The sequence below is a fragment of the Eulemur rufifrons genome, chromosome 7, assembly GCF_041146395.1.
Source record: "Eulemur rufifrons isolate Redbay chromosome 7, OSU_ERuf_1, whole genome shotgun sequence".
Lineage (NCBI taxonomy): Eukaryota > Metazoa > Chordata > Mammalia > Primates > Lemuridae > Eulemur > Eulemur rufifrons.
The window spans coordinates 50,448,243-50,728,819 of NC_090989.1; the positions used below are offsets into that span (position 1 = coordinate 50,448,243).

Below are 280,577 nucleotides of genomic sequence, written 5' to 3' on the forward strand. Positions count from 1 at the left end.
TCATAAACTTGCCATTTATGACATAGTGTTCACTTCCTTGTACAGTTTCTTTGGGATTAGTATAGGTAAACTGCTGTTGCAACCTGAATCTGTGATCATATTACGTCAATAGCTGGCAATTGCAATTAGTGCTAAGTGAAACTAATAGAAAATTGCTAGTAAGGAAGGGGTTTTCGTGAAAAAAATGAAACAATCACTGTTTTGTGAAAAATAAAAATATCAATGAAGTGAGTATAATAAGGAAAAACTGAAAATTGTGAAAGTAAACGGACCATAAATGCCTAAATGGATTTTCAAAGATTTTTTTCCTACCACATATCTAGATTTGATTGATTTGTACTATCTACCTTATAAGCATTGAAGAATGTATTTTACTTTTTTTTTTTAATCATAACTAACAATCCCATGGAATTATCATTGGCAGAATTATTATGCTCTAACAATTATAACGTTATTGGAATTAACACTATGGTACTGAGGTTACTTTTCTGTCTTTCCTGCAAACAATGAGAAAGCATTTGCCTGTTGATGGGAGATATATTTGAAGTCTTAATCTGTTGCATGTAGCATTTGACTTAAAAAAAAGAATTTTTAGGATGACCCATTATTGCAGAGAAAAATTACTGATTTTCTGTTCTAGTCATCTCAGAAAGATATTGTTGTTACTACTATACGTACACTTAAGTATAATACCAATTTGTTGATGTTGTCCAAAGTAACCAAACTTAACATCAGAACGAGCATTGCCAGAATTGTAAAATTGTTAGTCTGACAATATGGCAGACAATAGTGATATTCAAAATAATTAGCAAACTTTATGGTATTGGCACCAACCAATCAGAATGGACACTACTGTAATTCTAAAGCAGGGTTAGAGACCCCTTGCTATACTGTGGTTAACCACGGTTAGTGTAGGGGAGGGAGCAGCTGGGTGGTTGAAGGAACCATATTTAAAAAAATTCAAAGCAGAAGCTATTAATAGTTGGTATAGAGTATTTCCATACTTTAATAACTAATATTTCTGTACAGCACATAGCTGATGTCAACATGACTTGACAAAATGAAAAGAAGTCTTTAAAATTATTCCAAAGACACTGTCACTGCCAAAATCATATCTGGAACTTTTTTATGGAACTGCCTTCATTGCCAATTTAAAGCCATGCAAGAAAAAGTCTCATTAATTTTATTATACTTCATTTTTTTTTACCAAAAATGGTATTACACAACTTCCTCACTCACATTATTCACCACACACAGTTTTGAGTGGCTTTTAGCTATTTCCAAATATCAGACCCAAACTCCAAAGACAAAGATATATTAAGGATATATTTTAGGCCAACTAAAAATATATATAGAAAAAATTAGCCAGGCATGGTGGCACATGCCTGTAGTCCCAGCTACTCGGGAGGCTGAGGCAGTAGGATTGCTTGAACCCAGGAGTTTGAGGTTGCTATGAGCTAGAGGCCATGGCACTCACTCTAGCCTGGGCAACAGAGAGAGACTCTGTCTCAAAAAAAAAAAAAAAAAAAAAAAAAAAAGAAAAGAAAATCTAGCAAAGGATATATTTTACAATGTTTTATGCAGTATAAAGCAACTCCAAATGAGGACAAGAACACTTAACTGTACTAAGTTCCTGTAACATAATGTCACAGTACTAGAAGCTTATGTATAACTATCCCATTTAATTTTGCACTATTTTGTTTTATATCATTGACTGCTTGGGAGTCTGAGCTCCAGACAGCAAAATTTGGGGACAAAATTCACAGCAGTATAGCAAGATAGACTTTCTCTTATAGGATATTCTACCTCCTAACTATTACTTCTGACTCTTACTACTAGATTCATGGATAACAACATATTGAAAGCAACACGACAAAGTTTCCAAATATCCAAATATCTTTTTTTTTTTTTTTTTTTTTTTTAGACAGAGTCTTGATCTTTTGCCCTGGCTAGAGTGCCGTGGCGTCAGCCTAGCTCACAGCAACCTCAAACTCCTGGGCTTAAGCAATCCTTCTGCCTCAGCCTCCCGAGTAGCTGAGACTACAGGCATGTGCCACCATACCCCGCTAATTTTTTTCTATATATATTTTTGGCTGTCCAAATCATTTCTTTCTATTTTTGGTAGAGACAGGGTCTCGCTCTTGCTTAGGCTGGCCTCTAACTCCTGACCTGGAGCTATCCACCTGCCTCGGCCTCCGAGCATGCTAGGATTACAGGCGTGAGCCACCGCGCCCGGCCCAAATAGCCAAATATCTTAAAAGTAAAAGGAAGCTAAGATTTATTGATTGCCCATTACATGCCAGGGCTACCACATGTTACAACTAGCTTTTGCACAAATTTAAGAAATTTTAAAAGGTTAGACCAAGCAGTGTGGTACAATTTCTGCATACCTTGGTATTAATCAATTGCTAAATGAAAAAAAAATTATTATTGTATTTTTAACTTAACATTTGTAAGTACCAGGGATGTATGGATTATTATATGTTATATTAATTATCCCCCACAATAACCTTACAAAGTCAGTACTACTAAAAGTCACAATTTATAGGGTAAGAAATGGAGACTTAGTGTTGTTAAGATTGTCTGTGGTGACAGAGCAGAGTCAGGATCTTAACCCAGGCACCTTGATTTCAGAACCATGTTTTTATCAGTGTGCTGCATTGAAGGAATTGATGAGAACACTGACATAGGCTTGTGTCATAGTTCCAGATGTGATAGCTAAGTACCATAGACTGGGTGGCTTAAAAAGACAGAAATTTATTTCTCACAGTTCTGAAGGCAAGGAGCTGAGATCAGAATGCTAGCAAGGTGAGGTTCTTGGGAAGGCCGCCTTCCTGTTGTGAACTTCTGTCTCCTCCTTCTTTCCTCACATGAAAAAGGGGGTGAGAGAGCTCTCTAAGATCCCTTTCATAAGGGCACCAATTCCATTCATGAGGGCTCCACCTTCATGACCTAATTACTTCCCAAAGGCCTAATCCCCAAATACAAGCCCATGGGAATTAGAGTTTCAACATGTGAAATTTGGGGGGACACAAACATTTAGTCCGTTGAAGCTGCTATTTTTAAAAATAAAAAAAAATGAGATCATGTGCTTAGAATGAAGTTTCTGTACTGTTGTATGATTTGCATACAGGTGGACACAGGATGAGTTGACCTACCCAGAAGACAGAAGAGAGAAAGAAGAAACCTGCATTATGTGATGGAGGAGGCACTCATTCCTCAACATTCCCAAAATATCTTTGCTGAACTGTAGTCCTAGAATGGCTGCAATTTCCACTACAATTTCATTCTGTGGAATAAGCAATGATTATGTTGTCTTGACACACATTGCAAACTACATGTCACAAGCAATTAGTTACTTATATACAAAAAATACAGAATTTTAAAACTTATTTATGATTTTAATTTGCTTTGTTAGAAAAAGTTTTGTTATTCAACATATACACAGAGAAAATTATAGCAAACATATATATACATATATATATATATATATATAATGTAAAATATAGAAGAAACTCTCATGTAACCACTACCAGTTAAGAAATAGAGCAATGCCAGTACTATTAAGTGCCTTTCCCAATTACATCCTTTTCCTTCTGCACAAAAGCAGCTGCTACTCATTATCCTGACTTATGATTTTATTCTCCTATTATTTTCAAGTTTATCATTCATGTAGGCATTCATAAATATTATATTTTTAAATTTTTACTTAATGGAAATGGTATCATCCTGTGTATATTCTGTGACTTTCTTATTTTTTTAGCATAACTATGACATTCATCTTGGTTGAGGTGTCACATTGGTTTGTTTTCTTCATACCTATATAGTATTCCATTGTACACCCCAATTCATTCCTTCAGAATATTGTTGATGAATAATTGAATTATTTCCAGGCTTTTTTGTTAATCAAACAATGTTTCTATGAATATTCTTGAACAGTGTCTCCTGGCCCACATTTGGAAACAAGTCTCTGGGCTACATACCTAGGAGTAGAATTGCCGTGTTACAGGATATGGTGGAGATTGCTCATTACTAATCATTCTTCCCTTGTTCCATAAAAAGAGAAGGCTTGAGAAGACATTTCCCAGGTTTCTTGCAGTCATTTGTGGCCATGTGACTCAGTTCTTGCTAATGTAGTCTAAGTGAAAAGGAAGTAAGACACTTCCTAGTCTAGGCCTTACAAAATTGGTACATACTCTCTGTGCTCTCTTTCTCCTGCCCACACTCTGGAACACTGAAATGCCTGCAATCCAGGTTATAGACTCTGCAAAAATGAACAGTGGCCTAAAAAATGACCAAGTAATGAGACAGAAGAATCGTTGATCCTCACGTGACTGTATGGAAGAAGTCACCCTCCAAACTGGACCATCCATGTGGGACTGTCATATACACTGAATAAAACCACTGGGGTTTTACTTTACAGTGTCACAGACTCTATCCTATAACATATAGAGAGTAGGAACATGTTTAATTTGAGAAGGTTACGTCAAATATTTTCCAAAGTGATTATAACAATTGTCACTCCCACCAGCAGAGTAGGAGAGTTGTCATCACTGCAACTCCTGCCACATATTTGGTATTGTTAGTCATTTTAATTTTTCTAACTCTAGTGAGTGTCAAATGCTGTTCTTTGAGTTTCAAATTACATTTTCCTGATTGCTAACTTTTTTCATGTGATTTTTGTTCAATCATATTTATTCTGTGAAATACACGTTTAAGTCTTTTGTCCATTGCTCTATTTGATTGTCTTTTTCTTAGTAATTTATGAGTTCTTTATAATTTGGGTTTATACACTAGTCTTTTTTCCATTATATATGTTGCAAATATCTTTCATTCTCTTTATGCTGTCTTGTTGATATTTTTGTTTTAATGAAGTCAAATGTCTCAGATTCTTCATTTATTTATGCTTTCTTTCTTTTTTGACGTTGTGTAAGAAATTCTTTTCTTCCCTAATAGCATGAAGATATTCACCTAAGCTCCTCTAAAAGCTTTAGGCTATTTATTTTCACATTTAGTTCATTGGTTTACTCACTCAAGTTCTGATATGCACTTTTTGCACAGAAGAGTAAAGGGTGGAGTTATAACTGGCAGATGGGAATTGCAAATAATCATGGGTGTGCCTATGAGCATTTGTAGTTCATGTGAATATCATCATTTATATGTATTGAAAGGAGAAAAAAAATTGAGAAGAACAGGTTGAAGACATTGTCTCCAGAAGTTTCCTCAGTGAGATTTAATAGGAATAAATGTCAAATACTGCTGCTAGACACATTCTTAGTTACTCATGTACTGCAAAGGCTGGATCTGGTTTATCAGTGCTTCATATGAAAAAGACATGAAGTTCTTGTGGTTGGCAAGTTAGACATGTCCCCAACTGTGTGACAAGGTTGCTGAGAAATCTAATGAGATCTCAGCCTCCATTAGGAATAGAATGTCCACATGATGGGTGATAACATCTCCCTTGTAGCTTGTACTCATTAGAAAACAATCAGGCTATTGCATCTTATTTTAGTGCTACTCTTGAAAAGGCACAAGGGTTAACAGATTTCATCACAAGGAGAGCCGCCAGGTTTGTGACAGAATGGGAAATCACTATGGATGAACAACAGTTGAAGAAATATGGAAATCTTAGGTTGCAATGGAGAAGATGTAGATGGGCCATAATAACTGTGTTTAAAAATTTAAATGTGGCTCTATCAAAGAAATTGTACATATTTTCTGTATTTTTCTCTAAGTAAACACCAGGGACTAATGTATGGAAGTTATAAGGAATTAGGTTTAGGCCAATTTCAAAGCTTCTTAATAGCAGTTGGATAGTGTGTCTGCTGAAAGAACTAATGACACAAGAAAGTAGTGGTCTTCTTCCCCAATATTGATGGCAGTAGTACTGAAATGGAATCTGAAAGATAATTTACCAGGGATATTACCAACAATAGCTAATATCTATCAGTGTTTACTATTGGCAAGGAATTATTCCATGCACTCTGCCTGCATTTACCCATTTAATCCTCATGGTGGCCCTGTAAGATGAGAACAGTTTTGTCATTCTCTAAATGAAGGGTCTGAAGCTTAGAGAAATTAAATAATTTGCGCAAAGTCACCCAATTCGTAAAAGGCAAAAAGCACATCTGTCTTGTGTCCAGAGGCTGAGATATTAACCACATTGCTTCTCACTTGTCAATGCTGTAAAAAAGATTTGCTGTACTGGGAGAGAAGCTGTACTATGTGTCCTTCCAATTCTGAGGCTACTTGATTCTAACAAAATTAAAATGTATTACTTTGGAAGCATAAAACAGTATGGAAAGTAGACACTGGAGGGAATGGGAAGAGGGGTGGGTAAAACTTAATGAGGGAGGAAAAAGTCTGGAAAGATCGTAAGTGAAGGGCACGGGTCCAGGAAAAATACATTCCTAGCTGGTTGTAGACAAGGGACAACTCCTAAAGGTTATACACCACATGAGAGAAAGGTGATGGGGGAGTAGAAGGCAGTAAAGACATAAGACATACAAAAGTTTTCCCTGCTTTAGCAGAGACATTATTTGGTGATCTCACATGAGGTTCCAAACACTGTATTTTGTAAATAGTCAGAAAGGTCTAAGGAAAACATTGAAGGAATACCACCTTTCCATCAAATGTCAAGGGTCTTGCAACAAGCTTACTTTCATTATTTTTCTTGAAATTAATTAAATACCACCCCCTTACAAAAATCAGTGGCAGAAAGATGGTAATTAGATCCAAGTGGACAATTTTTAAGCATTTATTCATTCATATATGGATTCATTTAATAAATATTTATTGAGTGCTTACTATTTGTGAGGTGCTTTTCTAAGTATTGGGGACACAGTAGAAAAAAGTATTCCTCCACCCCCCAAAAAATAACTTCCTATATATTTGTTGAGTGCATTTTCTGGAGCAAAACACACACAAACACACAAAACAATATGAATATATAAAATGTAAGACATGCTAAATAGTCATAAGTGCTAATGAGAAAAATGAAGCAAGGAATCATAGAAAGTCAGAATATATGGCAAATTGTTGAACGTTTATAGGATTTTCACTGAATATTCAAACTAAAAAGGACAAGGAAAATGGTAATGAAATGATGACGTGTTGAGGCTCACGGGGGCTTAGTTCATGTTTATGAATCACAAATATTGTGAAAGTTCTTGTGGTAAAATGAAAAGGACATTAGACAGATCACTTCCCCTTTCTTATACTCATTTCCTCATCTTTACAATGGGAATCCTAACATCAGTCTTCTTGGCCACAAAAGGAAATTGTGTCTTTCAAAATGTAAAATAGGATATACATGTAAATGTATTTTACTTCATCTCTGGATTTCTGAATACACACAAACGCAAACACACACGTTGGTCCAGTCTCTCTCATATCTCATATAGTCCATACAGCATAAGTACTCTGACAAGGAATAAGCATAGCAGTGGTGAAAACTAAAGAGTATGGTCCTTTGAGGCTCCCAGAAGCCTGTAAACATACCAAGGGCAACAGATTTCTTCTCTACTCCGGTCTCCCTGGATTACTGAAGACTGTGCAGAGCTCTTTCCATCACCTCCTGCAATGCTGGTTTCCTTCCTCCATCCAAGAGACTCAATAAAATGGAACTTGTCAACTGTACTTATGGTAATAAATCTCCTTTCCATTATTTCTCCTGACATTCTAATGCCTTCCTGAACATAGTAAAAAGGTCATTTTCCACCTGAATTCATCTTCTCCAAGCTGCCTTCTATTTCTGCAAATCCAAGTTTCAACAAGTTCGATTTCATTCCTTCTACAGTATTTTATTTGCTTTAACCAAGCTAAAAATCCCAACTGCCACCCCACACTCTACTCTAATAGCCTGAATGGGGATTATATTTTATGGGCTGGCTGTATAATGTGGATACATTTTGAAAGCTGAACTGCTCCTTTTTCTTGAGTGACAGAGATTAAATGCTCTCTTTCAGATATTGCCTGAGGATTTCTTATGATTTTGTTTCCCACGTCAACTCAGTAACTTTCTATGTATCAATTATGCTGAGATCAGCATTCTCACCTAAATATAAAACAATCCCCCAGGAGCCCTAAAACCTGGACAGGACTTTCAAATAGTGCGACCAACTCAGCTATCCGGTCATGTAATTCACAACCATGTCACCAGTTTTTAGAGGTACAATTCAAGTAGCATCCTTGGTTCCTGAGGAATTCCTTCCAGTAAAAACAATTGTATGAAATTTTGGTAGGTTCAGGTTGTTAATTTAAGTGCACTCACCATTTCTGAATAACATTATCAAGAATATACTATCATTTTTAATGAAGGTTTACTGTGGGGGGGGGGAAGGGGCGGACACAAGAGCGTCCTCTGCAAAAATTTGAGAAAACCTTTGACTTCTTTTTGCCAGTGATAATGGCAAGATACAGGCATGTATGTGCTGGCTTATTTTTTTTAACGTATGTATGATATTCATCTCCATAGATCAGCCTGTCAATTTCCCTGAAATGATGAGTCAATGGCTTGTGGTCAGCAAGGCAGGCTGAGGCCTTTCACCTGGAGGAACAGAATCCCTGGACCATCAGTAGGGACCACAGCTTGCCCGAGATCTCTTTTGCGCAAGGCCTGGTTGGGGGGGCGGTGGTGCCCAGCCACCAGGAAGGTTGAAGAGAGCAAGCGCGTCCCCAACCAGGGCGCCGCCAACTCGGCGGTGCTGGGTCCCGCTGTCCTAGCGCTGGAGCCAAGCAGCGCGCGCTTCCTCCGTTCCGCGAAGGGCAGGACGATGGTCCTCAGCCTTGGAAATCACTCTCCGCTCATCAAGACAGCGATTCCTTGAAGTGGAAGGACGAGGGTAACATCTGGGACCCGCCCAACTCCCTAGAAGCATCAACAGCCCCTCCTCTGGGCCGCGGGAGTCAGAGATGCCCTGGAGAGCAAGTGACCGCGGGGGGAGGAGCGGAGGATAGAGGGGAGGACAAAACCAGAGAGGAAGAGAATTGTGCCAGCTGTCCTGTCTCCGAACCAAACCCAGCTGCAGCTGGAGAATGGAAGCAATCGCAAGCTACGGGGGGCCAAGAACGACGCAAGTCTCTGGGCAGCAAAAGAAAAAAAAATAAATAAAGATAATAATAATAACAAAAAACACTGTCGTGGAGGACTCTGGGGCCATGGAAGGACTCGGGAGGTTGGAGGGGGAGGAGAGGAGAAGAGGATGGGCATATTCACACCTAATGGGTGCAGTGCGCACCCTCTGGGGGGTGGACACGCTTGAAGCTGGGACAAAGGCAGTATGTGAAGCCTAAACATTTGTACTCCCGTAATATGCTGAAAATAAATAAATAGATAGATAGTTAAATAGAAAATAGAATAAACACTCCTGTTTTCCTGCTTTGTTTTTTGTTTTTGTTTTTGAAGGTTTTTTGTTTTGTGTTTTCCTCCACTGAGCGCGAAAGAGAATCAGCTGTGACTGACTGTGGCCTGGGCAGCATCCATTATTTAATTAAAAACAAGACAGCGTTTTTTGTTTGTTTGTTTGTTTGTTTTCCTTTCTCTTTTAAATAAATTCAGCAACACTTCCCTCGCCATGTCCTCCATTCTCCCTCCCCTAATCTACTCTCTCCTGCACCGTTCCCATTGCACTCATAGCTTAATTACCCATTGGTCTTTTGGACCAATTAAAAGAATTTTTCTCAGATTTTGTGTCCTGTGTATCCGGTTTTCATCTGCTTAAATGTCTTCAGAGTATACGACTCCTCTACTTTGGACTTCCACACTCAACGTTCCAGTCATTTCTAGCGCAAACATTTCTTTAACAGGTGAAGTTTGTCTCTCCCTTCCCCCGCGCCCACCTCTGTAACAGGAGCACACACTCATTCCTCACTTGCATTCCAGCCCCTGGCTGAGTTGCTGTTTTGCCTGCAGCTCTCAAAGCACATCAGAGGAATTTTGCTTTAACTGCTGTTAGACCCTAAATTGGTGCCTACAGTGGAGTTTCTCGCTAGATTTGGATTCCACACATCTTCAATCTTCTATTTTTTTTTTTTTACCCTGTTTCAATTCCCAGTAATAAAAAAACAGAAATGCTAACACAAAGCTGTGAAGCAAAATAGTTTGACTCATATTCTCACCCCCAACAAAATTCTTGACATTCTCTCTGCCTGGCCCTTCTTTCTTCATCTACTTTCTCTTCCCCAGCAGACCTTGGGTTTCTGGCATTCACCATCCTTGACTCAGATATGAGAAAGGAACTGATATTAGTCATTTTGGCTTTGTTGTAAGGGTACACAGGATATCACCAACCATTCATTCAACAAAAGTGCATTGAGCACTTAGTAGTCAAACACTAGGAAGAGGGTTAGGGGCTAAAAAATATATATTTTTTTTGTATCACCTCCTCTTCTCCCCTGCTTTATTATCTCTTTCATTATAATCAGCATCATCGTCATCATTTCTTATAATATTAATTAAGCCCTTAATAGATGCCAGGTACTGGGGTAGGAGTTTTATACGCATTTTGTCATTTAATTATTATAAGGATCCTCTGAGATCAGTAGTGTGTTGGCTCCACTTTATAGGTGAGAAAACTGGGGATTAAAGAAGGTGAGCAGCTTCCCCAAACTCATACATCTAATATATGTTGATGCAGCGGGCTGTAAACCAGACAGTCTGACTCCAGACTTGTGGCACATCCCTTCCAAGGAGTCCCTGTTTTAGTGGAGGAGTCAGACTTGTAAACAGATAAATATATCAAAGACGTAAGTGTTAGAGCTGTAGAAATACAGAGGCAGCAGTGACTAACACTGCCTGGGGGGATCAGAAAAGGCTTAACAGACAACTTGAGCTGTGAGGTGGGTCTTGAAATATGAGTAGGAGTAGCCCAAACACAGAGATGGGAGTGGGAGGTACATTTCAGGCTGAGGGAACCATATATGTAATGGTACAGCTGAGAAAGGCTGCCACAGTATGTTTAGGAAACAATGAGTGAAGCATAGAGTTCATGAGAGAGTGTTGTGATATGAAACCAAAAAGCAGCAAATATAAAACTAGGGGCAAGAATGTCAAGAATTTTATAGTAAGTGTATGTTTCATCTTGAAGGTAAAATGACTCCAGCAGAAAGGTAGTAACATAATCAAATGTGTGTGTGTGTCTGTCTAACTGTCTGTCTTAAGATGACCAGGGCAAGTCTGAAGAGAGGAATCAGATGGTAGGGACACTGGTTATAAACTTAGTGTACAGATGTGAAGGGATGAGAACCTGGGCTAGGAGCAAAGAGACTGGGAAGGAGAGATTTTGTTCTCCAAAGAATATTGATATTAAGGCTTCTATCTGTTTCTTAAATAAAAGGCTTTAGGCATAAAGAATTTCATGCCAAATAAGAAGGCCTCTTAAGAGAGCACCAAACCAGCTCTCTTACTTTTATAGTTATAGTTAAAGTCTATGAAGCTTTAGAAGATTAAAACCATGCAATCAACTAGTGAAAGAATAATAGCCACCTTTTATTCAGAGACTACTGTCCACACACTTGGCATTCTTTAATACATTTGACCCTTATAACGACTTTTCAAGGTGTGCACAAAGATACTCTTAACTGCATTCAACAGATGAAGAACCTGAAGTTAGTAACTTGGTGAAGCCTGCACAGATAATTAGAGACAGAACTGGGATTCAAAACCGGAAGTATTTGATACCACAGATCATGCAGTTTTTATATGCTATGTGCTGAGATTGAAACTTAAGCATACTACCTCTAATCTAATGCTCTCTTCACTAGTCATTGCTGCCCATATCCTCTGTTAAGTGCATTTCAAGCATCGCTGGGCACACATTCCTGACTGTCTGCCTACCCTACTTGTATGTCCTAAAGTAGTCTTTATTGTGGATTCATTTCTACCAAACACACTACATAAGATATTATTATGATCCTTTTTAAAAGCTGGAGCTTTTATGGTGAAAGAAAGAGCAAATACAAATGACATCAACATGCAGCCAGACACATAGAAAATCAAAACTTTGCGTGATATAGACGTGAAGGAATAAAGGCTATTAGAGAAACAGCTAATGTTATCCAGCACTTTCTTGTGCCAGAGTCTTTACACATACTGACTTGGAGAGATGAAATAACTTGCTCAGTGTCACAGAAATACTAAGTAGATGGGCCAGAACTCAAACTCCAGTTTATCTGACACCAAACTGAGGCTCTAAAGCACTGTGTTACTGCTGTTAGAGTGGTTAGTGAAGACTGAAGTCAATTCCATGGACAGTGAATGTTTAACAATCAGCTTTTGAAAAAACAAAAAAGCTCTTATTTGTACTGTTTGTCAATTTCCGATTTTTGTATGGCATAAATAATGACACAGTGGTAAATTTCAAGCTGCCAACATGACATCACTAGAGGCAGAGTTGAGAAGAGACATGCACAATCAGGTCTGGAGAGCCTCCAGCATACTCTAGATGAATAGATGCTTGAGCAATATTTTAGAGGCAAAGTGGGAGAGATATGGGTAAATGTGAGAGAAAAAAGATAACAAATGAAGGCTGGAGTGGGGATTAAGTTAGTTCTACTCAAACAAGATGGACATATTAAGCTAATTCTGGTTAGATCAAGTGGAAAGACTGAATTAGGATTGGCTGGATATAGACACTTCCTTAAAATCATCATTCTTAAGAGTTGACAACATTCTTGAAGGAGAAGACCTAAATATTGGCTTATTCATTCTGAAACTTTTGGCAGACATTTGTTTTAATCACTGCTAAAAGTGAAAATATACTTAAAATACTGAAATCACAGTTAGACAAATCAAAAAGATTAGCCAATACGAATTTGTAACAGTTTATTTACTTTTTCTTTCCTTATGGCAAGGACAAAAGGAAACTGATGAAGGTAGTATATGGATAAGAAATATGGCAAACAATTAGTTATTCAGTATCAACCTTCAAAACCTATTTGTACTGTCAGACTGTCTGAGTATACCTTATATCGACCTTGCATCCAGGGGAAATAAATATATTTGCAAATATCTCAGAATATATATCCTATCACTTTATTTCACATCTTTTTCTAAGTATAAAACAGCACTAATGCTTCCCTTATTCCCCACATAATTAGATAGTGCATAGGATAGTGAGGAGAAAAAAAAAATCATTAGCTGGTATCTGCAAATAATGCTTGTTTTCTCTCTGAGCTGATAATCTAGCCCTTGCAAAGAGAAAATAATGAAAAATAAAATTAGGTTTCCCTTGTTACAGTATATTTTTATTTCCCTAGGGATAATCAAAAGGTCCTGTTGTACATAATCTGGGTGTAAAAGTATTATTTGTCCTAAGAGTCAATAAAACACAATATAAGGAAAATGAAGTGATCATCTGCTGTTTTTGTGTGCTCATTGGGGAATGGCTTCCCTCTCTGTGATTGCGAGGTACCGTCAAACGTGATTCCTACATACTCCCTAGCTGCAGGGGTAGATATATGACTGTGTAGCTAATTATGGTACTGGGCCCTCTTGTACACAGTAAATTGCTCAAGAAGTTGGCAGAGTCAATCAAAACTTTTTCATGAGTGAGAGGGCCTCTATGCCTTTAGGATTTCAATTTCTGTGGTCTTTAACCATATTTCAGTATGGAGGAAGCTGGTGAAACTGAGAAAATAATCAAAGACAACCAAAGACTCGTAGAAATAAGGTATAGAAAGAAAAACAGAGAGTCTTGACAACTTTGCTCAAATGCCTAGACTGTGCTATGCTTAAACTTCCAGAATTCCCAGTCATTTAAATCAGCAAGTCCCCCTCTCTTTTTTTTTTCTTTTAGTTAAGCTGGTTGGAGTTGGGTTTTTATTACATTCAGCTGAAAGTATCATGACCATTACAAAAAACACAGTCAAAATGTCCTCACCTGATGATAGATTCCTGCTGGCTGGCTGGAATTATGCTAATAATGTCTCCCTAACTTAAAAAAAAATAAAATAAAAAGAGAAGTGAGGATGGGGAAATACCAAGAGCTAAATTTCTTTCTTGGTCTATATTCTAAGATATGTTAATTTATTCTATTTTTGTTTCTCTGATCTATGACTCATCTCTCTCTGGACATCTCTTTCTTTCATTAGCACACAGACCACAATACACTCATCCCTCATTCCTTCATTCATAAATTATCATGGCTCTATTAGTTAAGTCAACATACTAAGTCTTAGCAGAACAGGCAAAAGGCAAGGCATTAAGTTGGGAAAAAAAGAAAAGAAAAAGGAGATGTTGATCATTTTCAAACTAGAAGGACAAATCAGCACTACCAAAAGTTCTTTTCGTTTTACATTTCATAGCAGAAATTGGTGCAGATGGGGAAGACCAACCTTAAGACAGAGTAATTTGGGAATTTTTCTTAGTCCTCTTGGGAAGATCCCAGAAACTGAAGGCAGTAGGAGGAGAAAAAATGAGAATAGAAGATGACTCAGCTACTGGTGTGGGGAAAAGACCTGAGAAACTAAGTCCACCTTCTCAGTCAGATTAAATGATATGAATCCCCACTGTATACATACTTTTCAAGCTATCCCTTGATGTTCCTTTGCCTATAGAGGTTGAATTTAGTTTTCATTTATTCCTGGCCTCAATACTTGACTTGTCTTGGCCCTTATAAATCTAAGGAATAACCCTGGACTGAATAACTCTTGAAATGTCCTGGATTCTAGAAAAATTAATGGAGAATTATACTCTTTGGAGATTCTTTTCTAACTGGATATGTTAACCTCTCTTGGACAGAATGTTTCACACGGTAACTTGGATGCCATTTCCTATAATAAGACAAATCATTTACAAGAAGCGTATCAATTAACTAGTTTTAACAGAATTTTAAAACAAGAAAATATTGTCAGAATCATTTAATCTACCTCCATGGCAGCTAGAGCTGATCACAGATTCTGGTAATTTCAGTGAAAGTATAGACATGTTTATAAATCTTTTTATTCATTGGCTTATATAGCTGTTTTAATATGTATTGCATTTTCTCATAAGCTTTTCACCTTGAGGTGCTATTATTAAGTGAATTCCTTGCCCTTACAAAGAAAAGTAAACACATTAAACACCTCTATGAAATGTTAAAATGCTGGACATTAAATTAAATTAAATATTTGTCCTATAGCACTGTTAGCTGAATAGGTTATGAATCATCTATGTTTGTGGAATACATTGCTTAGAATTATAATTTTGCCAAATTCACCCTGTACAGAACAAAGTATAAAGAACATTGAGGCTTAAAATCTTTAATACTAAACTAAGTCTGTAGACTCTGCAATATTGGTACTACATCCATAATCACACCTTAGTGAAATGTTATACAGAACATTATTCAAAATGTTTGCTATGAAAAGAGTTTGGATAAATGCACTATATTTGAAATTGATTAATGCTGCCTGATATGTATCCAGATTTATTATTATACCAAGAATTTGACTTAAAAATTACAGGGTGTCTTGTATATTTGCTTTACTTGAAAGTGGTCCATTTGCATTTAAACTAGAATGGTACCCATAATTGTATGAATTTTGGTTATGTATTCTGGCTCCTGGGACCTCTGTTACCTCGTCTGCCATATGAGGTAGTTAGACTATCCCAGTGGTTTTTCCAACTCTGCTAAGCCTTAGAGTGTCTACAGGATCATGTGAAGCCTCAGGCTGCTTATCAATATTCATTCAAAACAGCTCTACATTTATCAGTTTATGAATTGTCTTGCACAACAATTTATTATTCATGTATTCATGACTTTATTAATCAAAGAGTATCAGGTCTCTACTATGTATCTGTCTATTCCAGACATGTAGCAGAAAATAAAACAGACAAATCTCTGCCCTCATTGAGCTTTCATTCTACTAGATAGAAAGACAATAATTAAAATACATAAAGTTAAATTGATATTATGCTATATGGTTTTAGAATCTAAGGAGAAAAATGAAGCAGGAAAAGGAGATAAGGAATATTGTGGCTGGGGGTTGAAATTTTAAATAATCGTTCACGGAAGTCTTCAATTTGAAGGTAACATTTGAGCAAATACCTTAAAAGAGGTGATGAAGTGAGTTACACTAAAAACTGGTGGAAAGGAGTTCCAAGGAGTGGAAGCAGCAAGTGCAAGGCCCTTGAGTGGGAGTATACCAGGAATATTGAGAAACACTGCAGAGACCACTGTGGTTTGAATGGATTGAACAAGGGGGAAAACAGGAAACTGGATTTCAGAGTAAGTTTATATTAGAAGAAAAAGTATTGCCTTTAAATAAAGATTGAAAACGATTCATCTAAATTATTTGTAAGGCCCTGAAAAAGCATTAAGTCTAAAAGCTTTTATTACATGATCAATGAGCCTTGATTCTGTGTTATTAATCTTTTGTTTTTAGCCAATTAATAACAAACAATTCTTTAGGGATTATACATATATTCAACAATTGCTTCCTAACACTTTCCTGTAAACTCAATTACCTTACTTATTTTAGGGAAAAAAGTATGGATAATTGAGACCTAGTACTAATTAATTTGACTTTCCAGAAGTCCATTAGATCCATGGTGATTTGTTTGTTTTAGAAAATCAAATATACCTTATTTTCATATTTTTACAGTCAGCATATGTCCACTTAATATTGCTGAATGGATTATTGTAGATCATAATGGCCAGTAGGTATAAGACAAAGCAATTAGAGGTAACTTTGGGGAGCTTCTTGGAAAAGTATTCAAGTTGAAATTTCTTTTAAAGCATCAAACATTTGAACAACCACACTCTGAGTCACTTTCTACTTATGCAAAACTAAAAGAGGTACTTTTTTCAGTTGAAAATTGAAAATCTTTGATGAGAAACTCTCAAGCTGTGAAGTAAACCCAGGCTGTTGGACTTTTTTTTTATTAAATTTTATATACCTACTGAAATCACTAATGAATTATGAGTTTTTAATACACTGAGAGTCTTTGACTCATTTTATATAGTATAAGTTTCATAGTCAAACATCTTAGCTAGATTCTTTTTCCATTCCTCATGTCTGAGACAGGAAGGAAAATGACTAAGTGGATTTCTAGTTCGACTGAAATAGCTATGCATTTCTTTTTGTACCCAGACATTGAACATTCTGCAGTCTGGAATAAGAACATAATATTTACCATAGACTTTGAAAGTTTTTGCCCTCCAGAACACCAGTGATATATCTTTATTAGCTAGCATTATTGAGGATGTGAGTTGCAGAATTTTATTAATTTTATGACAAGTGACAGATATTACTATTAACAATTAAAATTAAATAATAAAATTCAATGGACTATTTCTTCGTAAAACAGATACCCATGTCCAGTACATAACTAGAATGATTTTAAAACTCATTTACTTAAAACAAGATTCAGAAATGAAACAGAATTTTGCCTTATGTATATGTAATCTCTGTACCTCTTTAAAATCCTATTTCTTCCTAGACTTAATATAAATCCCACTTAACCCTCTATTTCAATCTTTGTCATTAGCATATTAGTCCAGGCTTTGTCTGGTTACTTAGAACCTTTGCTAATCAGGATTTTGTTCTCAGCATGGGCTTTTTTGTTTTATTCTCACTGTTGGCAATTAATTTTTTCCACTCTCTTACCCCTGTAGATTGTTTCCTCATTTTGTATTTCACAGTTGTCACTTTGATGGAGGACTTGACTCTTTCTCTATGCCTTTCCTAAAACTTAGTCTGCCCAGACTGGTCCTTGAAGACCCAATGGAAATCCCCTTCGTCTCCTTATATTACTAACACTTGTAAGTTTACATTTGTTTGGGGGCCTACATTCTATAAAGAAGAACTCTTTTTCACCACTTATTATTACTCATTCACAATTATTTATGGAATTCCCAATCTATTTGAAAAGTATGACTAGACATGTGTATTTACCATGGAGGTGGGGAGGAAGGGGAAAAACGTGAATCAGATTTACTGCATACTCTAGAATTGCATATAGTTTTGTCCAAAAAGTAAGAAGGCACACAAAACACTATGATTTACAGTAGTAAGGAACAGCTTCCAAAAACATCATTGATGAAATTTCATCTATAGTAGAAAATTTTTTAGGCTAATTAGGGGGAGAAAAAGCACCTTCATTCTTCAAATGCACATATACTTGTCCTGGTTATGTTGTCCCATACTGTTAGGATTAATATTTTAGTCTAGAGCAAAGGATTCTGGCCTGAGCCTTGGGGTTCCTGAGTTCTGATTCAATAGACCCTAAGTACTGCCTCCTGCACTGTGTCACTGCTCTGAGCATACTGTACTGATTGGTGACTAATTATTTTATAATTAAAATGCAAACCTCTTCTTATGTTCCAGGTAGCATGATTTTCTTTTTCTGGCTAAACATCAGACATTTTACCTCTTGCAATAAGATGTACCCATCATGATACTCTGATGCATGACTAAACCGTCTGATAAATATCATTGGAATACTATGTATTTTCAACCACTCTTCCTCATAAGAACTAAGTAAGGCAGATTCAACCCCCCATTTCCTAGATTTTGAAAGACAAATTCTTTCCACTATCTTATTTTTTGAAGCTTACATTCTCATGTTTATTTCTAACTCTGAGCTTTTGCTTATACTACTACATTGTTTCACTTTCACAATGGTCTTCTATGCACTGTCCCTGGACCGTAACACAGGGTATGCTGCCTTATAAGTTACTTTCCTCAAGGAAAATGAATTTGAGGGTAGCAGACTTTATTGGTTTTAGAAAGATGAAGGAATTTATGTGTAAACCAATCCCCCCAAGAGCCATACATGTATTGTTATACATATCTGATGAGCAAAGTGGGTAGTGATGAGCAAAGTAGGTAAGGATTAAGTTCTAGAATCAGAGTGCCTGGAGTAGAATCTGGGCTTTACCATAGCCATGAATCACTGTGTGATCTTAGGGAGTTACTTCAAGTGTCTGAGCTTCAGCTTCTTCGTGAGCACCTACCTCATGGGATTTTTCAAAAGGGGGGATTGGGTTATATCTATTAATTCATACAAATTGCTTAGAATACCCTAATATATATAGTAAGTATTCAATAAGTATTGCTAATTAACTAATTAAAATATATTTAAAGACCATTGACCATTTCCAAGCTAATGCTTGTATAATTTGGCCGTTGTTCCTTCTTCCCCTCTCAGTATCCTGCCTCACTCTCCTGCCAAATTCATGTTTTAATTTTTATTATTTTGTTTAATATTGAGCAGTTTTACTATTGCTTTTGTGGCCTTTGCTATATATGGCCAATAACCTTTAGAGTTCATGTTCCAAGTGGCTTATCAAGGCATTTTCCTAAACTAGGACACATTCCTCTCTAAAAGGAAGTCTAGAAGCAACTGACTATATATTAAAATGTATATTATACATTTGCACATATAAGTATATATCTGTGTATAATACATGCATGCATGTATAGTCAGTTGCTCCCAGAATTCTGTGTGGGCTTAATATCCTTAATTTTTATAATGTAGTTTGATTCAATTTAGTTGTGCACCTTTGAAGATGGTAGTCTAATGTGTCATTACACTTTGGTTATGAGAGACTAACTTTTCCTCAAGGTCACTCACTGAGTGCAGCAAGTGCAGAACAGGGATTCTAACAAGGTTCCATCCGCACTCAAAGTTCAAGCTCCTTCTACTATATCTATTTGGCCAGTTATCTATGTGATTTCATTTGATCCCCACAGCAATCCCATGAGGCCAGAACTATTGTTTTCACTTTTTACAAGGAGACTGAGGCTTACTATAGAAGTTAAGTGAGTTGACCGAGATCATATAGTGTTAGAGCTAAATGAGACAGTCTGCCTTTTGCAAATATACTTTTAAAAAAATTGTACTGTATTAACTCCCACCCCAAAATAGAAGAAGTCAGATACAAAGTCCAAGCATCCAGGTTAAATATATTGTAGGGATGATTTGTTCTAATACATGCCACTTTGAGGTGCAGTTAAAAGAAAATTCCCTGAAAGAATTCTACAGGGTCCCATGAGAATGGTGGCAGTTCAGCCAAACTTAGCTCATGGAATATAGAGTTAAAAGGGATTTGCCTCTTAGCAATCGCCTTCCCGTTGATTCATAAGATGCAAATGAAATGTTAATGTTAAAACTAAGCGGGAGAAAGCACTTTATTTTCAGAGGAAAAAAATATAAAAGCTCTACTCCAGAATACTGTTAATGTAAAGAGAACCTGGAGAACAAGACAGGCAGGCTTTGCAGAAAAATCACAGCTGAAGATGGAGCTTAATAGCACGAAAAGACAAAGAACTCAAAAATCAGTGTGCGTGCGTGCGTGTGTGTGTGTATCGAGTCCCCAATCTAGCTGGTGACTCTTAGCGCAGCCTTCTGATGAAAGCGCAGTACGTGATGGTTACTAGTCGGAATTCTCTGCTGGAGACCAGTCTCACACTAGGGTGACCCTGTGATGCACGGAAGGCTATTTAATGCCCCAGCCAAGTGGTTCAAGAACCAAGATTTTATTGCGCACTGGGGATGAGAGTTGTCATCCCGCATCCCTGATTTAGAACCACTTAAGGCTCCGACAGCTCCACCCCGGTGTTCTAAAGGAAAATATTCCTTCATGCTCTCTGCCTGATCTGAAAAGCGACACAGCTTCCCAAGGTTCCGCCTGGGAGGTGGTTCAGTCTCTAGAAATTGCCGGAGAAGCCTATCCTGCTGGGGTTCCTGGCTTTCTGGAACAGACCAGGACGAGCTTGGCTTTTAATCTGAGTAACTTGAGGATTTTCCATTTGTAACTTAAAACCGCCGCTTAATTCAAAATAAAAAAGTGACACGTGCACTGGCTTTTGTAGACATTGGGAAAATCCGTATGATGAAGTAAGGTCTAGAAATTCCTGATTTCATTTCCCCCAAGAAAAAGCAAGTATCTTCTATTTGATGCCGGGCAGTCGACTCAAGCGGTCTGCCTTTAGAAGATGGTGAGTGTCAGCGGGGGGCGAGGGGTACGAAAAGTAAGGGAGGAATCAGTCCAGACGGCGGGTTGCTCCCGGCCAGCCAACCAGTAGCGGCCGCTGTTAACTCCCAGCTGGCGAGTTTCCACCTTTGCCATCACCTCCTACCCCTTCCACCCGCCTTCACTCCAGCCCTCGGCCCCAAGGTGCGCTCCCCACCCGCACCGCCCTGCCCACTGCTCTCAGTATAGGACAGGGAGGCTGCAACGTCACGGTGGCGAAAACTCCCGAGGAATGAGCCAGTGGGATGAGCGTACGGGGGCAAAAAGAGGGCAAACTGGGTTTCTGAACCTCAGCGTGGCTGGGTGGGCAGCTGCAAGTGAGAGGCCGTATCAGGAGGGCGCTGGGAACATCACACATCACATCACACATCACGAGAGGCGTGAGACCCGAGGGCCCACCCAGGCGCGCGCAGCTCCAGTGTGAGCTCCTCATTGGTGGGTGTGGCCGTGGAGGCGGAGTCCCAGTGAAGCCCCGCCCACAGGGGCTCAGGGCCGGGGCGCGCAGTTCTCCCCCATGCGGGAGCTGGGCTCAGTCTCGGACTCGGTCCTGCAGCGCCTCTAGGCTGCGGATTCGCGCTGCAACCACCTGCTCAGCGCTGCGTCCAGGGAAGCGGGGAGGAGACTGGAGGGAGGGAGGAGGCGGGGGGGAGGAGGAAAGAGGCAGCCTACACACGCCTTCCAGTCCCTCCACTCAGAGCAGCCCGGAGACCGCTGCCGCCGCTATCGCTGCTACCACCGCCGCCACCTGAGGGGACCCGCCGCTCCCCTGTCGCACCCCTGGCGGTTCCTTGCTAGCACCGGGCTTTTAATGCACTCTGCCACTACCATTATTATTATTATTCCAAGACAAGGAAAATAAAAGAAGATAACAGCCAAAAAGAGCCACATACACCTTTCTGAATTACTCAAGTGTCTCCTGGAAAGAGGGTCCCCAGTCCCTGGAGGAGCAGCCAAAGGGACTGAGGGCGGGTGTTGAAGAAGAGGGAGGAGTAGTTGGGGACATTGCCTGGTGTAAAGTTGCGTGCGGCAGAGACCTGAAGGTGCAGCGCCACAGCCCAGGGGACGGTGTGTCTGGGAGAAGGCGCTGCCCCCTGCGTCGGGACCCGCCAGCGCGCGGGCACCGCGGGGCCCGGGACGACGCCCCCTGCTGCGGCGTGGACTCTTGTCAGTGGACCACCAGAAGGAGGAGGAATATGGAATCCAAAACGGCCCCCTCCTGCCGTCTGCTCTTCTGCCTCTTGATCTCCGCCGCTGTCCTCAGGCCAGGTGAGCTAGGGCCTGGGAACAGCCCGGGACTGACGTGGGGCTGGGGCAGTTTCCTAGGTCCCTGTCCCCGGCCGCACACGCTCGGGGCTGTGAGCCCAGGCGTGTGGGGGAAGTGAGGGGACAGCCGTCCGGGCACAGAGCGGGCCCCGGGCTCGGTCACCTGTGCCAAACGCTTGGGCTTGGCTGAGTGGCTCAAGTTTGGGCAGCGATCAGGGGCACTGGGTAAATGTCCAGGAACTTTGGGTGCTGGGTGGTTGGGGCTGCAGGGGCCCGTGGCAGGATTCGTTTGACTCTCTCCCCTTGGCCCTGTGGCTCCCACCTAGGCGGCAGACTCTCCCTCTGACAATTCCTCCAGTCTCTGATATCAAAGTCCACGGCGCTGCGCCCGAGCAGTTTTCGTTTCGCTTAGCTCTCGGATGAAAGTACTGCCCGCACTTTTTCATGATAAATCCCCCATAACTTCCCCTTGGTATGAGATGAGTAAGAGATGGGAGGGGTAGAGGAGAAAGGAAGGACTTTAATCACCCCCTTTAAAATACTTCCTAATGCTTAAATTGTGGTTTTAACTCCCCCAACCCCATCCCCGGTCCCTTGTCTGGGTGGGTGGTGAGTGTAGGGGTAGCAGACAAGTAACACAGCCTGAACTGGAATTAGCAGCCAACTGTGAGACCTTACTGACGGGCTTGTGGATTTCTAGGACTTGCCATGAAGCGTTAGTTCTGTTTTGTACTGAACCCTAGAAGAAAAAAAGGCAAAATTCCCAACTACTAAAATATCTCGCGGGGAATCCCTTTCCACACCGTTGGGGTCATTTTCTGGCCTTGGTATCCTCAGGCCCGCCGGGCAGCTGATACGAGTTGGTCCTAATCAAGTGACTGTGAGCTGGCATTCCGTGCGCTCACAGTCACTTGACAGAGCAGCAGGTTCATTTCCTCGCCTGCATTGAGGATTTTGTGGATGTTTTTTCTCTGAAGTTTTGGTTCCTATGCCTTCATAGACAGTTGCCAGTTAAACTCCTACTTCCTGTTATTTTGGCCTATTTGTTCTTACCCTTTTCTTTAGCTTTTATCAAAGAAAAAACTTCCTTTTCGCATCTTTTATTCCAGCACATCCCTTCAGTTGTTAGCTAGCTGAGGCCTCAGGAGAGGTTTGAAAGCCTTTGAATCGCTCCCTGGAAAGCGGGGGGAGTGGGATTGGGGGCTGGAGCCCGAGGGAGAGATCACAAGTGTTTGCGAGCTGCTGCTGCTGCTGTTGGGGTGGGTGGAGTGCCCTCTCCAGAGCTCTTTATTAAAGTTACATTTCTGGGTGAGGTAATGAGCTCACCTGCTGTTTCTGACGCTGAGAAAAAGGCGTCAGTGACAATCTCAGGCTCTGGGGCGGGGACTGTGAAACGATAGTTCAACAGGATTTAAAACAGGTGGGGTTGGGTAAGAACACTGGGGAGGTGGGAAGCCGAGACCCCCCTGGGTCTGGCACAGTGCGGATCTCACTTTTTCGAGATTCCACTCCCCGATAGAGGAAGAAAGGGCACTCTGGAGCCAAGGGGAGAGTCAAGAAAGGAGGACGAGGGTGATGTAGGTTTGCAAAACACAAATATCCACACACCCATAGTTGGTTTTCAGTTAACCGTCTCGCGACTTAGAATGTAATCTCACCTACATCTTCACCCCCTGACCACACGCACACGCCCCGTTGCCCTTTCTGTGCGGTCGCGCTGGAATGTATTTTCAGTTGGGCCACGTCAGAGGACAGGTCTTTCCACACACTTAACTGCTAAAAAGGGAGAGGTTCCGCTTTCAGATCTCTGCGATTCTTTTGCAGCCGCATGCTCCTGTGTGCAGCGGGCACAGAGGTGCGCGCTTTTGGCGAGCGGGTAGCCTTCTCGCACCGCCTCCAACCCCGCTGGTCTGGGGGTCGGATGCCGCAGACCTTCGGATCCGTGGTTTCCCTGAATTACTGGGCTGACATTGCGCGAAATTCTGGGTGAGATGTCAGTGTGTTTCAAAAGGAAGAATGATGACACTGAAGGAGACGTGTCTACACTCAGAAAGCAAGTCCTGGACGGCAAGCGCGCCTCCTTCAGAGCCCTCTGCGTAGCAGAGTCCAGTGGGGTGCGGTGCCAATGGCTGGCTTCGTCGGGGGGGCAGGGGGGCTCACTGACTTCCCTGCCTGCCGCCCTTCATTTCCGGAGCAGTTTTAATATTGTGTGCCCAGGACTACAGAACCAAAATTCGAGTTTGTGAAACTGTTCCTCCAGTTTCGCTGTAGTCACTACATAGTCATTGGTGTATTTGAGGCATGCCATGTTACCTGTTTTGAAGGGAGAGGAAGAATATATATGAACCACGAAAACTGAATTCAGAGATAAAGGCAGGGAAGTGTGTGCTCAGCATACGAGATAGCAAGAATCTCATTATTCTTGTAGAAAGAGCGTCAGCCTGTGGTGACATTTTGTATTGCTAAAAAAAAAAAAAAAAAAAGCCTTTCCTTGATTATTTACAAGGAGGTGGGGTGCTGCAGTTAACTGTTTCTTTACTTGAGTCATGTGTGTGCATTGCTCTGGGATTTTTCATAACTACTCACTGATACAAGGTTCATTCCAATATATAAGCACACATAAAGCTTTTCAGTGGGTTATTATGTTTGGAACATATCAATTTATCTCAACAGGCCTTGGGAAAAGCATCAATTCAAATCATGTCCTTTCAGACTACTCATGTGGGACTATTAAAATTTATTAATTTAAAAACTGCAAACTAGTAGCCAATATATATTGTTTTTTCCTTGGTGATTTATTTAATCCAACAACAGTTAACAATTTAATTGGGTATTATTTGCAGTAAATTGGTTTTCTAGGCTTGGCTGGGGACCATCTACCTTCAGGCACTTGTACAAGTCATTTAACCTTTTTGGGCTTCAGCTTTCTCATTGTAAAATGAAAGGATGGGCAATGGATCTACTCAGGGATCTACTCTCTGAGATCTCTTACAGCCCAAAAACTCTTTGTTTCTAAGGTCTTAAGGTAAAAAGCTGATTTGGGCAGGCAGAATCATTTTCCAATAGTCTTTTTCTAACAATCTTAGTCTAGACAAAATTCATATAACTCATATTACTATAAAAGTATTGGATTTCAATTGCTAATTTTCTATTTGCTGCTTCTTTTAAAAATTCATTATAACATCTGTGCTTACTCTTCCAGCCTTGAATAGGGCCATTAAAAATAAAAGTGTGACATAAGTGAATTAGTCTCCCACTCTCCTAGGAAAAGAGACTCCCAGAGTGGGAAAGATTTTTAGGTTTTAGAAAACTCTGTTAGTGTAACCCATCTCTCTTGCAAAGCTACCTTTATTTAAACTGCATATATTGTTCTTAAGATGAGATGTAAATGATGGTTACTGTTAAAATGTCCATGTAACAAAGCCTTGTATATATCCCCTAAAATTGTTCCTCAAGAAAGAAGTTGATTTTCACCATGATTGTAGATTCAATATAGAGGGAAATAGAAAATACTAATACTTTTCTGTTATTTTAAAACATAGAAATCCAAACTATTTGGCCTTACCAGATTCCAAACTTTTTCTGACTTTTTAGAAAATTTAAACTAGCTTATCTTTTGTAATAGAAATTGGATGAGAATATATGTGTACCGTTTACTTATGAAAAAGAAGAAAATTAATAAAAACCTACTTTAATAGTCTTAAGTGTTATCAGAAAACTATTTAAATTGTAGTCAGTAGCCATGTAGTCAGTTTTTAGCTATGCCATGTGAGAGTGTTGTGATATTCTGTTGAGTTATTTTTCTGCTCCTATTTATTTCCCATCTGTAAAATTTTCTCTCTGTGTGAGGCATGGTTCTGAATTTGGTGAGATTAGTAATTCCTTTGCTCAGCATTTTGAATTTTTCAAATAAAGCATGCTATATTAATTAACACTTTTATCATATTTTTAATAGAAAAAACACCCTTTAATTTATTCCACTTAATTATTACTTTGATCATTTTATTAAAAGAAGGCAAAGTGTTTTTCTTTTTACCTTCTCTTTTTTTTTCCTCCCTCAAGTTTTCATGCCACTAAACATGGGCCTTTGTAAAACTGAGCACTATGTAAGTTGTCAGCATTACTTGGTGTAAGATGGCAGCACTTTGTCAGATAGTTATTTTAAATGCTTTATAATCACCATGTCTTGTATTTCCAAACACACTACTCTCTGTTCTGGCCATTTATTTAACATAAAACACCATCAAAGAGTTTGAGCTCCCTGAAACTATTAACTCAAGTAGACACATGCAATTTATATCCCAAATATGCAGGAGAACCACATAGGTGAAGCTATGATAAAAGAGTATCACTGTGCCTCTGTGTATACACAGAAACTTAAAATGTATTTCCTCTCACAGTGTTAGTTTTAATCTTCATTGTTAAGTTTTCACAAATGCTCATCTCATTTCTTACACATGAATGTATGTGACATATGAAGAATGAACTAACTTACTGGAAAACTAAAGAATGTTTTCTTGGGAATGGTGGATGATAAATTAATATTTGTTTGATTATTACTTTTGTATTTAGCTTATTTTATTTTCAATAAGAAATTTAAAAGACCAGAAAAATGTTTATTTATACTTTTCATTCCTTTTTTTTATTAGAGTAGAATTTCCCCTTTCATATGGAGAGTAAAGTCAAGACTAAAATATATGTTCTATACTCAAGAAAATAATATAGGTTCTTCTGAAAGGTTAAATTCTACAGTTATAGTATCCCTGCAGTGTACAGAGAGAGTATAATCATATTGTTTGAGTAGCTGCTATTTTCATCCAGCTAATTTTCTGTTTAAATAACAAATTTAATATTCTCTTTTCTACCTTATTATTGGATAGAATACCTTATATGTTTTAGATAAGACTAGTTCCAAATGTGCTGTGGTTTTCAGTAATTGTTTTATGGTAACCCTATTATCACAGCCCATTATTGTAGTGTATGTTCCAAGAATGAAATTAGCTTTTAATGCTTCCTCTCTTATTTATCCAGACAGTTCTCAATTATCCATTCCATTGAAGGGGAAATCAGAGTTGTGCACAATCCAAAACAGCTTCTAATCAAAGGATTACTTAATTTGACTTTGAGTTGAGGTACTTCAATGAACATGCCTATACTTGGTCTTCTAAGAATTCATAGTATTTTTTCAACATAATGAAACTAAACTGTGGGGAAATAGGTTAATCAGAAACTAGACAGCTATCTAGCTTCTCTATTATAGTTATTAGTCTTACTTTTCCTCTTTCTTGTATTACTCCTTGAACTGATGTAAAATCTTGGCCAAAGTCCAACTAAAAACATCCAAATATCCATGAGATGAAGTTAAGGCTTTCTAGTCTTTGCAAATCATAGAAATATCATTGACTCTTGATGTTCATTCGCAAGGTAACAAACTATGACCATGGCAATTGGTACATTCTTCTGGCTTTGTTCAACTGAACTTCCATTAAGAATCATTGTATTCCCTCTGAAAAGTAACATTTGCAATTTTTAGAAAGATTTTACCCTCTCTTGATGACCATTTTTCTTAAGTTTTTTTTATTATTATTTTGTTACGTCATATGAATTTCCATGAAGGAATATTGAAGCAATACCCTTTTCTTAATACAAGTTGGCTTGGCAGCCAAGTAGAATGACTCCCCAGCAGGATAGTCACAAAACTGCTTTTAGGAAAAAAAAATACTACTTATAATGAATCATGGGATTACTGTAAACAGTCAAAATCAGTTATATTAAATCCATAAATGGCAGGAAGATTGGGGCTTGAATTAAAAAGGCTTCCTTTTTTATTACTTTTATTACTGTGATGATGTCAACACAGAAGTTAACTAAATTGGTAGATTAAGATACCAACCAGCACTCCAAGACAACATTTTCTTAGAATAATTCCCAAAGATACTTACACCTCAGAAGTTGATGTAAGTAGATTTTTATCCTTTTCATCTGTAGGTTATAGTTTTAAAGAGTACTTGTTTTAGGTTATTTTATGTGAATGAAAAAAATAACTTTCTTATATTTTCTGCCTTTAATACAAAATCAGTTTTGGAATATCAACAATGACTAAGTGTGTCCTAACTTTTCTCTTATCCCTGTACTTGCCTTTGCTGTAGCACTTTTTTTTTTTTTTTTTTTTTTGGCCACATTGCATTATGATATTTGGTTATTTTTTTTTCTCAATTTACCATGAATTTTTTAAATACCAAATCTTATCTTCATCTGTGTATCCTCAAGTGAAGTAAAGAGCTTAACACCTAGAAGCTGCTTCAAGTTCTTTTTCTTTGCATTAAATAGGACCAATGCATTTATGGAGAATTAATCCCCTCCACAGGTAGCATCTGACATAAATGATTACAAGAAACTTTTCCAAAGAACTTGGGAATTGAGGATATAATATTTCTCCCCAAGAATTAAACGGGAAAATAAAACCATCATGAAAGCACAGATATATGCAAAACTATCTGAGCAGGAAGAAGGATTCACAGTGTATTAATGGGGAACACAGGAAAAGAAAAGATTATATGTATTAGTAAGGGACTTGTGATTAAGGATGGAAAAAGCTTTGGTCAGTAGAGAAAACAGAAAAAGTAGAGTGGTTGATCAAAATATAGTTATTGAAGATATTTATGCATCCAAACACTTTCTCTTGTGGTGAAAGTGGATTCTGACTGGAAGACATGACTTTTCCAGCTCCCTTAGCAGTTCTAGCTTTTTTTTGTATAGAGAGATGAAACTCATTATAAGGGCCTAATGCTGTAAATACTCAAATCATATAATGAATTTTCCCATGCTGGGAAAATTTCATGGTCACTAAGAAATCTTCTAATTATAATGTGACTTCTTATATAGCTAATTTACAGGGAGAGTATGACTTGGCTGGACGATGGTGAGCATTGTATACTCTTGGCAATAATTGCTCTAATGTAAACCAATAAGCTGGTTTATGAGTTTGGGTAGAGAGAGTTCATCCCTGAAAGATGGGCAAACTTTTGGTAAACAGCCAAAAGATGTTTCTAAGCTTTTAGGGCTAAAGGCTATACACTGAAACATGGACAATTTATCTTGTGAGCCCTCTTAAGGTACAATCAGCTAGCCATTCTCCAGATGACACCTATTATGTCATCTGTTGTCACCTTTTGTTTTACCTATCGTAGATATTTATTTTTATTAATATTTCTTTAATATATTTTGATATTATCTGGCTTCATATGCACATTATTAGTAGATGGACCATACATCCTGGTATATCCCAAGATGGTCCTGCTTTATGCCTGATATCCTGGTGCAGTTATTAATGGTACCTTCTTTCACTCTCACAAGTGCCGTTTGGATGGCAAATTATATGGTCACCAAGATAACTTGTGTGTCTGTATGTCTGTGTTAGAGTATTTAACTATAAGAAATGCACTCATCATCCTGAACAAGTACATATTTCTAACCCTTTTAAATTTAAATAGCAGCTGCAGTGAAATATCACTAAGAGGTTACATGCCCCTTTCATGTCAAGTATAATAAAACATGAGGTTGTAGCCTGAAATTCCAGAATGTTGTGGATGTAGAACATTGAGGATTCCATGGTTTTGAATGGGACTGAATTGACCTGAGATGCCAAGAAAATAACAGTGTTTCAAATTCACCTGGAGTTACACGGAGCTTTGAGGTTATGTAGGGAATGCCTATTTTAGTCTGAACCTGAAATCATTTTTCAGAAAATAATACTACTTCCATTCTGTTCTTCTATGAGGTTTCTCAATAGCCCCATTATCAATTTGTATCTAAAAAAATTATCAGGGATGTCTATAACATTGAAAGAAACCCCAAAGTCCTTCTGTACATGTAAGCTACAGTTGTATCATTCAGAAATGGTGAACTGATTTGGACAACCAAGAGTATGGCTAAGACAGTTGGTCTAACACTGACCATTTCTACCAAATTAGGCACCCATGTGTTATCTGGTTCAGCTATCTCAGAATGTCTCAGGTACTCAGAAAACCTCAGAAATGGATGGAAGTAAGGAAAGTTGAAAGGGCTTTATCTAAGCATGCAAGGTAAAGGATGCCATAGTTTTGCTCTGATTAGCACAATAGAATGAAGGGAGAAGGCATTGGCCACTGTGATTGAAACTCTCATCAGCATATATCCAAGTATTTCCCCTAATGGGAAGTTTCTGGGAATAGGATTTACCTCGTTCTAAATCAGGCAAAAAACATAGGAAGAGGTCTAGCTGCTGTTTCTAAATTTTTGAACCACTGTGTAGTATTTAATTATTGCTGCATTAATAGAACTCTAAAACACAGTGGTTTAAAACAGGAGCCATTTATCTATTCAGTGCACTATTCTTCAGGTTGGCAATTTAGTCTGGAGTCAGTTGGGGGTTTTTCTGGTTTTAGCGATATGACTTCATTTTACTGCAGTCTGCAGTGGGTCAGCCTAGGAAGCTCTGCTTCTGGGAGGTGTCTGGCTGTTGTTAAAAATAAATAAATAAATAAAGAAACTCATCTCCATGTATTTTTATTCTCTAAGAGGGTTGCCCAGACTTGTTCCCTTGGTAGAAGCAGAGATCTCAGAGAAAGCAGAAGTGTGCAAGACTTCTTGAGGCCTGGCCTCAGAACTGACAAACCAGCACTTCTGCCACATTCTGTTGGTGAAGACAAATCACAAGCCAAGTCCAAATTCAAGTGTAGGGAAATCATCTCCACTTACTGAATGGAAAGAGCCAAAAAGTCACTTTGCAAAGGGTGTGGATAAAGGTCATACAGGGAGAAATCAGACCATTTTGCAATCAGTTGACTATTCATAATAGCAATAAGGAATATGACAGCAACAAGGACCCTTATTGCAGAATCCTTGCCCCCACATTCACAATTTACACCCTTCTCTTTGAGATCTTTGGGCAAAAAATATGAGCTATTGGAGAGGTTCAAGCAGTGTCCAATAAGAATACTATTTCTTACTGCTAAAACCTTAACTTCCCTGGGAATGAAATTATGGGAAGTTTGTGTGTATGTGTGTGTGTGTGTTTGCACGCATGTGTGCACGTGTGTGTCAGAGAGAGAGAGAGACTGTGAAGGATTACAGGCATCCAATTCATGGTCACAAGCTGAAATATGGTAGAAGAAGGGTTTCTGGAAAGATGAGAAAATTTCTTACATTTTCATCCTGTTTAGCCCCCTATTTAAGAGCTGAGGTAAATGAAGCCACAGGTTGAGAGATTACCTAAAATCTAAATAGCAAGTTAATCATAGTTCTTAGAGACAACAGTGTTTTTAGTTTCATTTATGCTTAGACTCACAGATTAAAGATTTTGGAGCTGCCTTTGAACCTTAAGATTACTTAGCTACTTGTCTAAGATTGCATTTTTGGCCAATCCAAAATTAAAACTCACTTAAATTGACCATTCAACATATATAACAACATTGAACAAATACTATAATTGAGTGCTCAGTATATGCAAAGCATTGTGCTTTGGGAATACAGAAATAAACTAGTTACTATACAGTCAAGGTCCTTTCACTCAAAGACATTATGTTCTCTCTGGAAAGCAGATCTCAATTAACCAAATATATAACTATTTGATAGAAATTTTGTTATATGAATACCATAAAAACTATAAAAAATCATTTTACATCAGAGTGGCCAGATCTAGTCTAAAATTAGGAGAAACTCCAAAAAGTTCTTTCAGGAAGTGATGTCTGAGGTATGCGCTGAGGATGGAGGCTGAGGGAAAAGCATGAGTGAAGGCACTAAGGTGGGAAGGAACATGGTTTCTAACTCCTGGAATTGAAGAAGTGCCTGTCCCTTTTCAGGGAAACTAAAGAAATTCTGAAGGTTGAGGCAAAAACCAGGGGTTCTTTGAAGTTGTTCAAATATTTTCCTATAATCTCCTTAGTTGACTTAAAATTTGGGGGCCCAGAAGGAGAGGATCTCTTTGTCTTATTCTAATACTCATGTACTAGGGAATATTTGCATATACACCTTCCTCCTTTAAAAAAAATAAAGTGGAAACATACTATACACACTATTTTGCACCTTTCCTATTTCACTTAGAAGAACATTTTGTAGATAACAGGATTGCCCTATATTAGGACATGTAGCTCTACCTCATTTTTTTTTAATGGCACATTGGATTTTATTGCACCATCATGATTAATTTAACCATTTCACCAGTTCTTGGAAGTGTAGTTTGTTTTCATTAATTTGTTTCTATTAATACAAACTAGAGCACTGAACATCCTAATACATGCTATTGTTCATATGAGTAGTTATGTTGGTAGGATGTCTTGGGAGTGATATTGCTGTGTCAAAGAATATGTGTATTTTTCATTTAGAAAAAAATTCTAAATTTACTGTTCAAAGAGTATGTACCTTTAAAGAATCCCAACAAAGGTATGTGGGGATGCCTCTTTCTTATACTCCCTCCGTAAGTCTGTACTATTAATATAACCCTTTCAAGCAGGATATTAAGTTGGGTTTTATTTATTTAAACCTTATGGGAAAAATAGAATTATATAAGTAATAGACACACACTCATATGTAAGGCAAAAGTTATAGATATATTGGTGCCTAACTTTACTATAAAGGAGATGGGGCCAAAAATGGGGAAAAGAAGTATGTTTACTATGATTTTTTTAATCATTGTTCTTTCCACATAAGATTGCTAACTTTTAGAACATTATGTAAGCCATCATTTCTTCCATTTTGTAAGATTCATACTGTGTAGAATCAGATTGGCTAAACTGAAACAGTGGATTAAGGGGTAAGAGCTATAGGTAGGAGTATTTGATACTGTTTTTCATTACAAAGAATGACTTCAAATTATTTATATTAGTTCATCATAGGTACAATATACATTATGTGAGTGGTGTGACTAATGTCACTTTGTAAACTCTGTATAATACATCTTAGCAAACAAAATGAAGTTATTTTAAGTAAATCATATTTTGAACAATTCTTCCAATAAGTTTGTTTCAACAGGCTCAACAGAAATTTTTACAAATTGATAAAAAGTACAATCTTCTACAAATTAAAAAAACTATCAAATGTGTTTGCCTCTGTAATTTTTGAAGCTGTTATGGAAAGTAGGAATAAAAATCTATTTTTATAGCCATTTTTATATATAAAAACCATAGCGATATGTATATGAAGAATTTTCTACAAGTATATGCTGAAGGTAAAGTTTTTAAAAGAAGGCAACAAATTATTCATAATGGAGTTAATATTAGTATGCACGTACTGTAATTTCATGAATCAAGCTGCTTCTGCTAATCATTTAGTTTTAAATGTTCAAATTTGTGGCATGTATGTGTTATTCTGCAAGTATTTTCTCTACCTGGTGATAGGTGTGACATTTTCTAAGAAGATTGTTTATGGTGGTTATAGATATGGGTTTTATATTTTTGTAGAGATGGACATGGCTCTGCATGTGAATAACGTTTGTGATATCAGATCTAAGAGTAAAATGTAATATATATTTATATTTACCCCATTAAATAAATCCCCTCCCCAACCCAACCTCAGTGGATGCTAGCCTAATTCTAAAATAGTTTCTTTGAGAAACGCCTGTTCAGTATAAGATTAAATTGCTTTTCTTATCATACCAGAATGGCAAATAAGTATCTGATTATTAAAACAAACTCTTCATCTGATTAGCTGTTTTCCTCTTTGCTGATAAGAAATGTCTCCCTTCTAAAAGAAATGATAAATCAATGAAAAAATACAGTTTTGGAATACAGTTTGGAGGTTATCATTTTCTAGAATTGATCCAAAATATTTGGTTAGAAAAAGAGTTCAGCTGTTTGAGTAGTGACTATAAGTATAGTTATATCCTTATAGTATTAAAAAAATAATTCTCTGCTTGATTTTTATGAACTTTCCATGCTTACAGATTCCAGACTGTCAATGCATAGCCTAGATCCCATTGCACAAGAGCTCAAGTGCTTGGGCTATGGATGAGAGAATTAGTTTGCTTTCAAGATATTGTCTCAGTTTTCTCATTTACAAATTGAGGAAAGCAATACTACCAGGTTCATTTGATTTGAATATTTAAGAAGGTAATGAGTTTATATTCTGTTTCTCAGTGCCTGGAACATCGTGGACAATCAACCAATAAAATATTATGGATCACATTTTCCAGTAATCATAATATTTTAATAATGTCAGTTTATTCACATCAGAAAACTTATGAAATATCTTATTTTACTGATTAGGGATTATTTCAGTTCCCATCTAAGTACATTTTGGGTTTTCACAACAAAACTAGAAAGTGTATTTTATTAGCATGTTTTATAATCTCAATAAATGTCTAGTAACTTTTCAGTTTTATCAACTTAGGAAAAAGCAAAAGAAACACATAAATTTAAAATTACAGCTTTGAAATGTAATTTTCTTCAAACAAAAAGCCATTAAGAACCCTTTAAATTATAAGGACATAGATAATATACTATATTATTCTTAGAAATTGACATTTTGTATGTGTTTCTGTAATTTGAAAATATTAGATCTTAGAAAGAGAAAACATTTTCAAATATTGTAATGTAGTCAGTTTGATGATAAATACAAGGACATTTTCCCAAATATAATTCAATAGAGGGAGCTCTACTGCTTTCCTTTTATGAGAACTGTAGGATGCTTCCATTTATTATGCTTTTCTACTGACCTCTAATTTAATAGTGCAAATTTTTAAAAACCTGTAATTTTAATATTAAGGATATTTTGTAATTGAACGATATCCTCCTTTTATTCATAGGATTCAAGAATGCTTCTGCAATAATATCTTTAAAATCCCAGTTCTTAGTTCTCTGTACCTTTTGGATAATAAATCACTAGAAGAAATTAAAGTAAGTACACACTTGAGAAGCAAGGCACCAAAAGAAAAAAATTTACTTCTAATGACAAAATAATGCATGTTTTTGATATTAATTTTGTGATAGCTATTAAATTCAAACTGTTAAATATATGACTCGTCAATTTTTCTTAATTACTCTGCCTAGATTTTTAACCAAGTGATTATAGATTTCTACATGGAAACAGTCTATACTCACATTCTTCCTTCTTTTTTATTTTCACAAATGTCTCCTTAATTTAGATAACTTCAATTATATTTTCAATCAAGTTGATATTCGTCATCTTATCTATTATTGACTGTAAAGGTAACTTTTAATTTGGTTATGATGCAAGAAGTTGTTGGTTTTTCTTGCCCAAAATCTTATAATTTTTGTCACAAATCCACTAAAATGGTTAAAAAATTTAAATGGTTACAAATTGAAAAGACATCTACTAAGATGTTCCTTTATAAAGAAGTTATTATCTACTCTGTATATGACACTGACAATTCATTTACCCTTTGTGACATTTATTTTTGTTATGGAAGTATTGTAGCATGTGGTTTCTTTGCAGCTCAAAAATTCTAAGATTAAAAACTATACTTTGATTTTTAAAAAGAGTCTGCACACACAGGTGTATAAGTTTGAATTGATAATAAGCAATAATTTTACTTTAGGTCCAATTAAGAAAATAATTTTTAAATGATAATCCTCATTTTTTAATTGAAAGTGGAAATTATTTTATTACATTATCGAGAAAATTGCATAATACCACACATTAGATTTCCTAATTTATTACTAAAATGCTATCAGTAAAATAAGTGATCTAGTTCTCTGGTGTATTTAAAAATTGCCAACACAGAAGCAGCTTTTTAACATTTCCTATTGAAATTATATTATCTGTCATTATGGCGATACTAGGAGGGAAGCCTGTATAGCTTGGTCATAATAACAGTTTTAACAAATCACAATTTTAAGTATTTTTTAAAGTAAGTGCTAGTTTTATTATATTTACTTTCCATTATAGATTTGAATTTGAAAATATGGCTTCTGTAGCCAAACTGTACAGTTTTGAAACCTATGTTTCCACCCTTCACTTTCCCAATTGGATGGCATTGAGCAAATTACTTAAACCCTCCCTTTTCTGTACTAATCTATGCAGTAAAGATAACAGTACCTATCTTGTTAGCTTGCTGTGAAAGTCAAATGAGTTGATACACATAAAAGTCATTAAACAGAATGATTGCCATAGTAAGCTCTTAATAAATGTTAGTATGATTCAAATATTTGAATCTTCAATCTTTCCCCTTCCTCAAAATGTGATTATATACCCAGCTTACTGATATAGATACATAAAGAGAGGCCACTAGTTGTTCAAAATTATAAAGTTGCCAACTTTAGCTCCTCTCTACTGAAGATTTTTTCTACTCAAAAAATGGAATATGAATGAGAGTAATATCATATAATTATTAATAATTGAGCATAACCTTGAATCTATTTACCCTATAAAACAAGCCATTCACAAACTCCAAGACTTCATCCATTAATTTTTAGTATCATCTTCATTATGTCTCAGTTCCCATCTGATAATGAAACATCAATGCTTTGCAATTTTGAGGTTGAAATCCAAATTTAAAAGGAAATTTAAAGCTAAAAATGAGACATCTTGCATTCTGTAGTTTACAGTCTCTGAGTGAAATTGGTGTTTATGTCATTAGTGTAAATAGGCCAGAGGGAACTTGGGAGTAACAAAGTGTGTGTGCTTAAAAGAAAGATTTGTATAGACTCTGTAGATTCAGAGAAAAATAAAGCCAAGTGATCATAATATTTTAGGGAAATGAAAAAGAAAACATAGTCTAACATACTTCTCAAACTTCAGTTTAGCCTCCCTATAATCTTTTCTCTCTTCTGCCATCAGAATGATATAAGATATCAATCAAATCTTGTAACTGCTCTGCTTAAAATACTTCAAAGGCTCCTCCACACAGTTGGGGTGAAATACAAACTTATGAGTATATCATTTAAGGTTATTACATTTCTGAACAGTGTTCTTGGAATTCCATGCACTAGCCATATGTTTAAATGTGCCATGTCCTTCTCATTCCCTGGGTTATTCAAGTCTCTGTCTTGTTCTAGACCCTTCTTTGCTTTACACCCTCTCCCATTACCCTTCCTTTGCCTGAATAACTTGCATTCCCATTCTTCAAAATACATTTAGATGCCATATCCCTCAGAAATTCTTGCCTGAACTCCCTAAGGTACCTGTCCTCTGCAATTCCAGAGTTCATTTCATTTATTGCTTTTTCCCATTTATTCTTGTCTCTCTCCCTTAATAGATTTTTGTGTTACTGGAGGCAGGGCCTATGTTTTCATAATCTCTTTTCAAGCAATGTCTGTTGACACATAGTATGTCCCCATGTATAACCATACATGATGGTTGAATAAATGCATTTGCCAAAATTAGAATTCTTGATTATTAACGAGGCCTATTTTAAACAGTAACATATATTCTCATAGGAAAACAAATATCTATATTGAGACAATTGTTCAATTTCTTTTAAAAGTTGAGAGAATGATCAATCTCCTAAAATAGGGGCATTATATAACAAAAACAGTTTTTGACATATTATACCAAAGATATGCAAAAGAAGTATAAAAACAAATGAAATAAAGTTAGATTACTTCCAGGTGGCAATCCAGGTTAACACAAAATAAAAACTTTGATGTCTGTAAAGTACTCTTCTAGAGCTTCCATAGGAATTGAGGATAGTCTGTTTATTAAATTTGAGATCATCAAGAGAAATAGAGAAATTTATTTAAACTAATTTATTTTTAAAACTGCAGGGTTGTGAAGATACAAAAACTATACTTTCTCCCCCCAGGATAATTGTGGACATATTCAGAATAGGTAGGGAATGGTAATGTTTTTAATTCTCCTATTTTGAATTCATAGATTAAATCTTTGGATCAGGGCATTTCTCAAAATATGGCAGAAACAGTATAGGCAAGACTTAATAACCAAATTGATCAGTCATGCAGGCAGTATTTAATATATCTGTACCACAGAAGATACATTTGTACTGCAGATGATGCATGGAATATTCTTAACAGTAAAATATCAGAGAAAACTTTGGGAAAATCTGGTGTTATTTTTACAAAAGTATGTCTATTGAAAAAGAATTTTAAAATTTAGGCAGAAACCTAACAATAATATATAAAAAACTTAAATTACATTTCATTTTTACTAAAAAACAATAAGCCTCATCCTCATTAAACTAACATATCATTTTAAGAAATAGGTTTTTTTACTGATAAAAACAGTGCAGAATTAGATTTATCACAGATTTTATTATCAGGTGGTATTTGATAGCTGAAAACTTAACGGTTTTAAGTTTGATGTCTCTTCTCTGGATAAAATAATCCTAAATTTATAATCTTTATATGTAAATTCTTTTTTTATGGGTCTTGACTTATTTCCTTACTTTAAATCCTTCCCAGTTGTTCTAAATTTTAACTTTTTTAAATTTCAAAATACTAAGGGGGTGCAAATGTTTTTGTTACATAGCTTTTATAATGCTTAAGACAGGGCTATTAGTGTGTCCATCACCCAAATAGTGTTGATTGTACCTCTTAGGCAGGTTTTTCCTCTTCCCTCATCCTCACTTCTTCATTTCCCGTTACTTCTCTCTGTGCCCATGTGTGTCCATCGATTAGTTCCAAATTATTAGAAAGTACATGTACTGTTTGTTTTTCCATTCTTGAGATACTTCACTTAGGAAAATAGTCTCTGGTTCCATCCAACTTGCTGTAAAGAACATTAATTTCTTTCTTTTTATGGCTGTATAATATTCCAAGATGTGTGTGTGTGTGTGTGTGTGTGTGTGTAAAACATTTTGTTAATCTACTCATGAATTAATGGGGACTTAGGTTGATTCCACATCTTTGCAATTGTGAATTGTGCTGCAATAAACATTTCAGTGCCATTGTCTTTTTGATAAAATGGTTTATTTTCCTTTGAATAGATAGTCAGTAGTAGGATTGCTGGATACAATGATAGGTCTACTTTCAGTTCTATGAAGAATCTCCATACTGTTTTCCATAGAGCTTGTGCTAATTTGCAGTCCCACCAACCATACATGTTCCTTTCTCTCTGCATCCATGCCAGCATCTATTGTTTTTAGACTTTTTAGTAATAGCCATTCTGACAGGGGTAAGGCGATATGTCATTGTGGTTTTCATTTGCATTTCCCTGATGATTAGTCATGTTGAGCATTTTTTCATATGCTCTTTGGCCATTTATCTGTCTTCTTTTGAAAAGCTTCTGTTCATGTCTTTTGCCCACTTTTTAATGTATTTTTTTTCTTGCTGATTTGTTTGAGTTCTTTGTAGATTCTGGGCATTAGCCCTTTATCAGATGTATGCTTTGAGAATATTTTCTCCCATTGTATAGGTTGTCTATATTTGCTCTGTTGATTATTTCTTTTGCTGTGCAGAAGCTTTTAATTTAATCAGTGTACATTTCTATATACAAATAACAGTCAAGCTAAGAGTCAGAGACTCAATAACATTCACAATAGCTACAAAGAAAATAAAATACTTAGGAATATACTTAACCAAGGAGGTGAAAGATCCCTACAGGGAAAACTATGAAACACTGAAGAAAGAAATCACAGATGACACAAACAATTGGAAAAACATATCATACTCATGGATCGGTAGAAGGAACATTGTTAAAATGGCCACACTGCTCAAAGTGTTTATAGATTCAAGACAATCCCCATCAAAATACCAATGCCATATTGTACATATCTAGAAAAAATAATTCTGTGCTTCATTTGGAACCAAAAAAGAGCTCAAATAGCCAAAGCAATCTTAAGCAAAAAGAACAAGTCTGGAGGTATCAGATTACCAGACTTCAGACTATACTACAAGGCTATAGTAACCAAAAGAGCATGGTATTGGTACAAAAATAGAGACATAGACCAATGGAACAGAACAGAGAACCCAGATATAAAACCATCTACATACAACCAACTGCTCTCTGACAAAGCAGACAATGACATACACGGGGAAAAGGAAGCCTTATTCAATAAATGGTGCTGGGAAAATTGAATAGCCACATTCAGAAGAATGAAACAGGACCCCTATCTCTCACCACTTAAAAAATTAATTCAAAATGGATAAAAGCCTTAAATGTAAGGCAGGAAACCATAAAAATTCTACAAGAAAATGTAGGAAGAACTCTTCTGGATGTCAGCCTAGGCAAAGAATTTATGACTAAGACCCCAAAGACAATAACAGAACAACAAAAATAAATAAATAGGACTTGATATAAATTAGTACTTTACAAAAGTATGGCTAATATAGTTGTGTAACCAATTTTATGTTTAAAAACTATGCTTCTTTTTTATTTTACAAATTGAAAAATCTAATCTCACTTTCAGCTTCTTCAATATAAGACATTGAATGGAATATAGTCTGTGTATCAAAAAGTAGTCAGAGCAAAGGCATTATCAAATGAAACCAAGTAAATGAGACTTTCTCTTTGTTTAAATATGTAAAACTAGTTGGACCATTTCTGTCATGTGTCAAGATTCTAGATTAATCTGGTAGACTGCATGATGGGTTTTTTTTTAATCACTTTTATTACTTGGAATCAAATGCCTGGATTTTTTGATTCTTGACATGTAACATAGGCTGTACATTCACAATGTTGTGACCAAAAAAAATAATGTTCCCACAAACATTTATAAATAATAGAGTTCTCAATTTTCTGTAGAAGTAGAATCCAGGGTTAATGTAGTGAAATAATTTTCATCATTAACAAGCCTTATTTTAGTCTATGTAAATAGGATTATAAAGTTAAATTTTATGATAAACGACATGATCCCAGTAAAAGAAAGTATTCTGAAAAAGCCATAAAGAACAAGTAAAGCTTAGGGGAGCAGCTTGTACTGATGAGGAAGGGGAGTAGAGGAATGAGAGGACTTCTTTACAGTGAGAAAAGAAAGAAAAGACCAAATGCTAGCATGAAAAGAAACTTGCTATTGTCATTAGAAAGACATTACCACAATGGTTTATGTGGACTAGTAGCATCATTCTATAAGATAATTTTTCTTCTTCTGCTTTGCCATGACACCTAGTTGATAATATATTCTAGTAATTCCAAATTTGAATCTCTTCTCTCAATAATTAAAATTCAGTTATTTTTTTATTTTGAATGGAGAAAAGCAATGGCTATAAACAAACTTCTTGCAGAGGAATTTTGATGAAAATGTGTCTTGAAATTCAGAGAATTTTTGTTCAAATTTAGGAATTCTTGTCAAATTCTACAATAGCAGATGTGAATTTATGGTTCTTTATTCAATTTGAGAAATTATAAATTGTACTAGTCTGCTTTATTCTATAGTGAAACCAAATTTAAATTAAGTAATGCTAGTTAATATCATTTAGTAATAAGATTACATAAATATACCACATACCTTTTGGTTTCCAACTGTACATATATGAATATGCTCAGATCTGTGGTGAGTGCTGAAGGCTTGTTTATACAGGATCAGTTCCATACCTGCGCCAATGAGAATCTAGGAAAACAGTGTTTTTGAAACTACTCCCCCATAGATGAATGAAACATATTATTGAATGATCTGCTCTAAATTCAGGCATCAGTCATACTGAGATAAGACTTGGGCATTGAGCTTCTGCTTCTCTTCACTCAAAGAGTTTATGTCCCAATTTTACAGAGGAAGTTAAAATTATAGAAATGACTAAAACAGAGAGGTGAGTAGGTGACTTTTCAAATTCTGAAAAGGGAAGTCTGATGGGTAAACCAATCTGAAAGAAGAAATGAATATTAGAAAAGCAGACTTAAGAAGGCAGAGGTGAACCAGTGAAACGTCTTTGCTTAGAACAGGTGCCTCAACATCTGTTTTGAATCAACTGCACAATGGTTCATGAATGGGCTAACTGAATAGAAACATTCAAGGCCAGCGTAAACTGTAGATTTGGTTCTAGTTACAGGTTCCCTTCCTTGTTCTATTCACAAACAGAGCCCAGTTAAATCCATTTTCATTGCCTGGGGACATTACACCCCAGGCCTAGTTTTCCCAAAACTTGTCTCCACTCCCTACCTTCCTATCCCAATTCACCCATGGATTCTATTCGGAGACATTAGACTCTACTTTCAAATGACAGCCTAGACTTTGGTCTGTCATTATACCAGAGTAAATATATATTTGTAATTATTTTCTTAGTCATGAATATTTTCTTTTAAAAATTAAATTGTGTGAAAAGTGTGTTATATTCTTTTTTACTGAGTTAGGCATATTTATAAGCCTACCTGTTGAGACAGGAATTACCAGATAACTAGTATCATTTTTTTCCTTTTTCAAGCACAATCCCCCAAATTTGGAATGTTATCCTTTTGATCTTTTAATTCTTTAACCTGAAAACAACCATTAAAGGCATCATAAGCAAATTACCCAGTAAACATTATTTTTCCAACAGTTTCAATTTCACTTTACTAAAAATTGAATTAAATGTTGATGATATTTCAAATTGACAGATTTTTAGTTTGCCTCTTCTTTTTACCACAGGTCAATCTCAAAATAGAAATTTTGAGATTTTTTTTCCATAGGAGAAATAGTTAGAATAACTGAAGACTAATTATATTTTCCACAGAAGTATGTAGTACTTTAGGCTAAGTTTCCAAATGAGATTGTTAGAGGGACTGATAGGCGGAAATAAAAATAAAATAAAAAATCCTTCCCACCTACACAAACACACACACACACAAAGAAACCATCAAACAAATCTCAAAAGCACTTCAAACATAAGATCATCTTTTACTTTACTTTTTTGTTGCTTGTTTACTTTGCCTTCTGGAAATATTGCACAATCTATTAGCTTTTTCTCTTTAGCTGTTTGAAGAATACAGAATGTACTGCTAACTTTTAAAAAACTAACATTGATTCTCACAACAGAACCAGTGTGTACTTGTTGGCCACATACCTACATTGTTAAATGCAGTCGTTTCACAAATAATAAAATAAAAAAGAAATTAAGAAAACAGGTTCTATGCAAATGGCCCACTCCACTAACTTTATTATTTAGTGATTAAACTGGAAAACATTTAATAATGAGTGTTGATTCATCATTGTTGAATCAGTAACAGTTACCAGGAGCATTTTCAAGTTAATTACGGAGACCAGGACTTTCCTTCTTGGTGAGGGCTGGCTAGCAGTGATCAATGGCAGAGTGACGTGATAGAAGACTGGAGAAAGGAACAGAAGACCCAGGTTTCAGTTCTGCCTTTACCAGCAGCCCTGGGATTTTGGTTAATCACTTCATATTTCTGTTCTGTTTCTTTGCTTGTTCAATGACGACGTTAGACTGCAACTGTGTGGGTGTCCTTACATGTGACTGTTAATGTGTGACTTTACTCCACTGACAAATAAAAATGATTTTTGCATTGTCTTTTTTTTTGCATTATTTGCACTTTTTTGTCTTTATCAGTATCCATAATTAAGAGTTAAGCATGTAACATTTTTCATATTGAGATTCCCTAGTCACAGTGGACCATGAATGAAACAACTGAGATATAGAAATAAAAATACATTACAGTATAAGAAAGCATTAACAGAGTATGAAGTTATAACAGACAAAAAGGGATACAACCTCTCCTCTATTAAACACTGAACAAACTTTCCACGAGAGTATAATGTTATATTTCATTTCAGTGTCCACGTTGTAAATAGAGATACAGAGGAATTGAATTTTGTTCAGAGAAAAGGAATAAAACTTGTTAAACCTATAGGATACAGGTTCTATAAGGAATGATTAAGGACCAGAGAAGGAAGAAGTAAAGTGTGAATTAATAGCTGTGATGAGAACACTGGTTTCTGATTTCTTGTTTCCACAGACAACTGTCAGCATTCAACTGCTGAAAGAAATTTGTTATTTATTTATTTTTTTTTAAGAAACAGGGTCTCACTCTGTCACCCAGGCTGGGGTGCTGTGGCATGATCATAGCTCACTGAAGCCTGGAACTCCTGGGCTGAGGAACCCTCCCTGCCTCAGCCTACTGAGTGCTGGGACTACAGGCCTGTACCACCACACCTAGCTAATTTTGTTTGTTTGTTTGTTTGTTGTTGTTGTTGTTTTTTGAAACAGAGTCTCGCTTTGTTGCCTAGGCTAGAGTGAGTGCTGTGGCATCAGCCTAGCTCACAGCAACCTCAAACTCCTGGGCTTAAGAGATCCTACTGCCTCAGCCTCCCGGATAGCTGGGACTACAGGCATGAGCCACCATGCCCGGCTAATTTTTTTTCTATATATATTTTAGTTGGCCAGATAATTTCTTTCTATTTTTAGTAGAGATGGGGTCTCGCTCTTGCTCAGGCTGGTCTCGAACTCCTGACCTCGAGCGATCCACCCACCTCGGCTTCCCAGAGTGCTAGGATTACAGGCGTGAGCCACTGCAACCGGCCTGTTTGTTTGTTTTAAATTTGTGGAAACAGAATCTTGCTTTGTTGCCCAGGCTGCTCTCCAATTCCTGACCTCAATCAATCTTCCCACCTTGGCCTCCCAGAGTTCTGGGATTACAGGCATGAGCCACTGTGCCCAGCCTGAATTTTTGTTAGATTTGAGGAAGACTCATGGACTACTAACTTTGATAGTGTTACAAAATATCATAGTCACTTCTCTGTCTGGGATGTTTTACATGTATGCCATATTCCAAACAGAGATTTTCCGATGTCTCTTTCAGTTTAGTGATCAGTATGAAAGGATAAAAAATTTGATGATAAACTTAGTAATAAAGGCCTTATTTTTCTTATTTGTAAGGTGATAGGAAGAAACGGTAACATAAGATTCCTTCTGGTTCAAATTGTTCATGATTTCTGATTTTGAGGATGTTGGACCTGAAGCTTCACTAAATATTTGATTGTAGAAACACTTTTCTAGGAAAACTTATTTAGAGTTCAGAAATCAAACGTTTCTTTCTTTTTCTTTTAAAATGTTAATATAAAATGGGTCCATTTTGAACTTAATATAATAATTAGATTCCAAATTGTTCTAACCACACCCTGTGGGTCTTCAGCTCTTAAGGATTCAAAACCATGAGACTTTACAGTCAATATTTAGATAGTATAAATTGAATGGGTATATTAAGGATTTTGTGAAAGAAAAGAGGAACAAAGAACAACTGAAACAAGTCATTTAAGTGGGGAAGTCATGTAATGTCTCCAAGTTAATTTCTTCATCTGAAAAATGAAAATAATAAGAACTAAGATAGATAATCTTTAGAAAGTGATTAGTAAAGTGAATGGCAAATAAAATATGATTCAGAAATGTTAGCTCTTATTATATATACTGTCATTATTGTCAATACCTTAAGCTGAGTGTTTTAGTACAGTGTACCTTCCAAGAAAAGTTTCAAATATGACACATATTCAAATAGAAAAGAGAAAATAATGTTGATGTAAAGTAGAAAATTATCCCACTAAAATTATTTTTATCCTATTTACTAAAAATACAAAGATGAATATATTTTTTAAAAGGATGATAAAACAGTGTGTATTATATGCTTTCATTTGTTTAAAAATGGAATGTGCTTTTAAACACACACAATCATGTACACACTTGTATAAATATGGATAGTTTTTTCTGGAAAAATACACAGGAACCTTTAATAATGATTATCTTTGAAATGGAGGCCTGGGAACATGAGATAGGATGGAAACATTTTTATTTTTTATTATATATTCTTACGTGATTTGAATATTTATAATGTGTGTATTATTTTAAAATAAACTAATAGTACAAAATTATTGTAACAGTGCTACTACCAAGACTGTAGAAGAGATACATCTTCTGGCATAGTAATTTATTTATTTCAAATTGAGAAACTAGGAAACTTTATTAGATGTGATTCCTGTGAAATTTTAGGATAATAGTTGTACTCATTTTTAGGTTTCTTATTTCCCTATACAATCTTTAGGTACATGAAATCTTCCTATCTTATTACAATAAACATAACAAACCTATTGGATTTACAATGATCCTTCATTTTTATTAGCATTTTTAATATTAACCTACATTTCAGTTAAATCAAATTTATTAATAAAATGACTTTGCATAGTTTGCTTCTTGATTGACGTTTTGAAGTAATTTGAAAATGTAAAACTATAACCCTAAATAACTACTAAAAAATTGCCCAAACATATAGTTAACAAAAGATCATATATTCTTCAATAAAAAAATTTATACATGTGATGACAAACAGGTGAGTATGAGAAGAAAGCATAAAATAAAAGCAATTTAAACTTTGTATCAGTAATAATTTTCCAACACTATAGATCGTTGAACCACACTTAACGGAATGGATTATTTTGGAAGCTTGTGGTGTAATATTCCTGGAGAAATATTTCTCAAATTCTTGTGATCCCAATAATTTGATCATGACCAAATTAATTTAGGAATGGTGTATAAGTACACTCACTCTTAGATTCACGATAAAAATAAGCTTTGCTAATTCCTGATTTAAAGAAATTTGTTTAACATTGGTTAATCTTATTTCTAACTTGAGACATTTAGAGAACAAGTTTTTGGAAAACAATGTTTACAAATAAAATATATTTCACGAATGAAACATAGTATTCAGATTTAGGATTATTTGATTTCTGGTACCTTCTAGAACTGTATTTCTGCATTACAAATAAAAATACAACAGAAGAACAAAACAAATAAAAACAACAAAGAAACCCTATTATTCATTTCCATGAAGATGCATGTAAGATTTCTGCATGATTTGGAATTCATATCAAGCAAATTTTGATTGTAAGCTCACTCAAATATAGATCATTGTAAATTTGGGGAAGCAGCCAATAATAATCATATTGTTGTTATTTTTTACCTGATATGTTGAATAATTAGCACTTCATAAAAGAAAACTAGAGGCCTAAGAGATTTTCAAGAGTATTATCTCACTACACTGAATATCAAAAAATTATATTGCTCAACTATTTCCATCAATAGTAGAAAACTTCAAAGTGTAAGCTATCCATAATGTAAAAAAATTTTGGTATTTTAATTTGAGGTGTGTTAGAGAAATGGAGAATGTTAAATCCTATCTCTTCATCGGAGGTTCATTAGAGCAATTTAGCAGGAAAAATTCTGTGAGACATAGCTTTAACCCTCCTAGAAATCATTGCAATATCAATGTTGATAATTTTTGATTATAGATTTATACAAAACATATTCAAAGAGACACCGATTCAAAGAGACACCACTTGGCCACAATCTTTCTATAGCTACTATCTCTGACATTTTTTCAGAAACATGATAAAACTCATAAAATGATTCTCTCATATGATGACAGTCCAGGTAACGATGTCTTATTTTTAGATTGTATTCTGCCTTTTAGAAATCCAAATTGCTCTGCTTCCGTGGCCCTCCTTTGTATCTGACATTTTGTTCCCAGGTACTGAAGTGTGAATTACAAAAAAGATTAGACTTTAAGACAGACAGAAGAAAAGATACTAAAATTAAGATGTGGTATAAAAATATTTTGTTTTCATTTATATAATGAATACCTGCCTGGAAGTAATCAACAAACCCAGAATATTTTAACTGACCTCACTTGTCAGGTACTGAAGCAGGGCTGATTTAAGTGCAAAGAGCTTGCAATTTGTAAGCTGGCATGCATAGTTTATGAATAGCACTATGAAACCTCTCAAATTGCAATAGCAATCCAACGGCTAAAGAGCAAACAAAAAGACTTTGTGTGTTTTTTACAAAACAGTTCTAGTCCACTTTCGCAAGAGCACCACATGAGTATCCAAGTACTGTGGTACTTCCACTAGTAGCCAAGTTCTATGGTACTTTCACTAAGTTTGGTGACAGTATGTAAAATATTAATACCTGCGGCTGAAAGAATTAAAATTTTATTCTTATCCAAAGAAAAGAAGAAATTTTATAAAAAAGACAATTGCACTCAAATGTTTATAGCACCACAATTCACAATTGCAAAGATGTGAAAACAACCTAAATGCCCATTAATAAATTGTGGTATATGTAGACCATGGAGTCCTATTCAGCCATAAAAATGGTGATCTAGTATCTTTTGTAATAACCTGGATGGAACTGGAGACCATTCTTTGAAGTATGGCAAGAATGGAAAAACAAACGCCACATGTGCTCAGTACTAAATTGGAACTAATCGATCAACATATATGTGCACAAATGGAAGTAAAACTCAATGGAAATCAAGCAGGTGGCAGGGAGGGGATAAGTAAATTCACACCTAACGGGTACAATGCACACTATCTGAGTGACGGACACAATTATAACTTTGGCTCAAACTGTACAAAAGCAAATTATGTAACCAAAACATGTGTACCCCCTTAACATTCTGAAAGAAAAATTTTTAAAAAGTTAAAAAAAATACTAAAAAAATATTTATTCTTAGATAATTGAACCCACTAGTAAAATACAGAATAGTTTGGTGCATGAGGTTGATTGTGTTTAGTTCCCATTTTACTTCTCCATGTGTGTCTATAACATATGATTCACTACCTGTGTATGTCTGTGTCTGAGATGTTAATACCTAAAATGGACATGTGAGGATGAGAACAGGCATCTTGAGACATTTATATGCTGCAGAATACACAGAGTCATGGGCTGGAAACTACTAACTTCCCTCCCAGATGCCTAGGCTTTTCTAAATTCCTAGTTCCATCTTCAACAGGCCCATAGAAATTTCTCTTCTTTTTTGCCATTTACATTTACTAAAGCTTCAGGGATTTCCCTAGAATTCTTCAACATAGGCTGACTTTATAAAACATGCCTTTGCCCCAGAGGAGTTTTAAGAAGTTATCGGTATTTTTAAGAAAACACAAGACATGAAACGTATTCCACAGAGTACTCCTGAAAATAATTTTCCTTATTTCAGAGTTTACATTGTATACACTTAGAACTAAATAACCCTATGGTGTTCTCCTGCAATCTATAAATTTATTGACATATGCAAAAGTTGTTTAGTCAGGGAAGTGATTTTTTTTTCATTTTAAGATTAATTGCAGCCATTCAAAAAGTGTAGCAAGCCAATGACTATATTTTTAAATAATTTAGTGGCTTTCTGAAATTGCCTTTGTTTTTTCTGAATCCATCATAATGGCCTTGTAAAGTTTTTCTCTAAGTAGTTATACTTTTCAATAATGTGGAAAGTAGTAATAGTTTTATAATTGATGAAAGAAATTCAGGGTAGATAGTAATGACCATGTTTAACAGAGTTTTGAATAAATTTATAATTGTAAGCACAGTAAATAAAGCCTGCATCACATGCCATAAACTTGTTCCCAAAGCTTATCACACTTTAACAATCAGAATGTGTGATTTGAATTTTTTATTAAATGACCTTCCTGCTAACTTATTAACAATGAATTTCTGGTATTAAAATTTTTTAATAGTTACTTTGGACCCTCCATTAAAAAATATATTCAGTGATCACAATGGGATATGCTTTTACCCTTTAGGTTGAACAATTTTCAAAGGAGCTTTTTAAGGGTGATGTTTCATATAATATCACCCTAATCCTATAAAGTACAATATTGAGATTCGAGACTTTTTGTCCTTGGAGATACACAGAAGTAGAGAAATTTACAGCAACAAATAGGCTCCCACTTCCTACATATAATAGTGTTTTTCTTTTTTTCTAAATTTTTCTTTATGTAAACTCATCTGATACATTTGTTCTATTTGATTTCAAGTGACTCTTCCACATAAGCTTTCTATTTTATTCTCCCGGAAAATATGCTTTTCTCTCATTATTAAGTTAAAAGCAATTATCTCAGTATGAGCCATGACTCTGGCATCATGTTATTTAGGATATTTTATTGCAATGACATAAGTCTACAGGATCTAGCTTAAGCACAAATGAGGGATATATAATGAGGGTACAAGAAATCTCTATAACCAAGAGGGATAAACTAGGACTTAGGAACTAATTTGAATCAAGGACATGAAGGCTGTTAGTTCTCTATGTCCCCATTTCTCAGCCCTTCTTTCTTTTTATTTGCTGCCTTCTTTCTTAAGATTATCTTATTTTGATTCTAAGGCCATATGACAGTCAATACCTCCTTGATTAAGTTCTCCTCCACTCAATAAACTAACCACTATGGTTTGTCTAGTTCTAAATTCACGATGAAAGGATTCTGATTTGCTCAACTTGGGTCAAGCGCCCATTTAAGACCAATCCGCTATGGCTGAAGGAAAGGAGGGGAAGTTGACAGATTGCCGTGTAGCTTCAAGAAAACTGGGGCTGTGCTAATAGGACTGGCAAGCAAAATAATACTTGCTCACAGCATTTTAAAATTTAATTTGATTTAACTAATATTTACTGGACATCCATCATGAGCAAGCCATTACATATAACTGTTGTGCTGGATAAAGATGAGTAAAATACAGTGTCTACATTGAAGAAGTCTAAGAGGATATGGCAGCTTCACAAAACATTGGAGTACAATGCAGACAGAAAATGGAATTTGGTGATGACCAGAAAGAAAGACATAGGAGGTTAAGGGGCTAGAAGGAATGTTTGAGATAGAAGAGATCTGGATACATGGCCAGGGTGGGGTGGGGGTCGGGGGGTGCGGTGGCAAAAGGAAAATTGAATCTAGCTAAAAGGGCAGAACTGAACCTGGAAGTGCATAGGTATTGATTGAGTAAAGTCTTAAATTTGGAGAAGAAAGAGGAACCAAGAAATGAGACAAGATTACTTAGAAACCTTTGGGCTTCTTCCTAAAAGACACAACCAACAAGTGGATAAAAGCATTAATACAAATTGAGTTTTTAAGTAGAATTACTTTCTAGTGGACTTAATAATGTTTTAGACATTTTTCAACAATATATACTATCTATTGGTTGAAATATGGTGGAAACATAGCTTCTCCACTACCCAGTCTTCTATTTCTTTGGTTTTCTCCCCTGTCTTTGATGCTCATGGTGTCAGCAATTCTTGGCATGGTTAACTGCACAAATGGTATTTAGGAGAAAGAGAGTGTCTTCTTAAGGATTACCATACCTTTCCAAGGGCCATGGCCTCTGGATTAATTTCTTAGCAGTTTTATACTTCTGTTGTTAAATGTTAGCATGTGAGATAATTTTTTTTTTTATATAAAAGCATATGTATACCTTAGGTGACATTAAAGTGTTAAGTTTCTGTTTGTAGGCTTTCATCCAATTTCAGCTCATGGTGATAGGTTTCCTATTGCAGATGAATTGAATTAATTTTTTAAAATAACATTTTTTGTGACACTATTTCAAATAGTGTGCTACAGTTAAAATGTATTACTATGCCCAAGTTCCCGTTTTCTACTAAAATTTATAATTCTAACAAAAAATACAATAAAGTGTGTCTCCTAAAATTGCACTTTGTGAAATGATGATGGTCATTACTTTGTCCCTTGAGGTTCATAAATTTTCCTCTTGGAGTTTGTTCCTTTATTTAACTGGCAATATAAAGTTTAGAATTTACAGATATAATTCTTACTATTTTTTTAAAGTTTTTATTTTTGTTCATTCTTTTTTTTTTTTTTTTTTTTTTCTTTTTTTTTTTTTGAGACAGAGTCTCACTGTGTTGCCCAGGCTAGAGTGAGTGCCGTGGCGTCAGCCTAGCTCACAGCAACCTCAAACTCCTGAGCTCAAGCGATCCCGTGTCTCAGCCTCCCGAGTAGCTGGGACTACAGGCATGCGCCACCATGCCCGGCTAATTTTTTCTATATATATTTTTAGCTGTCCACATAATTTCTTTCTATTTTTTAGTAGAGGTGGGGTCTCGCTCTTGCTCAGGCTGGTCTCGAACTCCTGAGCTCAAAGGATCCGCCCACCTCGGCCTCCCAGAGTGCTAGGATTACAGGCGTGAGCCACCGCGCCCGGCCTGTTCATTCTTTATAAATATTACTTTTGCTTTTGCAAGTTGTACACTTGTATATATAAAACGAACCTATACAAAATGCTAGAGTTGTTTTATAATAAAAATTGTATGACTATATTGTGTAGAATAACAGAAAATGATAGTTATAAATAGAAATAAGTAACTAAAAAAGATTATACCAGTTAGGTAATGGAGTTAAATTTATCCATTTAAACTTAGAGCTATCACTTCTTATTATTAAACAAAATATTATACATTCATGTAATAGGTAGTAGATTTTATTTTTCAATACTAATCTCTCCTCAGATAATCCTCCCTTCAATTTTCAATAACAACAAAAACTCAATAAATTAGCTACCTATCCACAAATTCAAAACTATTTTCTATAACTATCATCCCAAAATCTTTTTAAAGAACATTCTGCTTTTCAAATGTAATTTGAATCTAAATGCAAATAAGAATTCACCCAATATATAATGATGCTTTTTTTAAAAGTTGAACTGTTTTATAAGTGAAATTATTTGCCAGCATGAAAAATACCCAAAATGATGGTTTAGATTATATTTTTAAATTTATTTTTTTAAAGGTTTCTTTTTAATTAATTTATTCAACAGATATTTATTGAGTGACTACCCTGGGTTAGCTACTGTGCTAAGTTGGATGCTGGGAATGCAGCAGTGAACAAAACATGGTCCTATGAAGCTTTTATTTTGGTGGAATGGTAGTTCTTAAACTTGGACATGCATCAGAGCTTGTTAAAACATAGATTGTTGGGCACAGCATTTAGAGTTTCAGATTCAGCATTTCTTATAGGGAGGCCCAAAATTTGCATTCTATTAAGTTCATATATGTTGATGATGATGCTGGTCCTGGGACCACACTTTGAGAACAGCTCTGCTAGATAAGGCAGTGCTGTCTATGTACCAGGGCTCCAATTAACCTACCCTGTACTGACCCAAGCCCATTGCAGGCCCCCTTTGTAGTTATTTCCAGTAGGAAGAAAAAAAATGCTTTCTATAAATGCAATATGGCATGTGGGTTGCACATAAATTATGTAGTTTCTTATTAAATTATCAAGGAATTTACAAGGTCAGGTAAATATAATTTTCAAAGACAAAATTACTTTGTTTATCCCAGTGAAAATGTATCATCAGCATTATGGCCTGATTTCCAATTTAATCATCACTTTATTTTAACATAAAGCTTTTCTTACTGATATTTTGGTAGCCATCCAGTTTTCTGTACTCTTTTAAATGTGATGGCCAGTGGTTCATTTATTGCAATAATTAAGATGGATAGCAGCATGCCAGCTGGAATGACTACACTTGTGTTTATTGTATAAATTATTTTCCTAGTATGAAAGCCTCTTTTATGGCTTTTGCTTTGGTCATATCTTTTGTACCCTAAATCATTAACCATAGCATGTTTAGGAGTGCTATTTATAAAGAGGCTGGTAATATTTACCAATTTTAATCACCATGAATTCATGTCTACATTTTTCTTAGCAATAGAGATTGCCTGTCACTTTGCTCCTTCTGCCAAGAGCAGCAAAAAAAGCCTCCCAGGACTCATAAGCTTTTTTTTCTTTCTTTCTTTCTTTTCTTTTTTTTTTTTTTACTATCTTCACACTTCTTTTATTTTGTTCTACTTCTCAACCTTTTTCCTTGTGAATGTTAAGTGACTTTGAGCAGTTCACTTGAAATACATAGAAATGCAGTCCCAAATGTGAATCTCTTATAAGGCATGTTTGAAATTCCTTTAAAACACAGATAGCAATAGATTTTTATCATTTTTTTGAAATTCTACTTGAGTCTGGTAGTCTTTTCAATTTCAAGAATAAATATATCTCAGGTTCAACAGAAATTTGAATAAAATTTGGACAATGATTGTGTTATTTCTAAATCCATCATAGTACCCAACACATTTCAGTAAATATTTGCTGACCTGACTATTTTTATTCTTTACATTTTAGCTTCAAAGGAAATTGCATGCCTGTAATCTTTCTGAGAGTTAGTGTAGCCATTATTGCTATATTTAAAATGCTTATCTTTCCTTTTAAACTTTATAACTCTGGAAACAAATAAAAGTGTAATACTATGTCAAAATATGTCAGTTATTATCCATATGTAAAATAACTAATTGCTAAAATAATTCAGACAAGTTAATAAGGCATATTTAGTGGCACTAAATAAATATTGTTGTACATATGTACACATATAAACCTTAGTAGGTTTATTATCTGCAGTTCTTTAAATTTCTCATCAAATTTTAATATTAAAAAAGTTAATGAAATAAGCAAAACACTATACTCAGTTATTTTCATTAATGTTAATTTCACAAACTCTTAATGGTTTAATGTTATACCTTGATAGTTTTGTTTTTGGACCAATCTTTCAGGCTATCCTTTTCTGACCACCCAAACCATGAAAACCTGCCCTCCCTGAAAAATCTAAAAGAGCTGGTCAGCTCACACAAAGACAACAAAAGCCTCTCTGTTTGGAAAACTTTGGCTCATTTTCAACAGTTGCCATTGGCCTGAGAATACAGAGCATTCTAACCCCCGACTAAAATTAACTTGGTTAGCAGACGGCTTCCATCCCTTTATATAAAAACTGTACTTAAAAAGTAGGAAACACTGTCCTAAATCTCTTTACTCTATCCCCCACTATCATCGCCTACTTTCTATCATAGACTTGTTAATATCTTTATTCTTATATAAAGATTTTATATGTTGTCACTACTGTTTTTTATTGTTTTTTTTAATTTTCACAAATTTTTAATTTTTAATTATTGTGGGTACATAACAGTTGTATATCTTTATAGCATACATACTATGTTTTGATGCAGGCATACAATATGAACTAATACTCCTGTTTTTAAATAATTGAGGTCATTAAAAGCATAATAGCTGGAAAGAATAACTACATTGTCCTGTGAAGGCTGATGAAATTAATAGGTGAATTTAAACATACGAAAAAAGAATGAGAAAAGCAAATATCCCTCTTTTGAATCATAAATGAGATGATAAAATAATTTTCTTATGGCTTCTTTGTAGGTACAGTATTAGAAAGCTTCTAATTTGACATTGGTTGAACATATATTCTAATTTGACATTGGTTGAACATATATTTTACTGTTAGGTTTTGAAAATTGTTTTTTTTTTTTTATCTATTCCAAATGTCACTTAATTTATAAATAACAAATAGAAACAAAGTGGTATCATTTTATATGTACAAAATATTTAAAAAGAATTATGAAATAAAAATTTAATTTTACTCACTGGTTGTGTCAAATGAGAACTTTAGAATAATAGACTGATTGAGCATAATGTATCATTTGCATTTATATAGTGATTTTTATTACTTCCCTTCTATAATATTCTAAATTTAGAACAGTAATACAGGAATGGTAAGGATGTTTAACATTTTTAGTCCCAGTTTCAGAGATGTGTAGAAGGTCCCCAAGATATACATAAAGAGAAAAAAACTAGACAGAATTGAAGAAACACTCAAGTGAAAGTTCCCTTACGATGGTATGATGGTGGTTGTGGTGGAGGTGGTGGCAGGATTTGTTGATTGATGGAGGAGAAGAGAAGGGAAACTAATCTATTATTCAGAGAATAAGGTCAAATAGACCAGGAATTAAATTCCTACTTAGTCACCAGCTAGCCGTGTGCTTTGGAGAAAGTTACTTCAATCTTTTGATTCTTTAATTCCCATCTGTAAACTGAGGAAGGTAATACCTGTTTTATAAAGTTATTGGAATAATCAAATTTTGAAAATGTGTGTGAAAGCATTTTATCATAAAATAGGCACTCAAGAATAAGAGATATTACTAAAAATTCTTATTATTAAATAAAATAAAAAGTGTATTTGTTTAAAAGAAAGCAAACAAACTCTGACCTGTCAATTATACCTCAGACATATTTCCCATGTAAATTGATCCTTGATGAAGGTATAATAAGGAAGTTCTACAGGCATTGACAGTTTCTGAGTAATTGGCTACTGCTTCCACAAGGATCACCCACATCTTGGTAGTTAGTAACTCCCTTTTGTGTGGAATAGAGATGACTGTAACTAGACTCTAAATAACAAATTGACATATGTGCTGTCTCTCTGTAATTTACATCCTGTATTTGATGGGCCACCACTGAGACTTATGAACTTTGCTGACTCCTACAGGGAAGCTTCTTTAGGGACGATGACACAGAAGCAACACCATATAGGAGCAGTCAAGAATTTTCAGGAAAAGATAGTATCATAATACTTAGATAGCTTTGTGAGAAGAAATATATTTTATTTTACAATTGACTGATGGTTGCTATCATTGCAGTTGTTTATTCATTTATTCACCCAGTAAATTATCAAATGCTTATTATGTTATCAGCATTGAAACTACTGTACAACTAGAAATATAATAGTAACCAAGATAGGTATAGTCTTTGCTTTCATAGAAATTATAGTGTGTCTAAAGAATTGTAAAAATATATATTCTGACTCTTTCAGGGGATATTCTTCATCCTAGGTAGAAGAAATTGAATAAGGTTGTCATCCCATAACCCTTTCAATGATCCTTGCCTTTCTCATTATGACCATGTGACTTAGATGCCCTGAAGCAAAGTAAGTGCCTCTAGGTCAGTGGTTTTCAACCCCAACTGCACCTTAGGATCATCTTGGAAGTTTTAAAAAATACTAATAATTGAGTCTGACCACAGAAAATTAAATAAGAATCTCTGGACCTGGGATCAGGCATCAGTATTGTTTAAAAGCTTTGGAGTTGATTCTAATGTGTAGCCATGATTGAGAACAACTATTTGAGACAGAAATACAAAGAAGAGAGACAGCAATGACTATATATAACTCTGGGATAGTGAAAAATGACAAACACGAGGCAAAGTAAATGATAGAAATAACACTTCTGAAACTTTACCAAACATCCACATCATAGATTTTAAGTATATGGCTTATGAAGAGAGCAAGTAAAACAACTAACTCTTAGATAATCTAGTGATTTCACTGATACTCAATGGCAGATTTTTGTCAAGAAATGTGCCAATTTTAGACACTTTGTCATGTTGTTAGGAATTTCCTGTTCTACTAGTAAATAGATTATTGTGTCATAACATTGCCAACAGGAGCTATATGACTACAATGAGTTTAGGCCACATTGATCCATATTTTTAATAGATTTTATTTTTAAGAGAAGTTTTAGGTTTATAGAAAAATTGAATGAGAGGTACAGAGATTTTCTATACACTTAACTTCCCTGACACAAGCATAGCTGTCCCCATTGTCAACATCACCCACCAGAGTGGTACATTTATTACAATAGATGAGTTGACATTGACACATTATCTCCCAGAATCCATGGTTTACATTAGGGTTCACACTTGATGTTGTACATTCTATGGGTTTGGGAATATGTATAATGGCATTTATCTGTATTTTTAAAATAGTACCAACATGAATTTGAATTTGGCACTTGTAGTTTTAAAAATTACTAATACTAAAATTTGTAGTTTCATTGTACTCTCATAGTCACTTTTTTGATGTTATAACAGGGCCTTCTGAACAGCTGTACAATATGCAGGTTCAGTCTCCAAGATCACCAATCTGGGTCACCCATAATTAGCACAATAAGAAAGGCAATTTGGGCAGGCTTCATTAGAAATCACAAAGACAAGCTGTCTTAAGTTGAAGGAAAGGAGGTAGTGTCTACTGTGACATCCAACATAAAATCCATCAGAGAATTAGAATTGGTTCAAAGTGAATTAGGTCAGAAGAGTTAATGTCCATTTCATATTTGTCTATGGGTATGCATGTGAGTATGTGATGTGCATTTGTTTGCAAACCACCATATTGTCTGTACCTCTGTGGAAATAGGCTTTACTAACTTGGTTTATGATCCACTGTTGCTACATTTGTAAATCTAAATGCTAACTCATTTATTCTGTTTACCTTTCTGAGGCAGCCAAGCTTCCATTGACTTAACAGCATGCTAGCAACTCAAAGACTGAAATCTAATCATATTTTGACCTATCCTTAAATTGCTTCATCTCCACACTTTAGATTCTTCATCTGTGAAAAAATATTTGATGAATGTCATACTATCCCATGGGGGTTTGTATGAAGAATAAATATTAAAATATTAAAATGATTGTGGGGCACTTTGAAAATATAAATTGTTATGAAAAAGATATTTTCAAAATATCCTTTGACACCCACTTATAGATCTTTTCAAGGAATTTAATATTTTGTTTATCTCTACAATTTTCTATACTTGTGTGTACCATACTTCTCCTATCCCATTAATGGAGTTGGTAAACATCATGTAATATTGAAAGATATTTCTACTGGATGAGCTTTCAATTATTCATGTTAATGGAAGAGCATTAATGCAGATCTTACAACATGACAGACTGTCAGAGAGATCTCAGGAAGGGTTAAGGGCCAGAAAACCTATCGTCCCTGATCCATATACATTGCTGCAGTGTCTTTGTCAAGTAGGTAATAATGGTGTTGATCAGGGAGAACCCAGCTCAACTGTGTAATTAAGAGGAGCTGGGAGTTGGAAAGAGGTGATCACCGATTCCCCAAGGTATTCCAGTTCACTTCTGGATATCTCATTTGGTAGAAGTGTATTTGTCAGAGTACAATAGCAGCAACCACAGCAGCAGAAGTAACAGTAGCAGTAGTAGAATCATAGTAAAGAGTAGTTAGTAGTCATAGTAGCAGCAGCAGCAGGAGAGACAGCAGCAGAAGCAATAGCTCATGTTTATTGACTGTTTATTATGTGCCAGGCACTGGTCTAAGGCACTGTTCTAAGCTCTTTACATGTTTTAATTCATTTAATTCTCACAGTAGCTCTTATAACATGGACAGTTGTCATTTTAGGGGATATTGTCTATGTGAACATTAGTCATCAAAAATTGGTAAAGAACCAAAAAGCAAATTGGTATGAAGTGCTCCAAGTTTAGAGATACGGCTTAGTCATCTGAACAGAGCTGAACAGGACTTCTTAGCAGTACTGCCTAAAAAACAACAGAAATCTTCAGGTGACTGAGCACCTGTTTGCATGGGCAGTGGTAGAAAGCTCTACGGCCATCTGTGTTTGGGATCCCATTACGTAGGAGAAAAATATAACCAAAAAGGAAGGAGGAGAATATTTTTTACCCTAAAGATGAGAAGTATGAGGAATGATTCAATTACATATAAAAATTTATATTGTAAACAGGAACCAAGGAAAAAACTCACAGTGGTGAGGGCATTTTTATGAACTGAAACAAGTTGCTGAGGGAGGAAATGGAATCTTTTCCTCTAGAGACATTTAAGGCCAGGACTGATAGCATCAGGATAGAATGATTTGTAAAACCTGGAGAAAGAAGGAATAAACCTCTAGAGTCCTGTGATTTTATAAAGTAATTCTTAAAATTTTAATATTTCAGAATAGTATTCATAATGGGAGAAAAAGATACCCGTGTCCAAATAATTAGGACACTGGTTTCTGTAGGATTCTGCCTTAACAACCTTGAAGACTGTGGTGAAACAAAAGATCATGAAGGTCAAAAAAAATTAGAAGCAAATGTGCTTTATTCTCATTGTGAATTGATATGACAGATAATGCTTGAATTGTATAATTATAATTAATTTGAAATGCAGTACTCTAAATTTAACCAAATATATTCCTCACTGTACCATTGTTTGAGCTAAAACAAAGTAGAACGATATTATACTCAAAACTAGTAAAATTTTTAATTCATATGCACTTGTTTACATGCACATTATTAATCTTGTATTTGTACTTTTGTGTTTGAGAAATACTCGAATTGTAATTCAGAATTAGAATTTTGAAAGTATCATATCAAATTTGAAAGTATCATGACATGATTTACAACATCAAATGCTGCGCTCTTCAGGAGAAAAGTAACTTACATATAAGCACCCCAAAATCAACATGAACAGAAAGTAAATGCTGTTTTGTTTAGTTTAAGAAAAACTTTGCCTGGCCTCCTAATTTTGGAAAATACTAGGAGAACATATGAATAAAAATATAAAATATATATTAATGTTCATCCAATATGTTTCACATTTTATAACAGATATAAAATAAGAAATGATGGGTGTGTTAACAGGAATATTAATTAGAATTTATATGAGGAAAGATTATAAAGTAAATGATCATAAATCTTGTGCATATAGACTACTCATCCTATGATAAACAATGATAAAATGTTTATCTAAATTTAACATTCTCAGTTTCTTAAGTTTTGCTTGGATTCTATGAAATTGTATGTGTATTTGAAAAATATATCTTTTCATTCCAGCATACCTGGTTCTAAATCAAGGTTCTACCACTAACTAGCATTGTGACATTGTGACCTTGAGCAGGTTAATAACATCTCTAAGTTCTCCATTTCTTCATCTGTAAACTGTGCATAATCATAGTATTTATCTCAGTGTTCTGCTGAGGATTAAATTAATTAGTAAATTAAATGCTTCATACAGTGACTGATGTTTAATATGTGTCTGTGAAGATTACATTTTGTAATTATTATACGATTTAAAATATATCCAATAACACCATACAGTTTAGGTTTAAGTATTATGGGTTAGACAATTACAGAGGGATATATTTGTACAGAATTTCTTTTTGGTGTTAAATTTCTGCATAAATTTGCTTATAAATAGGACACAAAATAGTTTCTTCATCTTCTCTATACACATTTGCACATCATTCCAATCTTGCAGACCTGAGGATTGTCTTATAACCTAAAACATGTGTAGACTCTGTATTCACAATATTTGACTTCTAGTTCCTGTTGTGGCAATTAATAGATGGATGATGCATAAGTCACATATCCCATCTCTGACCTTCAATTGTCATTTGTAAAATAAAGTCATTAATAGTTAATGAATAGGTTGTTTGGCATTACAGATACAACAATGTTGAGAATGTACATGATTGACATAAAGCAGGTATAATACTAAATATGTGATGTGTCCACATTTCCTCTTATTGCAATGTATGTTTGATCATTGTAGGCTTCCTTTTAATTACAATCTCTTTTAATTGAATAAATGCGAAAGAAAAGTAATTAGACAATAGTATATGTAATATTTTGGACTGAGATTTTGCACTCACTGAATGGAGGAATATAGTAAATAATTATAATAAATAATCAATTCACTTAGGCCTAAAATAATCATGTGCTATGATGTTATCTATCAAACGTCCTTTAGTTTAATTTAGCAAATTTAGTGTTACTATATGCAAAACATCATGTTCAGTGCTGGTCAGGGGGATGGTAAATATAAATAAATTAATATAGGTCTGCTATTTAATGACTTAAAATCTAGTGATTGAGGGAAACACAAAGTTTTAGATTAGTAGTAAAAGTGTATGAAGAAATGCATATTCAAAGTACTATGAGATGAAAGAAAAATAGAGATTCGATCTAAATGAAATGAATTGGATAACCTCCTTAAACAGATGACTTATGAAGAATGGGAAGGCCTGCCATGAAGTTTGAGGAAATTCTAGAAAACAGTGTGAATGAAGACTCAGATTTGGGGAAGCTCAGAGCACGTTCGGGGCAGTGGAATATAGGGTACTTGTGTGTGTGTGAATATGTATGATGGTATTTATTTGTAAGAAACAGGCTAAGGGGCAGAGTATAATGAGAGATAAATTTCAAAAGCTTAATTTATAATTAAATTGAAGATTTAATTATAAATTATGAAGGATTTGAATTCTAGGCCAAGGTATTTGATCTTATTTCATATGCACTAGGAATACATGGAAGACTTTTGACCAAGGGAGTGAAAAAACCCAATTTGTATTTGAGAAAGAGAATTCTGTTTAAAATATGTTTGTAGAGAGTGAGTTCAAAGCTGAGAGAGCATTTATAAAGCTACTGTGAAGGTAAAAGGAAAAGGTAGACATAGTCTGACCTAGAGCCTCAGCAGTGAGAATAGAGCCAACTCAAGAAACACTACAGATAGAGCACCAACAAGATCTAAGCCAGCTTAGAGAGTTTTGGCTTCTCTGTAAAGTATCGTTTTACATGATTTATAAGGCTAGTAGCCTGAAAATGTTGCATAGTTCTCTTTAGAGAGCATGATGGAACGAATGATGGATGCACATTTTCCCATGCTTCTTTACTGAGAAATTCCAGGTAAGGTGCCTAAATTTGCTCTTTGTCTGTAAACTTGAATCATTTACCTTCATCACTTTGATCTCAGAGAGTTTTAAGGATTAATTAGTTGAGCTGAAGTTCCTCGAAAAGAAGAACTATGGAACATATGGTTTTCCTGAAATAAACATATCTGATAAGTGTCTCTAGGTTGTCCTTTGAAAGTACAGCAAGTAAAAGAAATGCAGAAATTTTGTAAAGTAGAAGAGAAGCATAGACCACCAAATTAAGTACCCCAGGATCTTATAAATAAGGAAATAAAAATTTCTATCCACTGGCAATGGTGATTTTTTTTTAAAGACAACAACCTGCTAATCAGTCTCATTAGCCACATAAGTATCAGCCATGAAAACATTGATGGGTTCTCTTCTGGAAACCATAAGAATCAGCATGTTGAATTGAAGTAGTCATATATTTGAATCTATAACCCTTTATTTATTACTGACAGAATTATATTTTCCTACCATGATTTTTTCTTCTGTGTCCTCTTTTTCTTTTCAAATTGTCCTTGCAAATTTATGTCCAAGGTGTATGTTCATTATTTACTAGTGGCTTGTCTTAGATGCAGCCATAAATGAACATCAGTAGACATTACAAAGAGCATTCACTTCTGGGGTTTACTGTTATGTTGTAGATTCTATAAAAGATAGTTACAATAACTCAAATATTTTTAGGCCAAAACTAAGTGTATTATTTTGTTTTTGGAATGTTTAAATTGATATTCATCATTGTATCTCTATACTTTAAGACACCCAGGTAAAACAACCATGTATCTTATGCACTATCTACCTTCCAACAGACCAGGCAGATGTTCCGGGTAATGTATTTTGGGGCAGTCTTCCAACTTTCCTGCTTGTCCCCAAATTCAGCCCATTTTTATTAGTTTCTATCTGGCTCCTGACTCTTTGCTCCATCTGTCATTCCCAACTTGACTTTGCTCTCTCTGTCAAGGGTGTGGTGTAGACTCTCCTTACCACTATTTCCATTGAAGAATTAGTTCATTAGGATTTCTTTGTAGGACTTTATACTACTAAGGGAACACTTTGACATCCCTTGAGCTATGTATTTCCAAATGTAACATTTAATCTCTTGCTAATGCTTTGTTTTTTATCACATTCTATCCTGTTGGCATTGCCACATTCCACTTGTATGATATTGGTCAAGTTCCTAAATTTTTCAGTTAATTTTTCCACTGATAAAATTTGGATAACAAGAATAATGGCTTCAGAGGGGATGTTATGAGAAAATTATATATATGTATATAAAATCATATCATAAATAATATATACATAAGGCACTTAGGGCCGGGCGTGGTGGCTCACGCCTGTAATCCTAGCACTCTGGGAGGCCGAGGTGGGCGGATCGTTTGAGCTCAGGAGTTCGAGACCAGCCTGAGCAAGAGCGAGACCCCATCTCTACTAAGAATAGAAAGAAATTATATGGACAGCTAAAAATATATATAGAAAAAATTAGCCGGGCATGGTGGTGCATGCCTGTAGTCCCAGCTACTCGGGAGGCTGAGACAGGAGGATCGCTTAAGCTCAGGAGTTTGAGGTTGCTGTGAGCTAGGCTGATGCCACGGCACTCACTCTAGCCTGGGCAACAGAGTGAGACTCTGTCTCAAAACAAACAAAAAAAAAAACATAAGGCACTTAGCTCAGTTCCTGGAACACAGGAAGAGTTCAATAATTGGTTATAATAATTATTACTGATAATAGTAACAATGTTGTTTTTATGAAATTGCCTCGTATTGCTCCTCCCTCTGTGTTCCCAATCTTGATAAATGGCCCCAATGTCCAAATAGTTTTTAGACCAGTATCCTGAATTATCATTGACAAATCTCCACCCATTATTGTCCCACATATAATCATTCAACACATTTTCTTGATTCTACTCGAACTTATCTCTTGCATTTCAACACATTTTCTCCATTTCTATGCATTGTCTTACTCTTAGTTCAAGCCACTATCATTTCTTCCTTGACCTACTGCAATATGTCACTCATCTGCTCACATTTCTTTTGCATGCTTTACAATTCATTCCCATAATACAGCTGGAGAGATTTTTCAAAAATTCAAATCTGATCATGTTACCTCTTTCTTAAAACGTTCCAATAGCATCTCATAACCTCTAATATAAAGTCTAAAATCCTTGAAATTAGCTATAATAAAAGCCTAGTACGATGTGCTCTTTGCCTCATTCCCTACTGCCATTCATGTCCTCTTTACCACCTTTGTACTCAAGTTTTGGCTTTACTGAACTTTTCTTATTTCCCCCAAATTTCCCCAGCCCCACTGCCACCTAAGGCCTTTACTCACACATTGCCTCTGCCTGGAAGGGACCTCTAAACTCCTGTTTCACTTGGCTAACTCTTAATTCTTCAAGTCTAGTGACTTTTCCCAGAAACTTTGCTGATATCTTCCTCCCTCCCCATTCTACCCATTGCTGATCTATTATTGAATCTTCTAGAATTTTTTACTTCTACACTACATTCTCTGCATGGTGTTCTCTTATTCAGGGTCTGGTCTTCTCTAACTAATTTTTAAGTTCCTTGAGGAGAGAGATGTTCACCATTTTGGTCCCAATGTATAACCTAGATGAAAACATAGATATTTAGTAAACAATTATTGAGTGAAATTAATGAACTATCCTGAGAAGATGACAGACTTTGTTAACCATTCAGAACTAAGCTCAAATCCCAGCCAGGCCACTTGCTAACTCTGTTACCTTAAAAAAGCTGTAACTCTGTTACCTTGAACAAGTTGTTTAGCTTTGGGATTTTTGTCAGGAAATTACGAGATAAGTATACTCTCCTCATGATTGTTATGAAAGTTAAATGAGGAAACACATGTAAAGCACTTGACACAGGGTGTATTTTCTATAAACATTACTTCCTCTTTTTATTTATATTTGAAGTTGTTCTTCTGAGGTAGTAGCAGTAGTATTGATTAGTGTAAAGCATTCATGCCATTTTATTGTATATTCTCTTAGGACATACAGAAGATAATTTGTTCCCCCTTTTTGTCAATATTCTTTGAGTGATTGATGAGGAGCCATTTTAGTGTCCCTGGGAATGAAGGAATTACTACCTTTTTTTTGTTTTCTGGAATGAGTATTCTCTTCTTTGCTATCACCTGGAGAGATGAAGTGATCTCATGGTTAAAAGTATCAGTAAAAAAAAAAAAAAAATGTCCTTTTGCTGATTGAATTGAGGGGACTGATTATGTGGCACATTGGTGCTGACTCACCCTGGCAAAAAAAGAAATAAATAAAGTGTTTCATTCTCATTTCTTCCTACTAATGTATGGCTATGCTCATACTTTCTTACTAAGGTCTTTAAATTCATCAAATATAAGCTCTAATGCAAATCTGGTGCATTTGTAAAATGCCTCTTACTTGATTTTTAAAGGTAAAACAGGGAAAAGGGGTTGAAGAGGTGACTCTTCTGGTTTTAAGAATATTAAAATGCAGTCTTCACCAGCTGTCCATTTTTAAATTAGATTTTAGCTTTTCTTATGGGGCAGTGTGTGTGTTGGCTAGCATTAGAGTAAGAATTTAAATGCTCAAAAGGCTTTGAAGTTAATTCTACATTAAGAAACAGCTGAGAGGTTGAGTGTGACACCATTTCTCCTTGAATTTGCAGTCAAGCAGATGTGCTGCTTTCAATCAGTGTGTACTACCATGAGAGTAAAAAGAAAAAAAAAAATTAGTTAGTGACAGTTCAAATTCATTTTCTAGAGAAAAGTTTTCTGTAACAGTGGCTTGGGATGTTGAAGAATTGGATTTTTTTTCTCTCAGTATGTGTTTTTTTGGTTGTTTTGTTTTGCTAATAAGTTAATTTGATACATTAAGGCTCACCTGCCTCAGAATTAGGAGGAGTGGGTTAGCATTAGATCACGGACCAAAATACAAATGAGGAGAGAATCGTATTTTTTAAATATAGAGGAAAAGCAATGTTTGATGTTTTAGATATTCAATTTCGTCTTTAGTTTTTAGTTTCCTAGGTGTTCACTGTTAAAAAAAAAAAAAAAGCAAGCTACTGATCACAAATGCAATTTTTCCTGAGTTCTATTTTTTTTCACATCAAACCCCAAAACATTTCCTTGCATTTATGTATCATTATCCACCTACTCTTTCATTTCTACTGTTTTCTTTCCTTTTTACAAATAAACCTTCCTTATCAAATTCCATTTCTATGTTTTCCTTGAACAGTTGAAACATCCTACTTTCTTTTATAATCATTTTCCTTTTCTCTCAAATTTCAGTGCATCTACAGGGTCTCTGATTTTTATAGTTCATTAGAACAGGAGGCTATATTATATAGGATAAAATTAGGTAGTACCTATATATACAAAATAATGAATTTCCCCTCATTATTCTCATAAAAGTAAAATATGTGGTATTATAATTCAAAGTAAGTACACCTCATTTACTTCCTGAAAATCTACAGTGAGGTCAAAGGAATTGAATTTAGGGAATAATTCCAGAATGTGCATAAATTAAGCAAACAGTATGATTTCTGAGTCACATTCAGATTGGTGTCACTTCTCTTCCTTGCTGCATTTGTGAAAACAGTTTAGACTATGTAAGACATAACTACTAAAAAATGAATACAAAGAACAAGGGTCAGGAAAACACTCATGATTCCAGAGCACTAAGGGGAAAATGAGGTAGGATGTCAGCAGAAACCCACACTACATTTACCTAGTCACCTGGTAAAGGTGATGCCCCAAACTACATTACAGAGACTGTAATAACTGCAGGATGTTTCAGGGTCATTTTGACAGGGAAAGTCCAGGGTCAAAGAAGGAAAATGAATACAAAGAGATAAATTTTGTTAAGCCTTAAAATAGATGGTAATAAAATTTCCCATAGGGAATTTTTAAAAATATAGCAGACTAGAAAGTGTAAGTGGTCCTGAAGGAGTCTTATTTTTCGAGCTGAAGTGGCTGCTACTAATCTGAAACTTAACAGTATGTTGTGGGGTTATAAGAAATTAAATTTCTCTGGAGAATGAATAAATAATAGTCACATACAAGTAGTTAGGGTATCACAGAGTTCACATTCTGAAGAATGTCAAATAGTAAACATAGAATTCAGTTCCATCCCCCAAGATGAACACCTGTTAAGTGCCCGCTGCTGTGCCCGGCACAGCTATAGGGTCACTATTCTAATTATCTGGATACATATATGGAACATGGATGGGGTAGAAAAAGAGATAAATCCATTTTGTATGTACAAGCACAAACAAAAATTGTTTTGGAGCTTTTTCAGAATCACACATATTAATATTACTTGTTTTAAAGTCAGAAAGATTGTCAAAAGTTTGGAAAAAACTTTTAGAAAGCTTTTCTAAAAGTTCTAAAAGACAAGTGTTCCAATTTTATCATAGAGAGATGGTTGGCTTATCTAACCTGCCCTTCCATGTTTCCCCTCTTTGCTCTCTCTCTTCCTTTCTCTCTTTGTCTCTTCTTTCTAACCTTCATTTTGAAGAATTTTTAAAATATTTTTCTCATCTGGTAAAAATGAGCTGAATTTACAAAAGCAAAATATACATTGAGTAAGAGTTCATTTTAAATATAAGGTAAAAGAGAGATCAGAAATGATTTGAAAGGAAAATGGGTGCCAGAGATATGCATCAGGCAGTAATGTCTTTGTTCACAAAATGTATCATTAGACAACATGGTATACTTTGGTGCCACAGAGGGTGTTGAAATGCTCTGCCGTATGCCAAATCGATAACTTTGGGAAAATGGTTTAACCTACCTGCATCTCAGTTTTCTCATTGCTAGAGTTAACAAACCTACTTTTTAGCATTATGATAGTAATCAAATAAAATTAGATCAGTGTTGCACCATATGCAATGTCCCTCCAGTAGAAGGCACTCATGAAGTTCACGGTCATTTCCCTTTTACTTCCTCGAATCCAATGGAAATTGAGTAACAATGATTATGTAGCTCCCATTAAAAAAAAATAAATAAATGGAAAAGAATTCATTTAAAGATATCAATTTTAATTATAAATTTTAGGGAAAATGGAAAAACTGGTTCCTTCTCTTATTTAGAAGACTTTGAGGAGCATTGTGAATAAAGGATTAAAGCTGGAGTTTAAAAATATGTAGTATATATTATTAAAGTAACCATTTTTATATTGGTTTTCAATAAAGGTTTAGGACAATTTATTGACATATAACTCAATTTAAGTCATATTTATGGTCATCTGAACTGATGTGGTACATACATGTTTTTGATGATCTGACAACATAAATACAGGGTTCTTGATGAGGATTCCATAGACAGGCTGCAGTGTCTGAGTTCTTTGAAAAAAATTGTGCCACCTGCTCACTTGCAGTTTTCTGAGAATTTTCATTGCTTTTCTTGGTTTCTCAAAAAGTCTTTTATACATGAAAGGCCTAAAGCTAATATAATAGACAAGAGAGCTAAGAGAAAGGTACTGTTCATAGATCTCTGTGGCTGCCTCTTTCAAATATTAGATAACTGATTTGTAGTATTAATACGTTGGAGAGAACTAGATAGAAGTTGATTCAGGCTTGTGCTAAGATTCACTGAAGTTCCTTCATTCCATAAATAGCACAAAGCCTAGAAATTAATTACTAGCAATGAAGATACTCATGACCCTAATGTAGAAAATGAGAAGTTTGCCTTTTGTTTTTGCTTCAGAAAGGCAGCTTTCTCCTTCTCCCTCACTAGCTATAGAACATCTTCAACAACTTAGACTGGGTAGGGAAGCTTTTCATGTTGGAAGGCTGCATTAATTTAGCTGTAATCAAACTTGGCCACATTCAAGAAATTTCAATTAGATGTCCTTTAAAATATACATTATTTTGCTCAAATCTAACTACTATGTACTTAATAATTTCAAAAAATGAAAACTATTTATTAATTTTAAAGTTAACTAACATTTTAATGACTTTTCTAAGTCTGCTTTTTGTTGGAAAGCATTTGAATATTTGGTTGCAGCATGGAGGTCTGAAGTTTCAGTTGATTCTCTAGATGAGTATCAGTTATTTGTGAGCTTAAGGGCGTCTTGATTTGGGTTAGGTAGGACAATGTAAATTTGCAGCAATAAATGGTTGAAAAGCAAGAAAGAATTTTTTAGGCATATTGCTGAAGGCATGGGTATTCTATCGCATTTTTCCATATTTCAATTGGATCTTTCTTAGCATCAAGCAATGACTTAAAAATGTTATCTACTGAGAGCTCAATCAGTTCCATCTCTAGTTCTTTAGGTGACTTGGTGGTATCAACTAGGTGAGGCTGAAATGCTAATTTGAGTGTGATGTCATGATTCTCCAAGTCAGTGAGCCTATCATTGTATTCTCTAATTAACAGGTCTATAACAGCTGCATATTCTTCAAATGATTTGCATATTATCATCCTATTCATCAATGACCTTTGGTAACTGGGAAAAATGTTCACCCAAAATTTCCTTTTGAAGAAGAAATGTTTTGAAAAGAAGATAGCTTTTTCAAAATGCTTGGATTTCAGGCCACATATCATATGTAGACTTAGTTTTGCTATGCAAAGAAATATTCACGTCAAAGCTTTTCTTTATCCCCCCCCCACCCCCCGGGCGAGGTTCACGGGTCCCAGGAGAGAGGGGCCCGAGAAATTGCCAATCAAAGCTTTTCTTCAAAGAAAAAAGAGCTTTAAATATTTGTGCCTACATAAGTAATGTCCTTTATTTCATTGTCAGAGTTCTATATGGAAAAATACTGAGAAGACCATTTTAACCTAAAGAAATTCAAAGACAGGTTGTACATCCTGGTCTCCACTATAAAGGAACCCAATTTTGCCTCTAAGAATGTTTGCTTTGAAGAAATACTGCTTCTAAATGTCAGCCAAAATGAGCTAACTACAAAATGGAGCTGACTGAATTGATTTGATGAATGAGATTATTTGGAATTACATATTTGAATTTTGGAAATTATATGTCCAATCAAAAAATAACTTTTGTTGTAAAAGCTTCCTTAGTTCATAGGGTGTTTATTTCTTAATGCCACTCCTGAACCATTCAGTTCAACCACTATTTAGAGAGAGGCTACCTGGGTCCAGGCAGATACCAGCTTCTAGAGATCCAGAGACAAGTAAGAACTGACTTCTCTGTATGACTGACAGAGCAGCAGAGACGTGAGGCATATTTACAATGCATTATAATGCACAGAGACTGAGGGTTACGATGGAGATACTGCTAGGAGAGCCTAAATGAGGGAACAATATATTTTGGTGGAGGTGAGGAAGGTGTATTTGCTGAAGAGAGAACAGAAATAAGGGGGAGATCTGTCAGCTCTGAGGGGGGATAGAGGAAGAGGATTCAGGGGTTTTAGATACTGTTTGGTTGTATTTTAAGTTAGGAAATCAATGATGGATTAGTAGAAACTTTACTCTGGAGCAATTTAAAAAAAAATTTTTAGGATTGACAACCTGTGATAAAATGATCTGTAGGAAAAATTTGTTTTGATTTCTCAAACCCTACTTAATGTTTTTCGGAGTTGCATGTTTTACTTTTATTATCTCTTTTAATAGTAGCAACAACCCTCTTAGGTAAGAGTTGTTAGCTTTATTTTAGAGATAAATAAATAGCTTCAGAGTGAATGAGCAAATGGTTAAGTTTACACAGTTAATAATCACCACCAGTGGTCTACCTTATTGAATTAAATGTAAGAGAGGAACAGAGAGAAATGAAGAGACTAATAATTGCATTGATAGAAAAGGAGAATTATATTTGTACTGTTTCCTTTGAGGTCCTTAACAAATTAGTTAAGATTTTGTGTTGAATTTAATGCTGAAAATACCAAATCTTAATGACCACATATTCTGTTTATATTATAATAAGATTTATTATAAAATGCCAATAAAATTGGTAATTTAAAGAATTACTTCTCTTTCTATTTTTAACTTGAGAACACAAATAAATTGCTTTTAATGATATTTATTCTTTTCCTCAGCCTTTTCTATCTTGATGAAGGATCAAGAGGAAATTGGTCTATGAGAGAAAAGTACAACCTTGAAAAGTGGATTAAGACTTTTCACTCATAGAAATCCTAGAATTTACAACCTTGACCAAACCTCTTGGGCATTCAGAGTAGATCTCCCAAGAGAAAGTGCTGTGTTAAGAAAATTCCTGAAAGACTTTTGCCTGTTCTTGAATCAAAACCTTGAAGAGATTAAAAACTTTTTACTCCAATTCTAGGACCTCAGTTGTGAACAATTTTGGCCTCTCTAGGGTGAAAATACTTTAAAACAACTAGTGATTCCAACATTTATTTCCAGTGGTATTGGTAAGGGATTCAGGCAAAAAAATTGTTTGACTTTCCTCTTTTTGACTTGAACCAAGGCACTTTTGGGATCCCAATTAATGAATTAATGCTTCTGAATTTTTGCTTTGCCCCTGAGATATTTTATAGCCATGGTCAAAAAGAAAAAATGTGCTCTTCCAGACCACAAATGATAAATGGAGAAAATAGTGCCTCCCTCCTCTTGTGGGAGCTGTAGTAATCATTTAATGTGTGCAACATGCTAAATGTTGTCATTACAATGCAGTATTAGATTTCTTTGCTGTACTGGAGGAGAATATTGAACAATAATAAGATAGAACTGCTTTTTAGACAACCTGTGTTCAAGCCACTGATAATTATGAAATTATGCCAGATGACCTTGTTTTATTCACCAACCACTTCCTAAAGAGTCAGTGGGATATAAAATGTTTGAGTGGGAAAAGCACTAATGGACAGAAAGAGCAAGTGTAGTCATTACTCTAGGGAATGACATAGTTCAACAACTTCATGCACTTTTCAGAAATGATTAGAGTCATAACTAACAGTTGTACTAATTCTGCTTTGAAAATATAGTAGCTATCCCCTTTTATAACATAGTATATAGTTAAGTCATATAATTTTACTGCAATCTTCTAATGTAAGTTCTTACTCTTAGCATTGAAAGGAACAACTGGACAATGGTGAATTTTTTGAAGCAGCAAGGTGAAATAGAAACTTCCTATAAGATCTGCATTCCTATATTATAGATGATGAATCCAAATGTCGTTAGGGTAACAATTTTATTACAATAATTTATTATAAACATTATACTATAATATCCTTAGTTCTTCACTATAATAAATATCCTTCATTCTTTGGAAATCCTCCTTCTCCCACTATTCAATAAAAATATCTGATGCACATTTTTCAGGGCCTATGAAAACACTAAATATTGTGAAGAACAACTGTTAGCATGTCTATGAAGTCTTATTTGTGTACAGATCTTTCAGTGGAAGACAATCAGGGACAATGATTTAATAAAGATATTAGGCTTAATCAGTTATCCTAGGATTTCAGTGTTGAATTCTTCTGTAACTGTGGGTAGTATTTAATTACATTTTACTAGCCATTTTTAAACATCTTTTCTCTCAGAAAAAATATATAATCTGTATAATCAACTATTCTTAAATTTCTGTTCAGTGTGCTTCTATCTAATGATCTACCAGGACTATGATTTTTCTTTAATGACTAAGATTTATATGATATAAGTATTAATCAGATAATTTTACTTGGTAATACAATATTTTCAAACCTTTAATGAGAAAATTATGCACACACATTTTTCATTTTGTTTTATAAATTAATATCTACTAATTCTATAACATAAGGAAAAACACATCTTAGTATTTAAAATCCAAAGCAATCACCACTTTCATAAACTTTGAACCTGTAGTTTAGAGTTCACACACGTTTCACAGAAAGGAAACAGAGCTAGTAAGGGCCTAATTATAAAAGTCAGTAACTTTGATTCATGGTGACTACTCTTTTGTGAATCAAAAAAACTACCCTTATTTGAATCGTTTCAGAAAAAATCCAACTAGTAGCTTTAATAAAACATGTATTTTCATTAAAATTTCAAATAACTCATTAATTCACTAACTTTTTTGTGCATACATCATGTACATTATTCTAGACACATATTTTTTTTTAGTATTTAAGGGTGCCAGCTTAGAAGCCAGCTATTATTTACTAGGAATTTGCTTTGGCTCTCCATTTTGCAATTTTCTTGTGTAAGAGAAATTGTATCTGCTTCACAGGGTTTTTCTGAGAATCAAATGCATAAATGCATGTAAAAGTATCAAATGCATAAATGCATGTAAAATGCATAAATTTTAGATATTATTAATTTCTATATTCTTATTTAATCCTCACAATAAACCTGTTGGGTAGTTGTTGTTATTTCCATTTTACAAGGAGCCACAGTATCCTAAATTACACATCTAGTAAAATAACAGAATTCAGATTAATCCTCAGATCAGTCTGAATCCAAAAATCATGTTCTTTCCACTACACTGATGAGAAAACATTTCAGGCAAAATAAATATTGTGAGCAAAAGCATGTTGGTATTGGAATGAGAATGTTTTATTGTGGTAAACTGAGAAATTAACCTTGCTTGATTTTAGAGTTGTGGGTAGATAAGAGAAGTTGTATGGGCAGTTTAGAGAATATCTTAAAAGACAAGCTTTACAATTTGGGATTTGTTGAGGTTGGTATTTGAAGGCATTGATAATGTTTAGATATGTCTTATGGTGACAGAAAGAAGGCAAATTTGTTTGGAAAGGGACACGATTACCAAGAGAAGTGAGGATGACTTTACAAGAATTTAGATGTGAGGTCACGCAGCCAGACTAAAATGACGTCAGACAATGTAACTATGTCCAGAATGTCCTAGCTATTTCAAAGAAACAAGTGATTTGTTGATATGCTGATAGACTATGACCAATGACGAAGAAGAAAAACTAAGTTACTTTCTAACCTGGGTGATTGGCTTCATTCACTTACTAAATGAACCAAAATTGAACACCTGCTATGTGTCTTCCATTGTATTTGGCCCCATGGAGTTAATGGTAGAGCTATAACTTGAAATCTGGGGTGTTTTACATGAAGTTCCTTACTCTTAATCTCACTATCCTGCCTCCAACCTATGGATGGCAGCATGTTTAGCTATTTTTATTCTCATTGTAGAGATGAGGAGAGTAAGGCTCAAAGATGCCTCAAGTTGTCTTAGCAATAAAAAGAGGAATCATTACTAAAATTCAAGACCTTTGAAATTTTGTTTTAGATCTTATTATTATTAAATACTTCTACAGTTCTTTCAGTATAAGTGTTAATATCTCTGAAAAATTACTTTCTTACTTAAGGTCAGGCATGCCATATGTTTGATTATAGTAGTTAGTTCCATTTGCATTTGCTCATGCGCTCGTGCTTATGTGTGTGTGTGTGTGTGTGTGTGTGTACACATGTGTGCTATCAAGCTAGGCTTGAGCAGGGCAGGGGAGCCATAATTTCCTCCTCTTTCAGAGTAGAACCACGCAATCTTTCAGAGGAGAAGCCTGAATTAGAGAAATCATATGCTTTTAATGCCTCTGCTGAATGCTTCTGATCCTAGAGAACTGATTTTTGTTCTCCAGCAATGATTTAGAGAATAATTTATCACAAAAATTAAATAGATTGCACTGTAAAAATTATATAATTACTCCTATAAAACTACAGATGAAAGCATGCACAGAAAATTATAGCGTTAAGTTTTTAATTAGCTTCTGATTAGCTGTAAGCTTATGTTTTAAACGTAGCGTGCAGTACCTTATAACAAGTAGGCATAAATTAAATAGCCACTAATATGTATGTGGCAAAAATTTTAACATCACAACTACTAGGGATTTTTGCTAGCATACTTTTGATATGTTTTACTTTAATGGAGGGTAGATTCTGCAGACTTGGGGTATCAATCATGTAATTATTAGAATGGCAAAATATTCTTTCAGAACTTGAGAGATAATCTTTACCCAGCCAGCAATGTGGTTGGTGATTTGTTCATCTCTTAAAAAATGACTACATTCTCTTTCAAATCTGAGATCCTTATGTGATTTCGCTTTTGTTCTTCCTTTTCATAGGAGACCTGTCTCTCCAGTTGAAGAAAATGCTAGCCTTAGGATCATAGCAAAACTAAGCCTTATTTTTCCTATTTTGTTTTTGTCTGGTCTAGGTTCCAGATGTTACAGTTATGAATTGGAAACTTAATTTAAGTTATAGTCATAGTATTTTTGAACTATATTTAGTTACTTTAGCTTGCTGAGCTACCTTGGAAAAGTCATTTATACTCTCCAGCTTTTTAATTGGTAAAATTAGAATGTTAAATGACCTTTATATTTAATGTCAAATCAAAAGAATGATGTTTCTACATTCATTCTATTTTTGAAGGTTCTTGGCACCTAGGTTCTTTCAGTAGTATTTTGGAAATCAAAACTTTTTATTTTTTTTAAATTATGGTTGACACAATAATTATACATATTTATGGGGTAAAATGTGATATTTCTATACATTAAATTGTGTAATGATCAAATCAGGGTAATTAGCATATCCATCACCTGAAATATTTATCATTTATTTATGATGAGAACATTCAAAAACCTCTCTTCTAGCTATTTTTAAACATACATTATTGTACTGTATATTGTAGTAGTCATCTACTATGTGGTAGACCATAAGAATATATTTCTCCTGATTAACTGTAGATTAATTTGTACCCATTGACCAATCTATTAACAAGTGTTTTTAAAAAAAGGAACCCATCAATATTCCAACATGAAGAAAAACAATGAATTTGCTTTCCATTTATGTAAATTGGATTGTTAATTTTTTAAGCATTTAGGATGGTCTGAATTAGACTTTGGATCTCTGAGCAAAGTACCATGAAATTCTTAAGCTCATCCAGAATTCAATAAGGTTTAGATACAATCCCTAAACATCACAACTGGGCAATGATAATTATTTGTATTTTTGTTTACTTTAGGATTAATGGAAAATGGAACAGGCACACAAAGTTCCAGAGTGTGTGTCATTCTGTGTTTTCAAAAGAGATTTTCCTTAGGGACAATAACTGACCTTGGATACGTTAGAGGAGCTCTGGCCAATGTAAAGTTACCATTCCTTGCAAATACCAAATGTAAATTAGCATATACATGTATTTTTTCCCCTGGACATTATAAATATGACTACAATTGCCACTCCCCTCAAAATAAAGAAACAAAGAATCATTAGAAATAAATTTTTAAACTTGTTTTTTAATTTTTTATTATCGATTAAATAAAAACACAATTTAAAATATAGGCAGTCTTATACTTGCACACAACAATCCTTCTGGGGAGACATGGAAATTCTACTGTCTTCTCTGGTGCCAGGTGAGATTGTTCTGTCCTAGAAGGAGGATCCTTAAGAAATAGGGAAGGAAGGGGGAAAAAGTAAATTCTTTTCTTATCACCACTGCCCTCCCTTTCCAAAGAACCCCCTCCAGTTCTTAGTAATTCCTTGCATAGTGGGGAAATAGAGAGAAAGGAAATGCAGGAGGAAGAGAGTATATGGACAGAGGGAAGTCAGGGTAACTAGGAGGACAGAATGAGAAGCAAAGGTAATCTTTACCACCCCTGTACTAAAGGACTTGCATTGGCTATGCGCCTCCTTTCCCTGGCAAGCTTCAGCTGCCTCTGTCCCTATGTGTCTTTCTTTCATCTGTAATAAAGAGGTAGAGGAAAAGGGAAGAGGAGCAGCTGGAAGTTGGAGAAAAGATAGGGGGCTGGAGATGAAGGGCAAACTCTAATTGAGATTTTCTCAAAAGTCCCACAACTGCCACTTCTTGCCCTCTGTCCACACTGCTTCATCTCAGAAGGCTGAAGATTGCCTTTAAGTGGGGAGGAAAAGAAAGGGGAACCTGGACACAGAAAGCTCTACTGTCCTTTAGTATCCACATTTCTTCACCTATTTCCAGTGTCTTGTCTGGCGCCTTGTCTAGACCAAGGGCTCTTAACCCCTAAGCTTCCAATAGCCCCTACATGAGCTTCACAGTGTTCTTTACTCTGTGAAATTGTAAGCAAAGTTGGGATGTCTTTGAGGGTTTTGGGCAGGGAGGGTCCATAGAGCTTCTCAGATCTTTAGATATACCCTGGACTCAGCATAATCTAACTCACCTGTGCTTTGTAACTCTCTTCCTTGGCTTCATCAACCTTTTCCTTGCTTACATGGGCTCTTCTGAAAACTTAACCACCAGGTGCATGAAGTTCTTTCCATTTAAAAATGCCTACAAATGATATACAAAGAAAGTTTTCCGGATAAATCATTTCAAGATTGGGGGCAACCTATAGTACTCATTAAAATAAAATAGTAGGGAAATCAAATGCTAAATTGAGATTATATATATTTTCCCCTACCTACAACCACAAAGAATTTTGAAAAAGAAAAAAAAAAAATTAAATCCTTCATTCGTATCTTGAAGCATACGAACCAAATATTTGAATGCTTACAAAGGGCTGGTTTGCTATGTGTTCTTGGGACCACACTACTCATATCTTTTGTACATTCCCAATGACTGAGTAAATATTAACAGACAATCTTAGAATTAGAAGCTTAGGGGTTTTGACCTAAATATTTTCCACGGTTAAAAGGCCCTTCTGACAGAACAATGATCCTCATAAGGTTTAAAGAACCCAGAAACAATAAAGTCTAAAAAGAAAATCATGCATCATCAAGAGTTTTCTTTCTATCTTTTAGCTGCAATTCTCACCCTTATGTCTCCGAACAACTGATTTGAAAAGATTTTTCTAAAAGTTCATCTTTCTAAGATATTGGAATATTCCTGTTTTCTGGCACTGGAGGAGATTACTTGAGTACTCCATAAATATTATAAAAAGAATATATAATAAATAGTAGGAATATATACAAACACCATTATTTAATTTTCTGCTAATCTCAATAATGAGGAAATTAGATATTGAACAGAGTTCAAGGAATAGACATTAAAGTACTAACTTCTAGAAAGTATTTCAGAATTAGTACTTTTAAAAGGTATTTCAAGGAACATTGTGTTTAAATATCTCTTACTTAGTCCACTATTTGTCTCTCCTGTAGAAATATGGTAGATGTCGTGTGGACTATTATGCAAAACAAAAGTGGAGTAATGCTACTAGTGTCTGAAATAGCTAACCAAAAAAAAAAAAAAAAATATATATATATATATAACTAAAAAATTTCCAGGCATGGTGGCTGGCACCTGTAATCCCAGCTACTCTGGAGAATGAGGAGAAATTGCTTGAGTCCAGGAGTTTGAGGCTGCGATGAGCTGTGATTGTGCCACTGCACTGCCGTCTAGGAGACAGAGGGAAACCCCCTCTCTAAAACAAAAACAAAAGCCACCCACAAGGTATGGTTAAATGTGATTGTGAGTGTATACAGGAAAACAAAGTGGTGCTACATGGACTGGAGTTGGTCACCAGACTGGAATTGGTATAAATAGGCCCTTAAGAAAGGAAGAAATGAATATTTGATCTTTATGACTTAGTAGCTTACAGTTCTCCATTTATCTGCAATATAACCTTCACACTGCGCACAAAAGAAACACTCTCAATGAATTTTTGTTAATATTCTGGTTTATTAAAAAAAATTAAGCTTAATGTCATCCATTAAAACCTACAGTTAGAATTTATAATCTATGCTTTCATATCATGCTTGGGTTCAGATAATAAACATTAAACCAACATTTTAAATTGTTTAAAATTATAATTCTGTCTGCATAAAAAACGCTATTTTGCTTTGTAAAACTTAATATTAGGTTTCAACCATACTTTCAGCCATCCTTCTTTTGGTTGCCACATCAGTAGACTCAGAATAAAAGTATCTGCCCAGAGCAAATACACTGCTGTTCACTGTCAAACAGAGATTCCCAAGAAACCAAACAGAAAAGGAATAAAAATCAGAGGCATGTTTTATTAAATGTCTTCTACACCTGCTTCCTTTATCTTTTAAACCTATTTGTCAAAGCCTGTTGTCTATCCTGAATTTTTTTAAGCCACTACTTAAGCTATAAGCTAATAGTTATTTTGTAACTGCATTGAACATTTCTTTCATATATTAAATTATTAAAGATAATGGCGTAGTATAAAAAAAGTAATGTTCCATGTCTAGGGGATCTCCATGAAAGCTTTTCAGCTGAAGAAAGGTTATAGTTGCTAAGCAGATTGGTTATATATTAAGCTAGCACAGTAAACGAAAAGAGTATTTAAACAGCTGGTATCTGTCTGACCCTACCATTAATCTTCTCTAGAGAGAGTGTGACAAGAAGTGATATTTAACAATAATTTTAGAAAATGTAAATGAAAACCAATTGATTTATGTAATTTGCATTTTATTTTCAAAATTATATTAAAACAGCATGCAACTATTCATTTAAAAGCATATTAGAATTAAACTTAATTGTTTTCATCTACAAAATTTATTTTATTTTGATCTACATTCAATTAGCAATCTGTTAAAATTCATTTCTATATAGTACTGTTTGGGAAATTGAAAATTTTTGAATTTTTTAAACTGTGCTTGAAAGTTCAAGAGAATCTAATTAGGTAATGAAAGTTAAAATGCACAAATCAATGATATATAAACAAAAAAGTTGTGTTTAACCAATTCTATACAACTTTAAATCTATGTAGTATACAATGATAATTTTAACATATACTTTATTTACACATATTTTCAGACACTATATGCTTAAATAAAAATTTAATTTTAGAATATTTTTAAATTTATAGAAAAGTTGTAAAGCTAGTACAGAGTTTCCTATTATTAACCAGTTTCCCCTATTATTAACATCTTACATCTGTGGTACATTTGTCACAATTAATGAGCCAATATTGATACATTATTATCAATTAAAATGTATACATTTTTTCAGATTTTCTTAGTTTTTACCTAGTGTCCTTTTACTGGGACATTTGGATACCACATTATATTTAGTTATCATGTCTCTTTAATTTATTTTTAGCTGTGACAGTTGTTCAGACCTTACTTTTTTTATCATCTTGACAGTTTGAGGAGTTAGTTTGATGTTTTTCTCATAATGCTATCTGGATTGGAGTTTTAGAGTTTGTGGAGGGAAACTACATAGGCAAATGCTATTCTCATCACATTATATCAAAAGTACATACAATCAACATGATTTATTACTGTTGATGTTAACCTTGATCACCTGGCTAAGATGGTGCTTGTTATGTTTCTCCACTGTAAAGTTACTCTTTTTTCCCTATTTTCATTTCTGTGGTCTTTGGCAGGAAGTCCCTATGCAAAACTCACACATAAGGCTACATTATGTGAAGCCCACACCTCATATTTCAGAAGGTGTGCTTTCCAACGAGTGAATATTTATGCTCTACCTCCTTGTGCATGGGTTATCTACTTAAAGTATTTGGAATTACTCTGCCAGAGAGATTTATCTATTTTCTTCCATTTTAAAATTTATTTAACCATTTATTTCTGTCAGTATGGATTCATGGATATTTATCTTATACTTTGGGTTATAATCCATTACTATTACTTTGTTGATCGTGTTGCTCAAATAGTTCCCAACGTTATCTTTTGAACTACTTATATTTGGAAGTTCCTAGCACAATGTTAGAACCATAGTAGATTTTGCTGGTAACTTAATGTGAACCTAAATGTATTAATATGCTCATGGGCTATTTTCTAATTAAGACATAGGAAATTCACTTTATTAAGATGCACTTGATCTCTAATTGCAGATCTCCACTTATACATTTAGAAAGAAAAAAATGAAAGGAGACATAATATATACCTTAGCAGATGTTGCCACAGTAATATGGCATTATATACAACAACCAAACATAGCAGCCAACAACAGTAAATATTTATTTAGCTCATGAGTTTGTGGGAACCAGAGAACCGGGGTAAGTTTGGCTGGATTTGGATTTGGACTCACTCATATGTGTATATGGTAGGTGTTAGCTGGGGGGACACTGCTCAGGGGGAGTCAGATGGAGCTAGCGATGCCTCAGGAGGCATAGCTGGAGCAACCCAGTCCTGGTCCATGGTTGCTTCTTATCACGAAGGGGTACAGTCTGAGCATGTTCTCATGGTGATGGCCAAGGGCAAGAGTGTGCAGACGTGTGTAAGTTCTTTCTTCAGGCCTCTTGTATCACATCATTCCAGTGGCCAAAACAAGGCATAAGGTGAGCTCAGATTCAAGAGGTGGGGAAGTTGACTGTGCTTCCTTAGTGAGAGAACTACAAAGTCACATGGCAGATGTAGTGTCTATAAGAAAGAGTAAAGAATAGGGACCATTAAAGCAATCAATCTACCATGCATAACTGTGCAAGGGAAAATGTCTAAGCTCTCATGGGTGTGTGTTTATTGTTTTTGAAATAAGTTTTCACTCTGTTTTTGTTATGAATTATGACAGTGAGTGGAAGTGCAGCATTATCATTAACTATGTCATATTTCAGAAGCTATTCTTTCTAAACTGACTACCAAATCATTTAAAAGTATAAGATAGTAATTTACTTTTCAATTCTGCACACATCTTAGATTATAATGAAATCTATTGAACAAATGCTTTTTAACAGGCATATGTTTCCAATATGAATGAGGATTTCATGCAGCATAACTTGAAGTGTAATAATGAACAGGTCTGTAAAATGAAAAAAATCAGCTAAGCCTATAAATCTCCTCTATGTACATTTATGCCAGAATTAGATGTATGTATAATCTATTCTTAGTAAATATTCCATAAAACATAAACTATTACTTATAATGAAGTCTCCAAGGAAATGCTCTTTCAAATAGAATTATTGACAATTCTAAAATATATAACTTGCAAATTTGTTGTTTTAGGGTTTGTTTAAATTAAGCCTTTAAGAATTAATGCATATCAAATTCTCCTTTTTTCTGTAAAAAATGCAAATAAACTGAAATAAGTCATTTTTTTCTTAAAGCATTTGAAAATAATGTATGAGATATAATTAAACATAAACTTCAATGTCTATATCTCATCTTCTAAATTCAGTCCTGAAAGAAACAGTTTATATTACACTTATCATAAAAAGCTGCTTATGTTTGACGTAGCACTTTATAGTGAGAAAGGTTTGAGCTTCAGATCTAGGGAGACCCGGGTAGAAATCCTGATTCTCTCTTTTGTAAAATTGTCTTGGAAGTTTTTTTTAACCTCTGTGAACCTTAATTTCCTTATCTGTAAAAAGGAAGCAATATATCTATCTCATATTGTTTTTGATGAGAATTGAAAGTTATATAAAATGTCAAATTTAGCACAGTGTTTCACACATAATAAGATCCTTACCAATAGTTTGATATCACGGCCTTCAAATATATACACTTTTACATTTACTTACTTAATACCTTATTCCCAGTAGTTGTCTTTTGCATATTAGAATGCAAAATGCATACTAGAAAGGAAAATGTCCTGCAGAGTCTGAGCAAAATAAATGACTGGCACAAACTAGTATATTATTACAAGGATTTATATACCCTCTTGTTCTAATCATATTCTCTTAAACTGAACAGGAGCACACATTAACCAGCTTGATATAACCAATTTTCCCAGCTAATATTAACATTAAAAAGATTTTCAAGTATATTAAGCTAGAGAATTTTGTTCAGAACACTTGAAGAAATGGCCACATAAAAAAGCAAACAGGATTACAAATATTAAACTTTAGTTTAAATGTCACTTGTTTCTCCTTTTAGAGACAATGAAAACTCTTGCTTATGGCCATAATAATCAGGCTACAATGTGAGATAAACTTCTAAGAACAGTTCTTAATTTAATTCTTCTACTATTGCCAGATGCTTGTCAAAAGATGTCCTAGATGGTGCCAAGTCCTTGATGCTGAAGTTAGTAAAGGAGAAACAGGCCCAATCGATAAATGAATGTTCAGTGTGCAGTTTTCCAATCAGAACTTTCCTTGGTTCAAGTAAACATTCTGCTAATCTAGCCAAAAAGTATTTTACTACAAGATCCTGAATACTATATTGCATAGAATCCATGAGTATGAGTTATGTCCGAGCCAGCAAATTTTTCCTTTACTTCTTTGGGACGCTGCTAAATAGCTAAATAGCACTTAGCTTTGCTTCCATCACCTGAAAAAATATGTGCACACTCTCAAACAAGCTGACACATTTAAAACTGGATTATAGATGGTGCATTTAACTTTTGTGATGGACATACAGTGAGCTGGTCAGAGTGAATCTGCCAATTAAAACCTTAATCCCCCTGCAAAGAAGTACTTCTGAATCTGTTGTCAGGAAGAAGACTGGCTACAAACAACGTAGGTATTTCTTTGTACTCCCATTTCCATCCCCCCAAAATCACTTACTTCATTGCCCTACCAAGGGGGATATATGGAAAGGTCTTAATTATAAGACTGTCTAGTCTGAAAATATAAGACTAAAATGTCCTTGAGATTAAGAATTCCTTATGATTCCTAAGAACTTTAAAATCTTGTCTATTCTCCCCATGAAGTGCCATTTTAAATTCCTTGATATTTACAAAATTAATAATGTGTTACATTAACACAAACCCTTTCATCTGAGGACTTCAAAGCACTTTTTATTTGTCACACATTATGGTTGTTTAGTGTGACTATAAATTGTTTTTGTGATTGATATTGGAGGGAGAAAACATTAAGAAAAGCAAAGGATAATTTTGGGAAAAATTTCAAATAAGTAAGATTTAATCTCAACTAATTGTCTTAGTTTTCTATAGCCTATGGTAAATTAAAATGAAATGTGCTATGTGCTTGCACTTAAAATTTAGCTTTGCTAACATCTGTTTCTTTTAAATTAGATTTTAATTTAAAATGGCTTGTCTTTATTTCAAAAATATATTATAGAGAATATTTTGCCTCAGATTTTGAGTTTCCTTCACTAAAAATCTTATATATTAATATATGTAAATATATTCTACGTTGGCCTTTTTATCCTCTTGGGTAATTACTAAAGTAATTCATAGACCTGTCCTTACTGGTAAGTAGGGATAAATTAAATTTGTCAGGACACTAAAGTAGCATTAGATAAATTATTCTCCATTGACCTAAAAGAGAGTTAATTCTGTAGAAATGAAGTAGTTTATTTCTTAACTCTTGTTTAAGTTGATATTGGAATTTTGAGGGTGCCCACAAAATCACTGTTTAATGAGCTTTTATTTAGTAGAGCACATGACATTTCTTGTCATTCCTCCCAGTGATAATACGTGTATGTAGAAACTGTGAACCAGTTTTCTGTCTGCAAATGGAATTCTAAACTTAAATAAAAATCTTAAATCCTTATGAATGTGATTTAAAAGCAAGTCTTTAGAAAGAAATTATAGTGTGAAAATAAGTAAAATCATAGTATTCTTTGCTGTACTATAGTCTTTGCCTCCGCAGTGATCTGACATTGGGCAAGTCCCTAACTTTTTCAACTGTAAAATGAAAGCATGAATGTTAATGATTCCTAAGATCATGTTATGCTTCTATGAGATTTAATAAATTGTAACTCTTTCTAAAATATGGATTATTTACAAAAAAATGATTAATTATAACTTACTTCAGGTCTACAGTCAGCAGTGCTGAAAAACCAGTGACAAGACACGGAAGGAAAAACATATCACCTAGAGTTATTAACAGCAAAATAAATGCCACTCTTTCTCCTTCTGAATTTTAATCTGAGTAAATAAAAAGTGGGGACACAAACAGTGCTGGACGTTTCTGAGCTGGCTATCACCGGTTTTCTCCCAGTGTTATCAGATGACTCAATGTCCACATGGTGTTACTCATTTCTATTAATACTCTGTATAGGGACATAAATAATTGATGCAATGGTATTGGAGGGTGTATTTGTTATTACTCTTTCAGTAGCAAGTAACAGGAAACTATCTCAAACTGCATTATATAAAAATGAAATTTATTGGGCCACATAAGTTCCAATGATAGGTTAGGACTGGCTGTAGGCCTGGAATCCAGGCTTATATGATGCCAAGAAACACATCATACCATTGTTTGGCTTGGTTTTCCATTGTTTTGACTTCATTTGAACAATTTCTTGACATGGTGTTTTAGGATGGTAGGGATTATGATTCACTCACTCAGCAACTTTAGTATAAATAGCTTCTTTTTAAAAATTAGTTCAAGCAAAAGTTCTTTAACTGAGTCTCCTTGGCCTGGGGTAGCTCACATGCCCACCTGAACCAATCATATGGTTCAATGGGATGGACTCTGGCTATTGCCCAAATCAAGTATGTGCTCATCTCCGGAGCTTGTTAGTGTTGGGGATGGCAATGAGGTCAACCTGCCTGAACTTCACAGGTTGTGTACTGGGGAGGTGTGATGACACAATGACAATCAGGTTGCTGTTCCCAGAAGGATGAAGGATTGCTGGATTGGCAGAAGCAATAGATATTCACTCCAAAGGAGAACCAAGGAGGAAGCAAAGGAGGGTCAGAAAGAGAAGTATCATTCTTTCAATAACTGTATTTTGAATGTTACTATGTGTCCTATATGCTGAAGACACAGAAATGAATAAAATAGACAAAAAAAAATCTCTGTCCTTGTGTAGCTTAATCTGATGGGAGAGACAGAGTATGCGCTGACCTCTGGCAAAATATTGGTGTAATACACAGCATGATATGGGAATTATGTGGATTCACATTTGTTTCACACTGTATTTCCTTGATTAGTTTATTTCTCACTCAGAATCACCCACTGTAATTTTGAAGATGCTCATGTTGCTAAGGATTTTTGTTTTATTCTCCTCACAACTTATCTGTTGTTTATAACAGTTATAAATCTCTGAAAATGTCATTACAGAATTTTTACCTATATCATATAAGTAATATTTTCTTACTTTTTATTAGTAAAAAGATTAATTATTTTATATACATTTTGGAGAACTCTTCAGCTATTTTTATAAGCCTTTTCCAATTTCCGAAATATTAAGTGTTTCTATGGTAATACTATGACTTCATGGCAGAAATAAGATTAGTTTGATTTTCTATACCTTCTACCCTTCCTTCACCTCCCTAGACTATATACTGAGGCAAGGAAAATTTTAAAAGATTATTCCTTAGTATTCCTGATATTATGTAGGATGATTGTTTTCTGCCTTTCTGAAATAATAAAAACAAAATGATTTAAAAAAATAAATCCTAGGTGCTTTGTAAAGGAAATGCTGGCTAGTTCATAAATTGTAAAATATTAGGACATTTCATCCACAATAGTTAATAAGGAAGAAAAGCTTAATGCATAAAGACATTCTGATTAATTCAACTATATTACATGAACCCTTTGGTACGTAGCTGGTAGGTAAATCTAATTAGCTGCAATATCTAAGGGACCGCTGTCCTAAAAGGTATAGCATCTTCCTGAAATAATAGGTTCTTCCTGGATCTGATTTTACATTTTTTTTTCCTCCAAAAGAAGAAAAAAGATGTAAATTAATGTGGAAAAGCTTTTCTTTTAAAATCTACTACAAAATTCATTGCAATGGTAGTAAACTTCTTTTTAAATTATGAATGAATACAAAATACCATACATAAACTATTCTATACAAATTAGAAGCAACTTATTTTTATAGCTGCAAATATTAAGAGATTCCCAAACTCTCATGTTTAATAGTAGGCATATGTATATTTTTATCAGTCTTAAATTTAGGGCACATTTGAATTTTAAAGGAAAAAGTGTAGCCTACACTCAAAGCTTATTTGTAAATAAATAAATCTGCAAAACCACCCTTCGTTTAATGTAAAATCAACTTGAAAGCAAGAATTTGCCCTTTGCTGCCCATTCTTAGCCTTTGTGGTATAAATATTCTGTCATATCTGTCATATTCTTTAAAGAGAATATGAGCCTTCTTAAAGTCCAGGCTTGATATTCCAATTACTGATCTACTATTGAGTATGATGGAGAACCCTTAATTTTTCATAGACTATATACTGGTCTAGGATTAATTTAACATGCTTACTTTTTTACATAATTCCCTCATATTGCTTATATAATACATTATGATTTCTTGGCATTTTACTTACCCATCATTATATACAATGGACACAAATAATTCTATTTTTAAAATGTTAATCAAACTTTAAAAGTCAATCAGGAAAACAAAAAATTTCTATAATTCAGTAACATTTATTTGGTCCCTACTTGGGAGGATTTGATCTATAAATGTAAAAAAAAGTTTCATCATGGAATAGATATCAAAATTATATGGTAATGAATTTGTTTAATTTTATACAAACATTTCGTTAACTATGTAGGTTTTATTATTTTATTGAAATTCTCAATAGTTGAATGTTATATCAAGTGTTACTGGCAAGTGTTGATTAATGACAAAAATGTCAAACACTGTCCCTATAATGGAACAGTCACGTAGCTAAAGATACTCCAGAGAAAGATATACAAAAGTAATGTTATAGTACTATGGACCAAGGTATATGGAATCGGGACTTTATATGATAATTGCAAAATAGGTGAAAGTGTGTGGAGCCTTAAACAGTGAGTAGTTAAATATAGGAAGCAGAGACTATGGCTTGCGAGTGGCTATTAGCTAGGGAAATGAGTTAGAAAATTAGGATAAATGGCAGGGGGGTTGCATTTCTCAGTAGTCAGGAGCCAAAGAATTTTAGCATCATTAATTCACAGTGAGAAGTATACGCAGGTCTCAGAGTTTCTATTTAAATTATAAGCATATATTGAGTACAAAGTCTCGTAGTGGTGATAACACAGACTGTATTGGAATCCCAGAGCAGTCATTATTTGAATGGCTTGTGCAATTGACATGCCTCAGTTTTGTTATCAATAAGAATGGAAAATGAAACAAAGTAAAACATCTTGTATGTTGATATTTTTTTCATATATAGAAAATCATACTGCATGCCCCTACTCTATGGTAAGTGCTAAACAAATTATAGTTACTATGATATGGATAAAGAAATTGTCTAATTCTAAAATAAGCTTGTGATCAGTTGGGAAGAAAGTCACAGTACCTAATACAAATGAATGCAACAGGGGATGTGAAGGATTTGGGATCAGTGTGCAATTGTGAAGTTCTTGCATTGTCAAATGGTAAATTGAAGCAAATGTTGCTCTGGAATCTAAAATGTCAGGTGCGCTGAGATCAGGATACAGACATTCAGAGAGCAGAATGAATCCAATCCCAAGGCAGAGGAAGTAACTTCTATGGCCTATTTTATGTTTCTGAAGGAGTCTTTCCAGACTGAAGGTCAGGACAAAAAGTATAGTCATTTCATGGAATCCCTGTGGCTGCAGAGCCTGTTGTATTTGTTGTGGTGGTTGTTGCTGCTATTATTGTTGTTGATATTTGGCTATAATTTAAGAGGATAAGGGTGCTTATGTAGATATTTTCTTTTCCATTCTGTATTATCAAAAATAAGGCTAATAACTGTAAATAAATAAATTAGCATATAACTTATTTATTATAAAATGTAATTATTTATTAAATAATTGTCACATTATTTACCATAATAATATAAATTATCATTCTAATGTTACAATCTATTTTTCTTAAATTGTATATGCTATCTTTGTGCATAACAGTGATTCTCTTTGATTTTGAGGTTTTTTTTTTAAATAAAATTACGTGAAAATTCTTAGCAGAAATTGGTGAACAGTTTGCCTTCTTTTTGTTAGTTTTTTCTTTACTTTTTTTCGTTATGATACATCAATGTAAGAAAAATGCATTTCAATAATTGCTGTTTTAAAAGTAAAATAAGAAATGTAAAAAGAAAGTAAAGTTTCCATGAGTGAAACCTAATGAAAGTAACATAAATTAAAATAAAACTAGATCGCCTTAAGTAGGTAACACCAGTTTTTCTAATTCTTTTTCCAAAAAAGATGGAAAGAAATAAATGAATAAAAATAAATTACATTTTATTTGTTAACACTTAAAAATTTTTAATGCTAAAGTCAAATATTTTCTTAACATTTTCTAAACGTAAGGTTTTATATGACATTATTTTGTATTCTGAAAAGAAAATTTTTTCAGCATCTTTGCAGCAAACTTTTTAATTTCTAAAGATTATTTAGATACACAGTATTATTTCTTTTCTATGGGAAAAACATTAGTTACACACCATCCATTTGACAATATGTGAAGGCCACTTAGTATTTACCAGGAGCTGTACCACTCAATGAAAACTAAAGTGTTCAGGCTAAAACTCTCCAGGGGATAAAGAGAAGACAACTCAGAACTAGAGAAAGCATGTGGGCTAGTTTACCTGGGGAGATAGAAAGGACTAGCAGCTGAGTCAATGGGGGGCAGGGAAGTCAGAACAAGAAACAGGAAGGGAAAGCTCCTCCTAGGAGGTATCATTTGTTGAACAACTTTAAAGTTATTAAACTTTAAAGAGCAAAATATTCATTGATTATCTACTGACCATTCTACAGTAGCACAGAGGGTCTTTTGAGATTTATTTTATTTGCTTAAATTTTGAGGTTGTGATGAAATAGGAGGAGAGAGGATGGGTTGGGAGAAAACTTCCCCAGTTATAACTTCTCAAAGACAAGAGCTGGAGAGTATCTCTGTTACCTCCCTGCCTCAGGACTAAGCTCAGGGGCCTGCAAATGGGAAACTTTCAATTAAAAAAAAAAAAAAAAAGGTTATTGTAGTGCTTGGCAGTCTTTAAAGGGTTGCTGAGTTTTCCTGACCTCTTATCTCCAACAGGCCCTAGGGAAGATGTTAGTAAAGAGCAATAGGTCCACCACCTCTTGTTACTAATCAAGATCCATTTATGTTAATAATCCCCTTTTTCAAAGCAAGTCAGACAGGAAATTTAAGTAGATTCACACCTCTATATAAATTACCTCCATCAGATAACCAAACAAATTGCTTTTTTTGTTATGCTATCTCCAATCTTCTGCCTCAGGATATTTTTTTCAGGCAGTGGAGGACAGGTGTGGGTTTCTTTGGGAGTCCTGACCCTTCAGGTCTTGATGAACCTGCTCAGGAAACAGACTGAGGGCAGGGAAACAAGAAAGAAAGGTGAAGGTAAAGCAGAAAGAAATCACTGAAAGGAAACTTGGTCGATTTTTATTTTTACCTAGGGTATTTCTGTAAGTTAGAACATTCTTTCAAGAACATTTACTGTAAGTTGCTAATGCCTAAGCTAATGTAAAATAATAAGACCTGACTTTATGACTTGGTCCTGCACATCAATCATAATCACTTGGTTATGAACAGAGCATTTGCCAAAAGACCCATGACACATTGTGACAAAACAGGAATAAAAGAAAATATGTAAGTTCTTAATATATGACTTTTCTTGTGGGTTTATAATTTATTTCTTTTAGCTCTGAACCAAGTAATTGATTCAGTTTTTCATATTTCTACATCTTACTTAACCATGGTAACTAAATGGTCTCAACAGTGCAGTTGCTACCATGGCTGAAGTTCCAGGGTCAGTGTCTATGGCAATCCATTGAATCAGGTTTCTGCTCCCATTTTTACAAAAGGGAGGAATGACTAGATGAGAACATTGCCACTTTATTCATTATGTATAGCTCATTAGTTCCCTTGTCAACTTTCCTTTGCTTTTAATCAATTGAAAGAAAAAGGCTGCACGGATTTTCAGTAGGAAACATATGGAGCTCATCAGTAATGTGTGAACTTATATTTAAAGGTGTAGCTGACCTTGAGTGTGTATCCTTCCCAAGTTGCCTTTTGTAAATCCTGTGATCAATACATGAAATAGTATTCCATTCCCTTCACGACTCACCTTCAAATGTCTGTTTTTCCCACATATTATCTAAGCTTCTGTGAAACATTTTTTCCCCTGTAATGGGCTCCAATCCTCTTTATAGTAGAAGTTTCATAAAAGAAGGGCTTAGCATTTCTCCTCTATATTGAGATATTACTATAAAAGAATGAGTTGACAAGATTGGTATTTTAAGAAATTCAGCTCTGCTTAAATATCTAAATGAATGCTACATCTTTCCAAGGAGTCACCCTGAGTGGCAATACATTTATTCCAAGAATATGACCTTTCATATAGGTTATTGCTGCTGTTCCTTTGAAAGGGTATTTAGAACCTATTTTTGAGCTTTAAAAAAAATATTCTATCATCAGCTTTAAAATAATAACCAAGAGTATTTAACACACATCACTGCATTTTCTTTGTTTCTGTATTATGTTTGTAAATTTACTGGGAAGATTAAAAGATTGGAGATGGTTTGCTGCTGGGTTTGAGATTGAATGAGATTTTACATTATTAAATGGGATTAGAATGTTACCAGAACCAATCTAGCTTGGGCCTTTATACCTCTTTTTGTCCCTCAGGTTTGAGGTATTATGGCACTCTCAGGGCCCTCCTACCTCTTAGAGACACTATGGGCTTAAGTATTAATAGAATGAATTTTATTATTTTTAAAATTCATAGTATTATGGTATTGCAGGACATTGGCCAAGGAAATTTTTATAGTTATTTATTCTACTTTAAGTGAATAATTAAGATACCTTTTCACTATGTTCCTTAGGATAAGTGAGAAAAATATCAAATATTTGAGAGAAAAAGATTTAAAAAGGAGAGAGGGAGTTACTCTTATAAAAAATGAGTAAATTCCAAGTTTTCAGGTTATAAGAGGCACTTAATATATCAAAATGTATCATTATATGTGGTAGAAATTACACTGTTTAATAAAAAAATGATTCTTTCAACTTTAAAGACTTTTTTCTTATTCCTATTTGAGTGCATCCTCTCTAAGATATCAAGTATTTCATTAACATGTTATATGTATTATTTGGAAAGTGAAACTGAAAAATTATCTGTATAATCTCTGATTCTCACATGAGGGGTAGCATATGTCCCCAGGAGCTAAATTATGATCCTTAACAGCATTTTACTCAAACTGCATTTCCACCTCCCCAACTTCCTCCAGACCCTGATATGCCTCCTCCCTGGTCCCTCCAGTTCCCCTGTGTTGAAAACCAAATGTGCAATGTGAAGTGTGCTTGAGTGGAGTATGTTATACAAGTGAGCCTTCTAGAAGCTGAAAAAATATTGAGAGACAATGAATTAAATCATAGCTATCTAAAAGACATTGAGTATTAATAAGAATTATACAGTAGACTTTAATACTTCAATAGTAAAAAACATAATGAGGGTTTTTCCTAAAATAACAGATTTTTTTAAATCAGGAAAAATATATCTGATTTAAAATGGTTTCTTTTGAAAGTATAATAAAACATATAAATGTAGGCCCATCTTAAACACTGGAAAAATGTAAAACTAAATTTCTTTCCTACTTAAAAAGACGTAGACAGGTTTCAAATGGTTCTGCATATAAACTTGCTGGCATGCATAATTTCAGATCAGGCTAGTTATAGCTTTCATTCTTTGAACTAAATTCAAAACTCTCTTACTTTCAGAGTGTTAGAGAGGTGAATCAAACACTTCTTTAATGCCCACTTTCATTCAATCCACACCCAATTTTGGAGGACTGCTGTCACAATGCCAAAAAACACAGACTGAACTTTTAATAATGTTTCTGATATGATAAAGAAAATCTGAGGTAATTTTATAGCACAGTCTAAGTGCCAAATTCATGCTATACCTTTCAAATAAAAGTAAACCACCTCTAGTTTCTTAAAGTTCCCTTTTAAAAAATTACTGTTAGAATAGCATGGTATGTCCATCATAGAGCAAGAAATGCCACTTTTTATAATGCATTCAAAATGGAGTTTTTGTGTCATTTTACAGTGGTACTGCAATATATTTTTTATAAATAAGCAAAAATATTTACCAAACATAATATAAAATCAATTCAAAAGGCCTCCAAACACATCTTAAATTTTTTCCCAAAGATGCAAACAATTTAAAATATCATGACTATTTAAATCAGACCCCTCTAGTCTGCAAAGTGATTGTCTTCACAGTTAGGACCAAAATAGTAATATTATTTTAGCTTATATATGCCTTTAGAGAATATTCATGTTATTTATCTCCCTACTCTTAATATGTCTTTTTTAAACTAAGCAATCAGTTAAACAATCACTGATACAGTTTTATGTGATAATAAGTCATGGCATGAACCTGAGCTGTCTTAACAAATCTGAACAGTGACTTTTCCTGTGAGAATATTGAAAGAATCCCAAGAAAGAAATACATATATACATATATGTGTATATACATATATACATATACATAATATATACATATATGTGTATATATGTGTTTAGTGGCTCATGTGTTCCAAGTACATCTGGAGATAATCAACAGTTTATTTGATGTATAATATATAAAACAAATTCTGTAAGTGAACTTCATTTATCTGAGTCTATAAGATTATAATGGGATTTATAATGAGCTTAAAGAACAACAATAAAATTGAAGAAATAAATATTGAAGACTTCAAATGAAACAAGTTGTTCTACCATATGATTTCTGAATATTCAGATGCATATGATTTCTAAATATTCAGATTATTACTGGTTAACTAATAAACGAACAAGTAATTATCAAGAAAACAATCTCATTTACAATAGCTACCAAAAATTATAAAATAATCAGAAGTAAATTTAACCACAGAGGTGAAAGATCTCTATACTGAAATTTTACACTGAAACTATAATACATTGATTAAAAATAAATTGAAGACACAAATAAATAGAAAGATATTATATGCTCATGAATTAGGATAATTAATATTTTAAAAATATACATAATAAAAGATATCTAAAGATTCAATGTCATCCCTATCAAAACACCTTTTGGTTCTATTTATCACAGACCTTCTGCATTAGATACTATGATATTCTTCACAGACACAGGAAAAAAAAATCCTAAAATTTGTATGGAACCACGAAAAACCCCAAGTAGCCAAAGGAATCTTCAGCATAAACAACAAAGCTACAGGCATCACATTATCAGACTTGAAAATATGCTAAAAAGCTATAGTAACCAAAATAGAAGGATACTGGCATTAAAATAACCAATGGAACACAGTAGGTAACACAGACATAAATCCATAAACTTACAGCCAACTGATTTTGACAAAGGTGTCAAGTACACACAATGAAGAAAGGACAGTCTCTTCAATAAATGGTGGTGAGAAAACTTGATATCCACCTGCAGGAGAATAAAGCTAGATTTCCTATCTCTCAATGTGGATACAAATCAACCCAAAATGGAATAAAGACTTTAAAGTAAGATCAGAAACAATAAAATTACTATAAGAAAATATAGGGGAAATTCTTCATGACATTGGTCTAGGCAAAGATTTTTTGGATAAGACACCAAAGCATAGCCAACAAAAGAAAAATTAGAAAAATGGGATTACATCATACTAAAACCTTCTGCATAGCAAAGGAAATAATAGAGTGAAAAAACAACAGAATGGGAGAAAATATTTGTAACCTATGCATCTGACAAGCAGTTAATAAGGAACTTAAACAACTCAATAGCAAAAAAATAGATAATTTGGTGAAATAAATGGGCAAAAATCCCTGAATAGACATTTCTCAAAAGAAGCCATACAAATGGCCAATAAAAATGCTCAACATCATTAATCATCAGGGAAATGCAAATCGAAACTGCAATGAGATGTCACCTCACCGCAATTATAATGGCTATCATCAAAAAGACAAAAGATAACAAATGCTGACACAGATGTGGAGAAAGGGAAACTCCTTATATGCTATTGGTAGAAATGTGAATTAATGTAGCTAATATGAAAAACAGTATGGAAGTTCCTCAAAAAATTAAAAATAGAACTACTACATGATTCAGCAATCCCATTACTGGGTGTATATCCAAAGGAAATGAAATCAGTATGTCAAAAAGACAGCTGAACTTCCATGTTTATTGCAGCTCTGTTCACAATAGCCAAGATATGGAATCAATCTAGGTGTTCTTCAACAACTGAATGGATAAAGAAAATGTGGTATGTGAGATATATACACAATGGAGTACTATTCAGCCATAAACAAGAATGGAATTCTGTCATTTACGGCAACATGGACGATCCTGGAGGACATTATGGTGACTAGAATAAGTCGAGCACAGAAGGACACTGCATGATCTCACTCATACGTGGAACCAAAAAAGTTGATCTCATAGAAGTAGAGAGTAGAATAGTAGTTACCAGAGGCTGGGAAGGGGAAAGGAGGGGGAGAAATTGGTCATCAGGTACAAAATTCCAATTAGGAGGAATAAGTTCTGCTGTTCTATTGCACAGTGGAGTGACTATGTTTAACAATATTGTATTGTATTATATATTTCAAAATAGCTAGAAGAGAGAATTTTGAATGTTCTCTCCACAAAGAAATGCCAAATGTATGAGATGCTGGATATTCTAAATACCCTGATTTGCTTTTTACCCAATGTAAACATGCATCGAAACATAACACTGCACCCCATAAATATGCACTATTATGTGTCAATTAAAAACAAAATCAACAAATAATCTTGTGATACTAATATAGAGCTATGTTTCTTGAAATGTAAAGGATACTATATATTATCCCTTTAAATTTAAAACATGTTCAATATTAAAATCAGTATATCCTAGAAGCTAAAATAATATTTGGAAGAATTAGCTAAGAAGGAAAAATAAAAACGAATAGTACTTTAGCAGGAGTGGATTTCAGAATTTTACAAAGATTATATTTTTAAAGGTAAATCACTGCCTGTTCTATTAAAAGGGAGGAATATTTCTGTTTGTAGTTTTTAAAATATAATTCTGAAAACTGTAGTATGTTTTTGCCAAGTGCTTTGTTTTTGTTATCAATGTTGGTATTGACAGTAGAATGAGGTTCAGTCTTCCTTCATGGCATTGTTACTATACACATGAATAGGATGAAAGGCTTTATTTATTTTTCTTATTCTAATGTTCTATGGAGTAGACCAAAGAATATGAGGAGGAAGATGTTAAATGTTTGGTAATTCCGACTATGTTGTTTTCATATAGATCATTAGATTTCTGCAATTGGTGGTGTTCTACATGAACCCATGAATCCTTGATATATAGACAACTTCACCACCAACAAAAATGTTGAGATTGTGGATTATGGAGATTTTTTTAGAAGAGTAGTTTGTTAGTTAAAGTTCATCTGAAGCTCAACTGTAAATATTTCAGTAAAGTCCTGAGATCATTTTGGTTTCAACTTAGAGGACTGCTTTGTCTGTTCAATTTAAACCAATTTTCTTACATAGATTTTTACCACATTTCCATCTTTATAAAAGCTTTAATGGTAAAATTTTATATACTGAAAGAAATAAACATCGCAGAGTATAAGATTATTGGCCAGTTAGTGACTGATCTGAAATTTTTTTAGGCCAAAATGTTTTAAGCTAAAAGAAAAAAATTAAATTCCTTTAAGCTAAAAGAAAAATGACACTTGCATTTTTTAGTCTCCATTAAGGAAAAAAAAAAAAAACACTCTAGTAATCTGCTGAATCTCTTTTGAGCCAACAGCTCTGTAACATCTTGCCTCTACACATGATACTGCCTTTTTAGCCAATTCCAACTTAGAGTGGTGAGTAACCATGGCTCCATCCGATTTTCCACATGACATCCGTGGCAGCAGAGGTATTAATGGGACCTCTCTCCTGGAGAGCTCTCCCTTAGGTAGAGCTTAAATTTCTGTAAGAAAGTCACTGACACATGAATCCACTCAGGACTCTGCATTAGGACTAGAAGCTGCCAGGGTTCACATGCTGACAAGGCAATGTTTCTTATCTCTGGGATTTTATGCCCTTCCCCCACAAAGCTCCGCTCCTCCAGGCTGGCAGGGATCTCGCCTCTGGACAGGAGGGTGACAGACCCCCTTTGATGATGAGCATCCACAGGCACAGAGAGCAGACTCTTGCTATTCATTGAGCTGCACAGCTGTGGCAACTGGATCTTACCCGGATGTCAACAATGGGGGCAGGGCTTCACTTTAGGCAAAAAGGAAGACGGTTTGAGTACAAATGAACTGCTTTAGACTCTTTGGATTTATCTTTCCCAGATGCCATGAGATTTAAGATCCACCCTTTATTTTACTAAAACTTTATAGTTGTAAAGTGCCCATCTTTGTAGGTTCACATGAAAAAATTATAACTATGTTTCCATACTGCAAAAGATATATTTGCATAATTGCACATGAATACCTTGATGGATCTTTGGTGTGTTCTCTCTTATTAAACCCTGGGTTCTGTATAAAATAGTTTCTTGATGATTCATCTTCAGTGCTATTGTATGCTCTGCTTTACCGCAGGTTGTGCGGGATGACAATTTATTGATTCAGTGGATTTTTTCACCTTTCTGTTAACAAAACATTTGCATAGTTAATGAATAAGCTGTTCAAATCTTGAAGGAATACAGGCATGTTCTCCAGGCATTTTTAGAATGACATGAAAGAGAATCTATAGCAGGTAGCTATTTCTGGCCATGCAAAACTAAAAACACACATAAAGAGTTAACTCAACTGTATAAATGCATATGCTAATCAGTGCATAATTTATCTCTGAAGAAACATATTTATTGTGTCCGCTATTTGATTAGATGGCTTCAATGTTCAATTAATCAGTTACCTTTCAATATCATTCCTGAGAGCTGCTTAATTAATCTGTTGCACTACAATCCTATTCATTCTCGCCGTCCCTCTCCCTGTTTCAAATGACAAAACCCAGGAACTGTGCCACATAAAGACTTTATGTCAATGTCAAGTGAAGGTTGATAAGTGGCTGGCTTCTTTTTCTTTATTAGGTTAATCAAACCAATCAGCCTTATAGGATTCACATTTGTCAGAAAATTTTAATGGGTTGAAACTAATGAGAAATAGAGGGAAAAAAAACCACTGAAAGAATAGTGGCACAGTTTATATGCCTCAACAACAATATACTACTTTCATTAAGCAGACTGTTTTCTCTTCTTTTTCCAAATGATAAATTTAAAATGTACTACTAATTAAACTCAAACTAGCCTATTATGCTATACTATCACATCCCTTATTAACAGGTGAAGCATGATAGGTACCTATGTCTTTCAATTAAAAAGTACGCTTCATGTTTACTACCTTCTGGGCACTATTTATTTCTTCTCTAAATACTATTATTTCAATAACAGTTGCATGAACGTTTACCAGTTTGAAGGTGCTCTGTACATTAACATAGAGTAGGCATTCCAAGAAATGGTTGAGAAACACTGCTAATTAAACTACAGGTTCATGGGCTTATTCTCTTCTTACCTGTTTTCTGAGCTTAGAATCTCTCCCTTCTCTTCTCTTTCCTTCCTTTTTTTTTTTTTTTGTTTAACCATTATTGACTGAGACACCCTATTATTCCTCAGTATCACTCCCCTTTGCTCTCCAGAAGCTGAGACGTTTTGGTAGAAGTTGCAGTCCAGATCTCATACCACCTTCTTTTCCTTCTTAATGTACTAGGGCAATTTTCACATCCCAGCACGACCTTACACCGACACAATTGGCATTCTTACAGGGATTTAAAATACTTTGAGTCAATCATTTGTTATCCCAAAAAACTTCAAAATAAAATGCCCATGAAACCATAAGGTAGTGTTTCATTAATTGTATAGGTTCCACAATTCTCTTTGAGAAAACTAATAGTAATGCTAATAATATTCATATACTTGAGTACTTTTACTTTGCCAGGAACAACTTTAAATCTGATGTATATATTATTTTATTTAATCTTATCTTCAAATCATCCCTATGTGCTATTATTTTACTCATTACATAGAATAAGAAAACTGAGGCACTGGGAAATTAAACAACTTACTCAAGAGGACGTACCTACCCTCTAAATAAGGAGATAAGATTATATTTATAATTTTTGAAAATACAATTTGGAAAACTCTAGCAGGTTTTTTTTTTTTTTTTTTTTTAGAGACAGGGTCTCACTTTGTTGCCCAGGCTGGAGTGCAGTGGCACAATCATAGCATACTGCAGCCTTGAACCCCAGGCTCAAGCAATTCTCCTGCTTCAGCCTCCCAAGCAGCTGGGACTATAGGCATGTGCCACCACACCTGGTGATTTTTTTTTAAATTTTTGTAGAGACATGGTCTCGCTATGTTGCCCAGGCTGATCTCAAACTCTCGGCCCCAAGCAACCCTCTCACCTTTTCCACAAAAATTTACAAAATTAACCATTTAAAAATCATCTGAGTATTCAAAAGTGTTGTCCTATATAGAACATACAAAGCGTAAACTTTTCTTAATGACTTGAGGGTGATCATCATGACTATTAATTACACACTGATGCACTCAGGGGCTATTTCAGGCATTTAGAATTACTGCCATTGTTGGAAATCATGTTACTGTATCTGTGACCCTCCCCATTCTCCATAAGAGTTATTTATTTACACTCTGCCTTATACTAAAGGAGGTCATGTTCCTTAAAAAATAAATCTTAAAAAAAAATTAAAATAATGTTAAGAAAATGAGGAAATTAGGATACAGATAAATTAAGTAAAACCAATAAGATGAGTCTGGGGGTGATATTATTACACGAGTGTGTGTTATGAAAATGAGGAAATTAGGATACAGATAAATTAAGTAAAACCAATAAGATGAGTCTGGGGGTGATATTATTACACGAGTGTGTGTTATGAGGTGCTGTCCATTTGCTGGAGGAGGGCACTTGTGACTAGCAGCCCCACAAAACAGGGAGATATCATACGTGCTGCAAATGGAATCAGAACTATTTCTGGTACTATGCAAAACTCCCCAGTGTCTTCTCGGCTTCCAGCCCTGTGTTCTGCCTGGAATGTCCTTTCACCACTCCTCACTTGGCTAACTCTTCCTTGAACACTGCTCAGAAATCCCTCATCCATTCCCTGAGTGACATTGTTAGGTGCTTCCCCTCAGCTGTGCTGTCATTTGAGACATATTACCGTCATTGCACTTATGACTTTGCATTATAATTATTTGCTTAGTTCTCTTTTTCCTCCATGGTTTTTAAAGCTCCTTAATGGCAGTGGCTGTGTGTTTATTCATCCTTATATCTCCAAAACCTCACATAGTATCTGGAAAATTATAGATAATCAATAAATATAACTTGGATGAATGAAAGGATATTGGTATAATGTGCTGAAAACCTCCTAAACAACATCATCATTATAAATATAAAAAACTAGTTTCTTAGAACTATTTTTGTAGCCTTTCTCACTGTATACTCAGTTCAGGGGGAAAAAAAAAAAGAACAACCAACATTGTAGTTGAACCAAAACAGTGCAACCCAATACCTGCAATTAGGGGATTCATTCAATCCAGAGATATAGAAGGATGGATGGGCTGCAAATCATTATACGACTTTAGGAAGTTATCATTTCAACCAAATGCCTGGTATATGCTAAGGAATAATGAGCTCAGTGTTACTTTAATGTACCTTTAGGAAAGTGATTCTAAGTTGCTCTTTTAAGCGTGGAACCATGTACTTTATCTTCAGTGGAACTGAGTATACCATGGACTTTTGTAAGGAAGCCAGGCATATATCTTTACGTGGGCCAAGGAAGGATCCTACTCCAGCATGTAGAGAAATGTTAAATGTCATTAATAATGCCAGAAATAAAGATTTCCCTGGTTGGTTGTTTTTTGTTTGTTTGTTTGGTTGGTTGGGGTTTTTTTGGTAGTGATGGATGTAGTTTTATTATTTTTTTATTTCAGCTTATTATGGGGGTACAAAAGTTCAGGTTATATATATTGCCCATGCCCCCCATCCCCCTGAGTCTGAGCTTCAAGTGTGTCCATTCCCCAGACAGTGCACATCGCACTCATCATGTAGGTATACACCTTTTTGTCTCTTTCTTTGATTAATCTATTAGATATCCCTTCTTACTGCTCTCTGAATACTTACCTACTCAAAATTTAAGCTTCTAGTATAGGTCTGATTGGCAAACTAAATAGTTAAGCTTATTTTAAAATTATCTAAATAAAAATTGTGTACCCTATATAGGTACCTGAGAGCATTCTGATGAGTTCATACTCATACAATAGTGCAGGTGGATATTAAACCTGCTTTCCTTCCTGGAATCCTTATCCTTATCCCTTATACACCAGCTACTCAATTATCCAAATTACAAATCTGAAAAACATCTTTAGTTTTTAGCTCCCTGTTACCGCTCCATAAGCAGTCACACAACAATCTACATCATGCTACCTCTGAGGAAGCTCTGCTCCAGTTTTGTAACTATCCCTTTATTGGGGGGGCTCATATTACCTCACATGTAATATTGCAGGAACACCCTGTCTTCTCTCTCTACCATTAGTCTCAACACCTCTAATCCAACCTTTACACTCACCTCTTGGAGATTTTTCCTAAACGCAAATTCTTCTATAAATACCTCATACCTTTATGATAGAAGCTAAATTTCTCACTCACCCAATTATTCAGACAAACTTGTAATACCTGTTATGTTTCAGGTACTGTGCTGGGTGCTTAACAATACATACAAAAGTTTTCCAGGACTGTGTCTCTTCCCTGCTTCATGTCCTAGCTTTCCCCAGTCAGATCCTGTGAGTACACTCATCATCTGGAACTACAAACTCTTCCGGCATGTAGAATGTTCTCTCACACTTCCAAACCTCTCCTTATCCTGGTGCTTCAGCATGAAATACTCTTCTCGCCTCACTCTTCTAGACTCATCTGTTTCTCTGTAAGGACTTTCTTGTCACTCCTGCCCATCCTTGAGCAGAGGTAGAAATTTTCCTTTAGATGGTCATACAGCCATGTTTTATGCACTCAGATGATAATTGTAACCATGGTGTTTGTGACTATTTGTCCTTGAATTATTTTAATAGGTGTTTATCTTGTGTTGTTGACAAATAGTGGATGTTCAGTTAATGTCAATTGAAGAAATTACTGATTTATCCCCTGCCTGCTTTAGGTGGGCAGTAAATTGATGGCACTACCGTGGTCTAAGCCTTATTGTATGTCATTCTTATTTGTAAAAGTGCCTTCTACTTTCCTTTCTAATTAGATGGCAAGTCCCTGAAGGTCAGGGAGTTAGCTCCTGATTGATATCTAGTAAAAATCTTTGCTCATAGTCAGTACTCAATCCGTAATTGTTGGATTGAATTTTCAAAGCACTCCAACAAATTTCCCTTTAGTTTGTTTGAACTTCCAAAATTATGACTTCATTGCTGTGTGATCATTAAAGGTATATAAAGAAGGAATTGAAGAATTTCCTAGGGAAATCATTTCTCCTCTTAGTTCCTGCGCTTCTCTGGCTTCTTACCCACTCTGAATGACTTATCGTTAGGCTTGGATAGAGAAGGGATACAAACGGTGGGAGAGAAAGCTGTACCAGCCAGTAGGAGCTCCAGAGAAACAAAAAGTAAATTGTACTTTTTGACGGCAGAAAAGAACAGAAAAAAATGTTGGAAACATTAATTCAAGAAGCATCTTGGGTGAGAGGAAGCAGAATCAGATCAGTGTTGGGGGAAGGAAGCAGTCAAAGTAAGGCAGGTTTGACAGTGTGTGGTAGATACTCTCTCTGGTATGACTAATTGAGAATTGATTGAGCATGCAGAAAGGTTATGTTTTATTAAGGGAAACCTTTTTTCCCTTTTGTCATTATGAAATCCGCTCTTCTGCAGATGTTATTCCCTTCCCATACTAAACCCTCATTAATTTATAATTCACCACATTGCTTTAAAAGTGCTGCACAGATTTCCTGTTTCTCTCACATGCAGTGCTTCTAATAAAGTCAAGTAGGATATAACTTGAAATGCTGCTTGTCCTGAGGGCCGGGTGCCAGACTTGCTGGTGCCAAAACATTTCACCAATTGTCTCTTATATCATTGTAAATGTTTCAAAGTGCGATTTTGCAGGCTCCATGAAAGTGAACTTGGGCTCTAAAACTACTCTTTCACTATTGAATATAAATTGTCTAGGGTTTTTGAAATCTGGAGTCAAAGCAGAACGGTCTCTGGTAGGGCTCTGTTAATTTTGAAGACAAGGACTCTCATAGAGGGGCACACCTTCATCAGATGCAGATTCTGAGGGCAGAGGCAATAAAAACGGAGAGAAAGAAAGGAATACTCCCTACCCGCGTCCTAATTCTACTCTCTGCCAGTAAATTTAACAGAGCTTGTAAATAGTTGAATACAGAGATGTAGAAAAAGAAGTCAAAATGGCTTTTCAATTTTTAATTGCCCAATACACCATTAGCAAAGATAGGAATTAAAGAGGGAGTAGTTTTCACATTCCTTTTCATTGAATTCCACTTTACTCATCTACAGGAAACAGATGGATAAATTGACAATTTAGACAGATATTTTAAAATTCAAGTATATTCAATATAAAGAGTTATAGAAGAGATATATAGATGGGAGTCTAAGGTCTTTTGAGAAACTTCAAGTAAATTGTGTGTGTGTCTGTGTGTGTATGTTGAGGGGGAGGAATTACTATGGAATATTATACAAGGGTTAAAATCTTACACATCCCTCAGTTTTGAGACAAAGAACATAAATAAATAAAGCAAGCCAGGTGGGGACCGATAGGAATATGTGCCTAGACTAAATGAGCAGTAGCTGTTCGGCTCTAATTGATTACTGCCAAACAAGAATGCAGGCCTAGTTTGATCAAATTTTGTATTTTTATAAAAGAAAATAGGTAACTGTATTTTTATTCACTCAATCTCACTTGAATATTTACAACTAATTAAAAATTGAATTTTTGTGATGGTCAAATAAAACACATATGTGGGACAAGTTAAACCCCACAGGTTACAAGTTTGAGACCTCTGAGTTAGAGTTTTATTGGGGGAAAAAAGAAATATAACATGTTAAGAAGTATGGGAGTAGTATTAGCCATTACATAGTGAGATGTCCAGTTAAATAAAATTAAGTGTCAATGGATAAACTTGTGAGTGTTCTGGAAAACTAGAGATCAGAATTGGCTGAGGACTAACAAGAATTATATGAAGTGCGGCTTTACCTTAAACTTGAAGGATGGGTGACTATCAGTGGCAATAAACAAAGGAGAAATAGAGATGATACTTTGGGAAAACAGTGAATCGCTTACTCTAAGTGGGAACAAAGGAAGGACTAAGCCATTTTTTCTAATTCCTAGTCCATTGTTGTCTCTTCCATGTTCTACCACCTCCTATTTGGCCTAGGATAAATAGGGATAGAGATATTTGTTAACAAATGTTTATTAAGCACCTACTGTGTGCCAAGCACTAGTTCAGGCTCTAGGGTAGAGTGTATGTTAGTGGTATATACAAGCTCTCCCATGCATATGGACACAGGTCAAATCCAACTTTATTACAAATTGATTACATAAATAGTCACACCTGATACATCTTAATTATTTAGAAGGAAGTGAAATTACTTGAGAATTTTTATAATTCTGGGGAAATGTAATCAAAAAACAAATTTTTATATATGGACATTTTATATCAAGTGTAAATACTCATGTCAAATATTTCTAGAGGCAAGTGAGTATAAAACAATATCATGTTTATCAAAAGTTTATAAAAGAATTAGAAGTGAGTAACCAAACTAAAATGGCAGTTTGCTCTGTTAATGACTATATGTCACTCAACAGCCATTGAATGAATACTTATCATCAGAACAAGTATTAAAATCAGTGTAAGTAATCTGTGTATACTTTGCTTCCTTGGCTTTTATGCCCTTTGATAAGGTGGCATGTGGATTTGCTGGCAGGTAGAGAGAATAAAAGAGAGAAAAAGAACAACTGTTTTGAGGAGGGTGATACTGGTATCTCCCTCAAAAGATCTTCGATTATATATTACATATAATATTTCATTTTATGAAGACATAATATACATGTATAGATATAAAAAATATTTAGTGTTCTAGCTTCAGCAAATACCTTTATACTCTTTGTAAAATATGACAGTCTGGTTTACTATTGAAGTATATTATATATCAAAGGACTCACATTTGACAGTATACAATGTAATGTGCTTAAAAATAATGGCACTGTTAACCAATGAATATGAGTGAGTTAGTACTTGTGTGGGGGGGACTTTATTCAAGTGTTCATTGCCCATAGCAAAGTAAATTGCAGAACATAAAGTTAAAACGTCTATGTTGATGTTTCAAACTCAGTATTACTTTTAAAACACCCTCAAACAGTTGAAAGCCGTGCCAAAAGCATTAGTTAAAGTCTAGGTGGCTGAATGTAAAATATGTACTTATACAGCATGCGTTGCATAGTGACATTCAGTCCAAAAAATACTATGCTGTTGGCCTGGTAACCTTTCCATCCGTTTCTCATAGTCTTCCTATCCAGGCAGTTTTCCAAGACATACAGAGTATTAGCTGTGCACTCTCTAAATTTAACTTGAGAGAGATCAGATCCATATGTACAAGAAAAATAAAGTGTCAGCATGACCGTCTTAAATCTGTATCTTGCATATGATTTTTAAAAGCTGCTCCGTAACTGACATACTACATAACAAATATAATGCTATTTAACCTTATTTTGTTGTGTACCTTCCATAAAACCATACTTCAATCACAAAAAGGGATACAAGTCAATATTCACTTAATAATTTTGATTTAAAAATGTATACTCCAAAGGAACATCCCAGTATTGGAATTTCAGCAATATTTCACCTCCCTCAGTCCTATTTCTACTGCGTCAGCACAACATTATCTCAGGCAGCAGCCATTAGGATGGTTCTCTCTGATGTTGGCTCTCTTGCATACATTTTACTGCCTGCTCTGATGGAATTTTTATCTTCACAAATGTATTTCCTAATTTGTCTATTTCTGTGTCCAGTAAACTTTATTCTATACGCTAAGCAGTTAAAGTTATAGCTACCTTTAAGTCACATAAACTTTAAAAACAGAAATTTCCACAGTGAACAACTTGACATACTTTCTTAAGGCATTTTGATGAAAAATAACACTTTCTTGTTAAGTTTTGATTTGCAGTTTACAAGAATTAGGAATCTGGAGGGTTTTGTGAAAGAGAAAATGTACTACCTGCACCACAATGTTAGGCTAATTCTCTTGAAAGGTTAAAATTCACAATTACTTCAAAAAATCTTTTGTCAACTTTTGGAGATAACACAGAGGTCTGCTACATTTTTTTACAGTGACTATGTTATAAAATTTAACTATGGGATACTGAGGCAATGGATTCAGAAATATCATAAAGCTATTTGGAAATTTGGGAGATTTTGTTTTGTTACTGAAGTATTTTCCCTGATGTCAAGTAGTCAATAAAAGGAATACCATTTCCCAGGCACTGCAAATTACTTTACATGGATGATTGGCAATTTATAAAACTTGCATCTTTCATAAGGAAGGTTTTTGTAATACACAGATATGTTGTTTACTATAAGCAAGACTAAAATAAACAAAATCTGCAACTTATTTTGTCACATTTAGTGGCTATGAAATATCTGCTCCTCTCAAAGAACCAGTCTGTCAACCTTCATGTCAGTGCTAAGATGGGAAACAGTCATGACTTAAGATAGTTGAATACATTTTTTCCTTATTCAACTATATTATTAGATAGCATTGGTAACATTCATATATTTTTTCATCAAAACTTTTACAGAAATATTCTACTTTAAGGAATATTTGATTCTATGAAATGGAATAGAATGAATGAAAACTTGAAAATATTAATAAGTTACTATTTTTATATCGTATATAATTCTAGTTCCCAAGCAGAATTTAAATTTCTGTATACAGACCTTTTAGTTATGGGGGGAAAAGTGAAAATTTTAGAAAGAAATGTTTTCTATTTAACAAAGATGTGTAGGTGACTTTTGGTTACTGACAGCAGGGAAATCTCAATCCACAAATAGATTATAAATGTCTTCAAGTGAGGAGCCTAGTTTTTCATTATTTGCTTTTTCATAACTGTAAGTACACTAGGACAAAGAATAACTTTTTATTGCATTGTATGCCCTTGGAATTGTAGTATATTTTCTACTTTATGGGAAAGTATATTTTATCACCAAAGAGAAAGAAAAAATTACTTCCGAGAGTAATCTTTCCCAGAAGAGGTGACTACATTTGCTGATAATAGCATTTTAATATGAAGACTCTGATTGTCTTTACAAAAGTAGCTACAAATAATGTTATGGTGGAACTAGTTGCCAAGAGTTGAAAGTATAAGAGAGTCACTTGGTGGAGAAAAATATCAGAATTCATGCTATCCTTTCAAAATACATTTTTAGATGTAATTTGCATAACGATCTTAACTGTAGTGTTTGACAAGTTTTGACAGATACATTCTACAGTGTAACCAACAACCCAGCCAATGGTGAGAACATCTTCATCACCCCAGCCAGGTCTCTTGGATCCCTGTCCAGGCAGTCTCTCTTATCCCCTGTCCATAGACAACCAGTGTTTCGGTTTCTATCATTATCCATTGGTTTTGTCTGAATTTTATATAAATAAAATAACATGATACATACTTAGAAATTTTGATAATGAATAAATGAGAGAAAATAGTATAATCTAGAAGTTAGAACAGGCAAGGAAGGTGTTTTCAACATAGAGGGGACTTATTTATATTGTTTATGAGCTCAGAGAAAAGAATCTGTGGAGAGAAAGAGCCAGAAGATTTAAAAGACAGCATAGCAATGCTGTGGTTTTGAAAGATTAGAAGCATATCTTTTTTGAATTGGAGTTAACAAGTTAAGTTCATAGTGCTGTCAGTCAACACTGTTACATGACTTTTTCCAGAAAATTCTAAGCAGCTAAGGAGTAGGTTCAGAGAAATCAGAAGATGTGATTTATCCAATATTAGTCATGGGCAAGATGGGTTCAGCAGATGATCAGCAATGTAATGATAATTAGAGCGTAATGAAAATATGTGGAGATAAAGAAAGATTGGCAAGGATCAAGGGAATGGCAATGACTAGGAATAAGACTTTACATTCACTGGTTATTTGTGGATTGGCAAGCTCATTATCAGTTTTAGGGTGATGTCTGAAAGTAATAATCTCTAGTTCATACCTCAGTTCTCATCCCAGCCTTAAAGACATAACTTGTTTATTTGAACCCAACATGATTGATAATTTTCAGCAAGTTTAAGAAATTTTTCATTTTAGTTTCTAATCCTATTGTTATTGTAGATAAGCATTAAAATGCATTTGTTAATGAAATCTCTCAAAAAATATGAAATTTTTGCAGTTTTGAATCCTTCACAAAAACACCTATGTCTCAGACTAACCCTGACCAGTGGTCCAGATAACTACATAGTACCATAGGTAAATAGGTTCTGCCTTTAAATATCAGGAAAAATACAACAAAAAAAAAGGCAGTTATTGCTTAGAAACTCAGCTCTTCAGTGGCCTCACTAACCATCAAAGTGATGCTAGTTTGTAAATTGCCATTTACTCCATAAAACATTGATTTTGCATTCATCCTTTATTGAAAGCAGTCCTTCTACACACTCCCTAATATCTATTTTTAAAAACTTATTTCACCATGTATTTCTTGGCCCTTAAGTTCTAGCTCAAAGAACCTGATGACAGCTGTCTTTTTATTCCTGCTCTATGATTATGCCTTCTTAACTGCTCAATAATTTGGGGGAGCTCCTGCCCCTGCAGGTGCAGATTCCCCTAATTTTCAGTACTCTTTCCATCCAATATGTGCCTTTCTGGGTATCTTGAATGTTCTCCAAGAAAGCGTGAATGAATAGGCCAGGGTGACTACGCTCTTAAGTGCAAAATAGCAGCTATTTCACCAATCAGGGGCAAGAGATCAGGCAAAAGTATTTCTTAACATTGTGCCATCTTCAAATTCTTATTTAATGGCTACTCATTTATTAAAGTTACTTATATTCTGAAAATTCTGCTCCTTGTACAAGAAGTGTTTAAGTGCTTTTCTAACATACATTTGTTCTTTTTGGATTTCTTTAAAATCTCTTTTCTTCCCAGCTCCATTAGTTATCAAAATCATTCTTTTTTATGTGCTAGATTGTAGCTCAAAGGTTAACTTGTCCATCCAACTTAATCAAGAGGTGACTGTACTCTGGGATCCCTGAGATATGTAGAATGAAAAGGTTATAAACCCTGAATGTTTAGAACATTGTTTCAGCACATGTTAATTAGTGACAAATGACCTAAATTGATTCTGTCTAGATCCAGGTCAAATGAGCAAGCAGATATTTGACTTTTAGCCTCTGATGCTAGAAGCCTGGCTGTTGAATTTTTCCACTAGCAGACCCAGTGTCTAGTCTGAACAGCTTGAACAAGTTAGACTTTTGATTTTATCAGTCATGCATAAGGTAAGTAGGCTCTGCAGAAGTGATTTACATTAAGCAAGGACGTCAGAAACTGATTTATAGAGCAAAATGGCACTTTATCAATTTGCAGGTGGAATAGAAAGAGCATGGAGTTTGGAACTTAGAAGAATGGAGTTTAATTCTCAACCTTACCATTTAATAGCATTTGGAGATGTAATTTAATCTCTCTAAATTTAATTTTCCCATTTGTAAAATGAGTATGATACTGAATTCAGGACTCTGATGAAAATTACATAGGCTATATATGAAAAGCTCATAGGAGCCTCCCTGGAATATACTATGTGCTAAGTAAATATTAATTTCTTTTCTTCAATCCTGTTAAGAACAGAAATGTTAATCTAGTAAAAGTTTGGTGCACTTGTGAGTAGATTTCTTCAGAATGTAAGTCTACAGATTAAATAATTATTTCATGAACATGGAATTACACAAATGGTGGTATTTTCATCTAGTACAAGCTTAATGGATTGATCTTCTTTAACCTAGAAATATTTCTGGGTAGATAACTAGTATTGAACATTAGCCTCAAATAGACTCTCTAAGGGAGAATATGAGAGACACACGGGGAAATTTTTACTGTACAGCTCTTCTTTTTCTATATTTCTTATTGATGATTTCTCATAATCTGACTTAAAGATGGCATTTTTAGCTAATTTGCCTCTTAATCTTTTGGAACAAGTATTTGTTTAGGAAAATACTTTAGCGTCTTCAATGAGGTTTGTAGATACCTTAAAATTATCAGGAGTGATTAGGGTATGTTTTCTACAGTTTCATGTTTAATCTTACTAACTTTAATTTCAGATGATTTTCAAACCCTGATTCTGAAGTGAAGAAATTTATTTGGTGGCTGCAGTGTACCCAGTTAAAATTATACTAACAAGTGAAATAAGGTATTTCATTTTGCAAATAGCACTGTGGTTCATATAATATTACATATTTTGACTACTATTGCCTTAGACTTCTTTCCTCATTTTTTATCTTTCATGTTCAATATTTCAGTTTCGTTGAGGTCTGGGAGTGGGATTCAAATTTGGGAGATCCCTTCCATGTTGCCTCATGAAAAAGTAGTGGTAATTTATACCAATTCTCAAGAAATTTAGGTAAGTTGTGGGATGCAGGCAATAAAACAATAATTACAATAAGACGTGCTAATTTCATCACTGAGATATGTATACAGTGCAAAGGAGGAACAAATTTGGGGTTGAGGAGAAGGAGAGTGTCTCATTGAGACTGAACAGGTACCTGCAGGTTAGTCAAAAAATAACGAGACAATGTTTTACCAAACTCTTGAATTTACTCCGTCACCACTACAAACCCGGATAACTACTTATAGATATGTAATAAAACCACCTTGTGAATGAATTGTCACTTAATAAAGACAAGTTAATAAGAATTTCGATTTATCAATCATTGGTTCATTGGTTATTTAGATAGCAATGTTGAGATCCAATGGCATAGCTTTGACAGTCCACACCCTTCCCAAGTGATAAATAGTAAAATCTTTTTTTTAATGGTCAGACTACATCTATAATCTTGAATAGCATCCACTCATTAATGTTAATTTGTCATAATGGAATATAAAATATGCATAATTTTTGCAGCCTGTCAGCATTACAGGCAAATTAACTCATGAACATGTATGTCATGAAGAAGATTATGGTTTCATGTCCCTGGTGGGCAGTACCCATGAAATGTTGCCAGTATAATTTTCTTTGCTATCTCTATTCCCTTTCTGAAAAAGAATTCTTTACTACCAGGGCTGATCAGGGCCATATACTATGACCAGTAGTACATAAAGGTAATGTTCAGTTCAGTGTTGTTTTGTGTTCCTACTTAAAATGTGAAGCTGGCAAATCTAAATGCATCCATGTTTATTTGAACAAATGCTGTTATGTCCACAACAGCCTTCTGTTTTAGATATTGTATTTTAAGTATTAGAATTTAATTGGTTTCTTTTTATTTCTATGATGTCATCTCCTATTTGTTTATTGATCTTGAGTATAAATGTTTATGTCTTTGAGCATAGGTTTAATAGCTGTTTTAAAATCCTTGCCTGCTAATTTAAGCATTTGGGTCTCAAAAGAAACAGTTTCTTTTGATTGGTTATTACATGTTAGCGACATCTTTCTGGTTTTTAGGTATATGTAGTAATTCTGGGTTGTATGCAGTATATTATGAATTATTGTAGAGAATTTGAATTATCATATATTCCACCAAAGAGTGTTGTGGGGTTTGTTGTTGCTGTTGTTTATTTATTTTATGAGGCAATTAAATCAATATGTTGTCTCCAATGCTGCGGGCAACAGCTGAATTTTTTTTTTTTTTTTTTTTTTTGACACAGAGTCTAGCTCCGTTGCCCAGGCTAGAGTGCCTTGGTATCAGCCTAGCTCACAGCAACCTCAAACTCCTGGGCTCAAGCAGTCCTATTGCCTCAGCCTCCTGAGTAGCTAGGACTACAGGCATGCGCCATCATGCCCGGCTAATATTTTTTTCTATATATTTTTAGTTGTCCAGCTAATTTCTTTCTATTTTTAGTGGAGACAGGGTCTCGCTCTTGCTTAGGCTGGTCTTGAACTCCTGAGCTCAAACCATCCTCCCGCCTCGGCCTTCCAGAGTACTAGGATTACAGGCCTAAGCCACCGTGCCTAGCCCAGCTGAAATTTCTGTTCAGATCTTTTAGTTTTAGTCAGTTTTCTCAGGCATGTGTACCCAAAAGTTCAGAGTTCTGCTAGATAGTAGGCAAAGTTTATGCATTGCCTTTGTCCCACTCCTCTACTCAGCTCTCTCTTTTCCAGGATTTTTTCCCTCACTTTCCAGGGGCTATAGTGATCCTACATTCATTTTTGTAGGCCAATAACACTATGGACCTTACTGTTAATTATATAACTTGAAGACAGTTGTGAGAGACCAAAACTAAACACAAAGTAGAGAAGAGATGACAGTCAAAACTTAGAAAAAGAGAATGACACTGGGTAAGTTCAGTGAGTTTCTTGTTTTTACAGGATTTTGCCTGAGTGCTAAATAAATAAATAAATACAGTGTAGGAAATGTATCCATATTCATTTCAAAATTGTAGTTTTATAGTTTTTATGTGTAGGGAAGTCAGTTCATCTGGAACTCTGAAAGCAGAACTCCACTTCAATCCTTGCCTTACTGTTCTAGCTGACAGTATGATGTACATCTCACATTGGAACTTAAATTCTCTGGTTTACTTTGCCTCTCTGAGCCTCAGTTTCCGTATTTATAAATACAGAAATAATAATTCTTACCTCACAGGACATTGTGGATGTTAATAATACCATATATATATATATATGCACACACACACACACATACACATAAATATGCATATGTGTATACAAGGGCTGTCTGTCAAGTATCCAGCCATTGTTAATATAAAGAGAATGGCTTGTGAGACATCCATGTAACCTGGCAGTCAAAGAGAGTGGACTATAATGCACATGCATGAACAATGACGACTTCACTGTACTAGTCAGTGGGGTACTAGACATTGAGTGAGCATGTGTACTGTGTGGCCATCGCATTCAAAATAACTGAACAAGTAGAGCAAAAAGAAAGAAAGAAAAAGGAAGGAAGGAAGGAAGGAAGGAAGGAAGGAAGGAAGGAAGGAAGGAAGGAGCTATTCGGATGATTCAGAAGGCTTTTGGGGAAGATGTAATGACTGCAGTGCAAATAAAAGTGTGGCACAAATGCTTCAAAGATGATCAAGGATCTGTTGAAAGTGATCCACGCTCTGGAAGGCTTGCAACAAGAAGAACACCTGAGAATGTTGAACGAGTGTGGGTTAGGGTAAAAGACACTAGGAGAACTGTGTGAGGTGCCAAGTTGCCTATTTTGAAGGGGACTATCTTCTTCAGTAAATAAATGCCTCTATTTTTCATATGACATGGCTGCATACTTTCCAGACAGACCTCATGTATATATATACTTATATATGCAATAACCTATATATATATACACACACACATAAACACATATAATACATACACATATATACACATATTATTTTAATGTGATTGATAAATGGTAGATATTTAGCAAATGATACATTTAATTTCAGTCTACAATTTTTACTTAAATTGAAATCATGAATTTTTCAATTGCTATCTAAATTCTCAAAAGCCTGGAATCAGGTAACAGGATCAGGAGAAAGAGCTTATGCAATTAACTGTCAACTTAAAAGTAAACATGTGGTAAATGGTTCTTTTGTGCCACAGTAACTAATGAATTTATTTGTATCAATAAATGGCCTAATAAATAGGTAAACAACCATGCTGATAGAAGTTAGGAAACAAGAGTTTAGGAGTTAAATTATAATTAAAATAATTTAGCTCTTGATAATTCATAATAGTCTGCACCTATAAAGTTGGTTTAAAGTTATTATAAGTAGGATTAACAATAGTTCTCACTTCATCAGAATTTTGTAACACTCAGATTTGAAGAAAGGAGAAAAATAAGAGAAAAAGCAAGTGACAAACAGGATTTATTCAGAAGAGAACCTTCTATGACATTTCTTGAAGATTAGATATAATCAGTCCTAATTCCTAAACCATCCTACAAATGTACAATAAAAATTGCTATTTATAATGATGATTCTGAGTCACACAATCTAACTCATCAAATATGTTCATTCTCCTCCATAGATTATACTTAATAAGCCAAGAAGGGGATTAACTCATTTTCAAAAGATTTTTAAGAAGGATTGAAACTTTAAAAAGTTTTTCTCCCTAGTTTATTTTAAGTTCATGAGAAAATATAATTAATCAGAACATCCCATTTTCAGAGCATTGCACTATTTATTAGGGTATAGTTTTTTCAAACCTCCAAGCTAGTCTGTGAAAGGTTACATTTACTTTATGCCAATTTCCTGATCTTAACACTCAGTTTCAACTGCCAAAAAAGAATGAGACTAAGGAAAGGAGAAAGAAAAGATTAGGAAAGTCATTTAAACACATAGGTCAATTTATTGGTTTATCTTCATTTAATTTGAATATTGCTTGGAAGACTTGATCAGTGCGTAACAGATCAAACTTGATAGTGTGGAGAATAAAATTCTTTTCAATAACTAAGTAGTTCTTTTTGGAACCCAAAATTTAAATCTAATCTGGTCAAACTGCTGAGAAAAGAAAAAAAAAACATAGGAGAAAGAAATTTATGTGAAGGAACATCATTTTATAAAAACTTCTTGGCTGTAAAAACTCTGATTATTATCCTACAAAAAGATAAGCAAATGGGAAAGGAGTCTATGAAAAGAGTCAACTTTAGCAAGACAAATTTGATGGTATGGAGAATTTCTACATCAATGCTATTTACTTTTATTAATAGACTAGTTATTTTCTGGGGTGAAGTCTGTTATGGTAAGATAGCTCAGAAAACTGGTGCTAGAGTTGGTCAGCTGAAATTTCAAGCACCATACTTCTATTTCATAAGAAAGAAATTAATTTTTTGATTTTTATTAATATTGAATTAATCAAGAAAAACAGCTTTTTTCCTGTGTTTTTTCAAATTTATTTTAAATTGACATAAAATTATATGTATTTAATGTGTACATAATGATGTTCTGAAGTATATATACATTGTGGAATGGTTAAATCTAGCTAATTAACAAGTGCATTACCTCACACAGTTATCATTTTTATGATAAGAACACTTAACATCCACTCTCTTAGCATTTTTCAAGAATACGATATATCATCATTAACTATAGTCGCCATGCTGTACAATAGATCTCTTGAAATTATTCCTCCTATCTTACTGTAAATATATATCCTTTGACCAACATCTCCCCAGCAGTCTTTCCCCATAAATACTCCAGCCTCTGGCAACAACCATTCTATTCTTTACTTCTATGAGATCAACCTCTTTAGATTCCACCCATGAGTGAGATAATGCAGTATTTGTCTGTCTGTGTCTGGCTTATTTCACTTTACATAATGTCCTCCAGGTTTATCCATATTGTTGCAAATGACAGAATTTCCTTCTTTCTTATGGCTAAATGGATCAGCACTCTCTTGCAGCCCCAGCTTTATTTCCAGGCAGTGCTACTGTAGCTCATTCCCTTATGAATTAATTTCTTTAGTTTAACTTTTTCTGGTTGGGAAAGGCAATATACACAGGAATCACTAACACTTGTGCAAGAATTTATTTCCCAAATTGTTTTCCTTTATGGAAGAAGGCAGATAGATGAGCTTTGAATTCTAAAGTTTAAATCTCTCAGGGCCTAACTTGACATCATTCACCCCTTTGGAATTAATAAGAAGACAAGTTGCCTTGATAATCCTAAAGGAGGTTTATCCGTTGTGCAGTGAAGTAGGACACCAACTAGCTCGCTCTAAATCATGGTATCCTCCTCGTCATATGTAACTCCTTTTCTTTTATTTTGTCTAAAGAACAACAGCATGACAATATACCTGTTTTATGGTTCTAAAAATTGAGGAGTAACCACGATTGCAAACATTAAAAGATCATTTTGAGGCTCTTGTTCCAGGCAAGAAACATCCTTGTTGTACAGATTGAGATGACTGAAAACTCAAAACACTGAGTAATTTAACAAAGGTTATATTTCCAGTAGTTAGAACTGAAACACAGGTTCTCAAGTACAGTGCTATTTTATTGCCAACAATTACCTTCTGATCTTCCCAAGATCCCTTAAGTTTCTCATTTGTGAAATGGAGATGATAGTATTAAACTCACTTATCAATCCATTAACTGGGGTTGATTAAATGGATTAATGTAAAAAATAATTAGTAAAGTAGAAGATAGGTATTATGTAAATATATAATGGGCTCATAGTAAGTTTTTAATAGCTTTTCTTTCAATAACAAACTTAATAAAGTAGAACCAGAAATAGAGTTTAGATATGTTTAACCAAGTAAGAGTTTCAATCTCGGGTTCAAATATCCCATTTTCTAACCATAACAACATATAATTCTATCTCACTTTCTTTTTCTTTTCTTTTTTTTTTTTTTTTTTTTGAGACAGAGTCTCACTCTGTTGCCCCGGCTAGAGTGCTGTGGCGTCAGCCTAGCTCACAGCAACCTCAACCTCAAACTCCTGGGCTTAAGCAATCCTCCTGCCTCAGCCTCCCGAGTAGCTGGGACTACAGGCATGCGCCACCATGCCCAGCTAATTTTTTCTATATATTTTTAGTTGTCCAGATAATTTCTATTTTTAGTAGAGATGGAGTCTCGCTTTTGCTCAGGCTGGTCTTGAATTTCTGAGCTCAAATGATCCTCCCGCCTCGGCCTCCCAGAGTGCTAGGATTACAGGCGTGAGCCACCGCACCCGGCCTCACTTTCTTAATTAAGTTACTTCAAAGAGTCTTGACATAACAAGAAAGTATCTTTTTTTTAAACATCCATCATCCTTCTCCTATCTTCTTTTATTTTTTTTAATTTTCTGTCTTTTTTTTTTATTTCAGCTTATCATAATGGGGGTACAAAAGTTCAGGCCACATACACTGCCCATGTCCTGCCCATACCCCCGAGTCAGAACTTCAAGCGTGTCCAATCCCCAGATGGTGCACAATGCACTCATCATGTAGTTATACACCCATCCCCTCCCCCCACCCCCCATACCCCCGAATCAGCACCTTCAAGCGTAACCATTCCCCAGATGGTGCGCAACGCACTCATCATGTAGTTATACACCCATCCTCTCTCCCCACCCCCCACTTCAGTCCGATACCCACTTGGTGTTATTCCCAAATGTGCACTTAGGTGATGATCAGGGAAACCAATTTGCTGGTGAGTACATGTGATGCTTGTTTTTCCATTCTTGGGATACTTCATTTAATAGAATGGGTTCCAACTCTATCCAGGAGAACAAAAGGGACTCCATATCACCGTTATTTCTTATAGCTGAGTAATACTCCATGGTATACATATACCACAGTTTACTAATCCACTCATGAATTGATGGGCATTTGGGTTGTTTCCACATCTTTGCAATTGTGAGTTGTGCTACTATAAACATTTGGGTACAGGTGTATTTTTTATAGAATGACTTTTGTTCCTCTGGGTAGATGCCCAATAATGGGATTGCTGGATTGAATGGTAGGTCTACTTGAATCTGTTTAAGGTATCTCCATAATGCTTTCCATAGGGGTTGCACTGATTTGCAGTCCCACCAGCAGTGTATGAGTGTTCGCTGTCTCTCCACATCTACATCAACATGTGTTGTTTTGGGACTTTTTGATAAAGACCATTCTCACTGGAGTTAAGTGATATCTCATTGTGGTTTTGATTTGCATTTCCCTGATGACTAGGGATGTTGAGCATTTTTTCATATGTTTGTTAGCCATTCTTATGTCTTCTTTTGAAAAATTTCTATTCATGTCGTTTGCCCACTTTTTGATAGGGTTATTTGGTTTTTTCTTACTGATTTTCCTGAGTTCTAAATAGATTCTTGTTATCAGTCCTTTATCTGATGTGTAGTATGTGAAGATTTTTTTCCCATTCTGTAGGTTGTCTGTTTATTCTCGTGACTGTTTCTTTGGCTGTACAGAAGCTTTTTAATTTAATCAGGTCCGTTCATTTATTTTTGTTGTTGCTGTGATTGCCTTAGGGGTCCTCTTCATAAATTCTTTGCCTAGGCCAATGTCTGTAAGAGTCTTTCCTACATTCTCTACTAGAATTCTAATCGTTTCACACCTAAGGTTTAAGTCTGTTATCCACCGTGATTTGATTTTTGTGAGAGGTGAAAGCTGTGGGTCCTGTTTCAGTCTTCTACATGTGGCTATCCAATTTTCCCAGCACCATTTATTGAATAATGATTCAACACCCTTTTATGATAAGAACGCTTAACAAAATAGGCATAGACGGGACTTACCTAAAAATGATACAAGCCATATATGACAAACCCACAGCCAACATCATACTGAATGGGGAAAAATTGAAAGCACTCCCACTTAGAACTGGAACCAGACAAGGCTGCCCACTGTCTCCATTACTTTTCAACATAGTATTGGAAGTCCTTGCGAGAGCTATCAGGCAAGAGAGCAGAATCAAGGGAGTCCAAATAGGGACAGAAGAGATCAAACTCTCACTCTTTGCTGATGATATGATGTTATATCTGGAAAACCTCAAGGATTCAACCAAGAGACTCCTGGAATTGATCAATGAATTCAATAAAGTCTCAGGTTACAAAATCAATACACACAAATCAGAGGCATTCATATATGCCAATAACAGTCAATTGGAGAACTAAATTAAGGACTCAATACCCTTCAAAATAGCAACAAAGAAAATAAAATACCTAGGAATATATTTAACTAAAGAGGTAAAGGACCTCTATAGGGAGAACTACAAAACACTGAGGAAGGAAATTGCAAAGCATGTAAATAGGTGGAAAACAATACCATGCTCGTGGATCGGAAGAATCAACATTGTTAAAATGTCTATACTACCCAAAGTGATCTACAGATTCAATGCAATCCCTATTAAATTACCAACATCATTTTTCACAGATATAAAAAAGTAATTATACACTTTGCATGGAATCAGAGAGGACCCTGTATAGCAAAAGCAATTTTAAAGCAATAAAAACAAAATGGGAGGTATTAATTTGCCAGACTTTAAACTATACTACAAGGCTGTGGTTCTTAAAACTGCTTGGTATTGGCACAAGTGCAGGGACACAGACCAGTGGAACAGAACAGAAAATCCAAATATAAAACCATCCTCATATAGCCATCTAATCTTTGACAAAGCAGACAAAAACATACTCTGGGGACAAGAATCTCCTATCTTGTTAATTCCACCTTCCCCAGCCAATACCCCATAGTCTTGTATTGTAGCTAGATTCTTACAAACTATCACTCTGTTGTCCATTTTATCTTCCATTTATCTTACTTAGCAAACCCCAAACCTCTACAAATCTAGCTCTCTACCTACTCTAGGCTTACCCCAAAACTGGTAACATAGTTGTAGAAAAATTATAACTATTATCAGCTGGCCTCATACACCACACATGACCACAAATCTCAGATGAACTTAATCGCTGCTCAAGAATCCTGCAATCTGGCCCAACTAAATTTCTTTCCTATGTACGTACATTTTCTCCTCAAAGCACATTATGACTAAGGAGTGTGTGTATAGAATTCTCATTCATAGGGTCTCATGGCTCATTCCATCTCCCACATCATTCTTTCCCACTGAAGGCCTAGAAAGGCATTTACCTCAATTAAGCCTTCAAACAACATGAGCTGCTGATAATAAGGGGAAATCAGACAGATTTTCTTTAAAAATTAAGGGGGCTGTCTTCTAGTGTCTGTCACATCTAATTATTCAGAAAGTTAAGGTTGGTCAAGGTTGAACCATGCTTTTAAGGGTCAATGACTACTTAATTGCCAATTTCAGCATTACGAATATGTACCTGTGGTTCTATCTGTACCTGTGGGTATATCCGTATCACAGGTAGTGGTTACGTTTTGTAGCATTTGGTTTCACTGTCAGTAATTGGCAAAGTATCCTTTGAGGTTTTAGCAATTACCCAAAGCATATGCTGTTTCTCCAACAACATCAAATAGATTATGTAGACTTTGTTACAAGAATTTTGATGCTGTTCTGTTACTTGCCCTCCCATAATTTTGAATTAAAGATGTAATCAGGCACTGAATAGAACTGTTGGTATGCACTCTGCATGTCAACTCCTCTCTGTGGTATGCATGAAGCAACTTTATATGTTTATGTATATGGTCTAGTTTGTTCCATAAAGCAATTCTTAGACTAGATTGAGGTATTATATGAAAATTTTTATGAGATTGTATTTTTTTCTGGTTACATGAGAGGATGTTTAGTCTGATTAAATTGTTCCCAGACATGAGGTTAATACCTAAGAGATTTATGACAACCTATATAACTTCTTTTATTATTAGTCTACTTTGCTAAAGAGCTCTTCTTTCAATGGCAAATGAAAATATCCAGACTTAAGCCTTTTCTTGTGGAAAAAGAAAGGAAGAAAGGAAGCTTTGTTGTCATTTTATATTCAAGAATCGTCTTTTTTTAGTATTTGGGAGTGAATGCTATCCATTACTTTGATAATGAAGAAAGTTGACATCATTGACAGTGGACATACTATAATTTTAAAATAAAGATTTTAATATTTCATTTATTGTAATTTATTTATAAAAATTAGTTTTTAAGCCACTTTTGGCTTACCAGTTCTTTTTATTTTTGTCACATATAAAATGCTTCAAAGGTTCCAACTAGTCCATTTATTCAGCTGGCCAGTTAAAGAACATCCCCACAGCAGCTCATTAAAGCAAAAAAATATTTCATTATCTAGCAGCTACATGGTTGAAATGCGGCTGGTGGGCTCTTCTTATCATACAGTTAGAGAAGTTCTGCCATATTCTTGTAGATATGAGCCAGGGTCATCTACTTAGTCCCCTGCTGTGGCTGAAAACCTGGCAAGACATTTTCTAATCTTTCCTCCTTGAAGGTGTTTGCTTACGTTGCCAGTAGGCTAAGTAGTGTTGTTTTGAAGCATGGATTTTGAATTTAAACCATCAAGAAAAGTCTATTAATGTAGAGGGTTTCAAGTTTATGGTTTCCTCAATGAACACATTTTAAAATGGTACCAATATCTCTGTATAATAGTCTTCATGCAAGTTTAGTTTGTATGCTAGCAAAATTTAAAATGAGATTTTAAAAAAAACACTTTGGTTGCTCTAAGGAGAAATCACTCAGGTAAATCTACAAAAATAAAACACTAAATTGCAATATATGTTCTGTTCATCTTTTTCAGTTGTGTACTTGCTTGAAACTAATTTTCTGGCTATGTTAGCATTTCCCTGAGTAGATAAAATATATCTATAACTTTTCATTAACTGGAGCATAAGTTTTAAGTACAGAAGACTTAATCACACTTACACACACACAATTTGGTAGTGAAATTTTTTAGCATCAAATATAACTTCTTTATAAATTTCATACTCAGCAAAACATCTGACTATTTGAATAAGTTTGAGAATAAAACTTTTCTAAAATGTTGTCTCTGATTGATTATTGGACTAACTCTTAAAACTTAGCTCATATCTTTCATAGCTTCTCCCAGTTTCTCAGGAACTTTATAGTCTTTTGTGTTCACACCTTGTCACTTTGAACTGGATTCTAGCCACGATCACCATGCTCACTGGTTGAAGAAATGGATTTCTGTATGCTACTTTCCCCAACTCTTCCAACTACCACTTTTTTTCTCCTTTTTCCTTTCTTACAACCAAACTTTTTGTAAATAGCTATCTACAACTGCTGTTTCCATATTCTCATTTTCTATGTGTGCCTTTCTCCTGAGGATCTAATTTTATTTCAAGTTTCAGCCCTCTACAAAAATGATACCTCTTAAGATCCACAATGGCCTATTAATTACTAATCCAGTGGGATTTTTGAGTCTTCATTTTACATGCTTTCTCAGGTACATTCCAAGCTATTGGTGATCTTTTCTTTGAAACACTATATTCTTGCCCTCCAACACATGGCCCAACACTGATTCCTTTCCTACCCCTGGGTTTCCTTTGCTACTCACTCGCATCTACTTGCCCTTCAAATGTTTGAATTCCTTGAGTCTCAGGTAACATGTTTCCATACCAGTTCTCTTCTTTCTCTAGCTAGATGTTTTCCTTCACATCCATGACTCCCAATGTCATCTCTGTGCTAATGATGCTCAAATGTAAAACTTTAAACCAAACCAATTCTCTGATGTCCAACCTTTAACTGAGCTGCATACCTAAATTCTTCCTCTGAACATTTCACAGCTTCTGCACTAAAATGTATTATATCCCAATAAGTGCCAAGAAGTCTTCTGTAGATTTCTGCCTTTTCCATCTTGCCTACCTCATTAAGTGGCATCACCACTTGGTTGCTCAAGCCAGACACCTGGAAACCATTTGCTCACTGTGTCCTCTCTTTCAAATCCAGGATATCTACAATTCCTTTCCATTTTACATCCCCTGTCTAAAATGCTTCAAATGCATGTGTATTTTAGAGAAGTTGAAAAGGAAAATTGCCTTTTTATATTTATCCGTATATTTACCTTTTCTAGTGCTCTTCATTTTTTTCTGAAGTTTTGAGCTCATTTAATATAATTCCCTTCAGTCTGAAGAACTAACATTAGCATCTGTGGTAAATATAGGTATACCTGTATATGTCTTTATTTTGCTTTCATGCTGTAAACTATTTTTTGTGGAATACATAATTTGCCCGAATTGATTTTTTTTTCAATATTTTATAGATGTTGATTTAATGTCTTCCTGTCTCACTTGTTTCTGATTAGAAGGCTGAAGTAATTTCAATCATTATACTCTTCTATGTAATAAGTCAGTTTTCTCCTGCTGATTTCAAGATTTTCTATCTTTGTCTTTTAGAAGTTTGTCTATGCTGTGCCTATGTCTGGCATTGTTTTATTTAAACAACCTTGGACTTTGCTAAACTTCTTAAATCTGTAATTTTGTCTTTCCCAAAATTGGGAGAAAACTTGGCTATTATTTCTTCCTCCTTGTTCTCTCTCTACTCTCATTCTTACATTTAAAGACATTTATGTTACAACTTTTGATACCTATGCCTACGTTCCTGAAGCATTGTTATTTTTAGAAAATTTTTACTCTCTCTTTTTCCAATATAATAATTTTATTGCTCTCTCTTGAAGTTTACTGACTCTCCAGTCATTTTTATTCCATTGTTAAGTTCATCTAGAATATATGATTTTACATATTTTACTTTTTAGTTATAGAATTTCCATTTGGTGCTTTTTTATATTAATACTTTCTATTTCTCAGTAATATAGCCTTTCTTTTCATTCATTATAAGCATTTTTTTTTTTTTACTTATGGTAGCTACTTTAAAATTTTGTCAGCTAATTTCAACATCTAAGTCATTCTCCCTCGATTTTTTCCCTGAGAATGGGCTATATTTTTATGTTTCTTCTGATATCTAGTAAGTTTTTATTCTATCCTTGACATTGTGAATGCTCTATTACAGCTCCTTGGGATTCTGTTATATTTACCTAAAGAGTGTTAAATTTTGTTTATTTGTTGTAGCAGGCAATTAACTTCATTGGACTGGAACTGTTCTTGTGCCTCTTAAATCTTTATGTTCTTTTAAGCTTACATATAGGCTGCTTGGAATCTGTTCATGCATATATGATTTGGAGTTCAATCAGAAATTTTGGGAGACTTTATTCACAGAATATTGAGTTTTTCCTCTATAGGTCTATCCTTTCTAGGATTCCTCCTTACTTTCCAGTGGCTGTAGATAGCCTCTCTTCAAGTCCAAGTCATAAAGTCAAGATATTCTAACAGAGTTTTTAGTCATCTTCCTGGTGCATAGTACAGGCTACAAATCTACTCAGTGCCATTCCAAGAATTGGCACCATTATAGAATCTGTCTCCTATTGGTTATACTCTAGTGCTTTTGAGCAATTGTTTTTAAAATTTTGAATGAAAATAAATAAATAAATAAAATTTTGTCCTGTGTTTATAGTTATCTGGGAGAGGTTCAATACCATAGGAGCTTATCTAGTCATTACTAAAGGTAAAAAATAAACTCAACAAATATATTTTAACTACTTTGTATCTATATGAGATATTTAAGAGATAATAAAAGAAAAAGCCCTTTTGGGAAGAAATCTCAAGATAGTGATATTGTTTTTTTTGTTTGTTTTTTTTTTTTTGAGACAGAGTCTCACTCTGTTGCCTGGGCTAGAGTGCCGTGGCATTAGCCTAGCTCACAGCAACCTCAAACTCCTGGGCTCAAGCAATCCTCCTGCCTCAGCCTCCCAAGTAGCTGGGACTACAGGCATGTGCCACCATGCCTGGCTAATTTTTTTTTTTTTGTATATATTTTTAGTTGTCCAGCTAATTTCTTTTTTTTTTTTTTTTTATTTCATCTTGTTATGGGGGATACAGAATTGCAGGTTACATACATTGCTCCTGTACCGCCTTTCCCCCCAAGTCAGAGCTCCAGGCGTGTCTGTTCCCCAGGTAGTGAGCGTTGCACCCATCATGTAGGTATATATCCCTCCCTTCCCCACCCCCCCTCCCGAGTCAGCACCTTCAAGCGTTACCATCCCCCAAAGGGTGCGCAATGCACTCATTGTGTAGGCATACCCCCATCCTCTCCCCCACCCCCCTCCCCAGTCTGATATCCAATTGGCGTCATTCCCAGATTTGTATTTAGGTGATGATCAGGGAAACCAATTTTCTGGTGAGTACATGTGATGCTTGTTTTTCCATTCTTGGGATACTTCACTTAATATAATGGGTTCCAACTCTCTCCAGGAGAACCATAGAGATGTCGTATATTCATTATTTCTTATAGCTGAGTAATATTCCATGGTATACATATACCACAATTTACTAATCCAATCATGTATTGATGAGCATTTGGGTTGTTTCCACATCTTTGCTATTGTGAATTATGCTGCTATAAGCATTCGGGTACATGTGTCTTTGTTACAGAATGACCTTTTTTCCTTTGGGTATATGCCCAGTAATGGGATTGCTGGGTCAAATGGCAGGTCTACTTGAATCTGTTTAAGATACCTCCATAAGGCTTTCCACAGGGGGTTGTACTAGTTTGCAGTCCCACCAGCAGTGTATTAGTGTTCCTGTCTCTCCACACCCACGCCAACATGTGTTGTGTTGGGTTTTTTTGATAAAGGCCATTCTCATTGGAGTTAAGTGATATTGTAATTTCTTTCTATTTTTAGTAGAGATGGGGTCTTGTTCTTTATCAGGCTGGTCTTGAACTCCTGAATTCAAACCATCCTCCTGCCTTGGCCTCCCAGAATACTAGAGCCACCATGCCTGGCCGTGATATTGTTCTTTCAATAAATATATTTTATGGGAGGCAGGCAGGGTGATTTAGATTTCTTTGACTTTATAATAAATAGCCTCAGATTGGTTTAGTTTTTAAGTTCCAGAACTAATGTTTGTAAATTTCCTTGTGTCACATACCACCCCTCTATTTTGTTGGTGTACCTATTCCATCACCAAACCAGTCCCTGCACATGTATAGTTTTTTAAAAAATATTATATTGCTTGTACTTACTCTATGAAGATAGGGGAAACAAGATAATGAAGTTTGATAGAAGTGTATCTAGAATAATAATTCTTTTCAGAGTAAGATCACAGGAAGCTCTTGTTTAAATAAAATTCACATTCTATCCAACTTCAAAAAATTTGTTACTGTATTTGGTAAAACCAAAACTACAAAGCATTTCCTCTCATGTATTTTGTGTGTTTGCAGTATTTATAACTTATGGTAAAATCCCCATCGAGTAATTCATGTTATTAACAGAAAATCTTTACCAAAATGAGGCAAATTTATAATATGGGATAAGGTCAGAAAGTATAACTATCTAAAATTGGCACCAATAAAAGTCAGCATTGCAAATGCAGATAGTTTATTTTTGAGTTGATGAATTTAAGGAATCTTCCTAGATATCATCAAACTAACTACTAAAATATCATACATAAAATACAATATTTAAATTATTAATATTTTACTGACATGAAAACACTTGGCGCACAGCAGAAAGAGGGACAATGAGCTTTAGGTATATGCTTTTGGACCACTTGACAGAGATGGTAAGTATGCATACATTGCATATGAAGTCTGCTTTAGCTTATTGGCATCATTTGAAATGATCATTATATACATTTATTCTGTCTGCATGTCCCCATGCAACTTGTCAGTTCACTGACATCTGTCTGTCAGTTTTATGCCTTTTTGCAAAATTAATTGTTGAGATTGAAAGTTAAGCAGCCACTTCTTAGGAACTTAGTGTTTATCAACTCCTAAAATTCAGTCACATCTAATATTTATATCTGTAAAACTTTGAACTATATATTATACTATGGGAATTCCACTCAATTGTGACAAATCTACCCCTACTCTATAAAAGCACAATCTGAAATCAAAAGCTAGCCTTTATTTATAGCATCTCTGCATTCCTTCCTATCCATCCTAACAGTCTGAATATGTATATCTTGGCATAATCTGTTAGCAAACAGATTAAAGATGTCTGAGGAAAAAAAGTTGAAGTAAGAATAATTTAACATTTATTCATCCATTGGTCTCAAATTTCTGGTCTAGTTGGTGTTTTTTAAAGCTCTTGTTGCTGGAGAGAGAGAGAGAGAAAGAGTGTGTGTATGTGTGCGTGTGTGTATGTGTGTGGCTGTGTGTGTACTGTGAAGTCTGAAATAGTTCCTAAGAGGTGGTTTAAGAAGGGAGCAGAATTCTGCACCTTTGACTTAAGAGAAAAATCATAGAGCTCAGATACAAATCCCTCTCAAGCATGGCTTCAGCATGGCAGTCATCTGGGATTGTTGGAGGGGCATGCTAGGCTGACATGCAGCAAAAGAGATCTTGTTGGGGTCAGAACATTTCTTTTCCCCAACTTAGCAGAAAGCTTGACTTTAGTTTTTTTAAGCTTTTGTATGCTGTTACTTTGAACTCCTTGTATGTATGAAATAAAATTTCACATAAAATGCATTTTCTGGGAACAATTTATTCATGTTGAAAAGTGCTTACTGGAGATATAAGCACTGTTCTTTGTTTCCCTGGTCTTACAAAGTAATTCAGCAGAATTGCTTTTTTGAGGATTCTTTCCTTTGTTTCCACTCTAGTGGAAAGAAGGCACCAGAGAGTGAAATCCTATTGTCTGATTGATGATATTTTGTTCAGGCTGTGACAGTGCATAACTCCTTTCATTGCCCTATCTGTTGACCCCCAGAGAGGCTGACAGTAGCACAGCCTTGGGACATAAGAAGTTTTGAATTTTTTTTCTAACACTGTTTACAAAAATAGGAATCAGCAGCAGAGCCATGAGGGCAGTAAGTGAAATGTATCTGTTAGCCAGAAAGTTAAGAAGAAATTGATGAGCTCAGGTTACTTAATGGAGGTAATAAAGCAAATGCCATTAGACTTAGCACTTACATAAGACACATAAAAATATTTTGTTTTCCCAAACCAAAAGCTGAGTCCATAACTATAGCCCGTAATCAACTTTTAAATGTTACTCACTCATTCCAAGGAGAACTAGGGAAGAATTAGATTACTCATAGCTTAATGCTATTCATCTTCCCATACTGGGAAACAACTGCATTTTCGTCTTTTATTGATGGAAGTGATGGCTTTACCTTCCTTTATGAAGCATGGAACATGTAAAGCACTGGTTATAGGTCACCAAGTTGAAGATGCAATGTTATTGCATTAAGTTATAAAGATAACTTAAAAATAAGTGAAATGAAGATAAAGGTGGTATGTAATCTTATGTTACTAGGTTTTAAAAAATGTTTTTTAAGAAGACTACTTCTTTAAGAAGTTCAGACTAAATGCAGTTTTTAAATAGTGTCCTTAAAACAGGGACCAAATAGAGTAGTGTTTTTGTTTATTGAATTGCTCTACATATTATGTTAAGTGAATTAAGACACAGTGACATATGGGAATGAGAGGTTTTCTTTTTTGGTGGAAAAAAAACAAATTGAATGTGAAATAGAAAGGTATGTTTTCCTTGTGTTACTTAGGTATTCCTTAGTCTTTATAAAATCATAAAGATGTTATTTGAGCTATTTAGCCGATTCCTTAAAGATAAATAGTTTCTACGTTTAACTTCAAATTGAGAATTAGATCTATCAACTTCTTCACTATTTATTTAATTACATATGGTAATTCAAGAGTCAACACAGTTATTATTTGATATGTTTCATAACTATAGACTAATTAACCCTGAAAAGAAAGTTTAATGAAAAACAAATGAAAAAAAAAAAAAGAGCCAAGACATATTGCTTGAAAACTTGATCATTTTCTACTAATATTAATTCATATTAGAAAGGAAAAATTTGCAAATTCTCAAGTAAGAGATGTTTTGTTATGGAGAATGTATTAGAAAAAGTTGAATCATTATGATTATTTCTATTTTTATTAGTGTATGGTTTTTCCATTGCAGAACAAATAAGTCATGTAAAAACCAGCAGAGAAGCTGTTTATTTTGAATGTCACCATGTGGCTGAGACTAGGCCAGAACTGGAGCTTACCTCACAAGAAGGCTGAGACTGAAGATGGTCCTATAGCTTTATAAGTGCATTCGTACAGTCTAATCCTTTATATTAAAGCATAAGATCCATTTGAATTATGTTGTTCCATAAACTAACTAATGTAATTTGCTAGTTGTTTTATGATTCTGACTCATGAAATTTGGAGTCAGATCTTTCTCTCTCTGAGTCATTAATTTTGCAAGACAATTCTGAGGTCCTTTGGGAAAATATTCCAAACAACTAAACAGTCATGGCTACTTGGGGAGTAGAAAAACTAGACTGGCCTTATGGAAACCACTAAATTTCCCTTTGTCCTCAGCCAATTTCCCCCATTGTACTCAACCTAAAGATATTAGTAGAAAACCAACTAGATTATAAATGAGTAAATATGTTTATTTCTTACCTAAGCTTTCATTTGTCAGAAAGATTTCTTTGAACCAAGCTTGGAAAAAGTACCTCTCATACGTTCCCACTGCTAGAAGACAGCATGAATCATATATTTATTTCCTTGTCTCTCCCCATTTGTTACAAATGGAGCTAAATGAGGGCAGAAGCTATATAAGGGCAGAAGCTATATCTTAGTCATCATTTATTTACTCATTTCTGTCCTGTTTATTCGTCAATACCTATTTGTGGAGTACTTACCACGTTAGACATTACCATGAGCTGTGGTAGAACGAGGAAGGAGAGGAGAGGACAGAAGACAGATATCAATAAAAAATGTTGGAAGAACTTCGTGATTAATTCAGTGGAGGGTGGTGGAGACATCCAGGGTGACTCCCAAGTGCCCAATTTGGTTGCCTATGTAGATGGTTAAATTAGTAACCAAATAGAAAATATAAGAGGAGGAGAAGCTTATGGATGACAGGGTAAGGAAAATATAAGAAAACAATTAGTTCAGTGTTTAGCATATTGAGTTTAAAATGTCTGTGAAACATCCAGGTGAAGAGCAGTGGTGAGCAATTTAAAATGTGGGTCTGGATGGCAGAAGTGTGGTCAGGGCTGAATATACAGACTTAAAAGATCCCCACAAGAGACAATGCAGTTGGTATAATATAAAAAGCCAGGCTGGCAGAGAAAGAGAAGGATAATGCAAAAGATGAACACACACTTTGGAGGTCAAATAAGGAATGTGTATTATAGAACACACTTAAACACAAGTTACTTTGGGATGAAATGGGATAAAATGAACTGCATATAATAATGAATAATTTTTATCAGATTTATTGTTTGCTATACACTGAATTCCAAAGCTTAGCCTATGTGGGGTTTTACAAAACCCAATTAAGTGATGAATACTTTTAACAAGCTCTATGTTCTTAAACAAGTCTCTTAATGCCTCTTTATCTTTTTCAAATTTATTTGTAAAAAATGAAGAGATTTGATAACATGATCAAAAAGTTTCCTCTTAGCTCTAAGATTCTGCATACAGTATTGGAAATAGAAAGGAAAGCATTCTTGGTCAGAAGCAATTTCCTAGAGAATAAAAGTAGACAAATATAGTCAGCATGTGTAAAATTCATACTATATATGAGAAAATAAATCATGTAAGGAAATGTTAAAATAGTATGGATAGGACAGTTACAAAGTAAGTACTCCTGGTTTTGCCCTCCTGGAAGAGTTACTTTCATTATATAACAATTGGGAAACCAAATCAAGAATATTTATGACCAGGATATCAGTGATGTTTTCTTTCACTAGATTAAATCTAAGTGGCATGTTGCCATACCCTGGATCTCAAAGAAAAAATTATTAAATCTGGATGATTTCAGATGATCCAAAGATCAGTGAATCAAATTATTATTACCAGTAAATATTAATATATACTATTATAGAGGAAGGGTCTATTTATTGATTTATACACAGCTAATGGAAAAATATTTACCAAAATTCAAGAATTTCCTAGCCAAAGTCAATGTGCATGATTTCAGAATGTCATTGGTATCATGAAAACCCAAGAATATTGGTCCAAGTAATACTAGGGTTGAGCTAAACAAGGGAGAGGGCAGAAGAGGAATCATTAACATCCAAGGGCATTTTTACGTGATGGTAATTATCCCCAGATGCTCAGGTTAATATGTTTTCAGTGGAAACATGTGGAATAAACAGCTGTCGTGGATATGTGCCACCAGAATGAAAGCTTTGTTCAGACAGAGAAACAACTGGGAAGTTAGTGAACCGGTACATGCTCATATCTTAGAAAGCAAATACTTTTCATTGAGCCTATAGAAAAAAATTAAAGTTGGGATCAATTTTTTTGAAAATAGTAAAAATCTTGAAAATATTCTGATATATTTACTGAGGGTTCCATAGATATTTTCTCTAAAATTAAAATATAATAAACTTTCATTGTCTGATTATCTACCAAATCTTGATTTATGAAAATAAGCTACATTCTGCTTTACATGTGGGAATAGAAATAAAAGTAGACATATTCTGGCAATGCTAAGTCTTGCATCTCTAATGTAGCATGAAAAGAGGCCTATGGATGGTGTGTCCAAATTGCTGGCATCAATGCTTACACCTAGGCTAATCCTGCCCAAAAATGTCATTGTGTTTTGCCTTGAGTACTGCACTGATATATGTTTGAAAGAAATCTTATGATTACAGTCCTGAAAAGAATCCTAGTAGATAATCTAGTTTATTTTTGAGACTCCAGACAGGGCTACATTGTGTGTGTGTGTGTGTGTTTGTGTGTGTGTGAGACAGAGAGAAAAAGAAAGACCACTACATAATCAAAAATGTGGATTTGCTTACTAGTATGGAAAAAAAAAAAAAAATATATATATATATATATATCTCAAATCAATACAAGTTACCCCCAAAATGCTAGATATTAGATATATAAGAAGATTAACATATGAAAAAGTTTATCAACTATCCACCATTCATTAATTTAATAAACATATATGTAGTTCAGACCAACCATCTGTGTTATTGAGTCGAAATTGTGATATTGATGAAATTACATATTTACCAACATTAGTTTTAGGTTGAACAATATGAAATTGCCTGCATGTGATCATTTTTACCACAAAATGTACTGTTTTGTATTTTTAAACCTAGTATTTGATTTATCACTGAGTACCCTAATGATAAATGTTCATTTAATAGCTTGTAAAGATAATTTAATAAAACCACGAATGTATGTGAATCAAAATAGTACCATGCAGTTAAGCTTCAACTATGCTATAGAAATTAGTACAAATTATATCAATTCACCAAAAAGAATAGTTCTTAAAAATCAGAATCAAGCAAAGATTTGCTCCTCTTGATAGTTTACTATCAAAATAACAGCAAGATCAGATTTCTTAATGGAAAGTTATTGCCTACAAAACATTTTGGATTAAATAACTATTTGAATAACTTTTAACTAAATCATTAAAAAGGTTAATCTATTTATAGCAACTTTGAACCTTTCTAAATTTAATGTTTTTAGATGAAAGCATTGATTCTCCCATGCTTCATAAAACAGCATCCCGCTGGGCAGTCAGTCATTGCAGTGATAGTCCTACTGGGAGAGACACCAGTCCAATTTATGGAATGAAGATCCTAATATAGTGACAGATGCTTCTAAAGCTCAGCTTGATTTTTAAAAAAATTCTTTCATGAATAGTAGATGCTTATTGTACTCAACTATTTGAGATGTTGTGGCACTTACTGAATTTTCCCATAAATTGTTCCTCTCTGAATAAGATTATTGTACCAGTTTATAAAGCCTGATATATTTTCTACCTTCAAAATGGGCATTCAGCAAACTTCAATTGTGTCTTTATATTACACTTAACTGTAACTCAGTAATCATTCTTAAAGAAGAAAGACAGTAGGAAAACAAATTGCATGACAAAGTCCATATTAGGAAGAATTAGCATTTGTTTTTAGTAAGTAAAGAATAAGTTTTACATCATTTTGAATTATCAACTTATGCATTTTAGCAAGCATGCATGTATTATAATTGTACTGTTTTTTTTTTTTACTGTGAAATTTACCACTGAACAGGATGCATATACAGACAGTTAAATTAATTCATTAAATAGGGGACATTAAGGAAGATCACCTTCTGAGGGTTAACCAATCCAAAGGCATTCCTAAAAATACAGATGGAAAACTTGATTCAAGAAATAGCTTTTATTTACCTTTCAACATTAATTTACAAATCGGTTAGCATAAGGTCTAACTTTAAAATGAATGAATTATGTGAAAATAAACACTTGCATTAAAAATTAAGTTATTTTTAACAGTGAATTACTCCTGTGCTATCTCTCTGAGCAGAGCATAGGACATATTTATTTATTTATTCCATTACTGTGTTTGACTAAGAGCCAAAATAGGTTACCAGTGAAGGAAAAAGATTTTTCACTAGTTTTATAAGAGTGTTATCTATAAGCCCTATAAACAGAAAAGCTTGGGTAAACCAGCTAAGATTCAAGGGTCATAGATTTTGTAGATAGAATACTATTTTTTAAAACTTTAACCATGAAAAAATTTCTGGGGTTTATTGTCATTTTGGATAAGAAGGACTCCTGCCATTATATTCATCCAGCCACATCCACCTCCCAGCTCATTATAGAGAGTTATGCCCAAGGGAGATTCCAGGTAAATTAATAGCTTTTCATTAAAAAATTAGGATTTAATCTTAAATCTTTATGTGGTCTCTGCCCTTGGCTAGCTGCAGTGAACTTCCATCTAATAGAAATTCATGTAGCACAAGGCTGAAACTAAAATAAAAATTTGTGGGGCCAACTCCTTGTTTCCTTTTTCCTTCCTTATGTCATAAGCTTATAAGAAGAAAATGAACTATTTCTGCCTGCAAGTTCTTCTATCAGCTACACAGGAGGAATAGAGAAAAACCATGCAAGAGGACAAGTAATCTAAGAGCTGTGAGAGATTCCAAAAAGGGTAGACTTGAAATAGAAGAGCTCTCAAGTTTTTGTTCCTTTCACCAGAAATTATAATCTCCCAGTAATCATGACTTTGCCATGACTAACATGAGTACTTCTTCGTAAGAGTAAGTAATGGGTCAGAGAGGGTAGAGGGTTAGAGTTGAGATTTTTATCCTAACCCCAGAGATGAGACTATATAAACTTACTGGTAGAAAGCCTAACCAGCTAATGATGTCCTGGGGAAAGACTGAGTTGCTAGTTTAAGAAGAGATCCTAGATTGAGCCAGCAATGGTCACAAGGTTTAAATAGAATGCCGCCAACCTGAATGTAAAGGCAAATCCAGGCAGAAATGGAGACCAGGAAAGCTTCAGGGAAAACTGTTAAAGGTTTAATTTAGACATAGGTCCAATAGCAAGGATGGAACCGTAAGGCATAAATAAATAGAAACCTCCCAATAAATTTTGATAAAGACATATTGAGAGGAATTCAAAGAAAATAAATCCATTAAATAGCTTTTACACTAATGTACAGAAAAAGAGTGCATGAATTTCAACAGGAAACAAAGTGACAAAAAAAGAAAGAATTAGTAACTATGAATGAATATGCAGACCTGTGATTAAGATAGAGTATAGCACGCTAATGCATGAGTAACATGGTAAGCGAGTCACTTCATCTCTCCAGACTCCAGTTTTCTCTTCTGCAAAATGAAAGGTGTAGATTGAACCTGGATGATTTCTAAGGTTCCTTAAGGATTTAAAAACTTAAACCAAGTTGAATAATGGATCTATTTATCTGCAACAAAATTATTTAAAGCATGAGATTTTATCACAAAGGTAACAAAATTTTTGTTAAGGGTATGTTGTGCAACAAAGACATCCATGAAAGTGTACTGAAGAGTATTAAAAGGAAAAATTGAGATCCCCAAACATAATACCCTGATTTCTCAGTTGGTAGTAGTGAAAGTCCATCACTAGGGAGCTTTCTCTTCGGGAGTGTCATGCTCAAAATCAGTGCTTCTTAGATTTAATATGCATACCAGTCATGTGCAGATATTGTCAAAATTCTGATTCAGTAAGTCTTGGAGGGGGGCAGTGCTGAGCTTTATAACAAGCTCCCATGTGACATCAATAAGTACCACTTTGCTTTCTAAGGTGAAAAGAGCAAATTCATGTGTACCATATATATTTATTCATAAGTCAGACTTTTGGCAATGTTGACAATGATAGTGATCCAGAGCCAGCTTTGTATCAGGGGATTCGTTATCTTAAATACAGGACAATAGTTATGACCCCATATCATCAAAAGAGATAGATTCAATTCAACACATTATCCAGTTTGATGGAAAAGTCAGTGGAATATTTAATGCCTTTTAGAAAATATGCCACTCAGAATGCCAAACATGTTTGTTAATACAATTTTATAATTAAATGGTTATATTTTATGTATTTTGAAATTTTTTTCATCTGTAACATACAGGGAAAATTTATAAAAGAGGTGTCAGTGTAAATACACACATTTATGCTGCCTTTAGGCATAATTCAATCTATTTTATTGTACTAAAATATAAACTACATTTTTTGAAGACTGTGCTGGCACAGAGAAAAATCTTACTGCTGTCAAAAAATAAAATGTATGTGGGTGTTTTTATTCCGTATATCACTTGAACCCACTTACCTAGGTCACCATTTAATGATTCCACCTGTGTTGTTTTTCACATTTTGGTCCTTGTGCCAATAATACTTTAGAAAGTAGAATTAGTGCTGCCCTATCAGTTCCTAACAGTCAGATCTGATTCCAATGTACACTTTAAGAAATTTTGTTTACTTAGTAAAGTAACTAAGAAGTTTGGAAAAGTGAGGATCAAAAATATATGTCTTGAGCTTCAAGTGGCTTCTCTCACGAAATTTCCTTTATTGAGGATTTCTAGGTTACAAGTGTCTTCCTTATTTAAGCACAGTACACAAGTTTTTATTATCTCACATTTTCTAAATGCCAACTGTTTGAGTCTCTTCTGTTCCTGTGCTTTCACAAACATTCACTTGATGTCTTGGACTACAAGAGTGTTGTCAAGTGACTTTCCTGGATAAAATCACTAACTCTAACTAAAGAAATTGGTACATAAATAAAAGTATCTATTCAGGTTTGCTTTGTAACACTGAATCCTCTTCGCCTGTAGTACCCTTGAAAACAGAAGTAAAAGTATTGTATAATTTTATTTGTAATTTTATAATTGTATAATAATATGTACAATAACCTGCAGTTTGAATACAAATTAATAGAGAAAAATCTTTCAGTGAAAAAGCACTTATAACAGAATAATATATACTTTGATCATCATGAATGCCTGTGTTTACACTCAAAACTTTTGTATATTATTGTATATAACACTGCCATGAGAAGCTACAGTGAGAATGGCTAGAACATGGCAGAAAAATCTACTTTCCATTTATCAGTAACATCTAAACCAAAAATGTCATCACCTATACACATTTTGAATAGCTAAACTCATTGCTGAACAAGTTTTTGGTCAGATAGTACCAGTTCATTTATTGATGAACCAGCTTCTTCATATGGGGTGATAAAGAAAAAAAATGTAGAATTTACAAAAAGGAGTAATGTTTAGGAGTGACTTATTTGGCTATTGATAGAATTTTTTTTAAATCAACATTTCTCATTATGTAAGTAAGTTCAAGAATGCTGTGAATTGGTCATCTAGACATTTTAAAAGTTTGCCTTGGGAGAATAACTAACATGTAGAAATGTTCATATATTTATTGGGAAAAAAAGATATAATGGCTATCAAACTTCTTACCATAAATTTGATTTCAATGTGATATAGAACAGTAATAGTTTTATCTAAATTTATCTATGTAAAATGTTTATCTAAACAAAATAGAACAATTCATTTACATTAAATTATGTTTGCAAGAGATTATTAGTCTGTGTTTATTTCCATCTAGCAGGGTATATATGGACAGACATTTTCAAACATTTAATTCAGCATGTTTCAAGCAATTTTAGTTGGTTGCTCATTTGAACCAATATGGAACCTCTGAGAAGAAAAAATGTAATAATAGGTTAACAAGGTATTACCATAAATTAGAAATGAAATAAGTTGTTCTCTTCGTGGGGTATTAACTTTTCCTACTGAACAAGAATACCCATTCAGAACTATAGGAACAAAGAAAAAAAGGAAAGAAAAGAAAAATCAAGAAAGGAAAAAGATAAGACGTAGAGAGATGATATTTGTGCTCTAAAATCCCACTTTTTCTACACTTAATTCTAACCTGACTTTAATGTATTTTAGCAATAATAAGAATTCTCCTTAATAAATTTTTAAGGGCATTTCTATGTAACTTAGAAAAATTACTGTTTTAGCTTTTGTCAAGTTCTTGTGAAATAAGTAATTTAGCTTGATTTATTTTTTTAGATTCTATGCAAATTAAATTTCAAATTAGGTGTAAATATTAGGTGTACATTTTATACCACTGTTCTCAGCAGCGTAATATGAGAAAAGCACTGTCTTGTATCAGGAGCTATGAATTGTGCAAAACCGGCTGGATGGCCTTGTTCAAATCATTTCCTATCACTTGGTCTCTGATTCCTTATCAGAGAAATTTTCAGGGGCTGAGTAACAAACTAATACCTAAAGTATAAGAATCTATAGGTATATGACCATTTTAATATCAATAAAATGGTAATGATGATGAATGTTAATAATAAAGGAATCACATTTAGTGAGTACATTCTGGCGTACCAGGATCTGGTAAGCAGCATAATAACTCTGCCAGAGATGTCTGGATTCTATTCTCCAGAGCCTGGAATGAGTTCCTGTATGTGGAAAAAGTGACTTTGCAATGTGATTGTGCAATGTAACTAAGGTTGAGGACATTGAGATGGGGAGATGATCATGGATTATCCAGGTGGGCCCAACCTAACCACGTGAATCCTTAAAGCAGAGCAACTTCCTGGCTGCAGTGAGGAAAAGGCAGATGCAGTATGACTGGTTTTGAAGACGGAGGAAGGGATCACAGGACAAGGAATGCATGCAGCTGCTAGGAGTTGGAAAAGGCAAGAAAATGGGTTCTCCCATAGCTCCTGCAGAATGAACATGACCCTGCTGACACCTCAATTTTAGCCCAGTGAGATTCATGCCAGATTGCTGATCTCCATGAACTGTATGACAATAAATTGGTATTGTTTAAGCCCCTATGTTTATGGTAATTTGTGACAGCAGCAATAAAAAATTCTGATGTAACAGGCTCTCTGCTAAATACTTTAAATTAACTCATTTTGGCCTCACAACAACCCTAAGAAATGAGGGCCATTATTATCCCCATTGAGATTTAGGATCTGTAAGTAGCTTTTTAAACTCATGGCTTATAAATAATAAAACCAGCATCTGATCCCAGGTCTATTTTGTCTGACTAAGGACAATATGCTTAAAATTGTTTGAAATATAAATTATATACTTCGAGACCATCTAAGAGTTTCTTGTTTCATTTCCTCTAATGCAGAATGAAGCCAGTTTTTCTTTATTAACTATGTGCTGGAAAGCAGGGCTGATGAGAAAATCTCTGTGAGAACTCTGGGCCCTGCACAAAAAGTTATCACATACTTTGTGTAAAGTTAGTCTTATTTCCCTTTCTAAAGCCATCAACTTTTGTTGTTCTTATAATCAGAGTGATTTCCTAGTATTTAATAAGGAAAAAAATAAAATGTAACCTCACTAGTCTGACATAGTGTAGAATATAGCAAAGAACGTTTTTTTTAATAAATAATGGACCATCCTCCCTTCCTTCTTCCCTCCCTCCCTTCCTTCTTTTTCAGCTTAAATAGCAACTCATTAACCTAAGAAGAAGGGAAAAAGGCTGGCTTCCTCTTAAGAAGGACATGTTGCTGATTTGTCAGGCAACAATGCTTTCTCTTTGCCCCTGGGATGCCCTCTTTTATTTATCTTCTCATTCTTATTGCTACTCCCAGATACCTCCTTTCCCTTTGGTGCAGTAATGCCTAACTCCCTCTTTACTCATTCAGGCTGAGAGAAATCATTTTGCCTGGGAGCTTTGAACATTTTACAAGCCCCTCATCAAAATAACACCACTTCATCTGTGTCATCTGAGGTGACAAGCTCGTGAAAGCTATGTGGTCTCTCTGCTACTGCACATGACACCACATTCCATACCAGAAATCTGGAGCAACCAGAAAGTAACTTAGCTCTTTGGTTTCTTCTTTTTTGGTGCTACAAGCCCTTAAAAACACTTAGGGGCTGCCGGTATCTCAGACTGTCTGTAAGCAAGAAACTTTTTGATAAGAACTGCAGTAAAAAGCCATTTTAGTGTGAAGAGGGGAAAAATGAACAGGACGAAACTTGTTTTGTTCTACAAAGAGAGAAAAAAACATGAAGATGGTTATAGTCAGAGAATCTGTGAAAAATAGATCCTTGTTCAAAAAAATGACAGATTCAAACTCAGGCAATGGAAGAGTGAGATAGATACCAACTTCTTAAAAAGAGATAAGTAACATAAATAAGAATTTATTTTTGTATGCAAAACCTAAAGTTGTATTGAAAGTATGCAATGCAGGGTCCAATACATGTTCCACAGCAAGGGCTCAGATTCAGTTTGTGTCTAAAATTGGCCAACATGATCAAAGTGCCATTTCCTACCCATGGCTGCAAATAAATGCTGAGTGGAGAATGGGTTGACAGTCCTACCTACAGGTAAAAGAAAAGTTAAGGGCATTGAAAATTACAGAATTACAGAATATGTCTTAGGTTAAATAACTCATATAAACCTTTTACAAAGGGAAACTAACTAGTTCAACTTTTTCTCTCGTTTTTAACTCTTAACTTTCAACTTTCAACAATTGGCTTTCCTCAAAGCCTAATTGCTTCCATTCATTATACCCTTCAAATGCTTAGCAGAAGTGCTATTAGGTTCACTTTAACTCTCTTTGGAAATATTTGGCTTTAAAAATAGCAACTTTTTTTTTTTTGCTATTAGAAAAAAATTAAGGGACCTATGAGAAGATATTAATAGATATGATCAGAAAAGATTTTCTACACGTGAAACATTGTACAACATAACAATACTCAAGTTCCACAATACATTGTAGTTTCTTAAGATTAATGTTTGTCACATAGATGAACATAAGTTAAATTTACAAATTTCATTGTATGACTTCATAGCCAAATCTTTGTTTATATGGAACTACAACTTTACTAGTATATCTTCATCACATAACAATATATTTTATGTTATCATCTTAAAGCCATTCCAAATGGATTGATAGCCATTCAAAAAAAAAAAAGAAAAGGTCAATTCTATTTCATGACTTCAGAAATGGCTTTGCTTCTAACATTGTGCATGCAGAGAAAAGGACAAAAATGGGATAAGAATGGCGGGAAAGAGGAAGGAAAGTTAATACTTTAAATGCCAGCACTAAACAGGCTTTTAAAAAAGCTTTCTGTCTTCCTCAGTCGCTGAAGAGGAAATGTCTCTTTTGTGTCTCCCTCATCACCTTCAGTTTTGTTGGACTTGGCGTACAGTCACCTCAGACATTGCTCAGCACGCCCTCTCTCATTCACCATTCTGTACAAGGTCTTCTGACATTCTTGGTGTTGAACACATTAATGGACTAGAATGGCTGAGGTAGATAAGATTATCTTTAGGTAAAGTTGTGAGGTCATTTATTATTAATAGAAGAGTTCCATCCTGAAGACATTACTTCTCACCCTGTTTGGTGCAGCTGGATATTTCAGTAGTGCAATTAAAATGTGTGTGTGTGTGTGTGTGTGTGTGTGTGTTTGTGTACTCGGCAGAAAGTATAGGGAAGGGACAAGAAGGATCAAAGAAGAAGTGTAGTAAATATTAGCCCTTAAATTTGGAAAGAAATGAATAGGTTTTTTCCATCTCTTTCACTCTATTACTTCTTTCTAACGGTTCCTTAGTACATAAAGAAAAAAATGCCTCTATTTTTTAATCGAATCAATGAAAAAAGAAAGTTTATAGTATCCTTTAAGGAAAAGAATTCTTATAGAGTGTACTTCCCACCTAAACCCAGAAAACCATGAGGATGTTTTCTTCCTTATTTTCTTTAAAAAACAATGACTCATTCTCACTAGGAAAGGAGGATGTTAAAAAAAGGCACAGAATATATTGAACATAAGAAATGATATCTTCCTAGACACTAAATAGAAGGGGAGGGTGGAATAGGAAGAAACGCCCTCCCTAGCCATTCAAGATGATAAGAAATTTCTTTTAAGTTCTTTTCCTCTTTATATTTGTATATATTTCCAAATTGACCACCACTACAATTTACCATAACATGAAATGTATAATGCATGTAATTTTTCAGAGAAAATTCCTTCCTGGATATGTATTGTGCTCTAGTCAGCCTCAATATTTTTTTTTAAATGAAAAGATCAATGATTGCTAGCACATAAAATTTCTTTAAAAATAAATGTGCTTGGATGCTCTCATGATGTCTACATTTCTCATGGTGTGATAAACACCCATCAAGGTTTTGCATTGACATTTGTAGTTTCAAACATTCTGTCCTGCTGTCACTCTAAGTGTATTCATACTTGGTAGACTATGTCCCAAGTTTTCATTTGAAAGACTTAGTCACTCAACCCTTATGTTGCACAACAAGAATTTCTTGGCTCGTACTATTTGAAAAGGAAGATTGGACTATACTTTGTGGAGTACCTACTGTGTTCCAGGGTGACTGATAGCCTACGTTCATCATCTACTTAGTATGGAAAGATAGGTACAATTGTCCCCATTTTACAGTTTGTAAAGTAGAGAAGTATGAAGGTTAAATATATTCAAGGTTATACAACTGGGAAGTCATGGTGTTAAGAGTTCACAATCAAAACATTTTAGTAATAAACCTCAGGGTTTTTTTTTTTTTTCTCACTCCCTACAATATACTGCCTCTGTACCTTGTGGTCACACAAATTAAAACGTGAAACATCAGCATAACTGGGAAGTTTTTTTTGAAAAAGCAAATGTGTGAATACTGTGCTAAGAAATTCAGCACTCAGGTTTAAACACTAGAAAAGAAAAATGACAATACAATTTGTCTTGAGTTTGATAAATTTGTTCACGTGATGTTATGTTTGTCATTCTGTCAAATGTGTGTATGTTTTAATTATCTCTTTATTAGTATAATATACTTTTACCTATCTTGATGTTGGGTGGGCCAATGTGACAGAAGATATTAGTTTTGTTCCATTGGTGAAGATTCTAGGAGTGTTCTGCTTCATGTGATACTTCAAATTTTGTGCTTAGAGTTCCACTCTTCAAGAGAAGCAATGGCTTAAGGAAACTACTAAAGCCCTCCAATGTAAAAACCTCATGGACACAGAATAATCCATTAATGAAACAAAAGTTCAAATAAAAAATTAACAATTAAGATTATCCATTGCTAAATTTCTTTTTTCTTTCTCTTATTTTTTCCTTTTCTTTTTTGAGACAGGGTCTTACTCTGTTGCCTTAGCTAGAGTGCAGTGGCCTCATCCATCATAGCCCACTGTAACCTCAAACTCCTGGGCTCAAGCCATCTTCCCTGAGTAGATGAGACTATAGGTGCATGCCACTACACCTGGCTAATTTTTTTTATTTTTTGTAGAGATGGGGTCTCGCTGTTGCCCAGGCTAGTCTTAAACTTCTGGCCTTAAGCGATCCTCCTGCCTCAGCCTCCCTAAGTCCCTTGTTAAATTTCTATTGTGTTATGGGATAGGAGAATACAATATGAGATGTTGTATAATACCTTTAGCATTATTCCAGTAGATTTAATTCCATCACAAACTGCTAAAATAGAATGAAATAATTTCTCCAATAAGTTACATGAATATGAATGCCTTTCAGAGTTTTGTTTATTATAGTGATACATGTTCAAAATGATGTATTTGTTCGGCAATAGGAAAAACACAACTTATCTCGCCTTTCTTTAGGCAAATGAACAGCAATAAATTGCAACAGTACAATATCACTAGATACCTTCTGAGTTCATGAAAGCTTTAAAAATGTACCAATCAAATAGAAATAATGTCTAAATCACTGTAAATACCCAAGCAAAGTAGAATTTTCAATGCCTTGTAAAGACCCCATATCTTCAATATCTAAGAACTAGAAAATAATTTTAAATGTACATTTGTTTCATACCCTTCTAAGAACAAGTGACTTTAGGTCAGAGGAGACCAAAAATTGGTAAGTGAATTACCAATTAAAACAAAAGATTACACTAGAATGTTAAATTTTAGTAAAAAAAAAGAATGTAGAAATTATGTGGATTTTTCATACTATAATATTGCCAGTTTAGTAACTATGCCCAGTAGTAAGATTTGTTTCATTAACTCCTTCCAAATTCTAGGCCAAAAAACCCCACACAACGTTAACATGGTTTTATTTCCAATCATGTACAGAAGAATTCTTTAATCCTACCTTGCTAGAGAAAAGAAATATTTTTTGCCTTAAAAAATGTGCTCTATAAGTCAGTTCATGTTTATCCTTCTACATACAAATTCATTTCTGTTCATTGATTAAAATCTACTGGAGGTGGAGAGGGAGTTGTTTGATGTAACTGGTCTATCAAGTTTAACTACAAATGATTAAGTAGGGTAAACATTAACAGGGACAGCAAACAGATCCAAAGACATTTTCTCATGGTACTCTGGTGGAAAGCTGATCTGATTTCTAGAGAGAACAGACAGCTTACCAGAAAGGATCTGAGTTGAAATACGGCTACACCTTTCTTCTACGTTCTCCCTCACCCAGTTTCCAATTAACTCTAGGAATCCCCAGGGAGAACTACTTTTTACAATTGGGATTTTAGGATTGCTTTACTCTTGATGAATACTGCTCTCTCTTAACTAATATAGTATCTGCTGTCTTTTCTTATTTCAGATTACTTTACCTAACAACTACTTAGTTTTCAGATCATACATGTAGAAGGTCAGTGGGAAGTAGATCGGCTTCTCTCAGACACTCAGGGTCTTCATTATCAGTTTTGTTTAGGGCTCATACCAGGTAAAATCTCCCAATTTGTTTCTCAAATGTTATACTAGATTTACCACCACAGTTTCCATTATTTGACAATAGAATTTCTTCTCCAGAATTCTACTCCCATTGTTAAAGATGTGAATCATCATGGCTATGACATGAGAATAAATTTTCAAATATCCAAGCCAATTTTTTTTAACTAAAGGGAAAAATCCTTCACTTTTTTTTGTTTGTTTGTTAAGTATAAACATGTTGCAAAGTTGTCAGATAATAAAGAGCTAAAAATCTGACTTTGATAAAGTGAGATATATAGACTAATTTTATTTCATTATGTGCTTCATTAAAATAAAATATTATAACCTCAAGGCACTTGCTCCATTTTCCTTCTGTTCTAGTGTGATCATTTGACGAACAAGAGAATGCACTAAAAATTGTAATAGACAACTGTTTTCTTCCTACTCTGAATCCCCTAAAAGAATAAGATATCAAGTCAAAGCAGGCTCCAAAATGTTTGGTATTAATTACGTCAGTTAGTTTTAAATGAAGTATTTGGGAAGAATAGTAATAGGTTTTTTTAAGTAACAACACCAGTTAGAAGTGACTAATTTAACCCCCCTTGCCTTGCTGTCAGAATGCTCAATTAAAATATCTATGCTGATTTAACCACAAACTAATTATAGCTTATATTGAGATGGGAGAAAACTATTGAAACAGCAAAAATTGCCATACTTTCTTAATATGAACATGCAAAAAATTGACTAACTTTTCTAGTTCTCCTTCCTTCTTTTCATCCTTCCTTCCTTTTTCCCTTCCTCCTTCCTTCCCTAACCACCTACACTCTCTTTCTCTCTTCTTTTTTTTTCCCTTTTTTGAAGATTCTGTATTTTTAAGATGGAAGATTTGTTTGTATTGGGTATTTAGATGACATTTTAAAAACCAGTCTCTCTTTTAAAATATTTCCTCTCCAACTTCAGCAACTATGGAGAAAATCCTGACATTTATAATTCGATAATGGGAAAGGCAATCTTTCTATTACGTGCTCCATTGCGAGACATAGTACATGCACGTGAAATATATTCTCTCTAATTCGTATCACTTGCACCAAACTTCCAAAAACTCAGTATCTTTAAAATACCAAGACTAATTAGAGCCAATGCATGATGGGGTGTTAATAAAAAGAATATTGGATTGAGAGTCAGCAGAGGTATTTTCTTAATTCAATTCTATCTTTAATGCTTAAAACTCTCTGGTCCTTAGGCTCCTTAGTTATATAAACAGTGGCCTGTATTAAATAATCTCTAAGATCATTTCTGATTCTAATGTACATCTCGGAATTACTAGACATTTCCTTATAAAAACACAATAGTAGAAATATTTCATAGTGCCAGAGTCTTCTTATCTGCTAACCTCGACCACTCAGAGCCCAGGCAAGAAGCTGGGAAACAAAAGGTTCTGAGCAGCCAAAATAAATGCTGAAGTCCATGAACTAAACCTTATTCTTAAAGCAACTCCTTGGGCCCCTCTCTCAGAGACTGTTTACTCTTTAAAGAGAATCTCTTTTTAAGTTTGATTATCACATGTTCAAAGGCTTGGCACTTTAGTGGCAAATTGGAAAGGGACTATGAGACAATTGCAAAATAGAGCAATGTATGGGAAGTGCTTTGTAGGCTCTGAAGTGCTGTGCAAATGTGAGCTGTTGTTATTAGCAAGAGTGACTGACAACTGACAGCAACAGTGAGTGGAAAGATAAACAAATCATTTCAAACGAAAGAGGAATTTCAAAATACTATTGGGGGTGGGGCTGTCTAGTAGATTAACAAATAAATTTAATCACTCCAATGATTCCTGAGATGATCACTGGATTCTAGCATATTACATGCTTATAGAAATAACTGAGTTATCAAGGAGAGATTTATTTACATTCTGAATATTTGGTTTAAGAAATGACGTACTTGGAAAGTACATTTTAAGCACTGTATAAATGTTATTTTGTCATATAACTTGATTTGACTTCGGAAGAGTATGCAACATGATCCAAATGTTTTCCATCTAAAAGAATTTTAAAATAAATTTCTATACGGTATGTAAGATGCTAGATTTCAAATACCTAGAAAATCATATCTGAATGATCCTGAATACATGAAATATTACTCTAATTTTGAAAAGCAATTAATTTTGTATTATCCATAATGGAAGTAATTAAGATAAAATAATAATTCATTTTGTTTCCTATTTAAACAAAACGATACTATGCTTGGATCAGAATTTTCTGCAACGTGGCTTCTAAACTCACAAGCTTATTATGATAGTAGTATTGGAAAGATATAAAATATGGTACATGCCAATACTGAAAAATAGATTACATGCTGAGGCAATGTAACAAAAAATTTTAAGTGATAGTGGCAACCAATCTAAAGCAAACTCAAGTTATAGCTAAAAACACTCATCAGTACAGAGTTAGAAACCAAAATCAAAGTTTTTTCAATGTCAAGTTACTAAAATATTCATTGACAACTCCAACAGCAAATTAAATTATGAAAATAAAAAATCTGACAGTCTCTTTTTGCCAGTCTAGACATAATAGTAACAGGGTTTCAAATCCCATCTGAAAATTAACTGTGTGCTTTTCTCACGTTGGGAAATGTGAATCCTAGAATGTTTAAGCCTTGTGTTTGTTGTATCATATTATACATAAACAAACTGAGGTCCAGGAAATGAAGGTCACAATGATTTAGAGGTAAACATGAGGCAAGAATCTGATTCTCTCTAGTCTTGTACATCAGCGTTCTTTCGACTATAAAAACTGATAATTTATGCTGAATTAAAAAAAAAAGATATTGTATCATGTGCTACATAACATTAGTGACAGACAACATTTTTAAGAATGAAGACCTGGGTGGCTATCAGAGTCCATGATCCTCAGGGCTTGAGGTCATGCTTTTGGAAATCATTTCCCAGACTTGGGGTGTTTGAGGAGAGCACAGAGAAGCAAATGAATGGTGAATAGGAGAAAGGCCTTCAGCAAGGCAGCTGCAGGTTAGTCGGATTGATTGACTTCCCAGCAGACCAGAGCACAGTTTACTCAATTACCCTTTTGTACAACTAGGAAAAAAAGAGAGGAACACCAGAGACTGCTAGCTCCCAGTTACCAATATTTTTTGAAAGAGATATTTGAAAGATACATAAACAATATTTTCCGCTCTTTCCCTGTATAAGAAAGGCATTGTGCATAAAATCAAAACTGAAATTCACTAGTAACTGAGATTAGTAGCCATAGTCTTTGATCACACTATCACCTTGAATTGGAGTATTTAAACAATAATGGCACAGTGGCTTTGTAGTTTATATCAGAGTTTTGCATGAAGTTCTCAATCCACTCATCAGTGTTTTCAGAAACACTTCTGGACTCTCAGATGAATTCAGAAATGGCTCTAAAAAAGAAAAATGAGTAGTGACCGAAAAGCACAATATTCCAGGCCTTTTTATTAACATTTCATTTTTGCACTTTCTTTGTCAAAGCTCTAATTGGTAAGCACAAAGCTTAAAACAAAGCAAACAGCAATATTTCTGTAGGACTGTTTACATTCCAGCTTTGGGTTTTTCTCTTTCTGTAGTTTATGGAGTATAGCAACAAGGGCTTGCATGTGTTAAAGCCAAATTGCATTTTGCATTAACAATTTGCGTTTAGAAATCCAGGCACCTAACACATTTAGAGTTAATATTTGCTTTGGACTGTTCTACTTATTTAGTCTCAAGCTTTTCCAAAGAGTTAACACAAAAAGACAGCCTTCCTATTTGCCTCGTAAGTGTATGATGTCACACATAGTATATGATATGCTTCTACAGAGACTGGATATTAGCTGTTCTTCACATGAGCCATATACTTAGCTGCGTTGGGAAAGGTGAACTTTGTAGTGACAGGATGCGGCAAACTTACTGAAGCTCGTCTCAATTCCGCTTTGGAAATGTCTTCTGTCTCCTTTTCACTGTGCCTACTCTTTCTTCCAACTGCCCTATTTCACTGAGTACATAACCTCCTAAACATTTTAGCTTTCTGACAGGTTTACCTTCTCTGAGTTCCTTCTTAGCTGATTTGCCTCCATACTGCTGCCAAAAATAATTTTCAATAGTAAAAATCTAACCACTTCACTGCCATACTTATACCAAAAAGCTTTTTATTGCCTCCACATTCCTTACAAAATAAAGTGCAAATTCTTTAAGCTATTATTTAAGGCTTTCAGAGTATAACCCCAAAGCTTCCTTTCCATTTGCATTTCCTTCCATCTCCTCTCACATCCTCTAAAACCTCAGCCACACTGGTTGAACAAGATTATGCCTTCGCTCTGGCCTTTCTTTTGCTTGGAGTTTCTTTCATTCTTCTTTTCACTTGAAGAAATTCTCATCTGTGAAGATTCAGTATAAATGTCCATCCTGGAAAAAGCCTTCTCACACCTATTCAGCAATCCCTCCTGTGCTTCCACAGCATTTCCCATATAATCTCTATTATTCCGGTAAGTCAAAGCCCAGAGAGATAAAATAGCTAACATTTATTGAGCACTTACTATACGAAAAGCACCTTTTAAAGCAACTTATACATATTAATTTATTATATTCAACATAACACTATGAGCTTGATAGTATTATTGTGATCAATTTTATAGCTGGAAAACGTGAGTGCACTTGGTTAAGTAACTCACTGTAGGTCACCAAGCTTATTAATAGCAAAGCTTGATTCAGACCCACGCAGTTTGAATCCACAGACCATGCCTTAACTATTATGGTCTGCCACCAGTTGTGTTTCATTTCTGTCTTCTAGATTTTAATCTCCTTGGAAGAGATAACTTATTTATGTTTCTATGTCCAGCATGAATATATAGCGTCTGTCATATTTTAGCCAATCAATAGCTTTATGTCCAATTTATCTGAATTAATGTGAATCAGTCTATTAGATTAAGGAAATTAGATTTTTAAAACTTTATAGAAAAAAATTCCTAGAAAAATATCAAGGAATGTTTAATACAGGTCAATAAAAAATCACTTATTTAAACCTGTGGCTCTTGATGTTTAGCATATATCTTTTATAGTTTCTTGATTATATCAACAATATTGGATAAATGTTTAACCCATATTTACTACAGTCTATTTTTCAGATACATTCGCTTTTTCCATTTTCAATAGATTATTTTATTTGCCATATACATCATCATAAATTGTCTTCTAGCTACAAAGGTTTTATAATGAATAGCAAATTTCCCTAATGATATTTTTTGAAGTACAATTATATCAATTATTTTTATTGATCATATATGTTTGCCTTGGTAACTGTTAGGTAAGAGGTTGTGTTGGAAATTTTCTTTGTAGAATAGCTTTCAGATTTTAAAATTAGAGATTCAAATCTATGGATTTCTAAATAACAAACTCCCTGAAGTCATGCAAATTATCCAAGAGATATTTAATACATACTTGTTGATTGAGCATGTACCAACAATCATATTTGTATGTTGAGGTTTTCTGCAATTCAAAAAACAAAAAGGAGAAAACATTTTAAATTGATTCCAGAGGTATTCTTATCACCTGTTATATATTCACAGAGAGGTAGAATTATAGCTGAAGAACACACACTTATGGCATATTTTTGTAGGACTCAAGAGGGAACTAACTTGAAAATTACCATTGGATTTTCAGGCAGTGACACAGTCAAAATATTTCAGTCTTTTCTATTTGGTTTGTGTGTTCGGTTCCCAATTAATTACTTCCTGGGGGAAACTTTAGGAATTCTTTCACTTACAGATTCATAACAAAATGAGATTCATAAACAAAATACATGATATAGTCTGAAGCCCTGCTAGGACTCTTAGTGCTCAACTTTATAACCTGGTATTCTTTTAATGTGTAGGAATGGTGAACTTTTTTTTAACCTAAATGACACTATTATCTTTTAAAGTGGTTAAAAATAGCAGACCCGTAGAGGTAATAACATAATATTCATGTAGGGGAATTTTAAGTGTCATTATCTCCTTAAGCAGTTAACATGAACAAATTATCAAAGGCACTGTCTCTTTTAAACAGAAAGATGAACCAAATGTATTAGCACCTCAGTGGAATCAGGAATATGTGAGAAATATAATCATAAAGCAGCAATTGCTGAGCTGCAGCTCAGCCACCCAGGACGCTGTTCATCAGAGGTTTTGGTGCTGTTGGCAAGTCAGTACCTGCTGAGATCTGCCTGGGGATTCAGCTGCCTGGACTGGGATCACCTTTATTGATGGATGCCAAATCTTTGCCCTTGAAGATTTTAAAGTCCTTTGCTCCCCCTATACCAAGGGAATTTAGGTGGGACTATTTAAATACAGAATGTATTCTATAGACTGAAGAAATTATGTGTATTAATTTTTTAATTAATAGACTATTCATATCTTTTCCAGGTTTATAGAAAAATTCAGCAGAAAGTAGAGTTCCTATATACTCCTTCTACACTCCTCCCCCACCTAGTTTCTTCTATTATTAACATCTTTGCATTAGTACAGTACATTTGTTAAAATTGATGAGCCAACGTTGATACATTATTAACTGAAGTTCATAGTTTACATTAGGTTTCCTTCTTTGTGATGTATATTTTATGGGTTTTTACAAATATTTAATATTGTTAATACACCATTATTTGTATCAGAATATTTCACTACCTAATAATTTACTGTGCTCCATCTATTCATCCCTTCCTCCCTCCTTTGAATTTCTGGAAACTGCTGAACTTTTTACTCTCTCCATAGTTTTGCCTTTCCCAGAATGTCATGTAGTTAGAATCATATAGTAGTTAGTCTTTTCAAATTGACTTCTTTCACTGAGCAATATGCATTTAAGATTCCCTCATATCTTTTTCATGGCTTGGTAGCTCATTTCTTTTTATTGTTTAATAATAGTCCATTGTCTGGATGTATTATAGTTTGTTTATCCATTCACCTATTGAATGCCATCTTGGTTGTTTCCAAGCTTTGGCAGGTATGAATAAAACTTCTATAAACATACTTGTGCAAGTTTTTATATAGACATTAATTTTCAACTTATTTGAAAGTCATGATTATGAAAAATATTTTTGATGGAGAGTAAAGACACAGGTTGAGAACTTAGAAAGACATGGACGAATCCTAACCTTGTCACTTCAGTCATTCAGTGCATTTTTGTCAGAGGTCTGCTGTGCTACCTCTACTGTTGTACGTGTTAGAAATGCATAAAGGGCTACTCTGCCTGTTTCCCAAATGCCTTGTCTACATTAAAGAGCCTTATTAGACCTCTGGTTCCTGACCTAAAAGATGCCTGTATCCTTGGATATTTATGATTTTCTTTTTTATTTTGCAAATTAGACAAGCTGCCATGGACAAGACTTGTATTTCCTGGCAATCAATGCTCATTTGCTGCGTAGTATCCTACTGAGAGAAAAGTGTTAAAATACACTAATTTATTTTCTTTCCAGTCCTTCTAACCCATATGTCTTTAAAAATATTTATGTCTAAATATAGAAAGCATTTTCATACTTTTCAAACAATATTCTTTAATTATCTACAATATAAAATGAAATAAGAACATGGAATCACTTTCTGTATATCAAGTAAGGATGAGAATTGGACTTGATTTGAGAATTCATTTTGAGCTTTAGTTCCATCACATACTGGCTTGGTGATATTGGCTCAGATTCTTGACTTTGCAGGGCAAATAGTATCTTATTAGTAAAATGAAGTACCAAAATATGTATTCATCATACAGGTTTCTTTGCTCATTATACAGGAATTTTGTGAAGCCCAAATACAAAAATGTACATTGTATATAAAAGAATATTGCAAATTGTAAAACATCATAAAAATATTCACTATTAGTGTTATTGCTCCAATGTGTTTTAGGTCTATTTAATTTCTTTTCTATTGTATATGTTTTGAAATATGTACACATTATGAACTGATTACTACAGACAAGCAAATCAATATATCCATCTCCTCACATAGTTACCACTTTTTGTGTGTGTGATAAAAGTGCCTGAAATCTACTCTTAGCAAATTTCCAGTACACAATATATTATTATTATAACTATAATAATGCTTTGCTTTAGATCTTTAATCTTATTCAACCTTCATAACTGAAACTTTGTACCCTTTGACCAACATCTACTCATTCCCGCATCTCCCCATTCTTGGTAACCGCCATCCTCCTCTTTGTTTCTATGTATTTGATATTTTTAGGTTCCAGTATAAATAAGATCATGCAGCATTTGCCTTTCTTCATGTGGCTTATTACAGTTAGTATAACGTCTTTCGGGTTCATCTGTGTTGTCACAAATATCAGGATCTCCTTTCTTGAGGCTGAATAACATTCCATTGTGTGTGTGTATTTGTGTGTGCATGCGCACTCAGATATCTCTCTGAGTACTGATTTCCTTTCTTTGGGATATATACCCAGCAGTGGGATTGCTGGATCATACGGTAGTTTAATTTTTAACATTTTGAGGGATCTTCATAATGTTTTTCATAATGGCTCTACCAATTATTCCCACCAACAGTGCACAAGGATTTCCTTTTTTACACATTCTTGCCAACACTTGTTTCTTATTTTTTTGATAAGAGCCATTCTAATAGAGGTGAAGTGATATTTTATTGTGGTTTTGATTTACATTTCCCTGATGTGATGTTGAAACACATTTTCATCTACCTGTTGGGCTAATTGTCTTCTTTGGAAAAGTGTCTATTCAGGTCCTTTGACCACTTTTTAATCTGCTTTTTTCTTCCTTTTTGTTATTAAATTGTATGACTTCTTTATTTATTTATTTATTTATTTCAGTTTATTATGGGGGTACAAAAGTTCAGGTTACATACGTTGCCCATGTACCACCATCCCCCTGAGTCAGAGCTTCAAGCGTGCCCATTCCCCAGACAGTGCACATCGCACTCATCGTGTAGTTATATCCCCATCCCCTCCCCCCACCCCCATCTCCCCGAGTCAGCACCTTCAAGCATGACCATTCCCCAGACAGTGAGCAACGCACTCATCATGTAGGCATACACCCATCCCCTCCCCCCACCCCTACCTCAGTCTGATATCCAATTAGTGTCATTCCCAAATGTGCATTTAGGTGATGATCAGGGAAACCAATTTGCTGGTGAGTACATGTGATGCTTGTTTTTCCATTCTTGGGATACTTCACTTAATAGAATGGGTTCCAACTCTCTCCAGGAGAACCAAAGAGATGTCATATCACCGTTATTTCTTATAGCTGAGTAATACTCCATGGTATGTATACATATACTACAATTTACTAATCCACTCATGAATTGATGGGCATTTGGGTTGTTTCCACATCTTTGCAATTGTGAATTGTGCTGCTATAAACATTTGGGTACAGGTGTCTTTGTCATAAAATGACTTTTGTTCCTTTGGGTAGATGCCCAATAATGGGATTGCTGGATCGAATGGCAGGTCTACTTGAATCTGTTTAAGATATCTGCATAATGCTTTCCACAGGGGTTGCACTAGTTTGCAGTCCCACCAGCAGTGAATGAGTGTTCCTGTCTCTTCGCATCCACACCAACATGTGTTGTTTTGGGACTTTTTGATAAAGGCCATTCTCACTGAAGTTAAGTGATATCTCATTGTGGTTTTGATTTTCATTTCCCTGATGATTAGGGATGTTGAGCATTTTTTCATATGTTTGTTAGTCATTCTTATATCTTCTTTTGAAAAATTTCTATAACTATTAACCCTTATCAGATATATGGTTTGCAAATATTTTCTCCCAATCCATAGGTTGCCTTTTCATTTCATTGGTGGTTTCCTTCACTGTATAGAAACTTTTTATTTTGATGCAGTCCTACTTGTTTGGTTTTGTTTTTGTTGTCTGTACTTTTGGTGTCATATCCAAAAAAATCATTGCCAAGATTGCTGTCAAAGAGCTATTGCTCTATGTTTTCGTCTATGAGTTTTATGGTTTCCAGTCTTACATTTAAGCCTTTTGTCCATTTGGAGTGAATTTTCTGTGTATTTAGTTTATTATTTTTAATTTGGGTAATCTTTTACTAAATCAAAGTGGTGGTATTTTTAACTACATCTATACTGAAATCCTAATTTTCTGGAATTGGATAGTCTACTAATGTCAGAGGGTCAATACAATTATGTTCTGCCTAATTTCCCTCAGGTGTTAGTCAGGCTCCTCTGAGAAGCAGATGTCAAAATGGATTTAACGCACAAAGATTATATTAAGGGAAACACATGTGAGAAAAAAATAAGGAGGGAGATGGAGGGCTGGGAAAATCATCAGACTGCAAAGTAAACATGATACCAAGTGAATGTAAGGGGGCAAGAAGGTTGGATTAAAGTGTCCTAGACTGTCATGCCATCTAACAAAGGTTTGTCAGAGTGTTCTAGAGCCACAGTCAGCCTTCATAGGAGTCCCTTGTCTGTAAGAAACTTGCCTGCTTAAGTATCCCTGTTGCACTCAGTTATTAACTGGAAACAGCTTGTGAAAAGTGTGATCTTAGTTATGTTCCCAGCAGTTGAGGGTCTGTAAGGTCCATTTTCATGTCCACTACATTTCACAAATATATTTATTTATCCTAAATATTAAGCAAGGAAGATAAAGTTTTTATTTAATTGATGCTTCATTAAGGATGTGAAGATGTGAAGCACAGGTAGGTGAGATATGATGCAACTGTTAACAAGCACGGAAAACCAACCGAGTGCAGACACATTCTCAGGAGAGGTGCTCATGTATTGTGTTTAATAACACTATCCACATGCCCAAGTGTAATCAGAGTCTACAGAAGAGCCATCTTCCTGGCTGGCTCTGTAAGAACTTTTTTTCTCAGTGTTTTTGTTTTTGTTTTACCACCTTGTCCATGATAGCCCATTTTCCAAAAATTCTTCTAGAGAGGCGGTCATTAAACCATTTCCTAAATTATAGCATGAGAGACATTTTAAAATTATAAGTGGCCTCTGGGGCTGTAAGATGAAGTTTTCAAAGAGTTAAAATCTTTGGGAGTAAGGAAAAGTTTCAAACCCGGAGACAACTTCAGGTGCAGATTTTATATCCTTAGAAATGATAAAACTACTTTTCAATACGGCTTCCTATATTTCTCATCTCTACTCATTACCTTCCTAAATTATCTTGTTCTTTTTCCCACCTCGCCTCCCACTCATCAATTAAGAATAATGACTGACAGGAAAAATGGCACACATGAAAAGTTATTGTTAAAATATTAATAGATGTCAGTATGTCTCTCTAAGTTCGTGTATTCCAGAGTTATCATGCTGAGCTCCCACTGTGGGCTATCTACAATGGGGTGGCTGTCCATGTCACTGGGTCCTTGAGATGACACAAGATTTCTTAAGGCAGAAAGTTGACTTCATCTTCATATAATAGATTATGCGGATTTTCCAAGTGTGTGAAACTGTTTTATTTTTAAATTTTATCTTTCCTGTGCTTTTAATCTCTTTCAAAAATTTATCTTGGGCCAGGAGCGATGGTTCACAGCTGTAATCCTAGCACTCTGGGAGGCTGAGATGGGAGGATTGCTTGAGCTCAGGAGTTCGAGACAGCCTGAGCAACGGCAAGTCTCCGTCTGTACTGAAAATATTAAAAATTAGCCGGGAGTAGTAGTGTTTGCATGTAGTCCCAGCTACTCAGGAGACTGAGGCAGGAGAACTGCTTGAGCCCAGGAGTTTGAGATTGCAGTGAGCTATAATGATGCCACTGCATACTACCCTGGGTGACAGAGCAAAACCCTGTCACCCCTCGCCCTTCCAAAAAATTATCTTGGATAAACGTTCCTCTCTCTCCTGTTTCCTCAAAGCTAGAAAACTAGATCTTATAATAAGCTGACTTCAGTACTTAAAGAAAGGGAAAAATACCATAGAAAGCCATAATTTTCTTCCTATGACCTTAACTTATATTGCAACCCCTCCAGGGAGCTGTCAATTAAAAGCATGGAATTTACACAAATCTAAGTCTCGGAAATCAGCCAGCAAGCTGCACCAAATATGTGGAAAAACCTATTAAATAGCTTTTTAACCTTTATTACTTACCATGTTTGATTGTACAAATCTATAGCCTCAGGAGACATAGGCAATACTAATTGGAATTCATGTGAAGAAAAAAGCAAAAAGCTGTTTCAACTGATATAAACATTTCTCGGTATCAAGTTAGATACTTAATGTGGAATATACCAGAAGCTAGCATATTGGACAAGATCTCTCAACCAATACAGAAGCAGACATCCATTACTCTGCTCATTTAATAATATGAGCCCTAATAATTCACTTGTTATCTCTGGTAATTCACTACCTCAATTATAACATAAAATTTTCTGAGTCTGTAATTCTAATGCCATTGAATATTACTTTAAAAGCTAAAGCAATACAATTAGTGCAAGCTGTTATTAACAGAAGCTTTCTGGGTAAACAATGATGATCTTATTGGCTAAAAATCTTTGTGATATATTTTTTCTAAGGAATTTTGAAGAGGAATATTACAACTATTAGAAATTTCTTGTTTTGGAATTCGAGAGTATTATCAATGACAGCTTTGATTTTCTCAAATCAAGAGATCTTTGTGTTGTCATGACATTAAACAATTTGCAGAAAACAAATTTAATAATGTCACAGTAAGTAAGAACTCTGTCTGAAGATTGACTCTAGTCTAAATTCCAAAAGTTCCCATTACTTCAGATGATTCAATTAAGGTCTTTTGTGAAGCATTATGCCTGCTTTCCTGTTGATAATGTTCTCTTGAATATAGTACATTCTTCTCCTTGCTAAAATAATTGAATTGTATTCACAAATTCAATACAACTTTACGTGGTAAAATGCACAGGAAAGTGTAATTTTTCTTGATTTAAATAGGACTGATAGTTTTAAATAGTTAAACTTGGACTTTCATGCTCAGAAAATGTTCAAAACAATGGAGCTGATGTATTCATCTTTCCTTTGCATTACTTTAACCTGGAGGAATGTTCAAATATTAGTTTCTTTCAGCTACCTCTTCAGTTAAGGTAATTCCCAAACAAAGTGCTCAGGATCTGGATACAGACAATGTAAGAACTAATTGGAGAAATTAAATCAGGGTAGAAAGGAGCAGAAGGAAAATTGTACTTTGCTGATTATTTTATTATATTGACTAATTGAGTGGAAGGCTCTTCTTATAGGAGCACCTCAAAGACACAGCCTCAAGTCCTAGGACAAGTATGATAGTAGAAAATAGTCAATTTTATGAATTTCATTAACATAAATTATTAATTTCCCAAATGTTTTTAAATTTTATAATAGCAAAATATATACTATAAACGAAAACATACTTAAACATTTTTCCTATTTAGTCTTCTTCACTATGAAAATCTAAAATAAAATACATACTATTATTCTTCTTATATTAAAAAAAAAAAAATCTAGATTTTTTTGGTTCAGTTTATCCTCCCCACACACACACATAGAGCATGAGGTGTTTTTAAGACTTTCTTTTTAAATTTGTCACCACTTAGACCTGTGTCCTGGCATGTTGGCAAAGATCCCATAATCTAGTCAACACTCATCACTTAGGAATGATTCCTTGGTGACACAGGAATCCCATTGTGGGCCAAGTATATGGGAATCTTAGTCTCTTCAGACAAAAAGAATGTGAGAATAATTGCCAAAGAAACTCTAAAACCCAGTGCTTTAGTAACATTTTAAATGTAAGTCTAGATCTGTGTGCTTTTTTGCATATATATTATATTTCATTAAAACATTTTTTTACATTTCAAAGCAAAAATAGCTTTTGGGGGGGGACAATTTTAAGATACTAATTTCTAATCTAAATGCACAGGAATTTAGATTAGAAAATCTAATCTCTTCCCAGCTGTAGCTGTATTCCCTACAATTTCAAAGAATAGTATATTGTTTCTGTAATGTTAAATGCGGAGAAATGCGGTGAGCGAATTGATCTTTTAGAGCTTTACCAATGTAGTACCAGTGGGGCTTTAGTTTACTCATGATCATTGAGCTACTGCAACCTTGATGGTGCTGCAAAGACTTTCAAAATGAGTAAAATGTAGGCCTTGCCCTCAAATACCTTGCCGCATAGTGCAGGAACTAAACTGATAATTTCTCCCTCTTTAAAAAAGAAATTAAACTTTTAAATACATGAATAAATATATCTTTCTAGAATTTCCACTCCACGAGAAAGCAGTATTTTTTTAATCACTGCTGCATTCCTCACCCTACAACATCAGGTAGCCCAGAGTAGATAGTAGTCAGTGAATAAAGGAATGAATCAATGATCCAATTTTTTTAAATGCCAAAATATATCTTTTAAAAAATAAAAACAGTATATTTGTCTCACACTTTTTTCCAATGCGTTTTTGAAGAGGATTGTGTGGATATATACTCCACTTTAGTATTCCCGTAGTATTCCCGTATGAATGAATAGTTAGGTTCCTCCAATTTTTCAGTATTCAAAATAATAGCATCTTACCTTTGGATATAATCATTTGTGCATATATGCAAAAACTTTTGTAGGATAGATTCCCAGCAGTGATATTGCTGGCTTAGAGGATGCTATTAGCATTTTAAAAGCTGATACCAACAAATTGTGCTTCCATAAGTTCTATTCAATTTAGATTGAACCTTAAACTTTTACTTTTTATTTAAGGTCATCTTTGACAGTCTGATGAAATCTTTGAATCCTCTGTCTATAAAAACAAACCTTTCATTACACCACAATTTTTAAATATAATTTTATAGGATTTCATAGATGCCTTAAAGTTCATTGATGTATCCCAAGTTAAGAAATTCTAATAAGTGCAATAGAATTTGCATATTTTCTGATTTAAAATTCATGAAGCATCTCTCAAAAATAAAATTAAGGGTTCGTAACTTAAATCAATTCTGTTGCTTTTTGATCATTTCTAGATAAGATTTGTGCTTATAATTTTAAAGTGGCCCCAAAAGGGTGCTATTGTTGATGATGAGAGTAAAGAGATCTAACATTTTATTACATTTTATTAGAGAAATTTTATGTTCATGTATGAATGTGAGAAAACTGCCTTAGGACATGATCCTCATAAAGATCAAAGATCTACTCTGTAGAAAACATTATAATAAAAAAATGAGTTTTCTCTAAGAGAGAAAACCAAACATCACTCAATGCCTCTCATGCACTCTGCCTGTGAGGTACTCCCTATCTTCCTATCTATAGAGACCTTAATTCAGTGTTCAGATCAAATGAAATTTCCTCCAAGAAGCCTTTACCAATATCCTCAGTCTCATTGCTGGGATTGTTTTCTATGCTATACCACAAACTTAGTTTACCCATTAAGTACCTTATACTAATCCTATTTTGTTCTTTAAAAAAAAGGCCTTGGTATTGTATTTATATATTTCCCCCACAAAGCACACCTAAAACTTTGCCTGTAGTAAGTGTTCAATAACTACTCAATACATGACTGAATGTAAAACTAGATGATTTTTGAGAGAGACATTAAAGAATATATGGAAATTCAGCCAAAGTGAATGGGCCCCAGGAACTCTAAAAATCTGATAAAACGCTAATAACCAGAATCTACAAAGAAATCAAGTGAATCAACAAGAAAACATGAAACAACCCCATCAAAAAGTGGCCAAAAGACATGAATAGAAGCTTTTAAAAAGAAGCTAGACTAATGACCAATAAACATACAAAAAAATGCTCAAGTCTCTAATCATCAGGGAAATGCAAGTCAAAAGCACACCTCACTCCAATGAGATACCACCTCACTCCAATGAGAATGGCTTTTATCCAAAGGTCCCAAAACAACAGGTGCTGGCATGGATGGGGAGAGAAAGGAACACTTATACACTGCTGGTGGGACTGCAAACTAGTACAACCTCTATGGAAAGTAGTATTAGACATACCTCAAAGAACTTAAACTAGACCTACCATTTCATTCAGCACTCCCACTACTAGGTATTTACCCAAAGGAAAAAAAGATATTTTATAAAAAAACACACTTGCACTCAAATGTTTATAGCAGCACAATTCATAATTGCAAAGATGTGGAAACAACCCAAATGCCTATTAATACATGAGTGGATCAATAAAATTTGGTGTATGTATACCATGGAGTACTACTCAGCCATAAAAATTGGCGAATTAATACCTTTTGTAGCAACCTGGATGGAACTGGAGACCACCCTTTTTAGAGAAGTATTGTAAGAATGGAAAAACAAACACCTCATGTACTCACTACTAAAATTGGAACTAATTGATTGACACTCATGTGCACATATGGTAGTAAAATTCAAGGGAAACCAAGCAAGGGGGATCAGGGAGGAGAGGATGGGTAAATTCACACCTAACGGGTAAAATGCACACTAGCGGGGGTGATGGATATACTTTTAACTTTGACTCAAACTGCATAAAAGCAATTCTTGTAACCAAAATGTTTGTATCCCATAATATTCTGAAATTTTAAAAAAATGAGGTAGAGATGGGGTAAAGCATAAACTAATTGGGAGAAATTCTGACTTATCCAGCTTCATAGATCATTCCATACTTGTAGTATAATGAACTATCAGGTAATGTTAAATCAAAAAGGTAATTTTCAGCACAGCAATGCAAATACTGATACTGTATTTTTTAAACTTTATTGCTTGTATAGATCTTTCTGTAACATAATATGGATTATAACATTGACCTGTAGTCTAATGAAAAGATAAATATTTAGAACATTATGAGATACCAAATTTTGAAGTGAAATAAAGAGTACATATCTTAAAACATAATCCTGGGTACTAGCAGTAGTTTATAATTTAGTGAGGTGGTCATTTTCCCTATGAAGATAATTCCAGTGGCCCAACCATTTATCTAGAATGCCTAATGTAATGAACTTATGAAATTGTAGGAAGTGGTAAAGGAAAGAGAAAGGAAGAATTACTATTTTTTTTATTTGTAGGTATTAATTATACCTACATTATAATATATAACACTTGTGAAAGTTAATGCAGAAAGTGAATTTTAAACAAACTATTTCAGATTCACCAAAGACTCAACCTGGCCTCCAAGTGCTCAAGTTTTTTGAAGGAAAATTAATGAAGAAAAAGAGGGGAAGGAACAAACTCTTCTCTCTGTTTTGCAAAATGACATTAGCTTTCATCAGATATCCTCTGCTATCCACCATCCATTCCAAATTGGTTATACCACTTGTATCTCACACATACACACAAAGGGCTTATTTTATATATCTCATGACCTTGACAAAAATCTTAAACTTTTGTTTATGGAATAAAGTATGGGAGGAATTGAGAGATAAGATAACTCTGCATGATTGAATCATAAAATGTCAGGCTTGGAAGGCACTTTAAAGACACATATTCCACTCTCTCAGTAGAACTATGATATTTTATTATATTAAATAAAACTTATGTAATATGATAGCTTAGAATGTTTAGTATATATACTTATATAGAATGTATAATTTGTCCTGGATTCTGGTACATGAAGTAGATTTGCTAAAACAAAATACCTTTGTCATTTTTGTAAAGAGATTGGGAATCCAATTCCTAAAGTCGGGAATCCAATTCCTAAATCAGGAATCAATCCCACTGTTGCGGTTTAATATAAGATGTTTCTGTGAGGGAAACAAATTTGGTAATAACCAGGCGTTAGGTGCCATTTTTTCCTCTATCCCTCTGCTTGTATTCAGTGATCAGTCTTACACTATGATTCAACTTTGCTTAAAATCCCTTTATTGGAAACCACAGTTTTATTGACTATAAGAAGCCAAGAGTTGAAGGTTTAAACCAGTGATTCTCAACTGGGTAGGATTGGGGGGTGCAATTTTGCCTCCCAAGGGACATGTGTCATGTCTGGAGACTTTTTGGTGTCATAACAGGGGGAAGAGTGGTGCTGTCATCTAATGGGTAGAGACAGGGATGCTGCTAAACATCCTATAATACACAGAACAGCCCTCTCACAATAAAGATTTATTCAGCCCAATGTGTCCATAGTGACCAGGTTGAGAAACACTGCTGTAAACAGATATTACAAAATATTTATGTGTTTCAGTTAGAGTTGTACATATCCTTATTCAGAGGCAAATAGGAGTATTAGTATGGTTGTCTTTCAAAATTAGTCAAATAAATTTGAAAATAATTTTTATTTTCTCATTTATACGTACCTCCCCCCCAACAGTTCATTTGTTCAAATAAGACTCTCTAAAACTTTGTGAAACTGTAATGTCATAATCTCTGAGTCCACTGTAATTGCCATTAACCCTTTTATAGCACCTAGCAGAACTACAGAGCTCAAAAGGCTTTTAAGGATGATAATAAGTATTAATGATAATAAGTAAAAAGCATTAGTGCAATAAATAAAATTAAACATGCTAAATTACAGCATGTAAAAGTAGACTCTAATTCTCATTCTATGTTCTGTACTATTTGCTATTCTTCTGCTTGAAATGTGGTAGCAGAGTCTGAACTTTATTCTACCCCAACTCAAATGTCCATATGCCAGCGATGCAAAGAGAATGATTCCTCTGAACTTGAAAATTATTAATAGTTTATACAGAAAAAGAATTAATCACCAATATGGCCAAAATTACCTTTTTTTAATTAGAAATAAAAAGTATTTACCTAACTTCAAAATTGTACCAAAGTCTGTTTTCAGAGTCTCTTTTAAATCATTTGCTGTACAAAATGCCTGACTATAACTAGCTTGTATTTTACAGTCAGTGGCCTGAGTCTCTATGTCAGAATTACTCTGCCAAGAGATTGTTCTTATCCTGTGCTTACCCCACTGTATTTCCATTAACTTCCTCTATGTAGCCTTTTTAATTGCATTGCTCTTTACCTTTGTTTAATAACCCTTTATTTTAAAATGCTTAAATAATTACACATTGCTTCTCAAGTATGACATATTTTTATACCTTATTTTGTGTCAGGACATTTTGATAGCAACAGTAATAGTAAGTCATAAAAATGTCTTAAATTTATAGAACACATTTAATAGAGAAGGTTCTAGTCCATTTGAAAGTTTCTTACAACCTGTGCTTATACACGGAGACATAACACATACCGCACACAAATTCACACACACATTTGGTTTACATTCCACATTTAGCCACTTTGAAGAAGGACAGTATAGGCATTCTATATTTGCAATAGTGCAATAATCTGTAAGCTACAAAACCATGAATAATTTAACCAACTAATATTACAGGGAGAAAATTTCAGGGGAATTCTAGTAAGCTGAACTCAATTTTCAGACTTGCCAATTCAAAGATAAAAAAGCTTTTTCTCCTATGAAAAGTACAAACAGAATCATTTGGGTTGACAGGTACTTTGGGTCCCTTTTGCTCTTCTTCTCAAAGATTAAGATATATTTAGAAATTAGGATGTAATTAATCACCAAATCATGGTAGTCTTTGTGGCCACTTTATTAGAAATAAAGTGGATATTAGAAATATTTGCTGTTCCACAGATGCAAGATATCAGTCCTTCTATCAAATGAACTTCAAAGTCAGTATACACTTACCAGAAAAGGGAAATTGATAATTACGACAAACTTGAAAATCAATTCTAAAATAACTACAATTATGTCTTCCAGTGCCATTCAACTTATTATCATTCATTCTTCCCTAGGCCGGTGGAACACTGTTCATGTACCTAAACTGTTGGCTTTTTACCTACTGCCCTCCTTCTTGTCAGGTGTCTTTTTTCCCTCATATTTGTGCTACTCTTCAGAGTTCCATCCTGACTGATTTTGGATTTGGAGCTGTCATTAAAAGACACAGTCCATAAATTTTCAAATACTCTAAAAAACAACTTTTGCTTTATGGTCATCACAAGTAGAGGAAGGGAGAATTTTATAGTATCATTTTCCAATCAGGAAGCAAAAGTCATCCTTAATTTCTCTTAAAGGTAAGGGGGGAAATGTTCTCTCTACTAGTTCTATCCATGAACTCCTGTGTTTCCTTTTTATTTGTTTCTCCCCAAGCCAGAGACCATGGTCCAAAAACAAAATCCAGGTTTTCTGCACACCAAGGGTAACATATGACAGCCTTTAGAGTATATGGTAGGATTGAGACTTCCCAAAGTTCTGGTGTTGTCAACTCATCTCTGATTGTCAAAGATGTTATTATAGTCCAAAGGACTTCATAGCATTTAAATGAGAAATCATTTTATTAGACACTCATTAAATGCTAGGCATTATTCCTGGAGATACAAAGATAAAAAAATATATGGTCCCCTCCCTGTTGTAATTGTGCTTTCATCATGCTAATACACTATGTACTTGAAATTCATACAGCTTTAAAACCTGTTATAAAATTTGATGTATATATAGCACATTAAAGTTCTATAGGGAAGAGAAAGGAAAAACGGTTTGTGAGAAAGGGCAAAGCATTAAATGGAAAAGGAATTTTCTTTTATTTCCCTTTACCTGGCAAAGGATTCACCTCATTGGTGCCCAAGCTCTGTAAACGGTTTTTACCCCTTGGCCAACCATGGAAGAATTGTCAGTTTTCAAAGGAAAGTGTATTTTAAAATGATAGGAGACGATTAGAGGTGCATGTCCTGCCGTAATTTAAGGTATAGGGATGGATCATCTCAAAATTATTACATATTCAAGTGCCTTGCTATAAAAGATGAAAAAACAAAATATGAAATCACAAAATGATTTCCTTGGCTGGGCAGAGCTGCACCTGTGTAGTGTATGAATGAGTTTCAAAATACATGGTAGAAATTCCACATATGTAAGCCAAACATCACAGAAAACAAGCACTGTAATGTGCAATAGAGCAATTTCCTACACGTTATTGGTTTGCATGTCTGCAATCACATGTCTAGATCCCCATTATTTTTATTTTAACAAGACTGAAGAGGAAAATTTGTTCATTTACAGTATTATGCTTTTCAATGGCTTGAAGTTAAAAGGGATTATCATTACAGTATGGAGAACACAAGACAATTTAAAGATTATTGAGGTAATTTTTTGTTATGGTACTGAACATCTGATAAGGGATTTTAAGTAATCCTCATCTCCCAAAGAGCAAGTGAAGGCATATTCTCATTTCTTATATATTGTATTCTGTATCTTAACAATGCTAAAAATACTGAAAATTAGTTATTAGGCTGCATATTTACTTGGAAATGTGTGTTCTCTCTTATGTTTTTGTTCATTGGGGCAAAATTTAAAGGAGTGGTTTCCTCAATTGATAGCATTTTAAAATGGGAATTTTATTACTTTTTTTTTACTGAAGTTAATGATTTTTATTCCTATATGAAATTTTGTATACACTGTGATTGATGGAAAACAATGAAAAATGATATCCACCCAGTCCTGTTTCTTCAGAAAGTCATAAAATGGTTTTATTTATGTGTTGCAGATTGCCTTAGCTTTGCATTTTAGCACCACCTGGTGGACAAAATATCATTTGTTTATTTTTTTCTTTGTTTAAAACAGCCCCTTCCCACTCTGTATCCAATTATGACATATCTTAATAGATATTTAATTGTAAAAGTTCTAAAGTTTAAGGAATATTGCAAACAAAATAAGGTTTAAAAATCTGAGATGTTTCCTGAGTAATAATATCAATTTAAGTGCCTGAGTTTTTTTAAGCCCTCATGAATACATACAGATTTGAATAGCATTTTATAGTCACATGCAAAAATTAATTTTTTCCACATTTTAATTATTTATCATGTGTATTTTTTCTCAATAAAGAAGTAGATAAGACCAGGAAGTTTTCTGTACTCTATTAACAAATTGTGGTTTAAATTATATTATCTTCCCAAAATGCAGGTAATCACGTTGTAAACAACACTTTATGAAGAATGTTCATATTGTAAATTCTTTCCCTGTTGACATTTTATGAAAAACTAAAATTAATATTTTAACTTATACTACTATAAAATAAACCACTTTGATGTTCACCTTCCCCTTGTAAATAAAATTCAATTGTGGTCTGACATATATATTAGTTCTCAGTTTTTAATAGTTTTTAAAATTTTTCAGAAGATAAATTGGATAATATTTTCAAATGAAAAATACAAATATATTTAGAGCTAGCCTTGAGAATTTTAAACATATTAATCTTTGTGTAGTTCCACATTTCTATGAAATGTAGTGAAAACGATAATCTAACCTCAGATTCCACTATGTTCTTTTGGAATACACTACTTGTCTATTCCCTGGTAAAACTGGGGTGGGGGATCCTATAAATTTGAATTGTGTGCTATTCAAAGACTTAGTAGCTATATAAGGTCTATTAATATTTAAATAGAAAATATGTTCTAGTCTCATATATTTTGTGTGTCATTTAAAATGAAACTATAATAGATAATCTTTATTAAAACATGCATCTTGAATTTAAGTTATTTACCTTGTCACTTTAAGAAAACACTTAAAATTCTCTCTCTCTCTCTTCTCTCTTCTTTTTCCTTTTATCTAAAGGCCTTGGAGGGTATACTGTAAATTCAGCATATGGAGATACCATTATTATGCCTTGCCGACTCGATGTACCTCAGACTCTCATGTTTGGCAAATGGAAATATGTAAGTTTGACCTACTTTGGATTTGGTTAATTGCCTCGGGTTTTTTAAATAAAATTCTTTCAGTAAGTAAATGCTAATTTCAAATTAACTTAATGGCAATAGTGAACTGGGGGTAAAAATGTAGGAAGGTAAAATTAATGTGTCGAATATGTCAAAAAATAATTCATGTCTTACATAACAAATGCTATTTTAAAATACAGCCAACAAACACGTAATTCTTAGATCATATTAGTCTGAAAGACTCAACCTTAAGTGTTAGAGGTAGAGAAAAAGGCACAGTTCCAGAATATAATCAGCAGATTATAGGACAGAGCTCAGTGGAACATGACAACCTTTCTCCACTTACTCAGGTTTTCTGTTTGATGTGGCTATTGTAAAGGCAAGATATATCAGAAGCCAGAGCCCTTAGATAGTCATTGAGAATTAGTTAGTCATCAGCATTACAAACTTGTTTGTGGTGTTTAGCCCTGAAACAGTGTTGATGTTGTAGGGTTTATTTTTTACATTTAACATTGTCAATTTTATCCACATTTCTTGCAGATAGCAAAATCTTATTTTTCTCAGGTGTGGAGGAGCAGATGGGTCTGGAATGGAGGGTAGAGATCCTCGTAGGTGCATGTGGAATGGCTAGGTAGCTTTGCCTGATAAAGTGTCTTAGTTTAATTACCAAAATTAATGAAAAATATCTGTGTGGTACAATTTCCCAATGATGGACCACGGGAAACTAACGGCAGTTTGCAAACTTCAAGTAGATATATGTTTCCCTGGACACAATAGCAAAGTTTTCCTAGATCCTTGAAATGTTAAAAAAAGATATTTGCAGAGGGAAAGAATTTGGTGGTCAAATAATTTATGAAGTTTCTTTATCGTAACACTTCTGAGAGCCTTTCATCCGTTAAGATACATTATGAATTATCCGAGGGCCATAGTTTGATTCATTTCTTAGGTTTATTTGGCCACACAACTTTTTTCCTCAAATATCTCCAAGAACAAACATTCTGAAGAATGCACTCTAAGAAATGTGCTTAAACTTGCACTCAAGGGATGATCTAACATAATCTTTTAAAATGTGGATTCCGAAGTCAGACCCACAGGTTCAATCATATACTCATTGTGGGATTCTGCACACATGAATTAACCCCTGTTTTCTCATTTATGCAATGAGATAATTATATTCTCCTCATGGTGGTGTTGTGAGGTTACAGGAAGTAATTCATATCAAAATACTTACCTAGTACTTGCCATGTGGTAGCGGCTTGACAATGTGAGCTATTATGTCTTCGAGGCTGTAAACTCCTAACCACACTATTCTTATGTGAGTGGAAAATTAAAGGAAAGGCAGGTTGCAAAGCAGCACAGCACTTCTCTGCACTCTCCTCCTGTTATCCGGCTCCCTGGAGGTAATTTTGAACTAGTTCCAGTTTTCTATAAACGTGGAAATTTGAAGTTAAGACTTATGAGGAAAAAGTCTACTAGCACTCCCAAAATTCCAAGGGCCTGGAAGATTACCACATAATTCACCTGTTGAATCAAATCTCCTGCCAAAGTAAATGGAATCAAGTGGCAAAAAAAACTCTTGCAATCATAGAAAATTCTAGCTATAACCTAGGGAGTAATTTTCACCTAAACTGAACTGGCACAGTGGTACTGGAGACCAAACAAAAATGACAATTTTCACATTGATTGTTAGGCAGAAAGCTTCAGCAATAAATTGATGAGATACGTACGTGCTCTCAAGTCAGTCTTGATTTGTAGAAATAGTATACATGCTTTAGTTTAATGTAACCACCTGAAAGACTAGGTGAAGGTTTGGAAAAAAATAAAAGGAAGCAAATATGGAGGAGGGAAGGGCTAGTTTCTCCGGGATCACACTGTAAATCCCTATGAATGGAGGTCATATCTCCCGGGTCCCTCCTCTCAGCCCCACTCCTGCCACCTCTTCACCAGCAGCCACCACAGTGCCTGGTACGGAGTAGGTCTCTAATGGCTGTCAAGAGAGAGGTACAATGCAATCATAATGAAGCTAGGCTGCTGAGCTCAAATTTCCGCTCTGCTGAGATTTAAATAACGGGAAGTTATTTAACCAAACTGTACCTCCATGGTCAAATTTATAAAGGAGGCTAATATTATAACTTTAACTTACAGGGTTGTTAGAAGTGTTAAATCAATTACTGCATAGAAAGCCCAAAGAAAGCACCTACCATAAAGTTAAGTGATCAAAAATTAATAATAACTATTATTTATTGCATATGAGAATGAATACAGAAATTTAAGTTAGTGGTCTAACATATTTTCCCATAATGAAGGAATGATTTAAGGCAAGGATTTACATTGTAAACCTGTGGTAAGTCTACAAGATTTAAGAAGAACATTACTGATGTATTCAGATATTTAAGCAAGTAAATTTTTTGGACTCCAAGATTAACTTAGTAATTGATATTAATATGTTTTAAATTTAAGCCCCCATAGAATCTTAACATGTGCCATGTACTTTAATATGTTTTGTCATATTTTATTTTCTCAAACACCTTACAAGGTAAGGAAAGGAGGGATTGCCCCCTACTTTAGGTTACATTGCTTTTACATAACAGAATTTTTGTGGGACCCAAGGAAAAAAATGCATCCTATGTCTCCATGCTCTTGGCATAATTGTATATGCCAACCTATATCTTATTTTGATGACATATTTTTATATGATAGCCTTTGAGCTATGTTTTATGACTCAGATGGCAAAACCATGGATGGCAATGGTTAATCTGGTTCTATTGCTTAATGGATATGATTGTTTTACAAAGGTAAATACTGTTTCTCCATGAAAACTGATTAAACTATGTCATGTATAAAGGTCAGCTACATCAGTTTTGGCTGAAAGATGTGGACATTTAAAATATGTGGATTAAAGTAAAAAATACGCCAAAGATAATTGCCCAGGATATCCAAACCAGTATTTGCAGTTCAACTATGTACTTGTCATGATGCTTATATGAACATCATTTGGCACATTTGTATAGTTGCTTATATATATTTTTTAATTTTATATTAAATATAGTACCATCCATTGTCACTTTCAAAACAGTCACTAATTCTGTCTTCCTGATGCAAGAAAGGCTGATTCCTACAGCTCCGCCCTTTCATTTTCATACATTTAAACCAATACCTGAAAAGAACTTACAGCTTCTCTTCTTATAAGGAGTAATTTTCTGTCACCAAATATTTATGTGAGACTTGTATGCAAAATTATTTTTCTTGGACAGAAAGTACAGAGATTGGTGGAAGAATATGGCCAAGGAAATTGTGTTATTCTGGACGTAATCCTGAAACATTTTGAATATGCTTGTTTTTAAAATATATTATTATTTTAATTTTTAGGAAAAGCCTGATGGCTCCCCAGTATTTATTGCCTTCAGGTCCTCTACAAAGAAAAGTGTGCAGTACGACGATGTACCAGAATACAAAGACAGATTGAGCCTCTCAGAAAACTACACTTTGTCTATCAGTAACGCAAGGATCAGTGATGAAAAGAGATTTGTGTGCATGCTAGTAACTGAGGACAACGTGTTTGAGGCACCTACAGTAGTCAAGGTGTTCAGTAAGTAGTCTGCGATATAACTGCTAAGTGGAATCGATGGGCTAAAATATATTCTTTAGAAAGAAAACTGAACTCTCTGTAGTGTCTCTACATGAGGCATCTATACAGAAAGACTTTTAGAGATCTTCATTCTGCTTATATGTGCTATCAGCAATGAAAACAAAAATTCTGAAATTCAAATGGGAGATTTGCGATAAGGAACTAAAACAATATTCTCTGTTGTTTTGTCATATAAAAATTTCCTCCGTTCTCTGGACATGGTGGTGCAGGAAGGTCGCTTGAGCCCAGGAGTTTAAGGTTACAGTGAGCTATGATGACACCACTGCACTCTAGCCCAGGTGAAACAGCAAGATCCTATCTCAAAAAGAAAAAAAAAAGGATTGTTATAATTATTGAAAACACAATAAAACAACAACCATCACCAAAGGAAAATAAATAAATAAATAGAAATAAAAATTTCCTGAGGTATGAAGTACTACTAGTGATAGTTAGCATGTGATCTTAAATTTGACAGGTACAAATAAATGTTCTGTAGTATATACACAGATGCATAATACATATATAATCATACATGCCATGCATATACATACATTAGGCTGAATCACATGAAATGGCCATTTTGATATATAAAAACAATAAAATATGGGCAAATTCAAACTGTCTTGTGACTGAGAGATCTAAGTTTTCTATATTTAAATTCATATATAAAAATATAGAGAGACATTTTAGAGAGAGAGAAATATATATGTCTCCATCCTGACCTTTAATGCTTATTTAGATTTCAAAGTGTTCACTTAGTTTAGAAAATTCTCCTAAAATAAAAAAGCTAAACCACACCCTGAATGTGTCTGTGAGATACACCAACGGGAAAAAGGAGGGTAGAGCTGGAAGAGGAGAAAATTGTAAAGAAACTTGGCGTAATTACTGTAGTTACTATGGCAAAGTTACTTTGCCTAATGATAATATATAGTTAATGTTACTGTGCAAATATCTATGCAAATGAATGACTTAAGAAGTTATAATTAAAGTATTTCATCTTTTAAAATTCAAATAAAAAGTCCCACCACAGTTACATCATGATATTTTAGAAATTATAGGAGAAAAAAACAGGTCTCCAAAGTTTCAGAATGCCAGTCTCTTTTCATTAGGGAAGAAGGTCTCACTTTTCAACTTTTTTCTCTCTGCTTTCTGATAACTTGACAGCACCTAGAAATTATTAAAATAAATAGGAACAAAGAAATCCAGAGGGCCTCCAACTACATTAAGTAACCTAGGATTTTTCCTGTTTCTCTTGTATTCAACGAAGTAAGTAGGTCTGTCCCTTAAGTATTTATATGGACTTCAAAGCTCCTATGGGCTCACCATACGGATTCAAAGAGTGCTTATACTAAAAAGGAAACCTTTGTTCTCCAGAAGAACCTTGTAAAAGCATATTACATGTTTTCAGTTGATTACCTTTCAGCTTAGAAGGCCCTTTCCGGAAACCATTCACACTTCTCCATCATTGTGTGAATCAAACTAAGGAGCAAGTGTTTGCAGTCATGCCTATTTCCATAAAACATCCCAGGTAATCTGCATCCTGCGCTTTCCAATGGTCCGTGTATTTTCTTTCTTTCTTTCTTTTCTTTTATTTCACTTTGATGTTATTAGGAAGATGGAGGGTGCACTGCTTAGGATGCTTTTTCTAAACAGAGCAACCAAAAATTTTTTGATGATGATAGCTCATGATGACATAGATATAACTAGACATCAAAAATGTCCCACAGTAGGTACAGAGATTAAGTCACAGCACTTTCAGCGGTATGTGTATTAATCTGTCATTGTCAGGTTTCTTTTTTACTGTGTTAAAATTATCAAATATCATGATAGTGTTTAAAGGATTTGAGAAATTCAAGTTGTTCTGTTTAGAAGAATCATTTGTGACATTTTTCAAATTATCCTTTAAAAAAATAAAATGCCATACCAAAATCTGAAAAAAAAAATCCATATATTCTAATTCAAAAAAATTTATAAGCCGTTTTGTAATACAGAGAATTTCTATGATTATGAAAACAAACTCATACCCCACATACTGCCAGCACCCCCTGCCCTCTTCTCTTTTGAATGTTGTTGAAAACAAAGTGGTTCTCAGAAACAGAATTTGCATTCCAGGCTGTGGGCCAGGGAGAATTTACATAGACAAGTTACACATTCTTGAAAATGGTGTTTAGTAAGAAACTGTGAGACCCTCCAAATCCAGTGAAATGAACAGCATAGTTTATGATAAAGACAGTGTTTACAAGAGCATATAAGGGCTTTGCCTTTTTTTTTTTAATGAATTCACTTTGTTGGGTCACTTTTTGTGAAGCAAAAAGCAGCTGTGACAGGGAGACTTTCATTCCATGCATGTATATATTAGAGTCACTTAAGAGTTACTAAGCTCATCAATCAGTCCTCTGTTTCCCTCTGTTGAGTCACCTAGCAACATGCACCATGTACCACAGAACCAAGGGCGGTTAATGTGAGCCAATCCCAGATCAGCCTGCTGCAGATTGCCATCCTAATGGCTAAGTCAAATTGTTTTTATTCAAGCTAGATCCCATAATTGATAACTTTATTGTCCTTAATGTAGGTTTGTTTGTGTCATTTCAAGCTATATGTCAGATGCAAGAAATCATGCCTATAAACCAGCCCAAATCCAAATAAGTGGCATGTTTTGTCACCACTAATCAGCTTTACCTTTTTTTTTTCCTGAAGTTGAATTGCATCAAAATCAAACTGCATTTAGTGCACATGTGAGGCTAATAAAACCATTCAGAAGCAAGAGTAGACCTTGAAAAAATTCCTGAAGATTCATTCCAGTGATTGTGCAAAAGGCTCAGAGGTCCAGTGGGTACCCAGAGAGCCAGACAGCTGTCGGTGGTGAAACGGAAAATCACTGAGTTGATCACCAGGAGACCTCACTTTGTCAGATCTCCTGCTAATTGCTGACCTTGGGCAAGGCACTTCACCCTCCGGAGCTAAGATTCCCTCCTCAGCACTAAAATAAATGTTTTCCATTAGATAGGAGGTTTTCCCATTGTGTTACTAGGATCCTCTTCAGGAGCTAACAAAGTGAGTTGAGGAAAGTGAGGAGCTGCTTCTGCTTGATTAGCTAAAATTCTGTCCATTCAATATTTCAAAGTTTTCCCACAACAATTTGTTCATTAAAAAAAAAAAAAAATGGTGTTGAGGGAGGCTCCAGCTCTGATAAAGCATTTTAAAAACCACAATCCATGCTAATCTGCAAGTCTCTTCTGCCCTGGTGGTGGTTTATGGTATTACAGGAGGGCTGTTCCCGTGACATGATCCGATGTACAGGTGGACTAATTCTTCTCATAATGACGGGCAGTGTTTGTTGGTTTCATACAGCATTATTTCAGATCTTTTATTTGGGTACCTTTCATTTGGATACTGTTCCCATTGTTTTATCAGATTGAGAATCCCTCCTCCCACCCACCTTCTGAAAGTCATTTAACCTGAAACTATTTTTTTTTTTGACGGGTGGAGAAGGGGAAGAAGCAGAAAATGACCAGTTCAATAAACGAGACCTATACTGTATATTTTAGTTTGATTCTTTAAATATAGGAAATTTTTTTCCATCTGGTGAGGAAAATATATCACGATTCCACGGACACATTAGTTTACTGAAAATACCTCATGATTTATGAGGGGTGATTGCTAACAAAGAAGCCCTTTCGAATCAACAGAGCCAGTGCATCTATTTGCCTTTTCTTTCTCCCTCTCTTATCAAACTGAGCTAAACTGTGCATGTGTTTGTTTGTTTGTTTGTTTGAGACAATCTTGCTCTGTCTCCAGCCATGCTGGAGTGCAGTAGTGGGATTCTTAGCTCACTGCAGCCACAGACTCCTGGGTAGCCAGGACCACAAGTGTGCGCCACTAAGCCTGGCTAATTTTTCTCATTTTTTATAGAGACAAGGTCTCACTATGTTGCCCAGGCTCTGTGTGTGGGTTTTGATAGTAATGCTCGTATGCTATGGGTTATATAGAGCAGTTTTGCCTTCATTCCTGTATCCTCACCTGGCTATGAGATGGCTCAATGTCAAAAATACACCTTTTAGTCAGTTGCTGATTTCTAGTTTCTCTGAAGGCTAATGTTCATAGCACTCACTATGGGTATTAGAGCAAAAGGAAATATCTATTTTAGTATATTTCTTCCTAATCACTCTCAATCCCCTTACCACAATTTCCTTCTTCTCCAGCATAAGAATCTCCCATATAATTCTCCAGCTGATATAAAACCAAAAGAAAAGTAGATGGGAAAGTAAGACTATTTATAAAATGTTTCAAGTTGTACTAAATATTAAATGTAGCTTAGATTTTAATTATATATGATAAGAACTTAGAAGACATTAGTAAAACCCCTATAATTTATTTTGTTAAGAAAGAAATCATTTGAGTCTTAACATTATACGCCCTTTCTATAGATATTGGCACATGCTACATGCTGCCCTGAATATCCGATCCCCTCCCCCAATATACACACCCCACCCCATGTAAAGTACCATCAGGTTTACAATAAGCATTATAAGATTTTTTTAAATCTACCTAGTTTATAATTTTAACTACTATAGTGTAGCCCTGTGGTAATAAGTCTCTTAAATACTTCAATTAAGATAGCCAGGTCAGCAAAAAAGAAGAAAATGAACTAAAGCATGGCTCATCCATTGAATAAATGTTCAGTTGATTGATTTAGAGAAACTTAGTCAAGAATGTTCAGAAGAAAAATTTGGCTTAAATTAGCGCCCTTGACTAAAGTACTTTAATAATGCAAGTAAATTTGTGACATTGCTTTTCCTCTCAATTCTATAGTTGGTTATGAATACTTGAATCATATTAAGATATTATTCACATAAAGCTTTTTTAAAACACTTTAGAATCAATATGCAATTTTGCTAAAATAGTACATGTCCACTTTTACAGCCCTCCAACTAATACCCATCAATTGTTACAACCTAATGTAAAAGAAAATTACATATAAAATATGTAGTTAAAATAGAGGGTTTGAAACAAAAGTTTAAGGAGAAAATAACTCAAGAAAATGCAATAGATACTATCATTATTTTCACAATATTCATTGTGATTCTCTCTTCCCAAGAGAAAGATGAGTAATAACGTCAAGAGGACTAAACTTTAAAGATGCCTTTATCAGGTGTCCTTAAGTATGCTATGGTTTCATTTTTTTGAAATAGGAAGGAATTTTATAAAGCATTTATGGAAACAAAATACACATGACCACGTGTAAAGAAGCAATGACGAGTGCGATGCGCACTGCCTGGGAAATGGACACGCTTGAAGTTCTGTCTGGGGGGGATGGGGGTGGGGGAGGGGATGGGTGCATACCTACATGATGAGTGGGATGTGCACTGTCTAGGAAATGGACACACTTGAAGCTCAGACTCGGGGGAATGGGGAGGCATGGGCAATATATATAACCTGAACTTTTTGTACCCCCATAATGAGCTGAAAAAAATATATATATATAAAAAAAAGAAGCAATGACCGTAATAGACTGAGTGTTTATGGTTATGTGTGCATTGATAAAACATCAGAGGGTTTACAAAGCAATAGTATACATTTGATATAAGAGAAAGTGAGTACGTGCCCAGCTGTTTTGATATTTTACTTCGGTGAACTGGGAAGTAGTGAAACTTGGCAAAGCTGCTCACCAAATCTTCGCATTTAGAGCCTAAATTTATGGGGGAGAGGGAATTTTCAAATATCTTCACGTATTATAGACATACTACTATTGAAGAAGAAACTAACAACCACTTTTCCTTTTGTCCTGTGAATTTTAACTCTTGATTGAGCACATACATTAATTTAATATCTTACCTCTGTTGACCTCTCAGAGAGGAGGCCAGTAAGTAACTGATTTTAGTTTCCAAAAACTTTGGTTTACTTACATAAGCTCCACGGATTTTCCTTTTGTTTAAATATTTTGGATGCCTTCCTCTTTCAAATGTATTAGATACTGCCTTTTTAAAAAAGGGATTCCAAATAGGATTCAATGTTTACCAATAACTCTGAGCGTTGTGAACATTAATAACCGTCCGTTAAAAGAGTTTTAATTATGAGTGTTAATAACATTCCATTAAAATCGTGATAACATCAAGGTTTACTAATATGGAGAAGGCTTTAACCCCCCACCCATATGTTTCCCAGAAACTGGTGTCTATTTTTAAGGGTTTTTCTTTTTTAGTAAGTTTTTTATAATTTTTTGGCCATCTTTCTAACAATCAGGTAGTCAGCCGTCACTTATTCTTTGCATTAATGTGAATTGTCTCTGTTTTGTCTTTCTATATCTCTATAGTTATTTTTTTCTCTTGTTTTATCTCTCCTATGTTTTGTTTCCAATCAATGTGTTTGGAAACTAGATAATCATTGTGAAAACTGTATTAGTGAAGTTATGTTTCTAGAATTAATAGTAAATAGGCCCTCCTAAATACATGAATTCAACACATAGGAGGATTTATTCTTACTATTTATTATTCTAATTTCTAATATAAAACATACTTGCAAAGGAGAAATTAACTCTAGATAGTAACCCAAAGAAGGTTACTTTTTTAATACAAACTTTCTGTATCCATTTTGCTACCCCAAATACATATTGTCATTTTTCTTGCTTTTCTATAATGGTCTGGGTAGGTAATATGTCTGATAAATTAATTCCAAATTGAGTAATAATTGTACAAAGCCAATTGAGTTTAGTTTGATAATCTAAATTAAAAGTATTAGAGATGATAAAACAATATGAGTATAAAAAATAGGTGTTTGTTTATATGAGAATAAAATAATTCTGGTCCATGAGACTCATGAAAATCAGTGACAATGAGATAATATATGTTTTCTGTAAACTGATTGTTGGAGCTATTTTTAAAAAATCACAAAATCCATAAATAGAAATTAGGAGATATGAATAAAATAACTTAAAATCTTTTTAGGTAATAAATTGTTCTTGAAGTCTCTGTTAGGATTTATGCTTATAGAACTTTTTATATTTAAAATGTTTCTGCCCATCATATGAGGTTTCAAATTTGAAAGATTTCTTCTAATTTCATATTGTGACTTGACTTGAGATATAAAGTTTGAAATATTTAGGAAATTTGGGCTTCAACATCCCTTAACTAGCTTTCTATTTCCCATGATTTTAAAGGAATGTTTCTTAAACTTTATTATGCTCAAGAATCCCCTAAGAACTTGTTTAAAATGTAGATTTATGGGATTTTCCCCAGAGATTTTGATTCAATAGGCCACATAGAGCTCAGAAAACTTCATTTTAAACAGGTAACTTGGTGATTCTGATTGATGTAAATTAACTTCTTCACTTAATGAGTTGGGATGAGTTGGAAGTTGTTGATAAGTTGAAAGTGCCCATGGTAATTAATTAGAGATAATATATCCTATATAGTACATTAGTTTCAGTTTCACTATCAAATCCATATTCACTGCTTAGAAAGCATCTAGAAAGCATTATAGATATTTTATTCAGAGGACTTATAAGTACTGAAAATAATACTTAAGATGATAAGGCAAATATTTGGAAGGGGTAGACCTAACAGATTCACTAAATCCAGATTACATGGTGAAATCTGTTTTTTATTCTATTGCATGTTCTTCTGTTTGGGGTAAATGAATTATAGTTGCTGTAAATCAAATCAGAGATGTCTTTTTTTTTCTTTGTGCTTAAAACCTGTCTCTACTTAACTTTAGAGCAACCATCTAAACCTGAAATTGTAAACAAAGCACTGTTTCTGGAGACAGAGCAGCTTAAAAAGGTAAGACTTTGTTTTCGACAACTACCTTTGCTTACCCTACTGTTAAGTGCCTTCTTCTAGGCTCTAATGCCAGAACAGATAAGATAGACTTTGTTGTTGTGGAGTTGACAGTGTTGCAAGTGCTAATCAGAAAGTATGCACAGTTATAGAGAGGACATTGTGACTACTGTCGCTTGTGACTATGGGGACATCAAGGAAGGCGGGATCATTTTGGAAGGGAGATCTTTTTTATTTAAATGAACTGGATGTTTAATAGAGTCATGAAAGATGAGTAGATTTTCTCCAGGCCAAAGGTATAAAGGGGCTTCCAACAGTATGACATAACATGATGTGAAAGGGAATGGTATGTTGAGGAAACAGCAAATTTCAGCATTGCTGAAACTCTGGGTGCTAAGACAGAAAGCAGGAAAGGGGAGTAAGGGATAAATCTGGAGAGGTAAAAAGAGGCTGGATCATGACAAGTCACATATGCCATGTAGGGAGTTTGGACTTCATTGACAAATTAAACTATTGAAAGGTTGAAGTAAAGACATGAGAAGATCAGATCTGAACAATCACATTAGCAGAGGTGTGAAGAGAAGCTGTACTGAACGGGAAGACAAAACTGAAGTTCCATAATTGGGCACACCAATTAAATAATCGTCTCATCTTCCCTAACTAAAAACACCTAAATTTTCCTTGGTAGGGTTAGGGAGTTACCAATGTTCAAAGTCCCCTGAGTCAGATTAAATTTTACTGCATAATATGATTTGATAAATACCAAATATTAAAGTTAAAATATGTAGGAAAAAGTGGTAGAGATTACAGAGCATGGTAAGTATATATAGTGAAAGATAATATATATGTGTGTGTGTGTGTTCATATACACATATATAGTGTGAAACTAGAGAGAGACACCCATTTTAACACTGTAAATTATTCTTGCGTATGAAAATCTATGAAACTTGGTAATAGTCAATGTTAGTGTAGTCATAATACATTATTTAGTTAATGTTAAAAATGAATAGTGTCAAAATGAAGTTAGTAATGCTTTTAAATGAATGCAATTTCATTAATAGTGACAGCATCTATTACACATTTTAAAATGAGCAAGGTTGTATTTTTAAATACAAGACATTGTTTTTATACTAGAAAGCATGTATTCATTCCTAAGTATTAGAAAATACATGGGTCAAGAAACCTTTGGAATAATTCTGCATTGCCTGAGGATTCTGGGCTTACCAAATTGACATACTCTGATTGAACCAACGTAATAACATTTCCTTTTTATTTTGCAGTTGGGTGACTGCATTTCAAAAGACAGTTATCCAGATGGCAACATCACATGGTACAGGAATGGAAAAGTGCTGCAACCCCTTGAAGGAGGTGGGTATGAGGTGGGCAATAAATTCAGACAACCTATTTTGACTTTCTCTTGTCTGGGCATCGTTTCATCCATCTAGGATCTAAATATGTTGCCCCCTTTTGATCTATGACTCTATGCTTTGTTAGGTATCCACTAAATCATTAAGTGATTTTTTTAAACACCATTTTTAGTACATGTGCAGAAAAATCAAGAGCAGAGAAAATTACTTCTGTATATGGCATGTTCTAGAAGTTAATTAAAGTGAGTGGGAGATGGGATTCCAGGATTCTATTTCTATGTCTCTGATTCATAGTTTTGAAAAGCCATCATACCTCACTACATGTCAATTTTCTCTACCATTGAATACAGTAAGAAGGGCAAAACCACTTCTCAAAGGTGTGTGATGTTTATTTAAGGTTTGTGATTGTCCAGTGAAAGGTCCTGTCATCAGTGTTCTTTATCTTGTTCAGCGGTGGTCATAATTTTTAGAAACCAAATGGACCCAGTTACTCAGCTCTATACCATGACTTCATCTCTGGAGTACAAGACAACCAAGGCTGATATACAAATGCCATTCACCTGCTCTGTGACATATTATGGACCAACTGGCCAGAAAACTGTTCATTCTGAACAAGCTGTCTTTGATATTTATTGTAAGTAACTCAATTATAATTAGGTAATTTAAAGTGTTAGAAATAATATTTAAATGCTATTAAACTTTGAAGTCCCAGTGCAATTGCTTTTTAAATTCTGCTTCCAACATCCACCCCATATCCATGGCACCCAAATAATCCCTTCCTCCTTGGGAGACCTATAGAATAAATGCTGTTCATCTTATAATATCTATCACTCTCTATTATTTATGAGCATCTCTTCTGTATTCTGCTAGACGCTAAGCCCCTTAAAGATAAGATCTCTAACTTGGTCAGTTCCTTATGGTAGTCTCAGCCCTAGGATGTTGCCATGAATTTTATAAGAACTCAAAGTGCCTTCTAATCACTCTCAGAATGAATGACAGGCCAATACAGACTTATGGCTGGCTGGCTTTCTAAATAAGGGATTACCATTTTAATAAAGAGATTTATTTTAATAATGAGATCAATTGCTTAAGACAGCTAGGATGTTATATTCTAAGATACTTTGGTTAACACATCACAGATTTGAAACAGAATATTAGAATACAAAGAAATCTTCATAGTCATCTGCTCTAACTCCATTATTTTACTTATCAGTAAAGTGAGACACAAAGACTTGCCCTAAATTAGCTATAGAGATTGGAATAGAATCCTTTTCTCCTTTGTGGTGCTCTTCTAAGACAGATGCCAAGATAATCCAGTGATGAGAAGCAAAGATGGTGGAATTCCATCCCCAGTGCTATCAATTATTGGGTGTTTCTTAAAAAGTAGCTTAATTACACTAACTCCCAATTTTTGAATCTTGCAATGGGAAAAATATAATACCTTACTCCTAGTGTTGCTAGAGAGATTAAGTGCAATCACAAATCCAAATTAACACACTGAATCATACATTAAATTCTCATTATTAAGTACTAGTGTCATTCTTACTCTATGATCATTATCACTACATAGACATAGAGCTGGAGATATTTTTTGAGAAAAAATGCAATAAAGGATTTTTTATTATTATTTAAAATGAATCAAAAATTCTTGTACTATTGCTGTGTGTTCTAGAATGACCTAGTACTTCTACATCTATTCTGGAGAAAAAGCAGAAATCCTTTCTAAGCCTGTGGAGAATTTTCCCTTATCTACATTTCTATTTTGGTTCTGTATAAAAATCTTGTATCAGGACAAAACTGAAATTCCAAACTTACCCTAACATGAACTGGTTGTTTTGCCTTAAACTTGGTAAATAAGTTTCAACTTGATTTAAAAGCAAGAAATTAGAGTATTTAATCATGTATAGCTTATCTAATACCAAACTGTTAGTTCTGTAAGTGAAAGTAGAAAGTAGAATTCTTTCAGTTTCAAATATTCAATTGGAAATAAATCATGTTGATTTAAATGCAGTGGTATAAGATAGGAGAAAACATCAAGACAAGCAAAAAGAATTAAGAAATTGGCCTAAGAAAGAATAGGAATTTATGTGAATGTCCGGCATGTGGAATTGGGTGGGCAGAGAAATCAATCCTTGGATGTTAAGAAGCATACTGTGGAGTACTACACAGCCATAAAAAAGAATGAATTAATGCTTTCTGCTGCAATTTGGAAGGAATTGGAATCCTAAGTGAAATATCTCTAGAATAGAAAAACAAACCCACGTGCACTCTTTAATAAATTAAACTAACCAATGGGCACACAAATGCACAGAGGAAAGTAAAAGTCATTGGACCTCAAGCGGGGGGAGGAGAAAAAGAAGGGAAGGACAAAAACCCACCTAATGGGCACAATGAACACTATTCAGGTGATGGGCAGGTTTACAGCCCTGACTCAAGCCATGTAACAAAAACATCTTTACCTCCTTACTATTCTGAAATAAAAAATAAAGAAAAGAAAAAAAAAAAGAAAAAAAAAAAAGGAAATGATTTTACCATGCAGGCTGTGCAGGGTGCACTCGGCATGGCTTTTGAGAAAGCACAATGTATGCAGTGCTGGGCTTCATGGTGAAGACACGAATAGGTTTAAGACAGTCCTGACTACCCCAATAAAGAAACAAGACACTTATATCTGAAGGAAATTGTCAATGAAAGGTTGCAAGTGGTAAGTGCCACAGGAGCTCAGGAAAGAGTCCTGAAAGAGCAGGTGCTCAATGAGAGTGATTCTCACACTCTATTGTGGATCAGGAAAATATGAAGGACGTGTTAGAATACAAATTGCTGGACCCCTCCCTTGAGTTTCGGATCCAGTAGGTGTGAGGGAGTTGCTTGACTCTGTATATTTATAACAAATGCCCCAATGATGCTAATGCTGCTGATCTGAGGACCACACTGGGGAAACCACAGCTCGAGGAAGGCATCAGAGAAAAGGAGAGAGGTAAATGGAAAGGACAGAAGCATAAATGCAAGAAAAAAAAAAGAGATAAGTTTATCTTGAGAAAACTTGAGAAAGATACACTAATCCACTCTTTCTTTATTCAATCAGCAATGAAGTTTTAGAGAATCTAACTCTTTAATCTTTGTGTTTATCTGATTTCTGCCTTCTAGTACTGCCTAAATTTATGCCCTCATTCCTTCTTGCCTATATTTCTGCAGTGAATTCCAAAATAGTAGGCCTCCTGTCTGCCTACCCTTCTCTGCTCACCCCCAAACAAACTTCCCTTCAAGCTGCTGCCAGAAATATTTTTCTAAAGCACAGATGTAATAGTGTTACTCCTGTGATTAAAATTCCTCAATGACAAGTTTGTTGTCTTCATAAATAGAATGAAAGCTCATTGTGGCAAGGGATAAACTGTTTTCAACTTTGTTGTTCCAGCACTTAGTGCTTACACAAAATAGATGCTAAACAAATGGATAAATGACTGGACAGAAGAATAAATGGATAGAAGGAAGGAAGAAAATTTGAGTAGACCCCTTTGATTATAATGTAGGAGCTTATGCAGAATAGTGAAATATAAGATTCCCACTTGAGCTAGGTTCAAGCCAAACTGTAGATACCAGTTTTAGGATTGTTTATTTTAAATCTTTATATGTTAAGAATGTGAAAGATTATGAATATAATTTTAATATTCAAAGCACTCCTTCAGAAAACTGATTCAGAGAAAATGTTATGAAAGAATAGAAAGGAGGGAGACTGGCGAGGAACCAAATGAAATGTGATGGCATTGCTTCAGGTGTAGGTTAATTAGGGCATGGGTTAGAGAAGTCATAGTGGAAACAGAAGGGGAGAATCAGATGCAAAACATATTATGAAGTATTACTCATCAAGACTTAGTGATTGAGTGGATAGGAGAGGAGAAAGGAGCAAGCAGAGAAATGGGCACAAGGATGACTTACTAATAGGTGGAGTAAAATTTAAAGTCAGGGGCAAAGGGACAATAAGAGATCATTAATTTTGGGGTAGGCATGTTAGTGGACATCCACAAAGTCACTGTTAAAACACAAATATGTTGCGTTATCTCTTTGATGACAGTTTAGTTCTTTCACAAAGCAGAGCCTATTGAAAAGGGAAGGCAGAGAGGTGGAATTTTGAAATAGAGGAGGAAGTCACACAGATTGCAGTCCCTGGCTGTGTTGATGGCAGTCTTGATTAGAGATGTGCCACTCAAACCTGGGTGTTAGTCAGAGAAGAGCCACGTAAAAGAGTGAGAAAGGCCCAGAAATGGAAGGTCAGTAGGGCACCAAAATCAAACTTTATTTATTTACTTTTCAACTTTACTAGGAACTGCTGGTTGGGAAACTACCTCAGGCAAATCCAGAAAAATAAACAAAAAGTATATTAAACCAAATCACTGCTTAGCCTCAGAATGTTCTGGGCAAATATTCAGAGAAGCCCTTTCATAGAGAAAAGGCAAAGAAGCAATCTACAATAACCCTTCTAAGTTTTTTCTATACTTTAATTGTAGAAAGATAAATAAATGACTGCAAGAGATGGAAAAAAAAAGCCTCCCAAACTACCACGTATTTGTTTCACCCTATTAGCTAACAACAAAAAAGTTCTTCGTAGATGATTTTTAATGCCGCCAGTTTGAAAATATAAACACACACCTCAATAGTTATTAAGTCTTTAAGTCTCGTCAAAAAGGTTCATTAAAAAACAAACCTTTTGCATTATATGATTTCAAAATTCATTGTTCATTGTATTATCCAACTGTATAACAAATGGATAAGTTAGAAAGTGGGTCATTTATAACTGCCACCACTACCTCCTTTTATTTCCTGTTTGCTAGATATGGTCCACTGTATCCAGCTTTTAATTTCTTTAGCATTCTACTGTTGAGCAGTAGGCTGTACTAAAGAATACCCTTTAGCACTATTTTCTCTGTAAATATGACCAAAGCGGAATGAAAGATGCATCTTGGCTCCAATGCATAGGTCAAAATTACAATACATTTGAAGTCCTGTTGATTGTGTTAAGGTTCTCTCTCAGTTCATAAGATTTATCTTTTTGAAAGCAGATCTACTCTCCTGAACTCCAAATCCTTGCTGGTGTTGTTTAGCTCATGTCTCTTTTTTAAATTTAATATAAGATATAATTATGTAATATGAGTACAATGGTACCTAATAACTTTACCTACTTTGCTAGCTGATTTTGCCTTTGCAAACTGTAAAATTCATATAATACACTTAAATTTCCTTATCATAAAATCATACAGTGAGATTTTTTTTCCTACTGGTTTTTTAGACATAAAATAATTATGGTCATTGCTATCTCAGTTAAAGACATTTTTCCAAGAAGAAATTGGTTTTTATGCAACAGGGTTTCCTTGTAGTTTGCTCTAACTAAGATTAGTACTTGGTATAGTAAGTGGCTATTAACTTCAATCCTTCTCTAAAAAGATATATTTAAGTAATTACCATTACTAGCTTCTTGAGAAAATTGCATATAATTTAGTCATTTATATTGTATGCACAGAGTAATTTGGTACTTGATGAAAATGGTTAACTTGTGTTTGTGACTCTTGCAGATCCTACAGAGCAGGTGACAATACAAGTGCTGCCACCAAAAAATGCCATCAAAGAAGGGGACAACATCACTCTTAAATGCATAGGAAATGGCAATCCTCCTCCTGAGGAGTTTTTGTTTTACTTGCCAGTAAGTGCTAACGTGTTACTTGAGCTCAACTATCATTTTGTCCTGTTGATTGGCTTCTGACTTACATAAGAATTGTACATACATGGATAGATTAAGTGAAAAAAGAAAAAAAAGGGTTATTCTTGGCGGAAAGGGACACTTCCTATAGAAAGTCTTGTGAAAGCTGTCTTGGCACCTGCCAATTTTGTTGCCTTTTTTCTCATTTTTGAGAGATTTCAGGGCAAAGAGGAAGAAAAACAAAAACAAACAAAAAACGCTGACCAGAAGAAACCATAATGGCAAAAACTAAGGTTTAATTATCCAAATAAGCTATAAGAATCTGCTCTTTAGAAGCAGATAACAATAAAATGAAAACTGATGACAGCAAATAGTCTGATGTGGGTTCTAAATCTACCTACAATGTGGCCTCGAACACACCTCTGATCCTCTGAAGTAGAAATAGTTCTGCTGCATATAATATTTAGATTGATAGAATAATGAATGCTATGGGCCCTTTCTTGTCATTGAGTACAATCTTGAAGCACCACTTCCTCAACTTTTATCCATATCATAGCTGAAAGAAATGATATGCACAGAGGACACTTTGGAAAATTCTTTAAGATGTGTTCTGGATGTTATAGTGATATGGAACCACACTAGGAGAGAGGTCTGTCTGAGGATAGTTGTTTATTCTTCCACAGCCTTCTGTTTGACATCACCTTCGAATTGAGGGAAGCCATATATTAATACAACTCAATACTGCATTTAATACAGGGATGTGCATACAAATTTCATCCACTGCCTGTCTTAGTAGTATTTAAGAATGTCATTCACTACATTATTTAGAAGAGTAGAATCAGTGATTTCTTTTAGCCTTAATTGTTGACGGAAAACTTTGTTTCTGCTAATAAATTGACATGCTATTTTTGTCTCATTTTCGAAAGGAAATTTTGAAACTAAGCTTCCACTTGGCTCTCAGGGATGACAGAGCCAAATTGTGCCTCAGTTAGAGCAACAATATCTGCCAGTTATTTATTTTGTTGTTGTTGTTGTTAATATATACTCCCTATTCCTACGTATATTTTCCTATTCATAATGTGTTATTTTTTTTTCGTTTTCTTTCTTTCCTTTTCTTTCTCTCCTCTTCTTTCTCTCTTCTTTCTCCCCTTCTCTCTTTCTCATTCTTCTCCTTCCATCTTCCTTTCTTTCCTTCTTTCCTTCTTTACTGCCTTTCCTTTTTATTTGGATATATGGCATGTTTTCTTTTAAGCTGCCTCAAATCTTTTTGTCAAAGTAGGTAAGGCATAAATATAAAAATACAACATTGGTCATTTTTCAAAAAATCTCCTTTAAAACTCAAACAAGAACCATGCTGTCGATAAAGTAGCTGTCATCAATACAACATAAATTAGCTCCTCAAATTCCTTGGAACCAAAATATTAAAGATTTCTCCAGAAATCAGATGTTGGTAACAAACTGTACTCTTTTTTGTCCAATCAATGAAACATCTTCCCTTTTTTTTCCTTATCTGAGAAAATACTATCTTCATGAAGAAATACAACTGTTCTCATTACTATAGCTACCAAGTGTAATCATATGACATTTTGCCTCTATCAAAAGGGACAGCCTGAAGGAATAAGAAGCTCAAATACTTACACATTGACAGATGTGAGGCGCAATGCAACAGGAGACTACAAATGCTCCCTGATAGACAAAAAAAGCATGATTGCTTCAACAGCCATCACAGTTCACTGTAAGTCACCTACTTCTTCATTACCAGCTTCACTTCAAAGGCCTCTAATAGTCTAATGTAGCTATCTTTTCAAATAAATTTCAGCTGTATCTTTCTTAACTTGGTTTCAGTAGAGAGCATCAGAGTAAACTCAACTTTGGTCCAAATTTACAGAGCAATGTTAAAACCTTGCATGGATCTGATAATTGCAACTTTCAGTAGTGGTAACATTCCATTTTCTTTCAAAATGTCCTCAATTTGTGGTATCAATAAACACTATTCATATGGATCCTAACGAAACAACTCATTATATATTTTAAGAGGATACTTAGATATTCCTGACATTCACAAGGTTTGTGGTTAGCCCCAAAATGTGTAGATTATGTATCATTTTTTACTGCAGAATAATATTAATACCCTAATCCAGGCAACACAAAGTTACTGTAGATTTAGTTTTTGGAAAAGGAAGTAGAAACCATTAAAAGTTGTTTATTGGCTAAATTTATTCTATTTAGAAGGATAGAAAGTTTCTGGAAACAAAATCTCTTCGAAATCATCTTGAACATATCTTTTCATTAACTTTTAATCTGCCTTTGATTTCTAGATACTCTAAAACTTATATTTGCCCCAGTGTGATGGAAAAATAAATACATAACAAACAGACACTTAACTTGAGTTCTTTATTTTGTGATTCGTGAGAGTCTATATTATTGGTGTACCTGATACAGCATAGGAACAGCAAACTAATAGCTCACACTGTACCCTGGTGACACTAGAATGTACAGTGTGCTTTAGGAAAATGTCCATCCTACTTGGAAGCATAGAACAAACTTTCTAATAAGCCCTTTGCACCCAACAGTACCATCATTAAGGTTTCCTCTAGACATGGTCCACTACAATGCCACTGACTAGGAAGAGACATCAGAAATTGTTCTGAACACTTGGTTCTAAATCTTTCACTTTAACCATAATGCTTGAAAAACATGTGAGAAAGGAGCAAAAACATTAAGGGAGATACAAGAGGGTACATTGGGGAATAAAACAACCAGATGGTTGCTTTTGATTGTCTGATGTTGGAAGTGCACCCTGGGGATCCCTGTAAAAGCAGTGGACTGTTAAGAAATGTGTTCGTAGCTGGGCCATTTCTCTGTTTACTCCATATTCATGTCACATGGATTTGAGTGTGTCTGCCATCAGGGGCTAGTTAGAGAGAAACAGTGACCTCTCAGTATAACAATAGTGCCAGTCTTTCTCTGAGGACCAGTCATGGGACCTTTTATCCAGCCCTGTTCCATGAAAAAAATAAAATAATGAAGTGAGGGAATACAGCCAGCAGATAGAATTGCCTGTAAGAGAGTCCTCTGATGTCATTGTTCATGATATCTCTGGGCCAATAATCAATAATCCAGTGCCTTACAGATGGTGTGATGTGCTTATGCTTAAGAGATGCTAGGTACGCAGGACTCTAAAAGAAGATGGTTCTTATTTGTATTACTTCTAGATCAGGCAGACAGGGATAGATAGTAGAATGACAAAACAAAAGACTAGGTAACAACCACATAATGCCTAGATGATCATCTGTGATGGGGGCAAAATTAAACAAAAAGTGTGTAACAGTTTAATTAGATGTTAGTACATTTAATTAGATTGAAATGCATTTTGATTTTTATGAGTAGACTGTAATTGGGTTTTAAGGCCCTATTGCTCTTCAGAAGCTGAAAAAAGTATTGCAAGTAAATCAACATTTGACTCTAAACCATATAAAAGCAAAAAATCCTATTTTTGCCCACTTATTTTTAATAGCTTCTTTATTTTGCAAAACCAAGATTCATGTCCTTTCCACAGATGACTAAAGGAAGTGTGAGTAGAGAAACACCAACCCATTCCTGTACATGTTTGCAGAACAGACCTCTCATAAAGACTCTCAGCCTACAAATTCCCAGTTGCTGATGAAACGGCTACTATTCCTCTGCCAATCCATGCACACATAGATTCTTCATCAGAACTTTCAAAGTTCATAATTATCCTTTAAAATCTTTTATCTTCTCACTGGCAAATTAACTATCCAGATAATAAAAGCCTCTAACTCATTTTCATCTAAAGATATTTCAATCAAATATTCTGAGGAAATTCCACTTTTCTATGTGATGGTGCATTTTTAATATTAATGAGAAAACTTTGAAAGCATGCTCCTTCCCTTCATTCATTCAACAATAAGTGTTTGAGAGCCTCCCCTGTGGCAGGCACTGTGTGTACATCAGTGACAAATCAAGTCATGGTCACCACCCTCATGGTGCTTGCAGTCTAACAGGAGAGACACACATTTAACAGGATGTTGCGTAAATGCCTGAGGTGATGGACACCCTAATACCTTGATTTGATTAATTCACATTGCTTCTCTGTATCAAAACATCATGTTTAGCTCTCTAAGCAACCATGTGACATTTTATAAACCATAAATAATCAAATGTACCCTATAAAGATATACAGCTATTATGTACCCATAATTAAAAAGAAAAAAAAATGATGTTACAAACAATCAACAAATTGCAATTACAACATGGAAAACTAAGAAGAAATGTGGAGTGCAATGGCAGATCACCATACTCTAGAATAAAGTCCCAACCTCATGCATGGCCCTTTGCAGTATGGCCTCAAATAATTGTACAGGTTTTCCTTCCATGAGTTATCACCATTCATACCAGATTATGCACCATTGTGAAATGTGCCAAGCTCTCTCACCTCTTTGCCTTTGCTTATATGGCAAAAGTTTTCCCTACATCTCTGCTTATCAACCGTCAGGGGCCACAACCATGCAATGCCTCCTAAACAAATCCTTTATTACTGCTTAGAAACCAGATAAGCTCTGTTCTCTAAACTCCCATAAGTCTTTCTTTGTACCTCTGTTTGTAGCCTGTCTTTAATCTTTCAACAAATACTTATTGAGCTCTTAATCTGTAGCAGGTTTGCTGCTAGGTGCTGATCTCATGGGCTGTGTTTTGTTGTCAGTTGAGTGCATAACACCTCTGCCTCATTAAATTGTAAGCTCATTATTCATCTCTGCGTCTCCCATCAGTTCTTGGGACATAGTAGCTGTACAGTAAATGTTTGCTCAATTGAATTGGATTTTCCTCATATAGATCATACTATGACACTAAGATTTTTACAGAAATTAGTTTTCATCTGAAAGATTATGTACCTTTAGATGCATTTATATTCTCTTTTGAAAAAAATGATTTCTGCTGACAGTGTACCTAATAATAGATCTTCTTTAAAATATCAATTGCATGAGAAATGGAATAGCATTCTTTAAAAATATCTACTACTATAGTCAACTCCCTCTGAAGAAACACATAGACTACCTCATAGTTTTTCAGTTTATCACCTGCTGTTTAAATATACTTGATTTTCCAACATTTATGCCTTGCCATCTCTTTTATAATATTACCTAGTCATCATCTTTCTGGATTTTCTTCCAGAAGTAATTTAAGATTTTTTTTCTCAAGGTGATATACCATAGGGCAATATTTATATGCCTTCAAAACATCAATCGTGTTAACTGCAAATAAATAATTGATCAATTATATTGACCATTCACTTGTCCAAACTGATCTCAAAGCTGGCTTGAGAAACTAGGCAGATTGTGCTACAGTCGTTATTTGAGTCACATAAATCAGTTCTGAATTTTTAACTGGAGTTAGAAGGATTTTTTTCTTTTCTCTTTTCTTTTCCAAAATATTTTTACTGTTGTAAATTCTTGGAGTTTGTATTTTAAGCAGATTTTCTCGTTAACAGATTTGGATTTGTCCTTAAACCCAAGTGGGGAAGTGACCAAGCAGATTGGTGATGCCCTGCCGGTGTCATGTACAATATCTGCCAGTAGGAATGCAACAGTGGTGTGGATGAAAGTAAGTGTATTTCTCGGTACTATACTGCTCTTTGGACTGATTTCTTTTGCACTTTATATTATATCCAAATACATATATTCATGGATATGTTTATACAGCCACATTAATTCTCTCTCTCAGTAATAATACAAATCAAATCACAATAAAATTTTAGGGGCACTCAACAACAGGTTGGCATCCATAATTGATGCTCTAAAACTTAGTTTGGGGTGTTACCTTAATTTTGTGTATTTATTAAGTAATTACACACATACAAGTGTGTGTGTGCATACACACAAACATAGTGATATACCTTAGAGCTTAACAATTTACAGTATGTTTTAACTCACATTATTTTTACATGATGCTTACAACAACCTTATACAATATGAAGGTTATTTATTATTTCCCCCGTGTTGCTCAAAGAAATTGAGGCAAGAAGGCTCGTGACTGACAGAGACGAGACTCAAGACCAGCCTTTCTGATTATAAACACTATGCTTTGATAACACACCTTTTTTTCTCTCTGCTACTGAAAACTACTCAAGTTTCTGAAAGCAGATTGCACTGTACTAGGAGCCTCTCAGAAGGAATATCTTTTCATCCCTGGGCCACAGTAACACCCAGAACATACTGGGAGCTTAATAAGTATTTCGTGAGTGAGTGCTTATATGCTTGTAATTATCTGAAATGTAGGCTGTTACCTGGAGACTCGTTGCTATCTTTTTAGAGTGAGAAAGTAGGATTGATGATTGGTGATTTGAGGCAAGGTTATTAGCAAAGAAAAAGGTTGTGATTATGATTCCACCACTTAAATCCTTGGTTAGTATATCTTAACACCCAGTGCCTTTGTTTACAAGAGCATGACTTGCAACAAGAGCTCTTAACCAGTGATATATAGAGAAAACACCCATACCATTTGAAATAGAAGTTGAAAAGAATTATCTTTATAAAAAATTGTGGAAAAATTTATTGCTAGAGTTTCTTTTTGATGGAAATTTAAATTATTTTATATTGCTTTACTCTCTGTTCTTTGATCCCTTTGAATGCTCAATTTTCTGTTACTTGCTCTCTTACTCGTAGAGCTGTTTCTGTTTCACTCTCTTTCAGCCAAAGCCTCATCACAACTTCTTGTTCACTAAGATAAAGTATCACCTCATAGACTGCATATTTAACATAAAATTTATATTTGTAGTAGTCAGACTTCAGAAGGCTAGACAAGTTCTAGGTACCTAGTCTAACTAATATAACAACTGTATAAACACTCATAGCAGGTTTTATTACAGGACTAGAGAAACTAAGTTTATTGTGGCTAACCCAGTTTTTAACATCAACTACAGTCACTATACAATCTTAGGATTGTGTTTAATTGCTTGCTTAGGAACATTTCAATTCCTAGTAAAATAGGACTATTTTCTGTATATGAGGCCATTTTTTAAATTAAATGTTACATTTTCTTTGCTCTTAGAAATTAGAATAGAAATATAGTGAAGGACATCACATGGTGAGAGGGCAAGAGCATGGCAGCTCAAGTCTTTTGTCCTCTTCTAATAAAGCCACCCGTTCCATTGGGGACCCCATCCTGATGACCTAATCTAATCTCAATTGCCACCCAAAAATCCTACCTCCAAATATCATCAGCATGTGAATTTAAGGATTAAGTTTCCAACACAAAATTGGCGTATGCTTTCATACTATAGCACTCTGTAATGGCTCCCGTATGTTGGTAACTGTATGCTATGAGATGACTTTCAGTCATTTATACCCATCATTGATTAGGTACCACAAGTGTCCATGTCTGTCAATCCTGGATCATCTGCATACACCACAAAGAGTTGGTACTATCAACTGAAAACTTTCACTAATGTAAACACATAGCATTATTTGTATAATCAACTCCTTATAACAATTCAATATGGCAATATTATCATCCCATTTCACAAATAAGGAAACTCAGTCTCAAAAGTTTATGAACTTGTTCCAAATTATAAATTCAGTAAATGGAAGAGTCTGCAATAAAACTCTGATATGTCTGATTCTAAAACGACAAAGGTAAAAGGTAATCTATTTTTGAAAGCATCTGAAGTTAAGAAAAAGAAGCTTGTATTTTTATTACACCCACAAGAATAGTTTTAGGCTTAATTATTATCTAATAAATACAAAGAGAGTTATAATTGTGCCATGTGAGGTAATTTACTTTTTATTTAATCAGGATAACATCAGGCTTCGATCTAGCCCATCATTTTCTAGTCTTCATTATCAGGATGCTGGAAACTATGTCTGTGAAACTGCTCTGCAAGAGGTTGAAGGACTAAAGAAAAGGGAGTCATTGACTCTCATTGTAGAAGGTAATCGAATGTTTGGGCACTAACTCAAATTATTTTTTGAGAATTTGATACCTGGTTTCTTTTATGATCTCAGTTCAACATCATATTTAAATTGTAATGATATTTTAGGAAAACCTCAAATAAAAATGACAAAGAAAACTGATCCCAGTGGACTGTCTAAAACAATAATCTGCCACGTGGAAGGTTTTCCGAAACCAGCTATACAGTGGACAATTACTGGCAGTGGAAGCGTCATAAACCAAGCAAGTATTTGTCTCCTCATTATATTCTGCACTTGGTCCAATATAGGGTTTTATTTAGGTACCTAAACTGTTGGTTGGTTTGTTACCATATGCAATTTGAAATCTTCCCAGAGGAAGCTTTTGCTAACTTCTTAGTTTTCCCAAAGGAAGAACAAGGTTCAAAGAGAAATTTTAAATCCCAGGGCCATGGAGAATGGAAGAATGATTATTCTGTTGTCAGTATATTTTTTTTTTAAAGAATGTAAATTGAGTGTTGCTCCATGGTCATTATTTCCTGAAACTTGGGTGATTAAAATATTAAGGTATATACTTTTCTGCATTATAAACTTATACATCTTATATATAAGCAGCCTCCATTACTTTGCTTACTGATGCATGTTAAGGGATATTTCTTCTGAAACCTGGGCCACAGGGGAGGGGGTGAAGAACACAGTCACTGCTAGTGAACATATGATCTGATATGTCTGTTCCAGGGCTAGGGCTAGAAAAAGCCAAGCTACATATGTAGTGTCTAGAATGTGCTCTTCTGAATGAAAGGGGTTAAAAACCAAATCTTAATATTTTTACCCTTTGCAGGACATTTTTTTTTATTTCAGCATATTATGGGGGTACAAAAGTTTAGGTCATGAATATTGCCCATGCCCCCCCCAACCCCCTCCCCAGTCAGAGCTTCAAGCATGTCCATTCCCCAGACAGTGCGCATCAACATTTTAATAATAATAAATTTTTAAAATAGGAAATGCTTAAGAACTTATGAACACTGCTAGTAATTTTCTTTCAAAACTAAGTCTTTGACCACAAAAAAAGAGAGATAATCTGGTCTGTCACTAGGGATTCCAAACTGTAATTCCACTAAATTGGCAATCTGCTTGTGTTACTGACGTACTTGTTAATTCCATTTTCTCTACAACAGTGTTCATATCCCCTTTTCTCAATAGAACCAATTAAAGACTCTTCAGGAACATCCAGCAGTGCCATTTGATTATTTGAAACTCCTGTGCTGCCTCCTTCCCAGATTGTAACCCAGCTGAAATTTAAAAAGATATGTATAAAGCAAAGAGCAGAAAATCAATTTTAAATGAAAATCTCCACTCTTCCTCTGTCTGGGGAAGTTGGGCCACTGGTCCAGCTTATGCAATGCAGTTTTGCAGAGCAAGGTAGATTTTAGCTCTTTCACCTATGGGTGATGTATATAAGGTATGGAAGGGCCCCAAAAGAGTGAGCACACCTGATGCAAATGACTCCTGATTTGGCTAGGTGTGGTGGAGACACAGTGAGAGAGCATGAGAGAGGAGGTAAGGAGGCTCTGGGCCCTTTTCTGCCTAACAAAATGCAGTTTTCTTGATTCAGAATGAAAACTTGAACCATCTAAGTAGTTGACAATGTACAGATCTATGTTTTAGCATAAAAAGTGGCTGTTTCTTTCCTATGCTATTATTTTTACTCTCTAGCTTAATTAAATAATACATGCAGCAAAAAAAAGAACTTTTCGGTACTGGTAATGCAGCCATAAGAAATAGAAAAATCAGCACACAATAAATATTTGATGAATGAAAAGATACAAATATTTAAAAGGCCATTCTAGAAATGAGCAAATATATTTTGTAGAGATTAAAGTAACAAAAACAAAGGCTCAGTGAGAAAATCATATGACAAATCCTAGTGGGAAGTGAAAAAAATAGCAGGTGAACTATGAGGCTAGCAATAATAATGCCATAATTCATTGTCAAGGAGAAAGATTGATTCTGGCCCACTAGGTGATATGTTATTTTTCTTGCTCTTAGGCTTGTGCTGATGCAGCCATAATCTTTTATTTGTTTCCTCCTCAAAAGTTTGGTAAATCTATTATTTTACAACTGTGAGATAGTTCTGCCCCTCCTCTGCCCACAGCAACTAGAAGATATCCCAAATCTTGAGACTAGCTCTTGCCCTGAAGGCACTTACCCATATAGAAAGGGAACTATATAGAAACGATGTGTATAAAATGACTGAGAAAAGAATGTAAGCGCTTATTTGCTTCAGTTTTGTTGGTTTTAGGAATCAAATCCTGGGGATGAGATTAAAGCGGATTTTTTTTTTATGTTTGGAGGAACTCAATATGGTGATTGCCGTCACAAAAATCAAATGGACTTAGCAGTCACTGAAACGAATCCCTCCTCTTTATTTACAACAGAAAAATTTAGGAAAAATAGTTTCGTTTACCCATGAGCAAATCATACATACATATGCACTTAGAAATAATGGTTTACGATAAAAGAATCAATCCCCACAGTGAAGAACAGTGATCAAATTCATAAATAATTAAATTCACATTTATGGAGGGAAAATTATTGATCAAATAATCACTAATTATTTTGAGAAGTGTCATCATGCCAAACTATGGACTAAACCTAAGATTACATTGAAAAGGAAAAGTTCAATTAATTTAATTATTAGAATTTACAATAGAAACATAAAAAGAAATCTCATTACAGATTTGCTAATCTTTGTAGGTATTGGCCCATATGGTTCTCTTTCTATGATCTTAGCCCCTTGAACACCAGACTGCTCTACAGAGCACCACATCTATTCTATTACATTCAATGGTACTCTTGTCCAAGCTTTTGAATCCATTTTTATTTCTAAACCTATCTTCCTTCTTCTTTTTCCAGACAGAGGAATCTCCTTATGTCAATGGCAGGTATTATAGTAAAATTATCATTTCCCCTGAAGAGAATGTTACATTAACTTGCACAGCAGAAAACCAGCTGGAGAGAACAGTAAACTCCTTGAATGTCTCTGCTAGTGAGTATTTCATTTCTGGCATTAAAAAAGTAAGAAAAATTTGAAGTTTTCTTCATTAGTTTAAAATCTTCAATTCCATCTTCCTGTACTGCATTATGGTAAGTTTTGTTTATTTATTTACTTTGATATCATCATCATAAGGTTATTTTTTTCTTTCTTCCTGGTGTCCATTCTTGTACTATCCTTGTCTTGACAGTTAAATCATTTCATATTTTATGGGTTAGAGAACTTATCCTCTACAGGATATTTCCCAAAAGCAACAGAGAATAAGAAATGAGTTGCTCTTAATTAATCCATGTTTTATGTTCAGAGTAGAGATAATTCCAAGACTGTTTTAAACATTTTTTGTAACAGTTTTAAATTTGGTAAATTTTTAATTCCCTTTAATCTGTTATTTTGCATTCCAATTCTTTGTGGCATCAATATTTATCCAATCCTTATGTTGTACAAAAATGCCACAAAGTTAAAGTCATTTAGCAAATTAGAAAGACTGATATTAAAATTTATGAAATCTAGTTTACAAAATTTTCTTATCATATCATATTTGAATCATAGCCAAAAATCAGATAAAGAAAATTATCTCGGAGAAAGTGAAAAAAAACTGTCAAAGCTGAAATTAGGGTAATACATACATAAAAATAGCATCTTCTTCTGAAATCAGTTGTCATTTCATGTAAAAATATCCATAATCTTCAATTTTGTTATTATTCTTATTGTTATGTCAACCTTAAATCAGTACTGGCCTAAAATGAGGATTGGTTCTGGACAGGACACTAACTGACCCACCATTCTTCAGTTGGTTGGAATCCTGCTTGTGACATTAGCAAGCTAGGGATACACTGGCTAGGAATTAGCAGGAACTAGGAGAAAATAATTGTCTGAAGATAATTGCCCCTAACAGTTATGACTGGAATATGAAGACTTGATGGATTGACGGGAGAAAAGAACCAAACAAATTTAACTCTAAAATAAGAACATTGACTGCTCAGAATGCAATTCAGAGAGTATTGATTTGTCCTACCTAGAAAGAGAACCTATTCTTTTTTCCTGAACACAAATATCTTTTTTTATTTTAGCACATTGAATGGTGTGCTTTGGTTTTCTAGGCCTTGCAGTGGCTTGATCAACATTTAATCCTGTTGTTTTCAAATTCAGTGAGCACCTGAATTTTGTATGTATGAGGAGGGTTTGGGCATCTGTATTTTAGTAAACATCACTGGCATTTCTGATGCAGACCCACGTACTTTGAAGAATATTTATATAATTTAACATTAGATGATATTTCAACACAGCAGTGATTCTTAAAATGAACCAAGAGCGTGGTGCCATTAGAGTCATTTGGGGGCTTTTGAAAACATCACATATGTTGCTTCTCAGAGATTACTGAGGCATCCCCAGTTTCAACCTTACCCCTCCCACTTTGAGAACATCTAGTGGTAAGTCCTTGACACTTGAGGATAAAAATGAATTCTCCTATATCAGGGTGGCAAAATTGAGAAAAGTTGAGAAACACCACATTATGGACTTCATAGGTACCAACTTGTTTCTCTTAAAAAAGAAGTATTATTAAAAGGTGGTAGAGAGTGGAAAAATTAATATGTATTTCAGATTAATGCAATAGCTCATAACTTGTGAAATTTTCTATTGTAGTGTAATACCTTTGCCCTTTTAACTACTCTCACTTAAAACAAGATTAATTTCTTTGTAGGGAAGGTCATGCTCTAGTAAGTGTAATTTTTTTTTTTTTTACCCTTAGTTGTAGCATAGACATTTTATCATTGAGTATTATTACATCATACTATAATGGTAAAGGTGACTTTCATATATCAACAAATTTTGTTTTTAATTTCATATTAACATTTTTCATTTCAGTAAGTATTCCAGAACACGATGAGGCAGACGAGATAAGTGGTAGGTACTATGCTGCCCACTCTTCTTCCTTGACTATCAGCTCAAGATCTATGAAGTGTCATGATATAAGTAATTTTATTAGCTGTCCACAATTCTGATTTGAACTAAGACACCAAATGAGACAAGATAGTAAAAACGCTAAAATTTTACCCTTTAAAATCACGAGTTTGCATGTTAATCACAGTAGTGAGCCTCAGACATTTTTAAGAAGTAATAACTAGATTGACTTCTTTGTAAAAATCCTTGGCACTGTCTGTAATTGCATGGATTTTTCTTCTTTGTTCTAGATGAAAACAAAGAAAAGGTGAATGACCAGGCAAAACTGATCGTGGGAATCGTTGTTGGTCTCCTTCTCGCTGCCCTTGTTGCTGGTGTTGTCTACTGGCTGTACATAAAGAAGTCAAAGTGAGTTGCGGGGAACAGAACATCATTGTTCATTGACTGTCACTGGGAGAAAATACAATGTGTTAATTATGCTCACTGCAGCTGTGCATGTAATTCCTACAATCAGAAAGACATACCTCCCAAATCAGGTTGATCACATTTTGCTTCAATATGATTTTGTTTCAGTGACTACATTGCCAATATCAGAGACCTGGCCTGAGGTGTGACTTCACCTGTGTCCCTTTATTTTTCTCAGTCAATAGTCTGAATTCAATTCTTTGATATATATACATATATTTATTTTTTTATTTTTATTTATTTATTTTTTTTTTAGTGCTTGGGTGAATTTTTTAAAAGCATATACTACCTAAAGGTCAACCAATTCTAAATCTTTTGGTTGAGTTTGGTGACGATTAATAGTGGTTAGTACACCTTACAGGGACTGCCAGATATCTTTTCGGGGACAAATCTGGACAGCAATGAAACTGCTGATGAGTTGGAATATCTTATTGTCAATACTCCACTATTCTAGACAGTTAACTTTAATCCATATAAGAATCTATTTCAGAAGAAAATACATCATAATTTTGGCTTGAATTTTTAAAATTTGATTAAAGTACCAAGACTTCTTTAAAAATGCTTTAGAGATATAAGATTAAAAATTGTTTGTTATAAAATTACAGATAGTATGAACTTTACAAATCATCTAACAGTGGTTTAAAAATAAAATCTGATGAATCAATGAAGATTCTTAACATACACACTTGGTTGATACTGCTCATTGTCCGCTCCCTGCCTACCCTAGATTCAGATGCAACTGGTAGGGGTAGGGTTCCTGCATTTGCATTTTTTAAAAGTTCCATTGGTGATATTGTGGCATGCTCCTTGTTCCAAACATGGGTTTTAAACCCCCTTATCTTATAAAGGAGTAAATTGATTCCTACAATGAAATGTCTATAGCTACTGGCAACTTTGGAGTTAATTTTATATTTTTTTATGTCTCACATATCCCCTTTAAAAAAAAACTTAAGTAAGTTAACTTAAAATAAAATTTAAAAAAGCAGACTCAAACCAGGATCCATGATCTCACCCTATAAATATGGCAATTCCAATGAAGCAATATTCAAAAGGAGCTGCCATCCAAGGCAGTAGTTTAGAAATTTTGAAGTCACCTTGCACCATGAGCATCTATTGAGTTCTTTTGTTCTCACAGCACATCTATAAGTAGATATCATTACTATTTATATTTTACATTTGAAAAATCTGAGGCACAGAATGGTTAAATGGCTTGCTTAAGGTTACATAGTTTGTAAGGGACATAATTGTTTTTTGATTTAAGACAGTGATGTTTCAGAGTCTTTGTGCTTAATCACTAGGCCTTCCTTTCTCTCACTATGCCTACTTTCTGTCCTTTTGCCACATAAGGAAAAAGCATTTTTCCTGTTGTGTGTTGTGACTGATGCACATAATGCCCATTCTCACATTGGTGTATAGTCACTACTGATCTTGGCTTTTTATTCCTTCATCTTGAGAAGTTCCGAGTCAGGATTGTCCAGAGAATCACACTAGCAGGGTGTGTGTGTGTGTGTGTGTGTGTGTGGTGTGTAAAGAGAGATTTATTATAAGGAATTGGCTCACATGATTATGAAGACTGAGAAGTCCTTAGACCTGCTGTTGGGAAGCCAGAGACCCAGGAGAGGCAATGTGTAGTTCCATCTATGTCCAAAAGCCTGAGAATCAGGAAGGCCAATGTTGTAAACTCCAGTCTGAAACAGCCAGGTCAAGACCCAGGACAAACTGATGTTTCAGTCCAAGTCTAGAGGCAGGAAAAAAAACAGTGTCCCAGGCTGGGCACAGTGATCACACCTGTGATCCTAGGACTCAGGAGTTCAAGACCAACCTGAGCAAGAGTGAGACCCCATCTCTACTGAAACTAGAAAAATTAGCCAGGCATGGTGATGCATGCCTATAGTCACAGCTACTCTGGAGGCTCAGGCAGGAGGATCCCTTGAGCCCAGGAGTTTGAGGCTGCTGTGAGCTAGCCTGACACCATGACATCTAGCCCAGGCAATAGAGTGAGACTCTGTCTCAAAAAAAAAAAAAAAAAAAAAAAAAAAACAATGTCCCAGCTCAAGTGGTCAGGCAGGAGGAGTTCCCTCTGTTATTAAGCCTTTCCATTCCATTCAGATCTTCAATTGATTGAATGAGGCCCATCCACATAAGGGAGAGCAATCTGCTTTACTCAGTCTACTGACTGAAATGTTAATCTCCTCCAGAAACACCCCTCACAGACACAGCCAGGATAATGTTTGGACGAATGTCTGTGCACCACAGGACCCAGTCAAGTTGATGCACAAAATGAACCATCATATTTGTGACAAATATGTTCTTTTTCTCAGTGAACATTTAATAAACAATTCACATGGGTTTGTGTCCATGCTGTTCATGGAAAATTTAGAAGACCTGTACCATGTAAGTGAAGGGAAATGCAAACAGTTGCCCAGAGGCAATATCTATCTTACAGAAATTTTCCTTCTGTGTGTACAAGTTTCTTGATGTCCAAAATCATACCCTCTCTTTATAATCCATGATAAGGCATTCACAAATCTAACAGCTTGGTCTGTAGGGTATTTCCATTTTATGAGGATTTCTGATGCAATCCAAAGTAACTTTGTTTCTTAAAAGAATAAAAATAAAATTTCTCCATATCTTGAAAATTAGCTAAAAAACAAACTATAGTCCTTTACATTTTGGTCAAATAAATGTTAAATTATTAGAGCAACCCCAGCATCCTTAATCATCCTATTCCAATAACCAGTATCTTATCATGCACCATTTGTCCTTCTACGAATAAAAAATAATTGTGTGTGTGTTAATTCATTTGTTATTACAATATGGTGACCCCAAATTAAATCACAGATAGGTAAATGCTGGACACTTGGCTTCATAGTGGCCTTAGGTTAAGGCCTCAAACATTTCCTTTAAAGAATCTCATTAAATTAAGTGCAACTTATATCATCTGACCTGAACATCCATCTAAATAACTGTTATTTGATTGGAAAGTTCACTAACTTTGATAAATATTATTGGTAATCAATGTAATAAATTGCAATTCTCATTCCAAGCATCAAAGGGTTTTTATGAAGAATTTGTGGAACACTTCAGATTTGCTAAGTGCTTTGCATTCCTAATTAGTTATTTTATGCTTGTGCATTCTGAAATAAACCAGGATTTTTGCAATAAAAATTAGTGTTCTTAACCCTTTAAGCTACTTGTCCAGAGTAAGTGCAGATTCATAATAAGAACTTTCAAGTTAAGAATTTCTAAGACCACTCTTGAGATACGGGTAGCAAAGCTGTGAAATTTTTGCAACATGTAGGGGAAATTCTTTGCATTGGTAACTTTAAAAGTCATTGGAGAGAGATAAGAAAAACACTCCTATTTCTAAGAAGTGAAGAGTACATTTGTTAATTTACCTAGTGACCACTCAGCCTGCATGCATTCTCCATTCCACTAATAGGAGCTACATATTTTTATATCTGTTTTAAATATGGATAATTGCAGCAAGAAATACTTAGCAATTGTATTCTTTTCCCATTTTGATATGACATATTCATTTAAGAGTAAGGACTCATGACTCCTTTGCTGCATTAATACATATAACTTCCCAATGGAATTTTTTTTTTTAAACTAGAGATGCTTTGATAATGAGAATGGATGACTGATCATTTAATGTGTAGGATATTAACAGACAGGGTTAGGCAAAAGCCATTTATTGACTAAACCCACTCTATGTCTAGTTGTTTAACAAGTAAAAGCACATTAAAGAACTACAAATAATTCAATGGTTAATTTTTATTATCTTTCAGTTTCTCTCTACTCTGTCCTCCAAACATTGTTTTTAGTTCTATAGGAAGTTAAATGTTATTATATAAGATCTAAATCCTCTCTTGTATATCTTATAGTAGAAGAACTATTAACAATAAAAAAATAAAAGAGCCAAAGATAAAGAAAAAGTGTAAGGGCAGAATGAAGTAGCCACAAACTTCTTCAGAAGTATGTAAAACCATAATTTCCAGGTTGGTTGCACCTAAGAGACCCTGTTCACAATACTTCTTTTCACTAAATTGGGAGCAGCCATTAACCTGACATTTGTAATCTCAAAATATTCATTGTGTAACTCTTGGAAATTTACCAAGAGGTTTACCTTTTTGAACCGTGGAACTCAAGACTATTTTCATGAAAACTAGTGTGTAATATATAGAAAATCCAGAAATCTAAAAATCACAAATAACCTATGTTACTTCTGCCATATATAATGCTGTATTATTCTAGTCCTCTCTCAGAATAAAACAGAAACAGTCTAAATTGGCTGAAGGGCAAAGGAGGACTTGCCTATAACACTGAAGCCTCAAGAAACAATGCTATATTGAGCCAGTCTAGAATCCTTCCCATTAGTATCTCTTGATATGAGGAACAGGATCTTGCAAGAAAGTTGATTTTATCTGGATTCTATTTTTCAATCAATATTTAATGCTAAAATCAAATATGTCCTCATGAGGAAGAAGGGACTCTCCACTAGATAAATTGAAAAATAGTGCTGGAGGATCACTTATAGCACATTTTAAATGACTTTCCTCACTTACCACTACATGAGCACATGCAATTTTTTTTTCCTTTTTGGAGGAGGTTTACTTTTATGGAAATCCTCAACAATTTAACAAAGTACATACAATTAACACTGTTTCATAGTATCTAAGTCTCCATGGGATTAACCTTCCAAGGTATCATAAGTAATAAGTATTTTATTCCAAATCCCATGTAGTATTTTCAAATATATTTTTCTGCCTTATCAGAACTCCTTTGGAATCAAAATTTCATCCCTGACTTTGATTGCCAGTCGGCACTTAATAAAGTGCTGTGAGGAAGGAGTATTCTCTTAAGGGCAGGACTGACCTAGCTTCTCTCCCCACTTGTATGAGAAGCTGGGCTAGTCCAAGTTTTGGCTTCTTTCTCTTTCTCTACCAATAACCTGACAGGCAGCCAGAAGGAATAAAAGAAAATGCCCCATCATTCTATGAAACTATAATTAATACAGTGGACTAGAGGGCAAATGTAATAATGTGAAATGCAGGAGTCTCTGACTAGTCAATCACAGGGTCTCAAAGGGCAAAACCATCCATGGCCTTCCCCTCTTCTACTGTGTGTGACCTGAATGTTCCCAGAGGAAAGAAAGAGCTCACAGCAAAATATAATGTTCTCACATTTTATTTATTTATTTTTTATTTATTTATTTTTTTTTTTTGAGACAGAGTCTCACTCTGTTGCCCAGGCTGGAGTGAGTGCCGTGGCGTCAGTCTAGCTCACAGCAACCTCAAACTCCTGGGCTTAAGCGATCCTACTGCCTCAGCCTCCCGAGTAGCTGGGACTACAGGCATGCGCCACCATGCCCGGCTAATTTTTTGTATATATATATTTTAGTTGTCCATATAATTTCTTTCTATTTTTAGTAGAGACGGGGTCTCACTCTTGCTCAGGCTGGTCTCGAACTCCTGACCTCGAGCGATCCACCCGCCTCGGCCTCCCAGAGTGCTAGGATTACAGGCGTGAGCCACCGCGCCCGGCCAATGTTCTCACATTTTAAATCTCCTCTTTATATGTTCATTTAATTTTTTTAAAATATCACATTTGCTTTAATTGTCTTTCTCAAAGGTGAAGAATAAAACATCCCATTCCCTGCCATGAGCCAGGCTGTGCAGTCCCAACATCACTCACCTTAAAGAAACACATTGAACTAGGACGGCACCCTGTTTTCGTGCATATTGAGTATTGTTACATTTATTTTGGTCTTCAATCTCTTACCTAATGGTCCCCATGTTCGCTATTGACCAAGATGGAAAGACTATTTTCTATTTTTACTGAGGACATAACCATTCCCTCTTTCTTCGAGAAATTTCTTTGTAGAGTCTTAGAAATTCTGAGGACATAAAATTGAAAAATGTAGTAATGAGAGAAAGAACTTATTCTTTTCTATTTCCTTCTTCAAACCAATTACTTGCTAACAACTCTCAGTGGGAATTAGTGCCCTCCTCTCCTCCTCTAGCTTTTCCTTAAGCTTGGCCCAAGAGAAGACTCATTTGCTGACAGCTGTGATCAGGAAAGGGGGACAAATAACTATTCTTTTGGGTAAGATCCTAATTATCTGCACAGTTGTCAAAGGCCAGTTTGCTGGAAGTGGCAACTCTACACTGCCACTGGTCCCAGTCGTAAATACCCATAGACCTGGTGCCTTCTGTGGTGTGAGTCAGGCAGGCTCACAGAAAACACCCCTCCAACTAGGAAGAGTTAAGATTTCCTCACATTCTCTATAAGAGAGTTTTCAATTTTTTATACACATGCCTGCTTTTGAAAGACCTAAAATCTCATAAATTCTTTCATGTGTGAATTGAGTATTGTTTTTGTTCTCTAAATATAAAAATCTATTGTAGTATTTTATTTTTCCAAAATGATGTCAACCATATTGTGATTTTCTGGTTGTGCCTACCACTCTCACCTCCCTTCACTTTTCCTACCTCCTCCATTCTCTCACTAAATGATTGAAATAAAGGCATCCTTAGAGGGTGCCACCAGTGTAGATGCCTACCTCCTTTCCAGGAGATCTCAAAACCAGTTTATAATATTGGGAAAAATCTCACCAAAAAAAGTCTTAAAACCTGAAAGTTATTGGAAAGCAACTTTATCCCTTTAAAGGTACTGCTCTTATGGAAGTAACACAGAATGAAGCATTGAGATTTGGATTTGAACTCCCTTCTGCTACTCAGTAGCTATATGACCTGGTCCCTGTAACCTGCCAGTTGCTTTCACATAAACTACCACATTTATCCTCACACCAGCCCTGTGAGCAGATCCTGCTGTTTATGGATGAACAAGCATGCTTAAGAAAGGGACTTGTCCAAGGTCTTGCAGCTCAGACTTGACACATGAGCATGAAAACCCAGGCTCGTTGACCCCAGGGCCAAGACTCTTCTCTCTGCCTTGCAGCTTAGACTACAGGGTCACCTCTAGGGCTTCTTCTAACACTAACTTATTATGTCACCTCTAGGGCTTCTTCTCACACTAACTTATTATGAGTCTATGATTTAAATTTTATTCCATATTTAAAGTTTCTAAAAAGAGACACTGATGGAGAATGGCCTTTATCAAAAAGTCCCAAAACAATAAATGTTCATGTGGATGCAGAGAGACAGGAACACTCATACACTGCTGGTGGGACTGCAAACTAGTACAACCTCTGTGGAAAGTAATATGGAGATACCTCAAAGAGATACAAGTAGAACTACCATTTGATCCAGCAATCCCATTACTGGGCATCTACCCAAAGGAACAAAAGACATTCTATAAAAAAGACATGTGCACTAGAATGTTTGTAGCAGCACAATTTACAATTGCAAAGATGTGGAAATAACCCAAGTGCCCATCAATACATGAGTGGATTAATAAAATGTGGTATATGTCTACCATGGAGTTTTACTCAGCCACAAAAAACAATGGTGATGTATGTAGCACCTCTTGTATTATCCTGGTTAGAGCTGGAGCCCATTCTACTAAGTGAAATATTCCAAGAATGGAAAAATAAGCACCACATGTATTCACCAACAAATTGGTATTATCTGATCAACACTTAAGTGCACATACAGTAATAACAGTCATGGGATGTAGGGCAAGTGGGAAGGGGAGGAAGGGGTGGGTATTACACACCTAGTGGGTGTGGTGCGCACTGTCTGGGGGATGCACATGCTTGAAGCTCTGGCTCAGGTGGGGCAAAGGCAATATATGTAACCTAAACATTTGTACCCCTGTAATATGCTGAAATTTTAAAAAAATTAAAAAAAAAACAGTATATATAATAGTCACCTATGATGTACAAGTAGGTTTTCTCTCATGATTGCCCTTTTAATAGCTGTAAATAAAATATTTCTTTTTATAACTTTAAAAAAGAGACACTGATGAAGAAAGTTTAAGATAAATAACCAGAGTAATTTATAATGAAACCCAAGCATACTTTCTTCATAAATGTCTTTTTTCCCCTCAAATCAATTGACTGAAGAACATTTTTCTAAGTGGAATGATTTAAATAAATGTTTGTTCTCTGTCAGTTGTAGATACAGTCTTCTGTAATTCTTTCAAATCTCTGAAATTTTTAGCAATTAAAGAGTGCATTAATTTCATAAAATTATATTTATTTACACCACATCAGTCTTAAAACCAAGACAAAAGTATTCAGAATAATTTTTAAAGGCTTTTTCCTGATAGAGAGGACTCTATAACTAAAGTGGAGAAATTTGTAATAAAATGCATGTCAATCTTATATACATATACTCAGTCAATGAATAACCACTCCCCCACACCACTAGCAAGTGTTTCTATTTAGAACATTTCCTAGTGGTTAACAGATTTGCATATTTGTATAATTGTGTAGCATGTTGCATGGATACTTGAGCCAGAGTGATAGAGCTGGAATCTTGGCTTTGTGTTTATTAGCTGTGTGACCACAGGCAAGTTTATTAGTCTCAGCACAAATGAAGATATTGTAAGGATTAAAGAACTTAGTGTCTACTAAACACTTAGAACAGTGTCTGACACCTTAAGGCACTGTTAGCAGCTATTTTCGATAATGGAATTAAGAAAAGAAGGAGGATTTTTCTTTTTCCCCATCTACCCTTTCTTATTGTTTTGTTTCCTTTCATTTTATAAAGTTAAAAATAAGAAAAATAGTTTCAAGTTACCCAACTCCTACTCTGTAAGTACATTCCATGTTTTATGTTACCCTTAACATCCTCTCTCTTCCAATTCCATACTGTGAACAGCGATAGTTTTAGCCTAATTTTACCTGTACAGATTGCTAAAAGATACTGTGATTTGCCCTGAGAACCATACCTTCCCTGGAGAGAATTTTAGTCACTCCCTTCTCAATACCTGCTTCTTCTGTTTTTTACAACTTTATGAAATCACATAAACTACTCTCAATCTCTGGACAAATAATGTCTATCTAGAAAGTAAATCGAATAGGAAATAGAAATGATATCCAGTTTCCCATCACACCTTTTGCCCAGTTCTTTCAACTCCTGCCCACAAGGATGGTGCTTTAGCTTTCCATCTGTATAATTATTTTATATGGAGGGAAATTTGCCTATATTAAAAGTGCAATTAAATCTATTTAAATCTATACATAAATATATATAACTTTGTAACTGTCTTGGTCCATTTGGGCTGCTATAACAAAATACCATAAACTGGGTGGCTTAAAAAGAACAAATGCATTTCTCACCATTCTGGAGAGTGAGAATTCCAGGATCAAGACACCATCAGATTTAGTGTCTGGTGAGGGGCTACTTTTTGTCTTGTAGATGGTGCCTTCTCACTGTTACCCCACATGGTGGCAGGAGGCAAGGGGGCTCTCTGAGGTCTCTTATAAGGGCTTTTATCCCATTCATAGGGCTCTACCCTTACAACCTAATTACCTCCCAAAGGCCCCACCTATGAATACCATCACATTGGGAATTAAGTTTCAATATATAAATTTCAGGGGGACACAAACATTCAGTGTAGAGCAGTGACAATTACTCCCATGAAAATACAGAGCATTCCGTCACCCCAGAAAATTCTCTTAGACTTCTTTCCCTACTATACCTGTCCCCTTAGGAAACTACTGTGCTAAAGAGATTGCCTGCCTAATCTGGAATTTCATATGAATGGAATTATAGAGAATGTAGTCTTTCATTTTTTGGCTTTTTTCACTTAACATGTTTTTGAGGGTTAGCCATGTTATTACATGTGTTTATGGTTTCCTTTTTATGTTGTTGATAGGGTTTAATTGTTAGAATATACCACATTTTAAAAATCCATTTTCTTTTGGACTTTTGGATAGTTTCTGGTTTGGGCTATTATGAATAGTATGGCTAAAGTGAACATTTTAATGCAAGTGTTTTTGTAAGTATATGCTTTCATTCTTTGGGGTAAAAACCTAAGAGTGGAATTGCTTGATCATCAGGCAGACATTTGTTTATGAGAAATTGCCAGCATTCCAAAGTAGTCATCCTACTTACAGCTCCCACCAGCAGTGTAAGACAGTTGCAGTTCTTCCACATCCTTGCCTAGATTTGGTATTGTCGGAAGTGTGAAATAGTATCTAATTCTAAGTTTAAACTTGCAGTTCCCTGGGACTTAATAATTTTAAGCTCCATGAATTTATTAACTATCTTATATTTTCCTTTGGGAAGTGAACATTTAGATCTTTTGCCGAGATTTTACTGTTGCCTTTTTGTAATTGATTTGTAAGAGTTCTTAACATATTCTGTATGAGTCCTTCATCATATAGATGTATTATGAATATTTTGTCCTAGTCTGTAGCTTGATTTTTCCTTTTCTTAATGCTGTCTTTTGATGAGGAATTTTTTGCTTTTGATGAAGAATGAACTTATCAATTTTATCCTGTTATGCTTAGTGCTTTTTGTGTCCACTATGTGAATTCTTTGCTTATTCCAAAGCAGCAAAGGTATGGTCCTATGTTTTATTCTAGAAACTTTATAGCTTTAACGTTTATATTTAAGGATATGATCTATCTAAAATTTTGGGTGTAACATGAGATAAAGATGGGATTTTTTTGTTCATTTGCTTTTTGTTTTTGCTATATATATTTATCAAGTCATTCTAGCACTATTTATTTTAGCCTCAGCACATTTGTCAAAATTTAATTTACCATAATAGTGTGAGTCTTTCAGCTTTGATCATCTAGTTGTTTTAGCCATCTTATTTCTTTGCATTTCTATAAAAATTTTAACAACTTTCTAATTTCTGTCTCTCAAAAAAGTTTTATGGAATTAGCATTGCTTTGAATTTATAGATAAATTTGAGTAGATTTGACAACTTAATACTATTTGGTCTTCCAGTCCATGATCGTATAATCTCTCTTTTACCTAGATCTTTTCAGTGTTTTTCTTAGCAACATTTCAAAATTTTTAATGTAAACATTTGTTATGCCTTTAAAAGTTTATTACTGTGTATTTTGTGTATTTTGCAGCTATTTTAAATACAATTAATTTTGTAATGTTCCAAATTTTTCCTACTGGTCTTTGAAAATATGGTTAATTTTTTATGTTGAAATGTATACTACCATCTTGCTAAATTATCTTGTTAGTTCTATTAGTTGTTTTGTGGATTCTTTAAGATTTCTATATAAGCAATCATTTCATTTGCAAAAAGAGATCATTGTACTTCCTCCATCTACTCTATATTCCTTTTATTTCTTTTTCTTGTCATGTTGCACTCATGGAGACCTTCAGTACAATGTAGAATAGAAATGTTAAGAACAGATACCTTTACATGTTCCCAATCTTAGAGGAAAAATTTCTCAATATTTGCTATTAGGTATGATGGTAGCTCTATATGCCTACCCAGACTTAGCCAAACTTCAAGGTTAAAGGTAAAGTCCTCCAGACCACCAAGTCTACTCAAGAATTCTGACTCCAACATCAAGGAATGAAGAGTCCAACAACAAAGTTAGAGGGCAGAGTCCACACAAGACCACCTTTACTTTTGACACCAACTGCAAGTTTTGGGGTTTCCCAAAACCACCCTTAGGTTTGATAATTCACCAGAAAGATTGAAAGAACTCACTGAACTCTATTACACTTATGATTAAATTTATTACAAGGAAAAGTTACATTAAAAGTCAGCCAAGGAAAGAGACACATAGGACAGAGTTCTGCATGTGTCCCCATTTTTGGCACCACCATCCAGAAAGTTTCTCCAGGCTGGAATCCTGCATTATCATAGGGTGTAGCTTATTTGTTTCTTTTTTCTTGGAAAACATAATCCCTTGCTACCTGTTGTCCAATGACATGAAATACTTGTTTTGTTTTGTTTTATTGTGTTCATGGTAAGAGAGCAAGTCCAGTACAGCAACTTGAGCATCCACAGATTTTGGTATCTGAGAGGGTTCTTGGAGCCAACGCCCTGCAGACACCAAGGAATGACTGTGTTGTTTACTTCATCATAATCATGCATGCTAAATTTTGGTATAGTTGTCATATCAATTATTTAGAAGGAGGTATTATATTCTCAAATAAAGATTGTGTATTTATCTATCCTTCCCTTCAATTCTGTCAGTTTTGCTTTATGCTTTTATTAGGTACATCTACTTAGAATTGTTATAACTTCCTTATATATCAAACATTTTATAATTATGAAATAGCTCTCATTGTCTTTGGTAATATGCCTTGTCATGAATTTTACATTGTTAATATAGCCACACTGCTTTCATATGTGTACTGTTTACATGTATATCTTTTTCCATCTTTTTATTTTTAATTAGCTGTCTCTTTATATTAAATTCATCTCTTTAATAGAGTAGGACTGAGCAAATACGACCCCCAGGCTATTGTCTAATTTTATAAATAAAGTTTTATTGTAATGCAGCCATGCTCATTTATTTATATTAATATATTGTCTAGTTGTTTTCTGACTACAATGGTAGAATTAAATAGTTGGAACAAAAACTACAGTGCCTACAAGCTTAAAATATCTATAGTCTGATCCTTTAAGAAAAAGTTTGCCAACCTCTGGTATAGAGCATTTTGTTGAGTCTTGCTTGCTTTGTACAGTTTGATAATCTTTGTCCTTTCACTTGGAGAAGTTAGACAAGTTACATTTAACTTAATTATTGATATAGTTACATTTAAGACCACCATTTCCCTATTCGTTTTTTAGTTGTCCTCTGTTCCTTCTATCTTGCTGCCTTTGAGTTACTCAAGTAATTTTTAGTCTCTACTGGCCTTTTAACTATACCTCTTTTTGTTCTTTTATTGTGCTTATTCTAGGGATTACAATAAGAACTCATAACAATCTACTCTTGTAAAAATCTAAGATTCCTGAAGCATTGTAATTCCGTTTAACTTCCTTCATATGTGTTGCTAGTGTCGTCCTACCTATTATAGCTGCATATATTATAAAATTCATACTATAATGTTATATATGTGTATGTATATGTATGTATATATATATATATATATATAGCAGTTGGTTGTCTTTTTGGTATTTTATATTTTACCATGTATTAATATATACAATCTCTACTTTCTTCTCTTTTTTTCCTTTCATGTCTGAATTCCCAACTTGTATTGTCTTCAACCAAAGAACTTCCTTTAGTGCTTCCTTTAGGAAAGATCTGCTGGTGATGATTTCTGCCAGTTTCCTTTCATTTCATTTAGTATGTCTCTCTTTTGTTTTTAATTGAAAGATCTTTACAATGGACATAAATTTCTGGGTTGAGAGTTTTTTTTCCAACATTTTAAAGACATTTAATTATCTCTGGTCTGCATTTTTTCTGAGGAGATATCAGCTGTTCTTCATGTTATTGTTCCCTTCAACAAATTTTCTGTGGCTACTTTCAAATATTTCTCTTTATATTTACTTTTGATTAGTTTGACTATGGTGAACGCAGATGTGTTTTTCTCTTTGTCTTTTCTGTTTGGGGATTTCTGAGCATTTTGGATCTTCAAGTTAATGGACTTCATCAAATCTGGAAAATTTTTTCATTGTTTCTTCAAATATGTTTCCGTGACATTCTCTTTCTCTTCTCCTACTGGGACTTCAGTTACACATATGTTAGACTGTCAAATATTGTTTCTCAGGCAGGCCAATCAGGATCTGCTCAGTTTTTTTTCTGTTTTCTTTCTCTTTATTTTTCAGAATTTATAAATTATATTTTTGTCCTTAGGTTCACTGAAGTGGCTTTCTTCTGCCACCTCCAATCTGATGTTAGGGCCATTTAGTGCATTATTCATCTCCAATATTGTATTTTTTAGTCATAGAACTATTTTTGCTTACATTTTTTTTCTCCTGAGATTTTAACCTGTTCTCTCTTTGTTACCATATTTTTTACATCATGATTGTTATAATAACTGATTTAAAGTTTTTGACTGCTAATTTCAAAGTCTGTGTCATCATTCTCTGAACTTTGTGTTACATGTTACTATTTTGTGTATGTATGATAAATTTTTTATTATATACTGGATTTTGGGGGTGATACGTTATAGAGAGTTTAGATTCTGTTATGTTTTTCTAAAGGCTGTGGATTGTTTTTCCTAGCAGACAATTAGATTACTGGCTAGTTCCCTTGATCTTGTGAAGGTTAATTTTACATTTTGTTTTCCGTATCTGTCTTAGGATGAATGCCTAGTGCTGACACATAGTCTTTACTTGGCTTTTCTGGGGTTTTGATACAAAGAGTGATGTGTTTGCTAAGCACTTCTGGCTTGGAGAAGTTCAACTCCAAACTCTTTCTCTCTTATGTGGATAGTATCTCAAAATCCATGTCAGGTTTTTAAACCTTCCAATGTTGCTTTCTACCGAACTTTTGTGAAATTTCTCCCACACCTGTGCAGTTCAGAGGGTCATCCAAAGAATTTATTACAGTTTATACACAACTTTGGAGTTTTTGTCACTCTGTGGCTCTCTCCTGTCTAATATTTTCCCTTTGATTTCCAGTTTTTGTTTTAGTTAGCTCAAGCCTCCCAAACTGGGAGGTGCATCCAGAGGAAAAACCTGTAAAAATTTTCTTTAGTTTCTGTCTTATTTTAGTCACTCTCAAGTATAGTCAAATAGTTTATTCTTTTGTGGAAGTTTATATTTGTTATAAATATAAGGGCTAAAAAAGTACGTTATTACTAGAACCAGAACTCCTTCTAGTCCATGCTTTATTTCAAGGTTGTGAAATCATGTATGTACTCTACCGGAGCATGACTTCTTTCTTCCCAAAGGTCAAGGCAGGTTAAAAAAAAAATGTAATTTGCATCAGAGTAGTTACTGCCTTGATTTATTATACTGCTGATTTTAAAAAATTTTATATTTTAGAATTTACCCACTAAAGTTTGACTCTTATATCTGTCACTCTCTAATGGCTCCAACAAGTTAGAACTGTTACATTAGAGGCAAAGAATGGTAGTTGATGAAGTGAGTTTGAGATAAAACAGACAAAGAGAGAGAAAAAATAAAAGGTAGCAAAAGAAGAAGTGGAGAGAAAAGGAAAAGAAGAATGGAACGGAGGCAAATCAGAGGGATGAGAGAAGACAAGGGTAAGAAAGATGAGGAGAGGAGAGAAGAGGCTTTGTGGATAGTGTGGCTTTCCTGGATTTCCACAATATCTGACCAATTTATAGAAATTGTAGTTATTAGAATATATTAGAATATAAAGTTAGTAGCCATTAGAATAATCAAGGTACATGTTTATGCATGTGATTTTGTGCAGTGCTATCTAAAACGTTTGGACTAAGACGTCACTCAAGTTCTGTCATTTCAATGTAGTGTTCTCTCTACTTTACCTATTTATAAAAAAGCGACTGGGTATATATGGACTTCATATTGGTGGACATTAATACCAAAAGGAACAGTAGAAGGAAATAAATATCAAATATAATGTTAGTTCGATTTAGTAGAATAAATATCTTTTGGATGCCTATCATATTCCAGTTACTGTGTTACGTGCTATGAGTAAAATATACATAAAACATGGCCCTTATTCTCAAGGAGCTTATGGTCAAGTCAGGGAGACTAAAGAGATTTCTCATATCTTGAGGTGGAGACCTGAGCTGAGATTCTAAAGGGAAAAGCTGAATTTCTCTATATTTTAAGAGCTGAAGAAAGGGATACCTGCCAGGATCTCAATCGGAAGACTGAGAGGGCCATGCTTTAGGAATAGGAGCGAACCAAAGGTAGACTGAGTCTTACTAAAGCTGCTGCAATGGAGACCCAGTCTAGGTCAATTCCTGACTGATTTGTGCTGATCAGCCCCACATACCATCTGCTTAACAAAGGAAAGGGAGAAATATTATCTGTTGGAAAATAATGTTCTATAGAGTCTCTACAGTTTTTTTAATACATATCAGCAAAATTAAAAAGGACTAGATATGCAAAGAGTTGAGAAAATACAATCAATAATCAAGAAAAAAGTAGATAAGATAAACAGACAACCGGATGATTTGAACATTGCAGTTAACAGACAAAGAGTTTACAGTAACTATAACTTAAAGAAAGTACAAGAAAAGATGTTCAAAAGAGATAAATGGAATAGAGAATTGAAATGTATTTTAAAAGGTTTTAAAATCAAATTGACATTTTGGAACTGAAAAATAAAATATAAAAAACTAAGTTGGCCGGGCATGGTGTCTTACACTTATAATCCTGGCACATTGGGAGGCTGAGGTGGGAGGATCACTTGAGGCCAGGAGTTCAAGACCAGCCTGAGGAACACAGTGAGACCCTACCTCTACAAAAAATAGAAAAGTTAGCTGGGTGTGGTGTTTCACGCCTGTAGTCCCAGCTACTTGGGAGGCTGAAGCAGAAGGATAGCTTGAGCCTGGGGGTTTGAGGTTTTAGTGAGCTATCATGATGCCACTGAACTCTAGCCCGGGCAACAGAGTAAGACCCTGTCTCAACAAAACAAACAAACAAACAAAAACACTAAGTTTTCACTGGATGAATTTAACAGCAGATTGGGCACAGCAGAACACAAGAGAAGTAAATTGCAATACAGATCAATAGAAAACACCCAAATTAAAGCACAGAGAGGAAAAAGAATAAGAGCATAAGAGTCATGTGGGGCACACACACAAAATGTCTCAGTTATAATTGAAATTGCAGAAGAAATGAAGACCAAGAATACCCATCACCAGTAAAATAAACACAAAAATTATGGTTTGTTCACCCAATGACATGCTATATACCAATAAGAAAGAACAACCTACAACTACATGCACCATAATATATGAATGTTGCAAACAGGGTTGAGTTTAAATAAAATGCAGACACAAATGAATGCTTGTGGAATGATTCCATTTATATTTAAATTACAATAACAGGTAAAACTATTCTGTGATAATTCAGGTTGTAGTAATCTTTGCGGAGGTAGTACTGACTGCAAGGGAATATAATGGTCTGCACTGTTCTGTTTCTTGATCTGAGTATTGGGAAGGAAGGAAGAAAGGAGGGAGGGAGGGAGAGAGGGAGAGAAGGAAGGAAGGAAGGAAGGCGTGCACTCTTGGAAATACAGCTACCATTTATTCTGATTTCTCTTGGTTGGCCCCAAAACCTTACTTGTACAATTAAGGATAGACGTAGGCAAGTGAAATCATAGCTGCACTAAGGCATTGATTTTCAAACTTTAGCAGGCAGCAGAATCACCAGATAGTCTTGTTTAACAGATTGCGTCTCCTATCTCCATAGTTTCTGCTTCTGTAGTTCTGGTGTGGGGCCTGAGAATTTGCATTTCTATCAAATTCTCATGGGATGCTTATACTGCTGGTTGGGGTCATGATTTAAGAACTAGCCATGTTAGGACTGCTCTAGCTTCTACTGCCAATGTTCTATCATAAACATCATCTCTTTGTAATCTTGTTTTTTTAATTTATTCAAGAAAACAGAATCCATAAACATAGTCACAAGTCATTTGGCCAACTGGGATGTATGATACGGAACATTCAAAAGGAAAAAGTCATAATGAAACTCCCTCAGAAATTTTTTACGGAAAATGTTTGCCCAGAATGAAAATTTTGACTATCAAATGGTAATAATTACTTTCCAGAAAGTGGAGAGAAAAGTAATTCAGCTAAAAATATGATGCAACAAAGTTTTCATTCTGTGTTCAAAATCACTTTTTCTTTTTCTCTTAGCATACGTTTAATGCAACCCCACAACCAAGCTGATTTCACTGGAATGCATTTTGTTATCAGTTAAGGCTCATGGATGTGGAATTGTTTGCCCTAGTGGCTTGCCTGTAAAACATTTGTTTTTCAAAGATACATTAATTCAAACCTTAAAAGTAAATAGAAAACGTGCGTGTCAATGTGATGTTTATTTTATTCTCTTACAGGACTGCATCAAAACATGTAAACAAAGACCTTGGTAATATGGAGGAAAACAAAAAGTTAGAAGAAAACAATCACAAAACTGAAGCCTAAGAGAGAAACTGTTCTAGTTGTTCAAGTGAGTAGACTGTATGGGGTTTATAGAAATAATTCTCAGGTAAGTAGGAAACATCCTTAAAGATGAAAGGGAAAGGCTTTACTTTAATATGCTTCATAATTATAGCTTTTAATGCAGGAAGAGAGTTTTTCAAAAGAAAACTTTGGTGATTCAGAAAGTGTCCTTGGAAGAATGGAATCTCACCAGTCTCCCCATCCTCCCCAAAATAATTGTTACCCTCTGAATAATAAAATCCAATTTTGAGATTTCAACATCCAATAAGCATTTTATATTCTAATGCCAAAAATTTCACTGAGTGCAAAAAAGCTTTATTTTATAAATTGGTATTTGGGCTCAATAAAAGCAGATTCTAATACTTTATATTTATTTCAGAAAACAATTATGACAATAATTTAAACATATACAAATTTTAACCTAAGGATTTAATAAAAATGTGAGTGTATTTATACAGCCATCTCCCCAATGATCCTAATGAAAAGGCTAACAAAATTGTGTATGTGTGTATTCACACACACACATACTTTTATAGATAGTATGTATATATGTGTGTTTATATGTATATATGTATTCATATATCTTTATATGCACATATATAGACACACACAGGTCAATGTTACATTACATATGTTGCATATATTTATATATAGTAGCTGTATATATGTGGTTTTTAAAACAAAAGGTGTATATTTCCATGGCATTGTCACTTGCAATTTGAGCTTTTACTTTTCTTTATTTCTTTTACACCAACCAAACAGAGGAGCCATTTGGACTATTTTGTGTGTCCTTAAGAATAACTGGTAGCTTCCCAACACCATGTGAAAAGCCTTAACAACTACAGAAAATGAGTTCACTATCAATAAACCACAAGTCAAAATTTGAGTGGATTACCCAAGTTAATTCCATAGTAAGGATAGGAAATGGGAAAGAATTGTATTTAACAGGATGCACACAGGAGAGAAAAATTTTAAAAAATAAAATAAGACCTATTTTTTTAAATCCAAAAACCAGGATCTCAAACTGATTGGCTGAAAGAAGTCAGAACTGGATTCCTTCTCCTGTCTTGCCTCCCACTGGAGGTCAAGGGTGCAGCATTCTTACATGACTTTTTTTTTTTTTCCCACTTCTCTAGGGTTATTTCCCTAATCATTTATAAATATAGATTTTACCTTCTGTTTTCTTCAAAATTTTATGAAGCAAATTCTCAATGGAAAATTGAACTTGAAGACAAATACCACAAAATAGAGTGTCATTTGAAGGGATGAGCATACTTTTTAACCCGATGAGAAATGAAATATTTTTTCTGAAAAAATTTAAAATCTTAGTATTAATTAAGCATTCTTTTACCAAAAAAAGAAAAAAAAAACTATCACCAATTCCAAAAAGTTATTTGTAGAAAGGATGCATCAATCAATGCCTGGGATTAAAGATGGGTACAATGGAGTTTTGTAAAGGGCTCCTCCTATAAAATAATTTCTGTCATTTTCAGTACAAAGCATCTGTTGATGGTGCAAGATGATTGCTATGGTAACTTCTTTAAATTGTGTTTTTTTCATCATTTCAGAGAAAAAACCATATAGACCGATTGAAGCATGAACGTGGATTGTATTTAAGACATAAACAAAGACATTGACAGCAATTCATGGTTCAAATATTAAGCAGTTCATTCTACCAAGCTGTCACAGGATTTTAGAGAATTATCTCAAGTTTAACAATGAAATGAAATTACAAACAATAACAAGTTTTGGCAGCCATGATAATAGGTCATATGTTGTGTTTGGTTCGATTTTTTTTTTCTGTAAATGTCTGCACTGAGGATTTCTTTTTGGTTTGCCTTTTATGTAAATTTTTTACGTAGCTATTTTTATACACTGTAAGCTTTGTTCTGGGAGTTGCTGTTAATCAGATGTATGATGTAATGTTTTTATTTCAATTGTTTATATGGATAATCTGAGCAGGTACATTTCTGATTCTGATTGCTATCAGTAATGCCCCAAACTTTCTCACAAGCACCTAAAACCCAAAGGTGGCAGCTTGTGAAGACTGGGGACACACACATCGCCCTATTCAAAAATTGTGATTTTTATCACAAGGGAGGGGAAGGCAGAGAGTCAGATTGATAAGCACTATATTGTCTTATTCTGCGTACGTGCCGCCAACTGACTCTCGGAAGTAAATCACAGACACATATGGACACACATCCATAATGGTACTCCCAAACTGACAATTTTCCCTATTCTGAAAAAGACACAGAACAGAATTTGGGTAGTACTTACCTTTAGAGACACCTGCTAATCAATTATGTTCTGTCAAAAGAAACAAAAAACAGCGTGTGAGATACGGTTCGGAAAAATCATGGATAACATTCCCATTTTCATAGATCACTATGTAAATCACTGTAATTAAAAATTGGTGTTAAATCCTTTGGGTTATCCACTGCCTTAAAATTATACCTATTTCCTTTTAAAAAAGATATCAATCAGAATTGGAGTTTTTAACAGTGGTCATTATCAAAGCTGTGTTATTTTCCACAGAATATAGAATATATATTTTTTTCGTGTGTGTTTTTGTTAACTACGCTACAGATATTGAATGCACCTTGAGATAATTTAGTGTTTTTAACTGATACATAATTTATCAAGCCGTACATGAAAGTGTAATAATAAAATGTCTATGTATCTTTAGTTACATTCAAATTTGTAACTTTATAAACATGTTTTATGCCTGAGGAACTTTTTAGGGTGGTAGTATAAATGGAAACTTTTTGAAGTAGACTGGATATGGGCCAATAGGTACTTGTGACTAGACTTTTAAACTTTGCTCTTTCATGCAGAAGCCTGGTTTCTGGGAGAACACCGCACAGCCATTTCTGTTCCAGGATATACATAACTATAAAGAAAAAAAATGAACATCAGATTTCTAGGTATAGAATTATGTTCTATGACAGGAAAAGGAAAACTGGTGTTTGTTTTTTAGACTCATGAAATAAAAAATTATGAAGGTAATGAAAATAAATTGAAGATGAAAATCAGATAGAGATTAGGAATAAAATTTTGCCACTTCTGCATTATTTAGAAGCATATGTTATGTACATTTGTAAACCATTTACTGTCTGGGCAATAGTGACTCAGTTTAATAAAAGCTTCCTGTAGTGCATTGGTATGGATTGAATATATAAAATATTCTTAGACTCAATGCTGTATAAAATATTATGGGAAAAAAAAGAAAATATATTATTTTGCCTCTAAACTTTGATTTATTGAAGTTTTATTTGGCAGGAAAAAATTGAATCTTGGTCAATATTTAAACCAAAGTAAAAGGGGAAAAACCAAAGTTATTTGTTTTGCATGGCTAAGCCATTCTGTTATCTCTGTAAATACTGTGATTTCTTTTTTTTTCTCTTTAGAATTTTGTTAAAGAAATTCTAAAAATTTTAAACACCTGCTATCCACAATAAACCATGAACACTAAAATGAAATTACTTCCATATAAATATTTTTCTTTTCTTTTTTCTTTTGGTGTGGGAGATCAAAGGTTTAAAGTCTAACTCCTAAGATATATTTGCAAAAAGAAGCAACATGACAATAGATAGAGAGGTTATACTACAATTATTTTTGGCTTCCATTTGCAATGGTTAACTAAGTCCAAAAACAGCTGTCAGAACCTAGAAAGCAGAATATGGAAAACTCAGAGCTCGGGACCGAAAGCAGAAAGTTTGCCGAGGGAAAAAGGAATGACATTACCATCGAATCAATGCCTGGATAGAGAGGAAGGCTTACTTGTGTTACGGCAGCCATATGCACAGCGATACTGCGAAGGAAGAGAATTCACAATCTTCAACTTTTGAGGTTTTGACTCTCCAATTTTAACTCCTTGGCAACAGGAGACAGGTTTTTGCCAATTCAAGGTTCACTTCCCTATATGTGATTATAGGAATTGTATGTGGAAATGGATTAACATACCCGTCTACGCCTAAAAGATAATAAAACTGAAATATGTCTTCACATATCTCTTGCAACTGTCTGCCTCTTGTCTAAATTAGAATGTTCATGTATAGAAAATGATTGTCATTATTAAAGAGTGGAAAAATCATCATGACTCCCCATCTTTCTGGAGGGATGGAGAAAAGTAAAATTGCCCACGCCTTCCCACTGTGGATACCTTAGCTGGTCCCTAGATTTTACAGGTGATTGTTTCTATGTGTCTGTCTTTAATGATAGAATCATACTTATTGTTGGGTGCCCCATGTGACTGTCCTAGGAGCTTAATTAAGAGAACATTTTCATATTTCTTCACTTCTGCCAATAACATACCATTCAGATTATCATTTGAAATTATGTAGACATGAACTTTCATAGAAATATGTTTCCTTGAAAATGAGGTAAATCTGGCTAGACACATCAAAGAAGAAAATTAAAATTTATTGAGCCCAGAATATTTGCTGGAGCCATTCATACATTATCTTATTTAATTCTTAATAGTTGCAAATAATACTAAATATCCCCCAGCTAAAATCTGAGATTTAGAGAAGTTTCATAACTCCCAGGTATACTTAGCTTCGAAGTAGGCAAGTTGTATATCAGACTAAATCTGACTCCTTGCCCCAGTCTGCTATAGTTCCCAAAGTTCCTCTAAAAAGATGCTTCTTTTCATAATATATAAAGTTAGAAAATATTAATTGACACATGAACTGGTTATACCATCGATAAAGGATTATTCCAAGATGTTTAAATCCTATAACAGATCAAAATTGCATAATTTTCAACTTTATTTGGATTAAATATATTAGACATTTTATTAGACTGTATATATTCCACATCCCATTTTTGAACATTCATATATGCAAAAATATACTAAATGCCTATTATGAGACAGATATTATATTGATGTATTATTTATACCATTTCATTGAACTTCTCTCAATATCCTAATAGCAGAGGTGCTAGTCCCAGTTTGCAGATGAAGACAAAAGAAATAACTTTGTCTGCAATCACAAATACAGGAAGTGGTTGAGCCAAGACCCACCCACGCTCAAGAGGCCAAAGTTCAGACTCTATTCACTATATTGTTTATTGTCCCTGTTATAAGAATATACATCTATCTATGCTTGGGGAGACTAACAGAAAGATTAGCATTAAATAACCTGTTTCTCTAGTAACTAATGGCATTCACATTCAAGGTAATATGACAATAAATAAAAAATATATGAACACTGCTTTGAAACAATAAATTATTACATAAATGTTACATGCTTTTTTTATCGTATGTCTAAGTAATCAGATGGAACTAACTTTACTACTTAAAGAGTCAGTGCAGTATATTTGGCTTTACTAGCATCATAATTTCACAATAGTAAATAGTTGAGCTAAACATAGAGTATGTATTTCTTATGGAAGGTTTTTAATAAAAACTTTTTTTAAAAAATTCACCGTATTTTTACATGAAGCCAAAAAATGAGGTAATTCTTTGCCAGCATTCTGTCTTCACTTATTCATCATCCTCATTCTTATCCAATTTCTTTTGTTCCCCTAAATTTTGCCTCTCCCATTTTTCCTTATAAAGGCTTTTCACATACACAAATATTCATTGGAAAAGGAATACCCAGGCACATGACTCAAAAAGCAAATCCAATTCTCAAGTTATTTTTCTTGTCTCTTTGTATTAACTATCTCTGGAAAAAATTTTACATAGTGATGATCAAGCAGCTGAATGAGAGAAAAGATCTTCAATTACATATATAAATACATGCACCTGCCCACAAACACACACATAGATACATACACATTGTGGGCTATTATACCCTATTTTCCTGGAAGGAAGAATATAGGATTTGCTTATCATAAAAGGAATTCTTTGAAAAACTACAAAATATTTCTCAAACAGGAAGCATTTAAGGGGTGGAAATATTCATTATACTTTGATGGTAGGCATTCATAAGTCTAATGAACAATTCTAATAGCACATTGGACCCAAGAGTTGCAAAGAACTTTGTATGGGTAAAGCTAATTGTATAAACACTATACTACTAAGAAACAAATGAGAACCTAAATATCACAGATGCTCAAAATGAATTATTAGATTCTTTGAGAAACCTTGTATCATCAGAGAGCAGAGGGTATAGTCCTTAGAAAAAAGTACATTTGATGAAAAATGTACCTTTGGAAGCTCTTAGCAACTCATTTGGACTATTTGGAGGTGAAATAATCAAATAAAATCTCAGCTTTCCCATAAATATCTTCCTTTTGATTCTACTTTCCCAGGTAGGCCAGAATAAATTGAGCTTCAATTAGCAGTTTAAATTGATGACTTGATTCACATAACATCTGAGAGGTGATTGACTTCCACAGAGATAGCAGTTGAAATTTGGACAGCCCTGTATAATACTTTGAATTCTCATCAGTAAGTAAGCCACATTTTTAGTTAAATGAGATGTAGCTACTGCTTGAAAATTGATTCACAGCACTCTCCCTGGGATGGCTTATTAATGAAATGGAATGTTTCTGTTAAGAAAAGGTTTATATGCATTAGATATAATGCATTTCTTGGATGCTAAACTGTTACTAAAAACCTAGTTCACTCTGAAATTTTGGGTTTCTACACTTTTAGTAATAATAAATAAATTACTTTTTCTTAGCTTCATTAGAATTGTCCACCAAAGGCTTTAAAATAGTCTAGAAACAAATATTAATAATTATAACCTATTGTCGAATCTGATTCCAAGAAGAAAGACTATTATTTTAAACATTTGTAGGTTCATTGACAGTAGAATCTTCTTATAATTTTTCTTAATTTACAGAGCTTTGTTTTTTGTGTTTAATAGCTGCATGAAAGCTGTTTAAAAGATTATGGGGTTTTGGTCACATTGGCAACAACACTACATAAACACAACAAATTGATGTTCCCCCATACTCCTAACTGTTGAATTTGTTTTCAGAGAAATGTGATTAAAAAGTTGCGTGTAGTGGCTTTGTTACTCTTCCATTCATTTGGGTTTAATTTTTCTTGAATGTAATAAAATAATGTCATTAGAATATCAAATATGTACTTCATAGTTCTCACCACAGCACTTAACTACATTTTTTATTGGTAGTTTATTAGTGATGATAATAGTAATGTACATAATCAGTGTTAAATTCAAAGGGTTGGGCGGATTTAGAAATATTATTGTTTTTACAGAAACATAGATGGAGTGAAATTTACATTGGTACCCTCAGCATCATTGCCCAGTGACTCCTGGCACTGCACCAAATACATCCCAGTGGGGAGGCAGTTTTCGTTGGTTCAGCCCCTCATTCCCCTCTCTTACTATTAGATATAGGGTATGGATGTGTGTATAGTTTAGCATGAGAAATCTGCTTCTCAATTTATCCTTTAAAATAATTTTTCCAGCTTTTGATACAATGGGGAAATTATGTGGTTGGCAGGAAAGTCAAATGGGCTTTACCAAAATAGTTTTCATTCCATTTTAAAAATTAAAGACCAGAATAAAGCAGCCAAGGTTTGGAAATTTATATGAGTATGGGGAGCTGTTCAGTTCTGATTTGGATCTCCAAATCGGCTTAAATTTCCAGATTTAAATCACATGTATTTATAATAGCAGTTAACTGAGTTTTTGCTAAAAGATGCCTTTGTGTGCTGAAGCATGCAACTAAGTTGTGAGCGCCAGCCCACACAGCCTTTGGTTTTGTCCCTGGCTTACACTTTCTTTTTAGAAGAATCTACCCCAGTACAAGGCCTTTCCCTCCATCCCCCTCTGCGCATGTACCAGAAGATGCCTCCCTATGTTAATGGCTTTAGCAAAAATCATCCTGTCCTGTTTCTTTATGGTTCATGTATTGCATTAGTTCCCTAATTCTTTACCCTTAACTACATACATATCCTTTGCCATTTGACTTTGCATTTCCTCCCACCAAAGTGCCAGAGCATATTTTCCTACCTCTTAACTCTAGATTGAGCTATATGATTTGCTTGGGCCAATAAAATCGTGTGGTAATTGTGCTAGTTCTGAGTCTAGGCCTCAAGCTGCTTACCATGTTTTATCCTGCCCTCTTGTACTTCTATAATCACGATAAGAAGGTCAAATCAAGGCAATCCTGCTAATGCTAATGCCAAGAGGAGGCTGAGAGCCACACGGAACAGATCTACATCAGGTAAGGTGCCTTAGCCAAGCCCAGCCTAGAGCAGAGCTCCGTGCCAATCCACAGCCACGGGAGCAATCCCAGCCAACATCACCTGGAACTGGTGTGCATTAGCTGTTTCTCAAACGGTCCACAGACACATGGGCTATAATGATAAATGACTGTTGTTTTAAGCCACTAAACTATTAGATTATTGTTATGCAACAATAACTAACTGGTACACCTTTTCACCAGCAACTGAGTTTCTGATTGAATTATTAGGTCAGGATAATATCAAAAACAGTCATTCCACAAAAATTCAGAGATATTTTGTTAAAGCCACAGTATCAGTAATTTGTGTTTTTGAAATTCTTCCTTCTTCCCTGACCTCTCTGAGACCAACATTCATCACCAATGACCCCAACCCTTTAGCATATAGAGATATGGTATTAATATACTTGGTACCAGCAAGTAAGAACCTATTGTAGTAATGCCAGGTAGCTATTTAGAGATCTTTGTTAAGTACATGAATCATATACAAGTCTCTTGGCAGATGGGGCATATGGAGTCTTTTGCCTGGCACAGGCTCCAATTTATTCTTTTTCATTGTTCCAAAAGTTCATCATTCAAGATAGGATCATACAATTGTTCTCTCTGTGTGCCCATATAATTACATGCCAATACTTTCCTCAAATTAGAAAAGGCTAGATATTCTGCTGACACCACATTCCTCACCAAATGTCAAAGTCTCTTAAAAAATATTCTCAGCTCAAAAGGCCTAATTAGATTTTCAGTAATTCACGTCATTGGTCATTAGGACAATCATACAAATCAGCAAGCACTCAGGAGTTCAGGCACTAAATGGGGACATGAATCTGAAAGATCACAGGTAATGGTCCTAAAAGAAATCAAAGACGTTTTCTCACTGCTTTCATTAACCTTTTCCTTATGTTTTCTCATTTCAGGCACTGGTTCTCTAGACCTATAAAACTGCTTAGGACGGTTCAGGGAAAGTAGATGGAAATAATATGGATAGCACTATGTAAATGACACACACTTGGGAAGGAATTATAAAACATACTTATGCATACACCCTCACCAAATTTTTCTGCAAGTTATGCAGATCCTGACTATTCCCCACATCCTGGACGAAGTGAAGGTGACCATGGTGTAAGGATAGAGCGGGGAACTTTGCTTTTTTTGTCCCTAAATGGAATAGGACATTCTTGAGGGGCAGATGAACTTATTGATTTAATGGAAAGATTTAGAAAAAAATCAGACTTTGGACTTCTAAATGAATAATATGGATCTATAATTTATTAGCATTGAGACCTTGAGCACAGCACCTAAACCCCTGAGCCTCAATGACCTCATCTGCAGCATGGCAGCAATACTAATTATATCAGAACTTATTGTCCCTCAAAGGATAAAATGCACACATTAAACAGAAAATGACTGTGGGACTCACTGCTGAGTGCAGATTACTGCAGAGCAGAGAAACTCAGTTCAACAGAGAGGGTAGGTTCAAACCTAGACACAATATGCAAAGAAATTATTTTTTGGGTTTTTTTTCAATATAAAAATCACAAGCATTTCCTACATTGGGAAAGCAAACTCTCTTAGAGATGCTGACATGCTGGTTGTATCTGGTCTAATATAATAGATTAGTTCTTATGCAAATTCTGGCATAGCCGTTTGTAGTTATTCCTGGAAATTGTCTGCATATATACCAAGTATTTCTCATTTTAGCTGAAGTCAGGTCTATGCTACTTTCAGTAGCAATAAATGGCAATGTTAAGGTTTGGTATAGGCAAAAAAAATAAAAATAAAAAATCACAGTACCTCCTACATGGTAGACACTCAATGTATCTGAAATCATCTTTATTCTTGTCTACTGAGGTTAACAACAGTGTGGACATAGGTGATCCAGTAATGCCAAGCTTGATGGAGTGACATTTGGGTGCCACCTCTTCCAGTTCAATCAGTTTAGTTACTTGCTTCCTTTGTACCCTAGTCTATTGAAACTATATGACCTAGTATGCTATGTTGGGGAAAAAAAATCAATAATTAAATAAAACAGCTTTAAATATCCTGAAGGCATTAGCAAATAAGAATCTTCCTATTTTCCTACTCTGTTCCCTCATCCTTGCTCATGCTCCAAGTCCAGAGGCTCAGAGCTACAGACACAAAGCAAGGATCTGTAGGAATGGAGGAAAAAATCTGTCACGCCTCACATCTATGTCCAAGACTTGGAGCAAAATGGAAAAAAAAAAGCCTTACAATGAGGATTGAATTGTTGATTAATGTCTTGAACTAGACACTCTTACTGAGCTGAGACTGTATTTTGTGATTATTATCTATGAGTCAGCCAAAAATTCAAGAGTCTTGCCAAGGTTTCCATCCAGGGACAGGGTATTTAACAATAAGGACCTTTTTTTGCTTGGTTGTTTGGTTCTTTAAACTGAATACCTTTGAGTGGACAATACAACCACCAAAACAATTTCTAATTTTGCCACAGTATTAATTTTATACTTAAGCTTAACAAAGGAAAAACGATCACCTGCAATATGCAGCCATGACACTAGTGAGACTGCAAAAAAAAAAAAAAAAATTAGGTGATTGTAGATAACAACTATGTTAGAGGTAATTTCTTTTTTTACCTTTCCTCCTGCTTTCTACTGTTACACAAGTCTTACACACAAACAAGTAGAGAGTGACACAAATTATCTGATCACCATTACAACTAATGAGATGAGCTTTCTATTGTACCCAATTACAAATTTGATTTTGTAAACAAATCCATCTTCTGTTGTGTCCTGATACGTAACTTAGTAAACAGCCTTATATAATCCTTGCAATTACTGCCAGTGATAGTGGATTTAAAGTGTTTGGGGTCATTCATCTAAATTAATGCATGGTCTGATTAGAAAGTTCATTATAATACAACTCATTCCTTAAAGGATCTTTTCTAAAATTAAAATAACACATGGTTAGTGTATCATTTCCTTGAACATCCTCTGCATCTCAGACAGCTTATAATTTACATGCAAGAATAATCATTCCAAATGCAACTTTTAATACCACTGACAAGTGCGCCCCCCTTAGAAGCTAGCAATTTTAATCCCTTTATTATTAATTTGATTAATGCAAACTACTGTATATGGCCATGAAGGAACAGAGGCAAATCAAAGCTAGCACTGATTCATTTAAATTTAAATTGCTAAGAAATTATATGCTCTCTAGTCTGTGATATCAAACAAAGGAAAAAAATATTCCTTGTACAAAATAATAGATTTTTTCTATATGATGAATCCAGGGAAATACTTTAAGTTCAAAATGATTGTGTGCATGCTGGAATGATATATATGTATTCTCTGTGGATTTACGAGAGGAAAAAATGAAAGCTGTAACACATTTGAATGACAGCAACTTAGTTAACCAAGATTTCATGTGCTAAATGAGAGAGTCATCTGGGCTACAAACAACACCTTAGAGAAATAGAACCAAGATAATTTTATAAAGCTCATTTATGTTTGATTTTCCATGCTATTGCCCTTTTCACATTTCACTGATCATCATTTTAGGCAGAATTTTTTTCTTATTCACCTGGAAGAATACATGATATTCTATAGAAGATAGCTCCATCTGTATTTTGATTTTAAAGTATACTGCACATAAACTCACATACACTATTCATGTAATATGTAAATAAAGGATTTGTAGTTCAGAAAAGTACTTTCTGAAGAGTCCAAATTGATAGTAGGGGAAAATATATTTTTTTTTCAACTTTTTTGACTTGTGATATTCCACTCATCTAAAATACCTTTCTTTTTTTCTACAATTATCCAAATGTTTCTCTTTCTTTAAGACTAAAATAAAGATGCATAAAGGGGTGATCTTTATTTTATTTTCTAATGATGTCTAAACACCTATATTGGTGTCTCATTCATAATAAACATTCAGTACATATGTTAAAAAAAAAAAAAAAAGAAGGAAGGAAGGGGAGAAGAAGGGGAAAGTTTGTCATAGGACACATAGTAATTAAAGAAAGTATATAAATCCAGGCAGTCTACTAACTACTCTAATGAATTTTCTCCACATGTTTATGATGTTAAATCAAATCTTTTAAACTATATTTCAGCCATTTGAAGGCTTGCATTTTTCTTTCTCATATTTTAATGTTTCTGTAATTGAGATACAAGTTATGCCCAGTAACCTCTTACTTTGCTTGCCAGCAGTCATAATACAGTTATTTTATTTTATATATATATAACACACATGTATAACACATATATATGTCACACACACATATATATATACAGAGAGAGAGAGAGAAGGAGAGAGAGAGAGAGCAAGTTTCAATGTATATTGCTCCAGCATTGAAACTTGCAAAATTAAATTTCAGAATGTTGTAGGAAAATCAGGGACATTCTATTAATATGTAGGATACAAATGTTATGGGAGAAGATAGGAAAGGCATATGTTACATTGGTTGAGCAAGTTCCGAATGGAATTCAAAGGTAGAATACCTCTGTATCGTTGTAAAACTGACCCAAAAGCACAGCACCAATAGACTTTAATCATATTTTGACTATTGATGGGACAAAGAAAACTGTGTGGAAGAACATAGACTTCAATGACTATGAGCCAAAAAAGGAGTATGAAGAGTCATATCTGAATGTTAAGAAATTTTAGGAATTCTTAGGCAACATAACTTACTAATATTGATTTTATGTATGATAAGAGTAATATATGATTAGAAATGAGTGTCTAAATAACACTATAGGAGCTCTTTCAATAGGTAGGAAACAAAATTCTAAGTGATAAAACAATGTGATATAATTTGATTAATAGCCTTTTTCTTTCCTGGTACATGAAATAATTGTGAATCATGCAGTTGACGGCATTTTGAGATGATGAATTATAGTGTATGATAAATAAGCCAAGAATGATTCACGTTAGATTGAAAAGTGTAAGCAATGCAGTTGACCCTTGAACAACATGGGTGTTGGGGGTATTTTGATCCCCCATGCAGTCAAAAATGTATGTATAATATTTGACTCCCTCCAAATTTAACTACTAATAGCCCACTGTTATCCAGAAGCCTTACTGATAACATAGACAGTCTATCAACACATATTTAGTATGCTATAGTATGTATTATATACTAAATTCCTATAATAAAGTAAGGTAGAGAAAAGAAAATGGTATTAAGAAAATTATAAGTGAAATAAAATATATTTACTATTCATTAAGTGAAAGTGTATCATCATAAAGGTCATTATCCTTGTTATCTTCACATTGAGTAGGCTGAGGAGGAGGAGGTGGAAGGGGAGAGGTTGGTCTTGCTGTCTCAGGGGTGGCAGAGATGGAAGTAAACCCATTACTGTATAATATTAGTATAAATGGACCTGTGAAGTCGAAACCCATGTTGTTCAAGAGTCAACTGCACCCTCTTCAATGAATTTGCTATCCTACAGTCAAGAAAGCAATGGCACTGGACTTTTGAAACCTCTTTGGGTAAGTATTGAGTGCCCAAGGGTAAGTTATTTAACTTTTCTGAGCCTTCAGGTTCTTCATTGTAAAGTCATGAAAATAATGCTTCCCACAAAGGATTGTGAGAAGTAAATGAGTACAAGAAACCCAGTTCCTGGTCCCTAGAAAGCATATATAAGTGGTTGCTATAATTTTTATTTGTTTGTGTTTACACATTTCTCAGCCAGACATTCCAGGACTTCCAGAATGCAGTCTCAGTGCCTATTACTTGTCACAGGAACCCCCTGCTCCTCCTTTGCTTCTGCGGTTTGGTCCCTACATCTAATGCCTTTCGCTCACCCCTCCCTCCTCATGTCAAACTTCAAAATCTGGTTTGTCACCTGTATTCCCTGTAAACTTGCAGTTGTATTTGGATGCTTGAGGAGATTTAGGTTCAATTATTTATGCAAACCTCCTTTATGGGTAGTAATATATAGTACCTTTGGTATTATATCAGGAGTCACATTAAGTCCAATTGTCCCACTTTTATTGATGATTATATTTGGGGTTCCTAGTGCTGTCAGACTGATCCTTTCATCATGAAGATTTCCATCAACCTTTTAACTAATGGTTTAGCAGCCATTGATGATTGATGCCCAGATCCATTGATAATTTAGTGGTTGTGAAATGACAATTTTCTAATTATATCATTTTTTCTGCATGTATTAGAAAAAATTCTTCTAAAAGAAGAACATGCGTACATTAATTACTTGGCTATTCTAAAGTCTCTACAGGAAAGGCAAAATAGATGTCTGGTGCTTCTGTAGTTTTTAGGGTAAAGAGACTGGATCTAGTGAGCTCCAAATGGTGACAAAGGAGTATTTTTTTCCTAAGACTCTTACTGTATATATATATAATACATATATTACATATTATACATGCATACAGATAGATGCATACATACATAAATATGTATGTTCTTATTTCCACATGTTCTCATTTTTTACATAAAAAGTAACATACTATAAATTCTATTCTAACAATATACCCTGGAAATCACCCCACATAAGTATTCAGAGATCAGCCTCATCTGTTTTTTCTGGTACATAATACTGCATTCTGTGATTGATAATTGATTTAATCAGTCCTCTATTGATGAATATTTTGTTTTTTTCCAGCTTTTTGATATTATGAATAAAGCTTCAATGAAGAGTCTTGTTCATACTTTATATATTTTAGCAGTGTATGTTTGAGATATATTCCTAGAAAATGGCTGAGTCAAAGGGTAAATGTGTATGCAATTTGGCTGGATATTACCAAGTACCCCACCACAAGTTGGTATCATTTTTTTATTATTGTCAGTGTAGAGAAGGGAAGAGTAATTTTTCCTCTATCTTTTCTGAATTCTTGGTTGGGAAGGACCCCTGTAGCAAAAGTCAGATTAACAAGAGAAAAACAAACAGAAGTTTATTAACATGCATAGCTCCTATGTCCATAGAAAATACCCAGGGAAAATAAGTATATCTCAAAGAGGCGACTTTTGAATTCAGGCTTAAATATTATAATTTTCTGAAAGAAAGAAAGAAAGAGGGAGGAGTAGGGAGGCTGTTTATGGGAAGGTGATAAGGAGAAGTACTATACACAAGGACAAGGTTGGACATGCAGATTTATTTCTGTGCCTTCCCCACTGGTAGGAGTCTCTAGTGATATAGAATCATCCTTCTCATCCTGATACAGAGAGGAAGACGCCCCTACAAATGGAGATTTCTCTTATAGATGTAAATTTCCCTTTTAAAATGGTAACTTCTACTTTCTTTTCAGAACATCTCCTGTGTCTTCAGTTTCTTTATACAATCAGCTCAAAATAAGTCCTATGCCAAAAAGGCATATTTTGGGGTTGCATATTCTCTCTTACACCAGCAGTGTATGAGAGTCCTGTTTTCCCATAACCAATGAGTGTGACCAGGCATTTCTTTTTTTTTTTTTTTTTGCTTGTGTAACAAATAAATCTTAATTCAGTTTTAATGTGAGTTCTCTTATTTTGAACAAAATTAAATATCTTTTCCATTTGTTTTTATGTCAGTTTATGTCTTTTACCCATTTTATTTTTGCATTGGCTTTTTTCTTCTTAATTTTAGATATTCTTTATATTTTATGTATATTAGTCAGAGTTCTCCACAGAAATAGAACCAATATGATACACACATATATATCCTCAATATATATACTCATATATACATCTTCAATAGGATATATACATATATGTATATCTCAATAGGATATATACATATATATGAATATAACATATATATATGTATCTCTCTGTACATATCTATATGTACATACATGTATTTGAATCTCTCTCTGCATATATATTTGTGTGTGTGTGTGTGTGTGTGTATGTAGGCTCATCTAATTGTGGTGGCTTGTTAAGTCTAAAATCTGTAGAGTAGGCCAGTAGGTTGGAAATTCAAGGAAGAGTTGATGTTACAATCTTGAGACTAAAATTTACGGATTGGAAACTCAGGCAGGATTTCTATGCTGCAGTTTTGAGGTTCAGGAAGTCTCAGTCTTGGCTGAGTAGTATTCCATGGTATACATATACCACATTTTGTTAATCCACTCATGAATTGATGGGCATTTAGGTTGATTCCACATATTTGCAATTGTGAGTTGTGCTGCAATAGATATTTGAGTGCATGTGTCACAGGTGCACAGAGGGAAATAAATCTCAAAGGAAATCAAGCAGGGGGGATGGGGATGGAAGGGATGGGCAAAAACCTACCTAATGGATACAGTGAACACTATCTGGGCAACAGGTACACTTTTAACCCCGACTCAAGCATTACAAAAGTGATCCATGTAACCAAAAACATTTGTACTCCCATAATACTTTGGGAAAAAAAAACAAACCTCAGTCTTTGCTCTTAAGACGTTCAGCTGATTGGATGAAGCCTGCCAACATCTGCTGCTTTACTCAGTTTACTGATTTAAAAGTTAATCACATCTAAAAAATACCTTCAAGTCAACTCTGAGACTTTTATTTGACCAAACAATTGGGCACTGCAGCCTAGGTAAATTGACACCATAAACTTAACCATTACAAATAATAAGGATGTTTTCTTAAATTTTCAACTATCTTTTGGCATTGTCTAGCTCAAATCTTGTATAAAGTATTCAAATATTTGTTGAGTTAAATTAACATCTATTTACAGATATTAGCCATTTTTAGAGCCTAACATGCCCTCTGAGAACTATTAAATCTTAGAGCTTTTGGTATAATTCAATAGAATATTAATATTTGTTTAATATTAATGAATTTACTTAATGATTATGTGAAGGTTATTAATAATGCTACTTTGCATGAATTTTATAATCATGGGACTGAGGTAAATGAATATTTTTTTACATAATCACAGAAACATTGAGTTCGTTTAACAAATATCTATTACAATGGAACAGAAAACATTCTTTTAATTTTCAAATCAATAAATATGTGGTTTTTCTGTGTGGTACAAACATTTCAAAATCTGAGAAAGAATTTCCATAAAATATTTCATGTATTTGAATTTTGTCTCCCCTGAATCCCACCCAAGTGTCTTTTTTTTCTGGGAATTTTTATTTTTCTTCTCTCACTGTATTGTGCAAATAGTCACCACTATCATCCTGGCCACAGTGATTGGTTCTGATCAAGACACTATGATCAGTGTCCTTTCCTGGGACTTTTAACTTAGGAAAAGAAAAAATCAGTTTCAGTGTCTCTCTCCTTAGGTGATGTAATCATCTGAACCCATGTTCCCCACCCTGTAACAGTTGGTCAGCAGTATAAAAGTGAATGCCACCTAAGGAAGAAAGCAAGCCACTAGATGGAGCAGGCATCCTGGCTGTATTCCAGACTCTGGTTCCACCTGTTCCCAAGATACCCAGACTTTCCACTGTACTTTATTTGTTAAGCTCCTTTTCGGATAAGCTAGGATGCATTCAGTTTCTGTCACTTGCAACCCAGAGAGTCCTAACATACACCTGTGCACACAAGTCTTGCATATTGTTTTGGGGGACTCCTGGGTTTCCTAAAAATGCCCATTTCTGAACTCTCTCTCATCCATAGACCTCAAATATGAGCCTCTGTTCAAAAATATCATTAAATTCTGTGACCAGTAGTCTCTATATGCTATTTATCTAAGGAAAAAAATTATCATAAACTTTTACTTGGTAGTTTTTATGCACTTGATCACATCTAATCTTTATAACCACAGTTTAGTCAAGTATACATCATCCTTGTTTTCTACTTAAAGACACTGAGGCTGGAAGGATTAAATAATATTTTATAAAGTGGTACATCTAAACTAAACTTAGTATTTTAATCTCAAATCTGGAGTTCTTTCTCCTACACTAAAGTTGCGTCTAAGCATTATTGAATCTTTTGGTTCTCTTTAATTATTATTTTAAGTAACAACTCTGAAATTTGCCTCTAAAAGAATAAATATAATTCAACTGTAACAGGAAAGTATTCGCTGTTGGCAATGTAAAAATGTAATAATGGAAACACATATAAAGTGCAATTTTAAAAGAAAATTTTAGATTGCTTATTTGCATATCACCTCACTCCAACTTTTTTTAAAAAAATAAGCTGTGATGAATAGCAATAGCCTTCTAACGTACTCTGAAATCTGAAAACCCTTAGAAGAGCCATAGTAATAAAAGTGTCATTATAAATAATTAGAAATGCCTGACACACATCTACCTTCAAAGGTTTATATAAAATGACTGACATATAAGCCACCTGGATTAATCTTCCAGCTTCAGTTTAGTTTCTACAAGAATCTAGTTATCCCAGAGAGAGTGAAACTCACAGAAGAAAACCAGGAGAACAAAGCCCAAGACTGTGTGAGAGGGTTCAGGTTATTCCTAAATGCAAGCACGTGAGTCAATCTTTGCAAGTTTGCATTTCAGAAATAACTGAGACAGCAGGGGAAATCATGCTCCGCATCATCTCTGAGTGGAACAGCCTGCTATGCAGAGCTCTTCTCTGGCCAGGCAGGACAAATGTACAACAGAGCTGACAAGAGCATGCGCAGCTTCCCCAGGCTGCATGCCTCCCCAGTCCATCCCCCGCCCCCTCTCTGGTGAAACAGATCTTTCTTTTGATCAGAAAAGACCTGCAAATAACAGTGACAAATCAGAAAATTTTAAAAGAAAGATTGAGTAAATAAATGCAACAAGAGGACTTTAGCTGTGGCTTTATTGTAACTGCTGTCCTAGATTTTGTCCTCTCTGTGGACTGATTGTACAGCATCTACCTTCACTCTGCTTACAAAAGGCTTCTGTGCTCTTTTGTGGCTGGAATACATGCTCTCGGTGTTCTCAGCGGAGTTTCCAGGTTGTTCAGCAGCTCTGTGATTTACAAGGCCCCCTGGGTGCCTTGGATCTGGTTAACTCCCAATTCCTTTACTCCAGGAATGAATATTTTCTATGCTAACAGCATACTTGCTAGCTTAAAATTAGCTCCTCTTGAGTATAATGCATTGTGGTATGACATCTTCCAGCTAACCATGACTCCCCTGCATCTCTCAAGCTATTGAGTAGCTGGCAGGCAGAGCAGCCAGGCAGACAGCCCATCTTCTCCTTCCTTTGTAATCCCTCACTGAGCCTAATCAGGTGCTTTGAGCACAGTGGGAGCCCAGGAAATGTTCTTGATTGTCATGCCACCCGAACTGTCACAGAAGGTGGGACCAGAGTTTGGCCTCCTCTTCCCAGGAAGGCTCCATTCTTCCCATGTCCCACCACCGAGCACTGAGACTTTGGAGTTATACAGCTGGAGAAGTTTCCATAGCCACTTCCTCACCACTTCTGTTCTGAAGCTGTGACAGAGCTACTTGAGGGTAGAGTCTAGTAATGAGAAAAAAATAAAAATCAGATAGCAAAAAGAGGAGGAAACTGGGCAAAATGTTCAGAGCAAGAGTTTTTACAGAAGGTGTATCCAGAAGATAGGCTGAGCAAGTCTGAGTGAGTATAAAAAAGAAATTCTGAGTACTAAAAAGTATTAGGCATCAATTAATTATATGCTAGCCATTTTCTTAGAGATATATATATATTTTATTTCAGCATATTATGGGGGTACAAATGTTTAGGTTACATATATTGCCTTTGACCTGCCTAAGTCAGAGCTTCAAGCATGTCCATCCCCCAGACGGTGTGCACTGTACCCAATAGGTGTGTATATATCCACCCTCTCCTCCCCCTCCCACCTGCCTGACACCCGATGAATGTTACTACTATATGTGCACCTCAGTATTGATCAGTTAATACCAATTTGATGGTGAGTACATGTGGTGCTTGTTTTTCCATTCTTGGATACTTCACTTAGTAGAATGGGCTCCAGCTCTATCCAGGATAATAAAAGAGGTGCTAGTTATGCTAGGCATTTTCCATTCATGCATTCACTTAAGCCTTAAGCTTCAATAATCCATTTTTTTTTTTTTTTTTGAGACAGAATCTCAGTCTGTCGCCTGTACTAGAGTGCCATGGCATCAGCCTAGATCACAGCAACCTCAAACTCCTGGGCTCAGGCAATTCTTCTGCCTCAAGTAGCTGGGACTACAGGTGTATGCCACTTCACCTGGCTAATTTTTTCTATTTTTAATAGAGACAGGGTCCCACTCTTGTTCCAGTTGGTCTCGAATTCCTGATGTCAAAGGATCCTCCTGCCTTGTCCGCCCAGAGTGCTAGGATTATGTTGTGAGCCACCACGCCTGGCCAATAATCCTTCACTGATATGCATTACTATCTCCTTTTCACAACTGAGACAATTGAGGCCTTACTGATTTAGATCCTATACAGATAGACAATAAGGACCATATCATCCTATAAAACTCACGCCCCTGCCTCAAGATCACTCTGCCTCTTTGAAGGACTCATATTAATATTCATTTAGAATCTCATGGACAACACCTGGTAAGAGGTAAAACAGGAAAGGATTGTGGAAAGAATTGAAAAGTTATACAATAGCTTAACTCCAGAGAGTGACTGGAAATTTCCTAGAAGAAATCCTGCAAAGCAAATTTAAGAATGTAATTGGCTTTAAAAATAAACATAAAATGTAGGGCATTTAGAGTGTGAATTTATAATGAATGGGCTTTTCAGAGCCGTGTAAGCCTATGAAATGGATGCGATTACATTTGTCTCCATCCAGGACCATATTCTGAATTGGCTGGCAACATTGGTTCACCCACTTTATTTAGGTTTCCTTACTCCTCCGAAGAGATGGTCAGCTGACTGTGGGCAATAAAGCATCACTATCGGCTAACAGCACATTCCAGAAAACACTTGTGTGGCAGTCAACAGCAGCTGCTGCTTGGAAAAAGATAACGGGTTTCCATCAATCACTCAGAGCAGGAAGTGATGTCTGGGGCTACAGCCCACTTATTCAAGTATGGCTCCTCTTGTTTAGAGAGAAGACTCTCCAGGAGACTTAGGAGGAAATAGCAAAAGGCATTGACATTTGTTAATCACTTACTATTTCCTAGATACTTAGTCCCTTACAACAGTCCTATGGGGTAAATAGTACTGCCCCATTGTACAGATAAAGAAATGACGATTCAGGGACGTTAAGTAAGTTAGCCAAACTCTCATGGTTGTCACTGAGTGGCTTTCAAAACCAGAATGATCTGATTCCAAGATCAGCTCTTTTCATTATACTATACCTGACTCATTATGCGTGGTTGTTAATACCTCTGTTAAATATTACCCAGAGCCAGACAGCGGCATTAGTAATAGAAGAGGAGGAGGAGGAGGAAAAGCAGCCATAGCAGGCATTTTTGTGAGATTTCCATGTGCTTGGCATTTTATAAATATTAGCTTATTTAATAATCAAAATAATCAAATGAGGAAAATATTTTTATTATGATTCAAGACATGAATAACTTTGTCTTTCCTCCCCCTGAGGCTGGAGAGAGAGAGAGAGTTTAGGTGGGAGGGATACAGATGATTGCTTAGGGCGGCGTTGACAGCAATGGAATAGATCTAATGAGCTCTGGGCTCCATCACTGAAACTAAACAACCGGAGGACATCTTTTGAAGCAAAAATTGGAGTATCAGTGAATCACTGGAGCTTTTCCAACTTGGCATGTCTTATCTGAGGATTTACCCACTTCATTGGGTAGAGCTGTCACATGAGACATTGATAGCCAGTTGGGTCCATCTCATGGTCTTGTTCATTATTTTCCTACACCATGGACTACATCTGTTAGCCTAAGAATCTTATTTGTTAACTATAGGTTATTTTCTCTAGTGTTATCTTAGTCCTATGCATATTCTTTAAATTACATATATTATCCAGGACCATATTCCAAGTAAACAACACTCATTAAGGACATTTCTGCAAGTTTTTGTACTTGTATGGACAAGTAACAAAGCCCAGGGGATTATGTGAAGCCATTTACTAGATTTGGAGAGGAAAGAGTTTCTCATCAATGGAAATTCTAGTCCTCAGTTCCTAGCACAGCTGGGCTCATCCCCCATGGTGGCAGCATTCAATCCTGCATATGGTTAGAGCCCTGGCTTGCTTTCTATCTCCAGGTGTGTAACACTGAGTGGGTACCACTCTCCTTAGGTTGCTGTGTATTTCTCAACTAATTTAGCATTAGATTTGCATGGAGTCATGTCAACTGTTATCAGTTTAAAACTCCCCATACAGGTCACATACTAAACTTACACTTATCTCTCAGTTTTGCCCTAATTTTAGCAGCTGCCTTCTGCTCAGAGATGGGAAATTTCCTGAATGAAAAGAGCCAACACCCCTCTGAGACTCATCCAGGAAATCGATTTTTACTTTCGTTCTCAACTTGCCCTCAAAACACAGATGCTGTGCTTAAAAGACTAATTGATCATTTTATTTCAATTGCACAGAAATGATGTTGAAAAAGTGAGCAGACCTTGGGCCATTAGAGCTCAATACTTGGCAGGAAGCCATCTGCTTGTCAATTAACATTAGAAATTCAAATCCACACTATTTCCAATTGTCATGGTAATAAAGAAAAATGTACCCCCAAATGGTACAGTATTGACCATCAAATTCATTCTTATGAAACTGTGCCTAATGCAATGTTTACAATATTAGCATTGTCAATTGCAGTAGAAATCTGCTGCTTCTAATAGCTAATAATTTATACGTACTTTCCCTTACCACAAGCTATAAGTCAAATTCTTTATATGTAACAGATCTGATTCCCCTTTCTACCAAAACTATTCACTGTTATAGTTTGTATAATTTAATAACTTTCTTTCCACACTGTTCTTTATATTTTACAAATAAAATGACATTTGGGTCATTAGCAGTCAAGGAAGACCAGAAAATCCAAACTACTTAGAAAAAAAGGCAAAAATCCAGGACTTTTGTGGTTAAATTACAACATCCCTTCTGCATTTAGTTGCTATTTCCAATCAACATTCATTCAATTCCAATTATGTGCCGTGCACTGTGCTTAGCATTATACTTTGATTAAAGAAAATTAAGCCAAGGGACTGGCTGTCAAGGAGAACAGATAGAAACAGATGTGAAACTGAGTATAATAAAAGGCCAACCAGAATAATAAGGGACTTACAGAATGTTGTCAGAATATGGAAGAAAGGATCATTTTAGATAAAGGATGATGATAGAATCCAGGGAAAAAGCAACAGAGTCTGGTTAAGAATTGAAAAGAATTTTAACTTGCAAAATAGAGGATGTTGGAATCTCCCAGCTAAGGGAAGAAAATACAACAGGACATAGAAATGAAGTTGGATTCAGAAAATGGGTTGAGGGTTTCTAGGTCTCTAGAACAATTGGCAAGTGGAGATGAGACAGGAGATGTCTAGAAAATAAGGTTTAGCTGATTTTAAGTGGTCTTAGATGTTGTGGTAGATTGCCAAAGTAATCACAAATTCTTCTCATCCCTTTATGCACAAAACCCTTCCTTTTCAAAATAAAATTTACATTTTTAAAGAGCATTTTAGGGATATAGAAAAATTGTGCAGAAAGAAAAGAGATTTCCCATATACTCCCTGTCCTCCCGCCATGACCCCATATGCAAGTTTCTCCCATTATCTTGCATAAGTGCCATACATCGGTGATAATTGATGAACCAATATTGACATATCATTATTACCTAAAATCTATAATTTGCGATAGGGTTTACTCTGTGTTGTACATCCTACGTGTTTTCATAAATGCATAATGTTATGTGCCCACCATTACAGTATCATACAAAGCAGTTTCACTGCCCTAAAAATCCTCTGTGCATCGTCTATTCATCCCTCCCTCCGTCCCTCAAACCCCTGGCATTCAGTGATCTTTGTTTTATAGTTTTGTCTTTTCAAGAATTTCATATAGTTGAAATCATACAGCATGTGAAGCCTTTGTCAGATTGGCTTCTTTCACTTAGTAATATGAATTTAAAAGTCCCCCATGTCTTTTCATGGTTTGATAGATAATTTCTTTTTATTGCTGCATAATATTCCTTCCTCTCATTGCCCTGTAGTTTGTTTATCCATTCATCTATTGAAGGACATCTTGATTGTTTCAAATTTTTGGTAATTATGAATAAAGCTTCTATAAGCATCTATGCACACCCCTTTTTAATGTGACTTTTTTGTTCCTCTTAGCCACTTACAATGTCTATTTCTCTACCCCTTGAAGCCAAGCTTGACCATTTGATTAGTTTTGGCTTGTGGGTCACTAGGAAGCATGATGAATGCACATTGGGCCTTGCCTGCTTGCTGCTCTTGGAATCCCGCAACCATTATGTACAGAAAGCTGGGCTAATCTGCCACATGATCAGAGATAAAGCCTACTGTTCCTGGTACACAGCCAGTGAGGCCACCCTAAGTTATTCAGTCACAAACTGGTCTGTCAGCTAACTTCAAACATATGAGAGATCAAAAGAGATCAGCAAAGCTGGCTTAGACCAGAAGAACCACCCAGTTGACCCAAGAATCTCTCAGCTAAATAAATGGTGATTATTTTAAATCACTAAGTGATGGGGTAGTTTGTTATCCAGTGAAAGCTAACCTACCAACACCATGTTAAATATTAGCTAGTTTGTATTTTATGATAAGAGAAGTTAGATTCTGGACTCAAGAAGTGTAGGAAGCTATTGTCATTAATCTATAGAACAGATTATGAGAATCAAACATTTTGGATGATCATTAAATGGCATTAAAGATATGGTAGCAAAGAAAACTATAAAGAAGAACATTTGTCCATTTCTTCATAGAGTTTAAAATAATGCAACATTCTTAAAATTTTTGATTTCCATCTTGATTTCAACTCAATAATCAATCAGCAGCAGGTTGTTTAATTTACATGACTTTGTGTAGATGTGAGTGCTTCTCTTGGAATTTATTTCCAGTTTTATTCCATTGTGGTGTAGGAAGATACATGGTATGATTTTGATTTTTTTGAATTTGTTGAGACATGTTTTGTGGCCTAACATGATCATCTTGGAGAATGTTCCATGTGTTATGAGAAAAATATATTAATGTATTTAGTAGTTTTGGGGTAGAATGTTCTGTAAATGTATGTTAGGCCCATTTGCTCTAGAATTTCATTTAAGTCCAGTGTTTATTTATTTATTTTTTGCTTCAGTGATCTGTCCAGCTCTGTCAGTGAGATGTTGAAGTCCCCAGCAATTTTTTAATACAATGCTGCTGTTTATCTCTTTGCTTAGATCTTGTAGAATTTGCTTTATGAATCTGGGAGTTCCTGTGTTTGCTGCATATATAATTAGTATTGTTATGTCTTCTTGTTGAATTGCTGCCTTTATCATTATATAATTGCCATCTTTATCTTTTTTTACCATTGTGAATTTTTAGTCAATTTTACTTGATATAAGAATTGGCTACACCTGTTCTCTTTTGGTTTCCGTTTGTGTGGAATATTTTTTCCCATCCCTTCACCTTGAGTCTGTATGAATCCTTATAGATTAGATGAGTTTCCTAGGGACAGCAGATAACTGGATTGTATTTTTTCATCCATTCAGCCAGCCTATGACTCTTGAGTGGGACATTAAGACTATTCATATTGAATGATAGAATTGATATATGGGATGCTATTCTGTTCATCATAGTGGGTAGTACCTTATTGCTTTATTTTACCTCTTACATTATTGTTTTATATGAACTCTGAGCTGTAGCTCTTGGGTGGTTTTACACTGGTAGGTATCTGTTGTGCTTATCTGTGTATAATGCAGTTGTAAGTATATCCTGCAGGGCCGATCTAGTGTTAACAAATTCTCTCAGTGTTTGCTTGTCTGGAAAAGTCTTTATTTCTCATTCATGTATGAAACTTAGTTTTGCAGGATACAAAATTCTAGGCTGGCAGTTGTTCTGTTTAAAAACACTGACGATGGGACCCCAATCCCTTCTGCCTTGTAAGGTCTCTGCTGAGAAGTCTGTGGTTAGCCTGATGGGTTTTCCTTTGTAAGTTACTTGATGTTTTCACTTCACGGCTCACAGGAGTTTCCCTTTCATGTTGACTTTGGCCATTCTGATGACCATGTGTCTTGGTGATTGCCTCTTTGCAATGAATCTTCCAGGTGTTCATTGAGCTTCTTGTATCTGGATATCTAAATTTCTAGCAAGACCAGGGAAGTTTCCTCAATTATTCCCCCAGATAGGTTTTCCAGGCCTTGTGCTTTTTCTTCTTCACCCTCCAGGATGCCTATGATTCTTATATTTAGCCGTTTTACATAATCCCTTATTTCCTATAGGTTTTGTTCATTCTTCTTGATGCTTTGTTATTTATTTTTGACTGACTGGGTTAATTTGAAAGAGTTTTCATCATGCTCTAAAATTCTTTCTTCTTTCCAGTCTAGTCTTAAAGCTTTCCATTGTGTTTTGTATTTCCTTAAGTTTTAATTTCCAGAAGTTCTATTTTTTAATGTGTCTATCTCTTTAGTAAATTTTTCATTCATTTCCTGAATTGTTTTTCTGATTTCTTTGAGTTGATTTTCATTTTCTCTTGGATTTCATTAAGCTCCCTTATAATCCATATTTGGATTTCTTTATCATTTCAGTATTTTCATTTTGGTTGGTATCTATTGCTAGAGAGTCCGTGTGCCCCTTTGGGGAGTGTCCTTTAGCTCTGATTTTTCATGCTTCTGGAGGTCTTATGCAGAGTCCTTCTTATCTGGAGCAGCTATTGCTTCTTGTTTGGGGATTTTCTTTTGTTTAGATGGGGCTTTTTCCCCCCTCACATTTAAGGGTGTGTCTGTAGCATATTGAATAAGAACCTTTGGCTTTTCATGTAGGTGCTTTGATGGAGTCTAGGTTCTAGATGGATACTTTAGTTATAAAAATTCTTAGTGTGGAGGTTTTCTCATTTGCTAGTTGTTTGTAGGCTGTAGCAATGGCCAGCTACGTGTGTGGGCAGATTCCCTGTCTCATGTTGATGACAGAAGACGAAGGTTTTTGAAATCCTTTCTCTTTCCCCAGCCCTGTGGTCATCTTAACGGTGTGAATTATATTGGGACACCTAGTTTAATAATCTCGTAGACAGTAGGTGGTGCTTGTGGGTAAGAATCAGCCACGTCCTATATGATTGGGCCAGTAACTGCTATAGACGGCTGAACAAGTTGTGCTTCCAGCCAGTAGGTGGTTCTTGGCAGAAAGGGCTAGCTGCAGTGTTGGGTTTTTTTGAGAACTTTGATCAGCTCTAGCTCTTCAGAAGAAGCACTGGAATGCCCCGGGTGGTCGGTGGGGCCTTAGAACTTCCAGGTGAGTCTTTATTCCAGGTGAGTCTTCCCACCACAGCAGAGGCAGGTGGGAGAGTGCCTGGGTAGTGCTGGGTCAGGTGAGCCTGCCTTCAGGCTCCACAAAGGCCAGTCAGGTAGCTGTCTTAGGGGTCGAGTGACCACTCCCAGGCCACTGAAGGAAGCCACCAGGGAGGGACCGAAGCGGCCCCACCAACCCAGAAAGTCTGCTTGAGGGGGCAGGCCTCTCTGAGATTCACAATCTTGCTGTCAGGAGTGGGCTTCACTCTTCTGCCCGCTCCTCTGCCCTTTGGTCTCCTTCAGGCATCTGGCCTCAGGCAGGAGCTCGAACTAGCTGAGCTAACCAGCAATGGTGATGTGGAGTGGGGGCTCCCTTGCCTCCTGAGATTAGTTAGAAAATCTCCCCTCTGTAACCCCAAGCAACATGATCCAGTCCTGGGGGTATGGGACCTGGCCTGCCGGCCTGTCCACAGATCCCCCAAGTTCAATCCCTGACCACGCCAGGGAGAAGTGTGCTGGCACCGAGTTGCCCAGGGAGTGCTCTAGCAGGTTTGATGTCCCTCGGCTTCAGGGTATGCCCTCCTCTGCTGGAGCAGCCTTAAATTTACAAATTGACAAATATCAATATACTATATTTCATTTTATTCAAGAAGAAACGTAGACCTAAGATAAGAACACTTCCATGGTACTTCTGTAATCATACTGACTGTTTCTTTGAATACCCATAGATCCTTGTAATAGAGGATTTCTGCCTGGCTGGAAATAAATATTTCAAGGGAAGTATAAGGTATTATCTATGAAAGTACAGACACAAGAAACTTTGAAATGTCTATTACGCTTTATCCTAGAGGCCAACCTTGGGCCAGAATCAGGACATTGGAGTTTGAAAAGTAGCATAAAGAGGTTTATAACTAGAAACTTGACAGACACTTTGGGCTGGGGCAGACTCATGGGGCACCTTCAGCCACAGGATGAGGGAGACCAAGAAGGCAGGTGGAACATGGTAGCAGGAGAGCATAGTGAAAGATAGCAATTGACAATTGGTATTCCAAAAAGGTGGCTTTTGAACTGTTAAGAAAGTCTAGTAAGGACAACTGTGGTATCTTGGCGAGTGGACTGAGCCTGGCTACAGAAAAACTTGTAGACATTTAACAGGCAGATAAATTGAATTGTGTTGGTACTAAGTTAGAACTAGTTAAAGAAAGCTCACCCACTGGGTTACTGGATTAGATCTTGGGTCTGAGGAAGTAACTTAATCTCAAATCCCACACTGCCTGAAATGCCTTCCACCAGCTGTGCACATGGGTCACCCTTGCTTTGATTAAGCAGCCACTCAAATGCCAACTATCACAGAGACTTTCTTTGACTATAGATTCTAAAATGCCCGCCTGACCCCCCACTGACACTCCCGTTATTCCATACTTTGCTGTATTTTTCCTCACACTTATCATTTCTGGTAATTTTTTATATAACTTGTTTATTTACTTTGTCACATTAGCTCCACAAAAATGCAAGATCCATAACAACGAGGGCATGATTGCTGGTGCATCCTCAGGGCCCAATATAGTTCTTGCCTTAGGCACTCAATAAATATTTTAAAATTATTGAGCAAACCGTAGGTTGGCAGGTTAATGAATAAGTCAGAGCAGGGCAGGGCATGGAGCTCTGTCCTGCCTCAGTCTGGAGTGGCTCAGAGCCTGGGGTTCCTATAAGGCTGCATGTAGGCAGCACCCACAGATTCATCTATAAAATACTAAGGTGCACACAATCTGAGTTTGACATGACAGTTGACAAATAATGATAATCAAAATTCTACTCAGCAATTTTGTTGATTCTGTTAATAGTAGGACATATCATGTTAAAAGATGTGTGTGAAGAGGTATACCTCAAAACTGATGAAATGCAATGTTATCAATTTCACAACAATTCACTTAGTTAATTATTATTGACTTGAGGTTAAAGATGGAGAAACAGAATTCAGATTGAAATCAGGTACTCAGCTGTGGCAGAGACTGCCATTTTTCTATGCAATATCCATTTTTCTCTTCTTGCTTAATGACAAATCCCTGAGTTTTACCTTGAGTACATTGTTTCTCAGAATTAAAGACTACATTTCCCAAATGTTCCAGCGACCCTTAGAGTGAAGTGTGGTCATGTGACTAAGTTGTGACCAAAGCAGACATAGGTGGAAATACTGTTGAAAACTTTAACAAACGTTACTTAAAAAGAGCTGCCTCAGTTGGGAAGGGCTCATTTTTAGCAGTATTCTGCCATTCTTTATGTAACCCTCAACTAGGAGGTAATGGCTGGAAACCCTGATAATTCAGCAAGCCCTCTTGGAACATAAAATGGTATTGAGAATGGCACCCATGAACCAGGATGATGAGGCAGAAAGATAGGAACTCAGTCCCTAACAACTCTATAGTGTCACCATAGCAGCTCAAGGCTGCCCACCTCCAGATAAAGGCTCAGGTAAGAGACAACTTCTATTCTGTTTCTGTTGTTGTCATTGTTCTATATGCAGTGGAACCTAATGCTAACTAATGTACCTGGCTTCAAGAATTATAAAAAATAGGTTATTAATAGAAAAAAAATACTGGGCTTATATTCAGAGAACATAAGTTCCTATCGCAGGTTTCCCTGACAACAGTTATCACATACATCTGGGAAAGTACTTTAATCTTTCTGAGGATCTGTGTTCCTCATTTTGAAATTTGAGAAAATGTTACACATTTATAAAGTCACTCTGAGAATTAAGTGTAAAACTGTGTATGAAAGTATGAAAACTGTGTTATATACTTTAGAATATTGATGGCAATTATAAATTCATGTGGAGGGTCTTCGTAAAAAATAATTGAGTTCCTTGCCTCTGCTGGTCTATTTAAACATTCTGAAGAATTAATCGATCAGTGTCTCATCATACAATTCAGTTGATAATTAGGAACCACCTACTATGTGCATATCAGTATTGGATTCTCTGGTACAAAGAAAGAAAAAAATAAAACATGATACCAGCCACCAATTATATATAAACCAAGTGGAAGGGAGAAAGATTTGCTTTTTAATCAACTATAAGCCAGTCATGAATTACTTCTGCTCCCCTTACAAATAGACTAAATGATGCAAATGACAAAAATTAATTTTGGCTTCTCTCCACCACAAATCAATATCTGGCTAGACCTTATCATTTCTTGGAATAATTGACCAGAAGAGACTGATACTCTGCTGATTATTTTTTGACAATTTTCATGCAGAAAAGTTTCCAAACCACATTTTAGAGTGAATTTGGAAAAATTCCACTGTTTAACCTTGGGCTTCTCTATAACGTAGATAAAATATTTTGTTGATAATTTGTAGAAAAAAGAAACTGGAGTTTAAGAAGAGAAAATAAAGGTAATGTGGATGACAGAGTAGAAAGAGCCATTTTTGCAATGAATGCTTACAAAAAATAAAATCAGTACACAAAAGGACAAACAGTGCCAAAACCTTAGACCTGGTCCTCTGCAATGTGAGGGGAAGAAAGAGGAGGAGTGGGTTGGGAAGTTACAAACACAGTGTGGTAATCATTAGTGATTTTATAACTATTTCTCACTTTCTATCTTCTGGGCACACAGAATAATGTGCTTTGGAGCCCCTTTGTGGATGGCTGATGAGATATGAGGATAATCTATACATCACTTGTGAACCTAAGCATTTAATTATTGCTACCAAATGGCCAGATTTCTTTCCTTCTTCCATTATGACCACCAGTTTGAAATGGTGGTTACTTCATCAGACTGGGTTCTGGAGTGTGGTTAAAAGGCACAAAACCCCAGCTGAGCAATAATAGACACATAGAAGGAGCAAGGAATACACTTTAATTTTGTTGTCACTGAGATTTTTATTACTGCAACATAATCTAGACCTTCCTGCCTAATCTGTGCAATATTAGACAGTTCATCATATTCTGCCATGGAGAGGCCGTATGTAGAGGTAGAGCTACAAACCATATCCTGCATAATGGACATACAGAAACATATAACTGGAGGTACATAAAGATTTGCTTCACTAGTTATGTGAAGCTAAGTTAGTTAAAAATATGATCGAAAAAATTACAGCAGGAAAAAATAATAAGTTATTTACTGACTTCTCAGACAAACAGAGTACACAGAAGTTACAATCTTTGCTGAGCAAATGCTGAGGCTGGGAATGACTGCTAAATTGCTCTGTACCTAGGGAAAAATAAAAAATGGAGAAGTATAGGAAGACTTGATGGTAGGAATGGTGGGAAACACCAAATCCAAGACAGCTGGAAAAGTTGAGTGCTAGAAGGGTTGGAGGGAAAAGATGTGATTGTAGATGAATTAGAAGTTTGGAGGTATAACTGAGATGTCTAATTGAAAATTATATTAAGTATCTTTGTGTAGCATGCCAATGCAAGCTTCACCTCCTTTCTCCTACAAAATCATCCTACATCTTCCAAATCAAATCTTATTCCCACAAAGCCTTAGAAATTACCATACGTTTCACTGAAATGTTGAGTCCAGCTTCAAAGTGAGAGTAGGGTAAAATTATTAGGTCCCCATGAGATCCAAACACAATTGGTAAACAAACATTCCTTTTCACTATTAATTTCAAGCAGTCACATTACTTGGTGCTTCTAGAATCACAATCAGAGTGCAAAAAATGAATCGAGGACTTATAACTAAAAAAGTGGTAAAAAGTATAGTAAAAGAATTTACCACTACATTTTTACAATTTTCAAACACATTTTTAGGAAAATTTAGATTGTCTTTTATTTGAAGTCAATAATAGTTCGAAATGCAGGAGTGATCTTGCTTTTAATAAAAAGCCAGATAAACACTGATGGTTTTCAAACCAATGGCAGCTTAAGGATAGGGGATAGACCAAGACGAGAGAGCTCTCAGCTTCCGCCATCTCTTCCATTTAATCAGACTGTCTCTGCTTTTATATATTTTTAAATATTAGAATTCCAGAAAATATTTCATGTTTTTAGAGGAAATATTTAAATATTCAATTCTTTTGGGAAGGTTTGAATAATTCTGTATGTATTCTCTTCATTAGCAAAAGTATAGTCAATAATATCCAACCTAATCCAAAATTGCAAATGCTAGTCCACCTGGTCTCTTCCGAAAAATCTCCCTGTAAGTTTTTTTCATACTTTTTTTCCCAATCAACTCTACCTCACCTGTAATGAAGCTCCCTTTATTGTACCCTGAAGACAACTGCAAATCTGCCACGATGACCTTACGTGCTTAGAACGTCTGTGGCATTTATCTCCGCTTCTGCATCTGTCTCTGTTTTCCACTAATAGTTTTCATTTCACACTTTGTTTTTAGACCTTTATTCCAAGCTTTGTATTCTCCCATGTGTCTCTGAATCCTTCAGTCTTTTGAGTGATCTGTGAATGTGTCAAAGTCAAAAACCATGACTTCAGTTACTCATCTTTAATTATAGAAACAAACCAAACCAAAATATTATCAATAAAGCAGAAATTAATGACAAGTCAGGTTATATGTGTATTTTATGGCCCAAAGTAGAGTTCTGAGAAGGTATTCTGCTGTATTTCAAATAGAAACAATTCTCATTTTTATGACAAATATGCCAAGGAGAAATAGTGATCTATTTCTAGAAAGGGGCAAGTCTTTCAAATTGTCTAGGAAGTCATTGGTAAAACAAGTTCCTAATTATTATTCTTAAGTCAATCTATCAAGGGAAACTTTCTCATGGAATCAAAAGTGTGGGATGAGAGAGAGAAAGGGCAAAAGTCTGAAATACTCATGTGGAGGTTTTTTACAGGCCCTATCCAGCATCCAATATCTCACATAAAATTTAAGCATCATTAGATCAGCTGGATGTTAAGCTTCAAGTGATAGAGAGCTTGTAATGCAAACTGGACGGCTGGGGAGGCTTCTCAAGGCCATATATAAAGTTGTGCAGGTTACTTGTACAGAGAAACACATTCAGATATGATTTATATTATATCCAAATTCAAAGCTGTCCACTAAATATTTAAGCTTTTTCTGTGGTTGGTAGTACAAGGTCATGCCTTGGAGACAAGCCCCAGAATTCCAGACATCCAGAAATTCCACCTAACTGACATGCTGTTAAATTTTCTTGGGTTTTATCTCTCATTAACTTGCATGCATTTTGCTTCTCAAGGTATTTTGTATATTATTCTCACTAGGTCCAATAAGCTTGTTGTCTTCTATATAGTGGACAAGTGTAATGTGCTGTGGAAATGTGACATGATCAAAATCCCTGGGGACTTATTTATGACAGAGAACAACAAAATTAACATAGAGATGAGTAAGATTGTGAAAAAATACTGTTGGCTCTTCTATGTGAAAAAAACAATTGATTCTGATAATCTTGGCTTATTGGTATTTTTAAAAAATCATTTGCCGTCTCAGTCACTTCATACTAGTTGCTAAAATGTTTTGGTGATTTGCTCCAGTCAAGTGTTCATATTTGGTAAAGCAGCTACAATTGAAGTTACTATCTGATCTGTTAAGGTATTCTAGTGCCATTCATTCTCCAAGAATTATCTAATTTTTTTTCAATGGTGAAAACAGGGAAGTTGAATGAAGATGTGAAAGGAATATCACCTGTATTAGTATCCTAGGTTTTATGTAAAAAATTTCCACAAAGGGGGTTAAAACCGGAAATTTATCATGTTACTGTTCTGGAGACTAGAAGTCCAAAATCAAGCTGTTAGAAAGGCCACACTTCTTTTGAACTCTGTAGAAGAGAATCTTCCTTGCTTGTTTCTAGCTTCCAGGGGAGACCCTCAATCCTTGGCTTTCCGTAGCTTGCGGCCGCATCACTACAATCTCTACCTATATCGCCACATGGCATTCTCCCTTTGTGAGTGTCCGCATCTTAACACAGAATTCTTCTCTCTGCATTTTGGATTAAGGGCCTACCCTACCCCAGTATGACCTCATCTTAATTTAACTAACGACACCTGTAATGACCTTATTTCCAAATAAGGTCACATTCTGAGATATTGGGGGTTAGGACATCAACACATCCTTTTGGAAGACACAACTTAAACCATAACACCAACTTCTATCTTTTCAGGACATTTTTGGCATTGGTACTCATTTCTGTGATTTCCCCAAAGATTCAATATTGGGAAAAAGGATTGCTTTAGGGGTTTCAAATATGTCCTTTCTATTTTAATAGTCTTTATTTCACTGGCCAGAAAGCCAATATTGGGAATCTGCTAGTTATAGTTTGTGTATATACCAACTATGCATTGAGAAACAAGGAGAAATAATCTTAGGGTGTATTTGCAAACTCAAGAGGCCTATTCTGACATGGACCTAGTCTGACCCATCTCACGATGACGTTCTGCCTCCCCAGAGCCTCTGCCTGAGTGTTGCCCTTTCCTAGTTAACAGTAACTTTGGGAAATAGCTGCAGGACAGTTTGGGAAAACTACAAAGAAACTTCAGGTAACATACGTGTGGCTGGGGGACACATTATCTCTTGATGCAATTGTCTATAGAAAAACCAATGTGGAATTGCAACAGGTCTGTGAAGTAGGTGAGAAGCAGTAATCATTGTAGTGATAGTGATTCAAGTTAGCTATACACAGGCAGACCTGTAGTTTGTTTTTCTTTTTGTTTTAATTTTACACAAATCTATAGAACAACTGTCTTCTGGCAATTATTTTAATCCATTCCCAGTGATTTCTAATTATCAAAGTATTTGGATTACCATTCCGGACTTGATTTCTATTAATATTAAAGAAGAGAGAAAGAAACAGAATATGAGAGAGAGATTTCAAGGAATTTACTTCTATGATTGGTGACTGTGGGGGCTGGCAAGTCTGAAATCTGTAGGGCAGGTCTGCACGCTGGGAACTCGATCAGGAGCCAACTCTGCAGTCCACAGGTGGGAATTTCTCCTTCCTTAGGGACACATTAATTTTGTTTTTAAATTTTTCAACTGATTGGATGAGGCTCACCCAGATTACCAAGGATAATCTCCTTTACTTAAAGTCAACTAATTGTAGATGTTAACCAGTCCACAAAATACCTCATGGCAACACCAAGATTAGTGTTTAATTAAATAACTGGGTACTAAATCCAAGTCAACTTGTCACATACAATGATCACAGTGCTCTTTCTGGGATCCAACAACTTGATGAAATAAATCAGACCATTTAAATGGCAGCCTTTCCTACCATAATGCTGGCCTACAAGGAACAACCTCTGCAGAGCTTTATGATAATCTGGTGCTTCTCTCATTTAGCGCTTCTTAATGCTTTGGTGAAGAGTGTGTTCTCTGAGTGCCCCCACAGATATAATTGCAGGCTGGATGAGTAAACTACAGGTAATAAATCTATTCCATCACTCTTACCTTCTTAAATCTTTGTATTCCTCTCACCACAATATACTAAGAATGTTTGCATCATCCCCTATAAAACAATCTTGAGACAGAAGCACTCCAAATGCTTGAGCCAGCACACTGAATTACAAATCTCTTAGAAATGTACACATGTTGATAAATTTCACCTAATCTAATATTTTAGTTCTTCTTCCCTAATTTAGGACCTCAGGAATTGATCCCTATACATATTCTTCAGATCGTTGCAAATCAATTAGCAAAATCTTAAAAATTTTTATTGTAAAGTTCTATCATTCCATGTAAGACTTTGTTTTGGGGTCCCTGGAAATGTCGAGGGTTGATTCTAAGTTAAAAAGCAATAAGGTTGGAGACAAGGTCACAAGAAAAGTAGGTCTTTGCTCACAAGATAACTTCAAGTGAGGATTTACATGACCAGCAAACAGAGTAGAGTCAGTCTCTTAAGACAGGTAAGAGGGGCTGCTTCTACCAATGTGGGAGTATTAACTCAGATTCTTTTAATCACCATAAGTGTATTCATTTCAATTGTGAGGACCCAACTCTACCTGAAAAATTTCCCTAAATTATATAAGATAGCTAGCTGATTTAGCTGATTGATCACCTACATGATCAGACTTTGTCTTTGATTTTGAGCTATATCATCCTGATAAGAGATCATTTTAGGGCAGTCACAAGGACTCCTGGTCCTTGACAATAATTCAAGCTAAAAATTTAAAACATTTTTAAAACAAATATTTCAGAATATTAAGGGTTACAAATGATTTGGTTACATAAATTGCTTTTGTACCATGATCATCCCCTAGATAGTGTGCATTGCACCCATTAGGTGTGATTTTACTCATCCCCTCCTTTCCCCTCCCACCTGCTTGATTTCCAATGAATGTTATTTCCATATGTGCACATAAGTGTTGATTGATTAGTTTCAATTTAATGGTAACTTTGTGTGGTGTTTGTTTTTCCATTCTTGTGATACTTCAATTAGAAGAATAGTATCCAGCTCCATCAAGGTTAATGCAAGGGTTATTAGTTCACCATTTTTTTTATGGCAAGTAGTACTCCATGGGACACATATATCACATTTTATTAATCCACTCATGGACTGATGGGTACCTGGTGACTTTGATTTCATCATTTTCTTCCACCCTTCCTCCCTCCCTCCCTCCCTCCATCTCTCCCTGTCTCCTTCCTTCCCTCTCTCCCCTCCTTCCTTGTGTTTCTTTTTTCTTTTTCCTTTGACTTTATATCTTTGTTTCTCTTTCTTTTTTTTTGTCATTCTCTCCCCTTCCTTCCTTCCTTCTTTCCTTCCTTCCTTCCTTTCTTTCTTTCTCTCTCCCTCCTTCTTTCTTTCCTTCCTTCCTTTTTTTTCTTCCTTTCTTTTCCATTCCTTCCTTCTTTCCTTCCCTCTCCTCCTCCTTCTTCTATATCTAGTGTAATTATAAGCTGCCATTTAAACTTACTTAGACTTTGTATTCCTCCTTGTCTGTCTAAAGGCCTATTTTTGAAACGTTGTTCTAACGAAACCCTAGCCTTTAGTATAGGTGGTAGTGGGTGGTAATTTAATTATTTTTTTTGTCATTTTATGCCATCTATTTTGTGTATCCCATTTTCCAGTGGCATTACATCATTACTTCCCTTAATCTAAACCAGGTCAGACGATCCTAGATACTCACTATTAAGTGTTAATTTCTTGTTCCAAATATCTTAATAAGGCTGGAAACAGAAACAACTCTAGTTATATTCAGAAGAAAAAATTTAATACAGATAATTAGGTGGTAAGAAAATCATAAGAGCTTAAGGAGAATGCTCTAGTCCTAGTCTATAGGAATGGTTTTCAGATATATACAGGATAGACTCACAAGAGTCTTTTTTCACTGGAGGCCATTACTAGAGATGAGTTCAAGAACATCTCTCAGGCTTTGAAAAGCTGGAAATAAAAAGCTATCATGGAAAACACTTCTTAACACCAGAAGAAAGAGATTGGACATTGGAACATGGCTTCGGGAAAATCTCACTTTTCCGCAATCTCTGCTTCTCTCGAAACTTCCAAATCTTAAGCTAGTCCATTAAATAAGCAGAATCTAATTAACATAATAATCTAAGTTGCAAGGGGGTCTTGAAAATAGAGATTTCAGTTTTCCAATCTCACTAACTGAGGGGTGGGGGTGGATTGAGGATTGAGTTAGCCCTTCCACAATTTTTATCAAAAGTAGAAATCAAGCAAGTTGTGGTGGCACATGCCTGTGGTTTTGGCTACTCAGCAGGCTAAGGAGGGAGGACCATTTGAGCCCAGGGGTTGGAGGCCATAGTGTGCTATGATCATGCCTGTGAATAGCCATTGCACTCTAGCCTGGCAACATAGCAGGACCCTGTCTCTAAAAAAGAAAAAAAAAAGACAGAAATCTATGAAGTGGAGACCTGCCTTAAGAAGTTTTTTGCTAAGGACCTGCCCTGCTTGCTTTGATGCATACGTGGGTGTTGTATGTTGTTAATGTCCTACAATTCCTATCATATGTTATAGGATGCCTGACCCTCATTCTGATATTGATCCTAATTCAATCTGTGCTCAGGAAATACAAGGGCAGTAGACTGGGAAAAGGTCTTTTCTGAAGGGCACTGAGCTCATTCTCAGGGGCTGTGCTGGTGTATCTAGCACTCAGAGTTAATTGGCCAAGTCCTACTTATTGCATAAGTAGGAATATTGCCTCTAGAACTTCCACATTAGTCCACCTCATATATGATACTCTTGCTTATAGGACCCTAAGACACTTATAAGATTTGGGGAACCTCTGAAGTGCAGGGGTGGTAAAACAGCTCTCTGCAGGGAAAAAGCACCCTGATTTGTGGTGTGTATTGTTTCTGGAGTTTAAGTTCTCCCTATATGACCAATTTCAAGGTACCAATATGATGACGTTGGACATGGAAAATGATATACATAATCGGCCCTTGGGAACCTTCAAGAGTGAATTCCAGCACATCACTGGACCTCTGGCTTCTTAGTAGGGTGGAGGAAGCGTTCACTTAGCTACAGCTTTGCCTCACCCTCCAGGCCAACCGAGGCATGGTAGTAAAACTGCTCAGTGCAGTTCTGAAGGGAGGGGCTTGGAAATTTAAGCAGTGATGCTTGATTCAAGCTACTTAATCCAATCTCTGTGGCCTCTGTCTTAAGAGCAATAAAGGATATGTCAGTCGGAATTCCCAAACTGGCTGATTGAGTCGCAGTTGGAAAGCTGCCAAGTACAAGTCTTATTATCCTTAACCTGGAACTATGATTCTTTCTTTCTTAGAACCTGCATCAGTTTATTATAGATATTCATTAGCATGATTATCTGAATAGTGTCTTTCCATGTCAGATCCATGAAGGTTTGAACCCTATATGTTTTTGTTCGTTACTGTGTTCCCAATACCTAGTAATTGCACCCAGACTGACACATAGTGGGAATTTTAAAATAAATATTTATTGAATTAATGAATGAAGAAATAAAATTGCATATAAATTCCTTGACTCACCTATGTGCCCATGACCTGCCCCCAGATGTCCTTCTTTCTCTTTGTGAGCAATATTCCAATACAGATATACTTTTCGTTTGCTTTGCTAAATAGACAAATATATGCCTTTTAAATCTTCCTTATAAATCACGTGCCTTTATATCACTCCACTTTGGATACTATGCGGTCAAATACTAAATGCAAAGGAATATACCCTAGGTCTCAATAAAGTAATGTTTCTACCTTTTATTTATGATAAAGATCTTAATATTATTCACATTTAAGAACACAGTAAAACTACAGAAGAATGGACAGAAGAATTATACTGGGCTTATTATTAAGATAAATGAGAAGTATTTTGGATAATTCTTCAATTGTGGAAAGAATCAAGGATGCCTCCCACTGAGACGCTGAACTTCAGAAGATGAAACCTTCAACCTCAATGACTTTCTGCCCATATTTTTAAATGAATCTGCCAATTTCCTATTTACAACTGAGGTTATTCACTTATTCAAAAGTATATTACATAACTACATTCTCTGAAGTCCTCTTTGCCCATCTCTAAATTGCTGTGATATATGGAGGGCTGTTCATTACTTCAAGGGAGATAGAAAAGAAATCTAGCCAAATGATATCTGAAAATTAATTTCAAAAATATTTAGTGCAAAGAGCCAAAGGTAATAAAGAACACAGGAACAGCTGGTAACAATACCTTTTCTATTTTCAATTTCTCCAGTTCATCATGATTTAAACGTTTTAGGTAAAAATCAAAGCACTTCTGGTAAAAAAAAAAAAAAAAAATTAGCCATAGAGATGAAATCCAAGAAACTCAGTTTGTGAGCTCGATTATCTCTTTCTTATGTTTATGCCTTCTATCAAAGACAACAGTAATTGATTAATAAAATTTTTGATTATGGAAAAACTATGTCAAAATCAGGTAAAATTTAACAAAAGGGCTGACCTAAAATGAAAGGCCAAGTTAAACTAGGCTGGATGTCCATCAGATGGGAGTATAAGGGAGAATGTTTAAATATTAGATGAGGGGTTGAAAGAAATTCTTTATAAAATTCTTTTTGACCCTAATATCTATCTACATATATGCACACAGACACATACACAAATATGAATGTCTCAATCAATGGAAACATTGTAGCCACCCAAGTGCACCATAAAGTTACCTGATTGTATATAAATCTTGATGGCAGTTTACAGGCTTCACAGAGTCGTGAAATGCCCAGTGCTCTCATTTTACATATGAGAAAACTGTGCTTGCTCCTGCCTCGTATCACCACATTGACGGTGTCTCAGAATACTGATGTGATTTGCTCAGGGCTGTAAAACCATATGCAATTACAGTGGAAGAGCTATAGACCAGATCTCCTGATTCTAAGGTAAGAGGTACAATTTTTCTACTAACCTGCCTTTCATGTTAGGTTATGGTCCCCCAAGGGAAGGAGACTGTGTTTATTTTACTTTCCACGCTTTCAGAAAACAAATACACTCAAAATATGTTTTTGCCACTTCTGCCACTGCAGAAAACATTAGGGTTTTTAAATTGTGGAATTAAGAATTTAGAATGAAGCAAACACATATTCCCCTTCCTTGCATTAGCTGAAAGGTTGTTTCACTGCACAGCAATTTGGAGGAGAGGAGAAGAGCAAGGAAATATAAAGTACCAAGCACAAATAAGTTCAAAGATAAGAAATCATTATTTGTGAAAATGTCTGTAGAATTTCCCCTTTGTTTTGGAAACTTCTGAAAGAGCATCTTAGAAAGTTTACTACTAGATAAAAGATGCTTTTAAATATACTTTTTAAAATACAGTGCACTGAGAATTAAATCGCCAGGCAGCTCCAAACTAAAGGGCAAATGAAACTACAAATTACATTTATAGGACACATTTCATCCAGAGGAATCCCAGAGCACTTTATAAATGGATTAGAAAGCACACGTCTAGGAATCAGCTCACCCACAACTGAAATACTTCTGCCTCTGGGGGCCGTTCTGGCATCTTTTTAGCAAAAGACAGTTATGCCACCCTCGGACAGAGGCAAAGAGGCCTAACCAAGAATGACACGTCAGCTCCTGATTCGATGCCATGGTGCTATGCACTGCAAAGCATGATCCTGAAATAAAAATTTCTAGGAAATCACATTAGGACTAGCCATCCAGGAAATTATAGAACAGTGAATAGAACATGGGCTTTGGAGTCAGACAATCCTGAGGGGAAAACAATTTTGACCCTTTATTTGTTGCATAATTTGGGGCAAGTTATTTAACTATTCAAAGTCTCAATTTCCTTATATGCATTCGTTTCTGTAGGAAATGAGATGATATAAGATTTGAGCCCACTGCTTGAAATATATCAAGAATTCAATAAATGTTTGTTTTCTTCTTTTGTTGCTGAGTAATTATCCTTTCTTTTTAAACATTATTGTATAACTAAAATATGCTTTCTTATTCATGTGTGTATCTTCCTCACCACTATCATATATGTATCTATATTATATATTGTATAATATAAAAGATTATATATTATTTAATGTATGATATATGTATATCAACATAATGTGATTATTTTATTCTATATGAATATATAGAATATGATGGACACATATGTACATTTGGGGGGCTTCCATTTGTACTCTTGCCCTGCACTCCGTCATTGTTAGGAGAAGGTTTGGAAAGAGGATGAAATCTAGCACACACATAGAGGGAGGAACATTAAGAAGAGCTCTTCTGCGGTATCAGGTGTGTAGGCAGAGTCTAAGAGTGCAGATGCTGACAGGTGAGCCCAAGCTCACAGATGGGTAGACGTGGCAGTGGGAGTCAGGAAGGTGTAACTGACTGCTTCAATTTTCTCCTTTCCTCATTGCAGTGAAAGCAAAATAATCGGCTAAAAGTGAAGGTGGGGAAGGAGATTTGGGAGGTTTAAGGAGAGTCAAAGTGTGCAAAATAGTCACTTAGGAGACTATTGTGAGAATAAATTGCCTGGGTAGACATGGCAAGTGTTAAGGGCTGTCTTGAGGTGTGTGGTCATGTTTTTAAAGTGAGACTAGTCAGCACGTTTGAAACTTTCTTTTGCCATGTTCAGCTGCATGGCTGTAAACATGAAGTATGAAGAGAATTTGATTAACTGATGTTTAAACTTAATTTAATTAGGACATAGTCATGCCGAGAAAATATGATGACAAGAAAGGAGTGAGGGAATGGAGAGTATATACAGTGAAGGAATGATAATGATTGGCCTAGAATTTAAGATGTGAAAGAAAGGAAAGCATATGGGAGAGAATGCCAAGGTGATAGGATCCATCGATGGAGGTACCGAGAGAGCTGAGAGACCAGGACTTGGGATACTAGGGGAAGTGAGCTAGAATGATAGGATATAATGGTCAGAGAACTTGAGATTATAGAGGGCTTCTGTGACTAGCGATGACAATGTCTAGGGTGTGACCCTAGAGGTGAGTGACTGAGGTAGAAGACAGGATAAGTGGAGTACAGAGGGTTAAAGTGCTAGAAGCCCACTGTGTTGAAAGGATCATATACTTATATATTAAAATCACTAAGAGTTACAACAGTAATAGAGTGAGAGAGAATTTTATTCATCCAGGACTTAACATTTTAAAAATGAAGGCAGATGACCCAGGAGTTTATTAAGGACTGCAACAATACAGGGTCATGGGTAATTTTATCTAATTCCATGAGATTCAGAGCTAGTGGGATCTCAGGGTTTTTCATGATCTCTGTTGAAGTAAATAAAGAGATTTAGGGAAAAATTTAGAATGAAACCATTATCCTACCACCCAGAGATGATAGTATTTTGGAACACATTTTTGCAGATTTGTAGATATTTATCAATACTAAATAGAAAGAGTGAGAGTCAGAAACAATAGAGATCTGTGTGTCTGTGCCCACTTTATCCCACTGGAAGAATTTAAAGCACTTACGGATGATCTGAGGAAAATGGTTATAGGATGGTGAGATGGAAGAAAATCTGGGAAGAAAGCATAGGCTACCCTCTCCCTCAAGGAGTCAGTTAAGCATGAAACAACCAGAAAAGTTTAGCCACGTTTTAACTTTAGCCACAAGAAATATAACCCAAAGTCAATTATAGCCCATGTGTTGTGGGAATTTGGGAATAATATACCTAGTTACAGTCACTGAAGATATTTTCCTTGCCTGTGATTATTTATCTTATTCTATGTAATCAGATTTATGAACTTTTACCTGTTGTGGAGAACTTCCATTCCTTTTGCCCCAAATTTTCCCCACAGATATATCCAGGCAAGTATATCACATTGTGAAAGCAAACTTGCTGAGGAGCAAATTCATTTTCTCCAGTCTACTCTATCAGCAGTAAAGCTAATCTTTTGATCTCCAGCTCATGGGCATTATTTCTCAAATAATTCTGAAAGTGAGAAGGGAAAATAGGAAAGTAATATATTTGTCCATCTATCCCCCAGACATATACTTTATCTTTATGTTTTCTAGCTTTAATGTCCTGTTTCAAAAGGTTTCCCCCACAACAAGATATTTTTTCTACATTGTATTCTAGCATATTTATGGTTTTATCTTTCATATTTATGTTTCTACCACAGCTCAAATTTATTATTATATGAAATTGCAATTTAAATTTTCTTTTTTGGAAATACTGTTAGTTACTGAATAGTCTAGGTTCCCACCCCAATGTGAAATTGTAATGTATATAGCCCAGGTATCAGATAAAGTCATCTGTATTTTGGGGACCAAATGAAATAGTCATGAACCATAAACCTTGAATTCCTTCTATTCTCTGGATATTCTTGGAGAAGTGAATGTTCTAGTAATCTTGGGTTTAAATTAATTTATCTAAGCTTTGGTTTATCTGAAAGAAGATTTGTTTTTTAGTCATTTATTTCCTTTGGAGGTATGTAAGTTCTAGATTGAGAGTTTATTTCTTTCATCACTTTAAAATGTTACTTCTCTGACAAAATTCAGCACCCTTTTATGATAAGAACCCTCAAGAAAATAGGGATAGATGGAACATACCTCAATATCATAAAAGCCATATATGACAAACCCATATCCAACATCATACTGAATGAGGAAAAAATGAAAGCATTCCTCATTAGAACTGGACCAGACAGGGTTGTCCATTGTCACTGCTTCTGTTCAGTATAGTGCTGGGAGTCCTAGCCAGAGTAATCAGGCAAGAGAAGGAAATAAACGGTATCCAGATAGGGAAAGAAGAGGTCAAACTATCATTTTATGCTAATGATATGATCTTATATCTAGAAAACCCCAAATAGTCTGCCAAGAGACTCCTGGAATTGATAAATTCAGCAAAGTCTCAGGTTACAAAATCAATGTATACAAATCAGTAGCATTCCTATATATCAGCAGGAGTCAAGCTGAGAATCAAATCAAAGATTCAATATCTCTTACAATAGCAACAAAGAAAATAAAATACCCAGGAATATATTTAACCAAGGAGGTGAAAGAACTCTACAGGGAGAAATATGAAACACTTAGGAGGGAAATCACAGATGTAAACAAATGGAAAAACATATTATGTTCATGGATTGGCAGAATCAATATTGTTAAAATACCTATATGACCCAAAGTGATTTACAGATTCAATGCAACCCCGATTAAAGTACCAATGTCATTTTTTGCAGAACTAGCAAAAAATAATTCTATGGAATTTGTATGGAACCAGAAAAGACCCCAAATAGCCAAAACAACCTTAAGCTAAAAGAACTTTACCACACTTGAAGCTATTCTAGAAGGCTATAGTACTAAAACAACATAGTACTGACACAAGAACAGAGGCATAGACTAATAGATCAGAACAGAGAACTCAGATATAAAACCATCATCATATTGTCATCTGATGTTTGACAAAGTAGCCAAAACAGACACTGGGGAAAAGAATCTCTATTCAATACATGGTGCCGGGAAAATTGGATAGCCACGTGTAAAAGACTGAAATAGGATGTGCACCTCTCACAACTCACAAAAATTAATTCATGATGGATAATGGACTTAAACCTAAGGCATGAAACTGTAAGAATTCTAGATGAAGAGATCAGAAAAACTCTTATAGATATCAGCCTAGGCAAGGAATTTATGAAGAAGACCCCAAAGGCAATTACAGCAACAACAAAAATAAATCAATAGAACTTGAATAAATTAAAAAGCTTCTGCACAGCCAAGGAAACAATCAATAGAGCGAATAGACAACCTACAAAATAGGAGAAAATATTTGCATGCTATTCATCCAATAAAGAGCTACTAACCAGAATCTACAAAGAACTCAAGCAAATCAGCAAGAAAACATCAGACAACCACATTAAAAATCAGGCAAAAGACATGAACAGAGCTTTTCAAAAGAAGATAGATTAACTGCCAATAAACATGTGAAAAAATGCTCAACATCTCTAATCATCAGGGAAATGCAAATCAAAACCACAATGAGATCACCTAACTCCAGTGAAAATGGCTTTTATCAAAAAATCCCAAAACAACAGATGCTAGTATGGATGCAGAGAGAAAGGAAAACTATTGGTGTAACTGCAAACTAGTACAACTTTTATGTAAAATAGTATGAATATACTTCAAAGAACCTAAAGTAGACCTACCATTTGATTCAGAAATCCCACTACTGGGTATTTACTCAAAGGAAACAAAAAGACATTTTATAAAAAAGACACTTGCACTTGAATGTTTATAGTAGCACAATTCACAGTTGCAAAGATGTGGAAACAACCCAAGTGCCCATCAATACATGAGTGGATTAATAAAATGTGGTATATGTATACCATGGAGTATTAGTCAGCCATAAAAAATGGTGAACTAATACAACCTGGATAGAATTGAAGATCATACTTTTAAGTGAAGTATCACAAGAATGGAAGAACAAAGAACATATGTACTCACTACTGAATTGAAACTTATAGATATGTGCACATATGGTAGTAAAATTCAACAGAAATCAAGCAGGTGGGAGTGGGGAGGAGAGGATGGGTAAATGCATACCTAATGGGTACAATGCACACTATATGGGTGACAGACACACTTGTAACTTTGACTCAAACTGTACAAAAGCAATTCATGTAACCAAAACATTTGTACCCCTGTAATATTCTGAAATAAAAAAAAATATTGAAGTCTAAAAAAAAATAAAGTATCATTTCTCTCTATGTAATGTTTATTTTTCTTGGTGGGGGTGGTAGGGAGATTCTTGCAAAATTTTGTCTTAACATCTGTTTTTCAGAATTGAAAACTGTGTTCCTTGGTTTGATTTCCTAATGTTCATCTTAGGATTTGTTGAACCTTTTAGATCAGTGTCAATTACTTTTATCAAATTTCAAATTTTTCAAAGAGTATTTCATCAAATATTTTTTTATGTTCCTCTCTCCTGTCCACCTGCATTTTATATACATATATATGTGTGTGTGTGTGTGTGTGTGTGTGTGAACATGATATTAGACTACAGGTCCCTAATGCTTCCTCTTTTTCACTTTATCCCTCTATGCTTCATGCTTCATTTGGATATATGTTATTGATGTATCTTGAGATATTGTGTTTAATTTGCTGTTAAACTGGTGAAATTTTTACTTTCATTTGGTTCTTTTATATTTTTAATGACTAACATTTCTCTATATAATTTTATTCATGTTTTCCTTTATATATATGGTAACGATAGCTACTATAATATACTTTTTATGCCTGTTTCATTATCTCTGGCATTTCTGTATCTGTTTCCATTAATTCAATTTTCTTCTGGCCATGAGTTACATTTTCTTCCTTCTGGCATATCTAGTAATTTTGACAGGATGCTGGACATTATGATTACTTGGTTGAAGGTCTGGATTTTATCGTCCAATTTTAAAGAGTGCTAGGGTTTCTTTTAACAGGTAATTAAGCTATTTGCAGATCAGTTTGATCCCCTTCAATCCTGCTTTAAATCTTTGCTTCAGTGGGTCTAGAGTAGCCCACATTCTCGAATAGTTCATGCAGCTGGGTTTCACTGAATGACCTGGTGACCACTGAGGACTTTCTAGCTGTGCCTGACTGGAACTCAATAATCCCCTACCCACTGTGAACTTTGGGAATCACTCTCCTTATGACTCCCTGGTCATTCTTTATTATGGTTTGTGGAGTTTTTCTCTATGCATGGTCACATAGTTCTTAGGAAACACTGAAAGAGAAGTCAATACAGATATCTGGGACATATTTTCTGCATATTTCCCTCTTTTTTTGGGGAAGATTTCATCTACATTTGTCTTCTTTAACACTGACCACCAACTCGTCAACTTCATGAGACTACCACATGCGTTTAGTTTTCACCTTCCTTTGTCCACAGTCTGGAAACCATCTGTTGCCTAATGTCTGAAAACAGTAAGTTTTCAAACATAATTTCAACTTTTTTCAAACATTCAGGCCTACTCTTCTGTATATTTATATCAGGAGGTTAGGTCTTACTTTTACTGTCTTCACCACAGGAAGAAGTCCACTGTTCAGAAATTTTCTATCAGTCTTCTTACTCATTTGCATGTGATCTATCATTCTGCTCCATTTGCTTTTAAACTCTTTCTCATGGCCTTTTTGAATTTTGCTATAATGTATTAAATACGAATTTACTTTTATTTATCCTCCTTTGGCATTTTCATGCTTCTCACGTTTAAGACTTCCTTTGCTTCACCATTTCTGTCACATTCTCACACACTTAGGTTTGAGCACTGGGTTTCCACAAATCTATTTTCTCCATCTGGAATTCTTTTCATCTTATGTTGGGCCTTTTAATTATATTAATATCTTCTGTGTCTGTTATTCTGTCAATTTTTTTGCATTCTGGTTTACTTTCCTCAAATTTATCTTATTATTTGATCTCTATATCTAGATATTTTATTTGCTCTCTATTCAAATCTTTTTTATTAATCTTTTTTCACATTTATGGGCTTTCTTTCTTTGCATCAATAATGATATTATCCATATTTATTTTGTGTTACTTTCAGATTATATTCTATCAATTAAATTCTTGTTTATATTAATATAGTCCTTATGTTTGCTGTACCTCTGAATCTTGATCATAGTGTATTTTTTCTTCGTGTGTTTTGCAATTCTTTTTATACAAAATGGGGCTTTGTTGTCTGCAGAAAGGACGGATGGTCTGAATTGTGGAATTTAATGGTTCTGTCAGGAATTACAGGGATATTAATGGTCACGAAGCACTTTTGATGAATTGATTGACTTAAAGGTCCTGGAACTCTAGGGTATTATAATTTCAATATCTAAATAGGCAAGATTTTCATAACTCAGCTCTTCAAACTTTCAAGAGATACTTGTTGTCTGTCTAGAGTATAGGTAGAGACTGGTAAGCTTCCTTTTCAATTCCCTGTATTTATCCACAGGCTTTTTCCTAATCTGCCCTTTCCTGAGTTTTTAGCCCTTGGAGATTCCTAGTTTTACATAGGAGTCTTAGTTTTCTACTTTGCATGAGCCAGGGCCTTATCTACTTTGTTTGCATGAGCTTTATAAAACAAGCCTTTCCATGATTCAAAACAATAACAGCCTCTTGGGCAGCCACAACATAAGTTCACATGTTTATTACACTAGTTTTTAGTTTACTATTTGTTTCTTGCACCTTGAGACTCTCTTTTTTTTCTTGCAAGTTCTGTTATGAATTCAAAATTACTGTTGTTTTATTGTATTCAGGAACTTTACCTACTTTAGGAGGAGATGTTTGTGTTCCATAGATAATCATATTGTCTGACCAGAAATTCTATATTATTTTTATTATAAAAGAATCAAAATTAAAAATTGCGTCTCTTACAAATCACATATAAATATGAGTTCCACAATGGTCAAGAAAGATTTCCTAACTCTTTGCTCTCTTTAGAATTATCTATTTAATTTCATTTTTGGAGGAATATATTTACTTCACGTTTTGATTAATAAAATATCTCACTGAGGTCGAACAGGCTGAGGTGTTTTGTATTCAGTTTTTGAAGGTCGCTGTGCAAATGAAGGAGTAATAATTTAATTCCTGGTATAAAACAGCAGTTTATAAACCTAGCTTTATATCAGAAACATTTTTAGAGCTTGGTGAAAATAATTTGAGATTCTGATTCAGTAAACCTGGGATGCTGCCATTAATCCTACTTCAAATAACATGTCCTAAAATCCTCATGGCCTACAAAAAACATGTGCCCCACCAAGTACATAATATTGCTAACCAACACCTAGCTAGCCCTAGAATTTGAAAATAAGGAAAGGGGAAAAACAGAAAAGTCTCGTTTGAACCATGACATTGTTATATTTAGGCCATGTGAACTAGTGTTTTCTTTCCTGTCACCCTATGTGGTAAAGTGACAGTTGGCCCTATTTAGTTTTTAGAAGGTGCAGAAATTTAAAACTTTTATCCTGCTAATTGAAATTAAATATCCTGCTTGTTTGTTTTATTCATTTACATTTATTTTAAATGTGTATAGGTTTAAGCTCAATATAGACATGCTGAGCTCTACTTTGTATCTCCTTCAAAAATCTTGTTATTGTGATTCTAAACTGCTATATAGCACTTGAATTTTAATTTAAAATTTTCCATTTAATTTTTTTCTCAAGAATATCAAAATTTCTTGGTGTCAAATACCCTAAAATAGATATACTTACCATTCCACCACTGTGTCTAGTATAGGCACTTAATACATGGATGTTTAATTGATTTCATGGCCTTTATTTGACATGTATTTTCCACATAATGATCAACTCCCTACTCTTTTCCCAGTTCATTTATTCATCTTTTTGCTCAGTGTACACTTTCTCAAAACTCTACATCATACAATAGCCACATCAATAGGCTATTTCATGAATGTCTCACTTGAACACTATTCTTATGGTGATATCTTTCTATAATATTCCCAGAAGCACTATGACTTTCCCTGGGGATTACCATAATAACAGAAATCTACACTCGCTAACACTAGCTAACCAAGTCTACCTATTATTAAACTTCAAATCTAATCTAGGGGGAACTACACTAATATATTAAAAATATTAGCCAAGAGTACCTGTTCTGTTCACGATAGGGTAGCTGGTATTGGATCAACCCCCTGGGCAATAAAAAACAAATAAGAAATGGAGTGTGTGTGTGTGTGTGTGTGTTTAAAGATACTGGAGAGCAACTAAGCAGAGGAAGCGAGTTCAAACATAAAAAAGATCAATTTATATGGGCACAGGATGCAGATATCAGGGCTGCTAGAGATGTAAAATCTCAGACAGAAAGGAACCATAAAGAGGGGAGGATAAAAATCCATGTATAATTTCCCTTCAACTTCTCCTTATTGACTCCTAAACTTTACAAACGTAGGCAATCAACAAGATTGGCAGCAGCTGGAGGGGAAAGAGCTGCGTGGAGACTTTAGCACTGTGCCAGGAACGTGTAGATAATGTTCAAACCTTGTCAAATTAGAGAGGCTCAGTAAACATTAAGCAATCTCTTGAGGCCATGGAAGACCATATTCTAGGATTAAGACCAAAATCCAAATAGGCCATACCAAACAAAGACTGAAAGTATCCTTATATCAAAAATAAGCAATCCACCTAAACTCAATATCTTTGAAAAATATTTTAATGTTTTTTGGAGAAAGAATCATCAAGAGCCTCCACAATTTCTTATCTACAATGTCTGGCCTTGAATCAGAAATTATAAATTAAACTAAAAAAAAAAGGAGGCCAAGATAAACAACAGATAATAGGAAGATAGGAAGAGACACATAGATAATTCAGATATTTGTATTTTCAGAAGATAATTTTAAAGTGAATACAACTAATATGATCAATAAAATAGAAGAATGTATTTGTATTTTCAAAATACACCTGGAATGTATAAAAGCAAGTCAAATAGAAATTCAATTTTAAAAGAGAAAAACATAAGTCTTAATTATTCAATAGTTGTAAAGAATGTGTATTGTAATCTCAAAATTACTATTGAGACTATCAATAGAATTATAAAAGACTGTAGCATTAAAAAGCTGATCATGGAGGAAAAAATGAAATAATAAAAAAGCTTGACTTATGTAAAAGAAGTCAAGGAAAAAAGAAGCACATAAAAACAAATGAAAACAAATAGCAAGGCAGTATACTTTAATTCATGTATACTTAAACCAAGTATACTTAAATCCAAGTATAAATGCATATATGACTAATTAACAGCATTTATCTGGACTAAAGGTTTCAATTAAACAATAAAGATCACCATGCTGGCTAATAAGGTAACTGTGTATTTACAGGAAACACTTTAAATATGTGGAGAAACAAGAGGTGAAAGTAAAAGTAATGAAAAGATGTACATAAATACATTAATCAAAAGAAAGTGTAGTTTTATTAATATAAGAAAAGCTAGTTAAAAAAAATTTTTTTTATTTCAGCATATTATGGGGGTATAAATATTTAGGTTATGTATATTGCCTTTGCCCCACCAGAGTCAGAGCTTCAAGCGTGTCCATCCCCCAGATGGTGCACAGCACACCCATTACGTCTGTCTGACATCCAATGAATGTCATTACTATATGTGCACTTAAGTGTTGATCAGTTAATACCAATTTAATGGTGAGTACATGTGGTGCTTGTTTTTCCATTCTTGGGGTACTTCACTTAGTAGAATGGGTTCCAGCTCTATCCAGGAAAATATAAGAGGTGCTATATCACCATTGCTTTTTGTGGCTGAGTAGAACTCCATGGTATACATATACCACATTTTATTAATCCACTCATGTATTGATGGGCACTTGGGTTGTTTCCACGTCTTTGCAATTGTGAATTGTGCTGCTATAAACATTCGAGTGAAGCTGTCTTTGGATAACTAGAATCTACATAAAACTCAGGAAAATCAGCAAGAAAAAAATAAAACAACCCTATCAAAAAGTGAGCAGACGACATGAACAGAAACTTTCAAAATAAGATAGACTAATGGCCAACAAATATATGAAAAAATGCTCAACATCTCTAATTATCATGGAAATGCAAATCAAAACCACAATGAGATATTACTTATCTCCAGTGAGAATAGCCTTTATCAAAATGTTCCCAAACAATAAATGTTGGTGTGGATGTGGAGGGATAGGAACACTCACACACTGCTGGTGGGACTCCAAACTAGCACAACCTCTGAGGAAAGTAATATGGAGATACCTCAAAGAGCTACAACTGAACTACCATTTGATCCAGCAATGCCATTACTGGGCATCTACCCAAAAGAAAAGCTAGTTTTAAGGAAAAATTATTACTAGAGATAGTGAGGAACATATCATAATGATGAAAGTCAATTCAGTAGGAATGTGTAACAGCCTAAATTTGTAGGTCATAGTTTCAAACTAATGTCATAGTTTCAAAAATATATAAATCAGGTTAAAACATACAAGGAAATAGAAAAAAAAATAGAGACTTCAACAGTTCATAAAAGGGTAAAAACATAAGATACAAAAAAACTGAGGAACCAACTTGACATAATTGGTACCAGTTACATTTATAGAATATCGTGTAACACAATTGCAGAACAGACATTTTTTTCAAGTGCACATGGTATATTTACAAACATAGACTGTACACTGGCATCAAAGCAAATCTCAACAAATTCCAAAGGATTGAAAGAATACAGAGTATGTTCTCCATCTAGACTGAAATTAAACTAGAAATAAATATTAAAAAGATACCTAGAAAATGTTATTTGTTTGGAAATTAATCAACATACCTCTAAATAACCTATTCCACTCAAGAGAAATGAATGCATATGTTCACCCAAAAACATGTATAAGAGCATTCATACCACAGTTATTCACAACAGTCTTAAGCAGGAAACAGCCCAAATGCCCCTCCTTGGGTGTATGAATAAACAAATTATGATATATTCATACATAGGAATTAAAGAGAACAAACTACTGTTATGTGGAACCACATGGATGAATTTTAATAGATATATTGTTGACTAAAAGAAGCCAGACACAAAAGAATAGACATTATGTAATTTAATTTATATGAAGTTCAAGAATAGGCCAAGTTTATCTCTCAAGATAGAAGTCAAAATAGTGGTTACTTCTGGAAGAGGAGATAGTATTCAGTGGGAAGGCATATGATGGAGTATTTGGGGTACAGGAAGAGTTTAAACACCATCTTCTAACTGGTAGTCACACAAGTATGAGTGTGTATTTCTGTGAGTGTGTGTGTAAAATTTATTTTATTATATGTTATACTCCTGTTATGAGCTGAAATGCATCCCACCCAAATTTGTATGTTGAAGCCTTAACCCCCAGTACCCTAGAATGTGACTGGAGTTGGAGAAAGGGACTTTAAAGAGATAATTAAGGTTAAATGAGGTGATATGGATTACCCTTAATCCAACCTGACTCATATTCTTTTAACAGGAGGAAATTTGGACACATAAAGACACAGGGGGTGTTTTTCACAGAAGACCTTTTGAAGAGGCAGCAAGAAAAGTGGCCATTAGCAAGCCAAGGAAAGAGGCCCTAGGACAAAATGATCCTGCTGGCACCTTGATCCTGGGCTTCCAGCCTATAGAACTGGGAGAAAATAAATCTTGATGCTTAAGCCTCCCAGTCTGTGGTATTTTCTCATGACAGCCCTGGCAAGCTAATACAAACCCCAAAATAGAAAACAGCAACTAATATTTTAAGTGCTTATTGTGTACTCATTTAAAACTTTCAGCATTATGGAGTAAATACAATGATTATCCTTGTTTTATAGATAATACTTAGGCTGAGTAACTCATCAAAGATCATAAAGGATTTAAGATGCAGCTTAGTAATTTAGCTATATGCCATCTGAGTCCAAAGTCCGTATGTGTAATCCCTAGGTAACATTCATTACACAGTTTATTTTAGCTAAAGATGCAGTCCAGTAACTTAACTATATGCCATCAGACTCCACAGTCCATGTGTTTAATTCCTAGGTTACATTGATTACCGACTTTGTGATAGCTAGTAGTCAGCTAGCAGAGAACAATGGTTCTGCAGACATTGCCAGGAAAGTTCCTGGACATGAACACTAAAAGAAAATTTCAGAGCCTGCGGTATTGTCAAAAAGTAGGGTTAAAAGAATCTCTAGCATAAAGGGTGTGGATGAGGCCAGGTACCCAGAGAGCACTCATCCAGCAGGTTAAGTATCAGCAACAGGGTAGAAGCTGTACATGCCTGTAAGTAGATCTGTGACTCCTTCCACTCTGACTAGTTATGACTGTTTCCCACTATACTCCCAGCCCCTGAACTCAGGAGGTGAGAACTATGTCTCATTTCCATTACCCTGTATGATTTAGGACACTGAATAGACACTCAATAAATGTGTGCTGAATTAAATGGAAAGGACAGATCTTCCAAAAAGACCTTGTCCTATTTTACATTTTTTCCCCCTGAAACTTGTCCTACTCTCTCCTCACACCTCTCTAATAGTGGAAAATAAATTGCAGGCTCACATCCCACTTCCAAAGCTCTGGTTTATTTATTGATGCTAATCAAATATGTTAAATCTGCCAAACGTGCCTGTTGACAATAAAATGTGATCCAACAGTGGCTATTTGGTGCCGTATTTTTTGTCCTTTGAATATCTTTATTCTCCTCCAGAGTTTTGTTTTATCTCTGTTTCTTGCTGGAATCCTTGCTCCCTTCCACTCAGTGCAGTTGTCTCCCTGTCTTTTTCTTCCATTTTCTCTGATTTACTCCCTTTTGGGGGGTTGTCACTGGTTTAGCATCTAGTGATTGATAATAATGTCTTGTTCTCGCACTGTAATTGCTGTGTCAAGATGGCGGGCGCAGCAGGCTGCCATAATTTTAACACTGACTAAAGAGCAGATTTGCTGCGTGCTGATTAATTGGAGGGGGTGCCTCAAACGAGGAAGTGACTATCTTTCCAAAAATGCCTCATTTAAAGACAGAATCGCTAACCATACACTAGAATACTCATTCACAGTGGTCAAAGCCATGAATCTTTCAACATATTATTAATTACTTTTGAGTAATCTCTTCAGAATCTTTCAAGATTATGCTTATTAGCGTTTCCCAAGTTCTTTTAAATAACTGAGTGGCAGTACTTCTGTTTTTCCTTATAGATAAGGAAACTAGGTCACAAAGAGTTCAATTATTAATATCTTTCTTGCCATCACTGGGAAGAATCATCAATGATGACAGAACTAGAATTGCAGAGGATTTTGCCATTAAACCAATTTCAGACTATATAACTCCACTGTCAGCACACACACACACACACAGTTAATTAATCTGAAAAGTAATAAAGAGATAGAGATAATTTACAATGCTTTGTCTTTAATAATATTAAAGTTTTTCAAAAAAGTTTCTTAGTGTGGAGTTTTGTTGGGCTAATGTACACATGCCGTTCCATTAGTGAGTCCCGCAGGTAGATATTTTTGAGTGAAACAATTGCCTTTGGGGCCCTCAACAGGGATGGGACTGCAACTGGCATCATGTCATTCTCATAGTTTGAGCAAAGTCTGAACACTCTGACACCATTTGAAGGATAGGTAGCCAGACTGTATATTTCAACCTAAGGGAAACTTAACTGTGTCTAAATATACATAAAAATTTTTGAACAGGCCCAGAATTTTGGATAGTCTTATATCAAGAATATGTCTGTGTGTGACAATGAACCAATAGTAGAATGAGATCATGGACTATATGCTTCTGAAGTTATAGGTAAACAATGTTAAAGACCAGAAACTCTTTCTGGGGGCTTTTCTCATTAAGACAACCAAGTTTTTAGAACTTCCCTCTAAGAACTTGGATGAGATGGAATGATATGTGGGTGCAGTACATTAAGGGAAGGTGGGTAAAATGAGCCTGGAAAGAGTGTTGAAAGAGATAAAAGAGAGTTCTGGTTCCTAATCTTCGTAAACAATGTAATGGATTTAACAATACATCTTTTAAAACACGTGGAGAACATCAGTGAAGCCAGTCATTTAATGTCTTTTAAACTCAACTGTGGATTTTCCCAATATCTTAAGGCATAATATCAACTCTTCTTTCTAGGTGAAGAAATTTGGGCATGTTGTATGATCTGAGGACACTAGAGTTTACCTTAGCTGACAAACACAAAATTAACCACAGCATTGAGCACTGCTAGATCTATTCTGTGAGTTGGCATTTCCTCCTTAATGTTTTACCAAGTACCCTGGCCTTTCTTCTGAGGAAAATGAAGCTTGAATCTCTTTATCAATATCTGAACTGATTTTAATCAACACATTTCTGAATTTTCCAGGTGGAATGAAAGTGTGTGATCTTAAAAGGGAACTAAGTGCTCTTGTTGCCATCTTCAACTCCAAGTGAGTTTAATTTAGGGGTTAATATCACAATGGATTGACAAGTCACAGGCTGCAGTGGTAATGGTCCTTTAAGAGGAGAATAAGAACATTGGTCTTCTCAAGGTGCTGAAGTGGTGATGAGAGTCATCAGTGTCCTTACATGCCATTAATGTGAAAAGAAAAGTATATTCAAGCTGAATTTGCAGTATCCTTACCATAAGTTTATAGCATCTCAGAGATGAATAGCACAGCTGCCAAAAGTACTTCTATGCCTATACATTGAAGCTTCACAAAGAAACAGATGTTTTTTGATTTAACCTGTGAGAATATTTATTTGTTTCCCTTCTCTGTTTAATAGCTTTTTACTGAATCAAGTAATTAGACCACTTTTACTGAAAAATGGCAAGCTGTAATATAATTTTTCTTTTCCTCTTTCTAATAAACATGGTAAGTTAATAAAAAATAAGTATTTATACACATTGAAATTAGCTAGCTAGAAAGACCCATTGCCACTTTGAAATGGAGATTGCTTAACTCATCTACAGTTTAAATTTGCTGATTAACTTTGCAAAATTTGCAGTGTATAGTTCAGCATCAACTACATGATTCTGTTTACTTCAGAGAATAATGCTGACCAATTAACAAACCATTCTTTAAAAAAAAAAAAACCCAACTGGTCAATAAGTAAACATGTACTTATCTTTCTGGCTCATTCCTGCTGCAATATGTGAAAATGGTAATAAGTGGAAAGTCATTTATTCATTTCAAAGTCCCTTTTTTGCCCACAGAAGGATTGCTTAGGTCTTGTCTCATTGTTTTTAGGTCTACTATTAGTATCTAATGTGTGGGGTGGGACTAATTAATAGATTTAAATTGTACCTCTTGTTAATTGTTGAGTGACACAGGGAAAATTATTTATGTTCTCTGGCTTATAAATTCTATGTGCAAAGGGAAGATATCAAATATAATGTACTTACTTCACAAGAGTTTTGAGAAATACAACTTTGAAAATGAAATATAAAACTTTTCCAAGCCCAAAGTGCTATATAAATATTTAAGTATGTTAGCACTGATTAAAATGCCCAGTAGAGATACATTAGTCTTGCTTTAGCCCATCTCTTCTCCCTTATTTTTGCAAGAAATTCCTGCTAAATAGGCATCGTGCATCACTCTTGATTAAACATTTATATAAATAAGTGCCTCAATACTGGTGTTTTTGATTTGTGTCTGAATAGCCTAGGGCCTAGGCACTTGTGGTTAAGTTTAATTTTCTGCAAAGATAGTTTGAATCTTATATTGGAACGGTTCTTCAGGGAAACATACGGTTCCTTTTAATAGTAGTTTCAGGAAAGTCACTGATGTTCTAGGAAAAGTTGCTGCCAGATAGTATATTTCATGCACCCCATATTTACTTCATAAACAAGCTAATAAATGAGGTCTGAATAGTTTACTGATGGGAAAGAAATGCCTATAGAGAAGGCAGAGTTGGGGGTGAGACTGGACCCTGCACTGCTGGGTGACAGAGGGGGGGGTTTCTGCTCAACAGAGCGTGCTGAGGCTTTGCCACAGTTTGCAGCTTCAGGACTGAGCTTGCCAGGCAGGAAATATTTCCAGAGAAACAAAATGGATCTGTCCAACTCACACCATCTTCCCAGAGAACATCCCTCTGGTGATGGCTATCTGACTTTGAATATTTTTTTAAGATAAAGAAATGACTGAATTCCACTTGAAATGCAATGCTCTTTTTCATTAACTAGTTTACTGAGCACTTTGAAGCTGACGGGCTGCCAACATGGTAGGTGGATGTTTTTTCTCTAATCACCGACTTTGACTATTGATTCTCTCCTTCCTTGTTTAGTCACCTGCATTCTAATTCCATCTAGCCTGTCCACTGTCTTCCTGTCTTGGCCAGGACTCAACCTCAGGGATTAGGAGCAGAGAAGGAGCAAGATCTGCTCTTTCATACTGCTCCTCTTCACTCCTATGTTTCTGCTTCTTCAGGCTTGGGGCAGGGGAAGAATTAAAGAAAAGTGAACAATATTCTTTTTACTTCACAAGTGTTATAGTAGTGCATCCTTGATTTTTGATTTTGCCTGTTAATTTCCCAAATGTGGACTTTGCTATCAAGCACATGTGCGTGTTCTTTGGGAGGCCACTCAATTGAGTTACTGTCTGACACATCAGATATCCACTGGCTTAAATCCTTTGTGCCTGGTCCAGTGTTGTACACCCCAAAGTCTTTGGATGCTTGGGTTATTGTGCCTGGCAGGTGGCCTTCTTGGGCCCTGTCAAAATGGCTCAAGCTCAGCTGCCTTGACAAGGGTCTGCTTGTTTCATGATGCTTGTCAGCTAATTCACTGCTCACTCTTCTCTACAGTTTTGTTTCACTCAGCTCACGTATTCAGATCACTAAGTTCACAGATGGCGGATCACTAAGTTCACTGTGTAGACATCCAATAGAATAAAATACAAGTTCCATAATATATGTGTGACTGGCTTTCTTGGAGCTATCATTACTTAGTTGGGGAAAGTTGGGCACATTCCATAACATTATCAGTCTTCGCTCATTTTCCCAGGTCAACTCTCAAATCCATCCTCTTCTGCTTATGTACTCTCAGGGTTGTAGGAGAGAGGTTTCTGCCACCAGCCTTTTATTGAGTCCTATAGACCAGGTCTAGGTGGGTTTTTAAGATATGGAGGAACTTAGCATCTGTTGTTTCCAGCTTTGGGGTGTTAGCCTCATTCTAGGGGAAAAAAGAAAAGTCCCCTTCAACATCCTGTTGCATTTCGAATGAGAGAACTGAAGGGACCCATTCATTATGCCACTTTACCCAAAAGATGAAATGATTTTTGTACTTTAACTAGATTTTAAAAACAAAAGAAATCCTTTCGTCTATTAATAAAATAGAAAATTTCTGAATATTTGGTTTAGGTGGTGGTCAACAGGGAAGAAAACAGCTCTCCAGGAACCCAGACTGGCCTTGGCAGTCGTACCAACTCATCATATTTATTTCCAACTTAATTGCATAGGGCTTTGAGTAGCAAGCACAGGAAGGGTACATGGTGGCAGCAAAGGTTCTACGCTAAAAACTCAATTCTACAAATGGCTAGCACGAAGTTTCAAACTTCCTCAGTTTAACCAGAACAGTTTGTGCCACTTTTGTCTGAAGACTGCCAGAGCAACCCTTTCCTATGTAAAGTAATGGGACAAATCAGACATGCTTCTCTTTGCTGACTACTTCATGGATTCTGGGAGAGGGAGTGTGGCTTATGTTCCCCGGGTTAGGGTACAGGGTAATGAGAGCTGTCATTTATGGCGCATTTATTAAGTACTCGGTACTGTTCTAAGTTTTTTATCTATATTCACTCATTGAATCCTCTTACCAAACCTTTACCATAGGTGTGGTTGGTATTCCCATTTTACAGATGAGGCAACTGAAGTGCAGAGGTCAGAACACTTTCTTAAGGCCACACAGCTTGGAAGTGGCAGAGGTGGGAATTGATCCTAGGCAATCTGGCTCCAGAGCCTGCACTCTTAACCACTATTACTTTTCCATGGAAATTTGTGAGCAGTAATCTCTTGAATAGACAAATTCATCATGATGTCTTTATGAAGAATTCTCTGAGCCTCTGAAGTTGATTTTAAAAAGTTTTGAACTTTATCAAAGTAAGTTTTTAAATCTTTTTCCTTTTACTTTGTGAATCTGATTTTTTTGTAATTACTAATTTTTGCTCACGATCCAGTAAATGAAAACTAAGGCATCTAATGCAATCACATTTCATATATCTTCTAGGCCATGAGTAAAGAAAATAAGCTCAAAGGAAAGAGATGTATTTTTACACAGGCAGCTAGTGGCAGAGCTGGGATTAGAACTCAAGACTGTTTCCACTATTGGCTACTCAAGACTGCAACTAGTGAAGTGCAACTGGAAAAGTTCAGCTACATTTCTGTTCTGCCATGCAATTATTCACTTATTTGAAACAGTTTATTGTGCATTATGTGCTGGGCTCTGTATTAGGAGGTTGGGATGCAGACATAAATTAGACATGCTTCCTCTACTAAAGTTCAGTCTAGTTGGGACCTCATGTGAAGTAGTTGCAAAACCACATGGCAAGTGTTATAACATTGGCACTGTGTGAGACATAAAAGATGGCACAGTCAACTCAATTATAGGATAAGATGGAAAATTCTTCACAGAGGCAATGCTTAAGCTGGATTTTGAAGAATAACTAGGAGTTGGCCAATGTGGAAAAAGGAAAAGGAATATTCAGAATGTACAAAGACATGGAGCACATTTGGACAATCACAAGTTCAGCGGGAGCTCAGAAGGGCTGTGGTGGGAGATAGGCGTAAAGAGGTATAGATGACATCCCTACCGTGGAGCCGTAAAAGGTTTTACATAGAGGAGTAACATTGGATTTGAATTTCAGAAACATCATTCTGGTTTTCACTAGAGCTATGAAGTCCAATTAGGGCTATTTAAAATTTTAGGGGAGTCATAATTCAGAGCCAAAAGAGGGTAGTGGCGGTAGAGATGAAAAGGAAGCAAAAAGAGATGGTTAAGAATAATTTCCCAAGTTTCCCTTGAAAACCCCCCAAAAAGAGGGACATAAAGATGTATAAAAATTAGATTTCCTTTCAGCCTATTGCCTGGCTGTCAATTGATGTAGCAATTCCTGTTATGCACACTCTAATTGCTTGGGTTCAAAGGTTGCTACTCCTTTCTATGGTTACTCTCATCTATGACCTCTAGTCAGGGATTCCTAATTCTATGGCTTCCAGGATCCCAGAGTAGCTTGCACAGTCCCTCACCTTCAGGAACCACCATACTCTCTCTCATCTCTTTCTGGGTTTTCCAGGCCCCACTACTACTCGCCTTTGCATGAATAAGAATGTTTTATCACGTGTGCCCATTCTAGTTGTAAAGCTTTACCTCTTGATTTCTTTCTTAACAACAAAACCTTGTTCCCCTTTTAGGCTGACAAAACGCTACTTAGCCTTATAACCTCTCAAATTTTCCATAGGAAATTTGTCACTCTGAACTTTCCTTCCACAGTCCTAATAGAGGCGGGGTTGTTGTAAGGATTAAATGCCTCAAAACTACTAAGTTCTTGCACATAGTAAGGGCCCAAGAATTCGTTCTTAAGCATTACCATCTACATGTAATACCAGTACAATGTCATAACTGCACACAACATTTACTGTGTTGGAATTACTTGCTTTTGTGTAGCTCCCATTTCATCGTATGTGCTTCCAGGAAATAATAATTATTACTATGCATGGGACTTTACATGTATTAATTTCACAGCATTTTGCTATGATTCTTGATATAAAAGCAATTATTAACATTTTTTTATCTCCGTTGTTTTCTCCCCACTACATACTGACCAGTAACAAATGACTAGAAAAATTAAGAGTTTAAAGAATGGATGATAATGTTGATCAAGAATTATCAGCTATGTAGTATGTTATCCTGAAGACCTTCAGCCTTTCCCAGATATGGTATTTCTTAATTGGAACCTTAAAATAACTTTCAGTTCTACGATATGGGAACAGTTTATTAGACTACCTTAAAATTATATGGTTTTGGTATTTAATAACTAAATTATCTAGGATGGGTATCTTGCACCACTTTATCCAATTAGCTCTTAAATGTCTTTTTCTTAACATAAAGAAAAATTACAACATAGAAATGCTCTAAAATAATTTTTTTTGTGTTCATTTGAAGAATAAAGTACCAACTCTGCATTTTGTTAACATTCATTTTATAAAATACTTTAAAAGAACAGATAAAATACTTGAGGCTACATAATAACCAGAATTGAAAAAGAATGAATATAAATTAATTAAACACATAACTATTTTGCCACATTACACAAGTTCAAAAAAGGCATTTAAAAAACAATAAAATAGTAATTTGGGGAAAAAAACCCTTCACTCTATTGCTGTCATTTTCTGGAAAATTTTCCCAGAATCACTTAAATTCCAGGTCAACAGGCAGTACTTGTTATTTAAAACATACTGTAATTTGCTTCCAAATGTGTTAGCTGAAAAGAGAAATTAAGATTTTAACCATGTTAGATAAATTCAGTGCAAATCAAAGCTTCAAGTTGAAAATCTGAGAGGAAAAATAATGTCCAAACTGTAGGAAATGTTTCTGGAACAGGAAAATGAAAAATTCACATTATGAAGAAATCTTTGCCAAGTATTCTTGGTATATGAAATACTGAGTTAAATAAATGGGGCCCTTTGAAGTTGCAATTGGGGCTCTATTGTTAAGACTATTTGCATGTGGGCAAGGAGAAATGGACAGGGAAGAGTTGAAGGTCCTATTTGTGGAAGGAAGTTCAAGTTAAGCATAAACTGCTTTGATTCAATTCTAGAAAATTTGGCTAGGATTTACCAAACATCAAAGGAAAACATGATGGAGATAAATTTACTAGAACATCATTGAGGTTAAGTCCTTCTACATCCTGAACATGTTTGGGTAGAGAGAGAAAGGTTAATAATGCCATGATTTGTTTTAATATTACGGATTATATATGAAATACTGGCTTAAAAAATAATTATATTACCAAGTCTTGACAAATGAAAGGAATGTCTAACTTTTTGGATCACAGTGAAACAAAGTCTGGATCATTTCCAAACATTAACAGGTAGTCTATTTTTATAATGAAAAAATATTTTGGTTTAATTATTTCCTCAAAAAAATTTTTTTGAGTTTGATTTTCTAGGTAATAGGTAGCAAAGGTTTTTCATGACAGTGTTTGAAAGAAAGTTTCCCTCTTTCCATTCTGTTCTGTAAGAGTTTTTGATTCATTCCTTTTAATGACAAAACTAATGGCTGCTATTGAGTACAAGATACAGAGAAATTGTGGTGAAGACCAGCACGTTTTCATTGCAAAACAGAATTTTTTTTTTCCCAAATTTCAGGTCCAAATTTATTGCATCATCACCAGTCTTTCCTTTTTTAATTCTCACTGGAAATTTTCACATATTATTTGAAAACAGAATGAGAATGTACTATGTTTGCTAACATTCTTATTTTTACATCATTCCCTAATCTATAAAGAATGTTATAAAAACATTATCACAATTAAGTGGCAACTTTTGGCTCTTAGACTGAACTTATGATCAGGAAGTCATAAAAAGGCCAAAATGTACAGTGGTATTCCAATGTGACATCTGAAACTGTTAAATCAAGTGAAAAATCATGATGGCAAGTTGGAGTTCATAAAGCAATGGAAAATTAGCCAATGGAATTTTTAAAAGTGTAAAAAACTGCACTCACATATCTACTCATGGGAAGAACATCTAAGGCAAATTAGAAATTCCCCTCCAGGAACATAACCAGCTCAGAATCACCTGAAGAAATTCAACAAAAGCACAAACCATCCAAGACCTGTGACTCCTCAAGTACCAACTTATACCATGAAAGTCAGACACTTAAAAAAGGGCATGTGTCATTGTGCAAAGGAATGCATTAGTTTCCCTCCGAGGGTCAACTTGGTTGGCTACAGAAGTCTTGTAGTACATTAATTTCCATCAGATCTACAAGATGTTCAGTCATGTCCTTTTGAATCTTAAAGACAGGCTCACTATCTGATGCATCTTTTTACATGACACTGGGTGTGAAGTTTGAAAAGGACTGGTGGAAACACATGCACAAACACCTGCAATTAGTCCATATTTAGAAAACCTACGGATTTGAGAATTTATACAGAGATGGATTTGTCTCAATTCTCCACTAATTTCTCATTAGGAATATTAAAAAAAATGCAAATTGCTGAAAAATTCTGAAGCTCTGGTGAAAACCTTCTAGGCTTTGTCCATCAGAGAGACACCTGCCATCAAAAATGCAGATAGAGAAAAATAAAACAGTATGTTGGAATCAGCTTGTGAAAGTTTGTGCTTTAAAAACACAGTGCCTAATAGTGCCAAGCACATCACAGATTCTCAATAAATACTTGTAGATTAGAATAACACAGTTTCTGAAGAGTAGATTAGAATAACACAGTTTCTGAAAAGCCAACTATCATTTTGCAAAAAAGGCAAAACAATATTAATTTCTTTCACCTGATGTTAGAGAGCAGTGTGGGGCAATGAGAAAATCTGAAAATTAAATATGAATTTTGATTGGAGAGAGAAAATTACCAAGAACTTTGCAAAAAAACATTGCCATAGTAGTATTAGTACTTAACAGTGCATTAAAGATTTAACGTTTCCACCGCAATATGACCTGGTTTGCACAGCTCTTAGGAACTAGAGTGTAATCCCTCAAATAGGAAATGAACTCTAATTCCACTTTGGGAAAGGTATGTGCATAGTTTTATCTGAAAATTATTAATATATTTTAGGGAGATGGCCCTCTTATTCAGTATGCATCAAAGTAATACAGGCATAAATATTAGGGGAAGTCATTATATAACTTCAGGATGGCATTGTCTTATGCAAGTGTATTTTTCACATCTGCAGTAGTTGCTTTCTAATATTTTAGATTTTTACAGAGTCATGAAACCCCTGA

At 35.0% G+C, this 280,577-nt stretch overlaps 1 protein-coding gene across 4 annotated transcripts; it reads left to right on the forward strand.

Moving 5' to 3' along the window:
* Window positions 1–21,653: 21,653 nt before the first annotated feature.
* ALCAM (activated leukocyte cell adhesion molecule) lies at window positions 21,654–215,549 on the forward strand. 4 transcript variants are annotated; one of them, XM_069475074.1, is made up of 16 exons: window positions 109,197–109,271; window positions 110,088–110,176; window positions 165,682–165,782; window positions 169,152–169,371; window positions 177,124–177,188; window positions 178,466–178,553; window positions 179,004–179,186; window positions 184,117–184,244; window positions 185,844–185,976; window positions 189,751–189,863; window positions 192,054–192,189; window positions 192,298–192,435; window positions 195,087–195,215; window positions 197,088–197,126; window positions 197,414–197,531; window positions 215,437–215,549. In XM_069475074.1, exons 3-16 carry the CDS (start codon window positions 165,729–165,731, stop codon window positions 215,522–215,524), a joined length of 1,632 nt encoding a protein of 543 aa, XP_069331175.1. In that variant the 5' UTR covers window positions 109,197–109,271; window positions 110,088–110,176; window positions 165,682–165,728; the 3' UTR covers window positions 215,525–215,549. The 4 variants fall into 4 exon arrangements, with proteins under 4 accessions (XP_069331173.1, XP_069331174.1, XP_069331172.1 ...); XM_069475072.1 differs by lacking the exons at window positions 109,197–109,271; window positions 110,088–110,176 and adding an exon at window positions 21,654–22,226 and having other exon boundaries at window positions 192,298–192,431; window positions 195,083–195,215; XM_069475071.1 differs by lacking the exons at window positions 109,197–109,271; window positions 110,088–110,176 and adding an exon at window positions 21,681–22,226.
* Window positions 215,550–280,577: the final 65,028 nt, after the last annotated feature.

Coding starts and splice junctions, on each gene's coding strand:
- ALCAM (XM_069475072.1), top strand. CDS start 22,154: ATGGAATCCAAAACGGCCCCCTCCTGCCGTCTGCTCTTCTGCCTCTTG. Junction 177,189..178,465: donor AGACAGAGCAGCTTAAAAAG/GTAAGACTTTGT, acceptor TTTATTTTGCAG/TTGGGTGACTGCATTTCAAA. Junction 192,432..195,082: donor GTGGAAGCGTCATAAACCAA/GCAAGTATTTGT, acceptor TTCTTTTTCCAG/ACAGAGGAATCTCCTTATGT.